Genomic DNA, 209,748 nt, shown 5'->3' with positions numbered 1-209,748 from the left:
TTGTAATGTAGCAAAAGTTTTCTTTTGAATTTTCTATTCATCAAAGAAAAATCTTTTATCACTGTTTCCGCAAAAATATTAATTGTTTTCAACATTATTAATCAGTAATGTTTCTTCAGCACCAAATCAGCATATTGATTATCAGAATGATTTCTGAAGGATCATGTGACACTGAAGACTGGAGCAATAATGCTGAAAATTCAGCTTTGCATCACAGGAATAAAATTAATTTATATATAGATTAAATAGAAAACAGCTATTTGAAATTGTAATAATATTTGCAATATTACTATTTTTTTATGTATTTTTGATCAAATAAATGCAGCATTGCTGAGCATAAGATATTTCTTTCAAAAACATTTTAGAAATCTTGTCAACCCCAACTTTTGAATGGTAATGTATAATTGAAAAAATGTTTAATAATATTATATTATTAAAAAATAAAAGCTGTAGATAAAGATTATGGGAGTATGTTTTACAAGAAAATACTATTTCAGTTTTCTACTTAACCATATTCAATTCAGTTTATCACTTGCAATTTCTTAGAAATATATTTTTTAAAGAAAAAAAAATACATTTAATTTCATAAACAATTATGGATTTAAAGTTGTTTATACACAGTGTTCTTTAAGTGTCAATTGTTTTTTTTGTAGTTATATTAAGATTTGTGTTTTACATTTGTATTTATTTTTTTCTCATCTAGAGCATGAAGTGAGCCAGAAAAGATATTGTTTAGTGACACACTTGGGTATAATTTATTATGTAAACTGATTTGATTTAAATACTTAGATTTTGACAATCACTTTTTGCTCCTGCAAACTATTAACTGCTGTGCTCTTAATTGCTATTGTGATTTGATTTATCTACAAAAGTCTTTTATTTAAAGCATAAGCCAATCTAGAGAGATATAATGACACCCTCTCCAACCTTTCGTGGTGGGTAAATTTGACCCTAAGAGAGTGCATTAGTGTGCGTTGGACCATTTAAAGTCTGGCATTTTGGCATCCCATTACATTCAACCACTCTTAAGCTGTTAGAACTAATTGGACTCTCTCTCATTTCATTATCTAATGTCAAACTAAAGCACTGCTTTAATGCACTTAAAGACTTTTTTAGAGACTTAAGTCACAGCAATGCGGCTGTTAATATTCCCACATTCAGATCCCCTTAAAGACGTGATAAATGGTGTCTATACCCTCAGCCAACATTAGCGATTAGCTAGCATTCATCAGTGCCCTACTACACCTGAAAAGCAGCTATTAGCCTCCAGGCAACAAAACACAGATAATAAATGTGCCTCCTGCAACCTAATAATTTATACATTTGCGGAAAGCCAAAATAGCCAACCTTAACAACCTCGGTGTGTAAGCCAGCAGTTTACAAAGAGGTGACAAATATATATCTCTCTCCATTTGGATACGTCTGCTACAGAATGATCAATAGCGCAAAATATTTGGAAGGAAAAAAGGAAGTGAATATGAAGATATCTGTGAATTGGTTATCGGTTAAATGGATATTCCAGGTTCAATACAAGTTAGGATCAAACTTGTTCTTTCTCTTCCTTAAAAAAATGGGTTGCAGCGAGGCACTTACAATGGAAGTGAATGGGACCAATCTGTAAGTTAAAATACTAAATTTCATTAATACAGCCACAAGACATATTTGTGTGACCTTTTCTGTTAACTGTTAAGTGTTTCATGGGCTGCCCTTTTGAATTTTAGAAGTCCTTCAGACACAAAACCCTTTATGATTCCAGAGTTTCTAAGGCATCGTAATTCTCTAGAGTTGTCATCTTTTGTGTGCAAATGGATAGTATGGTGATGATTTATCCTGCAGCCTTGCTCATTGTATGCCAAAATAGAAATCTTCCCAAGCATTTTTTTTTCTTTGAAGACTCTGGGCCATTTTCAGTAAAGCAGCAAAGCCTCTCCTTCTCATTTCCCACTCTTTGAATGGGGCTTGCTTGTCCAATCAAAAGGACTATGGACTCTGTGCTCCTTTCTGTGTGACAGTGGATTATTGCTTTTGTTGACGATGTTGCTATATATTGTCTGAACAGTGGGATGTCCTCAAAGAGTTTGTCCTTTCTGGGTGCACTCACATATACATGCAAGGCATACCCACAGTAACACAAGCTTGATAATTGCTGTTTGGCCAGCCCTGAGGGTGTTAATATTAAGCTGGCATGAAGCGAAAAGAGTGCCATGAAACTGCATTTGTAAAAGTCAAAGTTCTGCTTTGGTCAGCAAAACGAAACCCACAAGCCTTTCACAGTTTGCTCTTTTTTTCTTCATTCTCAAAGTCAGTTTTAAAAAGGAGCTTGTGAATATTCAATGCTCCCTATACAAGAATGGCACGTTTTATATTTATACTTCCATATGCATGACATTTGCAACAAAAACAGACTTTTTATAGACAAATTATATTAATATGTGTATATAATAAAATCTTTGTGATTATGTTTGGACTTGGTAAGATTGTTTAACATTTTTGAAAGTAGTTTATTTTACTCATCAAGGACACATTTATTTGATAAAAAAATGTAAAAACAGTAATATTGTAAACTGTTTTCTAATTGAACACTTATTGAACATTAATTTTCATGAAAAAAAAATATTTTTCTGAATTGTATGATAAATAGAAAGTTCAGAAGAACAGCTTTTGTTTGAAATGGAAATGCTGTCACTTGATATATTTAATGCATTCTTGCTGAATAAAAAAAAAGTAATAAAACGTCTTACTGACCACAGAGTTTTAATTGTATTGTATATAAAATGTGTAGATAATATACATTATATGCTGATAAATTAATCTAATTATTAATCTAATAATTAATCTATTTATGCACTTGGAAGGCAGTTTTCTGCACAACAACTTACAATACTTTTGGCATATACATTTTTAAGTATGTTGGTTAAATTAATTTATTGGATCAATACTTAAAAAAGGAAAAGAGCTCTCTCTACTTTATTTCTCTCTGATACTTCAATGAGAAAATGAATACAAAGTACCATTTGAATAGGCTTGTTTTGTCTATATAAAGAGCAGGATGGCTAAGGATAAGAGCTTTGTGACTGATTAACGAGATTTCAGTTTTATCTTTTGTTGAGGTTGTGAACGTCCAGTTAGAATCTGCTTTAAATTACAGATGAAGGTACTCAATGAGGGGGTGGAAGGCTGTGCTAATGGGAAATAATATAGATTTATGTGTCTTTGGCACAATAATAGAAATGGACCAATAATGCTGTATTATTTGTCAAAGGGAGGCATGTAGATTAAAATGAGAAGAGGGCCCCGAATAGATCCCTGGGGGATGCCCTTCCTAACAGCAGCAGAAGAGGATTTATGTCTCTGAAAAGGAACAAACTGCTGCCTGTCATTGAGATAAGATGTGAATCAGAGGAAACATTGCTAGAGATGCCAGTGGCTGAATAGATATGTGTAGTTATAGTTTAAATAAATGCATCTCACTGTTCTCAGGTTTAACTCTTCAGGGATCACTTTCCTTTGATTGGTTCACGCATATCCTACTTAAAAGCAACCTCTTTTGACATCCTGAATTTCTAGTAAATATGTGAAAAAAATGTGTCTGTTTACAATTTAGCATTTGCATAAGTGTTTCAAAACAACAGAGGGATGTCTTCAACCTTGAAATGACTAATCAAAAACGATGTTACAGAATCCACATGCATCTCATGCTTTCATAATTGCCTTGTTCAACACATTAAAGTGTTTTGTTATATCTTCCCATCTATCATTTTTGTATTTATTAAAGTTGAATTTTTTTATGCATGTTGTATAGTATAAAACAGTGTCACACTAAGTCCCCAGAGAGTGTGAGACAGGTCCACTGTTGCTCGACAGGGTGCATATATGTAACCTTGATGTCAAATGCTTATTAGCACTTGCTTCTACTGTTGCCCTTCTCAAAGCAACTGCCAACACCGAGTGTCGAATAAATGCACCCTCAATGTGCTCTGACGGCACTCAGCCCTCGCTTAACTGCGACGTTTGATTATGTGCTTATTATATACCAGTAAACAAATGCGTGGACTGGTGAGGCTGAGAAGGCTGATATGATTTGACTGGCTAGAAACAGGAACTGAGTAGACAATGGGAGGAACTGAAAAAAACCAAACACTTATTTAGCCTCAAAATGCAAATGCATCCCATCTGCAACTCACTATTTGCCCTTTCACATTTAAAATAAACGCAATCTTGTTATTCAAGTCAGTTTCAAGATTTCATATTGTACATTGGTAAACCCTGGTTTAATGTTTTCAGTTGCATATTTATGAGGTTAATAACATTTTATTTAACAAATATAGCGATGTGTATGACCATGCAGTAGGTTTTAATAACTGTCCATGTGTGGAAGTGTTACTATGTAGATTCAGTTTGTTTTTATATTTGATCAAAAAGTAAAATTTCTGTCATAATTCACTCACCCTTAATATGATTTCAAACATGTATTTCAAACATGTATTACACAAAGTATTTTGAAAAATGTCACAGTGAAAGTAAAGGTGACACAAATCTTACTTTTGACATATTAAAATCTCCATTAAGAAATAGCCTATCCATTAAGTTTTCTAAAATAAACAGAGAAATAACAGTTTATCAGTCTCGTTACTACTTTATCAGTTTTAACTCTAGCACTCAGGCGCTGAAAATGAAAGTTTTTCCGGCTGTACAAAGCCCATGAATATTTAATGAGTCGAGCACTGAGGCAGTTTATGATTGGTTGTCTTCATTGGCGACTGGGACTTCTCTAGCGCGGGAAAGCACAGATGTCACTTATCAATGTCAAAATGTGTGCTCAGATCTATTTTTTATTTTAGTGTCTGCAGTGTTTTCCAAAGAGCTTCACTAAACAGTGAAATTACTTAAAGGAATAGTTCACACAAAAGTGGAACTTCTGTCAGCATGAAATCAAAGAAAGTCATACAGGTTTGGAGTGACTTAAACATTTCTTTTCCCTTTCTTTTTTTGGTAAACTAGCTTCTTAAATAATTGAAAAAAACTAATGCATTTGCTGTTTGTTACCAAGAGACATCCATTTAAGTGGTCAATCACAGAATCATCAGGACAAAAATAAATTAAAAGTCTAACTTTCAATGAAATTCATCAGACCAGAACTCAAAATGACATTTTTACAGGCTGTTGTCCTATAAACATTGATTTTTGCTCCATGATAATGATACGGGTATCTAACCTAAACACCCATTGAAGCAATGCTTATACTCTATGTTGCTAAACAAACCTAGCATTCTAGGTCCACAATTTCAAAATGTCAAATGTGTGAAACATTAATTAGTCTAGGGTAAAAAAGGGGTTTAAAAAACATTATTCAAGGTTTAAGAGTATGTCAAAAGCCCTTTCTGTGATCGGCACTAGTGGGATATGATTTCTGTGCTAGAATACTTTCACTGTTCTTGTTTCTCTTCTCTTTGTTCTTTTTCTTTTCCAAAGTCTACGAACTTCGATGCCCATTTTATTCTGTCCCCCATTTCTATGTCCCAGGATGATTTGTGGGGCTCACTGAAGGGCGAAGTGGGATTCCACCAGGTTAAAACAATGAGATCTGAGCGAGAAAATGATAGATGAACCGACTCCAACCACATTTGTCTTCGGTTTAACATTTTCTTGTATCAATTGTTTCAGGAAAGCTTGCTTAATATGCATTTCTGAGCATCCTGGTGCTGAAGGAAGGAATGAATCAGTAGAACTCTGGAACAAAAGAAGAATAGCAAGACAATTTGGGATTTCAAGACTCTAATTATGAACACGGTACTTCATTCTGACTATTGTAATGAGAGCTCTATAACAAATGTTGGAACCGTAGATCCTATATAAGATTGTCAAACTAATATCTGAAGTAAACAGCAAACAATATTGTCCAGCTCTGAAACTCCTTGGAATATGTCATGACATGTTTGAGTTTGTAAAATTGGATTCTCTGTCTGTTTATGAACCCAATAGTAAACCTTCTAACTCTACAATGTCATGAATTAAACTAATGGCTTGGGAATAAGACAAGGAGCACTGGGAAAATATGGAAGTGCACTCATGTGCAGCCATGTGCAAAATTGATATTTCACAATATCTGATTCATCACTGCTCTCATTCTGTTCAGCGTCATTGTCTGTTTATATTCACTTTTTTTTTTTTTTTTTTTGCAGTCAGAAGATTGTGTGTTTATGCACAGAGGTCGAAGATAACTTTACAACCAGCCAGTGTACAGCTGTAATGAATAGTCAGTTTTGACAGTGAAATGGATACTCTAATCTATATATTGACAGGCAGTTGATAAATGGCATGAAAGGCAGGTGTTCACTGATAATGAGCCAGTGAAGCAACCAGCTGATTAAGCTCCAACTTTGATTCCAGAGCTCAACGTCCTTTGATTCATCCTTTGGGAAAAGACTGCTTGGATGAATGGAAGAATGTTGCTCGGTAGCTCTACTTCTGGGTTTAAGATGCATACAGTGTTTGTAGCATCAGTACAAATGCTGGAACTGGTTATTTAACTATATTTCTCAGTAGTGAGGAAGTAGCATTGCTAGTTCTTTTTTATGTATTTGTATGGCAGAAAACATTACATTTTACCTGTTGGTATTTAAGCAATCAAGTGTGTTTGATATTTTGTATTGTCTGTTTAGAATCTGAACGAGTGATTCTTTAATTGTGAATGAATGACTATTTTGAGTATAATGCATTGGTCAAGCTAATTAGCAAGGTGTTCTGAATCAGTTTACAATACAGTTTAGAATCAGAACTAATGGTATTCGATTCATTAATGAATCACTCTTTTGAGCTGGCTCATTCATTAGCTTTGTTTTCATCACAGATTTGCACAAAACTTTTGCAGTATTCAATAAATGTAGATAAAAAAATTATCAGGTTTCCATTTATCAATATTATGCGACTAATACGTAATTTTCTTCCTCTCGCAATAAGTCACGATGATGGATGTTGGTAGGTGTACACAGCCACTGCACCAACCATTAATTTTAATTGAAGGAGACATAGGCATGTACAGTATCTTTAGGGAAGCAGCACAGAGAGCCACTTTTGGGACGCTTCTGAAATGTGCCGCGATGTGACAGGTATAAACACAAGCATTGACTATAGTGATGATCAATGCGCTGCAGATATGTGCAGTGTAAATTATCCAAACATTCATGGCAAGAAAAGCCCCTTATACTTGAGAGCAGCTACTTATAAGGTGTTGTTTCTTGGGAGCTTCTATTGCAATTTTGTAAAATATTCCTAGTTTGAATTGCCTGAAAAAACACCTCATTTGAGCGAAAAATCTTTTTTTTTGCTACATATAGTAGTTTTTGCTAAATTGACGTGTTTGCATTAGACATATTTCCCATTTCAAATTGCACAATTTGAAGGGTAATGGAAACACAGCTAATGCACTGAATTGTAAACCAATTTTGAATCTGATCTATTGTCTCAAATCACAAAATCACTTTTTTGGGTCAATTCTTTTCACTGAATTGCTTAAAATGATTAGCAAGGTGTTCTGAATCAAGTCTTTGTAAAACAGTAACAAATATATACAATCATTTGAAACAATGCATCCTTGAATGCATCCTATTGTTTTTCTCTGAAGTAGTTACAGTAGTTACTGACTACAATTTTAGAGTAGCTTGCCCACCACTGTATTTATGTATGTATGTATGTAAGTGCTACTTTCCTTATATTTATGATGACACTCTTGATTAATCTTAGTGGGAAGTGATATGCTTTCAATATTAATGTTATTCTTTCAATCAAATCCAAGCCAGTTATTCGCACTACAAGCTTTTATGGAGGGGAGCGGATACGCATCAAATCTTTGCTGCACTAGCAGTAAAATGCACGGCTGGGAATCCAGACTTGTAAAAACACTCCCAAGGACTATTGCTGTTCCAGAAGGTGCCTGTGGTTTGGTCCTTACGGGATTGCATGACGAATAAGAAGAATGATGAATGGACTGTCTTGGGGCTAATCTGTCTTCTGAGGGGTTAAACAGCATTCGGTTCAAACCTCGCTAACTGTTCTGTCTGAAGACCGTCTGAAGACAACATAAAAGCGCTTTGTTGTGTTAGCTGTGGGGAACATTGCACATAGACGTTTACAAAGCATTTTTTGTGTTTCTTTCTGATATCAGGGTATGCCAGACATGACAGTTTAAAAGCTAGTTTTTTTACTGTGCAAATCAGCAAAGCAGTGTCATTTTTTCTGTTTTTCAAAGATATCTTTAATCAATACAATTTATTTCACTGCTTTACCCCAAAGTGCATTAGTATTTTGCATTTTAAGTGAAACGTGTCACGGGTTTAAAATCATTTTTGGTGCTTGAACACACAAAATTCTGTAATCTCCTGTCTTCTGCTGCCAGTGAATGGAAATACACTGATCTTCACTGTCTTTACATCTGAATTCAGAGTGATATCACAAAATGCTTATGCTTTACATTTCCCAATACACTACCCTTCGAATGCTATTATAAATTTTGCCTTTTAGATATAAATGAGGCAATTAAAAGATGTTTATAAATTATATGCCCAGGGGTTGATTTGCACTCTGTGTATATCATGAGAGGCGAAAGGTCCCAATAAAATATAAATATAAACCACTCAAGTGAAGCAGCTTTAATTAGAACACAGCTGCTGCACGGCCAAAGACCAGCACCAGTACACAATGACCACTGGTGGATTGGCCTCTTCATCGTTTATATTAATCTTGATATAATATTATAAAATAATGAATTGACATTAATGATTTCTCTAGCAGAGGAGAGATTAATAAGACTTCAGAAAACGAGGTCTTAGGAAAATCTCCAAGGACTTATAAGACACGGATTTCTGAAGGTTCAATACAAAATGTAGTTAATCAGTATTTTTGTCTTTTTTTTTTTTGTACTGCAAAATACCAAAACAACCTTTAAATATGACAATTTTACTTAAATTGCACTGGATTTTACTTGTTTTTAAACATAATCTTGAAAATAATTAATGAAATGAAATAAAAAATACAGTTTTAAGAAACACTCAAAATTTTAGGGTCTGTAAATTAATTTTTTTATTATTCTTTTTTTGTCACTTAATAATTATTTGATTCAGAAAGGATATGTTAAATTAATTTTAAAAAAAGTGATCGTAAAGACATAAAATGTTGCAAAAAATCTATTTACAAGACTGTTCTTTTGAACTTTCTATTGATCAAAGAATCTTCAAATGGTCTTAAAAATGGCCTCGTAAAAATATTAAGCAGCATAGCTGGTTTCAACATCGATAATAATAAGAAATGTGTCTTGAGCAGCAAATCAACATATTATAATGATTTCATGTGACACTGAACTGGATTAATGATGCTGAAAATTCAGATTTGCCTCACAGGAATAATTGACATTTTAAAATATATTAAAATAGAAAATTGTTATTTTCAATTAAAAATAATATTTCTTAATACTACTGTTTTTTAACTATATTTTTTATCATACGTGAGGCCTTGAAAGGACTTCTTTTAAAACCATTAAAATGTCTTACCAGCCCAACACCTTCCAATGATAGTGTGTCTTATACAATCTTTTATGCATCTTATACGTGAATTTGAAATATATTTGAAATAAACTTGAAATATATTTCAAGACAAAAATATAAATCTGTGCAGTGTTTCAACCGATTGTTGATTTACATGTTTTGAGCAATGCACAGTAAGAACGACTGATATTCTGAACTAAAGCTGTTTTTCAGGTCCATTTTCACAGCCACATGTATTTGTTCAGTCCTTCCCTGCGCCCCTGGACTCCAGGAGGCTTTTGTGTTGACTTCCCCTCTGCAGTCAATTTCCCACAATCCCAATGTGCGGTTGAGGAGTAAAGAAAGGCAAGTTGTTCATTGATTGGCAGCAGTTTGCATATACAGTACTGGAAAAATGTCACGTCAAGCTGTCTGTGTGACCTAACTGGCTCTCGGTTAGAGTGACTGAAGAGGGTAATTTATCATTTGACAGTCTTTAGAACGGGCTGTCCGTGCTGTCTCGCTATTGTTAGCGTCAGCGGTCAGCTGTCACGCATGTTGGATTAGCAAGCATAGATGAGCGACTCGGCAGGATGGACACAAGCAAATGTCAGGGGAAGACAACCATTGCATGATGATCAGAGCCAATGATTAATAATCTGTGCAGAGAATGTTCAAGAAGGGGCTAAAATTGATTGAAGTTTGAACGTACCACTGGCTTTTGAAAAATGAACAAAGCAAACAAACATTGAAAATTTAGTTTTTTTCTTTTCTTTTGTGGCTTATTTTTGTTGTGTTGTAAACTAGGGCTGGATTTAACATTGATTTCTCTATTTGATTCTCAGTCTATGCTGTTTACAGTTGATGCATTAACAAAATGTCACTAACCATTATTTATAGCGTACTTCCCATCCAGTATATCACAATAATCTGTGCTTTGCTACTTCCGCTTTTGAATTATGTCAATGGGGTATATGTCAAACATCACCTGACCAAACAGGAAAACAGGTTTCTTCACATCCACTTGTTGGAAAAAGTGTTATAACAGCAATATAAACTGATGAAGATATCTATGGATTTTAATGGCGAGATATTTTACTTGGTGTTTTATTCATAATATTCAAATGTTATTTAGATATCCATCTGGATTTGTGGTGGACGTCTGTTATAGTATCTCATCTGAAGTCTCCATATTTAACAAAGCACGTAGAAAATACCAAACTTGAAGTAACGCAACAAGTTTTACAGAATAGTGAAATTTGTTGTACATAACCTGTATTTCATTCTGAAATTCAATAAATACTGCTTCGACACTCTTTATTTCTGCGAGAGATCGCGTTAGCGCCTTAATTCAACCAAAGCAGCAGCACAGGAACCGATCACCTCTTCATCTTTCGTTCAAGTAGCATGAAATAAACCCCAGAAAGTATGCTGAATGATACAATTACAACGTAATTACTCAATCAGTGTTTCAATCCTGCAAAAATGTCAGTAAATCACATAAGTCACATTGCATTACATTTGACCTTAGAATTGAAATTCGGTGAACAGAAACTCTAGCAGTGTTTTTCTAATTATATGCACTATATTACATATTCATAAAATTTTTATTCAACCTGTTCTTTAGTATTTAATGTATGTTAAAACCATTTTTATGACAGCCATTGTGCAAATGTTAATGCAAAGCTGTATACATAAGATTTCCATTGATGTATGGTTGGTTAGGATAGGACAATATTTGGCCGAGATACAACTATTTGAAAATCTGCAATCTGAGTGTGCAAATTTTTTTTTATCTAAATATTGAGAAAATCACCTTTAAAGCTGTCCAAATGAAGTTCTTAGCAATGCATATTTCTTCAAAAATTTGATTTTGATATATTTACGGTACAAAATTTACAAAATATCTTAGTGGAACATGATCTTTACTCAATATCCTAATGATTTTTGGCATAAAAGAAAAATTGATTTCTACATTTCTATAAACATAATCATAAACACACTTGTGGTTTTTGGTGCAAATAGTTTTCGTTTATTGCACTTTGTTATTCTTAGTTGCAGTATTTACCAATGGTGATGAATCTAAAGACTTTCACATTAAAATAAAAATGTCTTACATCTTCATTGTAAAATAAAGTGGAAAGTTTTAAATTTTAGTTTAGAGAGAGATATTTTTTCCATCAGAGGAAAAACTGATGTACTATACCTGATACACATCCAAATGATTCGGTAACAAATTACAAATCGAATGGCATGCTTGGTAATCCAAATCAAATCATGAAATGTGTGCCCTGTAGTGCACCCCTAGGCTACTGTAGCTCAGTAGAAACATATTAAATGACAAATATTGGAAGTTCCTTTCGGGTCGTGACAATGACATCGCTTTGGCTTGTACTAAATATCCTGAGCTGCAAAGATGAACGAGGTGAAGAAGGTGAGTATGATAGAAAATGAAATGAAGACGCTGACATCAGGCCCTTATCAGATGTTTCCAGCAGGAATTGGAGACTCCTGGAAATGAAGACTTAGAGACCTCTGTAACAAAATGAATGTTCCCATATCTCGCCGTTGTCATTCGGTGCACCTTTGCCCTCGCACCCGTCTTCCTTTTTGTGTTCCTGCATTAAGTTCATATCTCGCTGTGCCATAAACATCCCGTTCCCTCTCACCTCTGCTCTTTCCTTCAGTCACTCTGTGCAGTGAATGGCAGCCATGTGGAAAGGTGACATTCAGGTGTCTGGTGAATCGTAGACGTGAATCAATCAGTTTTGGTAGATTCAGCTCAGAATGGCTTGCGGTCAGAGGAATGCTGCCTTGCTGGTGTGCATCTCTATAATCCTATTTTGCAGGCGGCCTTTGCGCTTCAGAGTTTGGCTGTTCCACGGCTGACACCGGAGGATGCTGTTTTGTAGAGCAGCGCATTACCGCTGAGAGCTTTACCTCTGACATAGATACTGTAATGAAAGGTTTCTGGCTTGTTTCTGTAGAAATGTCTGCAGTGTCCTCAACAAGGATCATCAAAGCTTTTGTGACCTGTAGGTCCTTCTTATAGAAATTTGGTTTTAGCTATAATGCAACATAATAAAGCACAAAAGGTGCCCATTGGGTGTATAATTGATGGTAATTCTGTGTATATTATCAGGGAAATAAATAACTCATACCAAATAAATACCTAAAATACATCAGATTTACTCTGAGATCCAGACTGAGCAATATGCAATTTGTTGCAGCTGTTGTTTAAGTAGCCAAAAAGTATGATGACATTTCACTGCCTTGTAATGTAAACCAGTGAGATTTTAACAGTGTAACAAACTACTTGAATGAAATATTATAAAAGTATCAGCTGTCACTATATCTCCCAGTAATATGTCCTTGTAAGGTGATATTTTGATGTTCAGTTTCACGATCAAAACTAGTTTTGGTAACACTTTATAATAACTGCATGCTATTAATCATTAGTTAAGCATTAGGAAATTAGTTAATTCATCATTTATAAAGCATTAATAGACATTTATAAGCAGTTTATAAATACAGATATACATGCTTTATACCTGATTTAAAAGCATATCTATAATGTATTTAATAATTGTTTTTTCATACTTTATTAATGATCAATTTATCATTTCTAAATTAAGTATAGCATTATTTACACACCAGTTATTAAGGAGTTGTCAGTGGTTCACAAGATCACTTAGAAATTGTAAGTAAATGATTAATAAACTATTTAAATGTGCATTCATACATATTTTTATTCAGACATATAGTAATAGTTACTTAAAGTGTTAATAAATGGTTTATTAACATGTATTTCTACTGTAATTCAGGGTTAATTCAGGTAGTTATAAAACATATGTAGTGGTTAGTTAACTATTTTTGTGAGCTCATCTAAAGTGAGGACTATTTATGCCTTGTAAAGCTTTTACAAATGAGATTTAAAGGCTGTTAATATATCTATGTTCTGTATCACTGTGTTGTGTTTGTTTCTGTTTTTTGTTAAGAAGATAACTGTGCCTTTAAATATCCTTTATAAATGCTTTACAAGGCATAACTAGTCCTCACTTTAGATGAGCTCACATAAATAGTTAACTGACCACTACTAAATGCTTTACAACTACCTGAATTTACTACATTTCTTGTGATCGTATGAATCACTGGCAACTCCTAAATAACTGGTTTGTGAATAATGCTATACTTCATTGAGAAATGATAAATTGATCATGAATAAAGTATGAAATTACACATTATAGATATGCTTTTAAATCAAGAATAAAGCATTTATATTTGTATTTATAAACTGATTATTACTGCCTATTAATGCTTTATAAATTATGAATTATCTGTTTACTAATGCTTAATTAATGATTAATAGTGTGCAGTTATTATAAAGTGTTACCGTTTCTCAAAAGCCTGATTTTAACATTTTTTTTTTTTTTTTTTCAGAAAAATGACAAGGCATGTAGAAGTTCTGATTATGATTACAATTTACAGGCTTGAGAAATTTCCATATCAAATATGATAAAGTAGGTTTTATAGGGTTAAAAAACAAGAAATACACATTTTCTCACTTATAACTTTGCTGGCATTCGCGTGCACTGAAACTCAATCATTAGGACATGATTTTAAAACACTGTTGCTGTACATTAAATGAAAAAATAATTTCTGATTACACCTAATGAATGCAGACAGCAATGTAAAGACTGAAAGAGTTGATACTTAACCTTCTTCTTAGTTGATACTTAACACAGAATTCTTTTTTATTATTATTAAATTTTAAAGACATTTTCCTAATCTTGCCTGAGGCCTCACAAACCCACCAGCCTGCCCTCAAGGTCTGTACATTTCTGGGTAGTATATGTAACAACATTTAGTGAATTCTGCATCCATCCTGAAGGTTAGCTCTCAGAAACTGAATCACACTGACATATCTTTGACCTTCACTTCAGTAACAATGGCAAACACGTCATGCTTAAATGAGAGAAGGAGAGTCTTTAGACATAATTTGTTATTGTAGGATACTCCAGGACTCGAGACTGTCCCGCAGGAGGTCACATTGTTCCTCGCTGCATTCATGCTTCATCGGTCCTGCTTATGCTGACTGTGTATTCAGTGAACAATTCAATTAATTCTTACGAAACATTGCTTCATCCCGCGTGACCCTCAAAGTACTCGCCCGAATCCCAAAATTACCCGGGCAATGTAAGTTGTATGTTTGGTCCCATTGGAAACTATCTCCCTGAACAAAGTCATTGCCTCCGCTTCATCTTTATGGTCCCTTGTGAAGGACCCCAAGGGGCCGAGGGTGGACAGGTAGGGTGACAACCAGGTCTCAGTAAGGTTTGGAAACACATTCCAGAACTCGTTTGAGAAAGGGGACACTGGCCAGAGATGATTAATGGCGGGCGTGTGTGACTGCTTGAAGGGCAGACCATAATTCACCACACGGGCCTGGAGGAACTCGAGCAACGTCTGCCTACCCCATGGGCAAAGCGCTTCCCTCCACTTGTGTTCATCTCAGGTGCAAAGTTGTCTTCCTTTATGTGTGCACTTGTTTTTATCATGCTAATACATAATTGGCCACTCGCAATTATCAATAATTGCGGGGAGTTCTCCTTCGGTTTTGCCTTAATCAGAAATTTGCACTATAAAAAGGGCCCTGGGTTTAGATTTCACACAATTACACATTCACTGCTTTTCATCTCTTTTTAATCTCCTGCAAATCTGAAACACGGAGTTTGTTCATAAACACAGCTGAAGCCCCTATGATTTGCTTTGACATTTTGCTAAACGAATGAAGCAATCCTATCAATGTTGAGCCTCTGTGTCTACTGATTAAAATCATTTGAATTGCAGATGACGTCTTTGTCTAAAGAGTTCAGTAAACAGAGGCATCACGTTGATAGGCATGCCAATTTTTAATTGAAATAAGATCGCCACCCGCTTTGAGCCGTAACGCACATAATGATGTGTGACCGTAGAAAATACTTTTTTTCGTTGATCAAATGTGGCTGTAATGACTGCGATAATCCGGATTATTACGGAAATCTATGGTAATCTGTCATTTAAAATTATTTGGAGAAAACTATCAGCTGAGGCGTAGAGCTATGAAAATCAAAGTCCCTGCCTTGTTGTCCTTTCATTCTTTTTCGGGTCTTTCCGGCTATGCGAAAAACTGTGGCTAATTTATTCATAGCTCAGCAAGTACCTCTAATCTACGGCTGATACTGTAACTGGTGCTCGTAATTGTATGATATTGTTAAAGCTGGTTTTCAGGCAGGGTGCTTATCAGCGTCTGTTTAGTGTGCAGCTTGTGGGAAGGGAAGCCCAAATTGAGGAGAAATCAAGTGGCGCCTTGGTAAGCAGGGTCGGAATTACCGTGATGGACTGGGGCTGGATTTCTCTCCCATGCATATTTTTGCCCATTGTCACAATCTTCGTCCTTAATAGAAGCTGACAGAATGTAAATGGGATTTTAAGGGAACTGGCAAAGTCTGTAATTTTTCTCATTTAGTCCATGGATGAGTGAGCCAAGCCGGTAAGATTTGTATGGGAATTTGAGATGGTTCAGTGCGACATGTCAAACCCTGATTATGAACTCAAGCGAGCCTTTTTACCTTAGCCAATCATCTCCGTGCCTTGCCGCCACCATCGTTGCAGGTTGTCTTAGAAGAGCTAATTGTTCACAATGACATTTTCAGTGGCTAAAACAGATATCAGTAAAACGACAAAAAAAAAGATGACAACACTGACTGCAGAATATAAAATGTCTCATTTTTTAAACTGGATTAATCAAATTATGCCACAGAGTAAACCCATAATCTACAGTAGCCCTCATAGTAAAAACTACAGGCAGTAGTAAAATCAAACCAAACAGAGCTGCAAAAATAAGGACTGGTTTCAAAAAGTTTTTCTGAAAATGCATTTGTTGAGCCAATGTTATCATGGCAAGCTGGTCAGGATTTTTTTCAATGTTTATACTTTGTTAAAGGTTTTTCTTTTTTCTTTTTTTCACAAAGGCTGCATTTATTTGATCAGAAATAGTAAAACATTGAAGTTTTCACATGTTCTGTTGGAACACATTTTAAAGTGTCATGTCATCTATTCCTATGATGCAAATAGTCTTTACTGTCACTTCAGATCAGTTTAATACATACCGGCTGAACAAAAGTATTAATTCTTAAAAATACAAATGATGAAATAAAATCTTACTGACCCCAACCTTTTGAACGGTACCATATATTAGTCATTTACTTTAGTTATACATTTTTAAAACCTTCTCAAAAACAAGAAAACCAGCAGCATTCAAAAAAATTTCCTGAGCACTCTTTACTATTGGTCAAAAACAGAAAGCTCCGCCCCAAACTCACCCCATTGGCTGAGCCGGTGTTGCTATGTCAGATTCTCAAGCAACCAAATTGTTTTAAAAATGCCACAAAGATTAGTGTATAAAAAAAACACACTTTAGTTTAAAGTATGGTGTTCAGTATCGTTACTCCTTTACTGATTTTGATGTTACTTTCTAAAGAGCGACAATTAAAAACCTACAACATTCAAACAAATAGCTCCACCCAACCTCACATCATTGGTCGAGCTGGTGTGGATTCTTAAACAGAAAAATGTTTTGAAAACACAGTGTTTACAGTTCACAGGGGAATCAGCCTACAAATGGCTTTATCGTCTTTGCATATTAAACCGAAGTAGAAGAATGTATTTTAGCATCTTAGCATATTTACCTTCAGGTTTGAAGGGACACTTTTTCTGACCTACAACTAAAGTAAATGATTAATGCAAGTTGTTAAGATCTCTATAAAGCCAACGTCATTCTCCTTCAAACCCTACATTTGGGCCGGGCAGTGAGGGGGGTGATATTGTGGGGCACTGCAGCTGTAGCTGAGAGACGCCGTGTGTAATGCGGGCTGTTAGTGATGTTAAATGAAGCTTGAAGCCTGGCTGACAGCAGCATTCCTCCACAGGCTCGGCGCTGAGAGAGGAGGAGAGGGGCCAACAAGGGCAGAGTAATGGTCTAAGAGAAACCACGCAGGACACGGCGCTCATGGTGGTGGACGGCCCATTATCTCATAAGGGCCATTATCTTAATGGGATGACCGTCTCCATATGACAGATATCACAGAAGGACTTACACATAAACAGTTTTTATAAGATGAATTTGCCAGCGTACAATCTCTGCGGTAAAACACATTTGACCCATAGCCGTATACTGACGAATAGAACCTTGTCAAGGTGGGTTACAGTTGCTTTGTGTGTGTATATTGTCGAATGGTGATACAAAACAATAGTTTACTCACAAATATACAATTACACTATTTTCCTTTCTATGTTCATTTGCGAAAAAAGCAATGCGTAAATAACTTTCCAGGACGTTACTGTTTTGAATTCACCCTTTATGAATAGGATCACATTGTCAGTGTTAAATAAGGTTCGCTACAAAGGTACATCATATAAAACTGTTAAATATATATATATATATATATATATATAACTTTATGACTCTGAAAATACATAGGATGGTCTCTCCTGAAACGCAAGTCTGCGCTAGTCTCTTCAGGTCAGGGAGATAATGTTCGGTTCGATAAATCCACTGCCACGTTTGCTACATTTTCAATCCTGACAGATTTTGTGGAAGATTTTTATTAGTAAAGTTTCAATTAATCAAGTATATAATCAATGTGAATCTAGCCATTTTTGTTTTAAAGTTATTATTCTATTAAACTCTTACAGGCCTAAAATCTAATAGACAAGTTGCCTATGCCCTGGAATGCACAGAGAGAAGCATATGGTCAGACATACCTTAAAGGCCTCCCCTCCCCTTGTGATTTATGATGGTCTAAAAGGAGACATGCCTATGTGGGACCGCCCCATGTATGATGTATATAAGGAAAAACCAAATAACGCACGGGAGAGTTCCTTGCAACGTCCTCTCGACTTTGTTTTGTTTAAAATAAAGTCTTTTCTTCGGTGAGAAACCCCTGACTGAGTGTGATTCTTCTGAGAACCGGCGAAATACACCACAGATTTGGCACCCCAGATGGGACTGGACAAGAGTGGCAGAGTGGACAGCCGCTTTTGAGCTGACCAATGATCAACACAACCGGGTGGCCACCATAAAACAAGGTAAGCATTTTTGCTTATAAAATTCGTTTGTGTTGGTTGAGGTCAGTTCTGAGTGGTAAGGACACTTAAAATCTACTCTTCCAAATTTAGAAAAAATAGGATATCCAAATTGAAAAAGGGGTTTCACTCCAGAAGAAATAACCGCATGCACATATTTGGTTTATTGAAAGGAAAGCCTTGTAAGGTAACCTAGATTTAAAACAAAAAGGGTGTAGGCAAAAAGACATTGTATGCAATGGTCTGTGTTTATCGGATAGCTGTGACCTAGGAAAGGGCAGTGATAAACGGATAAGCAGACAGAATAAGTGGGCCCTTAAGGACGCTCTAGGTAGAGCGAGCTCTAGAAAGAGCTGTGTTTTGTTGTGTGGATGAAACTGTGTCCGGACGAATGACCGTATGAACAATGATGAATGTATGAACAAATAAATTCCGTATTGGGTGGGTAAGGGTCGAGCACCGTTCCTGGACCTTCACTTAGGTGTGAACCGGCAGAATTGGACTCGTCCCAGATCCACTTGAGAGGGATGAATGTATGATGAGCCTTGACAATAAAAGGACAATTAATGAATGATTATCCCTTAGATAAAGGGAAAAAGTATGCAAGCATAAGCACTCTGGCTCAATAAAGAGTGTAGCAAGTGTGAATGGGCTTAGGGAAATAGTATCAATAAAGTTTGAACCGAGATATATAATAAAGTTTTGAAATTTGGATGTCTGTGTGAAAGGGGAGAACATTTTCTGAGCCCAGTACAGTGGGAGTGAGAGCAAGGGAGGAAGTTCCCACATTAAAGATTTAATACATGGGTGGACAAAAAAGGAAAGAGAAGTAAAAATAAAAATAAAGAATTATTGTTAGAAATAGTTATCAAAAAAGTGATAATAAAATAGGATAAATAAAATAGACAGTTAAATAATAATATAAATTTAAAAAAAGTGTAAACGCATGAGACAATAAAAAACTAAATTCAAAAGGGTATGACACATAAAAAAGAATAGAAAGTAGGGTGAAAGGGGTAAAAAATAGTTAAATTCAGTGAAAGGAAAGGAAGAGATTGTAACCAAGTTACTATATAAAACTAAAAAGTTGATTGTTGGTGGTAATAATATAAATAAAGATATGGCAGCCACACCAGTGGAAATCCTTGGATTAAAAAATCCACTGTGTAAAGAGCAAATAGACAAAATCTCGAAGAAATGGCAGAAGAGAACAAAAAATATGATGACAAAATGGCCAAAGGAAGGGACATTTGATGTGGCATTGTGTGAGGAAATGGAAACTCTGATAAAAAACTATAAAACTAAAAGCATCAATATGAAAAAAGAAAAAAGAGAAACAAAACGGGAAAAAGAGAAAGAAGTACTTGCGCTGTTTAAAAAAGAAGGTGAAGATATGTTGAAGAGTATAAAACAGGCTAGGAAAGTCCTGAAGGAGGCAGAGAAAGATAACATGAGAAAAGAAAAGTTATTTTCAGAGCCTCCCCCCTATCTGCCTTTAGGAAAAGAATTCCCATTACTCAAGGGAACCATGGAGGTAACAGGAGAACTAGAGTTAGAAGGGCAGTTAGAGACGGAAGATAGAGAGGAACCAGCTGTAAAAACACAGAAGCAAACTAGACAGGAGAATGCAGAAGGTCTGCAACTCGACTGTTATAGACAAGCACGTACAGCGTTAGAAAAAATGAAAGCATGTCAGGAAGACAAAACCTGGTTTGAGGAAGGATTAGAAAGAAAACGGAGGAAAGATAGAGATATTGTAGCACAAGTACAAGCTTTGGAAGAAGAAATGGAAGAGAAAATTAGAGAATCAGGGAAAAAGATCAGAGAGGTAAATAAATTGGAAAGAGGAAAGAGTAAGTTGTTCTATGGTAGTGAGGATGAGAATCAGGCAGAGGAGTTATTTGAGAACGGTAAATGGGAACAGGGCAGAGATAAAGGGACACTTAGACCACTGGCCGCACAGCTCCCAATTTTAATCAAGGGTGAGCAGGGACAGTATGTCCCCTGGGCTTCACAGGACCTCGAGGGGCTTGTCACTCGCCTTCCTGATATTCATGAGGGTGCAGGGAAATTCATTAAAGTGTTTGAAGAGGAAACAATGGGAAAGCTATTGGCAGTGGGAGATGTTAAAGCTCTGCTTGCTAAAATTCTTGGAGGGACAAAGATGGATGAAATTCTTCTTACCACGACTCTAAACAGAGCAGTGAACTCTCACAATATGGATGGGATTGTTTTTGATGCATTCCGCCCAGCAGTATGGCAGGCATTGCGTGCGGAGTATCCGATCAGACTGAATCCTAAATCACTGAAGGGAGAAGGAATTGGAGATTTAGAGAATCCAACCACTTATGTACAAAATCAACTGAAAAGGTGGAAACAAGAAACTGAGGGGGATCCCGAAAGAGACCCATTAATGTCAACATTGTTTAGACAAGCTGTGATTGATGCTATGCCGCCAGCGGTAAAAAGCAAGCTGGAGGATGTGGTCGGTTTAACGTCTAAAACACACAAAGAGTTTTGTGAACATGTGTCTCATGCAGTGGAACAGCAAAGAAAAAATGAACTAAAACTTAAAAGTCAAGAGAAAGAGTTACAACGTAAACTAACTCAATTACAGCTTGAAGAACTCACAAAGAAAAATAAGAAAAATATTCAAGCTTCAGTAACAACTGCAACAGCAGAACAAATGACTCTAATGCCTCCAGTAATCGCTCCACAACCTACTATTCAGTCAAGCCCACTTACAGCAGTCCCTCCAAATGAACACTTGAACTCTGTGCCCATAATAAATGTTTATACTCAACAGCCAGGACAAATGGGATGGAGAAAAAACCCCATACAGCAAAGAGGCAGAGGCAGAGGCAGAGGCAGAGACAGGCCTCCCCCCTTGTGCTGGGGCTGTGGACAGCCCGGACACATCAAAGCTGACTGTCCAACTCAACAATGGCCACAGCAACCTCAGGGTAGAAGGGAGATGAGCTGGCAACAGCCTACTCAGGGCCCAGTGCAGGGCCCAGTAAACCCTTGGGGAGGTCCCAATCCAGGCTATTAGGGGTGCCCAGAGAATCCTAAAGGGGAGAGTCAGCTTCCAATTTTATCAACAAAAGCTGATCAAGAGCCTATTATGCAGATTAAAATAGAGGGAGAACCATTTCCATTTATGGTAGATACGGGGGCAAATTTAACATGCATTAATTTGAAATATGCTTCACATCTCCCCTTGTCTGGAAAATTTGCAAAGACAATAGGATTCTCGGGAAAAATGCAATTGATTCCCATAACAGCTCCAGTGTGTCTACAAACAAAAGATCAAAGTATAACAATGCCCATTCTGGTATCAAATCAAACTCCTATTAATTTGTTAGGAAGAGATGCATTATGTAAATTAGGACTACAAATTTGGTGTTCTCCAGAAGGTATATATATTGATTCAATAGGAACAGAAAAACAAATGATGGTTGCAGAGCCAAAAGCAAATGTTTTTTGGATAGGACAGATAGAACAAGATGTGAGACAGACAGTCAATAAATGGGGAAAGTTTATTGAAGCACAGATACCTGAAGCACAGCTATCAAAGTCTGAATTTCATTGCACAATGATGTATGATCAAGAAAGGGATGAAGATATAGAACAGAAATGGCAAAAAGAAACAAAAGGACAGCAGATTGAAATAGTCTCCCAGTACATCATCATAGGTAAGGAGGGAGCAGCTCTAAACATACCCGAAAGTGAGTTTGTCAAAAAATGGTTCAATGTAAATAACTCTGTCCCGCATATTGCAGTATATGTAGGAAGATATTGGAAAGCAAAAGATTTAGGACCAATGATGAAAAGGGCAGAACAAAGCAAATGGGAATCAACAGAAAACCCATTGATTTTTCATTCAGCTGACAAAAATTACATCAAAATTCTGTGTGCAACCAGTTTGCTGGGAATTCCACAGGAAGTAGTTATCAGCCAAAATAAAATGACACAGATGACTACAGCATCTGATTTAATAAACACAAATGAGACTGAACTATTTAAGGAAATGGAGTGTCAGGTACCAACTGAGCTATGGTCTCAACATGACACAGATATTGGATTAATAAAATCAGCAAATCCAGTAAGAGTTCAACTAAAGCCAAATGCACGTCTGCCTAGAAAAGCACAATATCCCTTACGGGCAGATGCGGAAGCAGGAATAAAGGAGACAATTGAAGGCTTAGTGAAGGCAGGGGTATTGATAGAAACTACTAGTTACTGTAACACTCCAATTATGCCTATAATCAAATCAGACAAAAATAGATGGCGACTTATTCATGATTTACGAACAATAAATGAAATAACAGAAGATATGCCAGCTGAGGTACCAAACCCGCACACTTTACTGACAAATGTCCCTCCTGATGCCAAATACTTTACTGTAATTGATCTTTGCTCTGCCTACTTTAGTGTACCGCTTGCAGAAGAGAGTAAATATTTATTTGCATTTACACTAGCAAATAAGCAATATACATATACCAGACTTCCTCAGGGATATAAACATTCACCACATATATTCAACAAGATTTTGAAGGATGATTTAGAAGACCTTGTAATAGACGGTACACTATTACAATACATGGATGATTTGATTATCTGTTCTACCTCACTAGAACAATGTCACAAAGACTCAATTAAGGTGTTGACAAAATTAGCAGAAGGAGGACACAAGGTGTCTAAAAACAAATTGCAGTATTGCCAGCCTCAAGTGGAATACTTGGGAAGATTAATTGCATTTGGTACCCGAGCTATAGCACCAGCTCAGTTAGAAGGTATAAGTAAAACACCGTTACCTCAGACAGTAGGACAAATGATGACGTTTCTAGGAATGACAGGCTTTAGTGCCGATTGGATAGAAGACTATGCAGTTAAGACAGGGCCTTTGAGAGAAATTATGAAATAAGCAGGATTACAACATTTAAAAAATCCATTAAAATGGAACACAGATGCCTTACTAGCATTTGAAGCAATAAAAAAAGAATTACAACAGGCCCCTGCCCTGGGAATGGCAGAATATGATAAAATGTTTCATCTATACGTGGCAAATAGAGTTGATGGTTATGCATCAGCTGTATTAATGCAAGAGACCTGTAGTGGGAGGAAAAAACAGCCTATAGCATACTATAGCACAAAATTAGACAATGTAGCCCATGGATACCCACCATGTTACCAACAGGGTTTAGCTGCAGTGTATTATGCTTATGAAAAAGCATCCACAATAACTATGGGGTATCCAGTAACAATATATACCCATCACAAAGTTGTGGAATTAATAGAACAAGGGAAATTTGTTCTGACACAAGCTCGAATTCTAGCCTATTCCTCATTACTCACATATCCAGATATTACTATTAAAAGATGCCATACAGTTAATCCAGCTGAATTAATTCCTTTGGCTTTTGAAGGAGAACCTCATGAGTGTGTGAATGAGTCCTTGGCATTTACTAGATTACGACCAGATCTAGAATCAACACCTATTACTGAAGCAGAAGTAACTTACTTTGTAGATGGTTCTAGCTTTAGGGATCACGAAGGAAATCATACAGGATATTCAGTAGTTAAGAAAAACAAAAAAGAATTTGAATCTGTGATATCACAACATTGTGTACAGCCCTGCTCTGCTCAATTAGCAGAATTAAAAGCTCTCACAACTGCATGTCAGTTAGCAAAAGGACAAACTGCTAACATTTTTACAGACTCAGCGTATGCTCATGGTGTATGTCATCTATTCGGAGCAGTGTGGAAACAAAGAGGTTTCAAAAAGAGTGATGGGACTCCCATTCAACATAGTGAACAAATAGGGCAATTGATTTCTGCTATGATGCTACCAAAACGACTAGCAATAATCAAATGTCAAGCACACAAGAAGGGAAATGACTATGTCATCAAAGGAAATAATGCAGCAGATCTAGAAGCTAAAAAAGCTTCAGGATGTCAAGTAGCAGTATTAGCACCTGTTGTACTTATCGAGCCTCATCCTCAATTGGATGACATTATTCGAATACAACAACAAGCAGGCCCCTATGAACAATCAATGTGGCAACAAAGGGGAGCTAAAAAAGACTCACAGGAAATTTGGCGTACACATGAAGGACACATTGTTGCACCTACTTCACTGTTGAATATTCTTATTACAGATGCACATGGTTTTGACCATTGTGCAAGGGGAGAAGTAGTAAGAAAAATTAAACAGCAAGGATATTGGTCTCCTTATTTATATGCAATGGTGGATGAATTTTTGTCCACATGTGAAGTATGTGCTAAATACAATGTAAGAAAAGGCATGGTGACACCAATAGGCCATATTCCAACACCTGAAGGCCCCTTTAAACATCTTGTATGTGATTATGTGGATATGATAAAGCGTGTACAAGGCAAAAGATACATGCTTGTTATCATAGACAGGTTTAGCAGATGGGTGGAAGCAGTACCATCCGCGGATCTAGGAGCAGGAACTGTAATTAAATTCCTAACAAGAGAGGTAATTCCTAGATTTGGAATTCCATCAGAAATAAGTTCAGATAATGGGTCGGCATTCATACAAAAAACTGTGAAACAAGTGTTGCAACAATTAAGAATAAAACAGAGACTAGGATGCGTTTATAGACCTCAGTCACAAGGGATAGTGGAGAGGGTTAATGGAGTTATCAAGGCTAAAATAAACAAAATATGTGAAAGTACTAAACTTAATTGGATTGATGCATTACCGCTCGCACTAATGAGCTATCGCATGCAAACTAACAGGAGCACACACTTAACACCGCATGAAATGCTTACGGGTCGACCCATGCCTGTGCCATATTGTAGAGGTCCCTATAAAGGACCTCCTCTAGAACAATTACAAATGGAACTTCGCTCTTATATGAAGAAACTAACTGCCATACATAAAGCTATCTATTTACAGGAAAAAAGAAAAGAGCCCAGTGAGGAATCGGAGACGGTCTGTCCAGTTGTTCCAGGGGACCAAGTTTATCTGAGGGTATTCCGGAGAAAATGGAATGAGCCCAGGAGAGAAGGACCCTACACAGTGGTGAGAGCTACTCCAACAGCAGTCCAAGTGGAGGGAAGCACAACCTGGTATCATCTAAACCACTGTACTAGAGTTCCCACAGGAAAGGCAGAAAGAAAGGAAAGCAGACAACCAGACAATGCAGGAGAGAGCAATGAGGAAGAATCAGAGACACATGATGAAGTGCAAACTGACGAGAGCTCTTTCCTCCTGTCAGACAAACTGGAGAGGACAGAGAATAAGTCTGACAACATGTCTGAAGACCATTCTATGTCTAATGAATCTCATAATGCAGACTCAAACTCAACCGATAGAAAGCAACCTGACTTCCCTTCAATTGACTTTACAACCTTTGAACAAAAGTGATAATGTGATCAACCCAACAGAACCAACGATAATCAAAAATCGTAGAGACATTGATTATGATGTTCAAGGTGATGAAGACGTTAGTCAAATTGATGCATTATGGGATACAGCCCAAAATAATGAATGGTATAAATGGGCAGCCTTTACAGCTAAAGAAACAGGAAAAGAAAATTGCTTGCTGTGCTCCAAATCTCCGTTAAACAAAGTAATAGCCATACCAAATCCATATGACTACCGAAAATGTGCCCAATTTGGGAGAAACTTTTGTCATTTAACAGATTTTACCAGGCCATATTGTATTGCCGAATGCCTTGGATTTTTAGGAAATCCTAAATTAACAGATTATTTCTTTAGACCACTCTGGGGATCCTGGTGTCAGTATTCAGATATCGGTCAAAATATAAAAATTGAAAAACAAAAAGTAGAGATTCCAAAATGGTATAGCATAGATTATAAACAAGAATATGAGTGTTTCCATAAACCAAAAGGAACCCAAGATGTGGGTAAATTTAAAGGAAGATGTGCTATTATTTGGTATATAGATAAGAAAAATTCTTGGAAATCAGGAGTTCCTTCTAGAGCTCCAGATCTTTTAGCATTCGGAACAACTAAAGGAAGTAAGATAGCACCTGAAAAATGTGAAAATCAAACTATAGCCTTACCTCCAATAGAAATTTATGAAGATCAATCATTAATAATAGCAGATTTCTTTTGGATCTGTGGAGGTGAAATATTATTGCCGTCTTTACCAGTTGGATGGAAAGGTATATGTGTAAGAGTAAGGTTACTTCAAGAAGTTAGCATGGCACAATGGGGAACAGAACAGAGCACGAAAAAGGAAGACAATAGAACTAAAAGAGGATACGAGCCAGACCCTGACGTATATTTAGACTCAATTGGACAGCCAAGAGGAATTCCTAATAAATTCAAGGCAAGAAGTGAAATAAAAGGAGGTTTTGAGTCAATCCTGGTTTGGATCACACCAAACAAAAATACAGAGTGGATTAATTATATCTATTATAATCAACAAAGATTCATTAATTATACTGATGAGGCTTTAACTTTACTAGGCGACCAAGTGCATGCAACAAGCAGAATGACATGGCAAAATAGACAGGCTCTTAATTGGCTCTTGGCAGACAAGGGAGGAGTTTGTGTTATGTTTGGAGATCAATGTTGTACATTTATCCCAAATAACACCGCCCCTGGAGGAGCTTTCAGTGAAGTTATGACAAAAATTAAAAAATTAAGAAATGAAATTACAACAAATGCCGGAAGAGACCAACACATTTGGGATTGGATTGATGTGAAATTTGGAGCATGGGGAGCATGGTTTGTTAAACTAGGAATGTTTTTAGGAGTTGCCATATTAATAGGAGGATTATTATTTTGCTGTGTATTACCTTTATTAAGATCATTAATCATCAATGCTACTGTTAAGCAAATGGGAGTGATAAAAGTCCCAATTAATCAACAAAGGATCATTGAAAAGAGTCTGGAGGAATATTATGAAGGATGGCTAAACAAACTGAACTTGAATGAGCAAACTTTGGACGATAGTTCTATCAACTCTGAGGATGATGAAGATGTCTAAGGGTTAACCATACCCTGGATATAAGTGCCAGTTGAACTTTGGCCCAGGGAGGCTCTCTACGATACATAAAGTATCTGAGCCGAAGATCAACTTTTATAATCTTGTGATATTCAATTATTGATGTAATGTATGTATTTTATGTCTTTTATACATAACTGTGATAACCACAGGCAAGTGCTGAACCAATTACACGCTCACGCTTTTAACATTGTGTACTATTAAAGAAGGAATTTGGGAGACTGGATCTTTTACTCCCTCCTCGTCAAATAAGGAGAGAGATGTTTGGTCCAGTAATTCCTCAGAGTGGAATTCCATAATCTAGTCACTGGTGATAATACAATGTGACTTATTTAGTCACTAGGTAGTGTAACTAATATGACTGGATTATGGAGTAGCACTCTGGATAAGAATAATCAAATGTGAGACTTATTAAGTCTCAAAGGGGAGAATATGTGGAAGATTTTTATTAGTAAAGTTTCAATTAATCAAGTATATAATCAATGTGAATCTAGCCATTTTTGTTTTAAAGTTATTATTCTATTAAACTCTTACAGGCCTAAAATCTAATAGACAAGTTGCCTATGCCCTGGAATGCACAGAGAGAAGCATATGGTCAGACATACCTTAAAGGCCTCCCCTCCCCTTGTGATTTATGATGGTCTAAAAGGAGACATGCCTATGTGGGACCGCCCCATGTATGATGTATATAAGGAAAAACCAAATAACGCACGGGAGAGTTCCTTGCAACGTCCTCTCGACTTTGTTTTGTTTAAAATAAAGTCTTTTCTTCGGTGAGAAACCCCTGACTGAGTGTGATTCTTCTGAGAACCGGCGAAATACACCACAATTTCAGTCCAAATCACAACAATGGCAACAGACCTACAATCACAGAAAAGTCAACACTTTTGTCGCGAATGTCTTTTTTGTCCATTTTGTGTGTGCTCGGTTGGAAAAACTCCTCACGAAGCTCAGGTATGTGTGTTTTTGCTTGCGTTTGTGGAAGCTGAAGCAGCTGATGTGTGTGTCCGTGTTCATATTGGAAATCCTTCCACACAGAAATTTGCCCGTATTTCTTTGGTCTGTAAAATTTTGATAGATCCAAACACGTTTCAAGATCCAGGTCGCAAACTATCCTGCAAACCGATATTGCCAGTTTTGGCATAAGCAAACAAAACGTTGGCCATTTCAGCTTTGATTGATAGCACAGGGGGATCCGTTCCTCATGGTCCACGTAAACTCCATGATGAGAGGTCCTCACCCCTTATCTTATGAGACTGAAGGACTAATGGAGAGACTGACAGACAGGGCTAACAGGACTATGATGAATGCTCCCCTCCCCCGCCCCGCTGTAGCTTTGGAGAATGACGAGGTGCTTCCGTACGTCGCGCCTCTCTTGGGAAAATCATCCCTCACTGGCGTCAGGATACCTGGTGGGATTTAACAACACAGTAGTTAGGGCATATAACATGACACATTATTCATTCTGAGAGGTTTTGGTGTTGTCCCAGATCTTTCCCTGGTTGGACTCTAAACAAGGATGTACTGTAGACAAATATTCAAGACAGTTAGGAGATGTATTGTTAAATTTTAAGAAAAAGCCATCTCAATGCCAGTGACACTAATGACTGAAACCTTGTGGGGGTATTTGATTCCGTATAATAAGAAATCTGTAGCTTATAGCTTTTTGACTGTATATAAATTAAAAGGAGAGTTCACCCAAAAATGAAAATCCTATCATTATTTACTCATCTCATGTCATTCCAAACAAATAAGACTTTGATTAATCTTTGAAAAACAAATAAAGATTAAGCAATTGCAAAAACAGGCTAATCATGGAGATCTTTAGTAGTGCAATTTCTATTCTGATTTGATTTAGCTACTAACACAATATGAAGAGACTTATGAGCATCATATGAGACAAATGTCATACGTTGTTGTAATACCAACTTGCTGAAAATAAATTCCATAGATATAAAATACTTGAAGCATATCACAATGTTAGTTTAAATGTTTAAACTACATAAATGTATGCTATTAGGCGCATATCCAATCGTTTGTGCCAAAAGTGGAAGCTGAAGTGCGATTTGCAGGAAATCAGAGAAAATAAGTTAAAATAAGCTGTCATTTTTGCTCATAAAGGTAAAAATAATAGATAATTCAGCACTATAGGGTCTACTTTTATTTGTGTGCACTCACAGTATCAACAAAATGTTGTGCTTTTGTAAAGTAAACAACTATGATGTGCTTTCTGCCGTCTGTCTTGAGCAGGAGCGCTTCACAAAAATTAACCAAAACTCAGCAAATATTTTCCTTACAGACATGAAGAATATATCTATAGAAAGATCTAAATGAAAAACTATATGCGCGAGCTGTCTGTTTCTGAGCGTGAATTCTGCAATTGGGTCAGATTGAGGTTGAGTCTTGTTCACACCTTAAACGAACAGTACCAGAGTTATTTACAAGATGCTACACATAATCATAAAAACGTCTATGCTTATATACACATTTGGGGTATCATTGTTTTATATTGCATCTCCAATTTTATTAAATTAAAATGAACATTTTAAGCATTTTTTTATTAGTATTATTAATTACATTTTAAAAACCTATATTCTCTGTAAGTGAAACATACAGTGATATTTACTATTCTTCAAAGATAGCCTTACACGTTTATTATTATTGGAATCCAGTGAGGTATTTTTCATGACACCGGAGTCCGGAGTTGTTTTGTTTTGTGGCACTTACAGTAGTTGTTTTCACTCGGCCTCCCGGCTGTGCACACGTCCAGCCCGTTCTGTTTACCAATAGGTCACAGCCTTCGTCATCCAAACAAGGCATCATCTCACACCACTGTCTGCTCCTGACAATGCTCACTGTTAAAAGAAGAGGAAAATGAATATGAAGAGGAAGTTAAATAAAATAAATTAGATTTTCCAACTTATTTCACTTCCACAAGACCATATATTTCTTTGTGAAACATGCTATTTAATATGAAATTAAACAGAGTGAGGCTTATCATAGTGTAGTAATTTTTTACTCTGGATTGACTAAAACTGTTTTGTGCAAAAGAATTATGACAGAGTAGTAGCTCACATAGTATAGGAAATTTACCTAAAAAATGATTTTAGCATTATGTATTAATATCACGAAGGATAGTTTAGTTAATAAATATAAAACCATCGTATGACACAGACTAACATAGTTTGTCTTAAAGGAATTCCCATGAATATGTAAAATTCAAGAAGTCGAGACATGGCAAAAATCAGGACACTTCACGCAAAAAAGGCAAATGGCAATGAGAGAAAAGCGCTCCAGCACTTGGCCTAATATCCTAAGACTTTCTCTTTGAAACAAATCGCTGAAGTCCAACAGTGAGAATTTTTTTTCCTGAGGTAAGATTGTTTTTACACTTAATCAAACATAAATGTCTATTTATAATAACTAGGGCACCTTACATGTTCATTTGCATACCGTGACACCCCAATTGGCCCTTAGAGAGAGGGAGAGAGGGAAACTGAGAGAAAATGAAACAGAGAGAGAGAGAAAAGAGTAGGCCTATTTGTGAGGTAGAGAAAATGATAATCAGAGTGAAATATAACCCAGGGAGGCAAACGTACATAAATATCAGGGTGGTAGCATTTGTACGTTTAGAGGAAGGCTAACAAAGTGTACAAATGGAGGTGAAATGTCACTCTCACCAAAGGAAAAGGCACATTCTTAAAGGTAAAAAATAGTTGTAGAGATGCCTTCCAAACTCAAAGTAGTTTGTTATGTAGTGAATGTTTTCCTCACAGCATCTACTCTAGGGACTAGCTTCCGCTACTAATCTCCAGCATTAGTATTCACTGTTATGCCCTGGGCCATAAGGACAAATAAAAGAGCCTTTCATGCAAATTCAGTACATCTTCATTCTGTAGGCATGATTCACAAAAAACGTAGGTTGGTGTTCTTATCCTTTGGTGTTCTTATCTATGTTTTAAGATTCGCATGCAATTCAACATTAGTCTTATATGTAGTTTTGCAGAATTTTTTAAAAATATTAGTTGATTAAGCTTAGCTGGGTTCCCCCGCCAAAAAAAGTTGTCTTGACAAAAAAGTGCCTGCATGCTTAAAATAGTTTGAAAAGAAGGTTGTGTTGAACTTATGTGCCACAGATGAATAGATGGATGGGTATATGGATAGATGATAATTTTGATAATGCTCTATGGGAAAAGCTCAAGTCAGATCAGAAAGCAAAGTAACAGCATCCCGAGTCAGACTGAAGGACATGAAAAGCTGGAAAGCTCTAGGAGCCATTACATTTTATAAATGTCTGGTCTTGCATTAGGGATTTGTCAAGTTGACATACTGTAATAATGATGCCCCAAAAACCCTTTATTTCAAAGTAAAATACTCAGCTATTCCAAAACCCCCCCAGATCCCACCTCTAACTCATTCTCTGCCTGTCTTGGGCAACATGTCAGATCACTCCGGCCTCCAGTGATGCATGACACAAGACAGATCATCAACATTTTAACACTTTAAAGAAGTAAAGTCAACAAATCCACAAACAACAGCCGAAGAGAGTCCTGTCAGCACAACACAGTAAGCTCCCAGACTCTGTCTCTAATGAGCTGTCCCTCGTCTCCTGCTATTGAACATTGAGGCTATTGAGACTGTCACTCCACGGATGCCAAACAGACTATGACAGAGTGCACAAAGTGCCTCTGAATCAATACATCAAAGAACTCTCTGAACTTGGAGTTTCTGGTCAAAGGGGCACAAAAGTAATATGGAATTTGCTTACTGAGACCAAAATGTGACTTTGTCCAGATAAAGATTTTATGTACCTGATTCTGAATGAAAACATCTCTCTTAACTCAGATTTGCATTGCAAATTACTCTTATTGCTAGATGCCGGGAATCAAATCTGTTGAATTATAATCTGTATATCTGGAGTATCCACACGTTGGCAGTTTGAAACTAGAAAAAGGCAAAATAAATATCAAAATAATCCCTGCAATCAATTCTTGTGAGAAGATTTCCTTGCTAACTATTCATGCATCTCTCTTTGCGGCTACAGATGGGATCTAAATTGTGACAAATCACTGGATACCTCCATTATCACGCCCAAAATGATTTCTCTCTAATTCTTTTTTGTATACGTAAAATATTCTGTGTGCCTTTCAGCTGTGGCTCTGTAATTTACAAATATTTTATCATTAATCAGAATTATTCAATGCAAAAAAATTTAAATATCAGAGCTGGAAAAGCTCTGAAATGCTGAAAAGTTTTTGTGTAACTGTTCATTGTCAGCTTTATATGAAGATGATCCCATTAAAAACAAACACACTTCACTGCTTTAAAACTGACGCAAGGAAAAAATTTAGTTGCATACTAGGGTTTGAACGACTACTGATTTCTACTAGTTGATTTTTTATTTAAAAAATACTCGAGTTATTCGACTACTCGTGGTTCATGCTACTGTAAATGAAAAGACATTAAATCGTTTTTTTTAATCAATAAATGCTCATTAATTCATAGCCGTATGCAACAATTACAAATGTAAATTGTCAAAACTTTATAATTATGACATTACATATTTACATTTTCATGTAACAGCCAGTATTTGTATCTGTATTTGTGTCTGTAACAATCACAACATTTTTCATATCTGCATTCGGATACAGCACTGATAAGACCGTAACGGCTATCTTTTTTTTTCATAGTTATGACTCAACAAGTACGTCGTTTTAAACTAAAATAATTATTAATTTCTAAAATAACATTTATCATGCAAGCAGAGAGAGGTCATTACAAACATTTAGTGATCATTTGAACATGACTGAATCAATTAAATGCGCACATTTTAATTACGCAGAACGCTTTAAGCAAGTCAGAATCAGAAAGAGCTTTATTGCCAAGTATGCTTGCGCATACAAGGAATTTGTTTTAGTGACATAAGCTTCCAGTACATAGAGACAACAACACACAGAAGAAAAAAGTAAATTAGGCAAATAAATAAGTGTATAAACAATTGTGCTATAAATGGTAATGGAATAGGATTGAGTAAGATGCAGCGATGTACACTAGGATGGAGGGGTAACAAATAAATATAAGGATATTGCACAAGCATAAGTGGGGAACATTTAACTGTTCATGAGGTAGATTGCCTGGGGGAAGAAATGTTTAATGTTTAGTGAACTTCACTAAACAAATGTGTGTGTGCCGCGCAAACCAGCAAAAGGTAAAGATGCAAACACGTAGGACAAGTAGAAAATGTATCCGTATCAAAGCTGATTATTAGCCTACTAGAACTGGTTTGGTTTTTGAGAGACTGACGCGCTGTTTGATTGGTGAGCGTGCTGCGCTTAATCCATTCATTCGTATCATATCGTAGCCTAAGCTTTAAATCATTGCATTTTAAACATATACAATAGAATGTGTATGATGTATTATTATAGGTGATATTACTCTTGCAAAGCTCTGATTTCTGAGAGATGCACGGAGAAACACTTCACACTCTGACTTTAGAGGTCTGTTGTATAATATTGCGCTGATCCCCTGGCTCACATGTTATCTAGCAAACTCCGGACTGTGCAAGCTTCAGCCGAGTATTCAGGAAGAATTATTCTGAATTTATTTGTCTGTTATTCATTTGTTAAGTCATTATCCGTGCCATTCCGAATAAGGAATTCGGCTTCAGGTAGCCCCTAATTATTACATTACATATTTTAATTTTACATGCAACATAGATGAGGTCATAGAAAGTAACAGCTAAACGTAATTTTGTAATCCTAAAATTCATGTCGTACTTGCAAACTCTTTGCACGCATTATGGTTAATGCATGCTCGACTAGTCGATTGTTTCCGACAATGCCGACTAGTGGTTGAAGTAGTCGATCACTCGACTACTCGACTTGTCTATGCAAGCCCTATTGCATACATAGGGAAGTCAATGGCTACGTCAGTTGTTTGGTTAACAACATTCTTCAAAATACCTTCTAAGATACCTTTTGTGTTCATCTGAAGAAATTCATACAGGTTTGGAACAACACGAGTAAATAATGACAACATTTTCAATTTTGTGTCAACTATTCCTTTCAGTTTACATCAGAGACATTATTTAAACATTTTTATTAATGGACAAATAAAAAGCATATTAAAAACAACAATTTCGAATATCTCGCCTACATGCAAGCACTGTAATGGTGAAATTCTGTATTTTTTTTTTTTCAAACCCAAATGTGATTTTAATAATGGGTTCTTCATAATGTTCTGAGGAAAGGTAGTTCCAGTCCTCAAGGCCCTGTCATTCTTGCCCCAGTTAAGACTTTAGCTGTGACTGATGACCGATGCAGGGGCCGGACTCAAGATTTATCGGGACAATAAATGAGATGGGCTGCTCATTGCAGCGGACTGCGATTACTCAAACGTTTGGCACCGACGAGAACATCAAACATCTGTCCATACATTTTTACAGAGGACACAGCTTCTGAATCCTATATGTTTAACATTCACAGTAATGGCACACACTAGTATTCAGATCAGTGCTGTTTACACAAGAAATGCCCATAATTTACAAGTAACACATGTTGTTGTTTATAATGAATTCATGAACCTACATTTCAAACAGTTTCTAAGCCAAGCCCCTTCTGTTCTCAATGGTAAGCCCCCCACTGTGATGAAATCAGTGAGGGGAATTTATGATGTCATAAATTGGCCAGCTAATGAATTGGATGTGAATATCAATGAATATTTTCTATCTGTTGTTTTGCATCAAACGTTCTCACAATGCCATTACACTAGTATTGACTGTGGCACTTTTCACAAAACTGCTGATTTTTCTATTGCACATATTCCACTCAAAAACAATGATACAGTATGATCAGTGTAGCGGGATTCACAAATGAACAAGTCTTATAAACCAGGTCTTTTAATGAGTCTGTCACAAGTTATTGGTTTGCATCAGTCTGAAGAAATCTTAATGAAGAAAAATCAAATCTGAATGAATCACTGGATCTATTAAAAATAATCACAAACTCTCTGGTTCGAATGAGTCAAATGAATCCTTTTTTTAAATGAACTCTAATCAGTATTATCAGTTACTTAATAAACATCTGAACCACAAGTTATCACTTATAGTCATACTCAACTCAAAATCAAGGAAAGAACTGTTTTTTTGTTTGAATAACGAGCATAATTTACTGGAAAAGTAAAAAATTTTAATCTTGACACTTTAAGCCATTAAAATGTTTAATTCAGTCATTTTAATTTATTTAATGTATTTAATAATGATAATTAATATGAAGCAGAGTTATCAAATGTTTGCTCAAAATCTAATATTTTTAAAAATTTAAAATAAATGAAAATGAGAAATGTTGAATGCCAACTATGATACAGTTAGTTTAGCTTTTTCTATTTTATTTCAGCTAAAATTGATTTCAAGCGACTAAAATGTTTTTACCTTTAGTTAACAATAGTAAAATATAATAATGTATCTTTTGAATTATACAATGTATCTCTATTTTGTACAAAACATTGTATTACACCATCCCAAAACTTGCTTTGATAGCGCCCCTGAAACAGAATAATACACTTGGATTAATCACCAAATGCACAAATATGTGTACACTGATTGTCCTCACCACCGTAATTGATTCTAGAAAACAAAATGTAGGTATCTCTGTGAGAGGATATTTGTGTAAAATAATATATGAGGAGTCAAGGCGGAGAGTCCGTGTTATCATGGGCACACCTGCAGACACTTCATCACAGGGCATGCTAATTTTTAGAGCATTGTGGAAACACAGAGGATGCATTATATAATTAGTTTCTAGTGGGACCACTTATGTCAAGTCTCTGTGTTTATTTAGTGGGTGAGCCAAATAACAATATATTTTGTGTCCTTATCTGTCCTTATAAAAATCTAAAGCCATGCCAGCTACTGCAACCTGTATTAAATCTAAAAAACATGAACATGGCAGTTGTAGCTTTTGGTGTCCCCGACGTGATATAATCCCCATATGAAGCCAGCTCCATCTTGACTTTGGTGTCTTGATTGATGGCGCAGAATGTCTCGAGTCACTCCCGAATGTTTTGGGGAGCTGGTATCCCATTTGTAGTGCTGGTGCATAGACACCCGCGATACGAGGCAGATGCTTTTGAATTGGCTGCCTGAGGTCAGCCCTGACCTATCACATCCATCTAGGCTGTGTGACTAGGGAAACATTACTAATCCTTGGGCTGAATTCCGAATTCGATTCCGGAGTCAAAGACATGGAATTAATGCAGGTGTTCGGTGAGCGGGACTTGATTATCCTGACACCTGGCCGACGATCACCTTGTCTAATTGTTAAAATGCTCTCCTTCCTCTGACTTTCTGCATAGTTTTCAGGGCATATTCCAGCTGTCTGCTCTCACCTCCCTGCTACCACCAGCGGAGGGAATTGGGTTCTGTAGCTGTCACTTCCCACCCGCTTCCAGGCAGAATCCGCAGTCCCTCTGTGTCCCGACATGCCGCAGCCGCCTCTTGTTTAGTTTTTTCTGTCTGATGTGATATTGATGGCAGATCTTTCCAGGCCACTTTGATTCTGTTCTACATGAAAACTTTATGACGGTTTAATTTCCTGTTGGTTTGATGATAAATTCATTCTAATTGCCATGTCGATGTCATTGCCCAAGACGTCTTAAGAGATTCCAAAGAGCAAATGTGTTTTCGGCTCTGCTTTTCTTGTTATTCGTTTTACATGCAGGCGGTTTTGCAGTTAGAACTGACCTGTCACTGTACTTGTACAAGTGAAAATGTAATTATACTAAGAACATGAATTATACATAATTTCATCCTGGTTTCATGCCAAAGAATGTGTTTTCCATTTTTCAGTCTGTGTGTGAGCTTTTCATTTTATGTTAAACACCACGATATACTTAAGTGCTACGCCTTCAGGTTTCAAGTATACATTACAGATAAAAAGTTTGGGGCTGGTGAGAATTTAGTTTTTAATGTTTTGAAAGAATTCTTACACTCGCCAATGCTGCATTTATTTGATTAAAATACATTATTTGATAAAATTACAGTAAAATTTTAACATTGTGAAATATGATTACAATTTAAAATAACTGTTTTCTATTTAAACAGATTTGAAAATCCAATTTATTTCTGTGATGACAAAGCTGAATTTTCAGCAGCCATTACTCTAGACTCTAGTGTCACACGATCCTTCAGAAATCTAATTCTAATAGTAATTAGAATAATAAATTATAATGTGTTGATTTGCTGCCCAGGAAACATTTATTATTATTATCAATGTTGAAAACAGTTGTGCTACTTGAACAGCGTTTATTTTAATTTTGATGGGTGAAAATATTATTTTCTATACTGTACGTGTAATATATATATATATATATATATATATATATATATATATATATATATATATATATATATATATATATATATATATATTACTTAATATAAAGTAATTTGACTTTTTTATAACAATGACTGATTACTTCAGTATGTAAAATGTCATAACTCCCCAAAACTAATATTTTATTTCAGATTAATTCTAGGGATGCAACGATACCATTTTTAAGAACCGATCCGATCCCGAAAATTCGTAGTATCTGGCGATAACGATCCAATCCGATACAGCCCAGTTTTTTTTAAATCAATGTAGAATTTCTGTACTTCTCTGTGTTGACCTGATCATCACTCTTTTGTGTGTTAAACACAATCTACTACATATACACCACTTAATTTAAATGAAAAATAACAAATGAAAAAATAGATAATCATAATCTATGACAAAAATACTATTCTAAACTAGATTAGTGGATAATTCAGTAGCAAAAGATAGATTTTAGAAAAATCACGGGTGCATAATAATTGTATAAAATCAGGTGAAGTATTTTATTTACAAATAAAAGTGAATAAGTCTAAAATCTGGTCAAATGTTACACATTGCTCTTTGTATTCATGAAAAAACATTCATGAAAAAACAAGTATATACATTTATATAGAAATCTAAAAGACATTTCTTTTAAATGTATAGCACAGTAATAAAGCAGCAACATGTGATATATTGGACAGAACAAGAAAGACTATTAATAATTTTTGGTTGCACAGAAAAATATTATAATACTAAAGGCGGCCATATAGAATGGCACAGAGCACTTATACGCATCCCATGTGCAGAATGACGAGCTTGAAACAACATGGAGTCTGCACAGTGTACAGGCTGTGCAGCCCTCCGAGTCCACATTAAACAGTTAAACACACAAGCTGCTCGGCTCTGTGTTCATCTTCAGTTCTCTCTTCACAGCCGTTCAGTCAGTGTACTGTTTGAGTACATGAAATTACTCCAGGATATTGGTTAATTTCGACTCCGAGAGAGTGTTAGTCACATTAAAAAAGTAAATAACTTAAGTAACTTGTGGATTAATGCTTACTGGAGATGCAAACCGTTTCAAACTATTCGGTCCGATTTGGTGAACTAGTTAAACTGGTTGACTAATAAGAACCAGTTCAATCGAACGATTAGATTGCGAACCGGACATCACTAGCACAAAGTAAAGAGATATTGATACGTAGTGTATTAAATATGTGCGTTAGTTTATGGAGCCTTTTCTTTGAACAGTTTTTAACCTAAGTTATGTGTGATCTTGACGAGAGTTTCATTGTTTTGACTGTAGTAACCGAATGCGACACACAGTTTGATCTCGTCTGACAGAGACCTGATCCGTAGAAAATGCCAGTATCACAGCCGATACCGATCCTGAGTATTGGATCGATGCATCCCTAATTAAATTCATTAATAATTCATATTAATTCATTATATTTGTACAATTATTTTATTTTAAAACTTTTTTGAAGTAACTATGAAGATGTGTACAGTCAGATTTATAAAAAAAAAAAAAAAAGAACATTTGGGGGTGTTTTTTTGACATTTTAGATTAAAGTTTAATTACTCTTAAAAATGGCATACAATTTTGAAACATGAGCTTGGAATATTATACATGTTAAACTAGATTTTTAGTTTTAAATGTTACTCTTATTTGTCATTGAGCCACATGTGATCTACAGTGTCATCTTGTTTTACTGCATGGTCCTCAATGTGCTAAACACAAAAGTCTGCTCACCTTCCATCAGCAGGGCATGTTTCCTCAGTCCTGCTGTCGTGAGACTAAAGCCTGGCAGTCTTGGTACTAATACATAATGGCAGACATGCGGCTATTCTTTCTCAGTATCAAAACCTGTCTGATTACCTGCCTTTTATCAGATAAAGCCACAGGGCACAGAACAAGATAAAACAGCAGCGTTGCCTCATTTGAAGAGATCAGGCTATAGCTAGCAGAAGCTTTTTATCCAAAGAAACAAAACAACTGAAGAAATCAATATTTCTTTAATAGCTTCAGACACGCAGAGTAGCAAATTACACAAAATTAAAAGTGAGCGGGGTAAATAGTTAAATGACAAACAAGACTAAGAAAATACTGAGGGAGCGGTGGAGTTCAAGAAAAGATTGTCTTCGCATGCAGGGGGTAAATTGTCGATTGGATACACTAAGATTTTCTTCCTAAGCCTTAAAATTCTATCTGAAGAGCAGAATCTATCGGTTGTTATGAAATAACTGCATTTTTGAAAGGCCAAAGCCTCGAGACCTCTGCACGCACCGATAGAGAAATTGTATCCGGCTATCTTGTTAGAAAATGCCAAAGTACAGTGACTGCTTTTTATTGTCAATTTGGTTTGTAAGCCATGAGATGGTTTTACTGTTTTTGCTCGTTTTTTGTTTGTAGTCTTTATTGTTTACTGGATTCTGTGCTTTTTTACGACATTTCTTCAGCCAGGGTTACTGACTGGCATGTGGTGTAGCACACTACAGGTGATGTAAGGTCGTAGAAACACGGAGGACTGTGTCTTTCAAAAGCAATTACTCCAGAACACCTACTTTCATCTGGCCATGAAGAAACTCCTACCTTATGAAATATGTCTTGAAATTACTCGGGTGTCATAGCAACAACTGAAGGCAAAAAGACATACGACCACATGAAGATAAGTGCAGGCCAGTCCACGCAAAACTACAATTGAAGAAAAAGGAACACAACAAATGTACTAGGAAAAGCTGTAAATGGCAAATATAATTACAAAAAGCTCTCATTTGTTTCTAGGATACAGTACTAAAGCAAGCTGGAAAGCAAGTAATGAGAGAAAAAGACTCTGTATTACATATTTCCATTATGTTCACTTCACAGCTGTATTCAAAAACAAATGTAGAGTGAAATTAACATGAACAAATATCTCTAACGAGCCAGTTCTTTTAATATATCGGTCAGAAAAACGTATTGTTTTGAATCAGCAATACTTTCTGATTCACTTACTGTAAGATTTTAGAAAGTTTGGTCATATGACAACCTTATTTTATTTTATATTTTTTGGAAACTTTTAGTTCTTAACAAAAACAAACGTTCAGAGCCTGATTCATGAATAATTGGCTCTAATGAGTCGGTACCTTTGAACCATTTAAAAAGATTTATTAATTTGAATCTGTCTAATAAATCCTTCATTTAATGAACTCACTGAATCCATTAGATCGGTTACTTAACATCTGACTCATTTAATGAACCACTAGTCTTTCAGTCATGCTCGACTTTAAATGAAGCTTTTGTGTATTTAAACATTTTAAAAGCGTTTTAAAACTGGTAGGTGAGATTCACTTTGCAGAAGATTGATGCTTACAAAAACAAATGTACACAGTCTGATTCATGAACAAATTACTCCAGTGAGACAGTTCTTGTATTGACTCACTCAAAAAGACTTGCTAGTTTGAATTAGTCTAATGAGTCCTTGATCTAATGAACTCATTAACATCGGATCCACTGAATGAACATCTGATTCACTTACTGAACTGCAACTCTTTCAGTCACCTAACCCTTTGACTAAAAATGCAGCTTTGCGTATTTAAAGATTTCAGAAACTACAGTTTGTTTATATGACAATCTTTAGTCTAGATTCACTAGTCATTTGTGTTTACAGAAGTTTGCTGTTTAAATAACACACAGCAGCTCTGAGCTAATCTCACCAACTCTAAATTTCCCCAGCGTCCGTCGCCTCGTAACACATTCACACACGTGACCTCAGGCACTGATGGAACCTCTAGCAACATCCCAAATCCTGTGAGTGACACTTCAGCCACACTCACTGAGCAGCGTAATCTCACGGATCAGACTGGAATCTGAAAGCCCCAGCTATGGATGCTCTGGTGGGCTTAGTGACACCAAAGCCTGGATGAGTCCCACCTCAGCCCCTCCTCATTCTTACCATCCACGCATGCTGGACTGGCTCTGGTTGTGCCTGCAATCTGGCCCTTCCTGCAGGCACACCTGGCCGTCTGCCGGGCGATGGTCCTCCTTGGCTGACTGCTGTCCCTGTCCAGAGTCACGATTTCACATGTACCCGCCACCAGCTGACCTGAATGAAGGACAAAGAGTTTAGAGAAATGTCAGCTGGGCTTTCAAAACAACCTGGATGACAATCAAATCTTTAAGAAAATGTGAATGGTGCCAAATTCCCTGCTACAGTGCTAGAATGATGTGGCTGGTTGCCAGGATGTTGCTTAAATGTTCCGAGTGGTTTTTAGCATGTTTCTATGTGATTGTGAAGGTTTTATGGGTGGTAGAGGGCCCAAGTCAGTAATACCGGTCCTTTATTGTGTGCCAGGTCTAGGGCTGGATGATTAATCGAAATAAGGCTGCGATTTTACATATTTAAATAAATGTACACACTGCATGTTTCAGAGTGAAGTGCAGCACTGTGTTTATTTACAGACAAGCAGCTTATGAGCTGGTGTTTTCAATGTCTCAAATCAGCTCATTTCACAGTACTAGGGCTTAGGGCTGTACAAAAAATCGAATGTGATTTTCATGCGCATCTCATCAGTAAAGACGCTCCTGTAATTAGAAGTATATCTCCACCAAGTGCGTTCATATCAGGGTTGCCAGGTTTTCACAACAAATCCTGCACAGTTGCTTCTCAAAACTAGTCCAAAACTAAATATGTTTTTTGGCAGGGTTGCCTTGGTAAAATTCGCATATAAGGCGCTAAATATCATGTTAATGGTATTGTCGCTTCAACCCGCAGACATGAAAAACAACCACAGACTTAGCAACACTGGTTGGCATTTACTACACAGAGCCGTAATTCACTGACGAACTACACAAAATCGATTGTCATAACATTTTGATCTGAACAAAAAATAACATCTGTTTAATATATAAAAAAGTGCTAACAGGATACAAAACAATTGTAAAACAATAAAATAAATACAGATGTCGAACCTTTCCACTTGGATTTCACAGGTTTTTCATTTTGTATTTATGTTCTGTGTGGAATCGCCGAAACTGCAACGCAAGCACCACCTCAACTGCACAAAACGCCCCCAAAATGAGAGAAAGCTGCAGCCGTGCTGCGCTGTGACCCTACTGCCCACCTTACCTCGCTCAGAGACGAAGACTGCCTGTATCTTGTATGATTTTTCTTTCTTTAAATATTGACATAACGTTTTTGAAAATCGATACACTATCGACAAACAAAATATCGCGGTACTCACGTATATCAATATTTTCTTACACCCCTACACAGTACATGCAAATGCGTCACACAGACTCTTCTCTGCTCTGCTTACAGCGCATACAACCAAAAATGAAATTATTGGGTGAACGGCCCCTTTAATTGCCTTTGGGAATGCAACATACACCAAACATCTCCCCATCATTCGATGTAATAAGAAGCTTTTATAAACAGCTGTTTACAAAAATAGAGGAATAATAATATTTTAATATTTACAGTTGTACTGTAAAATAATTGTATTTTTCTTAAATGCTCTTTATTTTACAATTAAATATTACACACATATTACAATTAGTAATATTTCTTATTGTTCAATTAAGGTCGTTATTGTTATTATTGTAGTTTATTAATAATAGTAATAATTAGTAATGGTAATACTAGTATTAAAATGACAAGTTAATACTTATAATATTAATATATGACAACAATATGTATAACCCAATATATAATTTTTGCATTTTGCAAAACAGCATTTTTAATTGCCATACCAGTTTATCAGAAAAATTAGATTTTTCCCCAAATTGTGCAAGCCAACTCAGGTTCCTTCTTCAGTATAAAATATGGACTTTTTTCTTTTGCTCAATTTATCTTCTGGCAGGTGAAAATAATGTCTGATTGCTAAGAAAAGTAATAGCATGGTGCATAATTTGATAGCATAATTGTAGCAGAAATGGTGAGAGATGAGTAGGGATGAGGGATGAGCGATGTGGTTGAGTTTAAAGGTGCATATACAGTAAAAGCCATTTTAGTTTTAATGATTAGTCAACCAACTTTGATAGCAGTGACAGTGTTCTTCTATACATATGTCAGAAGCGAGTCCTCAAACTGATTCATATGTATTATTAACCATTTTATGAAAATCAGAAAGACGGAAAATAAGCAAAAATGTACAGGAAAAAAGAATCTGAACATATCGCACTCCAGATTTGAACCTGCGTCTCCCATATGAGCACCGCAGTGCACTGTATTTGTAACTAGCCCACAGCTTTGATAGAATAAATGGATTTTTATGGTGCTGAGCTGTTAGTTTCCCTACTAATATTGTAGACTGAGGCATCACCCTTGTTAGCAGACTGATGGGGACCAAGTTCTGCTGAAGCTGCACACTGCAGCCATTGTTCAATGTCCCTCTATTATCCTGCACCTGCATAAACAAGAATCTATACACACGCTCTCATCAAGCCACTGCAACATGCTGGATATGGACCTGTGACGGTGAATCATTTCCTAGCAGTGACCGTGTCAAAAGAAAAAAACTTGATGAATCAGGGTGGGCTGCAGACAGATAAGCAGGGTACAACCTCTTGAGAGAGTGCTTATGTTAAATGATGATTAATCCAGCGCCAGGACGCCTCAACACCCCCAACCTCCTTACAAAATACTGCTTATGTATATAATTAGGTTATCCACTGCCAAGCTTTCAACAGGCAGTCGGTCACAACTGGCCATTTTATTATTACCTGAAAGATAAAAACGTATTCATCTAACCACTACCACAGATCATAGAGAGCTATCTCTTTCAGGAATATAACTGATTATTAGTTTTGTTATAACCATACATCCAGTAAGCAATTTCACATAATTTCGACCCTTAAATAAAAATGTAATTTTATATTATTATTATTATTATTAATGTACAATAAAATAATATATATATATACATATAAATGGCAATAAGAGAGTAAAAATAGAATAGAAAATAATAATAATAATAATAATAATAATAATACAAAAAGTATAGTAATTATTAAAAAATATTAATAATAAAAACTAATATCAATAATTCTAATGATAAAAATAATCAATAATAACGAAGAATAGAATAAAGTAAATATAATGTTTTCATTTTTAATTAATTTATTAATTTATTCGTTCATTCATTTTTCTTGAGGTCACCAGAAACCACCAGAATTTTGCTTTTCACTTCCACTACTTTAATGGTCAGTTTTCTCATTGTTTCTGTACACTGTAAAAAAAAAAAAAAAAAATCTAAAAGTCAGAAAACTTTAGGAGATTTTAGTTTTTTTTTTTTACTTGATGTTTTAAGTTTATACAACAAAGTGTCAAATATCTTCTACAAAAACAAGTTAAGAAAACTCAAAAATCTCCTGATGCTGGTTGCCTTAAACAGTTAAGTTTTCTCACCTTTTGATTTTTTATTGCTGACTGATAAAGCGTGGACTTGATTCACAAAACCTAAGTATTAATAAAGAATTGTGTTTAACTGCTTTAATGACAGGCTGGATTATATTGTGACAGATGCACCACAGACACTAGAATCAAACAAAAAAGATCATAGATATTATTAAAAGTAAACTCCACAGCCAGTAATAAAATGAAAAAAAAAAAAATGAAGTAAAATCAAATAACTGCTGCCTGGGGGATGTCTGAGTTACAGTTCAAACTAAAATATGCCACATAAACAGATAGAATCAGTCTGAAATGATCAAGGATATTGTTAAAAGTAAACTAATGTTCATAACATGGTAATCCATACTCAGTAATAAAATAACGAAATAAATGTGATTTATTTTGAGTTCTCCAAGTAAAAGTACGTTTCATAGTACTTCAAGCTCTTTTATCTCAGAAGATCAAAGAAAATTAGATTCCTTGTGATATGGCCGCTTTAAACCCCATCTACGCTACAATTACGTTCACTACTGAAGAAAGCGTCCAATCAGAGAACTGCATCTGAGTATTGCAGTCATTAGCAGAATGTAGTCTGTGAGCCACTGTGATCAAGTGTAGCTGTGAATGACATATGAAGGTGTTTGTCTGTAGCACATGATGGATTACAGCATCTTCTCGGTTTGATAGGACGGCCGCTGGAGTTATTGACATGTAAAATTACCTGTATGTCTGTGTATGTATCCAGCTCAAGTTTGATCTACAGTGTGTGAAATGGTTCATCTGACCAAACATGCATGAGCTCCGACACAAACGATGATGGATGGCGCTTCCACCACAACAGACGTGGCATCAGTGCAGAGGTGCTGAATGAAAAAGCACATCCAGGCCGGATTGGTTTGGTCTGCATATCTGTTTTTTATACATAAATAAAAAAAATACAGCTTTTTTACATTTATGAGCATAGCTGGAAATCTGCTTGCCCCAGGCGGCTAGAGAAAAGAAGCCATAACTTTCAGAAGCACATGGAGTCCTCGCTCTCAGCCCATCACTGATTCATCAGGATGCGAGGCAAGCCCATCACCTTTTATTACACTCAATATTTCAGGCGACGTTTGAAACTGAGATGGAAATATTGCAAGTTTGTTAAAATAAACACAAAAAATCGGAAGGAAAGTTCTCCAGACGACCCTTGTTGCTAGCAGCTCCCATTATAAAATACCAAGAGAACTTTCAATTCAATCTATTTCTGACCAACTCAGTTGCTGGAGCGCTTCAGTGATTATTGGAACATTTTCAAAGGGTGATTTGATTTTTTTCCCGCCTCTCGATCTGTTTTCCTCTTCTCCAGACATCATTTCTCACTCTCCTGTTCTTTCTCTCTCTCTCTCCGCAAAATCAAATAAGCATTCCTATGAGTTACAAGAATAAGAAGGCATAGCTCTGGTGTCTGCTCTAATAGCTGTACGTTGGCTTTTTCCCTCTTCAAAGACTCCGAATGGAACTGAGGCTCTGGGTAAAGTGGAATGGTTGATATGACAGGGCAGACGCTTCAGCATTACATCATCACAGAATATGATGCGAGCGCGACTGGTGGGAAATGAGAGCGCCGATGTGGGTGGAAACTCCTCGTTATCAAAGTTGCTCTGTAGTGAATAATGTATTCTTCAAAATAAACTCTCTGATTCTGCAGACTTGGGACAAAACGGGCTACGGATGTGAAAAATAAACGTTTATGTACAGAGGAATCATTCTGGGTTTCTTGCTGCTTCCGTTTCTCACAAAAAATGTTTCTTGCTCGCTGTAACTTAAAGTGTCAGGCTATCGGATAAAAAAAAGTCATGTGTACGCAGTTATTTATAATAAACATTAGCAAATTGTACTTTCATCTACAAATAAGAATTAATTGTGTATACAGAAACAAATGTTTCAAAATGATTTTCTACTATCGAATTGTCATCACCGACCACAGATCCATATTTTGCATCATGCATGCATTAAATGCATTCATATTAAAAATTTTGCCAGCTACAAATAAGGGAAATTATCTAAAAATCACACCATTGTGTTATAATTTGTATTTAAAAAGTAAAACATAACATCCAAAAAAAATACATTTGTTTAATTATATATATATGTAGGGCCTAAAACTAACATTTTGCCACACGTGATAAAATTTACTTGGCAAATTTTTTACAATGTAATTCTCCAAAACTGAGCATTTTGACAATTGTGTGTTTAAGTCCGATGAAGCACTACTGGTGCACTGTCTGAAGTGGCTCAGAAAACAGCCGGATGCGCAGCCTTTTAAACTATACTTCACTGTGTTTAGGCAGCGGAACCCCAGGTATGTGTCGCTTCATTCCCGGGTTATCAAGAATAAAGAAGAGAAAAGTTCATCTTCAGAAATGAAGCAGCAAAATCTTCTCAAGTAAAGTTATTAGAACCGTGTCTAGGGACAAGCTGGCCATCACTGCTCTTTTGCTCACTGCTCATTTGTATCCTATTATTTGATTCGCTCTTGTGGTTTATGACAGAACAGTTAATCTTCATGATCTTGTCTTCAGAAAAGATTATTTTATTTGCTTATGCCAGAAACAGCAAATCTCTTTAAAACTGGCTGTTGTTTTCACTTCATTGCATTATTATAATTCATAACAGTTGTACCCACCGATTGGAACATATTCAAATTCAAAAATACTGTAAAAACAGCAAAATTGTTAAATGTTATTAGAATTTAAAGTACCAGAAATTATTTGTATATGCTAATTTGCTGTTAAATAAACTAGGGCCGGGACTTTAACGCGTTAATTGAGATTAATTAATTACACAAAAAATAACGCGTTAACTAAGATTAATTACTAATTACAGAAAAAAAATCCACTGGTCTGCCTAGACTTGGTTGAACAAAAATAAACAATATTTTGTTGCTTAAGTTTATGTATTCAGTCATTATTCAATGGTATACTATAAATCCATGTGAAAAAAAATTACTTCTTACTGTTCTCAGGTCAAATATTTATATGCGATTAAAATGCGATTAATTTCGATTAATTAATTAATTACAAAGCCTCTAATTAATTAGATTCATTTTTTTAATTGAGTCCCGGCCCTAAAACAAACATATCTTGTTATTTTCTGATTATTATTGAAAACAGTTGATTATTTGATAAAAGAGTTTAATGCATTCTTGCTAAATTAAAATATTAATTTCTTTAAAATGAAAAAAACAAATTTACAATTAGCCCAAGGTTTTTTTACATTTTTATTTCTTGTTTGTTTTTCCTAATTTGCCATTTTAGGTGGTAAGTGGAAAAAGTAATACCATCTTTTGCAAAAGCAATGAAAAAAGAAAGAACTAAAGAAAGAAATGCTACATTTGTGTTAAAAATCTTCTAATAATAATCTCTGATTAATATAAAACTGCAAATGTGGCAACTTAAATCTAATAGCATACTGTACAAAACTTTTGGACCAAACCAGTGCACAGCTTTTCCCCCTTTCTAAAAAACGTTATCTTCTCACCCTATTGTGTTTGACAACACCCAGCCTTTCTCTCCGTTTCTTCATGGCGCCCTGGAGGTGAGCCTCACTCCAAAGCTGGAGGAAAAAGATTCACCATTCATCTCCAACTTCAGGCCCAAATAGGCCGTAATGACTGGGCTCTGATAGATGCTGGAGAGAGAGGAGTCCATAGAGCCATTCATGGAGGCTAATCAGCATGCCAAGAGCAAAGCCTGGCTCTGCAGTGACTGAATGCAGACTCTCTCACTCATTCATTCGGCCCTGCCGTGGCTTTATGACAAACCCAACGTGGCATTCTCTGCTGTTTGCTGCCACCTTTCCTCCACTGCCTTTTTTTCTCCTCTGTGTCCCATGAGTCAGAGTAAACAATCGTTATAGTGTAAGAACATTGGGCTAATTTAGAGGAAAACACACAATGTGAGACGACAGTATTAATAAGCAGGTTCACCCCAGGACGAGCTATTATGACATCGTTAACACTGCAAGAATGCAAGTCGACACTTTGCTAATGGTCACGGGGCCAAAACGCTCCGATAAGCTTCAGATTTGCTCACATTGTTTTAAAACGCCTCTAAGTGCTGCAGCTTAGACGTGTTAAGCAGCGTAACTTGTGAAAGTTGATACGCCCTCCCTGTCTGTTTAAATAGCCCCGCTGACAGCGAAATGTCTGATTCATCTCCAACCTCTTCGAGCGCTCTCCCCAGGATCTCCTGTATACTTCAGTGCATGCGTTTTAAGGATGAAAGAGCTGCCAACCATGCATCTCGGAGATGGAGACTTGCTGGCTGTGCTGATCTGAAATTCAAAAGCTATCCTTTACAGGCTGTCAGAAAAGTGATGGAGTGAATAGGGAGTCTATCATCAGGGGACCAATGCTGGACTCCACCAGCGCCGCACGATGCTATCAGCCTTCATTTTCATGCCAAGATCGTTCAGTTCAATTCTATAACCGAAAGCTTTATGCTGCACTTATTGCCTTGCAATGCAAGTCAGTTGGCCTCATTTGACTGTTAGATGTTTTCATTAAGAAACAGCACCAGTGACAAAGGCATATATAAATAATGTCATGTTCGGAGACACGATAATACAGGAGTTGTAAGAAGACAATTAGGGTATTGCAGAGTAATTAGGGTTAGGGTATTAAACACAGAGTTAAACACAGAGTTGGAGATTGGCCCGGGAATCCAGGAAGTCAAATTCAAGACAAAAAAACTGAAAGGTCAGATGAGTACAGTAAGTTTATATAATGTAATGCATGTTCATGTTGTGAATTGAGAGGGATGAAAACAAGCTACAGCAAACGTCCATTTATTTATTTATAAAATAATCTTAATTCATGTATTTTTATTGTATAAAATAACTGCAATTTATGAAATAAATGTAAAAAATGTATAGTTTCTTTTGGTTTTCATTAGTTTAATCAAACTATTCCTATAACTACATAGCAATGGCCAAGTCTTTCATTCCTAGGGAATGCAAAAAAGTAAAAAACTGAATACCTTGAATGCAATGTCAGTCACTATGAAATAAAAGTGACTGATAAATGTGTAAATGAAGAGTTCAGATGCAAAAGCCTCCAAGTACCGTTTGACATTCTTCTAAATTGAGCACTTTTCTCAGGCTCCTATAGGTTTATGTTCAGTTATTTCACTTTAATGGCATTGAAAATAACACATTTATTGTCATTAAAGTGAAATTACTATACATACACATAGGTGCCTGATAAAAATGGTCATTTTTGAAGACAATTTCAAATGGCACTTGGAGGCTTTTTCATCTGAACTCTTCAAATGTACATTTAAAATTGCGAATGCAAGTCTCTGTTTCAAAGTCTGCCTCCATCCCTTAGAGACTGTAATAAACAAGACCATGAAAAAGAAAGACCTCTTGACGTCAAATTCAAGACAAAAAAAACAGTAAGGTCAAATATGGGACAACACAAAGTAGAATTGTTAGAGAGAGCTCATGACTTTTTAACTAGTAAAGAAATCACAGAGAGCACAGGTAGATCATTGTGTTAGCAGTGTAGAAGGTTGTGGGTTCAATTCCCAGGTAACACACAAACTGGTTTAAAAAAATATAAAAAATGTATAGCCTAAATGCACTGTAAGTTGCTTTGGATAAAAGTGTCTGCTAAATGCATGAATGTAAATGTAGAGAAGAGAAGAGAGAAGAGAAAAGCTATAATAAATGTTCATTTATAACATTGGGACGGGTGGCTTTTGAGCATTTTCGGTGTGTTTCAAACCCTTCCAAATGTTATAGTTGAACATTATCAGTTGTTTTTCACCAATTCTATGTTGAATCAGTGGCATAGCTCTAGTGCAACTCTTTTGCCCCAATGCAAGAGATATGAGGCAATGCAAGGCAACGCCACAGTCTGCTTTCCTTAGGACTAAGTCTTTGGCATTGGTTTGGTGTGTCCCTACCTTTAGATACTGTGGCAAGCCCATAAAAATACTCAGTACAGCTTTTATATTGAGTAGGCAGAATTATTGCAACCTGAAATTGAGAAAATTACATCCTGTATCATATATTTTAGGTCAAATTTTTTTATGACTAGTCCTACAATTCAGCCAGTTGCTATATCATAATATCAGCTGCCAATAACCTGCTTAAGAGCTAAGGATACTTTATCTAGCCAGTATATATCCCTTCCTGTCACCCTATACACCTATTATCCTTGTCTAGATTGCGCAGTAGTCAGAGGGAGGGTTGGCGGGGGACGAGGGTCTCCTTTAGAGTCAGTAATGACAGTCAGACTGAGATTGGACCTGATGCCAGGTCAGTCTGGCTGGCCTCAGAGCTCAGCAGGCAGCCAAAATCAAACCAAAAAGCCCCTGCAAAGTGTGACTGCAAGACGTGTACTTGTACAGACTCCTGGGGTGTGATTTAAACTAATTTATTTAGAATACTTAAAACTTTCACAGAACACTTTAAGACACGCAAGCCTTCCACAGACCTGCCGCATCCACAGTGTTCCACTTTGTTAATCACTCCATGATTTTAGTCTGGCATGCATCCTCTTTCAAGCCATTTCCATCAATTAGCAACTGCTGGGGAGTTCAGGTGGCCACAGTAATGGTGATCTTTGTAGCCAACTGTTCATTTGAAATGCTTAGCGGTTGCATTGTATGGGGTTTTTGAGCATTTCTTTCCGTTCCCTTTTATTGTCATCATGACCTGAACTTATAGGTTAGACGAGATTTTGTTTCAAACACAACAAAATATGAATTTTAAATGTTCAGTATAGTTGTAAAAAATACAATAAATGTACATAATACTGCAAATATAATGCAAGTTCATTATTTAAAAAATAATTGGCAAAAATCTTAATTTGTGTTCCGAAGATGAACAGAGATCCTATGCGTTTGGAACCGAGTTTTCATTTTTTGCTGAACTATCACTTTAAAATATTTATTTATAATAATTATTTATATTATCTGTTATTTTATTTTATTTTATTTTATAGCACACAGCACACAGTGAAAATGACATGAATATGACAGTGGGCAAATGCATAAAACGCAGCATAATCTAAAATCACGAGTTTAAAGTTAAAAGCATTCAATTCACACAGGCCGATCATCACACAGAGAACACGTGATGATGCTGGATACACATGCACACTTCACAAGATCTCACAGCTGGATTCCACTAAGTTTGCAAGGTTTGTGAAATTAAATGTTCATTAGTCATTCAAAGATTTGTTCAAATTATATAAATGCGTATTTGCTTAATGCTGATGGCAAACGAGAAAGTATTATAATGTTTGCCTTTCTATTACTAATAATATATAAGCAATCGTTATAATACTTTCTGTATACATTATTTCCTTTCTTTAACCGTTTTATCAGATTATTAGACAGACTTCTATCAGTATTAGACAGAACTTTTAACAACGACAGTAGACAAGGGGGAGGATGTAAGCTCTGTGCTCAGGAGCTGTCATTCTCAGCGCCGCCAAAATAAAAGTCTCGAACACATCGGCCTAGTAGAAAAACGTATTGGCCAATGCCTATATTGAAAAATGCCAAATATCGGCCGATATATCGTCATTGGAAGTATATATCAGTGGACCACAATTTTTTTGATTATTATTCTTTTTTTATTATTATTATTTGTGACTATATCAAGACTACAGCATAACAAATAAAGCAACAAATGAGAACAAAAATGAAGCCTCAATAAAAAAAAAATCTATTTAAAAAAAATGATGCACTTTAATAGCTTAAAATCATCATGCATAAAACAGTTTTACTCATGCAATATGACATGGTTCTGAGTGTAACAGAATATTAAAAAGAAAAAATTTAAGGTTTCATTTCATCCTTAAGGAAAAGTGTGTCATTATCATATTAATGTTAACCTGCATGAAATTGCACTAACTATTAGCAAGCCTGTGAAAAAAAGGAAAAGTTGTTTCAGTGGTGAAGCAGGTTATTATTTTTTAATAAAAGCTGATTTTTATTTTACTGAACATGCACTGCAGAATCATTCACAATCACAGCATAAATGTGCTGCTTGGGCAGATGCCTCCTGTGGTTCTCTCTATCACCATGCTGGAGGTCACTGTTCTATTCCTTGGCACTTTGTGAGAAGCAAACCCATGCATTCTCCAATTATTTTCTTAAAAGCCCAGTTACTGTGGCAACCAGGCCAACATGTTTTGTTTGCCACGGCGGCAGGCCAGCTCAAACCTTTAAGCTGTTCAAAGCAAGCTCACTTGCTATAATGGGTGACTGGTCTTGTGGTCTCAACCTTACACCTATACTGATATTACACGCACAAAGAGCTCCATAACTTAATGATAGTGTCACTTTACTTAGAACTTCATCAGCTGGTTAAAAATAAAGTCAACTGCAAAGGCTGTCATTCGAATTCCAACTCGCCTTTACACTGTATTTTAGGATTATTCGTGAAAAAAAAAAAAGAGTCTGCTCTCTGAGCTAAAAAAACAACATTAGACACTGGTCATGAACATGTCCGAACCTTTTCACATGGCTGAGAGTCTTATGCAACGTGGATCAATTTTATGAGGCAGAATATTTTTGCTTTTGCTTTCCAGAGCACATAGAAGATAAAAGATGTCAGACTGAACTCAGGGGAGTCACATCAGCACCTACATGACTTATATCATTTTCTTACTCAACTATCTATCTATCTATCTGTCTGTCTGTCTGTCTCTTTGTATGTCTATTTACATAATGCCACTGGTGCCTCCTAAGTGATGCCATGCTCAAGGATGGTGAGATTGGGAATATAGTTAGATGTGTCTAGGTTTCTTTAGGTGCATCACCGTGTATGTCACAATCCAGTCTCTGTGCTTTCCACATAATCATGTATAATCACAAATGATTTTGAATCTTTTCTTTTTTGTAATTTTTTAATTTTGTTACAAAGAAAGTCAGTAAATGACATTGTTACAAATATAGCATCTCCTTAAAGTAAATAAATTGAGTACCAATTCAAACAGATGGTCCATGGTTTGGCCTTAGGCTAGATTTAAGCACTACATATTGACAAGTACACGAAAGGTCATGCTCAAGTCCTTTTTCTAATCAATTCTGATGCCAGATGAATGCAGAGTATTACTGATGCATATACACTGGCAAAACATACATATAATGAAATACATATATGAAAAACAGGTCATCATTTCATTAAAAGGTGTATGCATTGTAATCGACTTTAAGAAATCTCAACATGGAAGCAATATTTTACCCTGCACTGTAAAAAAAAATTATAATAATGTAAGGAAGTTACCCTACCATTCATTTATTTATATAAAATTACAAAACATGCAACTTTACTGCAAAATATTCTAAAACATTAAAAATTACATTTCTGATTTACCTTATAATTTGAAGTGAAAATGTATATTTAAAAAGGCCATGTACTTTTAAAATAAAATATTGTTAAAATGATAATTTTATAATAAACTTAGAAACCAACCTAAAAGACATTCCCACAAATCCTTCCACAAACCATCACTATTTGGATTTTACTTAAAATGTTCTTTGTTATCAGTTATGTACATTTGACTATATTTTATGTTGCATTTCATGTTATAGTTAAAGTTTACAACATTATTTTAGTGTCATTGGTTTTTTGATGTTGTGTATATCTTTACAAAGTCCTACAGAGAGTCATCATGTGGCCTTTCACTGCGCCACCTGTACAATTAACTCTCATCACATTTTACAGTACAGCGTAAATACGACTGTATATTAATATTATATGGTTAAATGATATGATGTAGTTAAGAACTACAAATATCATAAAATGATAATTTTGTGACATAAGCTTATCACTTTATGTTAATGGTAAAGTTCTAGCAAACACAACATGTTTTTATTATAATTATGTGCCGTCAAATTATAATTTACGTGTTTTCCCCCGCAAAATTAATTGAATTCTGACAAAGACCGTTCAGGCTTACCTTCTCCGAAGAAATGCGTTTGAATCAAGAAGAGCAGGAAAAAGCCCACCGCCGCTCCCGCGAGCGCCCACGCCACGCGGAGATGCTGCATCTTTCTGAAGATCGGATGCGTTTACAACAGCACATCCATCCCGGATCAACACGGAAGAAACATTCCCTTATTCTCAGGATAAACAGGCTGTGTTTGGACACTTTCCATGCGGACAAGCCTCTGCTGGTAGTGCGGCACGGCTCAACGACAGGTTTCTATTCGGAGAGACTAAAGTTCAATGCAAGAGAGTTTCGACGCAGCATCTGATCTGACACTTCGCGTCCCGTTAACCTCTGCATAGTCTCTCGCTCACCGCTCGTCCCCAAATATTTAGCAGGCACCGCGCCGCATGTCTTCAAACATCCACACGCGAGCCTCGAGCTGCATGAACAACTGTCGCCCTCGGAATCCCGTTAAAGTCCAGGAAAAGACCTCGCATGCGTCCAGCCTCGCGCGTCGTTCCCAGCAGAAACTGTGCGGACGCGCGAGCGTCTCCTGTTAAACTGAGGCTGCGGGTCTGCACGCGAGTTTCGTCTCGGTTCAAAATCGACGTCATCACTGTTAAATCTGTCAATCTCTGAGCGATTCCACTTACAGAGCGCGCGGGAACACCTGCTTACAGTGGGCCAACATGTTTCATTACTCCCTCTCTCTCATTCTATAATGCATAGATGCAGTATTGAGATTTCTTTTTGTTTCAACAGACCAGGAATACCGTCTTCGATCTGGTGAAATTCACATTTAATGTGCTTGGGTTTTTCTTTCTTTTTTTATCAAAGTGAAGCATTAATATTAATACACTGTAAAATGTAAATTACTGTTAAAAAAATGTTGCTACAACTTTGCTGAAAAAATTAATTAATGGTATTACGATCATTTTCTAACTTGATAGTATGAAAGTGGTTCTGATAATCTTTAATTTAGTGTAAGGCCACACATTCAATCAAACAAAAATAAACACACTAGGGTAAATTATATGGCTCAAAATAGTAAATATTAACTAAAATCAATGCAACACAAAATCCTATGAAAAAAAGTCAGTATAGGGACCACTGGGGTTATTTTGGACCACACTGACTTTAATAGTATGGACAAAAGCAGATGTTACATTTTTTTTAAGTATTTTATTTTTTTTTACGCAAATGTTCGCCTTTTTTATAATTTTTGATTTTAAAGGGTACCCCATAGTTTACATATGCGAGTAATAATTGGTTTCATAAATTTTCCAACATATATCTATGTACGTAACTGCATATAGGCAATGTTAAATATCACGTTGACATTCAGATTTACATTTAGTATAGAAAGTAAATATCAAGCTGCCATTTACTGGATGCTTTTAACCATTACAGTAAATGCTATTTATAACCGTGACAATCCCACTGGATCATCAACGTGAGGTTAGGTATCCAGACAATCTAGATTAACATTAAAATCTAAAGTGTTTAAAGAAAAAAAAAAAATTATGTATATATATATATATATATTTATATATATATATATATATATATATATATATATATATATATATATATACATGCATTTAATTTAACACATATACTAAGCTTTTCTTTCTCATGCTTATTAGTTTTCATTTTGGAGGTTATTTTATTCAGTGATGGATAGGTATTTGCTTTGTCTCTTGATGATATCATTAATAGTGATCTCTTTTAATGCATATATTCAGATTTAAAAGTAATCCATTTTCTCTGCCATTGATGACTTTTCATTTAATGCTCAAGTACAGTTGTCCACACGTGACATCCCATCACATTCTCATATTGTTCTCACATACTCTGAGCTTCAGCAGAAGAATGGCAATCAATCAGCGGGGACCCAATTAAATATGTTCAGAATACGGCACCACTGTAAAGTCAAGCTGGTACTGAAATACCCTGCACTATAATAACATGTTCCCCTGTGTTGCCAATATATCTCCAACAGATCTAGTCTTTTTTTCTCCCGCTCTATCTCTCAATTTCCGTTTTGTCTAAGGGGAATATCTATATTTGACTCGGCAGTGTTTGTTACTGTGTGAAAATATGTGGCGGGACAATAGACCCAGTTCCAATTTATTAAGCCTGCTTTCATTTATTTACTTTATACATTTGTTTTCCATAGTAATTGCAACGCCTCAGTGGAGACACTAGAAAATGAGATTGGTGTGATACTGTATATACAAGCAATATAAGCCAGAACCAGTACCTTATTTTGTTTTCTATATTTGGTGGATGAAAGGTAAATTTATTCACACCAACATAATTCCAGCTTGCAAATGAAAGAACCCATGGAAACCAAATGTTTGAGTATGAATATTTATATTCGTCACGTATTTAGCAACAGCTATTGTGGAGAAAATAAACAATGTGATTTAAAATTGCACATCAGATGAATACCTTGAACCGAACTGAGAAACTGAACATTTCAATTCATAGACTTAATCTCTCAGATCAATGCAGGGACAAGCTGCTGTTTGCCCTTTTTAATCTAAATCCCTTTCCTTGATTTGGAATCAGAAAATCCGTTTGTTCAGAGAACGGCTAAAATAAATTACGAGAAGAGCATCAGCATCAAACTTTAGATTTGAAATGAGAAAGATTACTTACTAAACATTTATCTCATGCTAATGAGAGCATTGGATACCAGATGAATTAAAGGCTGAGTTCACCCAAAAATGAAAATTCTGGAATACAATGGAAGTTTATAGGAACTGAAAATTTTTAGTTACTAACAACACTCTTCAAAATATCTTCTGTGTTCCACAGAAGAACATGTTTCATGCAGGTTTGGAAAGACTTAAAGGGCATTAAATACAATACACTTTTTGTGCTACATTCCACATCTTCTGAAGTCATATGAAAGATTTATGTTAAAACAGATCCAAGTTATGTAGTATTCAGTGATAATCTTGTAGTATTTCACTGACAAACTGTAGTAGGCTGTTTAGCCATTGTGACCAAATAATTGAACTTGGGATGAGTGCAAAACGGTTTGAATGAATTTCAGGATGTTAAAAAAACAACAACATGTGCTAATGTGTTTTACAATCAGGATAAAAATAAAGTGGAAAAAAAACATGTTAATGAATCTTTGACTCACACCATCCTCCTGTCTGAGAGCCAAGAGCGCTCTCACCTGCACTGTAATGTTATGCAGCATTTCTGTCACCGTTATCACTGCAACACTCTGGGGGAGCACACGCAGACCACCGCTTGACTGCTGAATGTCCCTAAAGCACAGTTTACACTCCACAGTACATTTGCCGTCACAGCGAGTCTCCTTATAATCAATATCTTTGTCATTGTCAGAATTAGTCACATTAGCCCTCCACTGACTCTGGGAATCGTGCACCTTGATGAATCTGTGAAAATGAAGTCTAGCAAATCACATCTACTGAGCAAAGCAATGATCGTGTAAAAGTCACAAATTACTCTGGAAAATACCCTCATTTAAGGAAACCAATTCAGCCAAACATGACATGAGAAATCAAATCTGCCTCAATCTTTTGCCATAAAAGAGGTTTCGTACCATTAAAACATCCTGCAAGTTTATTAGCTTAAAACGTCCTTATGAATATCAACAAAGCATTTATTTAATCAAGCTCCAAAAACCTAAAATTCAACCTGATCTGATAGGAAAACATAACTGTTTTACTTAGCAATTTTGTATTAATCTGTATTATTGGATACATACGAAAACCAAGTAATAAGATGAATTCATACAAATTCACAACCAGTTCGATGAAATGAAATAGTTATGAATCCCCATGAGATTGTGTTGGTAAAAGCACATAACCAATTCTCTTGAGTCTGAACAGATAAGATTCCTCTTTATTGGGAAACTGCACTCAAAAGATTTTTCCTGATTTTTCAGTGAAAAATGGTCTGTCATAAGACTTCTGAAGATCTGGACTGTATTGCATAGAATACTTTATGATGCTTTTTGCCGTTTTGAAGCTTAACAGCCCTAGTCATCACTTTCATTATATTAAACTGGCCAGAATATTCTTTAAAAAAAAGCATCTGTTCAAAATGATACAGATTCAGCTCAACATGAAAGTGGGTCATTATCACTTTAACACAAGACAAAAGCACATCCAGTTAGAATGACAATGAATAGCAGGGGAAATGACTCACAGCTTTCGAAATCGAGCACATTTGATGCTGATGTGCAGATGTAAGACTTTCTGCTCTGACAGGTGTTCGAACCACAGGATCGTGGCTTTCTAGAGTGTGAAAACTTCATTCCAATTCAGCATAATTAGTCATGACAGATTTAAACCAAACAAAATACAAGAAGCTTGAAGACACTTTAAGGAAATTCCACCCCCAACCACTGTCTAACCGCACAGCGCATCCATATTACAGTTTGGGCTGTGCAATCCAATTTGGATGAATCCCATTAAATGTGACATCCGCCTTCACAATATGCATTCCAGTAAATCTGCTGCATTTCAGCTATGTTTTTTCCGTTCCAAGATATGTTGATCCATATGGCATTCAAATCTCAGACTCTTGTTTAGTTAAACTGGAACCATATATATATATAAAACTGTATTGTGGAGCTGTAACTGTATCTTTTGATGTGAGCATGAGCGATGAGTTTCTGCTGTCAGAGGTAATCAGAACGGATTAAGCCTCACAGTTTTACCTCCAGACAGTCTGAAAGAAAAACTGATGGTAGAGATCCCAGTCAAAGAGAGGTGGGAAACTGTGACAAGTCTAGATACGTTGAGTGATAAGAAGGCGGGGGCTCTTCTTCTCTTTAGCCTGCCCTGGAAAGACTTTTGTAATCAATCTATGCAGACTAATTCGGGCCAGACTCAGTGTTTCAAAAGAGGTGGAGAAGGGAAGTGAGAAGTGGTCTGACAGGCCAGCGTAAAGCTGTAAAGTCACGGGTCTGCAGTGCTGTACATTTTCATACCCCCATAGTGGATAAAATATTAAATTCAATTTGTAAAGTTGGAGCATATTAATTAGTCACTGATGCAGTGGACACGTTTTTAAAAGCTATTTTAGTTATTCATGGTGTGACGATGTTACATGAAGTGCAATTCGATGTAACAATTATTCTTAACCATAATTCGATTGGATTGTCCACTTTAGACTCACCACGGTGAAAAATAAAACATCTAAAATGATCAGAGAGGTAAACATTAAGAATGAAACTGATTTACGTTAACAACGGTTCTTGATAAAGAGTTTGAGAAACATTACATTTACTAAACGAGCGCGAGACTTTTATTTGTCTTGAACAACTATGGTCAGAAAAAGAAAGTGGTATACATTTATATGTGTAAAGTATCGATACAGTGAACAAAACAAAGCATTGATATCAATACTGGATGTCCACATTTAAAAATCAGAGACTATTGTCGGCTTGAACAAACTCACAAAAGAATGACCGAATTCGCATGTTGGTTGAGGTTTAGTGAACAACACTGAATTTAGGCCTATTATTTAACTTTCTTTTTAATTTTTTTTCTTCATAAAATGTCATGCAATTTTGTCGCAAGCCATGTGTGGTTTTTTTTAAATGATGTATTTATATCAATGAAGATTCTACAGTATTTACCATTATCTTCTATTGTAATGGACAGATACGTAGCTTTCTCAAAATATGTCATTAAAAAACCTTAGTTTATAATCATTAAACAAGATTAGAAGAACATTTTAGATCGGTGGTTCTCAACTGGTTTGGCCTTGGGACTCACGTTTTCCCATGGTCATCAAGCCGTGACCCACTTTTATATATATGTATAATTTGTAAAAGACCAAAAACCAAAAACAAAGCAAATTTATTTCACTAAAAGTGCTGTACACTCAGCGACCCATTCAGAACAGAACCACCAGTTGAGAAACACTGTAAATTTAAATAATTACAATACTTTTGTTTGAATCAGTGTTGCCATTTTTGTAATGTTCCAGGGTGTGCCATGCACAAGTTATCATTATCACATTTACTTAGCAAACTCTCAATTTGTAACTTCCTTTGCTTTATTTCTTGTTTAGCTATTTTACTATATTCATGCCTATTTCTGAAGGTCTGTTTTTACCCTTTTAGAACAGACAAAAAAAAACTTCAAGGTGTAAAGTCAATATTTACTGACTGAAACAGCAGTGCCCTGGTCAGTTCAGAGGACAGATGGATGTTAGTGTGGAAACGCAGATCTTTCTCTAGTCCTGAAGTGTTTTCCATGCAAGGCAGGACAGAATTATTATGACCAGTATTGATTTGACTGAACAAACATTTTGCCCATTGACCGTGATGCACCGCTGTAGCGAGTGTTTATGAAATGGATAGCATGTGAGAAATTAATTATTGACAGATTCAAATACGCCATCCACAATGGTAAGCAGTTTTTGACAAACGCTGTGGATAAATCATTCAGACAAGATGTAGTCACAAGCAACTGAGCTTAAAAAGGTTTTCATGCGAATGATGCAGATGTAGATTATCAAGTTGTAATGCTGTATTCACTTGGCTTGTCAAAACACAGCCGACATCTGTGACCACATTTCTAAAGTGATACATCATTCAGCAGTGTAAAACTCAGAATCAGTATGGCTGTGCAGTGATTCAAAGGCAAAAGCTCAGTCGGATGATTCTATGAGCAATGACTGAAAAAGAGATTGCTTATTAAAATCTAATATCTTGTAAAGGATCAGTAAAATGAAATCGAGATTTGACTAAAATATTGTTTAGGCCAGAGATGTAATCATGAAAAGGCATTCCACCGAGGATAACTCCATTTTCTCAAACTGTTGGAGGCATTACCACCAAATTGAGAGAGAGGAGAAAAAAGTTAATGTGCTTGTAAAAGATGGGCCACTTTATGAATTTTACTGCCCACAGGTCAGATGGGAATACATTCATTCTATATTCAGTGCAGAATTTATACCGGGTTTCTCGTCGTTGCTATGCAAAGCACACAAGAACATTTTCAAGGCAAATCATAAAGCATCTGCCCTTCAGTGGCGAAGATGGAGAAACAATTCTGAAAAGGTGTGGATGCCTCTGTGTGTGTGTGTGTGTCTGTTCTTTAATACTTCTCACAGGACATACCATTTTTTAATTATTGCTCTGTATAAAGGTCAATGACATGCTCATTTTTTATCCAGATATATTAATTTATTAAAAAATACTTGCAATTTATAAACTTCATGACTTGAATATACTTCTTCTATCATAAGCATGTTTTTTATTTCTTAATTAAAACTATTTTTTATTTTTTATTTGTTTTGGTGGGGGTGGGGTGGGGGGTATACAACTGACCTTCTCCAAAAAAGAAAACGCCATTATTAAATATTTTGGCATAGCCTGATCATATCTCCGAAATTATATATATACTGTTCATTAGTATTTGAAAAAGAAAGATTGGTGGTGCAAGCAATGTCCAGAAAGATGCAGGGAAAGCAAAATATGACAGGAAATGATGTCATATACAGTACACTTGGAGACAGACATGACTATGCATCAAAATCAATAGATGTCTTGAAAAATATAATTTGGAATTTTTAAGACAAGGCCAAGTTAATTCATGTTGTGAGGTGAGATGCCCCCAAAACTTTATTATTTTTATATTTTTATATATATTTTTTTTTTACATTATTCAAACATGATTAAGATGTGAACATTTTACTTGGTTATACAACATGACATTCATTAAATCACATTAGTTAATCGATTCAAAATTTTCTTAAAAAAAAAAAAAAAAAAATGAAACTAACATGAACACAAAAGTACATTTCTCAGAATCTGGTATGCGTTTTAAACTAGATTTTTAAAACATCTTTCTATTTATTTGTCGCTGACTCATGAACAGATGTCTCAGTGTTGTTTAAACATCCCAATGCATGAGTATATGACACTGTGCCAAGTTTAAACCATTTCAGACACTTCTCGAGAGACCAGTGCATTCTGTTCCATTCAGTTAGTGTCAATTAATGAATGTGTCTGGGATTATGGAGAACTTCTCAGGAACTTCCAGGATAAAGTGATTTTTCTGGTTTACACCTGGTAGAGTTCATTGAGCTTATGAAAAATGAATGTAGATGTACATTATCACAAACAGATCTATGAAGTATAGGTAATACTATTCTTAAGGTAAGTCTTACCTGAGGTTAAAGCCGATTATAAACAAACAGGTCAATACCGACAAATACTCACAGAGAAGGCGGGGTTTGGTGGAAAAGCGGGGATAAAAAAATAAATGAGTAAATGAACAAATGACCTTGGTGGCAGCCAGGCTCTATATGCATACGACAATTTGTTTTTAGAGACCGGAGAAAGCAATCTGACGTTGCCGCAAGAGCGGTTCGTGAAAGCTTTTCTTAAATTATTTGAGCCACAAAGAGATTCCGCTACATGCAAAGGCATCAGCTGCTTTACATTATTCAAGACTTACACAATGGCACTCCTGGCACGTCTCCTGCTTTCAAATTGAACTTGATTTAGTTAAGCTGGGTGAGCTGGAATCTGTGGATAGAGTGGTCTGCCAGACGGCTGGGAGGAGAGTCACTAACAGACATGCTGCGGTCTACATGCGGCGCGAAACGCCAGTGACCTTCTGTCCGAAAATCGAACAGTGCTTTAGTTCTGAAAGTATTATATTTGCGGATGATGAACTGTGTCTCGCTGCAAGTTTTGGAGGGTGAACATTGGGAATGAGAGAGATTCTTTTCGATATTGCCACGAAAAAACCTAATATAACACATATTAATAGGATTTGGCCCGGACTATATAGTGCCAATACAATCTAACATTTATTGCTCCTGAGAAAAAGAGCAGAAGCAAGAAAGCAAGGTTTCGGGGATAGAGCAGTAGAGAGATTCTGTTTCCCAGAGACGGCCAATGAAGCTTAACAAAGCCATGTTTCAAAATGTATGAATGTATCAGCTGGAATTACACTGCTCCAGTTGAATAAATATCTTCAGGGTTTCTCTTCCCCTGTGTCCGATGAATGAGCTCTTGTAAACACACTCATTCCCTCTCTCTTTTTTTTCCGTCTCATTCTCGCTTGTTCTTTTCTCACCCTAGGTTTTGCAAAGAAACGGACTGATTGATCTATCACAGGCTTGTGTGGAAGTGTAGAAGGGATCTCAATGTCAGAGCATTGTTCGAATGAAGGAAAATAACAGCACCATAAACCACATTAATTGAGCTGCTTCATTATCCACCGGCTTTATTAAAATAGCAGCTCATTTAGTTTCCTGGTGCTGCTATCAAACTTGTTTATTTTCCCAAAGTAGTTTATTTCCTCTGCTATGAACCGTTGCACCCATCTATTTTTATTTGATTGTCTATTTTTGAATCCCCCCCCCCCCCAATTTTTTCTCTGAAGAGGTACTTCCTTTACAAGAAAAAAAGGCTCGCCCTGCCCCCACAGTGCAGTAGCGCCTCGGGCGATTGGTATTTTGCAAACTACAAAACTTCTTTGTCAAGTCCTGTAAGTTTGATATTTTTCTCAAGACATACTTTTGTGCTCTCTCTCTCTTCAAAGTGACTAGATTTGCTCTTTGTGTATGAACGTATCTCTTTCTGTGTTCATTTATTTAAGTGCACACTGTTTCCTTCTATGACTATGCCATTTTTCCTTTATGTACACTGCTATATTTTCAGTAGTGATGTGCCATTGTTTTATAAACATGTGATAATAAGTAGTAGCTACTTTTGCAATTAGTAGAGCAGTAGCATGTCAAAACTCGACATCACTGCTTTTTAATGTTGCTTTGTGTGTGCACCCCGCTGTACTACTGTGTAAGGGGTTTTAATAATTCAGCTTATCATTCAGTTTTATTCTAGGGAATCAGTTTGTTCGTTTTAAAAATTCTTTCTTTTGGCTGAAGCTTTTATCCAAAGTGACTTACACTGTATTGATAAATTATTTGAGCAGTTTCGCATTCCTTAGGAATCAGTTGAGTGAATGATTTTAAAATTGATTAATAAAGACAGTAATTTTTTTTCATTCCTGAACAAATCAATTGACTGAAGGATTCAATGACTCATTCATTATGTTTCTGATTGAATCAATGTATTTGAGCGAATCCGTTGAGTAAATGATTCAGTGACTCACTCAAAGACACTTGTTTTGTTCTTAAATTAATCAGTGTTTTCTGAACAAATTGTTTGACTTAAGAATCAAGAGACTCATTAATTATGTTTCTGAATGAATCTGTGTATTTCAACTAATCATTTGAGTAAATTATTCACTGAATCATTTAAAGACAGCCACTTGTTTTATTCTTAAATTAATCAATGTTTCTGAACTAATGGAGGGGGGGTGTCCCTCAGTAGGAATCGCATTTGCTCCCCATCCCCGGGCCCTTGGAATCATCGTGACCACCCCCCCCCCCATCCAGGGGGTTAAAATCAAATCATTTAAGTAAATGATTTAGTGACTCACTCAAAAGATTTGTACCAGAATTAATCTGTTGCTGCATCCCATTTTGCCTACTTATATTATGCCCTAAATGTATGTAATCTTTTTGTGAAGAAAAAGTACATACTTTTTAGTATCTACAAGCACACTGATCTATCGCGGGTCTAGCATGGAATAACTCTGCTAATATGTTTGCATAATGATGCATTTAAAAGTTAAAGACCAATCGTATCATTATAAAAGTTCATAGTGTTGCTGCAGATGAAATATAACGTAAATAACATGAAATTAATATTTTTCATCAGGTTAGACACTGATTATTTATCACTCAAATTCGTTTCTCTACCTGTCTGTTGGTTGCATATATCCGCCATGTTTGTAGTTTTTTAACACTATTTTATTCGTGTTTGTAGTTCTAATCGAATCCTCCTCCATGACGCAATGTGTTCTGGGCAATATTAGCCATTAGAGTGTGCATCGATCTGCACTTTTTAAGTATAACCGTAAGTAGTCAACCATCCAGGAATCTTTGGCATACTTTTTTAAACATACAATAATTTGGGACATACTAATTCTATTTTCAAATACTATTCAGGATGGCTTGTATGCGACCTGGGACGCAGCATGTGTTTATGAATAAATTGACTGACATAACATTCCTGAATCAATTAGTGTTTATGAACAAATCGGTTGAGTGAATCATTCTGTGACTTATTAAAAGACAGCCACTTGTTTGTTCCCTAAATAAATCTGTTTTTGGATGAAATGGTTGAATGTTTCAATGAGTTTTTTCATTCATAAAGACAATAAGTCTTAATGATATTACCTCCAGAAAGAATGAATCTCTCCAATACTAATGCACCAGTTAAGAGTCTGCCTATATAAGCACTACTGGAACATAACTCTGCGATCTGTTGTATATAGTTTTATTCTAGTTGTATTTTGTATTTACATTTACATTTAAATGTAAGTTTGTTAGTAGCTTGTAGTGTATCTAAAGCTAGTTTTCATTAAGCTATTCTTAATGTATCTCCCCCAACAGTACTTTTGTTTTTATTTTAAAAACGTTTATATAATACAAATGGGAGCTATGAGTACCTGTTGTTTTGCAAGTCCCTCTCTAAATAACCAGTGAAAAGAGTTCCTGGATGATCTGCTTTAGTGTTCACTTGGGGGAACGCCTTTATAGGGGGCTGAAACTCATGTAATGGAAATCCAAAGTTAGCATGATGGCTTTCAAACTGTTCAGCTACTTAGGGAGTCCCTTCCACCATTTTCATCTGAAGAGCCATTTAAATGTATCCCATCTATGCTCTTAAAACGGTGGAGAAGCAGCACGTCAGAGGGATCCAATGTCTCATAAGCACTTTAGAGGGGATGGTTCTAAGAAATTCAATATTCTTAAGCTTTGAAAGGAAGTTTAGAAGAATGCTGGGGTTCTTCACACCACCTCATCACATGCATAATAAAGCATATGCCTGCACAGCATGATTAATGTATAGAAATACAAACAATAAATGGCTGCTTTCATGCACTTCATCATGAATGACTTAGGTGCTCTGCATAATAAGCCTGCAAGTCAAGAGCCACTCGCACCCCGCTGGTCATCACTGCCACTGAATAACTTGATTTTCAAAAGCCAGAGAACAGTATAGATGGATTAAAAGACTACGGTGTCAGCTCTAGAATAACGACTCCTTAAAGTGCCATTATTTTGTCTTCTGACTCAGCACAACATTCTGTATATTAGGAATTTTCGGGATGAATAATTTGTGGTCAATGTCATGCAGAAAAATGGTTGATTCAACTGGTTTGAACATTACGGCTGCTGGTTAGAAAACAGATTTTGGGTTGTTGTTGTTTTTTAAAATAGCCTATTTTTTTGTATGCACAGAACAGATGGCCTGTCTGCTTATTTTGAGTTATGGACTCGAGTGTGGAGCTAGTGCATTCTAGCTTTTAAGAGGTAATAGAAAATGCAACAACAAATGCATGGAAAAAGATTCTTGTTGCTCTTAATGAAATGTTTTTGCCGTCTTAGGACCCCACATTAAAAGTCCTCAAATCTGTTGAGGGGGTTAAACGGTGTGCGAATGCTGTCTCTACGCAGAGCAATCAATAAAGATTTCCATTTACTGGCCAGTCTGAGGAAGAACTAAAGATTTTAATGTACTCAAGTCAATATGCAATTGGGACTCAGACAAGAATACAGCCCTTCTGAAAGCTACAATGGGCTCTGGTCTGGTCGAGAAACGCTACATCCCTTATAAAACAGATTAAGGGGTCTTGGCCATTTGCTGAAATGCCACTGGGGAGGAAGTGTCTGTTTTGTTTTTTTGTTTTTTTTTGCTGTGTCCTCTAACTGAATGCAATGCTATAGATTGAATCAATAGGACAACACAACGCTAATGAAGACTCCCACAGCCACAGTACAGTGGGGCTTGACTCTTGAGTCCCCAAACACCAGACCGGTAATGTAGTCATATAGAGGGGCCGAACCTGATTAGGTTAAATGTAGTTACTACATGTACATCTCACTATCTCTCCCTCTCTCTCTCTGTCTTTCTTGTAGCATTGAAAATATGGGAATGACTCTGAATCCATCCATAAGTGTCAGAAAATCGGGAGGTGGGGGGTGGAAAAATGAATGTACAAAAATCTGTCTATTGTTGGTAAAAATAGAAATAAAATACAGTGAGGGATTTAATGTTTAAAAATGACTTATACATACAACCATCCATGAATCTATCCATCTATTTATTCTATCTATCTGTTGCTCTTTTGGTATATTTGTAGTTGTTAAAATTGAGGGATTTAATGGCTAGAAAGAATTATCCATTAGCACTTAGAAATAAATGTCTAAAATCGATACATCTATCTGCCTGTTTGTCTGTATTTCTGTTTATCTATCTGTCTATCCATATTTATTGTTGGTAAAAGAGAAGAGAAAAGTGTGGGAAAGAATGTCTAGAATGTATTTATTCATCCATCCATTAGCAATAAGAAATGATTGTCTAAAATCTATCTATCTATCTATCTATCTATCTATCTATCTATCTATCTATCTATCTATCTATCTGTCTATCTATCTATCTATCTCTCTATCTATCTATCTATCTATCTATCTATCTGTCTGTCTATCTGTCTATCTATCTATCTATCTATCTATCTATCAACATTAGGAAACTGAGGGTACAATTAGGAAATTATTGTCTAAAAATGATCTATCTATCTATCTATCTATCTATATATCTATCTATCGTTTTTATGTAACTAATGACTAAACACAATTTATCCATCCACCGTCCGGGATAAAGATGGGGGGAGGGTGTTATTATCTAAAAAACTATCCATCCATCTTTAGAGTGAAATGTTCAAGCTTTTTTAAATTCTAACTCATCGTATGACAAATTCATGATTGCTGCTGAACTCGCAGTTACAATATTGTCGACGAGTTATGTGAATAACTGTAAGAATCATAAGCAGAAGAGCAGCGTGGGCTTCTTACCGCAGCAGAGGATCAGCAGACCGCTGAACAGCAGCACAAGCCAGAAAGTTGAGGACATCGTCAGCCACGCATCCCACTGTCAATTCCTCTTCCTAAAGGGCGAAGCCATCAAAGTCGGTCTCAATTTTCCAGTTAAATTAGCCTCTAATCAGGCTCGCATAACCAGCAGCTATACACGCTTCGGCGTTCGTCTCAAAGTTGTCAAACAGAAACGAGGGAGAAACGGCGCGAGCGTATCCTCGAGAAGCACGGGGATGAGACAAATGAAGAAGATCCTGCGACGTTTACAGCTGTAAAACTTGAAAAAAGGACCATCTAAAATTCGAGTTGTAGAGAAGCAGCCCTGCTGCCGTTTCATCTGGAGACTACGGAAAAGTGCTCGATAACTGAAGTGAAGGTGTTTTGATTCTGAAGAGAGAGAGAATCAATTGTTAAGCTTATATTACCCCAACAAGCCACTGTGAGCATCTCAATTGCGCTATCTGTAAATCTGCAACAATCTTAAATTTTATTTTTACAAATCAATCAATTTGGAATAACAATTTTTTAAAATAAGCCTTTATTTACCTGTCCTCCTAGGTTGCTTTAAGAATGTTCTGTAGGCCACTAATAAAAAAGACCTCTATTAATCTGTTGCAAATTTATATCGCCCAGCCCTATCTGCACTTCACATTTCAGCCTTTAACCTCTTAAGTGCCACCTTTTTTCTCCATTACATATCTTAGCAATACTCATAATTTACAAATCATTTGAAAACTTAAAATCTCAAAACTCATCCTGTGAAAACCATTTTGAAATCGGACATTGAGTTATCATGGAAATTTTAATTGAATATCTTAGTGGGTGGAGTCAGGTGTCATATTACACAATGTATTATGGTCTTTTAAAAATCAAAACTTTTTAGAAAACTTAAAAAAAAACATATCCTCAGAAAGGTCTGAGTCTCAAGATTCCATATTTGGAATATTCTGTTATAGAAGTAATGCTGACATAGATATTTAGACATTTGTGGCAGAAAAATGCATAAAGAAAATTCAATGGAGTTTTGATGACACCCGGTGGCTGTTTGTGGTATAAGGCCCTAAATCAAATAAAAATCAGGAACCTAAATTTTTAGATCAACTTCAAATTTGGAACATAACTTATTTAGACACAAGTCTTTCGTTTTATAACAATCTTGGATTAAAAATATTTTGAAAAATATTTATTTTATATAAAATAATATAAAAATGGTACAGTGCATTTTCTTAACAGTAAATTTAAACTGCTTTAACTTTTTGGAGATAGTATTAATATCATAAACTAAAAGCAATCTTTACATGACTTGCTTTTCAAATGTTTTAAAATTGATCATCAGAGTCTAATATGATCCGGGACGCCAACTGCCCATCCCTGTCTTATACATAACTTCAGAGATATATGCACTGTAGGCTATATGAACTTCAGTGCATCTGTGCCTGTGTGTTTAGTAGGTGCAAAGAACATTTTTTTATTTTGGTTTTTCTATTTGATGGTTATGGCACCTGACGTTTTACATCCAATAAATAAAAAATTCTGTTGAGAATGTCATAAACACTTCAATGAAGCCAACTTGAATATAAAGGCTCCATTTAAAAAACTTGGCACTTGCATCTTGACCTACATTTGTATGAGATTTCTTCTGTTCATCATCTCAAACATCCGCATTTGTCATTGATGCTCTATGCATTTATCGCACTGTGTGCATTTTAGTATTCACAGCATTACATACTATTTTTCCCTGTGATAAGCCTCTGCATTCAGCATCACCTCAGACTGTGGACACCAACATAATATCCAAACAGAGACCAGAGGAAAAGTGATGTTCTTAAATAACTGCATTGAAATGCATTGAGAAGTTTGTATTTATGAGTTGTGAAGTCATAAGACATCAGCTATGTTACTTGGTTGAAAAAAAAAACTACTTAACTCTACTTTTAATGATAAATTAAGATTAATATAGAAAAGAATGCACATCACGTGTTTTTGCTTTGGTTTTTATTCAAGATTTTGTCAGTTAAATTGTAGTAATTGTAGCCTGCAACACTTTGTACATGTAACTTAATTTTATTGTAAATTAAATGTAAAAATATATAATTTCAATGATTTCAACAAATGTACTCACTGACATGCCCCCAACTCGCAAACTCTGACCAAAAAATGTCAAATTCTCTGAAAATGTACTCGCCCTCAGTCCATCCAGGTCTCTTCATAGGAACATATTGGGAGAAATTCATCATTACATTACTTGCAATGGATTCTTTGCAGTGAATGGGTGCCATCATAATGAGACTCCTAACATCTGATAAAAACATCATAATAATCCACAAGAAATAACCTCTTTTGAAAAGCTGCATGTTTGAGTGAGGAAGTCAATCATTTTTCGACATTTCACTTTAAGCTTTGGCCAACATATGAGACCATGATCCATAAGAACACTAATAATAATGTTTTCTCACATCAAAATCCACCAATATATTTTTTAAACAGTACTGGAGTGTCTTCGCTTGATCTGTGCATATTTCTCCCCTGATTCAGACAAGGTGACTTTTTTCGCTGGAGAAAGCAGTATTTGGGCTATCATTTTATCTGCAGAGGATCTAATAATGAGCAAGTGATGTAATGTTAAATTTCTGCTCCGGTGAAGAAAGAAACTCATCTACTGTATGTTTTGGGGTAAATTTTTCATTAAATATTTATTATGGAGTGAACTATTCATTTGAAGGAAGCTCATGTGCTTTCATATTGCATATATTATCTTTCTGCCATAACTTGCATCAAAATACACACTAACTAAGGCGTGCAATCTGATTAAGTCAGCCTTCAGCACTTATGGGAAAAGCCTTGTTTTCCTACGTCATCCTCGTGAGAGTTGGCGGTCTTTGATGGTTTTATTTATGACAGGCTAAGTTTCGTCCCTTTGAAGGATCGGTAGATCAAGTGTGGGTAGGGTCCTGGGGCAGAGAGTCGACTCCGATGTCTGGCGCGTGTCTATAAATCATAGTCCTACAGCTTGGGTTGCTGGGCTGCTCAGATGATTGTGTACAATAGCAGACAGCCCCTGACCCACCTCTTTCGAAACCCTTCAGTGTCCGCCCCTGGCCCCCGGCGACCCTCGAGGGAAATCACAACTACTTCAAAGCAGCCTGTCGAATGAACAGAGAATAAATATTTCGTATCGTATAATTTTTCATTCCTTTCCATCAAAACATCCCAGCTTTCTGAGACCCCAGAGAATGGAGATTACTGACCTCTAACTTTCCTCTTCTCGTTGTTCAGAAACAAGCGGCCCGTATTATAATACCATGAATTTCTATTTCTCTTTTCACAGTTGGTACCTGTTATGTAGCGAGTTTTCTTGTTTTACAGCTCATTAAAGTTTCACGAGAGAGTGCAAGTTTTCATGCAGGACACGTATCAGAATTGTTTGCGAGTGAGCGTCATGCAGTTTCACCGAGGAGACAATATACTGTAAAAGAGGCAAGGAGATGTCATGAGAGAAGAACATTACTCAGCCACTTAAGAGGTAGGAACCTTCAAAGCAGCGTGTGCTGAAGAAGGATTGAGGATGCGCGACACCGATCTGATAGGGCCTGAGGGAGCCGTCAAGGTCCTTGTCACTCTGCTTACGACAGGAAGTATGTCTTCATGCAGCCTGTCGAAATGAATCTAACATTTAATGTGATTATGCAACCAGTTATTACCGAATGTTATGTCATTATTATGGTTGTGTAGTTCGGACTTAATTGCGCTTGTGTCCCTTTCTCATTACTTGTTTTGAATTAAACTGAATTGTTTATTATCCTGAGACTGTTTGGAATGAAATAACGGGAAGTTATAATATCGTTCCTGTATCTCCTGTTCATTATTTTTTCATAAAGTGCTTTGTTAAAAACCATTTATATTGACGTAGCGCGTCAAACGGAAGGTAGCATAGGCCTTAATAGGTTTTAAAGTCAGACTGGGCCTTCTGCAGTTTAAGTGCCATCTATTTGTAATGCAAAATGCATTCAGATAAAACCTTGGCTTCTTTATTTCCACATTAAATCGAGTCCTTGGAAGTAGCGCTAAAACACAATTCCGAATATTGTAATTGTAAAAGTTTAGGATGATTTTCTTTAAAAGTGCAAAAATTTTATTTTACTACTATTCTTTTTTTACTATTTATCAAATTAACCTAAAAGTGTAACTATTTCTACTAAAATATTAGGCAGCACAACTTTTCAACATTGATAATAAAAAGAAATGTTTCTTAAGCAAATCAGCATATTAGAATGATTTCTGAAGGATCATGTGACACTGAAGACTGAAGTAATGACGGTGAAGTAATCACAGAAATAAATTACTTTAAAATATATATAAAATATATAAAAACAGTTATATTAAACTGTAATAACAACATACAAGATCACTGTTTTACTATATATATATATATATATATATATATATATATATATATATATATATATAGCTCTTTTTTAAATAATGCAGTCTTGGTGAAAGTTCTTTCAAAAACTTAATCTTGTTATAAAAAGAAGTATATTCAAGATATCAATATTCAAGAATCAAGACCAGCAGCCAAAGGCAAAAGATTAACTGGAATAAGACACATTTCATTAAACAGCTGTACATCATTATTTTGGTATCTATCTTTCTGTTTTCTGCTCAAACGGATGTTAATCAGTACTGTCTGCTCTTAGATGTTATGTTTTATGAAGTGAGGTGGGGACAGGAAGCCTGACGAGACCTTCTCTGCACCGGTCAAATGACTTGAAGAACTTTTCAGACTCCAAAATGGCTCTTCTTCTTCCTTCCAGCACGTCTTGAGCGGGGTGTCCTTGGTCCTTTTGTGGCCAGTCGTCAAGGGACTTTTGTCTTTTGATGCTGAAAGAGACCACACACAATCTGATGCTGTCATCTGTAATTGGTTGCCTGCCCAGAGGACCCTCCTAGCTGCCATTCTTTCTTTATCTCTTCACTCTTATCAGTCCTTTTTCTCCTGAAGTGTCAGCAGGGCACTAGATGTGTGTTCATACAATTGGAGGGCACTGCGGCAGTGATCAACCTTGGTCTTTGTATTGCCAGGAACATTATTTTCAACTGAAAGGTCTGAAGTAACCTTTGCACCCAAAAAGCTGTTAAGTCAGGTGAGCTCTAAAAGAAAAATATAAGACAACAGTTGATCAAACAGTGTGACCAGAGCAATGAGATTCCTATCGGAACATAAACATCACACATACAGAATCAAATTAAACATCATATTGAATAAAATAATCAAATAAACTGTTAAAAAAAAGGCTTGGTATGTGATGATAACATTTGTAAGCGTCAGATATATTGACTGCAGAATAAAGATAAGTTGATTTGTTTGGGATGGAGGACGTGCAGAAGTGGGAGGTGTCAGTGAGGCAGTACGTACCTCATAAATCAGTCATGGCATCTGAGGCCAACCCCGAGCTAGCCAGATCGAAGTGCTCAAAAATTCACTTTTATTTTCTACAGCTTTTGAAAAGGAAGTTTGTTCCTTCGTCATCATTTTAATCCGTTATAATGGCATGTAAGGTCAAAGTCCTCATTGTGAACTGTCCCTCTGTTACAGTGAAAACAAGCACAGGGCTGATTTGCTTTTATGGATTATAGTCATTTTAATAATGGAGCTAAATTTGGACGTGGATAACGTCAACATGAGTCCCACCCGTGCAGTCTATTGTGGTCTCAATAAATATATAACATGATTATCTGTCCCTCAAGGCTCTTTTCTAGCTGTTACTTGGCTCACTGACGTTCTTGAAGTTCGGGTATTAAATGTGATGTGTATTTTTTGATGTGTACGCCACTAAGCAACTGTTTTCAAGCAGGTTTCGCAAATACTATCTTAAAAGGTGCTGTCAAATTAGTGAAATTTCACCTGCAGAATCATTTTAGTGTAAATTGTGTAGCGATGTTTGAGGCACAGCTCACACAGAAGTCACTTTCAGACCAAGCAGCTTCATGTTTGTCAATGCAACGAATCAATTTGAGCAACTTTAACCTGTTGCGGAAATGATTCCTACTGAAATTACTGTATTTAATCAGCAAAAATACGCAAATGTCGTTAACTTTCTATGCAATCATATGGAAGACTATTTTTGCCATGGGATCAACAAAAAATGTAATTGCAAATTTTAAACACAATATTATTTTCACAATTGTGAGTTTATATCTTGGAATTTAGACTTTTTTCACATTTGTAAGGAACTAGTTCTGAATTTTTGAGATATAATCTGAAGAATTGCGAGATAAAAACTCTATGTACAAAAACGGAAACTTCTGACTTTTCACTCACAATTCCATCTTGCGATTTTGACATTCTTTTTCTCTGAATTCTAAATGTACCTCTCGCAATTCTTTTTTAAGGTAATTGCAACTTTTTATCCCACAATTCTACATTTTTTCATGCAACTGCGAGTTTGTACCCATTTCACAATCCTATGTTTATATCTCACAATTCTGACTGAAAAAGAAAGAAAGAATAAAGGCTTCCACAGAGATGCACTATTCGCAGACACCGTTAATATATTCCAACAGTGAAAGTTCCCAAAAATAGGCGATACCAAGATAAGTCCATGCTGATTTTGCACTCTCAAAATGTGGTGACCTGCTCCATATATATAAAAGAAAGTTTTATTAGACTATACTGACAAGACTAGAGGCTTTATGTCATGTTTTTTCAAAAGCACAATTCACTTTTTATCTCCAAAACTTTTTAAATGAAGAACAAATTGCTTTTGTGTGGCTTTAAATCATTTTCTAAATTAATATCGCCCACTATTACATTGTGACTAACTACATTTAGTATGATTGACATTAATTATCTCACTAACTAGATCTGTTATCCATCTACAAGAGACGATATGCAAAGCACATTGGCCCAGACAAGAAAAAGAGCAGGCCGGAATGAAATGACGGAGAGTGACGAGAGCACGAGACTCGTGGAAAGCAGGAAATCGCCAGGGAAACGGAGGTGACAGGGACTGTGAGAGAGGGAAAGGCTGTTTCTGCCTTGTTGCTCCAGAGATTCATTGCTCTCCTCATCAATCGTGGAGGGCTGATGAAATTGTTCCTGCCCAGAGAGAGCCTCATGGCCCTCATGGCTCTCGTGTGCAGAGTTGGCATAAATCCTGCTGGCAGGGAATAGAAGTGGATTATATTGTGCAAATTAATCGTTGCTTGAATTTGCCACTTTTTCTTCTTGCCCGTGGAGGGCTTGGAACACGAGCGGCGTATTGTCTTATTTTCAAAGCTGCTTTTTTTGTGCGTGTGCTGGCACATCTCCTAGATTCTTACCTTCTCAAAGGGATCATGTCAAGAATTTCAATTTGAAAAAGGAAAAGGTTGAGGATTAGCCTCGGAGAGCAATTTCCAGCTGTACGGTGTCCAAACAGCAGGTCAAAATGAACAAATCTTCATTATTTCAACCAGAAGCCCATTCTGGATTCCCCGCAGCACGTACAAAGCCACACCTTCAATGAAGAACAAACAAAGAGTGCCTGCTACCTGCAGATCACTCATTAATGTGTTCGGTTTATTTTTAGACCACTTCCCCTTCGTTTGATTGTAGACGAGCTTGGGAACTTCTCTCTCATTAGTGTTTAACACGGGACTCCTGCCGTCAAGGTCAACGGTACCCCGTGCCTCAGCCACTGTTGGGAAGGCCTTGCCAAAACTAATGAGAGGACCACCGCTCACAGAGAACAGCTACTGCTACTTCTTTATTTTCCTGCTCTGGTTCAGACAATTATTGTCCCTTGCCTGACCAAAAGGTGACTTTTTTGCACTTATTTGCTTGCAATTAGTAGTTGTAGCTATAGATGCGACATTTATTTTATTTTTTATTTGATTAATTTGATCTATTCTTATGTTTATTGCTAGGCATTTCCACAATAATAAATAAATAAATCAGTTGAACATTTGTAACATGAATTTGCGAGGCTTCATTCGCATTCAATTATTTTGAGCTTTACAGCTAGTAAAAGTATTTTTTTTAAAGCTTTTTACATCTTGTTATGCTGCTTCATATTTCAAACTGTAATTTCCTGTCATATAATTTTAATGTATTGTCGTAATTCTTAACACCTTTGTTTGTAGCAGTTTTACCGTTCACTTCACTTTTATTTCTAGTTATGTACCTAACTTTACGGAAGTCTCGCACATTCACAGAAAACTACTTCCGTGTTGCAGTATCTATAGGTGGATAAAATGACTATAAAATAAAACAGCTTATATATTGTCTAGTTTGACCTTCTGAGTCTGACAAATTAACGTTTCATGGCACCTAACGTTAATTGTCAATTTGCCAAAAATAAAAAATTTCAATCCTCCAACAACTGCATATGCTAACTGAACTTTTTCCTTGTTTAAGCCAGACCGATATTTCAGTGGTAAATCTGCAATTAAGAGAAAGAAAGGGGGAAATATTCATTGCATTAATTCACCGTTTCAAGTTCAAGTGGGAAGTTAAAACGTGCTGAATGCTACTAAAACTCACGTGCAGTGCGATACTGCCCTCTAGAGGATCCTGCACAGAAATCATTTTGCACACTGGCCAGATGATCATGTTGTCATTGTCAAATCTTTAATTACATTTCTAAATTCGGTATGCGACTCAGCAGTTGATCTTAAGGAGGGAAAAAAAAGCTTGCATGGCCTAAAGTTACTGTCAACGTGTCGTCTTGGACTGCTTATTTGAACTTAAATACATAGTGAAGATGCTTGGGGGTTAAAGGAAACCACAGAGTAAGAACAGAGTAAATTCTGGTCCAAATTCAGAGTAAAGTCTGGTCCAATGTCTGGAGACAATGGCGATGCATGCCAGCCGCACATTTAACCACAGCTGTTGAACGCACATGTCAGAATATTGAACGAATCTTTCTTTTGAGTCGGATGCCTTCAGTGAATCAGTTCACAAAAGCGATCTGACTCCAAACGGTTCTCGAGTCAACTGATTTATTGACTCTATTTATACGACTCGTCTATTTGTCAGGTTCGTGTAAACTAGTGATGCTGAGATTTGACTGATAGAACAAAAAGTAAATGAATTGAACAGCCTAGAAGTAGTGTTTTAAAATAAAACATAGGACTGCTTTAAATAATTGTCTAAACGTTTTATCAACGGAATAAAACGGACATTTTTCAGAAATATAGGCATAAATGTAGGCTAAATATATTATATTTTGTTTCTAAATAACTTTGAAATAATCGTTAAACTTTGACGGGGAACGTAATTAACAGCAATATGCGCTGCACGTGATGAGAAAAAGAATCACTCTAATGTTTCGAACCGAGCTGTTCGAGAGAGCCGTTTCGCGGAAATGACTCGGACTCACTGCACACTTGTTGCATGTGTGAAAGAGTTACAGCAAACTCCTCCCATGGGCGGGCGCTTCACAGCAGAGCATCTTGCTTTCTTGTCTCACCCGATGAATACTTAGTTGATAAACAGGGCTTGAGCGTTGAAGTTTTATTTTTAATGGTAGAATATGGGTGGTTATGGTAGCGTTCGTCGAAGTTGCATTGAACGTTTAAATGTGTGAGAATGGTCGTGGAAATTAATATGTGGCTAAACTAACTCTCAGTTAGGACTGAGAAGAACAAACTGGTAAGTGAAACATTTACTCCGTAAACACTGGACTTGTAGATCCCGAGGCTCAATGAAGATGCTCCAGAGAATCTGTAAAGATAAAATGAAACGTGTAGAACTTAATGACATTTACTTATGACATTTAAACTACTAATGTTTACTTTCTGACTAATGAATAAACTGTAGTAATGTTAGTTACATCCCTTAATGAATGTTATTAGTAGTGCTACATAGAAAAGCTCACTTTTTAGATTTTTTTTTATTTGTAGAACCTAGTTGTAGATGATACCGTGGTAGATAACTTAACTGGGATGTTTAATGTTTCATTCTGCACCTCAAAAGTTGTGAGCTACCCACCTAGACAACATTTTTAGGCATTGATTTATGGATACCTTTGGGGAAAGCATTTTTGCCTTTTACTTAATGCAAAAATACTATGAATATAACCCCAAATTGAAACTATTTTCTCACCCTTATGCTGTTTTGTGAATACAAAAAATGTATTCAGTGAAAGTCAATGGGGTCCAGTTTGGTTGTGGATGCCAAATACCTTAAGTGTAAATGCAAACATATCTTCTTCAAAATATCTCTCTTATGTTCCGCAGAAGGAAAGAAAAAACTCATAAAGGTCTGGAATGACATGTGGGTGACTAAATATGGCCATTTTAACGTTTGGGTAAATTATTCCTTTAAATGAATTGGAAAGAACTGACTACTGAAGCATTAAAATACCATAATACGTTTACTAAACATGCTGAGTTCGCATACTTGTTTCTAAAAAAAACAATCACAGCTAGTTCTTCTTTTTTTTTTAAATTTGGTCTGAGTTTACCCAAAAGTACTTTGCATAGCTCATCGCCTTTTCTTGTCAGGTCCGTTCGTTCCTTTTGTGTGTCTTCAATCTGGCAACCTGTGTCTGCCTATCATTTCTGGACTTAACTGTTCATATAGAATTACAATGAACAAATAAACGTTACATTTATCATTATTTATGTAAATGGGGGTTTAAAAACAAGACTTTAAAGGCCTGTCAACATCAAGAACAATAACTATATTAGCATACACATACTTTAAATGCACCAGCTCTTTAAAACTGCTTCATTTATAGTTAAAGTTCTTGTTCTCAGTGTAAACGGCTTTTCAGAAAGTTAACGTAGACTTTGAGAGTCCACTTAATGTACTTAAGCCAGGTCAGCAGTTGAACGCGGATGATAAATGAGGCTGTTTACTCTCCGCCGGTCATGCTTTGAGATGCTGCAGCCTTAATTGCATTACCTAACTGGCCTGAGTACTTGCTCATGTCTGTTATTAGAAGTTCACCAGTCAACCATCTCACCAGACAACCCAAGCACTTGGTGAATCAATTCATATACCAGAAATGAAAGAATGAGATTATACTCAGAAACGTGATGTCTTAGTTAGTGTGATTTATGACCAGAGGCGCCCCATAAACTCAATGCATGCAAATTGTGCACAGAGTGAATCAACAGCAGTGGGAGTCTGACTTGTTTTTGGCCTCGTAATTAGCAGATGGTGAGTATGGATGCATAAAATTTTCATTCATGAATGTTAGACTGCGAATGAGCTCATTTTCTTGCAGCACATGGGGAAAGATTTGGTGCGCCATCTGATGTTGCCATCTTCTTGCTGGGTGGATAAAATACCAATTTAACCCATCACAGACTTTACAATGCAGCCTATAATTGTTTGCCCTCTCGTGGCAACGTAGTTGTTTTTGTCAGTGTGGGAACAGGGCGAACCTATTATTAGGCAGATGGGATAAATATGTAAGTTTACAGTTGGTATCAGATGTGTGTGGGATCAAGTTGTGGTGCCGTCAGTGGTGCAGCTTGTGAGCGAGACAGCTTGAGACCGAATTCTGGGAAGCATTTGTGCATAGGAAACCAAGATGAGCACTGTTTGAACGTGTCAGCATCTGATACAGGCATCTGGTTAACTGCATCTTAACTGCCGTTTTCGCGATTATCTGATACCTCTGTGCGCGAGCGTAGCGCAGGCAGCCATCGGTTCACCAGGAAGTCTCATGTCAGGCTGCACATCAAAGGAAGTGTACTTGTTTGTGTCGTAGACGTTCTGTGTGGCTTTCATTATGACACAGGCATCTATATAAATGAGTCACCGCAGCTGAACCATGTAAATAACTGACACTGCGGTTGTATCGCACATTCTTTGCGTCACTCTTTCAGTGTACCTTGTGGGAGGTTTGGCCTGTAACGTGACTTGATCTCTCACATTTGTTCTAGCACGTGCCTGTCCTCGTCTCAACTAGACCATGGGGTCATTCCGAAAGCCCAGGCCCCGTTTCATGAGCTCGCCTGTGCTGTCCGACCTCGCCCGCTTTCATGCCAGCTCGCCCGCACTGCAGCTGTCCAACGCCAGTGTTTGGAACAGGTGGGTGGTTCCCTTTCCCAAGGATGAGAGAGAGAGAAAAGGCATTGTTACATTAATGCCATGAGAATTGAGGGGTTTTTATAGACACGACCGAGAGTTTTTAAAAGTAAGGTTCATTTAAAAGAAAACAAAGCTGTTGTTATTTAATCGTTAACTTCCAAAACTAAAAAAAAAAAAAATAATAATAATAAAAAATTTACATTTATCATGAATTGTTAAATTATTAATATTAATACATTTCTGGAGGAGTCGCACCACATGACATTTTACATCATGAATCTGATCTGAGCTACGCTGCTCATAAAAACACAGCTTTGAAATAATTTTGATGATGAAATTATTTGTCATGTGGTGTAACCATCAAGGAAAAGATAATAACGTGTTTTCCATACTCCTTCAGTACAAGTGAATGTATACATCATTTTCTAAAAAGTTCTTTAAATATAATTTGTACAAGTATTTTTTTTTTTAAATAAAAGAATAATTAATTCATCAGAGTCGTCCCACATGACATTTTTAAACTTATATTGTCAGATACACATATGGCACTTTAATATAAGACATGTAACCTGTTTTTACAGTATGTTGGTTTCATATGAGTTTGAAGAACTTTTGTACCATTTTTTTGAAAGCAAATAAAAAGATTATTAGACAAATATAAAGTATTATTAATCCATAAGAGTTATTAAATTTTTTTGGTAGTTGCATCACATGATATTTTACAGACTGAATTAACTTTATCTTGTCATAGACGGGTCAATATTTTTAATAGACTCGTGTTTATAAAAGTTGATAATGTAGCTATTTTTTTAAAGTTTGTTTCTAAGAAATAGCCTAATAATAAAACATTATTCCAAACTTCTTTTCTTTTTAATTGTTTCAGTTGTTTCTTTTCAATTCTTTAATGAGACCTTTCTATTTTCTCTTATTTTATCATTATGATATCAGGACAGTACCTATAAAAATATCTAAATTAAGCAATTTCCATATTTAATTTCAGCAATTCAAAACATCACCATGCATAGAGGTGAAATACATGTACATTGTAGAAACACATGAAATGTAATAAATCAAAAGATATATCCAAATAATGACAATTTAATTGTAATTTCTTTGGTAAACATTGATAAAACAAATGAAACCATCTTTAGCTTTGAAATTAGCTTTAAGGAAGCCCTAAAATAAACTTGAGGTCAAAAAGGGCGGTGTTTACGGTCACTGTACTTCTGACTCAAAGGAGAAACCTTTCATTTTCATATATGATTTCACACTTTGCATGCCATCTTTAGAGGAAAACCCCTTAAAGACGCACGTTTTAAGGCTTTGGGATAGGAAGCAGACAGCAGCCTTTGCCTGTACCACTTCCTCATTGAAATGGGACCTGTGCTGCCCCTCTCTCAGGAAGTGTAGAGCAGGATGTTAGTCAGAAGTGGTCGGTTGGATGGCAGGCAGTGGAAGTTTACTGGCAAGCAGACAAAAACGCTGTCTATAGACACTAAAACAGAGATAAAACATTTCCCTGACACGGGAGACTGCTGGATTTTGAAATGTTTTCACAAAGTCTTTCTGCATATGAAAGGGATGTTTTGCATAGAATTTTCTTAGCTTGCAAATCAGCGGTCAGGACACTTGAATGAGGCCTAGTTTCCTGATTCCTCAACAAACTGAGTCTTTTCTTTTTTGCAGTGTTCAAACAGCTGTAATTAAAGTCTTCCAAGGTGGGGGGCTACAGTCCAATGAGCTCTACACCCTGAATGAAAGCATTAGGTAAGAAAATAATAAAGAGAATTGCAGGCATGAACTCAATTCACTTCCTATACAATGATTTCAAGTCAAGATTAGAGATGGTTGACTCATGCCAGTAGGCAATGACCAAGAATAACCTAACAACCACATAGCAAGCAAATGGAAACCACCCACAACACTCTAATTTTGTTTTGGTGAGGTTTTTTTTACAGGCAGGCAACATGATTTTTACTATTTTTAATTGAGAAAAAGTAAAAGGTTTTGGTTTATGAAGGTGTGTGTAACTAACTGTTAACTGTTTTATCAGGTGGCTTTTGAGGACCGAGCTGGGATCATTTATCACTGAATACTTTCAGGTAATATAGTTTTCAGTTCTAAAGACATAATGAAGTCAATAAAATAAAAAATCGCATTTGATGAGAAATTAAAAATGTAGTAAATGTTAAACCCAGCTCACAAAAATACATTTTAAGAACTTTCTGCTAAAATGATGGAATTGTTAGTGTTGAATGTTTTCTGAAGATTCTGAGATGAGTAATGACATATAAAAAATGTAAAATGAACATCCAACTAAAACACTTTCATATGAATGATGTATAAATAATGTTTCAGTGCTAAACTTTGGAGAAGGTTATTAAAGTTCAGAGAACTGTGAATGATATTTATAAAGTTTGTTTGTAATGTTGAGCGAACTTTACCAGAGCATTGACTAAACTAGAAAGCTTAATTGACAGCATTTTTATGTCCATTTGTACTCTTTTATTTCATGAAAAAAATAAAATAAATCAAGGTTACGATAAGGCATTTACTGTGGAAGTGAATGGGGCCCGTTTTTAAAGCGTTAAAAAGCAGAAATGTGAAGCTTAAAATTTAATAAAAGCACTAATATTAATACTTTATGTTAAAATATCTATAAATTGAGCTGTAAAGGTATTTAAATAGTTATTTTTACAGTTGTTTCAGGGTTTTATGGTATTATGTTCTGAAAAAAAATTTAGTAAGCTGTTTTATTTATTTATTTGTTTTATAAAATCATGTTAACTCTCATATTGATTATATCTTGTGATTGAACTATTGAAACAATAAATATTTCAGCATTTGCAAATTGAGATTGTGTGTGTGTGTGTGTGTGTGCTAATCAACATTACGCCACAAATGCTGTCAAATGTGCTTAACTTGTAATGAATCAGAATATTCTCTAAAGTACCTTCATGGCTCTTTTTGTCCAGGATCAGCTCTTGAATAAGGGTCTGACGTATATTTTGGAGAAGATTCAGCTTCACAACGGTGAGTGCTGAACCTGTTTTCTAGGTCTTATTGGTGCATTTGATGGCCTGTGTGAGCTCTGATAAGGTTTTATACAGATGTGTGTAATTCAATCGCTCCTTGCAATCTTGTCTCATTTCTCATGCCCAGATGAAACTCGTCTCCGAGCGCTGTCTGAGATGTGGGTGAGGTTTTTCACAGACATCCTGCCAACTCTTCAAGCTATTTTCTACCCCGTGCAGGTATTAAAATGATCTCACCTATCAAAGTGACATGGGTTGGCGTTGGGTTACCGACACTTTGGTGACTGGTGTTTTTTGGCTGGGTTTAGGGTCAGGAGTTGACTGTGAGGCAGATGGCTCTGCTAGGCTTCAGGAACATGGTTCTGTTGAAGCTTCCTGTGGACGACATGCTTCAGGGCTCCTCATATCCTCCTCCAATCACACAGATGCTGCTGATCCTGCAGGTGAGCTCCCACCAGCTCATTTGTGCACTAATAATGTTGATTCTATGCTGCATCATGAACATTTCCACCACATCTGTAATTTTGAGATAGAAATTACATTTGAAACATATTTGGAAATGTTTTGGCCGTGGCAGCTTTAGAGCTAGTATTTTTGTCTTAGATGCTCAGAAGTAATTTGGCAGCTTGAACAAAAAGGATGCACAATAAGTCGATAAGCACAAGAAATCTCTCATATTTCATATCACACCCTTCACTGATATTGTTGACTTTTCTCCTTGGTAACCAAGTGCAGTAACATTTGAGAAGAAAAAAACGTTTAGGTGAAAAAAATAACTGTTGTTGTGTAAATTATGCTACAACTTAGACACAGTCAGTGAGTGTTAAAAAATGTGTTAAAGTGTTAAAAAGCAGAAATGTTAAGCTTTACATTTTATAAAACCACTAATATTAATACTTTAAAAAAGCATTATTAGAGTAGTAAAGGTGTTCATCAGTAACATATGAGAAAAATGTTCAGGGGAAAAAAATGGTTGTAGAAATAATTTGTGTAAAGAAAAGAAATAAAAATCATATAAAAAATTACAGATTTAGACAAAGTGCACGCATCCATCAGGCAAACAATTAAATATATATTTTTATGCTATAAATATTGAATATAAATTGTTTGTGTTTATTATATGTCTATTGAGACCTTAATAGTTCTAAAAATGTTATAACAATTTTTAGGCTAAATCCTGAAAATTGTATATATGAAAAGTTATATATTGATATATAGGCCTCTAATATGACCTTAAAATTGTTGTTAGTAACTAAAAGTAAAACTAAATAATAAAATAGAAAACAAAAATAAATATTAGATGAAAAATGAAACTTAAAAACCTTGAAAATGACAAATTGTTCCTTGGCAACTTATTGATATAAAATAAATTGAACTGCTAAACTAATTAAATAATAATACAAAAATAATAATAAATTAAAGCTAAATATAAATATTTTGTGAGGGGGAAAAAAATACAAGCACATAACAAATTAAAAAGCACATAACCAATTAGAAATAAAAATGAAATCTGAAAATTAATTTTAAATTTAAAAGCTAAATTCAAAACAACAAAATACAAATATATATATATATATATATATATATATATATATATATATATATATATATATATATATATATATATATATATATATATATATATATATATATATATAAAATACTAAAATAATACAGATAAAAAAGATGTCTATTTTAATAAAAATCAACAACTGAGAAATAAATGTTAGGCAAACATACACAAACTGTTGTTAATGCACAGGTGAGAATATGAGGCAGAGATATGAAGAGAAATGAACGTTAGGAGAGTATTCCCTGAGTGCTGGTGTGGGAACATCTACAGATCTGCTTTGTGCTGCTGTAATCTCAGATGAGATTTGAAGAGCCTCCATGAAACCAAGCACCTTGACCCAGCGTTCATTTTTCAAATACGGCTCCTCCATACAAAATAAATTTGTCAGCTTTGTTCCAGAACAAGGCTGAGTACCGCAGGGATACAGTGTCATGCTTAAGGGCATAATGGTGATGAAGCACTCCGATGTGTCATCCGTTCCTCATTTACTCCCACTTGTCAGCTGTCTTGGGACTGAACCCAGATATTTAACTATTCATCTACCAGCAGTGATTATCGCCTCCTTGTTTTGGATCCTTATTTTCATGATGTTTGTTTTTTGGGGCAGGGTATTCATGAACCTAATGGACCTACGCAAGAGTATTTCCGGCTCGAGAGGCTAGTGGACATGGTTATATCTCCCTACCTGAGTAACTACCTCTACATGAACCCAAGCGATTCCTCTTCAGGTGCTCGGTCTTTCTTTTTTTGGTGGGCGGGGGGCAGGGTGTTGTGGATCAATGACATGATGCCCTTTATTTATATCTTTATGATGAACGTAATTTATATTCCTGAAAAAAAATGATTATTATATATTTTTTTTAAAGGGGTACTAAAGTCAAATCTGTCAGGTTGGTATAACTGTCCAAATATCATACAGAAAATTAATATCATGCAGACAAAGGCCTCATAAAAACAATAGTTTATTTAGTAGCTTGGCTTAACCTTTTAATATTATGTATTATATATGTTTTTTTTACAAAACAGCTTCACTATTATTCAATGTTGTTTATTAATAATAAAAACTAAACTTGTGTCCACTAAATTACAATCATATTGTGTAACCAACATAAAGAAAAAAGTGCAATAATTATCGTAAAATATCAGATAATTTGACATTTTTATAACAAGACTCCCAAAATGTTTTTATTAATAATTCCTGATATTTTAATAATATATGTGCAACTATATTTGCAACTATAATTTGACCATTTATGGCAAAGTTAATTTATTGAAAAAATGTCATATGGTGTAACTCCCCATACATGTTATAATTTATCATATTTGTAAAAATGTCCTTGTACCTTAAAAATATATTATTAATAATAAAAAATATATATGTCATATAGAAAAAAAATACTTAAAGTCATATCGTGGAACCAACATGCAGAATCTTAGAAGTCTTAAGATCAAAATGTCATTTAAAATATCAGATAATTTGACCATTTCATGAGAAGGCAAAGTTCATGTTTTTAAATGTCATGTGGCGCAACTCCCCAAAAACCTAATGATGTTTATGAATTGATAATTCATGATTTTCTAAAACTCCTGTGTACTTTTATTATTACCAGTAATTATTTTCTTAAAAAACGTTTTAACCCTCATTACTGTAGAGTTGCACAAAACACGAAGTGTACCATGGGCATTACAGTGGAACACTAACAGGTTAATAAATAAATAAAGTAAGTTATTTTATTGATGATTATACCACATGACATTTTTAGCTTCAGTTTCTTGAAAATAATATAAAAGTGTATCAAACCCATGTGAAACAGACAGATATTCATGTCATTGACCGAAGATAGACTGCTTGTTGCAGTCAGCGTTAAATCTAACCAGCATCATAATCGCTTCCCCCACAGAGGACCATCTGGAAGGCCTGAGGTTAGTTCCCACTCCACACCTCAGTCAACCTGAGATTATGGTGACACATTGTGCCCACGAGTCTTTCCTGGCACCTCTAATCGAACACGAGGGTGAAGCCTACTTGGAAAGGACCGGTGGTGGCCGACGACACACAGTCGCCAATGTGCATTCAGACATCCAGCTCCTGTCCATGAAAAACAGGATGTGTTCAGGAAAAGTGGAGGTCAGTGACAAGAGACCAAGAAAAGAGACCAAAAGGACAGCTAAGACTTTCTGCAGTGAACCGGCCTTTTTTGACTCACGGCCAGGTGGTGTGGAAATCCTTAGAGGGAAAAGCACTGCAGAGATGAAGTGTGGCCTAACTGGTTAAAAAAGCCTCTCTCTCACGATCTCAAAACACCCACTGAGATCTTGTATAGTTACGATAACTGAGACAAGCTAGAACGTGTACGCTTAATACAATATGGACTCTTCTGCTGTGAAAATGTGAGCTGTGTTGTGTGCTAAATACTGTTTGGCCTGTCAGTGTAGCCTGTTTTTAAGAGCTTGGAGGGTGGAGGTTGGCTGAAGATGCTTTCGCTTCAGCCGTTTCTTGTAAAGTACACCGAACGTCACACTTCTTTCTGTCGTGGAGGTGGTAAAGCGGTGTGAAAGTATGCTGGTGAGCAAACAGTTTACAAAGGTACAGCCGAAAGCATACTGAGACAAACTAACGACACTTCCTTACAATTAACGTCTTTATCTTAAGCGGTCTTACCGTTTCATTTCTATGTAGTAGAAACTAAACATGCTGACATGAGGAAAAAGAAGATTTTTAGTCTTTTTTGAATGTTTTGTTTTATTTTATGAAATGTTAATATTTAAAAACATTTAATTTAAAATAATTAAAAAGGAAAATTCAATGTGTGTGTGTAAAATAATGTGTATTTTTGTAGTAATGCATTTTTTGGAGAAAGTGTTTTTGAAATCATTCTTGATTGTTCCTTCGGCTCTGGGCTGTACGTCTAAGGTTTGAGTAGATGTCTTTAGAGGTCCATGTGAGCATTTCTTTGCGGCTCTGGCATACAGTTTAGAGTTCCTTGAGCAGATTAGCTGTTAAGGAGCTTTAGATGCTGTTTTCAACGTCAACATCACCTCAGAAAGCCTTTGTGGCGGTGTTTCAGATTGTGAGCTGCCAAAGAGCTTAGTTGCAAGTGTACTAATCAAGGACTTTTGACCTTGGTTATGTGTTCATCAAAGACCATGTTTTGTTTGCTTTTTGGGATTTTATTTTGTTATTTTAGCTGGGTTGAATGCATAATATGAATATTTAAAAACATAATTTTTAATTGAATTTGGAGTGAAAATGTGCTTAATGTCACAATACATAAAAAAAATAATTCAAAAAAACATAATTTTCATCTTTGTGTGTGTGTGTGTGTTTTAGATCTGGCAGAAGGAGCCAGACAGTTTCTCTTCTGACTGCTACTGTAAGAAAGTTCGCTGTAATCTTATTTGAGGTGATTACTTCAGTAATGCATTCCTATTAAGAAGATAGGGAAATTGTGGAGCCGAAGGGTATGAATTGACTGGTCTTTGATGCCATCTCCTGGAAGGTTTACTTGACTGCAGCTCACAGTCAGTAAATAAAAATGAGTTCCTGTTTCTTACATTTCTATTTTTAGAGTCAAAAGCTGAGAGTAGAGTACTATATTCAAATTTGAAAACCATTCAAAATCATTAAAACAGCTACATTAGCAGTGGGAAGTTTAATTGTTGTTTTTTTAATACAGTGGGGGTCAAAATTATTAGAACATTAGTATTTCGACCAGCTAAAAAAATAATAATAATCCAGTGAGAGGTTGTTTGGAAATGTACACTGATATTTCCTACTGACACACTTAAAACCATTTTTAGCTGGTGAAAATACTAGTGTTCTAATAATATTGGCCACCACTGTATCTCTTTAATCAGATGCTACAGTGAATATGACTACATTTGGTCATTCTTATATTGCATTTTGTCTTGTATTATTGTTTATAACATAAAAGAGCCCATTTTACGTTAAGTTTAGTGTAATTCTTATTCTATAGGCCATAGTTTTGGGTCAAATTGAACCTTGATTTTAAGAACCTTTGAGGTTTTGTTTAAATATATTAATCATATTTGACACCAAAAATTGTTCACTGTACCATGAAGCTGGATTAGCTGGCTATATATACATTTGAAAATATATTGATAGAGACTCGAACATGTAAGGTCAGATTTTTTTTTTTAATAGCACAATCTATTGATACTACAGCTTATTTATATCACATGATCTATATACATTAATATTTATTTAAAATAAACAATTTATAATAACTGTTAAACTAAAATTGCTTGTGTGCAATAGATAAATAATAATAATAATATGAATCCAAATAATTATATAAATCATAAAATGACTTCGTAATTATCATTAAAGCCTTTTTTTTTGGCATTTGGTGACCTTTAATTTGGAGCGAGATAAACTTGAGTGACTTTGTGTCAGACGTGTCATATATATATATATATATATATATATATAAATATATAAATATATAAATATATATATATATATATATATATATATATATATATATATATATATATATATATTGTCTGTGTTTAATGATAATTACTTAGTTATTTGATATGATCTATATATTTATGATTAATACAAGCAATTTTAGTTTAACAATTATTATAAATTATTTTAAATGAATGTTAATACAGATTTTAAATAATATAAATAAGCTGTAGAATCAATAGATAACACTTTTAAAATGACTACATGTGACATGTAACATGTTCGAGTCTCTACTGATGTATATTTTCATCTATATAAACTAACTTAAAGGGTTAGTTCACCCAAAAATGAAAATTATGTCATTAATAACTTACCCTCATGTCGTTCCAAACCCGTGAGACGTCCGTTTATCTTCGGAACACTGTTTAAGATATTTTAGATTTAGTCCGAGAGCTCTCAGTCCCTGCTTTGAAACTGTGTGTACGGTATACTGTCCATGTCCAGAAAGGTAAGAAAAACATCATCAAAGTAGTCCATGTGACATCAGAGGGTCAGTTAGAATTTTTTGAAGCATCGAAAATACATTTTGGTACAAAAATAGCAAAAACTACGACTTTATTCCGCTTTGTCTTCAGTGTATGATATCTGGTTCGTGTATGAATCATTCGATGTAACCGGATCTTCTTGAACCAGTTCACCAAATCGAACTGAATCATTTTAAACGGTTCGCGTCTCCAATACGCATTAATCCACTAATGACTTAAGCTGTTAACTTTTTTAATGTGGCTGACACTCCCTCTGAGTTCAAACAAACCAATATCCCGGAGTAATTTATTTACTCAAACAGTACAACTGATTGAAACTGCTGTGAAGAGAGAACTGAAGATGAACCGGCCGAGCCAGATAACGAACAAAACATTGACTCATTCACGAGTCAAGAACCGCTTCTGTCAGATGCGTCTGATTCGTGAACCGAGGAGCTGATGATAACTGCGCATGTGTGATTCAGTGTGAAGCAGACCGACACACAGAGCATCTGAACTGAACTGATTCTTTTGGTGATTGATTCTAAACTGATTCTATGCTAATGTTATGAGCGCGGGTAAACCGAAGGCTTGAATCAAGGGCAATCATCGCCAATGCCGTTATTACGCTGGTGAACTGGTTCAAGAAGATCCGGTTACATCGAATGATTCATTCGCAAACTGGATATCACAAACTGCTTTGTTTTGAACTCTCTCACAACAGACACGGAAGAGAAGACAATGCTGAATAAAGTCGTCGTTTTTGCTATTTTTGGACCAAAATTTTTGATGCTTCAAAAAATTCTAACTGACCCTCTGATGTCACATGGACTACTTTGGTGATGTTTTTACCTTTCTGGACATGGACAGTAGACCGTACACACAGCTTCAATGGAGGGACTGAGAGCTCTCAGACTAAATCTAAAATATCTTAAACTGTGTTCCAAAAATAAACTGAGGTCTTACGGGTTTGGAACGACATGAGGGTGAGTTATTAATGACATAATTTTGATTTTGAACAAGTACTTTTAAAAAAAAATTGTAAATGCATTTCAATTCATCATATTCTTCAATCTCTTAACCTTTCACACATTAATGTCACAAACTCAGGATCAAAGCCTGAGTTGACAAAGAAATTTGATGATCAGCATCAAGGTACCAACAAAGCCGGATTGGAGTGGTTTCATCAATACGTACATTGGGTCAAAAAAGGCCTCAACGGTGGATTTTCTTTTCATTTTAATTGCTAATTAGCGCCCCGATCCATCAGATGGCGCTCTTTCCCAATGGCGCTGTCAATCATCTCCCAAAATCGTCGAAGAAGAGTTCCTCCCGCCGCCGCAGAGCAACAAACCCAAGCTGACGCACTGCACGCGACAGCAACGCTCGCTTCCAAAATAACATCCCACATTACACCTGTGCGTTAACCCCTCGACGCGTTTGGAGACACTCTGAGCTGACACAGCTGAAGTGTCGCAGGAGGAGCAGCAGAACGGCCGTTATTCACCGAAAACCTGAAGATAGACTCGCTGATGGCGGCGACAGTGGAGGAGCTCTACCGCAACTACGGCATCCTCGCCGACGAGAAAGAGGATCTCAGCAAAGTAAATAAAGCCTCGTATCTCTGTGCTGTCCGTCTGAATGAAAAGTACTCGTTAGATATTCAATTTGGGAGGGGTTTATTCATTTCAAGGCTACACGCGGCCTCCTCTAGCGTATTAGCATATTAGCCCTAATAGCTGACTGGAAATGTTTTTGGTTTATTTTAGTAAATAAGCTAACAGGGCCGTGTGCGAACTATAAGGGCAGCTGTGCAGGCGGGAAGCGGATGTTACATTTGTGTCTGATTAAATACGTTTGTTAAATATGAAGTTTGTTAAAGAAAAAGCGATCAAGTTTAGCCAAGGCTAATGTTACGCTGTGTGCGTAATGCGTTTGTGAATGTGGGTTCCGCAGTCGCGCGCACAGAAATACTCTTGACTACCATCTCAGGAAGGAGGAGTGGATTTACATAATGCAAACATGGTAGTTTTCCTTATTTTGGGAGCATAAAATCTGATGTTAAGATATGATGTGTAATATCAACCGTAATATTAAATAATAAAATCTAATATTTTCTTAATATTACATATTTTTCTTTTATTTTGTGCTGTTATTTTCATTTTATTTGATTTTACTGTCTATATAAATAAGTATACAGTACCAATCGGAAGCTAAAAGTTAATAATGAAGTTCCCTCTCGAGGCGGTAACTCAACATTACGTCAGCTAAGACGTATATGGGAACTCTTCCCTTCTCCACTTTCACTGAAATCTTATTGGCTAACGCCAGCTGGGGACAGCTGGCCAATTGACGCGAAGCATGCAAATACTGGCGGGTAAGCGTGCAGTATAAAATGCATGGGCGCGAAAATTACGTCAGAATCTCTTTCTTCACGCTAGAAGTCTTATCTAAGTCATCGTGGAAGTTGCAATAGAGGACTACTCACCCTGTTTTTCCTCTCCGCATCCGATGGCTGCTAATGCTAGATTCGGACCATCCCCAGTTCTGTGTGACCTGCTTGGGATTCTCACACGGACAACACTTGCGCCCACTGTACCGAGCTGCCAGTGCGCGCCCTCAGAGCCAGAGTGGCTCGGAGGACGGCGGGAATGAGGCCCACTGCCGCCAGCGAGCCGCTGGTGGGCCCTCCCCCGCCCGAAGACGAGTTTGACGTCGGCGTGGTGGACTATAGCTTCCGCGAACTTCGTCCTCTTCGGAGCTGGCGAGGAAAACGACTCCATGTCGCTTCGACGTCGAAAAAGGTTTGGGCCTCTCAGTGGGACCGCCCCGACCAAGAGGGCCCTGAGACCTCCAGGAGAAGCTCGTCAGGGTCTTCGGAAAGGTCGTCACGGAGCTGAGTCTCGCTCGCAACGCACATGACGAGCCTGTGATAGGTAACTAGACTCGTGGCTCCTCCAGTCGAGCTGCTACCAGATGGCATTTAGGCATGCAAGAGCTCGTGGTGAAATCGTGGGCTGCACCCCAATCGGCGCGCACCCACTCTGCTACGAAGGCCATATCACGCACGTGGACGGGACGGAAACCCTCCCCCCCCCGTCTAGGAGACTGTTACCACACACCTGTGCTCGTCTCCCTCTGCTTTTGGTCCGGACCACAGTCTAGAAAGAGCGAGTGCAGCTTCTGCTCTTTGCCAGGGCAATACTCAAGGTGTTTCAGGCAAACGGCGGCACAGTAGCACTGACGTCATCAGGATCTGCACGCGGCAACTGATCTCGCGCTGATTGCTATTAAGCGCTCTGCTCAGCTGTTTCACGGAGCTCATGGTCATCTTTACAGGCACCTATGGCTTCACTAGCTGTCCTGAAAGACGCGGACCGTAGGCCGCTCCTAAACGTTCCAGTTGCTCCCTCCGGCCTCTTTGGTGACGTCATGGAGCTATTCTCAGAGACGCAGAAAGCGCGCCAAAGTATGAGCCATGTGATACCCCGTCGCTCACCCCAGTCTTCTTCTGCGAGATTCTTATGCACCGGGCCAGGCTCTGAAACCAGCTAAAATAACCCGCAGTGGCACCCCGCTCTGAACCGGACGCTCGTTTCTGCCGAAACCAGCAGTGGTAAGAGCCTGGAAGGTAACGTCAGGGTCAGTTGAGGACCCCGCGCCGCGAGAGAGCCAACGCGCCATACGAGCCGTCTCCCTGACGGTGAAAGAGTGAGTGAGCGGGAGGCCCCGCCCCCAAGCGCCATGTTCATATGCATCATGTCCCCCATTTCCTTCGGGCGACGATTGCTATGTCTGTTTGAATGCTGTTTGTGTGAGTTCCACAATAAAAGCAGGTATACAATCAGCGAAAGAGCTTTACTTCACTGAGGGAATTTCAGAGGCTTCTGGGACTGATGGCGGCGGCTTCTTCAGTGTGCCATCTGGGTCTGCTACATTGCGGCCGCTACAGTTTTGGCTGTAACTCGAGTTCCGCCGAGGGCGTGGTCTTCGGTCCACAAGCACTTACGGTCATTCACAGTTGCGTCAGCACTCTGAGACCGTGGAACAGCCCGGATATGTTCAGCCCAGGAGTTCTTTTCTCTGCGAACGCGATCTAGGCCGGGGAGCAGTGCGTCTGGGCCTGTGGTCGGAGTCACAGAGAAGGTGACACAAAACCGTTTGGAATAATGGAAGCGGTGTCCTAATATCCCTGCAAGCCTTTCGGTCGAAATTGGAGCGGAAACATGTACTGATTCAAACCGACAACACGTCTGTGGTCTCGTACATAAATCGCCAGGGCGGCGTGCGCTCCAGAGCTCTATTCAAACAGGCAGCGAGTTTCCTGTTGTGGGCGGACCGACACTTAATCTCCATAGGAGCGTCGCGCATCCCCGGTACTTTGAACCGTGGAGTGAGCATGCTTTTGAGGAACGGGATTCCTTAAGGAGATGTTGGCTTCACCCAAGATCAGATCTAATGATTTGGGAGGGAGGAAGTGGATTGTTTGCCACGAGCGAGAACACGTTTGCTATCTCACTCCCCCCTGCTGGGAGATGCTCTGACATCGCGCTGGCCGGAAGCCAGGCTTACACATTCCCTCCTGTGAAGATTCTGCCTGTGTTGTGCAAAATCAGGGAGGAGAAAGCATCAGTTATACTCGTGGCCCCGAACTGGCCGAATCAGCCCTGGTTCGCGGACCTGAGAGAGTTACTGAGGGCTCCCCCATGGCGAATCCCCCTCAAGCAGGACCTGCTGTCTCAGGCGAATGGCACAATATAGCACCCCAGCCCCGAGCTGTGGAACCTTCATGTGTGGCCGCTGCGGGGACCCTAATGAGCGGGACACTCTGCACTGACGAGTGCTAAACACACTTACTGAGACGCGAGCATCATCAAACATTCGCTGCTACGCGCAGAAGTGGTGAGTTTTCACAAAATGGTGCGAGAACATTTATATTGACCCGGGGACCTGTTCCGTGTCGGATGTTTTGCGCTTTCTACAGCACAGTTGGATAGCGGGAGTTTGAAACCATCCACGCTGAAGGTGTATGTGACCGCTATTGCCGCTTTCGTTCCCCGGTTACGGGTAAACGATCGGTAAGCACGCTCTGGTATTCAGTTTTCTCAGGGGAGCAAGTAGATTGTGTACTTCATGGCCGCCCTCCGTGCCGCCGTGGGATTTCGCTCTAGTTTTGAGGGCTCTATCTCTTATTACCGTTCGAGCCATTAGCTTCGATTGCGGTTAAGGAGCTTCCCTGAAGACTGCCTTGCCTCTTGCTCTCGCCTCAGCGAAGTGCCTTGGAGAATTTCGTGAGTGTTTGGTGAACGATATTGCATTGGTTTCGGGCCTGGCGACTGTAATGTCACTCTCCGGCCGAGACCGGGTTTCGTTTCGAAGTCACTCAATACACCGTTTTGTTTCCCTGCCCGCCTTATCTGTTGAGCCGTCAGCCTCGCGCGACGCTGATACTCAGAGCGCCGGGACCCTGTTAGGGTTTTACGGATGTATATGAATTGCTCGGCCGCCTTTCGTCAGTCGGACCAGCTGTTCGTGTGCTTGGTGGATGTAATAAGGGACGTGCTGTTTCTAAACAGAGACTTTCTCACTGGATCGTGGACGCTATCAAATGCCAGGGGAAGGATTACCCCCTCAACATCAGAGCTCATTCTGCGAGGACATTATAAATGCTTCCTGATGGGCCTGGTCTAGAGGTATGTCTGTCCAGTATTTATGTTTTGCTGCTGGCTGGTCTTCCCAGAACACAATCGCCAGGTTTTACAAGCTGGATGTACCCTCTGTAGCGTCACATGTTTTTCGGTGAGTTAAGTTTTATTCATTAAAGCTGTTATAACCAGCTATACAGTAGTTACCATGGCTGCTAACTCTGTGTTATGGTTTAAATGGTTTATGCAGCAGTCACCGCGAACGCCGTCGACTCTGTTTAACTCTCATGCTTGAGTGCTTATTGCTTTGTGTCTGCCCTGGTTAGTGCAGATTTCGTTATATTGCTTGAAGTTATGCATATTTTGTTAGGGTCGGAGCAGATGTCTCATTGGCCTAGTTCCGCCTATCAGATGCAAGCACTCTTAGCGACACGGCCATTGGCTAGAACTGTACTGCTTGTGTGAGGGTGATTGACTCCGTTCAGGGCTTATCTTCACTGCTCTCACGGCGGGATTTTATACAGTTCCCATATACGTCTTAGCTGACGTAATGTTGAGTTACCGCCTCGAGAGGGAACGTCTCCGGTTACTATCGTAACCTCGGTTCCCTGAGAGGCGGGAACGAGACATTACGTTAGCCGCCGTGGTCGCTGTTTGATCAGCTGTGCTAGCGTTCAGTCGTGATTCTGACGTAATTTTCGCGCCCATGCATTTTATACTGCACGCTTACCCGCCAGTATTTGCATGCTTCGCGTCAATTGGCCAGCTGTCCCCAGCTGGCGTTAGCCAATAAGATTTCAGTGAAAGTGGAGAAGGGAAGAGTTCCCATATACGTCTTAGCTGACGTAATGTCTCGTTCCCGCCTCTCAGGGAACCGAGGTTACGATAGTAACCGGAGACGTTTTCACCAAGACTGCATTTAACACTAACAGTAATATTTTGCTATTACAATTTACGAGAACCATTTTCTATAGCAATATATTTTTAAAATTAAACAGGAATTGTATGCGCTCAAAAAAAGAAAATAAAAAAACAACAATGAATACACAACTGCATAAACAAAGAAGTTTAGTCAACCAGTTTTGTTGTTTTTAAGACTTTTGTCACTTTTACATATGAAAAATAAAATATATTTTATAGTTCTTTTTTGGTCTGATTGTATTTTTCCAGTGTGTGTACAAATACAGCTACTTGGTTAAACATACTTTGAAAAGTAACTTGTTCATATGTTAAAATTATCATAAATATTGAAATATATAATTATTTTTACTTCACACACACACATATATATATATGTATGTATATATATATATATGTATGTCACTTATTCTGATCTTTTTTTTTTTGTTCTTTTTTTTTCTTTTTTTCAGCACAAAGATGCTTATCAGGTAATTCTGGATGGTGTTAAAGGAGGTCCAAAGGAGAAGCGACTGGCCGCACAGTTCATTCCAAAATTTTTCAGCAGTTTTCCAGAGCTGGCCGATGCAGCCATCAACGCTCAGCTTGATCTGTGTGAGGATGAAGATGTATCTGTGAGTACATCATCATCATGTTATGGCTGTGAAACCAGAAAACAAATCTTTATGTTGTTGGTTCATCTTTCCTGGTTTCCTGATTATAGATCAGAAGGCAGGCTATCAAGGAACTGCCCCGTTTCGCATCAGGAGAGAATTTACCCAGAGTCGCAGACATCCTCACTCAGCTGCTGCAGACAGGTCGGTCTCGCGTCTGACTGAGAACCTGGTTTTTAATGTCTTTATTCGCATTTATTCGGTAATCACAATCGCTAACAATACAGTTGAGATCTCCTGACAGAACACAGGAGTGAGCGTGTGCGCATGGTTGCCAGATTGCTTAAAATAAGCAAAACTCTGGGCAGAAAATGTATCAATGTAACAGAAGTTCTGATTTGGGGATTAGAACTCTTGATATAAATAAAAAATGTTTTTAGTAAAGTTTTAATTTTTTTGAATACATTTAAGTCTCGTCTTAAATTTAAAATAAATTTACATTTATGCATTTAGTGCATTCAGGCTAACATTTTTTACCTAACATGTGTACCCTGGGAATCGAACCCACAACGTTTTTCACTGCTAACGCAATGCTCTACCACTGAGCCACAGGAACACTATATATAACGCTACGTCTTATTTCGTTAACAATATTGCATGTTGATATAGTCTTAGTTATCGTTTATTGACTTTTATATTGTATCCTCTTAGTCATGGGGAAAAAAGCTTGTCAGCTAACATATTTCATCAGTCTTAGTTAACGAAATTAACACTAGTGTCTAGTTCTTGCATTTCTGGATACATTAGTGCATTTAAACAACATACTATTTTTCCAGCTGTTTGATCATAGCTGTTTCTTCTCATATTTTTTAGATGATTCTGCTGAATTCAATCAAGTCAACACCGCTTTGATCTCCATATTCAAAATCGATGCAAAAGGTATTTGCTCATCATACACTATATGCTTTATGGGTAGAATGTGTTTTCTGTTAATTCCACATACAAAACTACTGTTATTTATTGATGACTAAAAGACTTAAGTTATTGTCCTCTTTGACCCTGGCTTCTTTCTTTTGCAGGAACTATGGGAGGCTTGTTCAGTCAGATCCTGCAGGGAGAAGACATTGTTCGAGAAAGAGCGATTAAGTTTCTCTGTACGAAGTTGAAAATGATGCCAGATGACACAATGACAAAAGAAGTGGAAGATTACATCTTCATAGAGACAAAAAAGGTATCATTTATATTTTTATTGGGGTTGATAAAATTATTTTTGAAAGAAATTTCTTCTGCTCACCAAGACTGCAGTTATTTGATCAGCAAAAATCAAATTGCATCGAATGCTATTGATGCAAAGCTGAATTTTCAGCATCATTCCTCCACTCTTCAGTGTCTCACGATCCTTCAGAAATCATTCTAGTTTACTGATTTGCTGCTCTAAAAACATTTCTTATTATCAATGTTGAAAACAGTTGTCCTTCATGTTTTTGTGGAAACCGTGAGACATCTTTTCAGGATTCTTTGATGATTAGACGGTTTTAAAATAACAGCATTTATTTGAAATCGAAATCCTTTGAAACATTTGTAATGTATTTACTTTCTATGTTTTAATCAATGTAATATATTCCTATTGAATATGTGTTAATTTCAAACACAACCAAAAATCTTATTGACTTGTTTAAAATTTTTAAATGCATGTGCAAAGTTCTCAATGTGCTGGTTATATACATATTTGTTTCATATAGTTTTGGAAAAAATGAAAAGTTTAAGGATATTTGCTCTAAAAATGGCATTTGGCATAACCATCAAATTAAAAAAGTAATAATACAGTATGCTTTATTTAAAAAAAAAAAGTAAATATTTTTTGTATTTAAGTATTCTACAAAATATAATAAATTTAGTCACACCACGTGACATTTTATAACCTGAGATAACCTTAATTGTTTAAGTAATTATTATTATTTATTTTTTTTTCATTATTTTGCTGCATGTTATTTGCATCACATGCTTTTATTGGTTGCACCGCATATCAAACTGCTCAATTGGCTGTTAGTCTTTCTCACACTTGACCTGTCACTCTCATTGTCTTAGGTCCTAGAGGATGTGACGGGGGAGGAGTTTGTGCTTCTGATGCGTATCCTGTCTGGGCTGAAGAGCATGCAGACTGTGAGCGGGCGGCAGCAGCTGGTGGAGCTGGTGGTGGAGCAGGCTTTCCTGGAGCAAGCGCTGAACCCCGCAGATACAGACAGTGTGGACCGGCTCCTGCAGTGCACGCGCCAGGCCTTACCACTCTTTTCTGTGAGTGAAACCACAGCAACGGTCAGCAATACTATTAGAATATTTCTCCAATAATATTCAGCTGTTGAATTGGTCACTTCCTGACAAAACCTTGCATGCCTGAATTGTTCACAAAATGATGTGCCAATCTTTAATCCGAACGAGAGAAAAATTGTAGTTTAAGATTTTTATTTATATAAGCATTTAATTATTTTTATATTGTCTTTATTATAAATATTAACAACTAATTACTAGTGCAAATAATCACTGTTCATTTTAATGCAAATCATAATTATTAACATTTCTCCTCTCCTCCAGAAAAATGTGCATTCTACTCGCTTTGTGACATACTTCTGTGAATTTGTGCTGCCCAACCTCAGTCTGCTCACCAGCCCTGTAGCAGAACTGGACATCCAGCTGGAGGTGTGTATAACAAACTGGAAATCATGGTCAGAATGGGTGGAACCCTTTATTAAGCTTGAATGTGAGAGTCATTTTTAACATGAAAAAAGGGCACCTTTTCATTTGATACTTGTATGTTGAGTTGTTGTTTTTTAGTGTGTGTGTGTGTGTGTTGTTGTTGTTGTTTTTTTGCCCAGATATTTGTAGAATGCTGGAAAAAAAACGATATTTTCTGCTTTGCAGGTACTGAAGTTATTAGCAGAGATGAGTCCGTATTGTGGTGACATGGACAAACTGGAGGTCAATCTCAACATGCTGTTTGAGAAGCTACTGGTAAAGGCTTACATTGAACTCCTGACCTCACACAAGAATTTAGAAAGCTTTCCACTTCAGCCTAGGGGTGTGCGATATGACGATTTTAAATCGTGGACGATGTGTTTCTGCATACTAGATATGGGCAGGTCTTAAAGGGACAGTATTAAACATGCTGCCTATTGTCATTAAAGGGATATGGTTCACCCTAAAATTATTTTCTGTTATTTACTTACATGTTGTCTCAGACCTGTATCAATTTCTTTCTTGTGCTGAACACACAAGATGATATTTTGAAGAATGTGGGTAACCAAACAGTTGCTGGTTCACATTGAATATGATAGTTGGAAATAAATACTCAGTCACTAGCCGCATTTCCACTGTCGGGCCAGTGCGAGCCAGGGCTTAAAGCGGGCCGGGCGGGGCTCATAGCCCCGGGCCAGTAGCACCGAGGCCAGAGTAGCGCAGGGTTTCCACAGTGGAGCTTGAAGCACCGCTGCGCGACACTAAAACACGCCCTTTACACGCCTCTCAGAACAACGTCACGAAACCTCAAAATTTCACCATCAAAGAGAAGTTATCAGAAAACTAAGAAATCGCTGGAACATGCGCGATTACAAAACGAACATGATAAAAGCGGCCGTTTGTTTGCATGCTTTGTTATATATTCAAATTCAAAAGCATCATGTTTTAACTATAGAATACATGATACATTGATCATATTGATTTAATTTATCAGGACTCAAAATTAATCACACATAAATACACTTATTTCTATTTTATTTATTTATTTTTAACGCTCAGGAAAATAACCTGCTTATTCAGTCTAGTCTGTTTCTGTTCATTTGAAGCCACAGTAGCCGTCATATTTATAATGAATGATAATAGCTCTATTTTTATAAAAGCTCCCGAACAAAAAACATTATTAGGCTATATTATTTTATGATAGGCAACGTGAGAAAAAACTCTCGAGACGAGGCTTGTGACAGATAATATAAGTTACTTAATAAATACACGATTGTGATAGAGAATAAGAAGCTGACGTCTGATTTCTTCAAGCGGTCATATTTACTATGTTTACTAGGCTATATGTTTAGCGTGCATATCTTTTTCATCGCTTATAAATATTTCTGCCTTGTATGGTGATTATAAGTTATTTCAAACACTCGCTGCTGACTGAAAGTGAGTTTTGAGCTCGACTTATTTAAAAAAGTGTTTAATGCTGGTGTTAAAGCTGTTATCTTTCTGAAATTATCCTCAGCGCAGACTCTCTACTTTTATAAAAGCTCCCAAACAAAAATCATTATTATATTTTGATGATAGCTATGCAACGTGCTAAACTCTTGAAACCAGACGACAGGTAAAATGTTACTTAATACACGATTGTGATAGAGCATAAGAAGCTGACGTCTGATTTATCCAAGCGGTCATATTTACCATGTTTACTATAATGTTTAGCGTGCATAGTCTTTTACATCGCTTATAAATATTTCTGCCTTGTTTAGTGATTATAATCCACATCGGATCACGTTATTTCAAACACTTGCTGCTAACTAAGAGTGAGTTTTGAGCTCAATTTATTTTAAAACGTCTTTAATACTGGTGTTAAAGCTGTTATCTTTCTGAAATGATCTGCGCTGACGCTCTCCAGACACGGAGAAACTCCGCCTTTGTTCATAACCCCTCCTCTAGCCCCAGCTGGCCCGCTTTGGCCCAAGGTTTTCGTCGGGCCAAAAAACCCTGGCCGTTGGCCCAGAGGAAGCCCCGGCGAGGCACGATCAAGCCCCGGAAGTGACAGTGGAAACGCGACTGGCCCTGGCACGCACTAGCACGCCCGGTCCTAGCTCGATAGTGGAAACACGGCTACTGTGGACCAGCTGCTGTTTATATAAAATATAGCGTTTATATTCAGCAGAAGAAAGAAACTCATTCAGGTTTAAAACAAATTTTGAGTGTGTAAATGATGGCATAAATATAAAACACTTTGACAGATGAGACAGAATTTTTATTTTTGGGTGAACTATTCCTTCAATATTAATAAAATGACAAAACACAAAGAGAAAAATCACTCACTGCTCTTGACTGAAACACTTTAATACAGTTGATTTAGGAATCAGTTTTTTATTTTTATATTTGTTCATTGAATTTCTTGAATGTTCCTGCAGAGTACACCTATTGTACCTTAAAATAAAGCACTGTTTTATTTGTATAATATGTGTATTTGTAATGTGTATCTTTGTTCTTATTTTTTTTAAGATACAATAATGACAACGATTTTTATCTTTGGCCTAAATATGTCATTCTTTTTTTATATTTTGTTAACTTGAAAAGCTTTGTCTTTATAATATGGAAATTAGATGTAATGTTCAGACAACATGGAAAATAGTAAAAACCAACATGACAAAGAATCGTGATAAAATCATGAATCCTGATATTTCTTTCAAAAAATTGTGATTATATGTTGGCCATATCGCCCACCCTTACTTCAGCCGCTTTGTCATTAAATCTCCTCTCATGCTGTGGTTGTGCTTCTCTCTGTCCTAATGTCTGCAGGAGTTCATGCCCCTGCCTCCAGAGGATGAGAACGGAGAGAATGCTGCCAATGAAGAGCCCAAGCTGCAGTTCAGCTACGTGGAGTGTCTGCTCTTCAGTTTCCATCAGCTGGGCAAAAAACTACCTGACTTTCTCATCGACAAAATCAGTGCAGAGAAGTTGAAGGACTTCAAGATCAGGTCAGATCTCGTATTAATCAAAAACTAAAACTTTCTATTACAAATAACCTGGAAAAAAAAGTATAGAGCAGCACAACTGTTTGATAATGCCGATAATTGTTCTAATAATAAGAGATAACTGATGATAAAAATAAATGTTTCTTGAGCAGTAAATCAGCATATACGAATGGTTTCTAAAGGATCATTTGACACAGAAGACTGGAGTAATGATGCTGAAAATTCAGCTTTGACATCACAAGAATAAATTACATTTTGTGGTAACACTATTTTATGGTGTCCTTGTTACACGTTACATGTAGTTACTATTATAATAACAATCAATAATGCATAATTACATGTAAGCAACCCTAAGTCTAACCCTAACTATATAGTAAGTACATGTAGTTAATTAATATTACTCAGTATAAGTGCTTTCAAATGATTAATCACATCCAAAAGAAGGTTTTCTTTACATAATGTTTACTGTTTATTGCGTGTATATATAAATACACACACACACAGTTTATATTTAGAAAATATTTCCATGTGTATATACATTTATATTGTATATAAATATATTTTCTGTAAATATAACATTTTTCTTAAGTATGTACATGCATGTGTTTGTATTTATAAATACATAATAAATATACACAGTACTATAATATATTGTATTTTATATATATATGTATATGTGATATATATTGTGGAAAAAATCTTTTATTTTGGATGCGATTTATCGACATCACTGACACTGACATTATTGACATCACTGCTCGGTACTTAAATGTGTAATTATACTGTAACAAGGACACCTTAAAATAAAGAGCAACCCATTAAAATAGAAAGCACAATTTTAAAATCGTAATATTTTACAATTTCTGTTTTTACTGTATTTTTGGCAAGAATAACACTTTTTATTATCTTATTACATTACTTTGTGAAGGGCAGATGAACGACGTGAATTAAATGTATAGTTTTTTAGTTCTCTATTATTAATATTACAGGTTACAGTACTTTGCACGGGGGCTTCAAGTTTATATTCGACAGTTGCGTGTGGCTTTGCAAGGCAAGACTGGAGATGCACTAAAGACAGAGGAGGTATGGTTTTATACTTTTTTACAGTGATCTTTGCTTTGTAAAGGTAATAGAATTTAAGATAGTTATTCACTTGCTTATTTAAATTTTATTTATTTTTTACAGTTCCAAGGTGTTTGTCCAAATGTACCTAATCCATATAAAAAAAAAACTGGAATGAGTATGATGAAAAATGTCCTGTATTCAAATTTTGTCTCTTCACAGAATAAAATCAAAGTTGTGGCTTTGAAGATCACCAACAACATAAATGTTTTAATCAAGGTAACATTCCTGACTTCTCACACTTTTGCAAGTCTTCGCTGTTTTGTCACACTTTTATCTCTTTTCTTTATGTATATTTTCTCCAGGATCTGTTCCATAACCCTCCATCCTATAAAAGCACAGTGACTCTGTCCTGGAAACCGGTGCAGAAGACCGAGGCAGCAGCAATCGGGTACGTGAACGGATCAACCTATACATTTAATCTGCTTGTGAAATTTGTTGCCATGATCTGTGTATATCCTACAGCCAGAAGAGGCAGTCAGGAGAGGACATCGGGGCAACAGCGACAACAAAGAAGCTTCCCACAAATCTGCCCAGGAGGGACGCCCGACAAATATACAATCCGCCCAGTGGGAAATACAGCGCCACCATTGGGAACTTCTCCTACGGTGATTGTCTTAGCAAAACCTGTTCAGTTGTACTATATGAATTAGTATCTGTGTATATAACTGATCTCATCTGTGCCCTCAGAACAACGTGGAGGCTTCAGGGGTGGCCGAGGACGGGGCTTCGGAGGAAGAGGAAACAGAAGCCGAGGCCGGATTTATTAAGAGGACTTGCATATGCTTCTATACCCATGCAACTGCATTACCACAACACAACAATATCTCTCACACAGTTTCTCTCACCTGGTCCTTCCTGCATCTCCCAGGCCTCCATTCATCCTTCTCTCTCCACATTTGTTATTTTTATTCTCTGGTGTGTTTTTGAGAATCTGTTCACAGCCTCCTGCCGCTGGTTATCCCGTTGGTTACAAATGTGTGGGTTGTATTTCTTTCAGGATCATCTTTGTGGAACAAAAAACTGCCACGGTGTATTTTCTTTTTTAAGAGTTTTTGTATGGTGACGTACATCCTTTGTATCTTTTTCTTTTTTTAACTTTTTAATTTTTCAGAGCTTTTGTTGGATCAGAAATCACAGATTTGTAAGAAGTAAAAATTAATATCCTTCTGAATTTTATCAAACTTGTGTGGGTCAAATGCTGTCTTTATTTCAGGACATAAATATTTAAGTTTGTATGACGGCCCTTGTGCTCTGATGTTCGTTTGTTAACTTGATTGTATATTCCACGGAAATTGTCCTTTTAGAGTAGGATTGACTTTTCAGACTATTACAAAATAATTTAAGGAACCAATCGTTTTCAGATATTGCTTGCATAGATTTGAGTTCACTTTCGATTTCAAACATTGTGCATGCTTAGTTTGTAGGAGATATTTAAGTGTTTTTGATTGAAGGAAATCAGACATTTATGTATTACAGCTGTTGGTTTTCATTTCAAACCAGATTTTTCACCCACATTAAATCTTTTTGCCTTTTTCAACATATTCTCATTGGTTGATTTGAATATGGATATTGGGTAAATATTTATTCAATACCAAATATGCCATGAATTTAGCATTTCACAGATTTTCTACCAGTATTTATGTGCTAATAAAGTGTAAAACTAGTTCATATGGAAGAGTCTCACCACTAGATGGCCATGCAAGTCCACAGAAAGCAGATTTACATTCAAAACACGAAAATTTAGTGGACTTCGAAAAGTGAAAGGCTATTTTAATCTACTTTTGTTTTCTAATCACAGTCTAATTCATAATAACATCGTTTTTCTATTGTTGTGACTCTAGTACACCATATCACCTTTAACCCTAAAACACATAGGCTTTATACATGCATCACAAATAAGATGCAACTAGACAGTTGTCAATTTAAAAAAAAAAAAACATTTTAATGATGATTTCGATTTGTGTACGAGAGATTTTGTCTTAATTGCATCCCTTTAATGATACAATCCGAAACAAAAACGTCTTAAAACCCTATAAATGCGAAACGTTTGTGTGAGGGTTAAGTTTAGGGGTACAGTAAGATGAAACAAATTAAGAATACCCTAACAGATAACGAGAAAAATCAGTTTTAACCATTTGATAATAACAAATATGATTAAACATGATTAACACATGACTAATTATGGCATTTGTGCTACGTCAGATGAAATAATCGCCACATGTGAGGTGCACAGCAAAAGAAACATGACACAGACGGATTTGAGGGTTAAATCTGTCGAGTTTCACGTCAACAGGTGTGTTGTGCCGCGCTGTTCACTGAGCGCTAGGTGGCGCTATCAGACCGCGCGAGCGCAGCACGGGCGCTCGTGACTGGGTATTTCCCAAATCAGTCACTGTAGCTCCTCAGCTCCACACGCGCTCTCAGAAAGAGATACAGTGACAGAATAAGAACCCTTCTCTTCATGATTCTGGTCGTGTTAGAGACGCACTTTGCTCTCGGAGTTTAACAAGACCGGAACGATTAAAGAGCAGCACGACTACAGACAGGACGCAACAGTAGGCGTCTGATAGTGATCGGCTATTTTTGTAAGACGTGATAAATCGATGGACCAATCAAGAGGTGGGCAGATAGGCTGGAAAAACAAGCGTGCGATATCAAACAATATGTTCATGGTACTGCAGTGAACAGGTGGGGCAGTGGAAAACCACCACGACATGTCCACTAATTAACGTTATTTACATTAACAACTGTGCCATTTAATACAGCCGGGTCACCTGAGGTTTCACAAGACTCTATTGGGTTAAGTGAAAATATTTGCCTTTTTAGGACATCTTATTTAACATTTAAACGTTATAGTTCCGGTAACGTTATACGTTTTTGAATTCTTTCCCCGCCGATGCGAAGCTGTTAAATACTAGACACTGTTACATGCATTGCTATTAATTAACCACAACACCGATACTGTAACATACAGCGTGCTCCGATTCCTGAAGGAAAAACTTTTAAGATCCGTTTATGTTATACATTTATACATTTAGCAGAAGCTTTTATCCAGAGCGACTTACAGTGCATTCAGGCTATACATTTTTCTTACCAGTTAATTATTATTAGTTATTATGTTTTATTTACAAAATAAATAACACCGCGAGCAGTGTAGTTCGATTTTCTAAAGTGAGTCGGTTCTTGTCTCAAATGAGTCGGTTGTTCATAGGAAATCAGTATAGACGGATTTCCAACTAAATGACTCATATGAACCGATTATTTTAAGTGAATTAGCTCTCAGTTTGACCAGTGTAGTTAAGTCCGATTCCCGAATAAAAGACTCTTATGAATCGATTCATTTGAGATATTTATAAGCAAACAGCATGATCAGTGAAGTCTGATTCCTGAGCAAATGATTCTTATGAACCGATATTTTTGAGAATTAAAAGCTGATTCCCGAGGAAATGTAATTTAATAGTTAACCAAGAAGAATTATTCTTTTTTTATATAAATTAAAAGCATTTAGCTTGACCAGTGTAGTCCAGTTCCTGAGTGAATGAATGCGTTTTAGTGAATTAAAAACATACAGAATATCCAGTGTAGTCCGATTCCCAAATGAATGCCTCTCATAAACCGATTATTTTCAGTGAATCGAAAGCATACAGCAAACAACGGACTCTAATATGGTTCTTTTTAGGGAACACTTAATGAATCAGTCAGAGCAGTTACTGAATAAACAGTAAGAGCTTTTATTGTTTTTAAATTGTAGTAAATGACTGGTCCTTCATGTATAGTTAAACAAAAAATATTTTAAGTATCGCATACAAATAAATATTTTTATTTGATAAAATCTTTTATTATGATTTTAGTATGATTTGAACCATTTACTGTTTTTCATTTATTTACTGGTTATATTGTATTTTTATTTACGCTACCTATTATATCTGATTTTTTATGTTTGTACACGATAAGAATAGCATTTCTTATGTCAAAATTGTCCCCCTTCAATGTTTCTGCTGTGATGCATTCAACTAAATGTCATTAATTTGAACACATATTCATTTGTTTGCAGCGTTGTTCTGCAGCAGAAGTTGAGTCGTCGCACCTTGCACAGACACGCAACACAAGTACGGCTGAAGAACTGCAAGAAAAGAATGCTATCCTCTTTTTCATGAAAGACTACTATCCGCCCCCTCATGTACAATGCCTGGAATAGTAACAGCACTGCCAGGCTTACTAAATATAGCAACCAGTGAGTGTTAACATGTCAACTAGGAACCCAAAAGAAGTGGTTTCCACACGTGTGGCTGTTGCTTTAAGTAGACTAATAGCCTATGCAACGCCTTCAATAACTTATAACCCTCCATCAAATTGTTGCACATCAGTGTTGCTTAACCATGCACATGTCAGCTGTCCAAGTTATGTTAACCGTAAATACATTTTAATACCTTTCTCTCTTTCGTGCAGGCTTGTTATGTAATGGGCTATGTATGTGAATGGAGACAAGGGGCTGGATGAAACGTGAAGGATCATGCAATGTGGGCAAAGCAGCAGCAGCTGAGAGATGCAAACAAGGCAGGACCCTTCGGGTTTTCGCTCGCACAAGTTAGTTATTTGCTATTTTGTGCTTCCGGGAAGTTTCAGTCCCAACTAACTTTTGAATGAAAGAATAAATAAATTAGAAGAAGGGAGTAATGAATCAATAAATGGCAAGGAACTTTATGGATAATGGTGAGGATATGCACATGAAAGCCCGGTCTGACTTTCTTAACATGTTACGCAGGAGGAACATCATGTGACAGCTTGCCCGTTCATAAATATTCACCATCTCTATTCATGCAGACTCTTCTCTTGAGGTAGTCATTGTGCCTCAGCTCTGAACCATGTGATTCTGATGGGAGGGGGAGAGTCTATAAATAGCTCTATAGCTCGGCTTCCATTGACATCATTTAGGCAGGAGAGATGGAAAAATAAACAGAGAGAAAGGGCTATAAGGGCGGAGATTCTTAATCTGAACTTGAAATTCAAACAAACCCTCATCAATTTTGATTCCCCTCTCAACTCTCCAATTGAAACCACCGGGCCAGTGTCCATTTCGTAGAACATCTACGTCTCTCCCCATGGTGGAACAGAACTGAGGAAGGAGAGAAGGAGGGAGGGATTGGGGAGGGGGACATCAAACAAAGGAAAAAGAAACGTGTGACGGAAAGCCAAAGCAAATATTTTGGATTATGTTATTAATGGGAACTGGAGGAAGATTATGTGCAAGACTGCCTATGTGTCAGCCTCTGTCAACAATAAAGATCGATGACATGCTGCCATCCCAGCAAATAAACTTCAGGAGTAAATACTGAATCGTTCATGTCTGGTCTGATACTGATGGTCGAAGAACACATTAAACATCTGAGCAATGCAAAACTTGATGCTTGACAAACGTTAGGATTGACATTCTGAAATATGATTCATTCAACACAATTATTGGCTTTATGTGTAATGCACTGAGAAAAACCAGGGTGTTTTTTGGTGAGCACACGTAAGGCGCCCAGGAAACCCATTTTGACCCCAAAATCATACATAAGGGGATGAATGCCTTTTTTGATCTATTAATTTTGACTTTTAATACTATCACTTGTGGAACTCAAATCACTATTCAGATAGTGGATTTGTATTTGAGACAGAGACTGTGCATCAGTCTTGAATTTTATTAAATTGAATTATATATTACACATTATATATTTTATTATTTCATAATAATAATAATAATAATATAGAAATATTAATATCATAATTTACCATTATTGCAGTCTTTAACTTTGTTCAGTCATATAAATATTTATTTATTTATTTATGGATTTAATTATGTATTTAATGATTCTTTCATACATTTCCACATTTATTTAATGATTTCATTTTGAGTAATTTGGCCCTCCATACCATATATATTTCATAATATATAACTGAATAATATAAATATATCTGTATTATAATATATTATATTAGAATATTATAATATATTATTTGTAAATATTATAATATATTATTTATTTGTTTTTAAATTGTATATTATACATTTGATATTTTACTATATCATTAATAATATTAATATAGTTTTTATTTAATTTAAAATATATATTATATATATATATAATTTTTATTATTTCTTTTAAATTTCCTTTTTTTATTAAAAAATATATATGATTTAATTGTATATTAGATATGTTATATATTATTTTTTATCACTAATTATAATGATATAATACATTTATTTATATATGAAACATTTTTATTTTAAAAACGTATGCATTGTTGCTCTTTTTGCAGACTGCTGTCCCTGTCAGATTTGAAGTAAGGTGGGTTAAATGAGAAGAAGCTCTGAGCGAGCTCAAGCCCACACAGCCGAAATTGAGGTATTTTTAGATTTAGCGGAGGGTGCAAACGTCCAGCTTCATTGTCAGATCAAAGGCGCCACTTATGGCACTCCTGGCAGAACACTGATGTATTTCAAGGGAAACATGATGACACATGCTATATTTACGCCCTTGATCTAAATATTTACCTATTTCCAGTTCCCCCCACACAACTCGTCACCGCCCGCTCATTCACGATCCTCCCGTTTTAGCAGCAGGAGTCCGACAAACACTCCGGAGCATCCCGAGTGTGGCGAAGGTAGGAGCATCCCTGCACACCGCAGTACATCGTGTTGTTCATGAATAGGAGCTTCTGTTCATTCATACACTTGTAGCTAACATGGAAATGGTGTCTCCATGCGTTTAATATAGTATAAACAGCCTTTGCGTGTGTGAAACGTATTTAAAAAATGTAGTGTCTGTGGGGAAAACACTGCATAAAGCTTAATGTAATAGCCAATATTTCAGCACCACGGACAGCGACACTCCAGGGGGGAAAAGAAAAACATAAACTCTGCTTGACTTTTGCCATATTTTTGATTATAACAATAGGTAATTTAACACATAAAGACACAAAAAGTAAAATACTGTAATAAGTAGATTTTCAGATCAGTTTTAAGTGAACAGCGTTAGTTTTAGCAGCTCTCGGATGGAGTTTGGCGACACCATGCGGCAAGACGCTCAATTTCTTCCCTCCCGTATGTTTCTACCGCACTGGTCAAATTAGTGTACTTTGTGTTCTGCACGTTCTCTTTTAGTGTTATGCTTTGCAATTCGACAGCTTTAGACGCTGCAGACTTTCTGTGACTATTGCACGGTCGTTTATAACATCACATCTATTTAAAGCAGAAACTGAACATATTAGAAACGCCTCTTTATATAAACGAGGCATCCCCAACTTTTCTCTCTTAATGCTTTCCCTAAACATAACCCCAACATGCGCAAAGCAACTACCAGGCTTAAAGAACACATATAGGCTAGTGGTGCTCGCCTGCCACTGAATCCATTGGCAAATGAGTTTTTCACGATGCCTGGCAACTGCAAGGAGTGGTTTCGCTCTGGGAAACCGGGGCTGTGGTCACTTGCAGCGCGGACACTGTCCGTCTTTCACCTATTTAACCCGAGCCATTTTCATTAACGCGAGGCTGTCTGCAAGCACAACAGGGACGGTTGTTATCAGCAGCCATAGACTGTGAAGTGGGAGAACCTAAACGTGACGTCAATGCCTAGTAACTGACGCAGCCCTCAAAAAAAGAGAGATTCTGCAAGCGTTAATTATCATCGTTTGAGTACTGCTGTAAAAACAAAAACATTCCGTTCGCAGTGCAACTGATTACTGTTGTTTGTGCGCGCGGGTCCGTCTGTGTGAGTGTGTGCGTGCGTGTGTTTTCTTTATGAGCTGCGAATCCGTCCCGAGTTTCTAAGTTGCATGGAGACACGCCGCGTAAGACGCGTATCATAAAGAGGATGGTGAGCAACATAAAGGAATGAGGAGAGCAGTAACAACTTGTGCTGAGAAAGCGAACGTTTAAGAAATATTTAGCCCGTAAGAGGGGCATTGAAGCAGTTCGTTTGGGGGGGAAATCACTGCAGCGATGCATCGGAGGCAAGTCGGAGCCCTTGCATGGAGTTGGAGAGGCAAAATTAATGTACATTACATGCACTCCATGTAACGCTCCTGAGCGATGTCTTTGTAAGTGTTTTTGTTTTTCTTTCTTTTTTTTTTCTTACTGGGTGCTAAAAATAGCATCAGTGTTTGATCGTGGTCCAGAAATAGGCAGAGCGTATCACTTGTATAAAAAGGGACTGCGATTCTGAGAAAACTTCTCAGACGTGTTGCTGAAGATTGATGTGAATCAAGGGTAGTAATTGATTTTCGTCTTGCTTGTTGTTTTTGTTCACATATGATGGTTTTATACTCATGTCTGTGTTTTCCCTGCTTTCAGCCTGGGCTTCCTGCATTGGTAAGTACACATTCGCGACGATTTCTTTGGTTCGTTAACATGTTTATTTGATTTCTTGCACGATTTCTTGCATGCATTAAATAACGTGCCATTCCCTCACCGAACACCATCCATTCGTTTCACGCATACTGTGTGCACTTCTTAAACAGGTGCTTTGTTGTTTTCACCCACTTGTTAAAAATGAAATATACCACTCTCTCTTCAGACCAGGAATCTCGCGAATGGTAAATAAGTGAAATCCAAATCCAAACTCCTTCGTCTGACGGCGCTGTTGAGTCGTTTTTTGCCTCTTCGCTACAGCTGAAAGTGTGAATGGAAACCGATAACACTAGAAGAGTAAGGGGACATATCTCTCAAAATATGTGAAGAGGAAAACAGGCTAATAAATATAGGTGGAAGATGCTGCGCCAAAAGGAAAATCACCAGCAACAGCCGACGAGGGAAGCCCTGGTGTGGCGTCAAGGGGTTCCGTGCATCCAAAATCGCCCTTATATGTCCAGCCCTGTTTTGGCCATCACCCGCGAAAGGGATGCCACTAGGCACACGGTCTCAAAATGCAGCTTACGGTTTTTTTTTTTTTTTTTTTGTGCAATGTTCCCGCTTACGTTGTTTGAACACTTCCATCAGATGTGCTCGAGACTGTGTAGCTATAGGCGGATTCACATGGATTACTCTTCCGCCCACGTCATTTTCATTATACAGTACTGCAATCGACTGTTTTCTATTGCTGTGGACTATAATACTGGTCTTGTGCCAAAACTAACGCGTCTGTGCAGTTGCGCAAAACAATCACGATGTGATCGCCAGTGTTGTTTTAATCAAAGCATCTCTTAATAAATGTCTAATTTATAAATCCTGCAGCGTGCACAAGTGCCTTAAGCGTTCGCAGACAGTATATTTCGAATTATTTCAGAGGGTTTAAATGGACATGTGCATGTATTCACAGGCAAAATTTAAATGTGAGTTCGCGTAAATACTTAAAACCGTACATGCCAGAGTAACGAGTCCAGGAATGACCGCGGATCTTTGCAGAAAAAAACTCATTACCTTGACCTTTTCAAAGACACTGTGGCTCTCTATACACCTATCCCAGACATAGCAAGATCTTCTTAAGTCAATGCTGGAGTTGTAATTTTAGTGGAAACACGGTTTTATCCGAGTCGTGACTGCTATAATGAGTAATATGTGCGCGTTGGCTGCGTCAGGAGATGCAGTCGCTGTGCGGTGCAGACAGAAGGGGGAGAATCGTGACTGACTGGAGACGTCCGCAAATGATACGACCACCAAATAAAATCCTCATAATGGTGGCATCTGCGCTTGATTTTTTTTCTTTCTTTTTTTATCTTCTTCCTTTTTTACACCTGTTACATCTCAAGCCACATCTCCTTTGCCTAGCCACCTCAACCTCCCCTTGCACCACGAAGGCGCAAGAAGAATATCAGTGATTAAGGGGAAGGGAGGGGGGAGAGCTTGGTTCGGGATGAATTTAGACTGAGTGGGGAGTGGGGAGGGGGGGGGGGGGGGTTGTCCAGATAAAGATCGTGACCCTCCCACTTCGTATAGTTTCTTGTAGAGTTCCGAGAAGAGCCACTCTTTAACAATTTTGACAAATGTTCGCGTTGGATGCAAGAAAAGAACTTCACTGGTAAGTGAAATGAAGTAACATTCCACAGCTGGATTGAGTTTATGGCCAAAATATACGACAGAGGGATCCCATTTTTCCTGTGTTGTCATGCCACTATTAATTGTTTCTCTCAAGTTCAGAGAAATGTTGATGCTGTTGATGCATTTGCAAAATGTTGTTGTTGTTGTTGTAAAGTTGGGTCTAGAACATTTATGTAACGTTGTTCTGATGCCAGTCGCCCAGTAACGCATCATTGTTTTGTTTGTTGTGCCTGCAAGCGATGATGCAACTGTAATGTATAGAATTTATGATGTTCTGCTGATAGTTTAGAGACCCCCGTGTCCTCACTGAGTGGTATCAGCCAGTGAACTCTCTGTGGTCATGCAATGAAATTGCCTCAGAAGCCTGTCATGTTGTTGTCGTCGTGCTGGCGATGTGCTGCTTTGTTTTACATGCACATTAGAAAACCGACGCCTCCAAAATGTTAGTCATTTAAAAAAAAAAAAACACTCTAATGTCTGTTTTGAATGGATACGTGAAGATGTACTTGCAGACATGAATGCACGCCACCCGACATGGTGTGCGCGAGACGTAGCAACATGTTTTGAAACGTGACATGGCGAACAAATTCGGCTTCAAAACAGAAAATGATAAAAACATTTAATGTTATTGTCTTACACTGAATATTTTGGTCACTTGCGCCAACTAGAATACAATTTGGTTTCCCCTTTCTTTCTTTCTCTTTTTTTTTCAAAAAGGGGGGTCCCTATATGAGCAAGAAACCGATTGGTGGATGACGATTTTTTGTTTGCGCCAATAAAATCTCTCGCTGCTCTCTATTTATTGCGGGCAGATTACAGACTGCTCTCTCCTTACCAAGAGCGCTTCATCTGCTCAGTTCTCCCGCTTCACGAACCAGAGGATGTATTTCATAGTAGCAACAAAACGGCGAGGCGAAAAGAAACGAGCTCAATGATTGCTCTATCATATGTGTGTCTTTGTTTAAATGCAATAATCGCAGCCCACGTCGGTAGGCACGAGCGACTAGAAAAACCAGCGAAAATAAACTACTGGGAAGGAGTGAATTCAGCACCGCGGACAGCGCTCGCACGCAGAATACAGGCATTTGGATGCTGGCTGCTCTCAAAGCTTCCCATGCTCGTAGAATGTGAATGAGTTGGATACAGTTCAGCCACGGAGAAGGGCTTCGCGGTCTCGCTTTTCCCGATGTCTGGACACAATAGGATTGGGAAACCAGAGCCATGCACAAGCCACCTGGATGCCACTGTTTGATGTCACGGACTTCAGACTGCGATTTGTCTTTCGCGAATCTTTTTGCGGTCTGGGCTTGCTGTTCATAAGTATCTAGCTGGGAAGCCCTTACCCCAAAAAGCATTTGCGGAAGGCGCATTCACCGACTGATGCTCCCTACGATGCGTGGATCAAATGATTGCATTATTATTGTTATTATTATTATTACTGTATTTATTTTTTACAAACACTTTAATTTTTTTTACCCGCAAATATGTCATCACTGTATTGCGGCTCAAATGTAAAGCCGAACTTCTCTCCCACTTACGTCCCCAAAGTCTAAGATCCCTCCCTGTCGAGAATTATCTGGCGTCTCCATTGCCAGAATATTTGCTCTCGTTAATACGATTACAAAAAGTCACCCAAACAGAACCACAGTTCCACCAACGAGCCTCCCAGTTTGCACGTGGGAAAACACAGTGGTCCATTCGGGGAAGAGAGAGAGAGAGGGGCATCTCGTTAGTGTGCTATTCACTTAGAAGCCAAACAATGTTGAAATGACCCCACCCTGTTCGCAATAACATATAAGCTGTATAACACTGCCGGACGCAGTTATAGTTCTACACATGTTTAAAATTAAAATATCAGGCCATTGACAGAGTGCCAGTGTGTGTGTGTGTGTGTGTGTGTGTGTGTAAGAGAACACGTCACCGTAGGTGCCCAAAGACAACAAGGTTTTACCCAACCTCCTCGGTTTCTTTTCTTTTATTTCTTTTCTCTCCCTTTTTTACACACCCTCGTTCCTTCTCTTTCTCTCTCTCTCTCTCTCTCTCTCTCACACACACACACAGTATTTGGAAATATGACACCTCGATGAAATATGGCACACCTACGCACCCCCAGGATATAACATGTAGACACATTGGGTGATAAAGTTTTTATGCCATGCAGATACAGTCCATTGAGAAATTCTCAGCAACTGAGAAGTGACGTGATCCGTGTCACTACCATCTTCAAGGCAGGTCCCCCAAGTACCTCATAAGTCATTTCCCGTTTTTTGTGACACTCACCTGTCCCCTGGCCTATATGCAAGAGGAAGTGCAAGTACAAATGCCCTTATTATATGCTACAGTATTTGGAAAAGGCTCCAAAGTCCCTTAGTGACGACAACCCTAAATTCCTTCAGGTCAGACTAACATTAATTTCGTCTCAACCGTATGTGTTCCCTCACACATTATTGTATTATAAGAAAGATGCATCGCCTTTGATTATATGGTTATAAAATTAGCACAATTAAAAATGACGCGAAGAAGAGGTCCTCCTGAAACTGGTGAAGAAATATTGGAAAACTTTAACTTTAAGGAGTTTTGCATTTCACTTAACCATTTTTTTCTCTCTTTCTAATACTTAAAGAAAATTAGTTCGACGTTATAGTGAAACTTTACAAAACCCTTATACTAAAAATGATCTTTACTGATGGCTAAACTGTAAAAGGCAATAATGTAAGTGTTCGTTTTGCGTTTATTAAAGTGATTCGCTTGATGCTCACTCGGAAGCAAGCGGAGAGTGAAGGTTAATTTGCAGGTGATAGAAGTAAAAAAAACGCTGATTTTTGTTACCTAATAAACTTAAATCATTATATAATATTTGACTGTAAGAATCCCTGATTAAATGGGGGTTAGAAGTATTATAATACTGTTTAAACAGCATCAAGAGGACGCTCCTACGCCATACGTGCATCGTCAAAAGATTTTCTTTATTTTGCTTGAACAGCATGTTTATTAACTTATACCAATAGTTTCTATACTTTCTAATCGATTTCAGGAGATTTCCAAGTTTTCTGCACTAAGGGCTGAATTCCGAGTGGTCAAAAAAGTGAAAGAAACTTTTCTAAAATAACAAATTAAGCCAGCTATTACAGTTAGGTTTTAAAGTTTACAGGCACGATTTTTTTATTCACACATATGTCTTTTTGTACTGTTTAAACGCATTTAATAACACTTTTCTTGTGTCCGTCGTTAGTGAGTAAATCGTTTTCTCGTACTCCTCGTATCCAAACTTTTTTTTTTCCGTGGACAGAGTAGCACGATGTAGCTGCAAAGGCTTTTTTTATTATCCAGAAGAATTTAAACTTCTCAGATTGCGCTTTTAAACGATCCTACTGTTATTTATATAAAACTTTGTGTTCTTGTGTTTGTGTACAGGGCAGGACAAAACCTGAGACATCCATCGTGTCAAGTAACGGAGGGAGAAATGAACGGCTCGAAATCGAATCACAGAACGTTCCCAAACGTGACGTCACTGTCTTCGTAAGTTCATTCTTTCAGTCACAGCCCTTTGCGAGAGTGACCTCTGTTTATATCATTGTCTGTCATTAAGCATTTAAACCTGTAGCAGGGACAGAATGTTTTTATTTTTTGGTAGATTTTTGACAGTATTTACAATTAAACCGTCGAAAAGTTAGTAAAGTGTGTATATAGTGTGCATCAGGCGATGGGGGGGTTCTAGACCACAGTAAAGGGGTGGGGGTCAGACAGGGGTCACTTGTGCTTTTAGGGGGCAGAATTTTAAAATTCATCTTAACATACTTTAAGTATCATTAATTCACTCATTTGTCACAGTCAGATATCACTGCAATCTCTAGAAGTACTCTATAGCAGCTGATTACTTCTACTGTATTGTAGTGTCAGGGGCATCATTTTTGAGGGGGCACGAGTGAAGGCAGGGGGGCTTTCATGCTTGTCATGTGACACATGACACACAGCAGCCACAATACCACTGTATAACTGATATAGGCTTAAAACCTTAAAAGAAACACAACAAATAACATTAAAACATTACAAACCATTAACTTTTAACCATTAAAACCTTTAAAAAATTGTTTTCTGTAGTGTGTTTTGGGACAAATTCCATTAGGATTTATTGGTTTTAACAAGCCCCCAATAGAAGGCAACCAATTACCAATAGAGACCTTCAGGGTCCATTACCATTTCCAGTAAAACCAATACAAGTCCCATTATAACCAGTAAAACCATTAAAAAATTTCTAATGGTGTCTTTTTTTTTTCAACAGGGGTTTTATAATTCAAAATATATCATGAAATATCTTGATTCTCAAATATGTGTGAGTAAATGCATTTGGCACCTTTATAGATTGTGTTAGGTGATCTACTGTATAATGGGCGATGGGCAAAGTATCCTAATAGTGTAATCTAGTAACATTGTATAAAAATCTGTCTTTTCACTTAAGTACTAGATATGGGTGTCATAAAATATTTTTAATATGACTGAGTTTGTATTCAATGTGAATAAAAAAAAAGATTGTAAGTTACTAATTAGACAATAACACTTTATTTGCACAAAAAGAGAGCAAGGAGCGTTCACATTGTCAAAGAACATTTTCACTGCGGCCCAGCAAGTTCAAGCACTCTCAAAAAGTCCTGTAATAATCTTTAAAGCTGTTAACATTGTGAAATTAATATCTTACTCATATTAGTACATCTTCACTTTGTTGTTTCTGATGAGAGAGTTAGCCAGTGCGCGTGGTGACGAAACAGCATGCTATAGATAGATAGATAGATAGATAGATAGATAGATAGATAGATAGATAGATAGATAGATAGATAGATAGATAGATAGATAGATAGAATTTACATCACAAACTGCGCATTTCATCCAAATTTGTTTGGTGTGATATGATTAAAAAAAGAACCGCCCCTGGCATCAGGACAATTACATGGTCATTTAAAAGTAATTATTTTAGTCTTTACATGTGAGAATTATACATTTTGATAGAAAAGCTTATGAAACTTTTATTGGTATTGCTTGTTATGGAAAATACAGCATGATTTTTTTTTCTTTAGTGAACTGGATCACTGCTCTGGTTCATATGTTATATATGTATGCTTAATACATCTTAAATTTATTTATTGCACATTAGCATTAGTTAGTTGCATTAGTTAGAATGCAAATACATTCTCATAAGTATAAGTGTACTTGATATGAGCGTAAATGCATACACACAGAGACACACACACTCATTTCATATATGTATGCATATGTAGATAAAAAAAAAAGATATTTTAGTGTTTTTAAGTACAACAAAAAGATTTAAAATATTTGGGAGTTTTTGTGTATGTTTTAACTCTCATTGCATGCTGCTACTTATATTACACAGACTTGTATTGTCTTAGTCTTAAATGAAATGATTACTTAAGTTATACGAGCATTCAGTTTAAGCTGCAAAATATTAAAAACGAAGCTATATATGCTGAAAAAGTGATATATGCATTTGCTCGTCAACAGTTTTAGTTTCCTGTGGTGTTAAAGATCTTTGTGTGTTACTTTCAACAGTATTTTAAAAGTATTGTTCATTGCAGGTTGGTTTAGAATAATATGCAAGGATTATTTAAGATCATTGTTTTTTAAACTGAAAAAATATAAAGGTATCATAAAAATATTTATCACCGACAAAGTAAGGGGCAGTTATTAACACAGGCCGGACGGTACGACAGACTCTAGAAGATAAAATTAGCCAAGCCTTTTTTTTCCTGTCTTTCTTTTTTTAAACAATCTGAGAAAAAGAGTTTTAATACAGATTTAGAAAGGAACAGTTACAGATTTCATATTTACCACACAATATATACAATTTTTAGTGAAGCTAGAATTGGATTGCAGCACTGGCTACAGTGCGCTTTTTTCATTTAACAGTTTTTTTTATTGCAGATTTAAACACTTAAATATTTATCTATATTATTTTGTTACACCTGTGGCCTGACACTTGAGCTTGAGATGGTCTGACACTTGAGATCTTACCAGCACTAGACGTAGGTACTTTTTTTTCTCAGAGAGAGACTTAGTCCTGGCTATGCTGTATGTGTTTCATATGTCTCTCCCTTTTAAGAAGTGATTCAAACAAACACATTTATTGAGAACATCTATGTTTTTTGATAACTTAGCTATGGGTTTCTTCATTGATTATCTGGGTGAGCACAAGACATCACCTGGTTTTATCACCCGGTCACTTTTAGCTTATTAAAGATGCACGTCTCCAAGAAAAGACCCTATGGTTCAATGTTGTGTTTGTTTGTTTGTTTTAAACAAATAATGTGTCATTTAATTTTTTTGTTTTCTACTTTATCGAAACGGTATCCAGTTCTTTTTAACACTCATAAATTCTTGTTAAACTATTAATAACCACAATCTAAATGAAACTGAAAAGCATCACAAACAAATTATTTATAGCTTCAGTTATTTATTATGATTCAAAATCTGATGTTGCAGTTATTAAACATGTTTTTTGTCACGGAGCACACTGTTTTACGCTTTTTTCTCCTCAGCTCATGTCCTGTGGTCCCTCTCAGCGTATTATTTTTCAGTCTGAAGGGGATATATCGTATCAAAAACATGTACTTTAATCTCCTCACATTTCATTATTATACACCAAATTAAATTTTTAGCCTTTCCACCTTATTCTTCGACTTTCGTAAATTGTTTGCAAAATGACATGATGTAGATTTTTTACTTTAACTGTCATTTTAATCAGTCCACAGGAACAGGATGCCAACATTGACCTGCTCTAACAACAAATAACAATAACAAGAGGAATATTTGCATAGTTGGCCCCCGTCCCTTCTTTCCCTCTTTTCTCACAATCCCATATGCATGGATGAGTCAGGAAAGGTGTGAGGGATGAGTCAGTTCCGGGCGGAATTTTTAGGGAAGGGGAGTGTCTGCTAGTTCCTAAGAGGGTGGTCCCGTCATGTGAAGATGGCATGACCTCACTGCCGCAGAAATACACGTTCATGCATTCACTCGGCATTAATGTGCTCTCTACATAATCAGTGCAAAAGCAGATCATATTCGTGTCTACATACTCCCAGTTAATTCCAGCTTTTAAATATAATCTTTTGGTAAATTACATTATTTAAATGTGAAGTTTTCAGTTACTTAAACATCACTAAATGGCACCAAAACTCTTACTTTTCATAAAAAATAAACATACGTCTATTAAAATTTGGCTCTTTTAAAAAAAATCTCACTATGATGAAACTGCTTTTAGTATTTCACAGCCATATATATATATATTTGGATATGATGCATAAAAAAACTTGTATTATGAATGGAGAAAATATTCTAACTTTAAAGTGTTAGAACACATTCATGTACATAGAGAACAATTGAAAATAAGAAAATATATTATAATCAAATCCATTAAAACTATAAAAAAAATAGTTGTTATTAAGTATGAAATAACAGTACTATTATTGTTCTTTTAAGATCAACCATTTTAGCACAAATAAATATTGTAGATGCTGTGTGTGTGTGTGTGTGTGGAGGGGGGTTGTTATGTTTGGCTGCATGTCTAAATGTTTTTTGGTAATTGTTTGTGTCTTTTGTTTGTAGAAAATCTTGCTGATGACTGGACGTCTATGCAAAAGTGAGATGTGAAGCCAAACTGACGGAAGGGGAGTAACAGCTGACAGGAATAGAAGATGTTGGAGGTTAAAAGAAGGGGATTATCAATAAACAAGGTATCAACCAACACCTATTTAGACTCAAAAACATCTACAGGAAAGCATGGGAGTGTCCGGCCCTCGAATGAGTTGTAATGCAAAACGCAGTTTCTGTCCCATGCCATGCATTCACACCTTAGGCTTTGCTGATGGGTGAAACTTTGTGACTGATCAAATGTGTAACTGAAGAGATAATTTGGCAAATGTGAATCAGTTCTAGAGAATGTTCAAAAATTGTCATTCAGAAGACTAAAGACCTTTAATTTTGCAAGACACAATGAATAATAAGAAAAGAAGCAGAATTCAGGGTTTTGAGCAGATGATGCAATAAAATCACCTTTAGAAATGTAAAAATCTTTCTCTTTGTCGAGAAATCAACTAAGCGAAAACTTCAAGTGCTCACATTCTGTCCTGTTTTTGCAACCTTGCATCGTCTGCTTCGATTGAAAAGTCTTCCAAAAGAGAAATTATCCTTATTACATGTGGTAAAAGACAAAAAAAATATGTTTTTCAATGGTTGCTGATCATGTATATAAAGTTAAAAAACAATATAGATGTGTCAGGTCTGATGGCTCCAGCGGCACATAAAAAGATGACGACGTACAGAGGGAGGCACTTATTATATTATTGCTGACCAAAATAGATTCTACTATATTATATATATAATACAGCTAGTTTTTTAAAACAGCTAAACATTTGAAAAGTATTAATCAGTTTTGTTAAACTATTAATACCAGAAATCCAGAAGAGATGTATCAAAAACAGAGGCATTGCACAAAAATCTTTGCTGAAGAAATAAGTTAGAAATAATTCAATATATTTGTTAAAGTGAAAGCAATACATATTTACCTGTATGTTTGTACAAATTTGGTATTCCAAAGTTGTTTAATGATACGTCGACTAAACTGACATTAAACAATGAATAAATACTTAGTATGGATTTTATCTGACATTTAGCTGTTCTTCTTTAGTAATGCAAAAACGTCCTTTAAAAATAAGACTAACAACTGAACAGAAACTAGTTTTATACTAATCATGTGGAAATGAACAGAAACCAGTGAACTAATCAGCATTGTCACTCAGTTTCACCCTACTGCAGACTTTGAGGTAGTATGCACATTTTTAAGCCATCACATGAGTTTTTAAAGTCTTGTGTGAGTCCTGTGCCCTGTTTTTGATCATTTTTGTGTATTTTTTAGTTTGTATATGAATATAGAGCCAGCAGACTGAGCAGACTGACGTATAACAAAACCAGACGTTCAAGCACGCAACCTCAGACAGTAGTACTTGATGCACTAGAATATTATACATACATATATATATATATATATATATATATATATATATATATATATATATATATATATATATATATATATATATATATATATATATATATATATATATATATAAGAATTTTATAATATAAGAATTTTTGCAACCTATCAGATTTCAGCGTTATCATTATTGAAATATTCAGTTTATCATTAGGTTTATATATATATATATATATAGAGGGAGAGAGAAAGAGAGAGAGTAAAGCTAATTGTCATCATTCTATCTGATTTGATATTGATACTTAACATACTATATATTGTACCCCTTAACTAGTATGTACTGAGAGAAGTATGGAGGATCTAAGGAAACATATTTGACCATAGTGACGTTGTTTTTATGACTGTCATGAGCAGATTTTCATTCAGCAGGCCAGATCTGTTTGTGTGTGTGTGTCTCCAGTGCCCACATATGTGAGATGTGTTGCTAGTGTCATATGTTTGCATACCCACACAAAATGCACTGGCAATGTGTGTGCAAGTGTCAGAATGCTTTGTGGATTGTGGATGTGTGTGCAAGATGTCTTGTGTGTGTGTGTGTGTGTGTGTATATGTCTGTTAGAGAATGTAAAGGCAGATGTGTGTGTTTCATCAGTGGGAGATGGGAGTGTGTGTGCGTGATTGTGTATCAGCAAGAATGCATAAGAAATGTGTGTGTTTGTGTTAGTTTAGTGCATACATATAGTTTAGTGCTTGGTGTTAGTATGCATATACATGTGTAAAACATGTATAAGTTGCGGTGTGTGTATAAAAATATACCATGGTAAACTAATGTGTGCACCAAAATGAGCGCAAAAGCAATGTGTGTGAGTGTAGCATGTTCATTTTGGTCATTTTTACAGATGGTGTATGTGTGTGAAGTTGTATACGAACAAAAAGTGTTTGTGTGTGTATATATCATTATGCAAGTCCTCTATGTGTGTGTGCAAAAGGTTTTGTGTGAATAAGAACGTACATGAGTGAGTGTGTGTGTATTTTTCAATTGTTCTGACAATATAAGTGTGTGTGCTTATTTACGTATCTTGAAGAGCGCACATGGATGTGTGTGTTTGTGTTGTAAGGCTTTATGTGATTGTGTAGAGGCCCTAAAAAATGCTTGTGTGTGAATGCATGCATATATGTGTGTGTAAATGCAAGTGTGTGTGTGTAAATATGCACAGAATGCTTGTGTATGATTGCTTGCGCACATGTAGAGAGCTGGATGTGTGTACGTTAGTTAGCACATGGCCAAGAGGTCGTGAAACATATGCGTGAGCTTTGAGAAAAAGACGGCAGGCCAGACGAGCCGAAGACATGCAGTTATAAAGGACAATATGATTTAGTTACATTTATATTTATTACATTTTAGATTTCAAATGCAATTTGTACAGTTTAGTAAATATATTTGATGCACGTCTTATATTTAAGTGTTTAGTAAGCTAACATACGTACTTTACAAGTTAATTTGCTACATGTAAGCTTCTTTTATTAAATAAAATGACGCTGAATAATTTTAAACATTGTTATTTTAATCTAAAATACAGATTTACTTTACTTTAGTAATTCACAGCAGTTTTGCTTCAAAATATATTAATTTGAACAAATTGTAGATTTTTAAGAAAGGAACTAACAAAGACTTGTAAATCACTAGCATTTGTACAGATGTGATTAAAATTAAAAGGCTGTTTGAAATCTAATAAAACCTATGAGATGAAAGTGGACATAATACACGTGGATGTGCATGAAAAAAAATGACATGATGTCTTTGCATCTGTGGTGCATGTGTGTGTGTGTGTGTGTGTGTCTGTGTGTCATATTGTTTGTGATCAAAAAAAAAATATATATATATTAAACACCCTTAACAAATATTTATATTGCTTTAAATGTTCTTAAATCACTAATGATAGATAAAATCATAAATCTTCATCTGTTTTTGCATGCTTTCTCTTTCAAACCCGTCTAGCGTTGCAAAGGCCTCAGGCGTGAGAATACCGTGGTGAAGTCCTATGGTTAATCATCTGATCTACAACATTCACATGTCAGAGGGAAGAATTAAAAGGTATGTGGCATTTTGTCAGTGTTAGTTTTTTTTTTTTTTTGCCAGGTAATGTGACCTGAGTCAAGCTGACAGTATAGTCTGTGAATGTGCCTCTCAGTATATGTTATAGAGAAAAATAATCATTTTCAGTTTATAAATGTACTATAAACTGTTGGATAAAATATTACATTTTATGAATGAGCAGTAGTTGTGATAACAACTTGAAATATGTGTTTTAAAATGTATTTTAGTGCAATATAGTACCATCAATTATTATCATTATGTTTTTTTAGATGATACATAAATGATGTATGATTGAGAGGATATTACGTTAATAATCACTAAAACGTGCTTTATTTTTTCCCCCATAGGATGAAAAACTGGGAAAACTTTACCTTGTATCCTGCACAAAAGATCAAGGTCAACCCAACGTCAGCTAGATTGCTTTACCCTTGTAAATGGATATTCAGCAAATTAATAACTTTGTAGGAACAACATAACGCCGTCAGGTATTTGCAATATTTGTCTGTAAACTACATGGGGTTTAATAAATGAGCTTAACTTGTTTACGTTGTCACGTGCAGACGTCTTTAACGTCTGAGACGCATGAGCTCTGAGACGTAAGGAAATATGGAAATTATGTAGTACGTATTTAAGCTTTAAAAAAATGTTTACTTGCACATAACACCATGCATAGATACATTTGTAGTAATTAATCACCTGAATGAGAGAAACTGTAGAGACGAGACGCACATGAGCGCTTGTGGTGAGTTGAGTAGTAAGTTACGTGAGGGCAAACGCAGTCTGATTTAATCGTATTGCTTCTAATTAAATAACAGACTATATGTATCTTGAAATGGATTTGTTGTGACTGTGATAATAAGAACGTGCGTAGCGAACGTAGGAAACGTCTGCGTCTGTGTGGAAATTTTTTAGCTTGTGGTGTTTTATAATTGTGAGGGTGACATGTTTTACATATTTGTGGGATTCTAATAGTTTGTTTAAAATGTAATATGAAGCTGTAGACAGTTGGAGGGAGAGTTTTAGCTGCCAGGCGCGCGCTGTTCACTACATGTGCTGCTGCTGACGTATCACGTACAAGGCCAGCTGAGCTCAGAACTCGAGATTATGTTGCTTTTAAACGTTTATCGCCAGATATGTTTATTAAATTGTATACATGTAATTAGGTTTCATAACTAGTGTTTAGGGAGCATTTTGAGCATAGTAAATGTGAAATATGTATTGTTGGAATTACCAAAGGGTCAAAGAGGGCTGGGTAGTGCATGAAGGGGGACAGATAAATATGTTTAAATTAAAGAATAAAGATTATAGGTGTCGAGTTATTCTTACGATGTCTGTGGTAGATCAGTGAGCGTCGAGGACTGAAAGCTGGAATGTATAATGCGTTACGTGAGAGAAAACGTGTGTGTGATTGTGCGTGTGGGTGTGTGTGTGTGTGAGAGAGAGAGAGAGTGAAACAGAGAGGGAGAGTGTGTGTGTGTGTGTCTGATCTCGAAAATGTTGTGCTTTAAGGTTTGTCTAAGCAAAGATAATTAAGTAAAATATCTACATTTTGCATCAGTTATTAAAGTATTATTTTGTAGTAGAATAATAAAATTTAAAAAAAACACTGTTAGTGCACAGTTTGATTTTTTGTGCCTTAAGTGTCTTTTCTTTTTGTTGCTTTATAATTATAATATCTGTATGTTTTGCAGTTGTTTATCATGTAACCCCTAAATGTGCTTAACAGTTTGAGCTGAATTGAGTAAAATGAGTCAAGTGTGGTTGCTGCAGTGTACACGACGTAAGGACGTAATAACGTGTGGGTTCTGCATTTCTCGAAATTTGAATGTCATTTCTGTATAGTTAACAGAGAAAAAAAATATGCTGCATTAACTGTTCGACCCTGAATAATTGTTGAGCTATTTTCTTACATGAAACAAGCTGTAGGCCTACATGTGGTGTGAGTCTTAAGTGTGATTTTGTTACAAGACCTAAAAGCTGGAGGTCTGTCGTTCATGTGACAAAGGTATGAATCACGTATTTTGTAATCAAACTGTTTGTTTTCTGTATTCCCTATCCCATGTCAGGGAAAATAAAATGTTTGGAGTTATTTTAGAGTCTGCTTGCTTATTTGTGTGGGGAAATCTGGACGATTCACACTATTTTGTGATACATTGAAAATGTTTTATGTGTGTTAAGAGCCTTTCGGATATAAGAAAAGACGAAACTTAGCGTGACGGGCCAATACATAGACAAAAAGGCTTCCACGGTGAGAGTCCCTTAGAACTAAAAATACAGACATTAAAATGTGTTTCTTGAAGACACCAATTCTTTTTTTCTACTAAACAGCATGTGGTTCACATGTTCCATGTGATACTTGAATTATTCACGTAGCGGTGGGCTTAAATTTTAGGTTAAGTTTCGGCTCGTGAGTGGAGCGAATGGCGACAGTGGACACGGATGTGTTGGAGTGATCCAGCATGTGTGTTAGTCTGACTGAATGTCAAACTGACAAGCTAGGCACAAGCCAAGAGCAAAACATCTGACTGACGCGAGTTTCGCCGCTTACAACACTTGCGTATCGCTTTCGTACCCGCATGCATGTGTAAGTCGATTAAAATGTGATTTACAACAGTTCACGCTGTATTTTCACATGTTGTTCAGCTGCATATCTACTGTGTTTACATAACCATCCTCTCTTCCGCGTTACTCGCGCAGAGAGTTCTCGCGATATTTCGGCGCAGCGCTGTGTGGTAGTTGTAGTTTCATGTGGAGGATGGTCACCGTTTGAATGAATAGAAATAATAAGCTTGTTTACATTATAAAATAAGCAGAGTTTGATAAAAATAACGCTGTTCAAATCATCTTATCTTAGGCTACATACGCTATTCACGGCGTAAAATATCAATTGCTTCTCATCCAATGACGTATTGCTTGTTACTTTGTAGAACTGGTGGTGCTAATGTATTACATTACGTTATTTTCTACTCGAGTTGCTTTATTCACATTATTTTCAATGATTGTTCTAATATGACTCATACTACAAGGTTAATTAATATCATGCAATTTTGGCTTAGTTTTTGCTTGATTATGTATATATCCATATATAGCTAAGCATTTATGTACTGCATCACTCTGTATGTATCTATGTATTTATAAATACGATGTCTTTGCAATGTTCAAAATACATGAATGGTTTTTATGTTGTGTTTTACACTGTGAAAACAATCGGAATGTGTATTCAAGAGGTTTTATTTCATTCACGAATGTTTTATGTGCTTTTGGAAACGCAAACATGGTCAGGAAAATTGATAACTGAGTCATACATGGGCCTATCGAGCTAAAATGCAGTAAATAAGCTTGTCTGTCTGATTTTTTCCCCAAAGTATGACTCATTTGTGTGACAGCGCTGGTGAATGAATGTGACTGGGCGTTCATGTCGACCAATAGACACTCAGTGACTGTTCAGAAGAGGCGGGACAACAGGAGCCCTCGTGGCCAATGAGCAACAAACTTCATTCATAAAATAGTGTGGGGGTGATCGTTGGAAGCGTGGGTTTGGAAGTTTCGTAACCCTGACTGAAACAGAAAAACCAGTTCTGAATCACAACCAATGACATTATTTGAATGGAGGTTACCGTAATGTTTGTCCAATCGCTTCTCACTCAGAAGAGTTTTCGGTCCGCCCCATTGAAACGGGCAACCGAATGAATGAGAATGGGCTCTTTGTGATTGACGTGCACAACAGCCAATCAACGGTAAGTTGCGGTTGACGGACGCGAGTTTCGGCCAATCAACAATGGACGTGGGCTCGCATGGGCGGCGACGGTGTATGTGGGAGGTGTGCACTTAAATCTGGATAGACTAGTATGTTAGAGGAGTTGTAGGGGTGTGATGCCACAACCTGCTTATAAAGGGGCGCACACACTGAAGCTCTAACGCAGTGCATAACGACTAATTCTGCAGGTCATTCACCACACACAGCCAGCCGTGGACATGGAGTCGTTTAACGCGGTGGAGACGCTACAGCCTGCCGAGAGAGCGCTCTTTTGGGTCGGTGCACTCGCCACGGCCTCGCTGGCGCTGTGGCTGCTGTACAAGATCATCACTGGCTTTAGGATATGGGTGCTGGGAAACGGGGATCTACTGTCTCCCAAATTGGGGAAATGGGCAGGTAAGTTGAAAGACATGCGTTGGGAATGAGAGCTTGTGCTGGCAGGACATGGGTGGGATGAATGCAGTGCGCATTTGGCGCAGCCTTAAACTAAATAAAGATGAACTTCATGGATTTGGAGGGAGGAGGGGCTCATAATTTCAACTTTTTTGCGCAGCAGATGTAACGCTAATTGAAAACATTTCTGTCAGCGTTTACTAAGAGCGAACGTTTATCACTCACGCACATTTGTAGTCGCTAGGATCAAGCAGACTAATTGAGGCGTTAGTATTTTACGCGTATGGTCAGCGGATGAGACGTGTGTCTCAGGTTGACTGATTGCGCCATACGTTCATATATTATGCGCAGATAGCATGTCACTCTGAGTCATTGAGGTATTTCAGCCTGACATTTTTAAATACTATATATTCGGTCAAATATATGAAAATAGACTAATTGGATTAAAGTTTATAGTTCCAAACCATTCTCAAAATCTCGCATTTTATTTCAAATGCATATTTTATTTTTTATAATTGTTGTTGTTGTTTTTTTAAACAACCCTTTATTTATTTATTTTTTCGGCTGTTTATCATTTGTCGCATTTCAAGTTTTTCCTGAATCATATGTGCTTGGCCTGACCCAGTTATCCAGTTTCCCGGATGCGCTTACAACAAACGCGCTTTTTCTCGTCGCTTTGGCAGGTTTCGTGGGGGGAATGTCGCTTAGTCTTTGAGTAGGTGTCTTTTTTTGGCCGGTGTCGTCCGCTTCATCCCCTCACTGGGGCACTGAGGTTGGTTTTGGCAACATGACGCAGTTTAAAACGCCAATCTTAATTATAATGCAGGTCCATACCACGTGCGACATGTGAGGGGAGATTTGTGTGTGAGCAAATGTTCAAAAGCCGTGAGGTACAGCACGAAAATTTGCTCCTCACGCAGTCGCACTTTCAACACTGTTACTTCAAAACTCATGACACACTGTTAAAGGTTTTGAAATGGCTCATCATGCCGAGGATGTTGCCTAGGCAGCAGGTGCACTGTTCAAGGCCCCTAGCGGTCAGCTTGGGTAGTGCACATGCGATGTGATTTGAGGGGCGCAGTGCTTTCTGTAGCGCGTGCGATGATTCTATTTATTTAAAATCTATTTATTTTAAATTGTGTTTATTTATAAAAGATGATTTGGAAGCATCGCGGCTTAAATTTTTTGAACTGACAACCCTTAAGGTTTTTGGGTTATTCTCACCCGTTTATAAAATGTTCATATATCGCTAAAGTAAAAGTGGCCATTTTTTTCCCCCTCAAAGCCAGTATTAACTGTTTGATATGCTTCATACAGCCAGTTACAACTTGCATCATCTTGGAAGAATGTTGTTTGACTTGTTACCTGCTAAATGTATGTCAAAGGTGGCTGTTATTGCCACATTTAGTGCCATTTATCGATAAATGCAATATTTAAGAACCAATTAAATGTAAAAGTGGAAAATACTGTTAAATATTAATGACCAAATCAATTATAGGTCTTTTTAGACCTCTGTTGCATAGACGAAGCCTAATTATTGAAATAATTGGATATTTTTCCACTGTAATTATTTTTTAAGACAGTTAAATATATTTTTTGTCAACCTACTCCCATTACATTTAATATAATTTGATATTTTGCTTGACAACTTATTTTGCTTTACAATTACACACACACAAAATAAACAATAAAGTAAAATATTAATAGAAAAAAAAATGCATCGATATATGCGATGTCCTCCCAATCCTCTTGAATTAACCCTAAATGATCAAATACATGTATAATCACAATTAAAATTCGGGGATATTTTGCAGTGAAACATGAAAGGCACATTTTCCCAGCAGGTTTTGCAAGAATCATCCCTTTGCTCGCTAGATGCCACCACTCCCTTTCACGTTTTGAACCGTTTCCTTCGTTCATTCTGTCAGTGTGAGGTCAGATATGGAGGTGATGAATGCCACTCCCAGAAACTAAAAAAGCAGGGTACCAGTCAGACTCGTTCAGATTAACGTGTGCTATCGCTCACAGGTTGGGGTGAATAAGTGGTGATGGGAGGAGGAAACTAGTTCCCCTTCCAGCCAATCCAGAAGCACAGGTCTTGTCAGGTTGAGCAAGACTCTGTTTCCAGATCTCGAAACTCTTTCCACGTCGATGTGAATGTAACTGCTGGTTCCTTGACACGTTTGCAGTCCCCCTCCTCTTCCCCTTCATCTTACAGACTTGTTCGTTTGCATGTTGGCCCAATGAGGTCACATCATAAGATCATGTTGTTTTGAATGTATAATGTGCTGAGTTTGCAGTAACCTGAAGGTGAGTCATAAAGAGGAATGTATGAAGAAAAAAGGCCCTGTGGTGTGTTCCTGTAGCAACGGGCATCCCTCGCCTGAGTCGCTTACTGGAGACCCCTGGTGTCTGTCTTGGGGACTGCACCGCTGTGGTAAAGGTTATAAGCCAGTGGTTTAGATATTGTGCATGATGTTCTTGCAGCAGTGGAAGCACAGGCTTTTTTTAGACCATTGTTAATAGTCCTATGTGGCTTCTCTCTCTCTCTCTCTCTCTCTCTCTCTCTCTCTCTCTCTCTCTCTCTCTGCATTATTAAATTATACATATTACTGAGGAAACCCAGAGCAGCATTCTTTTATAAGGAATCACAGATGTGTTAACGAACAATAGAACTATTAAACCTTAAATGAGTTCTATGACATCACTTTTTTTGACAATAAGCATCTGAGGTTCATTATCAGATCTCATTCTGATGATTATTGCATGTCTGAGTAGCACATTTCACCTCAAAATTAAAAAGGACATTGTTTGTCAAAAACTTGTACTTTGAAACACGTTTTCAAAAAGCCGTTTTCAGTCCCCAAAGCACAGTTGTCGTATAAATGAACAGGCAAAATGCATAAAAAGGTTCCAGTTTTGAGCTGAAAACGTGGTGTAACCTGCTCCTCAGACGTGTTCTCAACTGGTTTAGTAACATTCGCCTTTTTCAGAACACTTAACTTTGATTGTTGAGGAAGAGACTTCATCAACACCAGCAACATAAATTCCATTACGAAGCACAGTCCATCAGTGTGTTTCTGTATGGGTTCAGAGAGACTTCCTATTGTTGGTCCCCAACTAGCAGGTTGAGTTTATGTTGGTAGTTTATGTGTCTGGTGCAGTGTACTGTTGGCCTTTCTCTGTGATGCTGACCGAACAGCGCGAGGAAGCCAGAATTAGAGCTCCATCATCACCCACCCACCCTTCCCCATCTCTCTTGTCCTCCAGTGGCTCACTTCATCCTTCCTTAGAACACTAAATGTGTTTGAGAATCACAGTTATGTAACAGAGCTGCAGTCATTCATGGGGATGGGGGCGATTGTGTCACACAAACTTGCTTTGACATTCAAATCGAGGAGTTTTTCCGTTTTAAAACCCGCTCCTAAAAAGGCCTTTCTCTGTCCGGGTGAAACTTAGCAGCATGTTGACTTGTTACAATACAGCTAACACTCGACTTTCTTGTTCTTGCTGATTAGCCCATTCATGCTAGCTAAAAGGGGACAATGTGAATGAAATATATTCCCCGGTGCGTGTGAGCGAGTGAACGAAGACTGCGCAACTTGTGAATGTGTGAACCCTTGTGTGCGGTGAATGATGACAGAGTGTGACTGGCTCTTGTGTTCAAGAGGTGGGGGGGCTTCAAAGGGAACGCCGTTCATGTGACTAACACGCTTGTTGCCACGTGCCAGAACTGAGGATTCTGGGTAAAACTGCTACCCCCTCCACCTCTCTCTGTCTAAGCCTATCTCCATCCTCCATCTCTTGCTCATCCCCTCTGTCTCCATCACTAGGAGCCCCTCTCCCCCCTCCCAAATCTGTTTGTTCGCTCTCTGCGAGCCCCCACCCTCCCTGTTCTCTTCTGTCACGACTCTGCTCCATTTATTTATTTATTTCCTGGAAAAGGAAATCTTCCATCTGGCGTTTAAACGTTACACTTACAATTCACATCCCATTCTGACCTGCTATCGTGAGGCATGGCGTGTAGCATACGTTTAATTGGATCTCGTTGGCCACAGTTTTAATTCGGTTTTAACGAGAGAAGGCACTATTTGTGCATTTTAACCATTTCAATACCATTTTTCTTGTTTGCTGTGTGCTAATATTCAAACACAATGTGAGATTTGGAGAAAATGAGAAAAGTCTACATTTAATCAACATTTGAATTCAGGTTCTACCAAAAAATTCACTATTTGCACTCATTTTAATGGTTTAGATCCTGTTTTAGCTTTCTTTTTGCAATTCGCTATTAAGCACAATATAGCTGCACGCCTTGAATGAAACTGAATGTTCTCTAGTGTCCTGAATAAGCCACTCATTTACAGTACTTTTACCTCAGTTGTCTGTGACAGGTGTTACTTTTGCACAAATTTAACAGCAATGCGTTTTCTCTAGCATCTACCTCAAAAAATATACCAGCTCTATGTTTGGATGTTTAGAATTATTTCTGCCCTTTTCTGTTCCAATTAATTTTTTGCAAGGAGGAGACTGTTGCGAGGAGAACCATTGATTTTTCACCTCTTTTTTTGGCAGGCATGTGACTCTTTGCTGCTATTTCTGATATTGCACCCTCTTACCCCCACATCGTTTTTTTTCTTCTTCTTCTTCAATCCACCTTTATCCGAGTATAGATGCTATTTTGGGTGCTGAACTGCTCTGGTGTGTGGTTTTTCCTGCAGGCCACGTGACTGGCTTGTGCTATTTAAAGCACTATTCTGCTTTGGGGGGGGAGGAGGAGGTGTTAGCATTCTGCAGTGCCACCGAGCCAAAAACGGGAATGGTTCATTCATGGAGGGAGAGAGAGAGGGATGTGACAGATTGCATACAGTAGCAGTCTGAATGTGGACTGCCGAATCCCTCTTTTTAATTACACTACACTGGTCTGTGTTTTTTTTTTGGAGCCCGAAAGCACTGTTTTTGTTCACGATTGTCCTCTGCAAGCATAAAATCCCTGTCCCATAAGAACCGGTCAGCTTTCTCTTTTTTTTTTCCCGAAGGCTCTACAGTGAGCTGGGTTGCTGGGGGGGATGCAGAGAGAGAGAGATTGAGGGTGAGCGGGCAGCATCTTGTTGGTATTCAAGTGCTGCGGCTGTTCCAGACGAGGTAGCTATTTTTACTCACTCGGCTGCTTTTTTTAGCGCTGGAATATTGAGTCGGAGGAGGGCCTGTGCGGCTCCGTATTTCTGAACGCACTGTTCGTGAACATACTGGAGCACGACTGCTCGTGCCATCTCGCTGTTCTGGGCCTATTTTTATACATTTGTTTTGTGCTTTTAATAATGTTCATGCCAACAAAATACTCACAGAAGTCTCAAGCAGCAGTGGCTTTTATACTGTTGCCGCTTACATGCATCTTCATGGTTTGCTACAGATTTAGGTGTTTCTGTGGGATAGTCTTGGGTTTTGACAGGCGGTGGTTTATTTATGATCATAGATCATGCATTAAAATCGTCTCTCAGTATGCTCCCCAGGTATCTAGGTAATCTAGATGTTGATTAGTCTTGGATTATGTGTCTCATTTTGTTGGTTTATGACTATAGCGATGGATTGATGGCCCACTGTGTGGCTGAGCCATGTTCTTGTCCTTCCATGGAATTCTGGGAATGGTCCCCAAGCCCTTCTCAGTCCATGTTTGAAGATGTACATGCACACTCTCGCAATAAACTTTAAGCTTGGAATTCCTCAAGTTTAGGGAAAATGTGAAACCGGTGCCATATCTTTTGTGAAATGTGACCCCTTGCATGACATCTTATCTCATTTTTGGTGACTTTTCTAGAGGAATGTTTCTAACAATGCTTCCAAGAGCATTTTACTGTTTGTTCTCACTTTTCGAAGAATTTGTGACTAAATTTGGATGTTTTAATCAAACAAAGGAAGAATGTACAGCGTTTTAGACATTCACAATGAGTTTTGTTCTTCAGCCATATCCTCACAATCTCTGCGAATATTCAGTGGATAGTTCAATAATGTCATTTACTCACTCTTATGTTGTTCAAAACCTGAATTACTTTCTTCTGCAAATCACAAAATATGCTAGTCCTATTTTGAAGAATGTTTTGGTGATCATTGATTCAGTTGTATGGACACAGACGTTCCTTGAATTATATTTATTCCACAGAAGAAACTAAGTCATATAAGGGCGAGTAGATGACTTTTCAAAAATAATAGTTTTTTTGATGTGACCCATCTCTTTATGTAGATTGGATGCGCTTCATTCTTAAGATGAATTTAAAAAGATGATCTTGTGAATCACTTTGTCTTTTGTTCCTTCTGTCTTTCGATCCAGTGCTCTTACTCCCGTTGTCGTGCTCTCTCACTTTCTACCCACATCTGACTTTGCGCAGTCCCCCCCCCCCCTCTCCCTCTGGTTTCTATTTTTAGCAGCCCCCAGGATCCCTCCTCACCCCTCCTGTGCTGTCGTGCTCTACAGACGTCATAACCCCCCCCACACACACACACTCTCCCCCACAGCCCTGTTCTTGCGAATGACCACTGCCCATACCACACTTTGATCAGCCATCACACATTGTGTCTTAATGCTCGCTTTTTGTATATCTATGTACGTTTTATAAAACAAGAGCATCATGGGATATTAGTAATATTTAATACTCTGTGTCTGGTCAGACTACAAGCTGTTTTTAGGTCAGAGTGAAGTGCTATAGAAGTAAAAACAAAAGTCATATTTCTAGGTGGATTTATGGTCACTAAAACATATTTTGCTTCTCAGAGGATGGTTGTAAATGTGAAGGCTGTCATTTCTGTGTCACTAGAGTCCCTAAATGTCAAATATGACTGTTTTCGAACATGTCTCCCATCGGAAAGCCACACCCCCGACTCGCATCACTGGTTGAGCCAGTGTTGCTGGTCAGAATTTTTAAATGACAAAATGTTCTTTAAAATGCCTTGGAGTCACAGTTTTTATACCTCGAGGAAATCAACCAAGAAATGGCTTTCATAAATTGTCTTTTTTTTTTTCTTAATGTGTTTAAGCTGAGATATACAAGCCAGTGTTGCCATGTTGGGCTTGTTGTGATTCTCAACAAATGCTTTTAAATGCCACATGAAGTAAGTTTTTACACTTTGAGGACATTAACGTAGTAATGGTTTTAGTCTATTGTTGCCTTCACATGTTAAGCTAAGAGTATTTTAAGATAAAAAAAATTATGCATTGTAGTTTTAAGAGAATCGTTGTGTTGAGTGAAATGAGGCTGAAGTAAATGATTAATAACCTCTATCATCTGCCTTTGTTTGAACTGATAGCTCTACCTTAGGCCCATTACTTGAGCCGGTGTTACCATGTTGAGCTGGGGTGCATTTCCCAAAAGCATCATTAGCTACCTATGATGGTAATTTCCACTGAACTCTATTGATAACAACAGAACTTGTGACCATAGTTTGTTTTGGGAAACGCACTCCTGGCTGGGATTCTCAATGGTCAGTACTCATGTTTTCATGGAAATCAACCTACGAATTGCTACTTAAAACAGTTTTTAAATAATAAGCTGAAATATAGTACTTTATTTTTAAATCAAACCCTTTAATGCTATCTTCACTTAGATGGCAGTTTGGCAGGTGTAGGATAGTTTTGATTTGAACTCGGCCTATCGGAGTAAACTTTGCCCAAATTTACCATTTGACAAGTTTTTGCTAAAATGAGTAATTACGCTGCCGCAAACACTGATCCTGCCTCTTTCTTTCTCCTTTTTCCAGTTGTGACGGGAGCCACGGATGGGATTGGGAAATCCTATGCGGAGGAGGTAAGGGTTTCTCTTCTTATTTATCTCTTCGCTCCACGGAGAGCACAGTGACTCATCACAAGACAGAGGTTTCACTCTGAGGCCATGAGAAGGAGGGTGACTAGAAGACTGCTGGTGGAAAAAGACCTGTTACCTCACATAACTCGTACAGTTAAAAGCTGTTCTTTCATGTCACTGCTCACTCCTGAAATTAACATTCAGCTTTGTATTTAACTTTTTTCATAAATGTTAAAAGTAAAGAGAGTAATCCACATTTGTGAAAAAAGAATTACTGTCTTCAAACGGGTTTCCCTCAAACACTCCCCTCATTTGTCATTGGTCTAACAAACAAATAGCCCCGCCCCTAAACTCATGTCATTGGTTGAGCCACTGTTGCTGTGCTGGGCTGGTCGGAATTCAGAAAATGTTTTGAAAACAAGTGTTTACATTTTTGTTCAGTGAAATCAAGTAACTTCTAGCTTGCTTCTAGTTGTTGTACATATTAACCTTAGGAAAGGACATTAATTAGATTTTGTTATCTTAAAAATGATATTTTGTCAGTGCTAATTGTCTGTCAGATATTATATGGTAATATCCAACTCTCTAAAAAGTTATGTTGATACAGTTGAAATCAGGTTAATCCATATTTAGTTGTAGAATTGTGGAAAATCTGAATCAAATGTTCAATACTCCAATACTAACTCAAGTATGCTTTTTACCATGAAAATGGACAAAGAAGCTGACATGGGCCACTTTTATGAGATGTTTTAATGGCAGCTTTTAAATGCTTTGCAATGTTTCTGTCACAAATGAGGTGATTTAAACTATCTCCTCTTTCTCTCAGCTTGCTCGGCGAGGATTCTCCATGATGCTCATCAGCCGTTCCCAGGAGAAACTCGACGACGTGGCAAAGTCTCTCGGTCAGTATTTGGCCATCTGTGTGTGTGTGTGCAAACCGCAGTGCTCATCTCTGTGAATGACAGGCAGTCCTCCTGATGTTAATGAAATTGGGTTTATTTTTAGCCCTGGCCTAAGAGGCAGGGTGGGGGCCTGGTTCACTGACTGGGTGGAGAGCTGATGCAGCCTGGCAGGAGTGCACAGTCAAAGGTCCACGCCAAGCTCCAGGGGTCATGCACGAAACTTCTCAGAATGGGGCCGAACCACTGTTTGCCCTCTGTGTTCCAGTAAATGTGAATTCTTTAGATGCTAGATAAATGCTCAGATGATGTACATGTTAGCATGAAGGTTCTTCAGTCTGTCACTGGTCCTCCGAGTGCTGTATGGCCAAACATCTACCGTTTAGACCAGTCAGACGTGTAAAGAATCACAACCGATATTGTTACCCGTACAATCAGCTGAAATTAAGTTTCTGTCAATCATTAATTTGAGGCATTTGTTAAGGCTTTCATTGTAAAAGCAATTTCTGCTTTATCTCTTCATACGCGATGAAACAAGCTAGCCTTTGTAATATATCAACATATAATAGTAATTAGTAAAGTTAATTTTGCGTGTTGTATTAATTTTGCAAAGTACTATTATAGTATGTACTAATATTTTTAATAAGCTATTTGGGGGGTTTTTTCAGTTAGTTTGTATGGTTAATTATTTCTCTTTTTTTCTCTTTTTTTTTCATCTACTGAAAATGTAATATTTTAGTTGTCAGTAGTTTTTGATTTTATATGAAATTATAATATACTAAATAATAATTTATTAGTAGTATTACTATTTCCTCCCCTTTAAAATTTTAAGGTGCTTATGCCTTTTTTATTTTTTTCTTAATTTTCAATTTTTAACCCTCCATTTTTTTCTGGTATGAATGGAGTATGACAGGCCATGAGGTTGTGAATGGGAGATATTTCTGTACACATCTGGCCTCAGTGTGTGCACTGAATATAATGAAGTAACAATGCCTTGCCAGAGTTTCTTATCTGCTCATGATCAGCTCTTGAGAGCACCCAATTTACTCAAACACCCTGTCAGGAATCATTTAAGCTCATAAACCAAATGGTTGTTTTTATAAGTATAAAATGTTACTATAATCAACTTTTAAGCGGTCTTAAATGTAGCCGCTTAACTGCTGAGGTTGGAAGGGGAAAAATCCCAGTCTGCCGTCACCACAGTCGTGCTGGCATCACAAAACGGTGAAAGCGTGGGGAGGTTATGGTCACGAACCAGAATGTAATTTGCCAAATTTGGTTCTCAAACCTCACATTTGCATTGATCGAACACTCCAAATGGAGGATGAAGTCACCCAGAGCAGTATCCCACAAGCCCTCTGGACAAAAACAAAAGACTTTGGAGCTGATTTATGTGCATTCTTGTTCTTAAAATAAACCTTCAATTAATAAAGCGCTTCTTGCTGCGAGACCTTAGAGGAATTTTCCTCTTATAACTCACTGGAACAGTGTTTAGACAAATGAGCCTTTGGACAATAAATTCTAATTGCTGCAGGCACCTCAAACAAGCAGAGGAGGGGAGGGGAGATGTAGGAAGTTCCTCTGACAGCCTTTCTTTGGTATGCAGCGCCCCCTGCTGACAAGAAATCTGTGTTTTGGTGCAATGGGCAAAGTCCCAGAGAAGTTATTTTTAGAACAGTAGCAATAGCAGGGATGCCTGCTCTCGGACAGAGTTAGTTTTCCAATGCCAATATAAGGTACTATTATAACTATTATTATTATTATTATTATAAAAATTTAAATGTCTCTGTTTACAGAAAGCGAATATAATGTGGAAACAAAAACCATCGCAGTGGACTACAGTAAGAATGATATCTATCCTAAAATCGAAAAGGGTCTTGCTGGACTGGAGATTGGAGTCCTTGGTAAGTGTGTTTTTTTTTTTTTTTTTTACGTCATTACATCTTGTAAGTAACCCAAACCTCAAAGTTGTCGGAAAGCTGACACGCACGCAACTTTCATTCACGATTCTCTGTCAGTGTTGCTTTGAAACCTCATTTATTTGGCCTCATCTTCTCAGAAAGGTTTTTTTTTTAGTTCACCTGAAATCGTGATAGTTTTTTTTACCATGTCGTTTAGCGCTCGCGTCTCATTCCTTATGCTTTATCGCCACCTAGTGGTGATTCTTAAAACCTGTTTATTTCAGAAACTAAATCATATTCAACCACATCTAATTTTCAATTTTTGTCTCTTGTTTCATAGTGAACAATGTAGGAATCTCCTATTCATACCCTGAATTCTTCCTCCACATCCCTGATTTGGAAAACGTGAGTCATTTCTTTGTCTGAGAGGGAAGGTTTAATCATTAGTAGCCATTGTCGTTTAGAAATATTCACCTGTTAATTTCCTTTCATAGTTCATCACCACCATGATCAATGTCAACATCACCTCAGTGTGCCAAGTAAGTAGACACAAACAACATACTGGGCTGATGAAGCGTTTCAGAATCTGTCATTTTAAACATTCTAAATTGTAAAAGTTCTGCAACGTGACCGCTTTGATGTGCTCCTTCTACTGTTGTACCTGTTCTCTCTCCCTGTGTTTTGCTGATCTCCACCAACGCTCCCCGTGTTCACCACCCATGCCTTCTCTCTCTCTCTCCCTCTCTCTCCCTCTCTCGCTCCTTCACTCCCTTTCTCTCTAATGCAGGAGTGAGATATTAGTGTTTCAGATTTTTTTGTTGTTGTCTCAAGTCATTTTGGAGCATGTGAGAACTCGTTTTTTTATCTTTCCAGATGACTCGTCTGGTGCTGCCTAGAATGGAGGCAAGGTGAGTCCTGGTGTTTGATATAAAAACCTCTTTCCAGCATCTTACTGGAATTCCTAACACAGCCGCCGTCACTAACAAGGAATTCAGTGCAGCTTTTAAAAACAGGGTTTTTCCTCCCCTCCTGTTCTCCGCACTCTTTGTGTGAAATTGAAAAGCAGCAATGCACTGATCCCATTGGCTGCTGCTGAGTCACGTGCAACTCTGGGGCCAATAATGGAGCTGGGTAAATTGTCCAAATGGGTCCAACCCTCTGCACTCCCCAGCACTCTGCTGCAGCTGCAGGGGTATTGCATGAGAAAGCTGGTGCCATGGCAACACACATGGCGACCATCATTAGACGTGTGTTTTGAAGTACATTGGGTGACGGTGGCTTTCAGGTTTCCACAGCTGGATATATACCTTATTTGATGCCAATGTCAAATGTGATTAGTTGAAATAAAGTTAGCTTTTTTCCATTGCAGAGCTAAGGGTGTCATCCTCAATATCTCCTCTGCCAGTGGCATGTTCCCCCTCCCACTCCTGACCATCTACTCCTCCACCAAGGCGAGTGTCTTCACAATATACTTCACAGAGATACCAGTGGTCATAATTATGGAAAAATTTTTTGAAAAAAAGTTGTTAGTACTGAACAATCTAAAGTGAAGTTATTAGATTTATTTATTATTTGTATCAGTCGATAGTGGGTATTTAAAAGTGCTTATTTTCATTTGCTGTCTTTTAACGCTCGTTTAAACAGAATTTGATGTACTGTAATGTTATGATGCCTTAATTTACATGTTGCATTTAGAAAATATTGGTTTTATTTTTGGTCTTATTTTTTTAGGTTGATTTTTATTTATTATTATTATTATAATATTTTTTTTTTTCTTTCTTTTTTTTTTTTTACTTGTCATCCATCTACAGGTTTTTGTGGACTTCTTCTCACGTGGACTTCAAGCAGAGTACAAGTGCAAAGGGATTATCATCCAGGTGAGAGAACCAGCATTAAATTAAATGATTGTTTTGTTTTTTAAATGCATAATAGTTCAAAAGTTTCAGGTCAGACTTTATTTAAAATGTTAAAAGATTAAAATATATATATTTTGACCTTTCTATTTATCAGAGAACCCCTAGATAAAATATGACTCTTTCCATCAAAAATATAAAGCAGCACAACGGTTTTCAACCTTAATAATAATAATAATAATAAATGTTTATTGAGCACCAAACAAATCAGCAGTTTAATTCTGTAATTATTATTTTTTTTTAATATTACAATAAAAAAATTTATATTTCCATGTACCATTACTATATACAAAATATTAGTATTTTTACTGAATTTGATTAAATGCGTTCTTAGTGGGCATGAAAGACTTATTTCAAAAACATAAAAAAATCTTAAAGCCCCTTAAATTTTTTTTAATGGTAGTGTTAATACATCGTCAATTACCGAGTTTTTTTTTTTTATATATATATATATATATAATATATAATTAATGCACTTTATACAAAAGTAGAAATATAGAGAAAAAACATAACTGTTTAAATGAATGTTGTTTTATAAGTGTGTAGTTTACAAGTGTACAATTTGTGAATATTTTTCATGACTATTTTAGTGAATAACATCAAATCTTTCTGTCACCAGAGTGTGCTGCCTTTCTTTGTGGCTACCAAGATGACGAAGATCAGGAAGCCCACCCTGGACAAGCCCACCCCTGAACGCTACGTAGCTGCTGAACTGACCACAGTGGGACTGCAAGACCAGACCAATGGCTATTTCCCTCACGCCGTCATGGTGCAACAGCCTAAATGTCTCATCCAGCGCTGTTTTATACAATCACTGACCGTTGTCACCCTAACCTTCTTATCTTTGTGTCCCACAGGGCTGGGTGATCCATGTTCTGGCCCCCATCAAGCTGGTCCTCTACCTGGGCCTCCGCCTGAACAAGTCCCAGCGCGGCGGATACCTCAGGAGAAGAAAGCTGCGATAGGTTGAGGACATTGTGTGACGGAAACTAAACTGGATGAGATGTTTTACAGAACACACGTACTGAGATTTGAGATTCACTTGGAGTCGTTTTGAATCTCACATCTTTGAAGTGCTTCCTCTTATGTAATGTATTTGTTGTGTGTTAAATGTTGTGCATTTTTTTTTTTTTTGTTCTCTTGGGATCAATATCTGGACATGCTCACGTTCCACAATGACTCATTATTATTGACTTGTTGCTGGTTGCCAGAAATGGAGACCAATCTTCTTTATAGGGTGAGAGAAGTGTGTTGGGAGGGTTTTGTGTCCACTGCTGTTGTAAGCAGAGGGTTATTTATATGGTGATGGTGTTTTATTTATTGAATAACTAATTATGCATTTTCTTTTTATCTGGGACTATCTGTTCACACTCCTGTTAACTTCCAATCACTAGTTTGCATTCGTGCCTTAGACCTTCTGATTAGTGATAAATGGGTGCTGGCCTTTCTTGTTATTAATTTAACATGCAAATCTATAGTGGCTATTTTTGAATCTTGTACTGTATCAATATAAAACCAAAGGTCTGATTTAAGTGTATTTTTGTACATTAGTGTACCTGTCAGAATTGGGTTATTTAAAACCTGTGCCTTTTTATAGGAATATAAAACTTGGTCACGTTAATGAAAGGAGATCTTCCACATGTTTACATGATTTTCTCCACTGAAGACTTAAAGGTATGGTGGAGTGTCACCTGTGTGTCTTGGGTTTCATCCAAAGCTGGATTTGAGGAATACCTCCATATCTTAGATCTCTGTATGATTATTTATGGACCAGTGCCAGTCAAGTGAAAATGTCCAGGTGGTTAATCCTCATTAGTCGCTCCTGGTTTAAAACTTGAATGTTATCCTTCCAGACGTGTTGAAGAGTGGAACACCACGTGCTGCTTTACTGATGCCTGACAATCTGAAACATGGTTTGTTAATAAAAAAATGATTTCTGTAGTGATTTTGTATTGGTCTTTTTTTGTTGTTGTTTTTTTTAAATAAATTTTATGATGCTGCCTATGGTTTTGTGTCTTTTTGTTGGTTTTAGGTTCTAAATGTTACAGAGATTTATAAAACGACTGGCCTTAATTCAACACTAATCTCTTCATGTTAAATCATGATGGTTTAACATGTTTTAAAGCGTTCTGATACTTTTTGTACTCAAGGAAGGCAGAAATGTATAGATGCATGCTGTTCTTATTCTTGAAACATTACATGATTTCACATATCCTTTCACGGAATGGAACACAAATACCTACAGAATTAAGTTTACAAGGAAATTAATTTATCCTAAAATAAATTTACGAATGTTGTCAACATTTTCATGAGTAACTAACTTAGCTTTTTTTCTCCGTAACTGTAACGTGTTACAGCTACGTTTATTTTGTAAGATTTGCTGAAATCTATATTCAAACAATCATACGACCTTTTTGGTCCGCTATAAAAAAAATATCCGTCCTTACAGGCCTGACGTAATCATCATTGTACACACCTGACTACTGGTGCTGTTTTTTTATTATAAGGTATTAAATATTAAATATATTTTTAAATATCTTGCCTGGTGCCTTAATTTAAATTCACAATAGAAGGTTGCTATAATTCTAAAGATTAAACTATTCTAAATAGTTTATAGATGATTGAAGTTATAATTCTGGAAAACTACTAAAATTAGTCTTATATCAAGTTCACCTTAAACAAATACACAATATTATATTCGTATTGTACACATATTTGATGTACATTATATACATGTTGATAATAATATAGCAGTGTATTTAGAAGAATATCGTCTCTGTAGGAACTATTTTCTCCGGTCATTGTAGTAACACGGACAGGTTTCGCCGAACACCAGAACTGATTGTGTTTCTATTACACAAATGTTCAACGCTTTGAAAAAATTAAATAAATCGCCTTGAAACTAATGTGTGTAAGTATTTTTTAACTTGCTAAATTTTTGTGACAACGCTGTCAGGTTATTAAAACTTGATTGAAAACGTGAAAACAGTGTCTCATTCTGGGAAGTGTGTAAACTGTATAAAGTGTATTTACATCAGACATAATTATGCATTTTATAATATAGTTCTTAGTGCTCATATACACTTTTGGAAAGACTGGTTTTAGAAACCGACCCATAATCATATTCCAGAATGAAATGTGAGTACTGTCCTTTACTGAGTGATGTACTGTACTAACATTACCTGAAGATGGCAACAAATTCCTTCTGTTGTCAGTTGTAAAAGTTAAAATAAATACATTTTGTCCTTCTAAAGGATTAAAGGCCACTGACATCATATGTTTTGTCTTGTCAGATAAGTTTCAGCCTTTGATGAGTGATAAAAGGCAGAGAGCGAGAGTCCAGGGCTCCTGGGCCAAACCTCTTCACAAACCACAACAGCCAACAGGTATGCCAACTTTACAAGGATTTTACTATTAAAACACTTCTACCGCAAACATTAAAGATTTCACAAAATAAATAAATTATAAGTTTGATATCATATGTTTACATATTAACATCTGTTCAAGATTCCACAACTTAGTCCTGACCTGTACAACAATATTTTTACAGGCATTAGAAAATAATTTGCAAAAGTAATGAAAATCACTTCCATTTTGAAAAAGAAGTCATGGAATGATTAAATAAATGGTTTTATTTTTATGATTTTTTTACTGTAAATAATTACAGTAAAATAATAAATAAATAATTTTAATAGTAGAAGTAATGAATGACTTAAAAGTTGTAGAAACGTCATAGACACTTAAATAAATTAAGTTACTAAGGACATTATAACTATTATTTTCCAGAATTTTATATTTTAAATTATTAAATGCTTTTAATGCTTTTACTTTTTTGCAGTAATGAAAGAGTTGAAAAGTCATGTAAATTCACAAAATCTTAAAAAGTATTGGAAACTTAAATAATTATTTAATTTAAATTAAATGATTGCTTAAATTATTTTACAAAATGATTGCATAGTCATGAAAGTGTATTGTGTATTGTATTGACAGAAATGTATTGTTCAAAAGAACCCTGGAATAACTGCCAGTACCCAGTACAATCATCATATAGAGGTAACTGACTGTAACAAGGTTCGTAATAAGGAAGGAAGGAAATGACCAAGGTTGGCGTTTGGAGATTCGTGGAAGTTTATTCAATAACTCAAAACTCTAACAAAACAAAAGTAATGCTTCTAGCATGTTCACACAATGCCAATGGCACAAATTTAGTTCCTCAGGTTTCTCTCCAGGCAGAGCAATGTGCACGAGTCTCCATCCCGTCTCTCATTCTGCCAACACATACTCCAGCCTCTCTTTTAACTGGTCTCTCCAGGCCAATTACTGCAATCAGACACAGGTGTTCATCATTTTGCACTTGACCTACTTACTCCCTGCTCGTCTCCCTTCCTTCTCTCCCGCTGCAGACATCGCTGAACCATGCCCCCCTCACCACATACCCCCACCACCCGACTCAGGCCAGGGAGCCACTGCAGGGGTGCGTGGTCCGAACAGACAGTGAATTCCCATCCTAAATTGAATTGAAATACTGAATTGACCCGAATATAAGACGACCCTGATTATAATATGACCCCCCTTTTTCAGATGTACCTTTGGGAAAAAGTATTTTTGAATACCAAATCATTTGTTTTACTTAGGAAAAATATATATATATTTTTTTTCTTAAATTCTTAAATTATTCTCTTATTGCCTGTTTTTCCTTTTTACATTTTTGTTTTGAAAGTATGGTAAATACTGGTAAAATGTACTAAAAATCACAGGTAGCCCATCTGAATTATAGGCCTATAACATTTAGGCCCCGTCCATACAGAGACGGAGCTTACCCCAATCCGATCTTTTTTTTTCCTCGTCTCAAGAAATATCCGCGTCCACACGAAACCGCAAAATGATGTAGTATACATGCCAGACCAGTATGTGGCACTGTAATTTTGCCACAGAGATACACTAAAAACAGAGAAGAAGACTTGGACTATGCTCATAAACCTTGCGCGTGGTACACAATCGAACATGGAACAATACATTTATTAATCTGTGCTAATGTTAGTTAATAAAAAGACAATCGTTCAGTGTTTGTTCATGTTTTTGTTGCTGTTACGTGACCGAGAGGTGTCTGACTAGGGGGGAGACGTGGGCTGATGACGTCATCGTTTCAGAAAATATACGGATTAGCCGTCCAGACGAAAACGCAAAGACGGCGTTTTCAAATTTATCCACTCTGGGACCCGGTTTCAAAAAATAGCGGTTTCACCTTGCGAAAACGGCGGATCCATGTAGACGAAACGCCTAAACGATAAAAAAATATGTCCGTATTCACAGAAACGCGTCTCCGTGTGAACTTAGTCTATCCTACCAAAAAATGTTTAACAGTAGAAGTGAAATTTTATTGTAGTCTTCAAATCTGGGTACTGTCTTATGTTTTAAAATCACTTACAGAGGAAGTTTGTTCCATCACCATAACATTATAGGTCACAAATCATGCTGCTGTAAGCTTTTCTATTTTCTTTTGCTTTCACTAGTGATCTTTACAACACATTACATTACATGTTTCATGGCACACTTGTTTGGCGCCACCTGTTGTTGTGGTTGCATTACTGACATGTCAAAGTATAGACCCTGAATATAAGACGACTGGGTTTTTTCCAAGACTGATGTATTTCCAAGAAAAAAAACATCATCTTATATTCGGGTCAATATGGTAATAGCGAAGGGTGATAACTGCTCGCCGGATCACCAAGCACTTCTTCTCATCCCTCTATTAGAGAGTTTCCGACTGATATACAGTACCGGCAGCTCCTCACACTTGATCTCCTGGGCCCAGGAGAGCTCCAAGCCCCCTGTCCGATGCGTCTGCCTGCAACAAGAAGGGGTGCGAAAAGTCAGGAGAGTGTAATAGTGGCCCACCACACAGAGCAGCCTTTACCTAAGTGAAATCCTGCTGACACAGCTCCATCCACTGGGCCGGATCTGGAACTTCTTTTTAGAGAGGTCAGTCAGCGGGCTGGTAAGGTCAAAATAATTAGGTATAAACCTTCTATAATATCCTGCCAGCCCCAGGAACTGCCTCACCTCCTTTTTGGTCTTGGGCCTCAGACAGGTCATAATTGCCACAAATTGACCCAAGTTGAAGCCCAAATACCTGACCTCCACATGCCCAATCGCACACCGTTAGCCCGGCCCCTCTCAGCGCTCATAGGACAGCCCACAGATGCGGCGTATGACGCTGCCAATCCTAACTGTAAATGATGATGTTATCTAAAAGTGATAGTGGCCGAAAAGTTTCTGAAAAGTGGCCAGTGCCCCAAACAAAACCGAAGGAAAGGGTAACAAATTGCTGTAATCGAAGTGGTGTCATGAAGCTTGTCTTTTCTTTGGATAAAGAAAATATTCTTTGGTTAAGTCCAGATCCAATCAAGCAATTTGACAACCCTGCGGCATTGGATAGGTGTCAAATTTCGACACCACATTCACCTTGCGATAATCCACACAGAACCGAATGGAGTATCGGGCTCGCCCCAATCGCTGTGGGATTCTTCAATTACTCCCATCTCTAACATCGCCTCTAATTCAGACTGAATCACTTTCTTTTTGTGTTCAAACATCTGATACGGCCGACTGCGTACAGCCACGCCCGGCTCCTTCTCAGTATGGTTTGTTAAAAGAGCAGGGGTGAGAACACGTCTGCAAACTCGGCTTGCAATTTTGCAACATCAGTGAGCTGGGAGGGCAAGAGGTGATCTCCCCCCGGGGCCTGAGTGAGGAATTGGATTTTAGTGTTTACTTCTGGCCCGAACTCTTCCTCTCTCCCCATTTCTAAAGGAGGTTAAGATGGTAGTTTTGACTTGCCCCACTCCTGTCTGACCGAATTACCTCATAATTGAGATCTCCCACCCGCCGTGTAACCTCAAAGGGTCCTTGCCACTTGGGGAGTAATTTAGAGCAAGAAGTTGGGAGTCCCGGTGCAAAATCATGTAATCTGGTTCCCTGATTATACTGCCGGCTCTGCTTGTCCTGGGCATGTAACTCTTAGAGAGCTGCCTCAAGGTGTGGAGTTTTGTTCTCAGGTCGAGCACATGCTCAATTTTGTTTTTGCTATCCGAAGTTCCCTTCTCCCAAGCCTCTCTCAGGACGTCCAAAACCCCAAGGGGCTGGTAAAGGAGCTCAAAGGTTGAAAACCCGTGGAGGCTTGCGATTAAATTCCACCAGTCCATCTGTGAGTGAGTGATAGATGCTGGTGCAGACTGATTTAATGCCCAATAATTCATAAAGTTTGCATATTGTATGTGAGATAAACGCCGTGGTTTCTCTCCCAGCCAGCGTAATGTGCACGAGTCTCCGTCCCGTCTCTCTCTGCCACCACATTCTCCAGCCTCTCTTTTAACTGGTCTCTCCAGGCCAATTACTGCAATCAGCAATTCATTTTCATCATTTTGCACTTGATCTACTTACTCACTTCTCGTCTCCCGTCCTTCTCTCCCGCTGCAGACTTCGCTGCACCACGTCCCCCTCGCCCACACTGACATATAGATATCTCAAAGGTACAATTAGCTAAAACAGTGTTTTAATTCACTTATTAAAAAAATAAGAGTCAAAGACATGCCTTTTTATTATTATGTTATTTTAATAAATAGACTTCAGAGGAAAACAAGCAGTATAGGTGTAGTACAGTGTATCAGTGTATTGTTTTCTTCTTCTTTTAATTTTGTTACATTGATTAGTGTGAATTCTAAGTGGCTCATTAAATTAAATGTATTTGCATTTAATGTTTCAGCTCAAGATGTCCAGTCAGTGTCAGGTTCATGGAGATATGGGCCACGATCATTTGAGTTCCATCAGCCAGCTGATGTAAGCGTCATTATCTAACTATGAAATGCTGTTTTTGTTTTTTGTTTTGGACAGGACAGTAGCCTTCAATTTATCCTTTTTTTTTTTTTAGCCTATCAGAGAGATTCCGGCAGAGAAAGTGATTGAGTGAGTGACTCAGTCCTGGGAACTTTCAAGCAATAAAACCTGTTGATTGACACACCGTGTATGTCTAGTGTGTTAATTTCTTCTCTTTCTCAGAAATGCCGGTGACTATGAGATTAGTCAAGGGCCTACTGGAGTGTCCAGGTAACAATGCTAAGACTTAACGTGGCCTAAAATAAAATAATTACCTTAAGAAGAACATTTCCTACGTTAAAGTAATTGATTACTGTTTTTCCGTCCAGACTGCGACTCATACCAGGGTTTCTACAGCAGGAGGAGGCTGACTGGATGTTTAGCAAGCTGCTCGCTGAACTGCCATGGTCACAAAAGACCAATTATAGGATGATGGGTAGGTTGCATGTTGAGTTACTGTAAATTGAGGAGGAAAAATTGTGTTTTAACCTCTTAGTGAACTGGAGATTATCTCTGAGATTGACATAAAAAATAATAATCATAGAATTTATATATATATATATATATATATATATATATATATATATCATATAGTTTTTTTGGTGCTGATATTTCTATATTTATATGACCAGAAAAATTTTATGAAATTTTGATGACTTGTAATGTAAATCAATGAGATCTTTATTACAGACTACTTAAATAAAATATCATATTGATATCAGCTGTATCTTCCATTAATATGTCTTAGTAAGATGATATTTATAGGCTTCGTTCTGTGATCAAAGCTCTGTAGCTTTCAAAACATATAATGAAATGTAATATAATTATGAATGAGAGCTGACATTTCTCAAGAGCCTAATGTATCATAATATTGATTATTAGTGTTCCTGTAGCTCAACTGGTAGAGCACTGCGTTAGCAAGCAAGCAAGCGCAAGGTTGGGGGTTCGATTCCCTGGGAACACATGATATGTAAAAATTGATAGCCTGAATAAACTGTAAGTCACTTTGGATAAAAGCGTCTGCTAAATGCATTAATTTAATTTAATTTTAATTTTGACAAGAATTTCCTAACAGATAATGTATGGCTAATAAGTTTGTCTTGAAATATTCCTAACAATATAAAATTATTCTTATGTTTACTTCATAAAAATTAGTAGAGATTTCACAGCAAAATGACCCGTGAAACACAAACTGAAGGGAGGCATTATTATTACGATTACACTAAAAGGCCTATTACTTGATGAAAAGGTATAAACTATCAATCAGATGGGTTAGATTGTGTACTGCATTTTTTGTTTTTTGTTTTTAGTAAAGATTGAATCATGTTCAGATATCAAATATGATAAAGTAGGCTTTATAAGGTTAAAAAAAAAAAAACGTCATAAACATGGGGTGTTTTTTTGCAACAGTCCCAACACAAGTGAAGTAAACTTTTATAAGTGGAGAAAACAATGAAGTTAAGTTGCTTATTTTAAAGATGCTAACTGACCAAGCAGCTAAAATGTTATTTTTCAGTAGTCTAATGAGCATATGTTGAGCCTTGGTGCTAACGTGAGAAAACCAAAACAGAAGAATCAAAATAAGCATGTTTTTGTGCACACATGATGGCATTTTGTGTCTGGCCCACTCACATGTTCAAAAAGTGCTCTTCCCACAGAATGACTCACATTTTCCAGTCCTTCTTCATCAGTAAATTGGCAGGAATGCCACTGCCTCCCTGTTCCCTCATCTGTTTAGCTTCTCCGGGACCGATATCATTTGAAAAAGTCCCAAATATACCAAATGTTCAAATATTTGCTTTGGACCAATAGTGACTGTAACTGATCGAGATCATTTTGACAAATAAGTTCTGGTTTCACAAGCTTTCAGCCTTTATTTGGTTTGCTGAAGATCAAGGCGGTTTGTTGAGGAGAGATGTGCTATTTTGAAATATGATTTTACATCTTCCAGATCATAAGACAGGTGAATAAAATCTGTTTGAGATAGGGATAGTAAATAACCACCCTGAACAGCCTAGAAACCACATTTTAACATGCTAAATCCATTAGGTACATTTTTCATTTTTGGCTGAACCATCCCTTTAATTATCTTTTAAACCCCAATAGATGTTAAGCAGTATTGAAAGCACATATAGCTGCACATACTACATATTTAATATTTTTTGCACTTCAGGTGATGCATATGAGGAACCCAGACTCACTTGTTGGTATGGAGAGCTGCCATATACATATTCACGCTCCACTATGCAGGCCAATGCTCAGGTATATCGCTATTCCATATGGCAAATGACGTCTATCAATGTGTAAAGCGAAGCATGTTTATCCATGGTTTTCTCTTATTACAGTGGCATCCAGTTCTCACCACTTTACGCCTGGCTGTCGAGGAGAAGAGCGGCCACACGTTTAACTCATTGCTGTGTAACCTGTACCGGGACGGTAAAGACAGCATTGGCTGGCACAGTGACATCGAGCCATCATTAGGACCCCAGCCCGTCATCGCCTCTCTGAGTCTGGCCGACACTAGAGTGTTCAGTCTCCAAAAGCAGCCACTTCCTGTGAGTCTGCCAATGTCAGGCTGAGGTTTAAATGAGGGGAATTTAGTGTTTGGATGCACAGTATCTTATGGCTGTGATTAATCATGATAGAACCAGAATACAGATCATTGTTGGCAGCTGTTGTCAACAGAAGAGAAGCTTTAAGTGCTTCCTGTGGTTATATGCTAAAAAAAAACTCAATGGTTTAACATTTGACAATTCAGAAATGAAAATATTAGTTTTGTAATTTCACAGTTCTGTTAAATAGAATTATTATAATAATTATATATTTTTTTTACACTGAAATGTTACAGTGGTAATATTTCTTATTTTCTTCATTTTTAATTTGTATATCTAATATTTTAAAATGTTTAATTAACGATATCTGTCAATATTGGATATTTGATTTAATATATTTCTGGTTAACTAAATCTTTTAAAACGCTAATAATAGCTTTTAAATGCAGTGTTTGGATGTTTAATTTAATATAATCAGATATTTAATATATATTGGATATTTAATTTAATTCTAGTGTAGCATTTTATTTTCATTTTAATTCAATAAAAAGTTTATTGTCTGCCATTTATTATTTTATTTTTATTTGTAATTTATAGATATCTGTCAGTATTGGATATTTAATTTAACATATTTCTAGTAAAGTTCATCCTCAAAAATTCTAAACATTTAATAACCTTTAAAAGTAATGTTTGGCTATTAAATTTAATATGATCTGATGTTTAATTAATGTATTTCTCATAAACAAATGTAATTCTATTGTAGCAAATCACTTCAATTTTCATTTATTGAAAAATATTAATGTCTGCCATTTATCCATTTTTTGGCCATAACATAAATCGTTATTGACTACAGTTTATAATTTTAAAAGCAGCACATCTCTAGTTTTAAAATCCCAAATGTTAATACTTTTACCAGAAGCCCGATGATGTTAATGAAAGTTTCTGGCTGTTGTACGTGAGTCCTTTTAAACTTTTTAACCTTTACCCAGGCTTCATTTTCTTCTGAACTCTGCCTACACTGATTATGTTTTCATAATGTGTCTCATTTTTGGTTTGAAGTGAAAAAATATTAGCGAAACATTCTTTAGAGCTTGTTTTCCAACAGGTGGCTAAATGTTGCGTCTGCTTAAGCTTGTTTGAAGAATGAACAGAAGTTGAATTAGAGGTCAGGGTAGATTCCGTGTATGTGTTTCAGCAAGACAAAGGAGACTACACCTATGTGGAGCTCATACGCATCCCGTTGAGCCACGGGACACTCCTGCTCATGGAAGGCTGTACGCAGACGGACTGGCAGGTATGTCACTTTTAACTGCCTTGAAGAAAGTGTTCGCGGTCACTGATTTTGGTAATTACTACAGAATAGACAAACCATGCTAAGTTTCAACACAAGCTCAGTTGGCAGCAGCAAAAGCAAATACAAAGATTTCACTAATATTTCGGATAGTGTAAAGTGATAATGTCCATCAGTAAATCTTACAATCCTTCTCAAACTCATTTTAGCCATTTCGCATGAACTTTTACACTGTGTGTATCTTCAAGATTCAATGTGACTCACTAAGAACTGGCAGGAGCTCTTGTTTAGTCTAATGTGAGCGGTTAGGTTGCCAGTTAATAACACTCTTCTGAACGCTGATGATAAGCCAGACAGTGACGAAAGGCTGAAAATGGCTAAATCGATGTGGAGGGGCGGAGATGGTGTTCCTTTGTTTTGGCTTGAGTCACATGTGTTAGAGATGATCTGGAACGGTCACACTGTTCGCCATCCAGAGAGCGTTAAGTGCAAACACTGTTTTCTGCTGATGTGTAACAGTGTGAAAGGGGAAAGTGAACGCATTTCTTCCAGCATACTGAAGCAGACAGTGTTTCCAAAAAAGCAAAACATTGCTGTAATACTACACACAATGAGGAGAATTCACAAAGCATATGATATCAGAGCAGAAACCTGCGTCTTAATCACTACGTACTGGAGCACAAAACCAGTCTTAAGTCGCTGGGGTCTATTTGTAGAAATAGCCAAAAATACATTGTATGGGTCAAAATGACAGATTTTTCTTTTATGCCAGAAATCATCAGGATATTAAGTAAAGATTGTGTTCCATGGAGATATTTTCTAAATGTATTATACTGTAAATATATTGTAAATATATTAAAACAAAACATTTTTGATTAGTAATTTGCATTGCTATGAACTTCATCTGGACCATTTTAAATCAGATTTTCTCAGAAAAAAATTACAAAGAAATGAATTACAAAATGTAGATTTGTAGATTTTTTTTGCACCCTCAGATTCCAGATTTTCGAACAGTTCTATCTCTGCCAAATATTGTCCTATCCTAACAAACTTATTTATTCAGTTTTCAGATGATGTATAAATCTCAATATCGAGAAATTGACCCTTATGACTGGTTTTGTGTCCCGGTTCACATATAGTTTGTAGCTGTAAGATAGCAATGCTTTTCATTTAAGTTAAGTCATTATAATCACTTTTTATCTTCACCATCTGTTAATATGATATAATATGATATGATGATTGTATTTACTTATAGTCGTAAAATAATAGAAACATTTGTAAGGGCTGTGATGACTTATTCACAAAACTAAGAAACTGCTGAATGTAATTAAATGTTTTAGTTTTTTTACATTTTTGTACTTTTGCTTAATAATTTTTTAATTTTTGTACTTTTTTGTCATTTCATTTAACAGGTTATTTATTTTACATTTTGTAATTTAATTTAAAAGGTTTTTTAAAACATTATTTTAAATTTTGTAGTTTAATTTAACAGGTTATTTTTACAGTTTCTTTAATTTTCTTGAACTTTTTTTCATTTATGTGCATGTTTGTAATATTGTTCAAATGGGTTTGTTTAACTTTTGTGCATTTTTTTTTTAAATTTCATTTAACATTTTTCGTGCATTTTTTAATATTAATTTGACAAAGATATTTAGCAATTTTTTGCACTTTTATAATTGAATTTCAAAAACCTGCTGGAAGTTATTTTTGCTCTGTTGTTTTTGGATTCTGACTCCAAGACAAACCGCAGGCCTTTGGTGAGCCACAAAGAACAGAGAAAGGTCAAGAACATTTTATGGCGACATCTGAAAACTGTTTAAGAAAGGTCACTCCTGAGTTGTGCCAAAAAGCTTTCAGACGATCTTATTAGGTCGACATAACTCACATTGACCTGTCAAAATAAAACTAACTTAACCCACATGTATGGCTGTTCGCAGTTGCCTTTAAAATGTGCACAAAATATTTATAGGATTAAAAATCTGTTTCATAACTGTCAGAGAGTCATTCGGGTCAAAAATATAGCAGCGGACACCAATTCAACATTGTAATTGTGTATGTAAACATACCGCTTTTGCTTAGTAAAGCTACGTTCTTTATGATCTTTCTGTACAAATATATATGACACAATGTGTAATCGTATATTTGAATTATTTAATACACATCATGCATCACCGCTGTCTTTTGAGGTAGACGCCAAGGCCAGTTGGAGTCTGATTAACCTCTTTTAACTTTGTCCAATGGTTACATTGCCTTTGTTGTGAGTGTGTTTTTAATATTATTAATGCTTTTTAAATAGCACCAGGTGGCAAAAGAGTACCATGACCATGGGCCTCGAATAAACCTCACGTTCCGCACCATATACCCAGAGCCAGAGCGTCCCAGTGGGAGATTTGTGAGGTGATCACTGGGAGAAGACACCACAGGTTTGATGAAATCTGTCTCATTCACAGAGCACTAGTGGACTGTTAAACACATATCCATTCTGTTTGATTCAATTATTTATTTAATTGTGATAGTTGGCTTTTGACCCTGCACAATGATAAGCTTGTCTGGCTATGATGGCATTTTTGTTTACTTAAATTATTCTTTTCTCACAGCAATTGTCCACAAATTGTTTATGGTATAAGAAAATGTTATTGGTATTACTTGTTTGGAGAATATAAGTCAAAAAAGCAGTGCCAAATGGCCCATATTTCTGTTACAGCCCCCCAAAGGCTCTTTTTCTGGGTGAATTGCTGTTTTAATATTATATGTTGTGCAATTTTTCATTTATAGCTTGTGGTGAATAAACCTGAATTACAAACATTTGTTCAGTGTCATTATGGGGTTGGTTACACTACCGTCCAAAAGTTTGGAGTCTGTAAGATTTTTTTAATGATTTTGAAGTCTCTCATGCTCACCAATGTTGTTTTTGTTCATCAAAATGTCTTCTATTTTAAGATATTTGTCCTGTGATGCAAAGCTGAATATTCAGCATCATTACTCCAGTTAAGCTTTACACTTGACTTGCTAGCCTCTTCTCATTGTTGATGAGTCATGGTCGAGTCCTTGTGTGGTTGGTTAAGAGCTGAATGACTCTCTCTGTCACAACAAACCTCAAAAGATGTCTACACTATTTTGTGAGCCAGAAATGCTATCAAAGAAAATTCTCTTAGTTCATAAAAAAATATTATATAACATGTTCTTGAGTTTCTTTTTAAATTGTTGCATATTCATCTCTGGGGTGAACAAGGCCCAAAGGTCAGATATGGGCCTTGTTAGGTCACCCTTTTAAAGACAATATTCCTAAATATGGGAATGCCATTGAACATAGTGGTTTTGGCAGCACATCTCAATAGCAGAGATTATCCAGAGAACTTCAAAATGTTTTGAAACCGCAAACCGTAAATCCCGTACTCTTGCATGTGACTTCCAGTGATTTATCGGAGCTCTTTAATTTGAGTTTCTTGGTGTTCCTTTCTGCTCGCCTGGCAGAGCTTCCTCATAAAGCTGCTTCTGTTCTGGAATGCAGGGACCCTCGCTGTGTAATGGGATCATTGGCCATTATTTTTCCAGTCCAGTTAAATTGTTGGAAGTTTCACTCCCAGGGTTTGCAGGGAGATCTGTTTGGGAAAGTTGTGTATGCAACAACTGTCATGATTGAGCTCTTAGTCAGAAAAATATCCTGCACTCGCATTTAAAGGGATAGTTCACCCAAAAATGAAAAGTCTGTCATCCTCATCCTCAAAACAAATATAACTTTTGTTCACCATTGAAACACAAATGAGAATAATTGTGTGAATTTTGAAAGATTTCTGTTTGTTGTTTAAATCAAATCAAAACTTTGCTGCCTCAAGACGTTTATTAAAAGATTGTAAAATAAGTCTGTATTAATTGAACAGTTAAAGGGCTAGATTACCCCAGGATTTACTCACCCTTAAGCCAGAAAAAAATACAATTGGACTTATGTTAAAAATGTCTTGGCTCTTCAAAATTTTATAATGGCTTTTAAAAGCTTTATGAAGTTATAAATATGGATATTCTTTTACACAAATGCATCGATATCAGTTCAGAAGGTGTTTATTAACCTCCTGGAGTCGAGTCATGGAGCACTCTTTATGATGGATGGATGCACTTACTTTTGCTTCAAAATCTCGACCTCCATTCACTGCTATTATAAAGCTCGGAAGAGTAATTTAGTTGAGCAACACAAACTTAGAAATCATAAATTGTGGTAAACAGAAACTTATTGCTTTCACACAAACACATTTTTGGCTTTCAGCAAGAACCAATGCAGTTTGTTTTCGCATGTCACACAAAAACATTCAAGTTACCTCAAGAACCACTGAGGTTTTTCGCATTTTGTATGAACATGTTTGAACTGTTTTGTGTTGATAAGTGTTTGTATGTGTAAAAAAACCTGTTAAAAAGTATCCCTTTATATAATCATATAAAATCCCTTTAACATACATTGATTTTCAAGCCTTCACAGTACCACTGGCCAGAGCACCTTTAAATAACCTTCTGGCAATTTGTCCAGTATGCTTTTAGCATTTCCCAGTTGCACTAGGATCATAACTGAAAGACCAGCGGGCAAAAACTGCATGTTTGGAAAGTCCAGTGAGCCATGTCCTGCCAGGGTCTTCACTCCCAGTAGCCCTTCAGTGGCCTTTTATTAACAATACCACATGTATTTTTTGTTAGCACCTGTCTGAAACCGCTCTCTTGTGTCCAACCGCAAGGGTCTGATTTCAAGTTACATCAAGAGTCATGCAAACCATGCCTCTCGACCCCTGTTTGTCATATGAGTTGGACTTGGAATCAAAAGGATGTTCATAATGACAGCTATTTTCAGCAAAAGACACGACTGGAAGTCATTATGAAAGATTTGAGGTGACATGGATTGTGTTCTTGGATGGAAAGTCCACAACTTTTTGCCACATAAGGCTAACAGCAACATGCACGGCGTGGGCACAATTCCATCAGATGTTGGCAGTTTTTCTGATGTAGTCAAGGCCTGTGCTCCATCCCATGAATTCTCGTTCCCACCAATACTAAGACCCAGTTCTCTCTCTGTCTTGAGGGAAAACTCCTCCTTTTCCCAGAAGAACTTTGTCACAAAAACATGATGCATGTAGATCAGGATTATTTACTCCCACAATAAAACGTGCAACAGAGCTAATTAATCGTGATTTATTCCATTACTTCCAAGAAGACATGGACTGAATATGAAGGCATATCTAGGAATCCATTTAAAGGCCCTGATATGATCTTGTTTGCCGTTTATATAATTTCTGACTGTTTACACATAGGGATACACAATATATAATTTTTTAATTTATTTATCAGTGTCCTTGACATTGGGTTTTTAATTATTCATGCTATTTTTGCCCCTCAGACTCATTATTAATTACCCATACACTAACATCAGCTCATGGTTTGTTAATGAATTATTTTGTCAGTAACTCAACTCATGGTTTGTTAGTGCATTATTTTGTCAATAACTCAACTCATGGTTTGTTAATGCATTATTTTGTCAATAACTCAACTCATGGTTTGTTAATGCATTATTTTGTCAATAACTCAACTCATGGTTTGTTAATGCATTATTTTGTCAGTAACTCAACTCATGGTTTGTTAATGCATTATTTTGTCAGTAACTCAACTCATGGTTTGTTAATGCATTATTTTGTCAGTAACTCAACTCATGGTTTGTTAATGCATTATTTTGTCAGTAACTCAACTCAAGGTTTGTTAATGCATTATTTTGTCAGTAACTCAACTCAAGGTTTGTTAATGCATTATTTTGTCAGTAACTCAACTCATGGTTTGTTAATGCATTATTTTGTCAGTAACTCAACTCAAGGTTTGTTAATGCATTATTTTGTCAGTAACTCAACTCATGGTTTGTTAATGCATTATTTTGTCAGTAACTCAACTCATGGTTTGTTAATGCATTATTTTGTCAGTAACTCAACTCATGGTTTGTTAATGCATTATGTTGTCAGTAACTCAACTCATGGTTTGTTAATGCATTATTTTGTCAGTAACTCAACTCAAGGTTTGTTAATGCATTATTTTGTCAGTAACTCAACTCATGGTTTGTTAATGCATTATTTTGTCAGTAACTAAACTCATGGTTTGTTAATGCATTATTTTGTCAGTAACTCGACTCATGGTTTGCTAATGTATTATAGTCAGTATGATGTTGCCTCTGTTAAGTTTGGATGTTATGTTGCGCGAGTGGCCTTCGTGGGAATGTGTCTGAGTTGTGCTATAAATACATGACTTTTCGGACGCTGTAATGTATTCTAGGTCAAATCCAAAAAAATTAATTGGCTTGTGGTATTTTCACCTCTTTTTATCTTGTTAACAGACTCACTGCTTAACGTGGAAACAAATTTGTTGATCCTACTTATAAGCACAAGAGACACAAATCAAGCTGCAGCGTCCCTGAGCCAACATGTCACTTTCTTACTTTTACTGTACGTTATCATACTGTTTATGGATGAAGAAAATAATTTTCATCAAAGTTCTCTTTATCATCCACTGTTGAGTGAACCAATCCTCCTTAAACAGGAACTAAACGTGTTAGAGACATTAAAACATGAAATGAAATGTAATATGAAAAAAGTAATTAACATTTTTATTTTAAATTAAATAGTTAATAAATGTTTTACATATTAATAAAAAAATTGGGACGTAATTTAAAAAACAAACTGATACAGGAAAATGTAAGTTTTAACAAAGTTACAATTTTGTAGATATTCATGCATCGTGATTAGCAAGAAAACGTACAATTTGTAATCAAAGATAAGTGTGAGCAAAATGTACAAATGAGTTCAAGTTGCCACTGGTTTAGCAAAACAGAAAGTAGTTGTGAAATCTCATGAGATATTTGATTTTGATTTTGCGTGCTTCTGTGACATTGAGGTCTGAGTTTGAGGATGAAGAGCTCCTGTTCAGTTGTTTATTTACAAAACATTTTTTAAAGAAGGTGGTTTAATGTTTCAAAGGCATAATGTAACACTGGTGCATACGTGCAATTTGCTTTGCAAAAACATGCGTCTTTGCTGTCTTGTACATACTTCCTGCATTAGCCTAGAAACAAGCTATTAATCAACTTGACATGTTCCTGCAAAAAGTGGTGTGTAGTTGTCCTTGACATCATCACATTATGTCAGCTGACTGATTATACCTCAGCGGTTGGATGAACAACTGCAAGAGCTGGCTTCTCTGTCCCAAAATAGATGTTACTCAAAGCAGACTTGACGGTAACCGCTTGATGTCTGATATATGGGACAAGTAGGAGTGAGCTGAGAGGGTGAGGTGGCACCATTATGGTTTCCTGTTTTGCTTTTAAAGGGTCATCCTCAGAGTCCATGACAAAACTGGAGACACCATGGTGTGGTACGTCACAATGTCCAGCCCCCAGTTTCACACACTTTTCCCAAAATATCTCTGGGCTCATGGGACATGCCTGGCATGGAGCGTTCGGGGGTTAATGACAAATCTGAATGGCACAGGAAGAGAGTGAGAGGCTGATGAAAGCTAAACTCATTATGATAGTGAGATCATGGTCGTGGCACCGAGAAGAGATTCCTGCCATGAACATGTTGCTGAGCTTACAACATATCTAGTAAAAGAAAAATATAGTTCATAGATCATCAGCCCTCCATGTCCTTGTCCTTATCTGGCCGACTTGAAAAGGTGGCATTATCCTTCACTTTCCTATAAATGTGTTATATATTATAAGTCTTTAAACACACACACACACACACACACACACACACATAAATATATATATATATATATATATATATATATATATATATATATATATATATACAGTATTGTTCAAAATAATAGCAGTACAATGTGACTAACCAGAATAATCAAGGTTTTTCGTATATTTTTTTATTGCTACGTGGCAAACAAGTTACCAGTAGGTTCAGTAGATTCTCAGAAAACAAATGAGACCCAGCATTCATGATATGCACGCTCTTAAGGCTGTGCAATTGGGCAATTAGTTGAATTAGTTGAAAGGGATGTGTTCAAAAAAATAGCAGTGTGGCATTCAATCACTGAGGTCATCAATTTTGTGAAGAAACAGGTGTGAATCAGGTGGCCCCTATTTAAGGATGAAGCCAACACTTGTTGAACATGCATTTGAAAGCTGAGGAAAATGGGTCGTTCAAGACATTGTTCAGAAGAACAGCGTACTTTGATTAAAAAGTTGATTAGAGAGGGGAAAACCTATAAAGAGGTGCAAAAAATGATAGGCTGTTCAGCTAAAATGATCTCCAATGCCTTAAAATGGAGAGCAAAACCAGAGAGACGTGGAAGAAAACGGAAGACAACCATCAAAATGGATAGAAGAATAACCAGAATGGCAAAGGCTCAGCCAATGATCACCTCCAGGATGATCAAAGACAGTCTGGAGTTACCTGTAAGTACTGTGACAGTTAGAAGACGTCTGTGTGAAGCTAATCTATTTTCAAGAATCCCCCGCAAAGTCCCTCTGTTAAAAAAAAGGCATGTGCAGAAGAGGTTACAATTTGCCAAAGAACACATCAACTGGCCTAAAGAGAAATGGAGGAACATTTTGTGGACTGATGAGAGTAAAATTGTTCTTTTTGGGTCCAAGGGCCACAGGCAGTTTGTGAGACGACCCCCAAACTCTGAATTCAAGCCACAGTACACAGTGAAGACAGTGAAGCATGGAGGTGCAAGCATCATGATATGGGCATGTTTCTCCTACTATGGTGTTGGGCCTATTTATCGCATACCAGGGATCATGGATCAGTTTGCATATGTTAAAATACTTGAAGAGGTCATGTTGCCCTATGCTGAAGAGGACATGCCCTTGAAATGGTTGTTTCAACAAGACAATGACCCAAAACACACTAGTAAACGGGCAAAGTCTTGGTTCCAAACCAACAAAATTAATGTTATGGAGTGGCCAGCCCAATCTCCAGACCTTAATCCAATTGAGAACTTGTGGGGTGATATCAAAAATGCTGTTTCTGAAGCAAAACCAAGAAATGTGGATGAATTGTGGAATGTTGTTAAAGAATCATGGAGTGGAATAACAGCTGAGAGGTGCCACAAGTTGGTTGACTCCATGCCACACAGATGTCAAGCAGTTTTAAAAAACTGTGGTCATACAACTAAATATTAGTTTAGTGATTCACAGGATTGCTAAATCCCAGAAAAAAAAATGTTTGTACAAAATAGTTTTGAGTTTGTACAGTCAAAGGTAGACACTGCTATTTTTTTGAACACACCCCTTTCAACTAATTGCCCAATTGCACAGCCTTAAGAGCGTGCATATCATGAATGCTGGGTCTTGTTTGTTTTCTGACAATCTACTGAACCTACTGGTAACTTGTTTGCCACGTAGCAATAAAAAATATACTAAAAACCTTGATTATTCTGGTTAGTCACATTGTACTGCTATTATTTTGAACAAAACTGTATATATATATATATATATATATATATATATATATATATATATATATATATATGAATAATATTGTTAATTTAATAAAAATTCTAAATTGTCTTATAACAGCTTCATTATTTTAACAAAAAAAGGTTTTCTACTTTTCATTTTGGTAAGACCTAAACATGTTTTATTGAGATTCGTCTCCACATGTATTTGTACTGTACACATGTATGTTGTGTACATTTCTCCAAAGCTTCTAGATTTCTAACTATTATTTGTTTATCTCTTCTTTGCCCGTGACCTCTCACTCCCCATTTTTCTGTTTCTGGCCATTTGTTTATTTCTCCCTTTTCCGATCCCTCTGTTAGAGCTGCATGTATCGGCCCCTCTCGCCTCTCTGCTTTCCCAACTCCCTCTCTGGCCTGCATTTATTTCAGGGATCTGATTCGGAGAGTCTGGTATGGCAGCCGGAACCGTGACGCCTCACAGTGGGTGGGCGGAGCCAGAGCGGAGTGGGGAGATGTTAGGAGAGTGAAGCAGTATAAAAGCCAGAGCAGTCAGTGGCACGCTCAGAAACCACAGACAGAGAGAACAGAGAGAAGATTCCCTTCACTCGTCTTCTGGAAGTCGACTTCTCCATCTGTGTGTAAGCTTCACCTTCTGTCAAATACAGACAAGAAGGATATAAGGAAAGTGACTTCAAATCCTTCACCACACGGAGTCCTGGAGAACTGCAAGCCTCTCCAAACGTCTCAGAAGCCGAACGCCCAACCCTTGCCATCCAGACACATGGCTGCACGTCCGATGGAGACGGTGGGTTTCGCTGTTCTACCCGCACACATCTTGGCATCCGCCATGGAGGAGTTTCCCCAGCAGCTACCCGTCCCCAAGTGTCTGGCTCGGGGCCGAAACCGTCCCCGGCGGCCCCGAGACGCCCGCTTCAAGACCCAGCCGGTGACTTTTGCAGAGATCGCCGAAGTGGAGGAGGAGGGGGCTTCACCTCTGGAGGAAGAAAGGGCAAGACAGTCCTACCTTCAGTCGCTGGAGAGCCTCAGGAGAAGCACACAGACTTTGCACCACGCAGGATCAACACAGAGCTGCCACACAGCGTCTGCACAGGCTAGACTGGACTCCAGCGACTCAGACTTGACACACTGAGAGAGTGAGAGGAAGGTCTGAAGGATGACAGGACTGGAACTCAATGTGTTTCGCACAAATCTTCCTGTTAAATTCCACTTTCACAGCCGTTAACCTACAGTAGTTATGCATTTATGTGCAGATTCCAGTTGAGAAACACTGGCACAGCGATTGTTTAGCTCCTCTGCAAAGAGCAAAGCTGTAGCATGCTGGAAGATTTCAGAAACCACTTAAATGCTTACGCAAATTCCTTTTTTTATTCTGAGACTCGAGGACTGGTGAAGTTTCATCTGTAATGAACTTGACAGGAGAGGATGTAACATGTCTGATTCAATTTTAATAGACTGTTATTCGTATCCCTTGTGCCTGCTTAAGATTGCACAGTTGAATGGGTTCTTCACTGCTGGGCAGGATGTAGACTGTCACATTTTGTTATAATGCATTGCTGTGCTGACGAGCAAACTAAAACAGAGATGTATTTTTTACAGAAAATAAGGTTGCAAACCTTGATGTCTACATCTGCCAGAATGGTGAACTTACTAAGAAACTCAGTTAGGAGCAAATTATTGTACTTTTCAAATGTATCATATTTATTCACAGATTATTTTGTGATAACATAGTAATTTTAGAGAATTGTTATGTTGACACTGTGGACTTGTAAAGTCACTATCACTGTAAAAAAAAAAGGCCTTTATACTTCAATTTGACTTATTCTTTGTTAATTTGTTTCATACTTTCTTTCGTAGTAATATAAATAAACTTTTTAACATTGGAACCATCATCTCATTTGTCTTTTGATCAAATTGGTGTGCTGTTTTCAGAGACTTATAAAAAAAATAGTGCTAACAAGTGGGAAAGTGTAACAAATTAACATAAAGTGATGAAAAAGTGTTTAAAGTGTGGTTAAATAAAAAATTCATATAAAAAATGAATGCTAAATGAAAAACAGTAGTCATCATAACATCATTACACAAAGATAATGTAAGTAAATACAAAATGCAGTTTTTAAATGATGATTTCATTTATTAAGTGAAAAAGCTGCCCAAATCTGCCTAGCACTATGTGAAAAATTGCCCCGTCCTATTAAATCATAAAAAAACTGTGATTAACCACATTATTTTAGAAAGCTGCATTAAATTTAACTATAGCCAAACCCAGGCCTGATAACCGCCAGACCTGTTGAATCAAGAAATCACTGCTGTCTGACAAAGTGAAGCATCCTTAAAGAAACAACGGTGAGCCTTCAAAGGAGTGTCCGACTTACCAAAATTACTCCAAGAGCGCAACAACAACTCATCCAGGAGGTCATTAAAGAAACCAGAACTACATCTAAAGAACTGCAGGCCTCACTTGCCTCAATTAAGGTCAGTGTTCATGATTCAGCAATAAGAAAGAGATTGGGCAAAAACCACTGCTGATCTTACATTTGCCAAAAATGATCTTGATTATCTGTGGACTGATGCAACAAATTTTCTGAAGATGTGTGTCCCGTCACATCTGGCGTAAAACCAACACAGCATTTCATGAAAAGAACATCACACCAACAGTCAAACATGGAGATGGTAATGTGATGGTCTGGGGCTGCTTTGCGCCTTCAGGGCCTGGATGACTTGCCATAATTGATGAAAACGTGAATTCTTCACTCTATCAGAAAGTCCTGAAGGAGAATGTCTGCCCATCAGTTTGTGATCTCAAGCTCAAAGCACACTTGGGTTAGGCAGCAGGACAATGATCCCAAACACACCAGCAAGTTCACCTCTGAATGGCTCAAGAAAAACAAAATGAAAGTTTTGGAGTGGCCAAGTCAAAGTCCGGACTTAAATCTGACTGAGATGCTGTGGCATGACCATAAACAGTCCATTCATTCTCTTAAACTCTCCAAAGAGGCCGAATTAAAACAATCCTGCAAAGAAGAGTTGGCCAAATTACCTCCACAGCGATGCGAAAGACTCATTGCCAGAAATTATCATTTAAAAAGTGCACCTTGTATTTACTCAGGTTATCTTTGTATAATACTAAAATGTTTAGTATTAAAATTGTTTTAAGATCTGAATTATTCAAGGGTGACAAATATGCAAAAAAAAAAAAAAAAGCAAAACCTTTTTCACATCACTGTATGTATAAATAATTTTCTTGTGTTAATAACATTTTTATATTCTAAAGAAACTTTTGTACATTAGAGAGGTTTCATTGATGTTAAACAGTTTTTAGGGAACCATAGATGACAATAAAGAACATTTATGGAAATACAAAAATATAAAAAAATGGAAATAAAGTGAGCATAAAATGGAAAAGAAAACTTAAGTAAAGTCCAGTTATGACTCTTCATTATAAATAATATAACGGTCATACATAATAAACCGTTTCAGCTTCTCACAATAATGATCAGGCATAATCTCAGATGTGAGCAGGTGCATACACTGTGTCCACATCACAGCACAAAAACACATCTGTCTCTATCTGAACTCCCTCAACATCTGATTTCTATCAGCCAGTACAGATGCCATGTAAAAATAGCATCTCCCTGCCTTGCCTTCTGATCTAGTTACATGATAGGAAATCATGCCTCACCATCCAGCTGGGGATTCTGCAATGTTGTGATAGACTATGCTTGGCACCAAAACGGTATGACTGGGCATATTTATGTTTTTTACCCTTCAACCCACTTAGACAGACTACTACATCATCTCTGTCCTTTCTGACTGCAGAGAAAACATTTCAATCAAATAGTATTAACATTAAATTTGAAACCTATAAATTAACCCAGAAGATGTGCAAAAACATTTTCGTATATAAATTAAATTAAATTAAATTAAATTAAATTAAATTAATGCTTTTAGCAGACGCTTTATCCAAAGCGACTTGCAGTGAATTCAGGATATCAATTTTTACCTATCAAGTGTTCCCGGGGAATCAAACCCCCAACCTTGCGCTTGATATCGCAATGCTCTACAAACTGAGCTACAGGAACACTATGTATATATATATATATATATATATCTCATAATTTATGGACAGAAATAATTCTTAGTAGTGCACCCTTTGTATCTCCGAAAAGTCTTTAGTTTTATCATATTTATAAAACAAAGTTACAGCCTTACAATTCTTTCTGAAAAAGGAGAGCTCCTGGAGCAACCGCCATGGGCAGAACTAAAGACTGACGAGTACTTGAGCACTTTTTGTTAATGCTGTTTCACTTACCGTCTGCAGTTCTGAATCATGACCGGGATCTTTTATAGCATGGACCGCTCCATCTTTCAGTATCAAACGATGTGCATATCCAGAGTCAAATGCCGGATGAAGCGCTTTGATGAGTGTGATCTCGCTCTCGTTGATGGGTGCACTGCCGTGTTTTTCCGGGAGAAATGCCCATATAAGGAGTTCCACCCTCGTCTACGTCATGAAGAGCCACGATTGAAAAAAACTCTCTGAAAATTGTACAGACCCTGAAGTAAGATTTTTGGCAAAGAAATAATCCGTCATAGGTCTACATTGTTTTTTGAATCTTTGTCCATGCTTAGCATGAGAATCCAACACTTTAACAATATAAACAACTCTGAATGTGAAACAGCATTGTACCCCCACCCCCTAAGTATATTTTATACTCTTACAGTTGGTTTTGGCGTTATGTGCAAATGCAAAAATATACTGTAGCACAGGGGTGTCCAAACTCTGCCCTGGAGTCAAACAGACCTGAACCAGCTAATCAAACTCTCAAAAGGCATACTAAAACTTCCAGGCAGGCGTGTTGAGGCAAACTGGAGCTAAACTCTGCAGGACTCCAGCCCTCCAGGACCAAGTTTGGACACCTCCGCTGTAGCATGATCAAATGGTGCATGATAACGTGTTTAATGTTGCTGTGTCATTATGGGATTATCAAATGTTATGATAGTGCCACACCGATGTGTTGGGTAAAGTTGCTTTTAAAAGTAATGCATAACAATATTTAATAGCTGTGAATAGACAATTTGGTTCTTTCTCATTATTTGTCTTAATGGGAGCATATACAGGCTAAACAAGAGCGGTGCAATAATTGAGCCTCATGGGACTCTGCATGTTATGGACGTCCATTTAGACTTATGCTCTCCTTTACTCACATAATAACCTCTCTCTTCTACTGTAAGTATGACCTGAACCATTTGAGTACCATTCCAGAAAGCCCGACCCAGTTTTCCAGTCACTCTAGAAGTATGTTATGACCAACAGTGTCAAACGCAGCACTGAGATCTAGCAATACCAGCACTGATATTTTGCCAGAATCAGAATTAAAGTGAATATCATTTATTATCTTGATGAGCGCTGCCTCTGTGCTGTAATGCAGTTGCAAAACAGATTGTCCAGGTATCCATTTGAGTTGAAGTTGTTGTTCAGCTGATTAAAAACTACCTTTTCAATAATCTTGCATATTAAATGAAAAATTGGTCTGTAGTTTTAGGTCTGACGATTTAAGGTGCTGTACCATTTCTTCCAAAATGCTCTAAAAACAGACATAGAATCTTCTTTTTGAAATTGCGGTCAAATCTGTCTAACCTCTGTGGAATTTAAGAAGAAAGTCTGTTTAGCTGTGGCTCCACAATGAAAGCATGAAGGCAGTCTTTATAGTTACTAAAGTGAATTTCAAGTTTCATCTTCTGCCACATCCACTCAGCTTTTCTGCATTGTCTTTTCATACTCTGTACTGCTGTTGATTTTCTCCAAGGTGATTTTTGTCTGCCAGTCTTATACTGACTTTTACAGGAGCAATATCATCAATAACAAGTCTGCTTGGTGTTAAAGATATAGCCTTCATAAATAGCACACTAGTGTTCTCATTAAAGCATCTCTTTCTGACAGAGACAGATCTAGATTCAGTGGTAGCAGAGATCAATATATCAAAGAAAATAAAGAAATTATCAGATAGTGCTACATCCTTAATAACAATGGATGAAATGTTTAGACCCCTACTGATGAGTAAATCTAGAGTTGGTCCACGATTGTGTGTTTCTGCAACATCTATGTGAATATTAAAATACCCTACAATAGTAAAACCATCAAACTCTGAAGAAATCATTTATCAAATTTCTGTGAACTCTACAACAAAGGCTGCAGATTGTCAATAATGAGATAGTAACAGAATGCGTGGAGCACCTTTCAGTACAAAACCTAGATATTCAATAGACAAGTACTGACCAAATGAGGACTGTTGCTGTCTTCTAGCCATGTTTCATTTAGAAACATAAAATCCAGGTTGTTTGTGATTATTAAGACATTGATCATAAATGATTTATATTTTAGTGAGCGTATGTTTAAAAATGATCACTTGATGGCCCTAATTTTTGTCTCTATAGTATTCTTAGTATGATGCATAAATAGGGTGACCATATGTGCCGTTCATACGGGACACGTCCCAGCCAGGATTTTAATAATGCCTAAAACATCCAGAGCAGTTTGACCAATAACATGCAGGTATTGTACATAATTGACCAATCGTGGGGCTGAGTGTAAGAAGGTGAGATCTAGAGGGAACGATCAAAGCGATGCAAATATGCGCACGTGTTTGTTCGTTCGATAGACTTGAAGAAGCTTGAATGCTTCAAGTCAAACGAACGAACAAACACGTGAAAGCGATTCAAAAGCATAAGGAGCCGTCTGCTCTGCTCTTTATAGCTCTCATGAATGTTACACAACAATCAACTTGCACAGTGCAAATAGCCAAAACCTGGATATTTTAGGCAATATTAAAATCCTGGCTGGGACGTGTCCCGTATGAACGGAGCATATGGTCACCCTATGCATAAAAGGCTGCAGATTAGGTGGGTCAGCCATACGTCCTTGAGAAGGCCTTAGACTTATCTATCACTTGATAAAAAAGAAATAGAAAAAGCTACAGGCACACTGGGTTCCGGCTTGTTCCATAAACATTTGTGACTGTTGCTGCTATGATAGCAGGGACCCGACACATATCACTGAGAGCTGCAATCAGTTGTTGTTTTTTTCATCTACAGCAGATGGAGGGTTTGGGCACTGGCATTGTGGCAGTGGCTGGAGAGCTCTCACAGGAGGAGGAGCGTGAACTGGTGCCACAGGCTTCAGTGGTTGTGGGGCCCACTGTTTCTTAGCTGATATCTGGGAGCTTGCAGCGAAACAGTAGGAGAGTTTGGTCCCAGCATACACCAGTTCTTCCATTTTCTGTGAGAAGCTTAGAAGTGGAGATTCTGGAGAGAGGGATAATGTGTCTGGTGTCGGGGCTCTGACTCTGGGGTTTCCGGGGGCTGAAATATGTTGTCATGGCTTCCCTGGCTGTTTTCCAGAAAGCCATCCTTGGATGCTGAGTCTTGGAGGAGCTTTTGAAGTACGTCACAGTCTGTCTGTTGTGAGCTCTGTGGACAGGATATGTTGTCCATTAGCAGAGCTTGTTGTGGTTGCGTGGTGTTATTATCAGGGTCCTTGTGGGATGTGTCAACCACATGATGAATCGGAAGCTGAAATGATGTCCTGCCGTCACTCATATTTTGTCCAGGTGTATGTGCGCCATCCAGGTTGGGTGGATTGGCACACACTACTGAAGGATGACGGAGGGAGAAATAGATATTGTCCTGTAGCACTCTTGCACCATTTGTATGGGCTGAGGCCATCCAGTTTAAAAAGTTGTCTATGGCACCAGAAAAGATTTAAGTTGTTGATGAAGTTGACTCCTTTTATACGGCAGGTTCCTTGTAGCCATGTATTCAGCCCAAGAAAACATGTTAGTTGGAAACAAACTTCCCCTTGCTGGGAGTGGTCCACTGATGAACTTCAAGTGTTTGAAGTGCTTGAAGCTTCAAGACATGGGAAACATATAACCGGCATTACTCACTTGAAAAAGTAACTCAGATATTTCCTTCTAAATTAAAAAGTAATGTGACTTTACTAGTTACATAAAAATGTAATCTGATTATGTAACTCAAGTTACTTATAATGCATTACCCCCAGCACTGTGGATAAATCTTTCTACGAATAGCTCACTGCATAATAAAAGTCATGTCAGAGCATATTTAAACACATAAAGTCACCTTTAACTGTTTTTTCCTTCAGAGGAAATATCCTAGTTCATCTCTCCTTTCTGCAGCGAAGTGTCTCGGTAACCTACTTTGCGTGGTGTGGTTGCCATGGTGATAGTGAGGTCAAAGAAATATGATGTTTGGAAACTGTGGAAACAAACTTAATTTCCACCAGCCTTGCCTTGTCTCCTCCTATCCATTCCCTCTTTCTTTCTTAATCATTCGATTTACATTTAGGCCTTGCTTATTGCATCAACGCTAAATACACCCTTTCATTGATATGCATTATTTCTGAAGCTTTATTTTCAGAGGCTTTTCAAAACTAACATAATTTTTGTGCTTCATAAACGTTAAAATATAAATATGACGCTGCAGATTTATCTGAATGCGGGAGTGCTGCCCAATGCGTAATGTGCAGTGAACAAGAACAGCCTTGAAAACAGGAACATCATGTTCCCAGCAGGCATTTGGACTGGCCCCACTCTTCTTGGTTATATAACAAATTGTTCTTATCGCTTATTCCTTGCTGAGAGAAGATCTGATGATGTCACGGTTAATAGACTCCTTCCAAGTCTATAAAAATTAACACAATTCAATCAATTGTATTTTGCAACACATCCTCTTTGTGTCCTCAAGTCAAAATATATGTCTAAAATCCTATTTTATGAAGACTGTTGACATGGCAAAAATAATTCTAGTGAGTGGGCTTGAAATGTGACTGAATCATTAGAGGAAAACAGTGACTCATGTTTACGGGCCAGAGTTTATTAAATATATTGGAAATATATAAGAAATATATAAGAAAAATTTAGGAAAATGAGGGATTTGTCCCTTTTCTTGCGTTACTATGAGATACATCTTCATGACCTGGCACTCAAAAGGCAATCATAAGCTAGATTTTGGGACAATGGTACAAATAAGGAGTGTTTTACATTCATTTTCCTGCTCGTTCACCTGCTTTTGCATTACTGAAAGTGTTGCCTGTTCAAGGCTGTCTGGGTTCTGTCTGCAAAAGTATTCGTTTGCTGAAACCCTGACCTACATTCTCATACGCCATGAAGCAGAACCCTTTGGGCTTTGGGTCAGAACAAAAAGGCACATAACTGGAAGCGCTGTGTTGCCCTTGTTCTCCCAGTGTTTGTCTGTTTCTCTCATTGATCTGTCTTAAAATGATCAAGGATACTGAATGAGCTGAGGATAACCTATTTACACACTCTCATTTCCTCAAACCGTCAATGAGGGCAGTTGGCAATTGATGACATGCAAGAAATTATTAATATATACATGTTATATGTTTCAGGGGAAACAAATAGATTGATATTTTGAGTGATTTATGGTGTTGTACTTCATTTTTACCACGTAAATAGCCATCTAATTCTGTTGTGCATGCAAAGAGGTTTTTGAGCTTTTTCAGACTGTTGAAATTAATTTCAAATTGAAAAGATTTATCTTAAACCATCTTGTGTCTGTGATTATGATTGGGAACTTCTCTGGGCCTTCTTTTAATACGCTGCTGACATTTCCATTCTGTGTACTGATGCAGAGGTAACCTAGTTTGAGAGTTTTGTGCCAAAGCAAACAAGTCTATTCTCCAATGGATTGATGGGATGTAAAATCTTTCCTATTTTACCCTGCCCTTCACTGTCACATTATGAGAGCATTTTTGTGCATAAAGGAATCTGGAGCCACTGACCCAATTATCCTTAATGTTTTATTACAAAATATTACTTAATGTACTTCTTATAAAAAATTGGGTTTTTATTAAAGACAAAAAGGCTGTTTGTGCTTTTTTTCAGATGGTTTTGTCTCCACTTTTGAACTTGTGTATGGAGAAACACTAAAAGCAGCATGCAGTGTGTTCCTTGGTTATATTTTTTAAACAGTATGTCTGGGCTAAAGAGCTATTAGTCTGCACAACTTGTTCTCTTTTATGTTTTTTTCCTTAACAGACCCAATGACTAATGCTGTCTGGGCAACAGACTAAATTGTCTCGATCATCCAAAGATAAAAACATAAGAACTTCAAATGAACCCATAAATGGTTTATGCATTCTGATTTTACAGCCATTTGAGAGGTTGGGGGTTAGGCAGACCTAATTTCTGAGAAAAGTATATTAAAAGAAGTCATTTCAAATGCTGTTTATGTGATATGGTATAAAAAAACTAAAATGGCATTACTCACCTATCTATTCATCTATAAATATGACAATGAGCAATAAGCAAGTCACTGTTCTTGAAGTCAATATCTCTTACTAATAGTTATATATTTTACTCTTACTTTCATGTGAATAACAAACTGTGGAATTGGAAATCAAAGCAGTACAAAAATATGTAATGTTGCATATTAAAACAAGAAATTGTATTTGAGTCCTAATGTGCATTGTTTTAAAAAATACATTTCTGTGCTTCTTATACATACAATAGCTCCAAAGCATCAATTCAAATATATATATATATATATATATATATATATATATATATATATATATATATATATATATATATATATATATATACACATACATACATATATAGCTAAATATTTTTATATTTATTTTAAATCGAAATATTTAGCTACACTTTTAAATATTTAGCTATATATATATATATATATATATATATATACATACATACATATATAGCTAAATATTTTTATATTTATTTTTTATCGAAATATTTAGCTACACTTTTAAATATTTAGCTATATATATATATATATATATATATATATATATATATATATATATATATATATATATATATATACATTTAGATATTAGATTAACATTATGATTTGGACTAAACATTTACATTTAGATTTAAGATGAAGATTTAGATTAGAATTTATTTAGATTAATTTAAAATACTTTATTGTAATATAGTCATATAGTAACAAATAAAAAAATATATTTTAAATTCAATTCTTAAAAATATTTTAAGTAAAAAAAAGAAAAGAAAGCTTCTTTTTAGTAAATCTTGCACAAATGTATTTGTTTTGTAGTTAAATCTGACCAAATCTGTGCTTAGAAAAAGCTACATAACTATATAACTACATTTCTTTCTGTGGTATTCCTTATAAAAAAATACACTTACGTTAAATAAAGTTGTTAATATAACATTGACTTGTGTCCAGTAGATGCCAGTAACAAGCGAATTATGCTCTGCATATTAGTCACGAGAAGAAGCTCTTTTTATTGACCTGACTGTGGACCAATCACGGAGAGAGAAGCGATTGACGTCTTTGGATTTCTTTATTGCTGGGGCTCTCTGGTCCTATCACACGACGAGAAATGAATGACGTTTTTAAAGTTCGTTCGTTCCAGCCAATGACATTCATCGAATTCTGAAGCGCGAAGAGTTTAAGGCAGGGAGAGAAGAGAGCGATGGCTAACGGAAACTCTGAGGTGTAACAAAACAATACTTTTAAAATGCTATTTTTTATAACTTTCCGTTATCATTAATTGTACATGTATATGACTTAATTCTTTTTTTAACTGCTTCGTGTTGTTTTAGCTCAATGGCGACAGAAATCATGACTCGTGTTGAGAAAAATAGCGTACGTGTGCGTTCGTTCCCAGCAGCTGCTCTTGAGATGTTTCTTGCTTAGCTTTTATTGACGTTTTAAAAGACGAGACGTCATGTTTAGCGTTTGTTTTCTTTGTCTAGCTTAGTTCTAAACGTCTATAAGGGTTACATTTGATCTCTGGAGGCGGTAGTGTTTTGCATGACAGCTCTTTAAGTCCAGTTATGGCCTCTCAGAATGTGTTTTTTGCTATCGATGTGGATTATCGACCAGAAGAAACCAACAGCACGATTAGTGCCTATCAAAACCATCTCAAACAGTGGATACTAAGAGTGCTGCTCGGTTTGGGATACAAGTATGGGCTGGAAAAAGTGCGATGGGGTTACAAATTCTTCCATTCAAGGACTGTGAAAAGTGCAACACTTATAACCAGAGGATCTGATTTCAAGGAACTCCAGGAGAAGGTGTTCAGTGACTTCGAAGAGGAGCTGCTTGTCAAGTTCAGTGTGGAAGGAAAGTCGCCCAAAAGTCGGGAAAAGTCCAACAAACTGAAACCCAGCCCGGCTAGTTGTGTCCAAAATGCCTTGAAAGAGATCCTTCTTGACTTCCAGTGGGACAGACCTGATCTTACATCTCCCACCAAGGTCACACTGAGACCGAGAAGGTCAAGTCGAAGTGCCAGGAATATCCCTCTGCAGGACTATGACATGTTAAGCATTGACAAAAATGTCCTTTTCGTTGTGTCTCAATGTCCACGGTCCAAAGCAGAGTTGGAAGACTACTTGTCCATCCGTAAGGATGACAGTAGACTTCATAGAGACATACATGAGCAGGTGCTGCCCAAAGGTCTGATAGATATGCTTATGCAACACAAAGTGTTGCTTCATTGGGCTGATACAGGTATATTTAAGGTAAGTGGTGCTCTTATAGAGTTCCTATGTTTAATTGGGGTTCATATCAGTGTTTTTGACTACAGTTTATTTATTTATTTTTTATCCAGGCTAATCATGTGGTGGAGGACTACACTGGCATGGAGACATTGGCAGAGCTTCTTGGGCAGGTTGGTGGACAGGTGGTGCCCATGCTGTCTCCTTGTTTGCCAGTGATGGACCGTCATTCTGATACAAGCCCTTCACTGGGTTTAGGAATAGATGCCTTTCCTATAGATTCAACCAATAGCTACCTTGAGTTTTCTGAAAGAATACACCGACAAGTCTTTCCCCCTTTGGGTGGATGTCTTTCCTGGATTGCAGGTAAATAATAAAACACACAAGGCCAAATAATCCTAGTTAGGATTTAAAATGTTTTTTTTTTTAAAGTCTCTAATGGTCACCAAGGCTGTTTCTTTGATTAAAAAGGTAATATTGTGGGATATCATAACAATTTAAAATAATTATTCTCCATTTTAATATACTCTACAATGTAATTCATTGTTTCTTGTGAAGGCAAATATTTCTGCAGTATTTCTTATCAATGTTAAAATGATTAGAGCATCCAGTTAAGCGGTTGAAAACTGCTTCATGTTTTGTAAAAAAACAGTGACTTTATTCAGGATTCTTTAATAGAAAGTTAAAATAAAAGCATTTGAAAAAAAATATTTTGTAACATTACAAATGTCTTTGTCACTTTTGACCAATTTAATGCATCCTTGCTTAGTAAAAGTATTATTTGTAAATCTTACGAACTTTTAAATAGTAGTGGATCACATTTTTCACAAAATACTAAGCAGCACAAACAAACATTTTCTTGAGCAGCAAATGATTATATTAGAATGATTTCTGAAGGAACATGTGACACTGAAGACTGAAATAATGGGCTTTGTCATTCATATATTTATATATAACGTGTGCGTACAATACAGGTTTCTAGATATATTCTCCAAAGTGATCAGTAATTGTAATTTTGTATGTTTTTGTGGTAGATGGGAACAGGCAGTCCTGTAGTGTGACTCTGCAGCCGGTATCATGCAGGCAGAGGTTTCTGCGAGCTCCTGTGGATGTGTTTCTCAGAGGTGTCCTGCAGGACCTGGACACCATCTCCCTCTCATGTTCAGCCTCTGAAAGCTGGATAATTCAGTGCACAGATGCTGAACTGGGTCAGGTGGTTTTTCAGCACTTAAAGCAGCTGTCTACTGGAGGATCTGCCATGGTAAAATGACTTGATCTGTTATGTTGTTTAATAATAGGATGATTCCAGCTGTGAAATATGATTGCAGTCACATGCAATGCTGTTTTGTAATAGCTAAAATACATGGGCACCTGTATATAGACACCTACTCGACATCTATGCCTTTGGTCCTTATAAGGTTGTAGGTCCTTAATGTATTGCATGGTCTTTTGTTTTTTGCTTTGTGTTTACAAGTGTTCTGTAAGTGTTTACATTGTTCAAAGATAAAAGCAAAAAATTATGAATTGTCCATGGTGGGTGATTTAAAATTTTTTAAAGTTAAAAAATGTGTAGAATAATATATTTTTTCTTTATTTACACAGCTAGCAGAAGTGAGTGAAGGAGGTGTGGTGTGTTCAGGGGTGCTGTCGGTGCTCTCCTCCTGTATGGCTCAACTCACTGTCCTTCAGCCGCTGGTTTCTCAGGAAGACCAGCTTCTGCCCAAACACGTTGTTCCCTTGGACAGCACAGACATCTCCAGTGACCTACCTGATGTTGTCAGCAGTGTCCTCAATGTCATGTATGACATCATGAAGGATGAGGATTGCTCAGGTGTTTGGTTTTTTCCTGAAATAATCTTTGTTTTTTTGTGCTTTGTGCATATAAACAGACAAACACAACCTTTTTGTTTCTAACCTTAAATATATATATTTTTTGGTTTCCAGATCAAGTAAAGTTGCCGTTTGTTCCTGATTGGGCCAATCAAGAGCTCAAGCGGGAGTCTTGTTTAAGGAGAAATGGGCTGGTAGAGGGATGGTTTCCTTTTTCTGACCAGTCAGGAATCAGCTGCCATTTAATGGAATCGATGAGGTTTGGAATCTTTCACTCATCTTTTATTTGACAAGATAAGGGCTGCCCAATAATGGATAAACTGATCATAGCGATTATTGTTTGAGAAATTTATTTTTTACTTAGCACAATAATTTTACTTAGTACAATTCAGCTTGTATGCATGATTTATTGTATTTAGTTTTCAGATAATTAGAACTTTTTTTATTTTTGAAAAGAATGTGCATATGCATAGTAGCCAGATTGCTGAAATTAAAGCTGCGGTAGGGAACTTTTGACGCTCTAGCGGTTAATAAACAGAACTGCTTGCGTCTTGCGGAAGAACATCGTAGCCGGAACTACTTCTCTCTGTTTATGTCTATGAAGAATCACAAAGGTACTGGGTTACACCTCCGCGGTACCCCCGAAGCAATCTAAAATAGTCAGAATATAAACACTTATTATAGGTGCACCCTAGTGATTCAGGACAAGCTAAAAACACGGTTTGGAAAATTGATTCATGGTGTACTCTTATTATATAAATTTTTCTACATTTTGAACACAAACAAAGTTACGGACCGCAGCTCTGATTGGCAGTGGTTTCAAAAGTATTGGCATTCATTACTCAAGTAGAAGTATAGATACTAGGGTTTAAAAAGACTTTTGTAGAAGTTGAAGTATCAACTCAAGCTTTTTACTCAAGTAAAAGTGTAAAAGTACTGGTTTAAAAAACTACTTAAAGTATAAAAGTAAAAGTAATGTAAGGGAAAAAATGCCATTAAGAACAAAAGCTTGGGCCGTGCCACAGGGGCCTATTGTGCACTACCCCACCTCCTCAAAAAAAACATTTTTCTAAAGGCCATAATGACTATAATGTTATATTAAAATGTTCATGTTGAAAAATTTGGGATGCACTATAGGCTACCTCTTTCAGCCGCATATATGCCCATTGAAAATGAATGCATTTTAGTACAATGCAAATACATTAAAGTACTAGAGATATGATGACTAGTTGCCAGTAAGTATTGTTATGGTGCAAAAAGTCAAACTTCAGAGGCATGTCATCAATAACCTTTAATGGAATGTAAATGTACATCCAAGCTTAGCTGCAGAAATCTCGAGGGCAATGGACAAGAACAGTGGTGCAGGCTTAGTAACAATTACACTTCTAAGGTTGTCTATATACAATAAACATTATAGTGCTGTCAAAATGAATGATCAATCCAAGTGAGTAATCAAAACTAAAAATGAAAAATAACTCATAATCCTGATACCTTCTTGATTGATAGCTTCTTGTATTCGGTACATACGTCTGCTATGTCCAGTGTGGGAGGGGTAACGAGTTACAAAGTCGGTATAGCCTACTTATCACAACATTGTCAATCGCGTCATCAATCGCAAACGATAATTTATTAAAAAGTCTCGCTACCGAACTACCTACAATAGCTTAATTTGCGGAGGAAGAAGAGAAAGTACTCATTTGGTAAATGAGCCAGTGAGAAATAATAACTTTTAAGTAAGGTCCAGTGCCTTTTCGATACTTTTATAATGGTACCGGTGCCTAAACCAATACTTTAAAAAAAAGAACCACAAAAAAAAAAAAAACTATGGATAACATTACAGAACATTACAAATATTTAAAATAAATCCATAACTTTCACCTTGGATGCTCTCATTTTCCAAGATGTGCCTCCCTTAATCTAAGGCTAAAAAATGTAATTTACAATCTGGGTCATTATTTAATACAAAAGCACACATAATGTTTGTACTGTATCTCTGTCACTCACTCTGATATTTAGTTAAAGGGGGGGTGAAATGCTATTTCATGCATACTGAGTTTTTTACACGGTTAAAGAGTTGGATTCCCATGCTAAACATGGACAAAGTTTCAAAAATTAAGTTGTACGTTTGAAGGAGTATTTTTGTTCCAAAAAAACCTCTTCCGGTTTGTCACAAGTTTCGGAAAGTTTTTTTCGAGTATGGCTCTGTGTGACGTTAGATGGAGCGGAATTTCCTTATATGGGTCCTAAGTGCGCGCTCTTCTGCCGGAAGAGCGCGCGCTCCCGTATAGCAGAGCACTGAGAGGCTGAGCACAGCCTGATCAGAGCGAGAGCGTCGCGAAAAGTCACTAAAGAAGTGTGTTTTTGGTTGCCAGGGCAAGACAACCCTGCACAGATTACCAAAAGAGAAACAGCATTAAGGGACCAGTGGATGGAGTTTATTTTTACAGAGCATCAACGGAGTTGTGCAAGTGTTTTTGTTTGTTCCCTGCATTTCGGATTGCACATCGTTTATTTCTTAAGGATAATGCAGTCCCAACAGAAAAGGGTCACGATCGTGTGTTGGAACCGCATGCGGTGAGTAAAACTCTGTGTTGTTAACTTAGCTATCAGCCTGTAAGCACATCAAGTAAACAACATGCGATGTTGTCATCAAACTGCACTTTCCACATGTACAGCTTAAAAAAAAAAAAAAAAAAAAAGCACAGATACGGACATTCTAACAATCTATCGATAAACACACACACCTTGTGTCCTCTGTCTCTGTTTGAGCTCACGTCTGCGGATTGAAGAGCGCGCTGAAAGACTGAGAGGAGACCGGTCTGATGCCGGTTTCATATGAAATTTAAGCGAACTGACTCTGAGGCGATCGGATACCGGCTCCATACCCAACCCTACTTTTAAGAAATATATTTTTTGTTAAAAAAAAACAAAACTGGCTATGTCCTTGCTGGAGTGTGATGTGATCTGTGTCATGTCCAGGTGCGATGGATCGCCTACAAACCAATAGGGTGTCGGAATGGTATATGTTTATACTTCTCATCCAACCACAATCCAATTCACTCCATCCGGATGGCGCGATTTACCTGGATAGGGTTTATTTTATTTTATTTTTAATGATGACAAGCCGGAATGAAAACAAGCCGAAATGAAATAGCAGTAACGAAGCTATTTTTTTAAATGTAAGGAGTAGAAAGTACAGATACTTGCGTGAAAATGTAAGGAGTAGAAGTAAAAAGTCGGCTGAAAAATAATTACTCGAGTAAAGTATAGATACCCCAAATTTCTACTTAAGTACAGTAACGAAGTATTTGTACTTCGTTACTTGACACCTCTGCTGATTGGTTATTTTTTACCGGGAGCGATGGTGTTCCTGCAAATGGCAATAGGACCACTGGGAGGAGCCAGAGGAGCTTGATTTTTTTCACAGATTATCTGTCTCATATTCTACTGTCAGGACATAATGACAGGTTTAACAAATATGTAAAAAATATATATTTACAAAAGTTCCCTACTGCAGCTTTAAGTGATACTGGACAGAATGTGTTTCCATTGAAAAGAAAAGCTGTGACTGGAGGATTTGAACTCTTGATATCTGGCAACCCTGAATATTAAGGCTTTATATAGGTTTTATAAGGTTTAATCCGTTTTTTATTTTATTTTGCTTGTTTTGTTTTATTGCATATTTACATCTATGTAACTGATTGTAAATGCACAACACAACTCCTGCCATGAAAACCTCAGCTGCTAACATGGTGTTAAAATTGTACCCCCAAAAAATTGCACATATTATATTTGTCATGGGCTATTTTTATTCTGGTACTAAAAGATGTCTTACATGTACAGGCTCCTGCATGCAGCTCCAGAGGAAGAGGAGAGGGAAGAGGAGTACTCCGATACTCAGCAGGAGATCACTAGCAGTCTCTCAGAGCTCTATCAGAGCAGCACAGCTGGATCCAGTGGCAACCTGAGGTCCAAAAAACGTGAGAACAAAATCAGACTCGATGAAGTGATTGATGCTTTATAAAATGGACTTAATATTTGCAGTGGGTTTGTTTGCCTATATCATGAACAAGTTTATTAATGTTTTTTTGGCCTAATTTGCTCTTTTTCAGGAGGTACACAATGCACACCAGTAAGGCAGAAGATGAAGACTATGAGTCGCTCTCTACAGATGCTGAATTTTGCTCGCTTAAATGTGAAAGCACAAAAAACTCAGGGTGATTGCAGCTCTGCTGGATCTGTCAAAGGAGCTGAAAAAGGGGGCAAGAGATGCTCTGGGGATCGAACCAAGCCTGGCCTCTTGCGTGAGTATGGAGTCATTTATTTAAAAAAAAAAAGCCTTAAGTTATAATGTCCAGGGTTTAAGATCTCCATGAAGTAAAAACAGGACTGTTTTTAACTTTATTGTAAATATTGTTAATTAGGGGTGTGCACGGATAGTCGAACATTCGAATATTCGTTCTGCTCTTATTATTCGATTAGTAAAAATGATATTCGAATAATAAAAAAAAAAGTTCACAATAAAACCTAATTTGGTCACTTTCTGTGATTTTTTACACGGCATATTTGAAGATGTATGCAACCAAAAAATAATTAATTAATGAATAAGGGGCCATTCACATATCGCACCTAAAAACGCGTGGAAAACGCTAGGCTTTCTCCTTCTTTCCAAAGCGCTCGGGCAGAAGCACTCCTGAGGCGTCTGCCATTGGTAAGCAACAATGACGCGCTCTCTCCTTGAAGACGCGGAAATTTCAGCAAAGGATAAATGGATTTGCAGCACAAAAATATATCTTTCAGTAGCTCTGTTACAAAATGTATTTCAAAATGGCAATCCATATACAGCTATGATAAGCTGTTCCTTCATCTTGGCTGAGCTTTCAACGTGGTTGCGGGAAAGGATGAAGCTGAATGTTTAGTTCTTGTCACATGACCCGCGGTGTGCTTGCGGCTCTCTGAAAAGTTGAGATGTTTTTAACTTGATGCGGTGGTCCGTCGCTTCCATTATGAGTGCGCCTACATTGGAAATAACAAACTTGTGATATGTGAACGGCCCCTAAGAACTGTGGTCTTCAACAGTACTTCAAATATGCCATGGAGAATGACAGAAAGTGACCGAATTCAATTACATTGTTGCGGTATCTCTCAAGCAACGAATAAACACCGCTAACTTGGAGAATGCAGTGAAAACTTCTCTTCTCGCATCTGCCCTACACCCTCTGCACAAACATCTCCGGTTTCTTGATGAAACTTTTTGAACATTTTCCTTGATGCGAGTGGTGCAGATGCGTTTTCTCCGCGGTCGGCCTTTCCCCCGATCATGTTTACATGCCTGTGTTTCTAAACAAGAAAATGTAAAACAATAGAAAAAAAAGCAAAAAAGATTTGCTGACAGTTTCAAAGTTAAGTGTAGGCTACGTTCTACAATAGCCTAAATGCTGCAGGCTGCTTTACGTTTTTTCTTTGTTCACTTTTTTTGCTTTTAATCTGTACTTTTGTTTGTTTGCATGCATTGTTAAAGGTTTTCAGCTACAAAACACGATGTGTAATGTTCAAGCTTATTGTGTGTAAGCTTGTTCAAAATGACGCAAACAATAAATGTTACTGAAAAAATTAAACTTAATTTAAATAAACAAATATTCGTTTTTTGTGAGCTCAGATATTCGAATGTTATATTTATGGAAAATGCCCATCCCTATTGTTAATGATGTTCATTGACTCAAAACAGATTTCAACAGTGAGGAAGAGCTGCTTTCCCACCTGGGGCTCACTTATCAGAAAGCTGTGGAGAACAGATCCGTGTCTGTTCCCTCTCAAGTCCAGGATATGCTTTCAGTTGTTAATGCATTCATCAAAACTAACACTGATGTGGAGGTGAGCCAATGGAACATGTACATTAAAATCATACAGCGGTGTTGTCTGGTTGCAGGTAACTGCAAAACATGGTCTCCATGTACATGTTTATAATGAACTCTGTTCGCAAAAGATCTTAGTCTAATTAGTTAATTCTGTGTTTCCAATGTTAATATATATGCTTTTTATGATATGTGTATTGTTGATATGGTGGTTTATTGTATCATATTAGTTTAGGGAAGACCAAAGTCATGTAATGATTTAGGAAAACTGATATGCAACTTTTTTTATTTTAATTGTACATTTATCCATTTCACACCAGGCTTCATTCTTGGACTCGGTGCAGAACCATCTGTTGAAATCCTGTCAGGCTATTCGTCAGCTTTACGGAAATTCTTCAGATGAAGAGAGTAAAATCAGGGAGTAAGTATTCAGACCAAATTAAATCAGTGTCCAGATGAATTGACCGTAAACTTGGAATATATCTTGGAATATATATCTTTATAAAGGTAATTATAAGGTAATGGACTTACAAATCATCATTCTTTATACAGATGCCAGCTGCAAGCAGTTCTCAGACTTGAATTGTGCAAACAACCAGAACAACAAGAAGATGAGGAGGTTTTGGAACAAAGAGTTGAGGATGTAAGGAGACGATCAACCTTTAAAAACTTATGATGTCATAACTAATAATTTAGATGTAACTGTATACATAAATTTTCTATGGTTTGTGGTTGTTAAATATGATGTTTGTAACTTTTTTTTTTTTTTTTTTTTTATAAACCCCTTTTAAGGTGGCTGATATGCTCCGGATTATCTCCCGGAGTAAAGATGCCGTTTACTTATCCAAGTTCATGCAGGATGAAGTTCTGCCAGTGTAAGTTCTCAGCAACACAGGAATATTCATTAAAATGCAATTTGTAACCAAACGCAATAAGATGTGATCTCTGATATGGTATCTCCCAGGTTCCTGAACAGCATCCCTAAAGTCCTGGCAGATGTCTACCACAGTTTAGGAACTCAGTTGCCTGAGGCGCTTGTTGCCATCCTGCCCTCTGACTTCTTCAGTGATGAGTCTATGGCTAAGGACAGTGTGTCTGCTAGACCTTCACCTTTCTCCGCCACACATAGCAATGTATCCAGTGTCGGGGATCATCTGGAGGAACTCCGCAATCGCTCTGCTAAAAAGAGGAGGTGATTGTCATAGAAAAAGAACGTGTGGTTATATCAACTGCTTTGTGGTCAAATAAACTCTCCTCTCTTTTTGCAGACAGAACATGCTCACACGCCACAAAAGCATGACTGAGGCTCCTCAGGCACTTCGACAGATAGAAATGCCAAGAAAGTCCACACGGCTGGTGAGATTTCATTGTTTTTATTATATTACTTTCCATCTTTTCACAAACTAAAATACTAACTTGCCTATTTTGGAATACAGGCAAAGCCGAAACTCTGTGTGCAGGTAGAACAACCTGCTGTGAACGAACCACCTCCAAAGCAAGCAGTTCAAGGTAATTGGCCCATTCCATTTTAATCTTCATGCTGTTTTAAAAAGTTGTGATCTGTTGTTGCACCTTTTTCTTCTGTTCAAAGAGGTAACAAAGGTAAGGAGAAATCTTTTCAACCAAGTAGCCATATCGCCCTCAAAGAAGTCCAAAATGCCACGGAGCCAGTCTGTGTCAGCAGTAGAGGGACTTAAGAAACGCAAGCGTTCACATATGGATGACGATGGTAATTTTTCTTTTTGATAGTGAGAAATTGTTTAATGTAGTGTGTGAACTTGAACCTTAAAACTTTAAACTAATTTCAGAACGATGTAGTCTTCTCACAAAGAAAGTATCTGAAACACCATTGCATAAACAGGTGTCCAGTCATTTTCTTCAACGGCAAAGGACTGGCAGGTGAGTGATATGTCCTGATTTTTAAGTTGTTATATTCGTTTAGTGGTGCTTAATGATTGTAAGGAATCCAGTTTGAAATTAAAAATTTTGTTTTTCTCTTCTCTTGCTCCCTTTTTTTACAGAAGATCTGGAGAATCTGGTGTGTGCATTATTGAAGAGTCTCCTGTCAAACCAACTGCTGGTTAGTGTTTAAGATTTTGCCACAATATCAAACATAGGAAGAACACTTACTAATAGAAAGTACTCTGATAAATATTTGGTTCTTAGACTTGAGGAGGAGCCCAAGATTTAAAAGCCTTACCAGAAGACATTCCAGTGTATTCTATTCAAGCTCACAGCCACGTTCCCGAAACCTGGACCGTGCCATCTCCTCCTCTCAACTCTGCCACTCTGAGGGTAAAGTGTTTCAGTAACGCAGGAAAAAAATAGGTGTCATCAAGTTTCTGGACATAAAATGTTTAGGTTTTGAACATACTGTCAAGGTGTATGCTTGTGCATTCTCAAAGTGACCCTGTATTCATTTTGCAGGAGGATTCAATGTTAGTTCTGTTAGGTCGCCGGTTCGGCTTCTTTTTGGTGCTACCCAGTCCCCTAGTTGCCTACGGCAAACAACAGCATCATTCTCAGATCAAAGCAGCAAAGAGTTGTCACTTAGGTCTGGAATTTTTGAGGTAATATCCCTTTCAGTTTACAGTTAATTAAAATGATATGAAATGTTGAAGGAGTATTGAGTGTATAAATCCTGTCATCTATTTAGCATTAATGTGATACATTTATTTTGCAGAATCAAAATAAAACTCCACAGAAGTTAAGGTCTGATCCAGTAGGATGTTCAGTTGGGTGCAGAACACCTCAGTCCCCAAGAACTCCAACCCGGACAGTTGGAGAGAATGGGATGACCCTGAGAGGGAGCCCTTTTCGGTCACCTGCTGCGAAGAGTCTAGTGGTAGACACCCCCAAGAAAAGTCCACTCAAGGGGATACTCAAGACCCCAATGAAAAACCTCTTGGATTGTGTTTCTCCTAATGGCGCTTGGCTGAGAAGCCCAAATGGTAGAACGCCAAAGAAGAGTGTGACATGGTCTCCATCTCCGCGGAAAAGCCGGGTAGAAAAGCCAATCAATGTGCCAGAGTCTATGATGTTTCCAAAAAGATGCTCACCAAGACTGCTTACACCTGGCAAGAATAGCAGCCCAGAGGAAAGAAATGTTTTCAAAACACCTGACAAAATGCCCCAAAGGAAATCCAAGGAATCTCCTGAAACGATGCCCAGGACACTTGAAATCCTTGGAAATGTTGATCCAGAAACATCCAAGTCCATTACAAGATCAGAAAAGATGAGGAGGACACTGAGCTTAACTTACAAAACTACCAAAAAGTCTGGCGAATTTGCTTCCATTGATTCACAAGAATATTATTCCAAGCCATTTTCTCTATGTGCTTCACCATTAAAACCAAATATACAAACTCCCATAAAAAACCCCAGCCTAACACGCAGGATGTCCACTCGCTCTGGTAGAACACCTTTAAAAGAGTCCTCGTTGCCTCCTAACAAGTCTCGAGACGTTGCGGGATCTAGCCCTTCACCTCATGAAGGTCTGTCTGCAGCAAAATTAAGTGCACCACTATCCTCTGGTCCCCCTAGATCACGTATCCGCCAGCAGGAACCAACTAGTAATATGGGAGAATTTCCACAGGATAACAAAATGATTGGGCAAAACGAGATCAACCATGGAAAAGCAGAAGAAGTGTCATCTTCAGATTCCCAACAGTTTGATTGCTCTGAATTCAGCATTACCACAGATGATGAAAGCATTGAGATATCTGAGGCCTCTGTGGTGAGGACCGAACTCACAGGGGGCATTAAGATGAACATTGCTTTCTCAAGGAAACCCTCTAAATCCTCTGAGGTTTTCGAATTTAAGGGAAAACAAGCCTCCCCTGCCACTACCATAATGGGCCGAAGCTATGGCTTTCGTCAAACTCCAGACCGGCGCCAACGAGAAGCGGAAGCACGTCTTGGATACTCCTCTGGAACACCAAAGATCTCTACCCCAAGAACACGGCGAAGTCCTGCATGTGGAAAGAGGTTAATTCCTCAACCACTTACTTATGAAGTGGAGATGGAGATGCAGGCGTCAGGCCTGCCTAAGCTAAAGTTAAGAAGGACAGATTCTTTCGATTCCGGTGAAGCACCTAGTAGTGCAACCAAGGGTGTGGCCTCACACCTTGTACACCGTAACATGTCAAATGTGAAGGCACCACAAGTTGACAGCTCACTTGGACAATGTACTAGACATCCTGGCTGCATATCACCATCACTCTGCAGTCAAGGAACCCCTGCCAAAGGTACACCTGGGAAGGGTGTACAGACATACATATGTCAGTCGATCACTCCCACTCATTATCCAGCAAGTAGCCAATCCCCATTGGCATCCCCACTGACTCCGTCTCCTCAAAGCAGAGGATGGTCGACCCCAGAGAACCTCAATAGTTGGCCTCGTAAGAAAAGAGCTCGGATCGAAGCTTGCGGGAGCAAAGAGCAGGTCATCAAAGGGATCCCGCTCCTGGAAAAGCCTGGGGTGTTGGAGGACCCAGAACTTGAAGGTGTTTTCTGTATTCAAGGGGTTGAAGAACTCAAAGAGTCACTTAGCACCCCAGTCAGTCAAAGAAAACTGGGTTTGAGATCAAGCCAGGTTATAGACCATCAGTGCTCACCGGAAGACATGGATTGGACTGAGACTGTGGTTCAAGACTGTGATGCTAAAGACCCTACGAAGTCTGAACAGCCTGCATGGATGGGCAGAAAAAGTACAGTAAAGCTTGTGTGCAATTCATAGCTGGTTTCTTGTGTTTTTGTAACATGTTTGTAAACGTTGTGGCTTGAACCTCTTTCAGCGGACACGCCTACAGTAAAGAAACCTGTGTCAGCGAGTGGAATCTTTGCTCTCACTCAGTCACCTCTTTTATACAAGAAATCAACTGTAATCAATGAAGCAACACAACGAAATGGTGAGACGATGAAAAGTGTATGTAGAGCTATAGGTCAGAATAGATGCCTTAATTAGACATTTTCTGCATTATTTGCCTTAAATTAGTGTAGCACCTATTGCATGTGCTTCGATAAATTTAGCTTTGGAGCTCATGCAAATTATAAAAGATGTTTTCTGATCTCAACGCTCATGTTTTCTTATAACAGTTATCTAAATAAACCTAACAAAAAAAAGTGGCTGAGGAAAATATCAGATCAGGTTTTGTTCATTTTTTGTTCAGTGTTTCTTAATAATAACAACAATATATACTTTCTTCCAGCAGGATCAAAGTCTGAGCTGGATATCTCTCCTCTTTGCCAGTCAAGAAGGCGAAGGACACCTAGTAGGACGTACACCCGAAAGAAACTTCTAGACTAAGTCTGTTATTACAAAAAGTACTTTTGGTTGCCTTGTCTTGCGCAGTTGCTTTTAGAAAAGCAAAAGCTTTTATACATTTATTGTCTGTTTTAGGAAACTTTATTCTCATTTTCTTGTATAATAATGCATTACCCAATATTGTATATTTTGTATTATACACTGTATGTCATATGGCATATAGCAACTGGTCTGAACATTTATTGTAAAAATAAGGTGGAAACATTTTTCTTTTTAATTTTTCAGTCTAATGAAATCAAGCTTTAATTGCTCGTTTGTTAGTGATTTATTTATTTGTGCTGCTTGTTCTGTCGATTTTTTTTTTTTATTGAAGCATGCGTTTGGCAGCTCACTCGCGACATCTTTGTCAATGTGAATAAATGTAAATGTAAACAGATTATTTTAATAAATACTTGTTATTAAACCTCTGCATGCCACTTGAATCAATGATGGTGTTTTAGTAAAAAATCAACATGCTTAATAACCAGCTCAAAAAGTTGAAATGTTTCGCATAGAAGGGGTTTTTAGTCTTGATGTTAGTATCTCAGTTGTGTTTATGCTTAAAGGGTTAGTTCACCCAATAATCAAAATTACAGGGCTCTCAAGTCTCACGCATTGGGCGTGAGACTCACGCATTTCAACCCGTTCACACGCTCACACGCCACACCTTGTATTTCTCACGCAGAGACATTACGAGGACAACGCCCACCAAGTTGCGGCGCTATTTTTTTAAACAGTGAAACAGGTAACGTAGAGGAATCAAGTGAGTTCCCCGAAGGCCCTGACACGCACCTGCTAATCGAATAAAAAAAATATAGCTACCGATCAGCCAATCAGAAAATAGCATTGCTGTATCCGGGTAAGATTTTTACAGGCTCGTGTGCAACACAGATCCAGACGCTCGCTGAAGTAGGTAACGTTACGGTTACAGACTTGTCAAGACAATGACACAGATTTTCACTATATGTTTTTTTTTATCAATATATTAATTTAACATTTTTTAAAAACAGTCTAAGATATGTTTTGGTCTGATGGTTATTATGACCCCGACACGCACGCAATTTTGGCCATTATACGTGGTCGGCCGTAGCTTTTGTGCCTATTATTAGCCCACTATTATTTTTTTATTGCCAAAGTTACACGTTGAAGAGGATGCGGGGCTACTCTGACAGTTTTATATAAGAGACTTCTATAATAGGCCTATCCATAATACTTGTATGGCAGTATCCATAATAGTTTAAAAAAAAAAAAAAATTTCTTTCCTTTTATTTTTACTGCACCTCATCCTGGTCCCCATTTTCAAAACGTTTTGCCTAGGCTATTTCATTATATTTTATCCAATGTATAATATTGATTATTGCATTCGTCTATTTCAAAGATGTCAGGGAAGAGGCAAAGGAGCAATCTTTCATGCTTTGTTCTAAAAGATCTGGGCCCGTATTCATAAAGAATCTTAATGCAAAAAGTAGTTCCTAGTGACAAAATTCTAAGAAAATTCTTAGAAATGTGGGCGTTTACTTTTAAAATTAAAGAAAAAAATCCTAGTAAAGAAAAAAGTAATTCAGAAAGCATCTTATCCCTTAAAAGAGGTCTTAAGGTAAAATTTGTTATGAGCACAGACGAGGACTTTTAAGAGGCTTAAGAGTTTCTTTAGCAGAGGAGAAAATGGCAGAAAGATGAAGAGGCAGAAGAAATGTGTTGCAGACAATGGATGACAATGAGTTAATAAGACGGTATAGATTATATAATAATTTAATATAATATAATTTAATATATAAATTAAAGTAATCACTACATTACAATATTTGGCAACTGGGAACATGCAACAATGCAATAGTGATGATTTGGGTCTGTCACAACCTTCTGTAAGCAGAGTGATCACACAAACAATTACAGCACTTTCAGAACATCTTATTGTGTCGCAGTTCATTTCGTTTCCACTGGACATTCCCACCTTGCAAGCTCAAAAAACTGCATTTATGAATATAGCAGGCTTAGGTGCGCACAAGCAGGGGGAATGAACCGTTAATAGTTTGTCCCATGTCTGCTTCTTGTCCCTTGCTGTGTCTGAATTTTCCTTTAAGAATGGCCTTGTGTTCATCCATTAACTGGGCTAACAGTAAACACTGTTCCTCTGTCCAGTTTGGCTTTCTCGCTCTTCTTGGCTTTGATTCCATGTTTGATACATTAAAACCAACACTCAAACCGCCACTTAAATAGGACAGCAATCACTGTAACTGGAAAGAGTGGAACAATTTTTATCATTCTAAGCCAATCAAATACCTTATAGGAAATTAAAAGCATGGTAAATAAAAAAATAGAATTCATATACACACATATAATGTGTGTGTGTGTGTGTGTGTGTGTGTGTGTGTGTGTGTGTGTGTGTGTGTGTGAGAGAGAGAGAGAGAGAGAGAACGGTCAAATAGGAAAAATTACGCATGTAAATTTAAAGTGAGGATTAGAATAGACCCTATACTTAAAATCACTCTTTTTTTCCTTCTTGGACAACCAGCCAATCAGAGTCTTCAAAAGATTGTGTCATACATAGCAACCGGTTCAACCCCGCCTCCTCACTAAGATAAACGTTTTTGTCTTTTCCTTACTCAGAGTTGCTCTCAGATCGGTCCCGAATCGCTTTTAAGCTAAGACTCCTACGTAAAAGTTTTTAAGCTAAATTAAGAGTTTTCTGAGAGGATTCTTAGAATCTTTATGAATGCGGGCCCAGCTCCCTAAAAAGGTGGCTAGGTCAGAGGAGGAGGCTGTGGAGAATACAGTAGGGGAGGGAGTTAGGGTGCCAGTAGAGGATGGGTGCATGGAAGAGACTGTGGAGGACCATAGAGGAAACAGTGGAGAACCCACTGGAAACAGGGAAAAAGAGAGGGTTATGTAGAGCAGCCACCTGTAGGTGTTCCTTTAAGAAGGAGTGGTCAACCCGATCACCATTCATCACAATGGGAACCACCAGCTCTTTTTACTGGTGCTTAGTCTGCAGCAGTGTTGCCAACTTAGCGGATTTGTCGCTAGATTTAGCGACTTTTCAAACCCCCATAGCGACTTTTTTCCAAAAAAGCGACTAGCGACAAATCTAGCGACTTTTTTTTGACAGACCTTATTTATTCTCTGAGACTCTCCAGTACTGCCGAACGAGCACAAGCGCTCGCGCTCTCTCTCTCTCTCTCTCTCTCTCCCCCCCCCCCCCCCCCCACAGGCAGCGCGCGCACACGCATCTCTATCTGCCCTGTTCAGCGAGCAGAGAGGAGCAGCACTTTCAGTTAAAAAAAGATATTCTGTTGCTTCAAACTCTATTTTACATACAAGTACAGTCGAAATCACAGTTCAACCATTGTCTTAATCTTATGTGTATGTTATTTCATAGTCGTGAATAGGATTTTAGTGCACAGATTAACATCTTTGAGAGCTGGTATGTAGTCTTAATGGACCGCGTTTCAGTCATTATAATATTAATTCCGTTGTCTGACAACAGAAACATTAAAATATAATAATAAAAAACGTTTTATTGAGAATTTTTGCAGCATTAAAATGCAGTACATGAGCACAGAAAGGGCGAGATAATATGACGCACCTACGTCATGAATATGGTAATTACCATATGACGTCATCTAGCGACATTTAGCGACTTTTCAGGCAGGGTTTAGCTACTTTCCATTGAAAGAAGTTGGCAACACTGGTCTGCAGACAAGATAACTCCTGTGTCCATCAAGGTGTGAGGGACATAAGCAGGGAGGCTTTCTAAAATAGCTGCATTAGTGTTAGTGCTTGCTCATTCAAATACCTATGCTGAGAGGGTTTTCTCCATGGTGGGATTAAACAAGACCTAAACCAGGAACAGTTTAGCACTTGATGGAACTGTGAAAAATGGCTGGCCTGGAACCACAGTGATTCAAATGGGAGCCACCAACCCCTGGCCTCAAAACCAGCTACCAACACCTACTATAAACAGCACTGACCATTTTTTCTCTCTCTCTCTCTCACACACACACACAAATAAATGCTGAATTAAATAAATATTATTTTATTTGTAAGAATATGTGTCATTTATGAGATCAGACACCCGTCCCCATCAAACCCCTGCCGCCATCGCGACCGCGGGCAAAATCTCACTCTGAACTCAGTTCAAAACTTGAGAGCCCTGAAATTATATAATTAATAACTCGCCCTCATGTCGTTCCAAACAGCCGAGCCAGATAATGGACAAAACATTGACTCGTTCACTAGTCAAAAACCAGTTGCATCGGTTTTCGGCATAGACAGTTAAAGAAATGGACACAACGACCCCATTGGATTCAACGGAGAAAAATGAAGTCAATTAGAAGCAAGCACTTCCTGGGGGTCTAGCGTACTGTGCAGACTCAAAACTGAGCTGGATGACGTAGATGTCACGTGAACAACCTGTAAATCTAATCGCTGTGCCAAGAGAAATCTGAATCACCCACCGAATCTTCCAGAGAAGGCGAGCGTGAACAGGAGCAAATTTTGGTAAGTATTCTGATTAATTATCTCCCTTGACTTTATACCTCCACGTCCCCCCCGATAGCCTCATAGACAGTAAAAGAGTGCCTGCGAGCTTCTCCTCCTGTCCATATGGTAATTTATCTATTGCGCGACAGAGTCGATGGTTATGACGCAATCGTTAGCCTATTTTTTACAAAAAACTGCTTCTATGGGAACATAAAGTAAGATACAAAGTAATGGAGCCTTTTATACATTTTTGTGTTTCTTTAGAAATAAGTAATGGACAAATGGAGTCTTTAAACGCCTCAGATTTAAAATTATTCGCTGTCAAAGTGACGCCAAAATGAGTCAATGGAATGCTAACAGCAGGTGGGGGTCCGCTAGCCAATGGCGGCGCCCAGGGGTTCTTCAAAAAAGTATGAAACCCTGCCCCTTGGTTTTCGGATCACCAGTACTTGTTTCGGACAGTTTGATTCAATAAACCGGTTGAAGAAAACCATTCACCGGTTCTTTTGCACTCGATGTAATTGCGTCATTGGCGATGATTGCCCTTGATTCAAGCCTTTGGGTTAACTGGGCCCATAAAATTAGCACAGAATCAGTTCAGAAACAGTTTTGCTACACACTGAATCACACATTCGCAGTATCATCATCAGCTCCTCGGTTCTCGAATCGGACGCGTCTGACAGAAACGGTTCTTGACTCGTAAACGATTCAGTCTTTTGTTCGTTAACTTATCTGGCTCGGCATTCATTTTCATCTCTCTCTTCACAGCAGTTCAGTCAGTGTACTGTTTGAGTAAAGGAATTACTCTGGGATCTTGGTTTGTTTTAACTCAGAGGAAGTGTCAGCCACATTAAAAAAGTGAACATCTTAAGTAATTTGTGGATTAATGCGTATTGGAGACGCGAACCGTTTAAAACGATTCAGTTTGATTTGGTGAACTGGTTCAAAATGATCCGGTTACATCGAATGATTCGTTCGCGAACCGGATATCACTAAACTGCTTTGTTTTGGACTGTCTCACAACAGACACGGAAGAGAAGACAATGCTGAAAAAAGTCGTAGTTTTTGCTATTTTTGTACCAAAATGTATTTTCGATGCTTCAAAAAATTCTAACCGACCCTCTGATGTCACATGGACTACTTTGATGATGTTTTTCTTACCTTTCTGGACATGGACCGTAGACCGTGCATACATTGGACCGTTTCAATGGAGGGACTGAGAGCTCTCAGACTAACGTTAAATCGAAAATATCTTAAACTGTGTTCCAAAAATAAACTGAGGTCTTACGGGTTTGGAACAACATAAGCGTAAGTTATTAATGACATGATTTAGCAAATTGGGCGAACAAACTCTTTAACCCTTTTGAATGAGACCACACTTTGTGTTTTTAATTTGTATTTTTTTAAGCTATTAAGTGAGTTGTTAGCACTTGTTGAATTATATTTACACTTTGTTCCGATGATAAACAGATGTCTCACTGGATTGGAACGACATGAGGGTGAGTTATCAATCCAATTACATAATTTTGATTGTTGGGTGAACTAAACTTTTAACATGTTTGATTAGATTTTAGAACACATTTTCATTTGACATGCGTGTCCTAGTTTCTCAGCGAATTTGTTGATCGTTTCCGAAAATAATAGTTAGCTTATGGTCATTAGCGCCATTGAACTCTATTGGTAAAGATGTAACTTGCGACCAAAGATGTTTTTTTTGAAGCTACTTGCACTTGGCCTCTCTTAGAAGAATCAATTTATGTGCTTTTTTTTTTCGAGTCGATGTGTAAACTGCACCATCTCGTGCATTACTAGAGCACCAGCTGGATCGGTTTTCAGTTTTTATTTTATTCAAGTGCTATACCATGAAAACCTGCTTGGTTATGCTTTGAGAAATCTGCTTGCCATTTTTTGACGGTTAAGATTTGACTTCCTGATCAATCTAACTGATAAAAGCAAACAAAAGTGACTCACAAGAGAGCATCATATGCAATAAGATCACATGTAACAACAGCTCTACAACCTGAGGAACATCCTGGAAAAACTACTGAAAATGTTCCATCAGTCTTTAGATGCTTATCTTATAGCTTCTGCAGTTTTTCATTTTACAATTCTGGAACAAATACATCAGTAAGATCAGTTACAAATGTTCTTAAAGCAGTGAGACAGATTAGGATGAGGTCAATTCTTAGTTAAACTAAACCAATGGCTGTAGGCGTTTTGTTCATAATGGTACAAGATTCACAGTTCTCTTGAATGTTAACTGCATAACTAAAAGTTCAATGCAGCTGCCACATGCAATCATTGTATGTAAAAAAAAAAAAAAAAAAACCTTTCAAAGCCACAGGATTGTAGGTTTATTGGGCCTTTTATTTCACAATCCTTCCAAACATAACAAAAAAAAAAAACAACATGGTACAAAAAAGGAAAAATAATTCACCATATCCCCATTTTCCATGAGAAAAAAATAAAACAAAACGTAGAATTGGCCTCAAAAGTGCATCTCTCCAAGGTACAGTGTAGGGAAAACAATCTCAATTTGACAGATGTGTACCTCTCTTTCACTTATCTGAAAATCACACATAGTCTGGCCGTCACAACCTTCCACAGTGTTCCCAGATCAGCAGGCCCACAAGAGGGCCGACATTGTGACGTGGGTCAGAGCACTCGCTTTACTAAAGATTGGAATATAATTTACGTCCCCTGTAAAAATTCCCTCCTTGCTTATTGGGTTTGATTGTTTATAACTCAGATTTCTTCTTCTTTGATTTCTTCTCGTCCTCTTGCACCACCACGGTGTTTGTGGCCTCTCTTTTCAGGTAGGAAATAAAGTCGCTGACTTCACGACCTCCCTGATGGTTAAACAAGACTGATCACATTCACGTTTTTTGGTAGAATGAACATTGAAGTTTCGATTTTTTAAAATGAATAAATAAGATCGGAAACACAAACCTCATATTTCTTTGGATTTTGTTTTTGACCAGCGGGGGAGAAATAGATTGTGGGGAATCTGAAAGCAAAAGGTTCAGATTGTAAGTAAAAAAAAAAATTTGCAACAATTCAGCAACAACTTGTACGCCACAGAAAAAGCACTAGCATAATTTTGCCGGGAAAATGAAGGATAGTCTCTACATACCCTCTAACTTCATATGGAGCAGGGACATCATTAGCAGTGGCATCCATCTTTGCGATGACAATGTTTGGATCATCGGAAAGCTGTAAAATAAAAATAATATTTAAGAAATGACTGTTCAGGTGAATATTTCATAGCAAACAATACAATATTAAGCTCTTAAAACGTACCTTCTCTCCGAGTTCTTTGTATTTAGGCTCCAGGCTCTTGCAGTGTCCACACCAGGGGGCGTAAAACTCAATCAGAACGTCTTTGCTCTCATCATTTACAATTGAGTCAAAGTTCTCAGCCACAATAACCTAGAAATAACAAGGACTAAGTTCCAGGTTATGTGAACTAGTATTTAAAATACATACATTTATGAAAATATACATGCATAAATGTATGAAAAACTATATGCAGCACAAAACTGCCTGACGCACCTTCACAGGGCCGTCGTTGTTCTCAGGAATAGGCTCAGATTTGAGATAACGCTTCAGGTTTCCATCAAAATAATCCTGCAGGAACTTTTCCAAGGCCTTTCCATCACGACTGTAGACAAAAAAAGATTGTTTTTTGCTACTTAAATCAAGGTCCTTTGTTAAAGGGAGAGAAAAAAAAAAAAAAAAAAAACTTACGAGAACTCTTCCTTCATGACGTATTTGTCTCCCTTGGCAGTACGGATGCCGACGAGAGGCAGCTCTCCACTGCTGCCGTCCAGACCCAGCTCAGACACGTCATGGCCAAAGCTGTTCTTATTGGCCACAGCGAAGCTGAGCTTCTTCCCCTGATCCAGGAAGCTCTTGGCCACCTTCATTACCCTGGAGAGAGACACGCACAAGGACAATGAGAGTCTGATCTCAGATCACCATTTAAACACACTGCTTCATTGAGAAGTAATATTCCATAAATTAATTTGTTAACATTTTATTTGATGATAATGTTTGATATCACTTCAAAAAAATACTTCCATAAAGATGTGTGTGTGTATAAAGGTAATCTTGCAACTTCTATATTTTCATAGTACTTGAAATCTACTGAAAATAAATGCCACTTCTATATACATAAATTTAACTGTCCCTGAGCAAACAAATTTACCAGATTGTTATACCTGTTCCTCCAGTAGTTGGAACCCTTGGGGTTCTTCTCATAATCCACATCATAGTAGGCCACCAACAAGTCTTTGCCTTTCAGCTGGTCTTTGTTGTCATCAGTCATGTGGGGACAGATGCCAAAACTGTCATATGGGGGGAAAAAAAACAGCAAATCAAACTAATAGTAAACAGATTGCAGATATTAGCAACTGAGTGCCCTATTTTACTAATTTTAACATCAGCAACGTACATGTTATCCTGAATGAACTTCTTGATCTTCGCACTTGTGAATTTGTCTTCAGTGAATTTCACACTGCCATCTTCAAATTTGTTGCTGAGCTGAGGTGGTCGGAACAGGATAATGCCCCTGCAACATGCATAAAAAAAAAATGGAATATTAGAAACAGGATGAATATCGCTGCAAAACGGAAACCGAAATCACTAGGAACAGAAAAATGCCACATACTCTCCATCAACATCATGCTTCTTCAATAAATCCTCTACGTTAGTGTGGGCGAAACGGTAGGACTCTCTTAAAGCACTGGCAGCCTTCAGGAACTCTCCCTGAGCAGCACTTCCTCCATCAGCAAAGAATCCTGGACAAACGGATAACAATTACATATAGCATAGTCAAGAGCACTGATGCAAAAAAGAAACGGTACAATCAGGTCTAATGTGAGACAGTAAACATTGCTGTAAAACACCATCACTTACCCACAACACTGGCATCACGGTCCCCAATGTACTTCTGAAACTCAGCCTCACTTTTGAGCTCCACCGAGGCTGGGCCTGCCTGCTTCTTCAGGTGGCTAACAATTCCATCTGTGGGATTAAAGAAGAAGCAAAAAGACATTAACATCTGATGAAGGAGCTACGTACGCCATGCCACAAGATACAAGAACACACCTGCTGTCCTGGGACCGTCGTAGCTACCAGATTCCTCTCCGTCTCTGAAAATCTTCAGGGTTGGGTATCCGCTCACGCCGTATTTGCTGCACACGTTGGAACTGGCGGTACAGTCCACCTAGATCATATTAGAGAAGAACATTAAGAGCAATCTCCCACAAGTCAACCCTTGTTAAAAGAAAGTAGACTACAGTATACTTTATAAAATAATATGCTGTTTGAGTATAAGTGAAAGTTGTTGGTTACCAAACAGTGACTGGTAGCCCTTGACTTAAATATAACTTATCCCCAGAATACAGAAGTCAATAACTACCAGCAGTTGTTTGGTAACAACTTTTGGGTGAGTAGATGACTTTTCATTTTTGGGGTGAAATTATATTTGAGCAATACTAAAAAGTATACTAAATTTCTTTAAGTACACTTAAGTGTTTTATTTTATTAATATTATGTTATCTGTACACTACAAGTGCACACAGAGTACAATTAAGTGCACACGGAAAAATATTAAACTCTATAATGAGACCATGTAAAATGTATTAAAGTAAATTCGCAGGGTTTGATAACAATACCTTAGCAAGTGGGACGATGCCTTTTAGTCGAGTGGCGGCTGCCTCATATTCTGGAGCAAGACGTTTGCAATGGCCACACCTAAAAGTGAAGATGACACATGAGGTTTATTACTTTGTAAAGTTAAACTACTATACAGTCATGACAGATTTGGTGGTTTTCTGGCTTTTATTCAAACTAGAATATGCTTATAACAAAAAGAAGAAAAAAAGATGAAGCAAAGTAAATGCCACAAATAACTTTTTTTTAAGGTAAATTAAAATAACCCCTGAACCTCCTGTAAAATCTGAGGAAAGTCATTTTGTTAAAGTCAGTAACGTTGAGCTACGTAATCGTGCGTTATCCAATCACACACGGCCAGCGAAACTTCATCGACCAATCAAAACGTTACAACGGAGGGCCGCCGCGACTCCAAACATCCTTGTTACCGCCCTCAGCTGCGATTTCTATCTGATAAACTTTATATAGCCGTGACTTAAGACAACCATTAGATCCGTTTCGACACACTGTAAGGTTTAATTCTCTAAAACTGCAAATTGCTCTAAAAATGCAATTTCAGAAAGAACAAAAAAAAAAAAAACACTAATGTTGGCCTTCGTGTGCAGCGTGAACGTTCTTAAAGAGACAGTTGACCTAAAAATAAGAATTTATCATCGGTTGCTCGATCTCACGTGGACTCATACCTCTACGACTTTCTTTCGCCCCAGAGAACACATTTCGAGAAGTTATGCAGAATGTGAGCGACAGACAGGCAATTAATCCACTAACGTTACATGACATTATCAAACAAGAGGGAAATCTACAAACAGGAAGTGACTGATATATTTAGTTTCGTCCACAACTATGGAATTGCATGAATTAATTATAATCCCTGCAAGCGTTTAAAAGTCCTTATCACTCCATATGCATTCCCAGATTCCTTATTAGCATCTCACGACCTTACATACTTCTAACCTGACCAAAAAAAATAAAACAAATAAGCAGCTAGTGCAGTTACTTTCGCTTTAGCAAACTAGCTTTGTAGTATTATTCAAAGCCCCGGTCACCCACGCAGTTCCCTAATAATACATAATAGGATTGGTCTCTAGAAAATATATTAATAATTGTTTTTATTATCTAGAGTATGCGCTAATGCACTAAGTGTTCTAATGAACATATTTTCAAAATTGCATGAAGAGAAGATCGTTTAAAATCCAGGTTCGTCTCTTACTCACCATGGAGCGAAGAACTCTACCAGAATAAAGTCATGATCTCCGATTCTGCTATCAAAATCATCATCTGTGAACTCCAGCACGTCACTAGCACGCGCGGCCGCTGCGAAAGCGGCGATAAACAGCACGCGCAGCATCATTTCAAACCCTTTTCAGTGCACAAGTGGAGGGAGTGATCAATGTCCCGGTAGCCCTCAATTTAGTGCTTCTTTTTGAGGTGTTGTTGTGGAAGGAAGGAGTGCCCAGAAGAGAGGCCCGCTGGATCTGGCACCCTGCACTCGGTGAAAGAGAACGCGCAGACGGACGCGCGCACGGATGTGTAAACCGGAGCTCTGCAAACTAACCTAAGTGTGGCGTCTCACCATTGGATTATCGGCAGCGTCATTCTGCTGCAATCAGCCAATCAGAACTCGGGAAACACACACTTCCGGGTGGGGAAATCATCTCTGCGCGTTACTTGGAATTGTTTTTGTATATGTTAGTTCTTAAAGTGTGCTATGTCTAAACTGTACAACTCAGAAGATTGCAGGTCACTTATCAAATTACCAAATTAGTGAAATGAACTCCGTGAAATGACCACGAACTCCTTGTTTTGATGACATTTTATTAGTGCTCTCAGACTTCACAATAATTATTCATCAGTTAAGCTAGGCTATGTGTATTATTTTTTTTTCTTTTTAAGCTATTTACAATCAGAACTAGCAATGATAGATTCGTGAATGAGTCGCTGTACATCTACCAGAGCAGTAAAAAGATCTGAAGTTGTTTGCGATTCAATTCAATTCATTCGATTCACTCACACTGAATCGTTTGTAGAGGTTTCTCATACTCAAAAATAGCAAAAGGGACACTTAAAAAGAAAAAAGGGGGGGGGGGGGGGGGGATTTGCACAATTTTGCAAATAAAGACAATTTATATCCATAAATATATGGATATGAGGGGTGTAATTAATTATTAATTGTCTCTTGTCTTGTCTTTTACAGGTATGTAGACAGTGTTACTTTATTTCAATGTAACAATATTATTTAAATATCTTAATTAAGATTACCCTTCAGGGTACATTGGTCACTGAACACAACTAAGTCACCTCAGGTCGCCAATTTAATTATATTTTAGTAATATCGACAAATCAGCAATAAATAGATAGAAAGATTTAAAAAAAATGAATAAATGGCTCATTTTAGCACCTAAAGCGGTTGCATTCACTTCACATCCTTTGACCGTTAAATGTTGTCTGACGTCATGCTCGCTACAAATCAGTTGAATTTAGTTGTACATTTTGCCCCCATTTACAATGAGCAGTGTCATCAAAGGTCAGGAAAATAAAACCTGTGAGTCAAACCAACATGAGGACAACATTTCCACTGAGGAAAGCCTTTCTCCGAGAGCGCAGATTATTCGATCAAAACTGATCAACATGTCAGATTTGTGCGATCTTTTCCCGGAGCGCGAGGAGCACAAGGACAGACCACAACACAGCGTCAAGGATGTGACGGGTAAGTTGTCTAATACAAAAAATGTTTTAAATGTTATTAAATTACAATGTGCTGCTGACTGAAGCTATATTAATACCTTTTAATATATAAATATTCGAGTATAAATATATTTGCCTTCGGGTAACAAGGTTTTACGGTTTAAATTGATATTGTGTGTGCTTCTTCAGATTTAGAGAATTAACGTTACTTATAATTTTACAGATTACTAATATTTAGTTATCAGTTGTGAACTGTAATAAATAATTGTAACAGGGTTAGTTCAGTTAAATTAACATTAAAAAAAAGTGATAAAAATGAGTGCACTTAAAAGAGTTAACTTCCTCAGGGGATGATGATGATGATGTCATGATAATGACAAGCTGATAAATATGATGGTGACAGGGTTCACTTTCGAGGGCTATTACAACATCAGCTGGAAAGAACAAAGAAAATAATTGTAAAAATGTTTTCTGCATATTTGTGTCTTAGATCTGGAGCGATACACCAGTCTGGAGAATGAATATAATCACTTGGTGAGGTTTGAAATCAGTCGCCACAGGAAAGAAAACATAACCCTGGAGCAGCGCAGACTGAACCGTGTGCTAAACCGCCATTCCAGATACCCTCCAATTAATATGTTTGCACAGTGGATTTTAGAGAGTATCCTTTTATACATAATCTTGTGTCCAAAAAAAAAAAGCAAATTCTTAGCAGCACAGTTTTTAAATTCGAGACTGTCTGAACGTTTACTCTCCTTAACGTAAATATGTTAGGTAGTGTGTTTAAAGCTATTATGCTTGTCCTTGTCATTTTGAATGTTTCTTTACTATCAGTAGAAGCAGGTGAGAGGTTATTAGCTCACGATTTTTATAGATTAAAGAGGACTAATGTAAATCACTCATAAGCCATCTCTGTTTGCGTATTCAGAGTTTCATGACTATAAGGATCCAAGCATAGAAATCCTTTTGGTGGTGCTACAACTACTGAACTTGTCTATACTACAAGTTTACGTTTTGGAAATCATCCTGAAGTGGCTGGATGATTTCTGGCTGTTTTGGAAATGTCCATGGAACCTCTTTGATTTTGCTGTGACTCTGATGGTATGAATGCAATGTTAATTTAACTTTCTTGGGTTACAGTGAGATACTCACAGTTGAAGTGAATTGAGTTGATGTGTAATCCGTTAAATGCTCAGTAAAGGCTATACTTGTTTTTTAAACAAAATATGTAAATCAGTTAATTAATTTTATTTTAAAAAAACTTTCAATTTCAGATGAAAAAGATGATCACCATCTGAATCTGCAATGCTTCATCAATAGGTGGCAGCAGAGTGAGATGTAGACATCTCCTCTTTTCTTCTTTTTTTTAATTTAGACTGTTTCATTCTCCATCCTTTTGGGCTGTAGTTAATTAGATACAGTTTATTTGTTATGTCAGTTAAATCTTTGTGCATACATATTCAAATTTACTCACAAAAATAAATCCTAAAAGTGTGTGAGATACAGGTAAAAGAAAAGTAAAAAAAATAAAAAAATCATGTGTAAAACCACAGGTCACTGAAAGGCATATGTGTGTAGTTTAAAATGTTATATTTCTAAAAAATAAAACAAATCTGAAAAAAGGTAAACCGTAATGAAAGTTTTTTTTTATAGATAACTGTAAATTAAGAAACAAATCCAAAAATTGACCCCATTCATTTCAATAGTGAGTGCTTCAATGCACCCTAAATTCTAACTATTTAGAAAAGGAAAGAGATGTTGTTGTCTTTTAGCAATCTGTACTGTAATCAAGTGCTATCAATTGAAGTAGTGAACCTGGAATATTCCAGTAACTTTCAAAATGTACGCATGTGAGCAACAACTTGCCGTGCAAATTTTTTTTTTCTTTTAGCCTGTTCTCCCAGCGATTGTCCCCGAGACCTTCAGAGGAGCATTAATATCGCAAAAATTCTTGAAACTTCTCGTCCAGTTTCGCGTCCTCCGGTGTTTGAAGATCGTGTCCAGATTCCAGGATATTCGTCTAATGTTGCAGATAATCTACCATGCATGTGGGGTATGCAATTATCCATAAGCCTGTACTGTGTAAGAAACAATGTTACGTTAAAACTAACGATGCTGACTACTTTCAACAGACCGTGAAACTGATATTTCCAGTGTTATTGATGAGCTTTTTAGTTTTTGCTGTGTTTGGCGTAGTTCTGTTTGAAAAATACACCAACTCTAACATTGAAGGTCTGCTCTACAAGAATGATTTCAAGTGAGGGCATTTTCATTGTGAAAACCTGAAGAGTTTATTTTATAAGGTGTGGGTTGCTGTTAATGGATGTGCCCGTCTTCTTTTTTAGAGGTTTATCCAGTGCCTTCATCACCCTCTTCAGTATTTTTACCTTGGAGCACTGGCTTGATTTACTAAAAGACATTCAAAGAGTTCCAGAGCTAAACCATCAGCTCTGTGGATTGTTCATTATGGTGTGGCTTGTTTTTGGAGCCTTGATGACCTGTGTTTTTATGACAGTTATAAGTAAGTATTCTTACAATATATAAAGAAATATTGATTGTTCTAAACCCAGTGATTTTATGTGTTGCATGATACACAAAATTAAACCGAGAACAAAGTGAAAATTTTTTTAGTTTAGTGCCTTTCTGGGTATATTTCTTCCAAACTTTTTTTCCCTCTATTAAAAATTCTAACTCGAAAAATAGGTTGTCCAGGAGGCCTAGCCACCCCAAAATTTTGAATGGTAGTGTATGTATATTCTTAACTGTAACATTTATGGTAATTGGTTTCCTTTTTGTCCACAGTTGATGACTTTCAGGAAATTCGTAACAATCTCTCCAAAGAGGTGCAGCAATTGAAAATCCTGCGCAGAGCAGAGATGTTCAAAGCAAGTCATATGGGGTAGGTGAACAAATAATATGTTTTGATTTACTAGATGCATGTAGTTTATGTTGGCTTGTTATACAGTACATTAAAACGGGTGAGCAATATAACGGAAGACACAATTAACTGGTTTCTATCACGGTTACACACTAATTGCTGTGCTACGTGGACATGAATACTTTTTGATTGGACGCGTTTTCAAGTATTGCTGTTTAAAAACAAGTGATTTTAAGTCTTTGTAAGTATCCCAATAAACACCATAATTTAGGTCTTAAGTGAAAGAGAAACAGTTGAGAAAGAAAATGTGAAATGGTATATTGGATCAGGGCAGCTCTTAAAGCGACAGCAGTCTAATTTTACTGTTGTCTGTCAGTCATGTTAATTAATAAACAAAAGAGAGAAATCCCTCACTGCTCTTGAATAAATCACTTATGCAACTTTCATAAGAAGAAATATATATTTAATTTACACAGCAGTATTTTTTATACATTTGATTACTTTATATAGTGTTTGTATTCTTATTTTTTCTTTCTGCTGTAGTCATTTGTTCTATTCCTTTTAATTAGCTTCTTTAATTGCTTACTGTTTACTTTTCTCCAGTGAGCTTGAATTTTGTTTTTAAATTTAGGCTAGTATTCTTTTTTTTTTATATATTGGCACTGGTGACAAGAAGTATAAAATTCCTACATTATAATTCGATATCATAAAAATCTTATTTAAAGCAAAATTAACTTTTTATTGTAATATATATATACCGTATTTTCCGGACTTTTTTTTCATAGTTTGGCTGGTCCTGCAACTTATAGTCAGGTGCGACTTATTTATCAAAATTAATTTGAAATGAAACAAGAGAAATGAACTAAAAATAAATCAAGAGAAAACATTACCGTCTACAGCCTTGAGAGGGCGCTCTATGCGGCTCTGTGCTCCTGTAGTCTACACTGAAAACATAGAGCGCCCTCTCGCGGCTGTAAGCTATAATGTTTTCTCTTGGTTTTAAATAAATGCGACTTATACTCCAGTGCGACTTATATATGTGTTTTTCCTCATCATGCCGTATTTTTGGACTGATGCGACTTATACTCAAGTGCAACTTATAGTCCGAAAAAGTTGATATAAGATTTTGGTCATTTCACCCAGCCCTATTTTGTGATTTCAGGGCGATAAGCCAAACAAACCAACTGAAGGGCCACAAACCTGTCAAAGATGAGGAAGAACAACCAAGTCCAAATGTTAATTTGGACGGCCATACCTCGAGACATGAGCTGGAGTGGGACATGGGTCTGGAAGCGTTTATTCAAGCGGCTGATTTTCAGGATGACTGTGAGACAGAGTGCTGGCGTGAAGATAATCTACACAGGTTCTTCGAGCAGATGGAAAAGCTCCAGCACAACTTAGAGGAGATGGACCAGCTCCAGGATATATTAGGTGGGTATGAACACCAAGCATTTTCATGATAAGCGACTGCAACGGCAACATTATATTTGATCCAGTCTGGATAGAGTTTTTTCATACAGTCATACAAGGCTGCAAAATATTTAACCCCCTTTGTGATTTCTTCTTTTTACTTAATCATAATTTTATTTAATATAACAAAAGTCATTAGTTACTTTTTATCTGTTGTGACAGTTCAGGGTTTCCTTAACCTGCATGAATGCTGAAAAAAGTAAGAAGAATGCATCAGCAAACCAACTCTATGACTTCTGTTCTCCGTCATAAACACTGCATGGGGGATGTTTTTCAAAAAGTTTACACTAATTTCTTATAAATTGTATTTAATTTAAATACTTTCTAAAAGGACATCAGTAGACATTAGTAACATTTGTATTGGTAATATAATAAACCTTTTCATCTTTATGATATATTGTAATGATACCAGCTTGTTGGCAATTGACGGTTTTTAATTAATTCTATTAAATATATGAATCTGTCGTTCTATCAATCTATCTGTCTGACTATATTTTGAATATAAGTTTTCTAACATAATGCAATGTGCAAGCCTTGTGACTTCACCTCAGATTCTACCCAATTCTTAAGTGACTCTAAACATTGACCTCGCAAAAGCCGCCTTGGCATCGGCGCCGAAAGTCTAGTTTGCCGATATATAACACAGACTTTATTTTGCATGGACTATGTGGCTTCATGGGGGTGATCATTTTGAAATCACATGACTAGCTCCACTTGAATTTATGAATCATGGCTGACTGCAAATAAAGCATTTCTGCTATGCTTCATCCACACCACTAGGTGTCAGTACAAGTGCAACATAAATACATGACTGAGCACCTTTATGACTGAGTGATAGTTTTGCTTTTCACCTACTTCATGTAAAATGTACGATGAAACACTCTCCGAGACCCTTCAGCATTTTATATTGATGAAATCTTCAGCAAAAACAACTGTTTATTTCTCTGACTCCTGAGGCAAATCTTGACAATGGCTATTATAGTATTATTGTAACACAATCAAGTAAGTTACAATGTGACAAATCCATAGCGTTAATGAACACAATCATGACGTAAGATACATTCTCTCCTGTTTTATACTGGAGTGTGGTTTGTCTGGCGAAACACAGAGGCATGCTTATGGATCAGTATCAGCGGAATATTGAATGAGGAAGGAACACACAAGAGGGAGGAGTCAGGAGAAGGGAGGAGCTAAGCAAGACCGCCAGTCTATTTAAACTGGCTGATGGGGGCGGGGATTTTGATGTCTTGGCCTCTCTCCAGTTTCTTCTCGCATTCGATGAGATAGTTCACTCCATCTATCACAGTCTGAACCAGCTGGACCTGAGCACACGTTGATTGAAACAAAACGTTACGGTGAGGTCATTTAATTTTTTTCAGTTTTTAAAGAATCAGTTCACCCAAAAATCTAAATTCTATCATCATTTCCCACAATATATCAGTACACATGGCCTTAAATTAACACTAGCCAAATGCGAAATATGAATAAATTCATCTTTGGTCAGTATTTAAAACACTGTTATTCACCAGTTGGCCAGTAACTTTTTTTATATTAACTTTAACAATTACTGAAAATGCAATATGGTCTGTGTGTATATTAAAGCCTGCATCTCACACTCACTTTAAGGCACTAATAATTTGATAACACAGTTAAATGTAATCTCTCACAAAATCCATTTGTCATACTGTAAATTAAATAATGTTGTGATGCCTAAATTTACTTGTAACATTTAAAATGTTTTTGGTTTTTAGTGTTTCATTTTTGATTTATTTAGACAAAGTAGTGAAGAACTTGAATATCATTATCAAAATTATAATTTTTTTAGTACCACTCACCTCCGATTGGCCCAGTCTGTCCAGATTGGAAATATCAAAGGTGTTTCCAACAGCGGCGGTGTCCACTCCTCCAGTCCCCCTTTTCTGGAGTCGCAGGTTATCCAGGATCTTAGGGAAGCGAGGGTCCTGCAAGAAAATGTGGACATTAATATTGAAATGCATTAATATTACAATGCATGTGACAAACAAGGTGCAACATTGTTAACATGACATAAGTTTATAATGTATTTCTAAAGCAAGGACCTTGCTGAGGCGAGGAAGAGTAACATGGACGCCAGCTCGTAGCCCTGTGCCCAGGTTTGATGGACAGGTGAGGATGTAACCCAGGCGCTCGTTCCACATGAATTCCCAACCCTTCTCCTGAATTAGTCTCTCAACCTGAGGGACAAAGAGAGAGTCTTGTGAGAAAGATACAAGGGTGATCTGTTTTAGCTAACAATACAATTAAAAAGATGCTCAAAAATAAAACACAACATATATTTATGATTCCCTTTTAGAATGAGCACCAGACTAAGACTGAACCACACACATAATTACACACAGATGCCCGTCTGGCAGGATGATGTGTTTACAACGGTATGTACACAAAAGGGCATTGCTCTGAGCAGCAATAAACACAGCTGCAACGTCTCTGCTGGATAAATAATGGAGGCTTGTGCAGTTTTAACAGTGACTGAGAGCCACAACCAACACATGCATGACCTCACCTCTTGGAGACCCTTGCAGAAACGCTCAAAGACCCTCTTCATGTTGCCCCCCTTCTCCATGGAGATCACACGAGTGTGGTCTTCCTCGTTGACCCACACCAGGAAGGTTTTCTCATTGTTGTGCCTGGAATTGAAAGGCATATCTTTTTTATCGTCTGCAGAAATATTGAGGCCAATGTCTTTGGCCTGTAAATATATGCATGGGAACGACAAAATGTTTTGGATTGAATGGGGCTTTTGAAGAGATCTCCACCATGCTCATAAACAAAACAGCGGGGGACACTGGGATTTGAATATGACAGATTTGAATATTCAGCGCGCAGAGTCCTTATACTAACTGAAAGACCCAATACATTAACAATTTTTTAACTTAACTTTCACCTTCGTTGCGTAATTTATTATGCCATCACATCCACATCGGCAAAATGGCTCTTTTATTTTAAAAATAGGAATCTGTTCTAATTTCCCAAACCTTACCCTTGACCTTATTACATTTTAGTCTCACTTTTAGTCTCAAATGGTATCAGAAGTGCTTTGTTAGCTCGAAAACCATCAGGGTATTAAACCAAAAGTAATTTCCAAATTGAGCCTGGCAACGCCGGCACACTTTCCCTTCCAGGCAGAAGGAAGAAGAGAAAAAAAGAGGATGAATAATGCAGGAGATG

General features: G+C 37.2%; 10 protein-coding genes and 1 long non-coding RNA gene across 23 annotated transcripts in view; 8 read left to right on the top strand and 3 right to left on the bottom strand.

Annotated features, from left to right (window-relative positions):
* Positions 1-27,967: 27,967 nt before the first annotated feature.
* LOC128014476 (chemokine-like protein TAFA-5) lies at positions 27,968-69,915 on the bottom strand. 2 transcript variants are annotated; one of them, XM_052598074.1, is made up of 5 exons: positions 69,829-69,915; positions 69,262-69,669; positions 41,940-42,089; positions 30,383-30,510; positions 27,968-29,064 (listed from the first exon to the last, which is right to left on the bottom strand). In XM_052598074.1, exons 2-5 carry the CDS (start codon positions 69,317-69,319, stop codon positions 29,056-29,058), a joined length of 345 nt encoding a protein of 114 aa, XP_052454034.1. In that variant the 5' UTR covers positions 69,320-69,669; positions 69,829-69,915; the 3' UTR covers positions 27,968-29,055. The 2 variants fall into 2 exon arrangements, with proteins under 2 accessions (XP_052454034.1, XP_052454033.1); XM_052598073.1 differs by lacking the exons at positions 69,262-69,669; positions 69,829-69,915 and adding an exon at positions 55,342-55,876.
* Positions 69,916-78,712: 8,797 nt separating this feature from the next.
* LOC128014643 (proline-rich protein 5-like) lies at positions 78,713-89,902 on the top strand. The gene is made up of 9 exons (XM_052598325.1): positions 78,713-78,916; positions 81,163-81,310; positions 82,997-83,077; positions 83,364-83,412; positions 84,286-84,343; positions 84,473-84,564; positions 84,654-84,788; positions 86,526-86,646; positions 87,820-89,902. Exons 2-9 carry the CDS (start codon positions 81,192-81,194, stop codon positions 88,191-88,193), a joined length of 1,029 nt encoding a protein of 342 aa, XP_052454285.1. The 5' UTR covers positions 78,713-78,916; positions 81,163-81,191; the 3' UTR covers positions 88,194-89,902.
* A 2,292-nt stretch (positions 89,903-92,194) lies between these two features.
* Positions 92,195-106,412, top strand: LOC128014273 (apoptosis inhibitor 5-B). 2 transcript variants are annotated; one of them, XM_052597712.1, is made up of 14 exons: positions 92,195-92,481; positions 97,893-98,054; positions 98,144-98,237; positions 98,907-98,972; positions 99,113-99,264; positions 100,122-100,328; positions 100,626-100,730; positions 100,953-101,042; positions 103,575-103,753; positions 104,740-104,833; positions 105,035-105,091; positions 105,178-105,263; positions 105,338-105,480; positions 105,563-106,412. In XM_052597712.1, exons 1-14 carry the CDS (start codon positions 92,410-92,412, stop codon positions 105,640-105,642), a joined length of 1,587 nt encoding a protein of 528 aa, XP_052453672.1. In that variant the 5' UTR covers positions 92,195-92,409; the 3' UTR covers positions 105,643-106,412. The 2 variants fall into 2 exon arrangements, with proteins under 2 accessions (XP_052453672.1, XP_052453671.1); XM_052597711.1 differs by having other exon boundaries at positions 100,122-100,349.
* Positions 106,413-112,326: 5,914 nt separating this feature from the next.
* LOC128013923 (uncharacterized) lies at positions 112,327-128,075 on the top strand. Of its 5 annotated transcripts, none has more exons than XR_008183452.1 (6): positions 112,327-112,957; positions 113,211-113,228; positions 118,308-118,412; positions 122,508-122,635; positions 125,894-125,989; positions 126,340-128,075. It is a non-coding gene; the product is annotated as an uncharacterized LOC128013923 (long non-coding RNA). The 5 variants fall into 5 exon arrangements; XR_008183453.1 differs by having other exon boundaries at positions 112,327-113,126; XR_008183451.1 differs by having other exon boundaries at positions 112,328-113,228.
* Positions 128,076-129,841: 1,766 nt separating this feature from the next.
* On the top strand, positions 129,842-144,589 carry LOC128013701 (very-long-chain 3-oxoacyl-CoA reductase-A). The gene is made up of 11 exons (XM_052596839.1): positions 129,842-130,145; positions 137,892-137,938; positions 138,762-138,837; positions 140,631-140,738; positions 141,076-141,140; positions 141,230-141,274; positions 141,609-141,643; positions 142,105-142,186; positions 142,547-142,612; positions 143,268-143,417; positions 143,506-144,589. The coding sequence occupies exons 1-11, from the start codon at positions 129,968-129,970 to the stop codon at positions 143,611-143,613; spliced, it is 960 nt and encodes a 319-aa protein (XP_052452799.1). The 5' UTR covers positions 129,842-129,967; the 3' UTR covers positions 143,614-144,589.
* An 846-nt stretch (positions 144,590-145,435) lies between these two features.
* LOC128013916 (alpha-ketoglutarate-dependent dioxygenase alkB homolog 3) lies at positions 145,436-157,173 on the top strand. 4 transcript variants are annotated; one of them, XM_052597111.1, is made up of 11 exons: positions 145,436-145,559; positions 145,942-146,034; positions 146,639-146,701; positions 150,414-150,487; positions 150,579-150,613; positions 150,707-150,754; positions 150,853-150,959; positions 152,697-152,785; positions 152,869-153,078; positions 154,270-154,368; positions 156,662-157,173. In XM_052597111.1, the coding sequence occupies exons 2-11, from the start codon at positions 145,959-145,961 to the stop codon at positions 156,764-156,766; spliced, it is 906 nt and encodes a 301-aa protein (XP_052453071.1). In that variant the 5' UTR covers positions 145,436-145,559; positions 145,942-145,958; the 3' UTR covers positions 156,767-157,173. The 4 variants fall into 4 exon arrangements, with proteins under 4 accessions (XP_052453071.1, XP_052453073.1, XP_052453072.1 ...); XM_052597112.1 differs by having other exon boundaries at positions 145,494-145,555; XM_052597113.1 differs by lacking the exon at positions 146,639-146,701.
* A 7,171-nt stretch (positions 157,174-164,344) lies between these two features.
* LOC128014770 (uncharacterized protein C11orf96 homolog) lies at positions 164,345-165,707 on the top strand. Its single transcript, XM_052598486.1, has one exon. It carries the CDS (start codon positions 164,585-164,587, stop codon positions 164,951-164,953), a length of 369 nt encoding a protein of 122 aa, XP_052454446.1. The 5' UTR covers positions 164,345-164,584; the 3' UTR covers positions 164,954-165,707.
* A 9,560-nt stretch (positions 165,708-175,267) lies between these two features.
* Positions 175,268-189,774, top strand: LOC128014460 (treslin). 2 transcript variants are annotated; one of them, XM_052598051.1, is made up of 22 exons: positions 175,268-176,384; positions 176,474-176,726; positions 177,395-177,621; positions 177,963-178,191; positions 178,305-178,449; positions 182,034-182,170; positions 182,303-182,494; positions 183,919-184,064; positions 184,366-184,466; positions 184,598-184,688; positions 184,838-184,920; positions 185,010-185,237; positions 185,314-185,401; positions 185,482-185,554; positions 185,637-185,774; positions 185,854-185,944; positions 186,067-186,125; positions 186,212-186,340; positions 186,473-186,615; positions 186,729-188,754; positions 188,842-188,955; positions 189,259-189,774. In XM_052598051.1, the coding sequence occupies exons 1-22, from the start codon at positions 175,698-175,700 to the stop codon at positions 189,351-189,353; spliced, it is 5,475 nt and encodes a 1,824-aa protein (XP_052454011.1). In that variant the 5' UTR covers positions 175,268-175,697; the 3' UTR covers positions 189,354-189,774. The 2 variants fall into 2 exon arrangements, with proteins under 2 accessions (XP_052454011.1, XP_052454010.1); XM_052598050.1 differs by having other exon boundaries at positions 175,271-176,384; positions 189,256-189,774.
* A 6,404-nt stretch (positions 189,775-196,178) lies between these two features.
* LOC128014101 (protein disulfide-isomerase A3-like) lies at positions 196,179-201,069 on the bottom strand. Its single transcript, XM_052597350.1, has 13 exons — positions 200,723-201,069; positions 199,511-199,589; positions 198,942-199,059; positions 198,750-198,857; positions 198,502-198,631; positions 198,286-198,402; positions 198,053-198,178; positions 197,580-197,762; positions 197,385-197,493; positions 197,133-197,261; positions 196,966-197,045; positions 196,782-196,839; positions 196,179-196,681 (listed from the first exon to the last, which is right to left on the bottom strand). The coding sequence occupies exons 1-13, from the start codon at positions 200,857-200,859 to the stop codon at positions 196,571-196,573; spliced, it is 1,485 nt and encodes a 494-aa protein (XP_052453310.1). The 5' UTR covers positions 200,860-201,069; the 3' UTR covers positions 196,179-196,570.
* LOC128014102 (cation channel sperm-associated protein 2) lies at positions 201,041-207,016 on the top strand. 2 transcript variants are annotated; one of them, XM_052597352.1, is made up of 11 exons: positions 201,041-201,150; positions 202,022-202,215; positions 202,684-202,854; positions 202,968-203,036; positions 203,122-203,294; positions 204,085-204,246; positions 204,326-204,450; positions 204,539-204,714; positions 204,996-205,092; positions 206,234-206,502; positions 206,704-207,016. In XM_052597352.1, the coding sequence occupies exons 2-11, from the start codon at positions 202,137-202,139 to the stop codon at positions 206,733-206,735; spliced, it is 1,353 nt and encodes a 450-aa protein (XP_052453312.1). In that variant the 5' UTR covers positions 201,041-201,150; positions 202,022-202,136; the 3' UTR covers positions 206,736-207,016. The 2 variants fall into 2 exon arrangements, with proteins under 2 accessions (XP_052453312.1, XP_052453311.1); XM_052597351.1 differs by lacking the exon at positions 201,041-201,150 and having other exon boundaries at positions 201,605-202,215.
* A 443-nt stretch (positions 207,017-207,459) lies between these two features.
* Positions 207,460-209,748, bottom strand: part of LOC128014103 (creatine kinase U-type, mitochondrial) — a 6,949-nt gene continuing 4,660 nt past the window's right edge. For both annotated transcript variants that reach the window (XM_052597353.1, XM_052597355.1), the window contains 4 exons: positions 209,084-209,207; positions 208,620-208,754; positions 208,377-208,502; positions 207,460-207,863 (listed from right to left, as the gene is read on the bottom strand). In XM_052597353.1, the coding sequence (XP_052453313.1) occupies positions 207,750-207,863; positions 208,377-208,502; positions 208,620-208,754; positions 209,084-209,207 (499 nt within the window). In that variant the 3' untranslated portion in view covers positions 207,460-207,749. The remainder of the gene's footprint in view (positions 207,864-208,376; positions 208,503-208,619; positions 208,755-209,083; positions 209,208-209,748) is intronic.

The sequence above is a fragment of the Carassius gibelio genome, chromosome B25 (assembly GCF_023724105.1).
Source record: "Carassius gibelio isolate Cgi1373 ecotype wild population from Czech Republic chromosome B25, carGib1.2-hapl.c, whole genome shotgun sequence".
NCBI lineage: Eukaryota > Metazoa > Chordata > Actinopteri > Cypriniformes > Cyprinidae > Carassius > Carassius gibelio.
This window is presented reverse-complemented; position numbering and strand designations above follow the sequence as displayed.

Excerpts from the sequence above, each read along its gene's own strand:
- LOC128014476 (XM_052598073.1), bottom strand. The coding sequence starts at position 55,432 with ATGCAGCATCTCCGCGTGGCGTGGGCGCTCGCGGGAGCGGCGGTGGGC. Across the intron at positions 42,090-55,341 it reads AACGCATTTCTTCGGAGAAG|GTCAGCTGGTGGCGGGTACA; the intron begins GTAAGCCTGAAC and ends TCCTTCATTCAG. Across the intron at positions 30,511-41,939 it reads CAGTCCAGCATGCGTGGATG|TGAGCATTGTCAGGAGCAGA; the intron begins GTAAGAATGAGG and ends TTCTTTTAACAG.
- LOC128014643 (XM_052598325.1), top strand. The coding sequence starts at position 81,192 with ATGGGGTCATTCCGAAAGCCCAGGCCCCGTTTCATGAGCTCGCCTGTG. Across the intron at positions 83,413-84,285 it reads TTATCACTGAATACTTTCAG|GATCAGCTCTTGAATAAGGG; the intron begins GTAATATAGTTT and ends CTTTTTGTCCAG. Across the intron at positions 84,565-84,653 it reads CTATTTTCTACCCCGTGCAG|GGTCAGGAGTTGACTGTGAG; the intron begins GTATTAAAATGA and ends GGCTGGGTTTAG.
- LOC128014273 (XM_052597711.1), top strand. The coding sequence starts at position 92,410 with ATGGCGGCGACAGTGGAGGAGCTCTACCGCAACTACGGCATCCTCGCC. Across the intron at positions 100,350-100,625 it reads TGAGTGAAACCACAGCAACG|AAAAATGTGCATTCTACTCG; the intron begins GTCAGCAATACT and ends CCTCTCCTCCAG. Across the intron at positions 101,043-103,574 it reads TGCTGTTTGAGAAGCTACTG|GAGTTCATGCCCCTGCCTCC; the intron begins GTAAAGGCTTAC and ends TAATGTCTGCAG.
- LOC128013701 (XM_052596839.1), top strand. The coding sequence starts at position 129,968 with ATGGAGTCGTTTAACGCGGTGGAGACGCTACAGCCTGCCGAGAGAGCG. Across the intron at positions 130,146-137,891 it reads CAAATTGGGGAAATGGGCAG|TTGTGACGGGAGCCACGGAT; the intron begins GTAAGTTGAAAG and ends TCCTTTTTCCAG. Across the intron at positions 141,644-142,104 it reads CTGCCTAGAATGGAGGCAAG|AGCTAAGGGTGTCATCCTCA; the intron begins GTGAGTCCTGGT and ends TTTCCATTGCAG.
- LOC128013916 (XM_052597111.1), top strand. The coding sequence starts at position 145,959 with ATGAGTGATAAAAGGCAGAGAGCGAGAGTCCAGGGCTCCTGGGCCAAA. Across the intron at positions 150,614-150,706 it reads CCGGCAGAGAAAGTGATTGA|AAATGCCGGTGACTATGAGA; the intron begins GTGAGTGACTCA and ends TCTCTTTCTCAG. Across the intron at positions 152,786-152,868 it reads CTATGCAGGCCAATGCTCAG|TGGCATCCAGTTCTCACCAC; the intron begins GTATATCGCTAT and ends CTCTTATTACAG.
- LOC128014770 (XM_052598486.1), top strand. The coding sequence starts at position 164,585 with ATGGCTGCACGTCCGATGGAGACGGTGGGTTTCGCTGTTCTACCCGCA.
- LOC128014460 (XM_052598050.1), top strand. The coding sequence starts at position 175,698 with ATGGCCTCTCAGAATGTGTTTTTTGCTATCGATGTGGATTATCGACCA. Across the intron at positions 176,385-176,473 it reads CTGATACAGGTATATTTAAG|GCTAATCATGTGGTGGAGGA; the intron begins GTAAGTGGTGCT and ends TTTTTTATCCAG. Across the intron at positions 185,238-185,313 it reads CGCTCTGCTAAAAAGAGGAG|ACAGAACATGCTCACACGCC; the intron begins GTGATTGTCATA and ends CTCTTTTTGCAG.
- LOC128014101 (XM_052597350.1), bottom strand. The coding sequence starts at position 200,859 with ATGATGCTGCGCGTGCTGTTTATCGCCGCTTTCGCAGCGGCCGCGCGT. Across the intron at positions 198,403-198,501 it reads AAGCATGATGTTGATGGAGA|GGGCATTATCCTGTTCCGAC; the intron begins GTATGTGGCATT and ends TGCATGTTGCAG. Across the intron at positions 198,179-198,285 it reads AAGTTCATTCAGGATAACAT|TTTTGGCATCTGTCCCCACA; the intron begins GTACGTTGCTGA and ends CCCATATGACAG.
- LOC128014102 (XM_052597351.1), top strand. The coding sequence starts at position 202,014 with ATGAGCAGTGTCATCAAAGGTCAGGAAAATAAAACCTGTGAGTCAAAC. Across the intron at positions 203,037-203,121 it reads TTTACTATCAGTAGAAGCAG|AGTTTCATGACTATAAGGAT; the intron begins GTGAGAGGTTAT and ends TTGCGTATTCAG. Across the intron at positions 204,451-204,538 it reads CTCTACAAGAATGATTTCAA|AGGTTTATCCAGTGCCTTCA; the intron begins GTGAGGGCATTT and ends CTTCTTTTTTAG.